Raw genomic sequence first — 209,720 nt, 5'->3', positions numbered from 1 at the left:
ACAAGTTGTTGTACGCATTACAGAATGTCTTGTATGTGTGACATAACTGCAACTTTTCTTCTTCACAGGAGTCTAACTGCGTAAAATTTTACTTTGATGTTTCATATTAAACTCGAGTTTTGTATTAGTTCTCCACGTAACAATTTCCTTCATTTTTGACCTGCTTCATTTTCAAATTCATTTCAAAGTATGGCCTACTTTTGCGTAGTTTTGTGTGGATTTCTGAAATAAAGTGTTACAATTTCTCTGTAGTAGCACATAGCGCAGTGAGATATGAAAGAGTTTTAAGAGATTTCTTTTCTCTTTGAGGCCAGAGCACAAGTTTTCGTCTCTCTCTCTCTCGTTCTCTCTCTGCTTTTCGTCTTTAAACGTGGTGGTGTTTAGTTTGATAACCTTTCATTGCTTTGTTTTTCAAAGATACGATCGTCCAGAGTACATTTTCTGTCCGACCCTCCTGTGAAGAGCTTCTAACACTTTCACTCTGCTTTCTCCCTTTCTTCTTGGGCTGCTTTACAGCGTGGGATTTAAGGATAATCCTATTTTAGGGTGCGAATGTAACATACATTTTCTTGTGGTGGACTCTGCTTCTGCTGGTAATCTTATTTTATATCAGAATAGAATTGAGTGTCCGAAATCCACTCTTTTGCTTTGTCTTTCAACAACAAGTTTCTCAAATTGAAGAGGATATGACGCAAGACGCGAAGCCTTTACCGGCGGATGTGAGGAAATACTAAATGAAAACCTGGGAAAAGTTCACCTGATAGATCTCGTTAATGATGGGGTTGTGTTACCTAAGGAGAGATTCGCAAAGGCTGCCAATCCACTTGATCGAATTACGGGTTTATCTCTATTTACGTGCCAGAAAAAACATTGATAGCTCTTATTTTGAGAGGGGCATTTTTGTGTTTGTAATATCGGGAAGTATGCGAGGTTTGCATACTTATGCAAGCGGCTTCACTTGAGGATTCCGTATTCTGAATATTTGATGAAAGCTGGCAAAAGTGATTTTGAAATCAAATCTTAGACCCTAGAGAGATAAGCTTCATAAACTACAAAAACTTGACGGAAGGGTCTGCAAAAACTTCAAGATGCATATCGCATACGCTGCAACGAGTACGAAGCAATATCATTGTGATCGAATTACGGTTGGTTATATTAGATAATTGCAAGTTAGTTATTACAAACAACTTTATAGACACCAATCTAAATTCTGGTCAATTTGTATTATAATATGCCATATGCCAGAAATGCATGTCTGTACCTGTTTTACATGAAAGTTCAGTCTTTTAAAAAAATTGTTGAACTTCAAGCAATGTACTTCACCAAGATTATCAAGTCAGATCCACTTTCGTTTCAATTTCACATATAAGCCCAATGTCAATTCTTACCACTACTACATAAAGTGGGTTATGTATTTACGGCTTTTTGTATCTTATGCGAGCAGAGGAGAGAATGGACACTGGGTTTCCGAGAATGTCGTTGATGTGACCACGAGGGAGGTCATAAAATGGGGAGTGAGAAAGCCAGGCTGAGATGAAGAGGGAGGGATAAGTGGTAAATCTGGATTTGATGGTGTCTTCAAAGCTCTCCAGACGGTTATATGGCCCATTCAGTGTCTCAGAATAAGTTTAAATATTTTAGGAAGCCGTCTTTTTCCCGACAACAGAGTAACCAACAACACCACACATTTCCTCGCCCTTTCACCACCATCACAAATACTCACCACTATTGGTGGACAAGCCTTATCTCACCTTCTCAGCTTTCTCTGACGTCTTGATGGCTTAGAAAAGTTTTGCAGTTGTACACATGTATGTATGCACTACTTTTTGTCGGCTCCTTATATCCATAGCTCTCCTTGTGTCACTTTAATAATTGAATTGATAAATTAATCAAATATATTTTTAAGAACATGCTGAGTATGAAAAATGCAAAACTTTTATGGTTTCGATGTTTGTCTCATTATGAAAGAATTATGAAACACGAGGAAATTATTCAATAACTAATGTTTGTAGTTCCTGTTGCAACACAGGATAATATATAATTTTTAATCTGTTTGCTTTATAATGATTGTAAAATACCACTTTAACAAATTAAAACCGGATGTTTTGAGATACTACTTAATATAAAGAAGAAGAGTGGTTGTGTTCTCCCAAATGGGTCCAGGAAATTGGAACAATCATCCTGTCCCTTCCTCCTGGGCTGATGTCCTGATTTGTACTTGTAGACTTTCGAAATCCAAAGATGCGATCAGCCATTTGAAACATAGTCATAGCTTCTGGAGTGTTGTCGCCCTCGGAGGCAAACATGATCAGCGCAAGAAAGGGAATCTTTTGAAGTTGACATTCTTCATAGAGCAATTTTGTAATTCCACTTCCAGGAAGGTGCAAGACACCTTCGTTGTCATTCTTTTCCGTGTTGTCCATGACTGCAGGGGCTGGAAACTGACGCTTTTCTAATTGTTTCCATTCCAAGCTGGAGATACAAATTACCATAATTTAATTTTCAAGTTGAAGTCTATGTGTAAAGCTAATACCGGAAATTAATTACTCACTCTTGTAGCATTTGAGTAAGTAATTCCGGAGTACCGTCAGTTGCTAAATATCTGAATGGAATTCCTACAAGTTGTGGATCAATCCTGTCCTCCGCGAAAATACTTGTGAAACAAACCACTTGAGAGAATTTTTGCTTTCCGATCCACTCCACGAGACTGTTGACAAATTCTGTGCGTCCTTTCTACAAGAAAAAGTAAAAATAGATGAACATTACGTTTATTAAATAGTTACGGCAATATAATATTTGACCATCAAAAAGAACTAAGCAGAAAAATGTCTAGTCGGTTATACCATTGTCACTGGAGAATGGAAATGTATTATCACATACTGGAGCTCCTTCACGAGAAAAACTACAAATTAAAGCATATGTCATTATTAAAAATCAAACTTTAATAAGCAAACTTTATATATAAGTACCCATACCTTCACATGAGGTCATTAATCCATTCTGAGTATGAATATCCAACCCAACCACTGGTTCCAGCGAGGGGTGGAACATCCGTCCAATCTTAACAGGGGGAGATTTCTCTGGAAGGTTTGATAACAAAAGATCCATCGCCAGCTGACCAACATTCCCCACCGATACTGCAGGCTATGTCATAAATCTCTATTAAATTAAGTATACTCCAACATCATTATAATCACCAGAATAATAAATTACTTACCAAAAAGAGTTTGAAACCTTTAAAATTTGACTCAATCTTCGGTTCTTCTCCCAAATGCAAGTTTTCAAACTCGAGGGTCAACCCTGCGTCGTCATTCGTCGCTTCCATCGTACCAAATTTCAGCTCAGTAGCAAATTACTTCACTTTACTTCAATTTACTTCCCTTTACTTCAAAGTAGGAATGAATACAAACATTAAAATTAAATTAAACCTGTTGACACACGCTGACTGTGTCAAAAATGAAAATAATGATTTGCAAGATTCCAGCCGTTCTGCTCAAACTCGGAGGGACTGCTCGCCCACCATGAGACGAGTCGGCTTGTGTTTTTGGCACTGCTTTAACTCTCTCTTTAGTTATCTCTATTATCTCATTTTTGAAAAAATTTACCCTCGTGATAACAATTTCTGATGATAGGCATGATAAAGGAAGGATTTTTAAATACAAATTTTGAGAAATTATGCAAAAAACCATAATTAAACAGAATTTGGTTGCATGTTTGTGGTTTAAACGGGGATTAAAATAAGCAGGCTAAATAATCCGGGTTTTCACTGGGTTCACTTTCACCCTGGTGGTGCTTCGATAGTTGACAACGTGCTGTCCTGTGGACGGGAAATCAATCCGTTGCTAAGTTGTTGTTTGCACAACCTCGACACTCCAAAATGCCAGTCGCTTAATGGATGGCGAAGTGCATGTTACATATGTCACTCATTGGGAAACGATTCCTGGACTTATTGCTACCTCAAAGTTTTTAAATTGTGTTCGTACATCTATTGTTTCTGAAAGAATACGAAAATGTTTGCATATCTGAGCAAGAAGGTATTTTGGCACTCTTATAAAACCGTTTTTGATACTCATAGCATCATTTTTTCCTATTTTCAAACATTTAGTTGGAGATGCCTCAAGGGGCAAATGTACGTTGCGTCGCTTGGAGTGCGGAGGACAACTTTTTGGCGTGTGGTTGCGAGAATGGGATGCTAAAGGTTTTGAAGATCGAGGGGGCACAACCTGCCGCACAAGAGAAAAGCGAAAATTCATCAACGTTGGCGAATGGCAGTAATGTAACGATAAATCCAAATCGAGGTTTGCTTGCGGCCCCATCAAATATTGCAATGAATCAAACACTGGAAGGGCACAGCTCGAATATCCAAGTCATTGCGTGGAATAATGTGCATCAAAAGTTGACGACGAGTGACGCAAAGGGTCTCATTATCGTATGGATGCTGTACAAGGGAACTTGGTACGAAGAAATGGTCAACAATCGAAACCGTTCTACTGTACGGGGTCTTGGCTGGTCTCATGATGGGGGCAAAATCTGCATAGTTTATGAAGACGGTTAGTGTTATGTAGATAGATCGAGTGAAAATACTTATTTAGGAACCAGATTGTATGCATATTCGAATGTGGTTTAATTTCAGGAGGTGTGATTGTTGGCTCTGCTGATGGGAATCGGTTATGGGGAAAGGATATTAAAAACATAACCCTTTCAGGAGTTACGTGGTCTCCTGATGCTAAAATGATACTTTTTGTTGTTCAATCTGGAGAGATCCATGTGTATGATACTGATGGGAATTATATGGTAGTAATTAAATGAAATACATTTTTGAAGTATAATTGCAAAGTAATTAATCCTCTCAATTTTAAGTCTAAAATGAATCTTGAGCGTTGGCCAAGATACGATACTGGAGACGGTTCTGAACCAATTGTAGCTGTCAAATGGAAAAATTCCAAATCTGACGCAGATTCTCCATGTTTGGCAGTGATATGGAGGTCTAGTAGATTGACGTTACTCCACAATGTGACAGATGACAGTAATTTTAACAATGCAACTCAGCTAATTGATAAGTATAATGGAGATATTCAGTTACTTGAAGGTTAAATGTATCCAATTATTAGATCCAATTATTGTGGATACACAACTGGTTTGTTCATGTGGGGATTGGAGTCCCAATGGAATGTATATTGCAGTGGGTGGTTCTCCATCTAATGCTACTCAGGGCAAAACGAATGAACCTGAACAAGTCAATATCTACGACCCAAATGGAAAGGTGACCTGTTTTTATATATTTAGTTGCTCATTATGTTGATAAATATATTAAATTGGAAATTTAAGCTTGATTTCAAATATTGTCCCTGAAGATGATACTAGTGAGTATCGAAAGCTAGGAATAAATATATCTGAATTAAAACAACCATGTCGTCCGATAACTCTAATTCTAATTTAAAAATAGTTTTATTGTCACTTTTTTGAAGTTTCTACAAATGGTTAGAACTCCAGGATCCCCTTTGACTTCTTTATCTTGGGACTATTTGTCTCTCCGCTTGGCTATCGGTGCTGGTCCTCATGTCTACTTTGCTAATTTGAGACCATTGTACAAGTTTGCATTTTTTGGATCTAACGTTTTCGCATATTGTTTTGTGCGAGCGGATGATACGCAGCATATTGCATTCTGGGACACGGTCAAGGTAGTTGTACTTTCACTTATAAACTTTTGGAAATTATTGAAGATGTGCTGATAATTATAATACTAAAATAGATTACTACGCAAGAAATACCAGGAAAAGTGATTGACGTAAAAGGGGATGAAGACCATTTCGCAGTTTTGTCAATTAATCCGTCAAGTGTCTACAACATTTCAATCTTGAATGCCGTTGGAGCACCCGTGGACAGTATGCGCTCGTGATTATTAAATTTACAAGTCCTGATTTGATTAATTTACTATTTTCATGCACCAGGCTTAAGTGTGACGACAATGGAGCCATTTACCATCGCTTTGACTGAATCAATTCTTGTTTGTCTTGCACAAAATGCGGTTCTCTTGTGGCGTTACCAGTCTGCCACATCGCAAAATGCGATTCCTACCGATATTGCATCCAGACGTCGAGAACGAGCATTTCACATTGACGAAACTCCGAACTTTCTTCCAGATGCCAATGACCAATCCGAGTATAATCGTGAGGTAACTTAAAAATGTATTTTGCTATGCAGCAGAGAAGACATATTCCCGTGTCACATATGTAAATGAATACATAAGTAATTGTGTTTTCGTGAAGTATGGGAGTGTAAAGTTATATTTGTCATATACTTTTGTGTAGCCTGCATTTCAGGATTTGATCAAACAGGTTAATCATAATTTATTTCATGTGGTTAGTTAATTCACAAGGTCAATATTTCACTGGGAATTTTGAGAACGCTTACATAGAAAACGACGGATTCTGCAGTATGTTGTGACGCAAAACCTCACTTGCTCGTAATTGGGCGAGACTCTGGAAGAATTCAGCTTTACTCTTTGCCTCACGGAGTAATGTTGAACGTGCTGGATATTGCAATGGAGGTCTGAATTAGCACTTCGATACTTAAAATAACTTGCTGCTAATGTACACATTCGAAATGTTTTTTAGCTTGGTATTCGGTCACAACGCATAATTCTCAACTCTGACGGCCTACAAATGGCCATGCTGGATATCGGTGGTCATCTCAGTGTCTGTTCATTGAGCACGAGTTCCATGAAAAGTTCAACTATAAGAAAGTATGACAGAAAGGATATTTGGAATTTAGTGTGGGCAAGAGACAATCCTAATTTAATGTGCATCATGGAAAAAACGAGAATGTGAGAGATTTACATATTTATTTATGAACTTGTACTTATGAATCATGAGCTTAACACAAGGACAACTGTCACTGTATGTAGCTTTCTCATTTAATTTTAGGTACGTGATGAAAAATGGCGAAGTTGAAGAGCCGTTGGTTAGCTCTGGATACCTTGCATATTTTAAGGTACTGCTTTCACCCAGAGTGTGTCTTGACAAAATATTCTTCTTACGCCATATCATATAATATCTATCCATTTCATTAATAGGATCTGGAAGTTACTATGATTCTTATGGACGAGATAATGCAAAACCCAGAAAATCCACAACCCGAGTTTGTCACAAAAATTGAGACCCGTGCTCTCAGAGACATTCGATCACTGATTGACAAAGAAACATCACTCGACGATGTGTGTCAATACGTTGAGGATAACAGTCATCCAAGTCTGTGGCGAATTTTGGCTCAAGCTGCTTTGAATAAATTGGATCTAACTGTTGCAGAAGCGTCTTTTGTGCGATGCAGAGACTACGCAGGGGTACACACAAATTTGTTATTAATTTTAAGTTAAGTTAAGTTTTAGAAATTAGATATTTTAATGTCAAAATGTGACATGATTCCTTGTGAAGGTTCAACTTACCAAGAGGATTTCAAATATTCCAAATGAAAGCGTCCGGAAAGCGGAAGTGTGCACGTTCTTTGAAGATTTTGATGAAGCTGAAAAATTGTACCTTGAAGCAGACAGAAAGTATGTCCATTATTGTCCCCAAATAAATGCACTTGAATAAATACCTAATTGATTCTCACAAATGTTAGGGATTTGGCTGTTGAGATGTGGAAATTAATCGGGGACTGGAAACGGGTCGAAGCGTTGACCAAGCAACGCCCTTCTGACAAAACTTATCGAGAAATGTGCCTAGCTCTTGGGGACACGTTGTCAGAACAGCAAGAATGGACCAAAGCCTTGACACACTATGAAAAAGGGGAGGATTCTGTCAAACTTATCAACTGCTACCTGATGATGGAAGACTATGCCAACTTGGATAAACTTGCATCTACGTTGTCCGAAACAAGTCCTCTTCTCCCCCAGATTGCTGCTGCTTTCGAAGCTGTAGGACTTACGACGGAAGCTGTGAGTTATTTAAATCAGAGGAATCTAATACATTTCATATAAATGAGCGTCCTCACTGAATGTGTGTTGCTAATCTTAAGGTCAAAACTTTCTTGGCATGCGGAATGGCGGAGAAAGCTGTCGAAACCGCGGTGGTGTTGTCCCAATGGAATTTGGCAATGGAGCTGGCACAAAAGCATTCACTGCACAATGTTGCCCCTGTTTTGCTACGATACACTGGGTATGAGACCATCAATTATGATCACACCAATTTTCTAAGCTAACAATTACATATGTTTCCAGTCATCTTCTCGAAAACGGAGAAATAATGCAGGCAGTGGAATTGCTGAGAAAATCTGACAAACCTTTTGCTGCTGGAAAGTTACTTGCAATGGTGAAGAAAACAAATATTAGAAGCTTATGCACAATTTACTTTCCTTGTTCAATTTACAATTTTTCTTTGTAGTTGGCCTTGCGAGAATTGAACAGTGACGAAAACCCAAACCTTGTAGCTGTCAAGAAGATTTTTGTCATGTCTGCAATGATGTTTACATACAAAACCAAAAAGTTTTTCCGAGAAGGGAGACCACGATCTGAGAAAAGTGCTGTGAGTGACATGGGAGAGGAAAATGCAGATCTGTCCTTCGAAAAACATATTCCGGACGAATTTCGACCCACTGCTGAAGAGTTTCGTTGGATGCGAGAAACACCATGGAGGGGAGCTGAAGCTGTTCATTTTCTTGTTTTGGTCCAAAGATTCATTCATCAAGCTCAGTTTGGAAATGCGACGAAAGCTGCTTTGCATTTAAGGTGTGACATCTTAAACAATGTATTTATTTAAATGTGCAACAATAATCCAGCGTCATTAAACTTCTTTTCGTGGTTCGCGTAATCAGAAATTTTGCAGACATTCTCGGAGAAGAGCGGGTCAGCACGCTTCTTGCCCTCGCCGCCGCAAACAACAAATGCTACAATATCTGCTCCAGAGCTTTTATAAATTTGGAATTGTTGGACGAAGATTACAGCGACATTGCGTCGGAACTCTTTTGTGACCGAGTACCAAAGGATTCCAGAGGACAAAAGGTGGAGTGCTCAACGTAAGTGACACAAAACTACATATTTACGTGCGTATCCCCACAATCCAAACCACATCCAGCAGCAGTGAGCAAATAAATCATGGACTTTATCATGCAGATTATGTACATGTTGTTACTTTTGTAGGTGTGGGACCATCATTCCAGAATACAGTAGTCAATGTTTAAGTTGCGACACTCGTTTCCCTGTTTGTACAGCAACCGGCCGTGCAATCACCGATTCTAGTTGTATCTGGATCTGTGAAGTTTGTCGTCATTCGGCAGACTCGAAAGAAATTTTGCATCGACGCTTTTGTCCCTTGTGCCATTCTGAAATCCGCTCCACTAATGAAGCTTCCAGCACCAATGCGTATTAAATACGTACATAAATCTCTGGTGTTAAACTTCTTTGTTAAAAAATTCTATTGCATATTTATAAGTTTTTATCACACCCCATGGCAAATAGTTAACAAAGGTTATTAAACTTTACTATGACAGGTCTGTTGATTTGCATACATAAATCACCAAACTGTTAAGTACTTTGGCTGGGTTGAGAAGTTTTAGCGATGGTGTATAATGGTGCAACGGGTTATGAACCGATCTCATTTTTATACATGTCTGGAGCGGCATTTATAAAACCACCCCCACCCCCACCCCCATCAAATTCACCCCCACCCCCACCCCCATCCACCCCCACCCCCACCCTCATTCACCCCCACCCCCATCCACCCCCACAATTTTTATGGGGCAACGTGAGATACCTTGGGGCAAAGTAAGATTCTATTTAATATTGGGGTATCGTTCGTAATTAGCGAGCGAAGCGAGTAGGTTAGGTTAGATCAACTAGGTACGCGGTAAGCCTGGAAGGCTGAGCTAGCAAACCTAGCTAGCTGGGCTAGATAGAACCTAGGTAGCTAGGGTAGCTAGAACCTAGTTAGCTAGGCTAGATAAAACCTAGGTAGCTTGGGTAGCTAACCTAGCTAGCTAGGCTAGATAGAACCTAGGTAGCTTGGGTAGCTAACCTAGCTAGCTAGGCTAGATAGAACCTAGGTAGCACTTCTAGCTAGCTAACCTAGGTAGCCTTGCTAGCTAGCAGAGCTACCTAGGTTAGCTAGCTAGAAGTTTTACCTAGGTTCTATCTAGCCTAGCTACCTGGGTTCTATCTAGCCTAGCTACCTAGGTTCTATCTAGCCTAGCTACCTAGGTTCTAGCTACCCTAGCTACCTAGGTTCTATCTAGCCTAGCTAGCTAGGTTTGCTAGCTCAGCCTTCTAGGCTTTCCGCGTACCTAGTTGATCTAACCTAACCTGCTCGCTTCGCTCGCTAATTACGAACGATACCCCAATATTAAATAGAATCTCACTTTGCCCCAAGGTATCTCACGTTGCCCCATAAAAATTGTGGGGGTGGACGAGGGTGGAGGTGGGGGTGGATGGGGGTGGTGGTGGATTTGATGGGGGTGGGGGTGGGGGTGGTTTTATAAATGCCGTGTCTGGAGTCAGTCTGCAAAATAATAAAAAATCTTATCGATAGTCTGATATACATTTTATGTGAGTAGCTCTGTTTACTTGTGCTGAGGTACTTTTTTGTGGGGTTATCCAACTAAATAAACCATATTTTTTTGTTGATTGTGGTCGATACTTTTTTTAAGAAATGTATGAAAGCACACAAATCTGGTTTACTTATTTGCATGCATATGTATGGTTGCCTCCTTTGTATATGCGATACGAAATATATGTGAATACATGCATAATATCTATATATTCATTACACATGTGTATGTGCAATTGGAATCCGCTCTATATTCATGAAATTTTAGCCATTAATTAAGGTATCCAACTGAACGAGTAACATTAACAATTTGATTAATAAGAGATAATGCAGTAAAAATGAGTAGCATGTGCCAAATGAGGTTGTAAATAATTAAGTGAACAACTGCATTTACATGATAACCAAAACTTTATTAAGTTATAAACGTATGAACAATAAGAATATCAGCACATGTAATAGTCGTCGTGATACAATTGGCTATCCGAGTTAACCTGAATTGATTGATTCATTATAAATAGAACAAAATATAAATTATACGTTTTACATAAGCACCTTTCATCACGGAATAACAGGTTGACTACAAAATTAAAGGGATTTCGAGAAATAGCAAACAAAAAATTACTGTAAATGCCATTGAACTAAAATCATTTTTCATAATATAATTTTATACACAGGAGCGTGTGTGCATAGATAAAAACGACGTTTAAAAATTAAATGTATAAGATGCAATATATAATCGGGCATTTATAGCAGACAGACTACTAATACAGCACAGGTATGCACATGCAAATATGTATGTATATTAAAAAAGAATTAACTCGTCGATACAAAATTCGTAGTAGTAGTACTGAAGTAGAAGTAAAGGAATTTACATTTTGGCAAGAGTTAGAAAATTCAGTCGAACAGATCGAGTTCCTCCTTCCTTTTCTTTCGTACAAATTTTGTATATAAAAGTGAATAAGTCAGTCATAATTTCATTTCTTACCAAGTCTTTGCCAATAAACTCGTGCACGTGTAGATATATATGATAACCTTTTAATTGTCAACCTCATATCACGTCAAATCAGAACGTGTCAAACTTTTAATTGTTTTTTTTTGATAGATTATAATTATAGTCACTTATAAAGCATGCGTGGCCCAGGAGTACTGGGAATCATGATAAACGATAAACTTGCTAGATAAAAAAATTAAATAATTTGTATATAACAACTTAACCAAATACGAATGAAATTTTTTTTTCAATAATGAATATTATTGAACCCATTATTTGCGAAAATTAAAACTCGAGACGAACGACACTATATAGTTTGAACTTCTATAATCTGACTAAGAGCGCACATCAAAAATTGTCATACGTGTCATAAAGTCCCCAATTTTTGTAAACCTCAAGTCTTTAAAAGTTAGTGGTGCGATTAACCATTCTGTTTCCTGTTTTGGAAGATCCCAATAAATTTCCAAAGAAGAGTCCTATCCCACCGCCTGCTAAGCCGCTGTTATCATTCGAATTTCCGAATTTGAATCCTACCGCTGAGGTATACAAGTTATAAAAGTGCGAACGGACAGACTGGAGCTTGTCTCGCCGACAAGGGGATATTGAACCCTCTTGATCTTTTGTAGGAGTGGCGTTTGTCGGTGTACCATCAATTAATCCACATCCACTAGATGTAAGCAACTGCGAAGCAAAAATGCTATCCTGCATTTCCATGGTGTTTGATTTGTCTGTACCATTTTCAAACTCTTTCCACTCGGCCTCCATATTAATTTCTGCTGCGGCAAGTCGAAGAGGGTCGTTTATTTCCAGGTTTTCTACGCATGTGCTCGAAATTGGCTCTGTTACAGCTATGACGGACTCTGTTAGACTCTCCACAGAGTCAATAATGCCAACAGGGGTCAGCTGACCTACGAGGGTACAGCTGCTTTCTGAAGTTTCAATGCAATCAGGGACTCCATTTCTGTAAATCATATAAGGGAAATCTTCATGTAAATTAATGAACGGTAACATTTGAGTCAATTATTACATTGGTATTCTTAGAGGATGAGAATGTGTATGAGAAATAGAACAACTTGATCCCGGATCACTGGATGAAATTGCTTCTCGCATACTCCCTGGACCAGTAATTAGCTGCCAACTATAAAACAAAAATAATAACCATTAATAAGTTATTCATCGCATTCAGTGATTAATTGTGAAGTTGATTCACCAAGGAGTTAAAAGTCATAATTAAGAATATTAGATTTGGAGAAATTGAGATCTTTTGTAAAAATCTGTGATACAATTTAGATTTCATGCCGAACAAAGAAATGTAGTAAGTATATCGGTTTTTTCCCGAATGATTACTCCTCTTGGAAATTAAGAGAATAACGTTAAGCCTATTTACAAATCTATTACAAAGCAACTAACCAATAATGCCTACAAACTACACTCCACTTCAAACTACTTAAAGAATATGTAAAATACTTGAGCGAATCAATAATACAATTAAAAAATAATAAAGTGGTTCACTAACCTCCCAATGCTGGCTGATGACGTAGATTCCGGTCTGTGACGACTGGGCACGGCCACTGGGCTTGTTCTCCCTACGTTCGCCAACGCACTTGAGTGAAAACAACCGCTTTCTGTATTAGACGATAAGCTTAAACTTGAGCCAGTTGGTATGCTTAGTGGACTTTGTCTAGAGGAAGAACAGGAAGATAGGTTAGTTCTTCCAACGCCACTCGATATCGATGAGGGCGACACGGACACACTAACGCCGTTAGTACTTGTACATGTTCTATTTACACCGGCACCAGAGGAAGAGTAAGTAACACCAAGTCCTACATGAACGATTGGACTTTCAACGGTGATGGCAGGTTCAAATGTCTTTACATGTATTCCACTACTACTATTATTTTCACTCTCTTTGCCATTTGAATTGATTCCATTATTAGCACTAAAGGTATATTGAGCAACATTATTTTGATTGGAATTAGAGGAGCTGTGGCGTTGGCACGCTACAAGATGTTGGATTCCTTTAAAGTCTTCCCAAGAAGAAGACGAATCTTGAGGGATTTGAAAATACGCTGGGGGATTGTCTTGACTCTTATTACTTTTAGAGCTTTCAGCTGAACTTAAGCTCCAATTGGATCCTTCAGGACTTGTGTGGCAGCCATCCCCTTCAAGTAAAACACCGTCTAATTGGATGTCAGAGTCATTTCTAACTCTAATGTTGTTTTGACTGGGGATAACTTGAGGTAATTTGGTAGGTGGTGGTAGTGGTAGTGGTAGTGGTGACGGTGGTGATGCAATCCTTTAAAAAATATCAAATAAATAACATATCTTTTCTGCCAATGCAAAAAATATTTCACATAATATGTATGTATAAAGTGCGGTAACTTAACATACTTTTCTTCAATGCAAAACTCTCCGTCAACCATGAATTTCAAGAAGTAAAAGCAAAAAAATAATATTTCTTCTCCTTTGCTGAGCCTATCTTCAAGATTATGGCCAAATAGAAGCCAGTCATATGCCAACGTCAGGTACAGAATCTAAAAATGAGAAGTAAAAAATATTTGGTTACAACAAATACATATTATTACAAGGTGGACAATTAAGAGGAAGCCAGATGATATAGTCCTTTCTAATAATAATAGAATAAAACAATGGCTAACCTGTTCAGCAGACAATGATTTGTGAATAGCTCCGTCAGCCCACAAAGACAGTCGTAAAAGTGAGATAAAAAGAGGAGTTCTATCCCAACCACTGATACAATGAACTAGTAGTCCATTATTCCCACTTCGGACGTAGGCCAGGAGCAACTTTAAGTATTTCTGGGTTAAGGTCACCAAGTCCCATTTCTAAAACAAAAATGGTGTAGGTAGTTTATTAGATTACGCCGTTTAAATAGACATTTAAACTTCTTACCCTATATTCTGTCCAATTCGTTTTTAGTGAAGCAGTTATAACATCATTTGGCACGAATATGTTAGCATCGACGTGACCTTGATTCCACTCAAACACCAAGTTTTCTGCAACGTATCCTCTATCTCTGAAATCCTTGAAAAATTCACAGCCTGGATAAGGCAGTGATATCAAGTTGAATTCTGCATAACGATTCTCTTTGTCCACTTTCTCCGAAGACGTAACACTGGAACGTGGAAATTAAATAAAAGTATATGTTAATATGTACTAAATATGTACATTGACAAACTTGAAAATTGATTAAATAAAAGAAATTTTCCTCACTTGACTCCGAATTTGACCTTTTTCTTTTCTACCATTAAATCAACTATTGTCTGCACTTGGAAAAACTTCAAAAGGCGGATATCCCCACTTCTCACGCGATCAAAAAGCTGCCAATCACTTTGAGTTTCTGGAACTACATCGTCGTCTTCTGCTCCAGGTTCTGGATCATTTAATTGTTTGTAATCTGCACTTCCAGAGAAAAAGTAGTCGAAAGATGACCTCCCGTAAATCTCTGGACCAGAAAAATTAAACATCAAAAATCCAGAAAAAAACAAGGTCATTGAACTCCACCTCTCCTGGTTACTTCCCTACCCCACGCTGAAAATTTCTGCCTCCTCTCCCTTCTCATTCTATACTCATTTCAAAACAAACCCTCTCAATATCACTTTTGCTTTTACTTATCACTAAAATGGCACACCCACCCAAGGCTTACACGCACAGGGATACCTTCCTTGCAGATATGAAGAATAATATTCTTCGAGCCATCTTTGATCAAACCAAGGACACGAGTACGTCCCACAAATCTACCAATAATTCAGTTATCCAGGAGTTCAAGTCAACGTAAGTTGTGAGGAGACGGAGTTTTTGATTTTAACTTCTATTCAATTAATTATTATTATTAGATGGACTATTACGATAAAATGGAAGGGCCAACATTTACGCCAATCTCGGTCCAAAATGCCATTATCAAACATGAACTTTCTCCAGATGTCAAGAATTTTTTGAGCGAGGAGTGGAAAAAACTAAACGAGAAGGGTCAACATCAATGCCCTTTTGTGAAGGATGAAATAAGATGCAAAACAACTTTCTCAGGAACGACCGGTGTATGGAATATGAGAAAACATTATCAACAACAACACACTACTGCTGCTCCATTTCAATGCAAAGTCTGTCCATGTCATTTCGATGATAGAATAAAATCTGAAGATCATGTAGTGATTAAGCATATGTGTAAGTCTTAAATATATAAATCGTCAACTAAAAATAAAATTATGTTGCATGTTTTTAATTTTCAGTTTTACATCCGTATGTGTGTGAAGAATGTGAGGTATCATGTTGTTCTCAACTGAGGAGGGGAGCTTGCGAGGTTGATAATAACAGATCTTGGTGCCCTTTGGATATGTGGTATGAGTGTACTAAAACCCTGAAGTGGTTTGACTCCTTGGCCACATTTGCACCCGCCACACCCACTCAAAAATGCCCAAAAAACGCTTTCACGCCAGTTTTCACTCACTCAAATCCACGTCAAAAATAAAATTGTACTCGGACTTTGAAATTTCTTTCACCATTATACTCCCAGATAGTGTCTTTCTTCAATCCAATATCAAACTCAATTTTTTCGAAATTTTAAGTATTTTTAAAATTTAAAATTCTGAATGAGCATTGTTGTAGTAATCAACAAAACAAATTATGTTTGCGAAATAATCATCAATAAAATTGAGTTTGATATTGGATTGAGGAAAGCAACTATCTGGGAGTATAATGGTGAAAGAAATTTCAAAATCCGAGTAAAATTGGATTTTTGGCGTGGATTTGAGTGAGTGAAAACTGGAGTAAAAGCGTTTTTTGGGCATTTTTGAGTGGGTGTGGCGGGCGCAAATGTGGCCATGGAGTCAAACCACTTCAGGGTTATAATACACTCATAGGACCCTACCACATATCCAAAGGGCACCAAGATCTGTTATTATCAACCTCGCAAGCTCCCCTCCTGAGCTTAAATAATCATCTAAAAACGGTCCACCTTGTTCCACCAAAAGGCTCAATTCTTTACACCGAGAACAAAAGTAACAAGAAACTGGAATGGGGAGTATTTTCAGGCGAAAAAATTCAAGGTCAGCTCAATAAGCTAAAAATGTATAACTGTTTTATACATTACAGATTTATATTTATATGCAGGTGGTGCTCTGAAGACGCAGATATATATGTTAATTTGGTTCCATAAAGTAACTAGAAAACTGATGGGAATCTCTTTCGAATACACATCTTTGAACGACGTCAAACTTGCGGCAGCTAAGTTGCGGACCACTAACACCCGTGCTGTTAAAGAACATGCTGAAGGAAAAACAGACTCCCATTGTTGTAGTTATGTGGAGGAGATGAAAAATGGATGGGATTTTAAACCTGAGGATGCAATTCCAATGAATATGTATGGAGACGACGAAGCAGCCAGAAAAACCCTCAAATTTGGAACCAAACTCGTGACTAATGCCATTGGTCATGATAAAACAAGACATTCCTTAGTCCTTACAGCAGACTGTAAAGAACAATTTCTGGGAGCAATTAGGGAAATGTTGCCTAAAATGCCAGAATCTAATCAGACTTTTTTTAACAGTCGAGAGTGGGAGTTTGAGAAGAAATATGGGTTTGAATCTGAAGATAAAGCCATGCCCCCTCCAGAGAAAGTTAAGAGAGTCGTTTAGTATCATTATTAAATTGTTAGATTTTTGTATCACATAGTTGTCGTTATACGTTTTAAACTTTTTTAAATCTACAAATCAAAATTGTACTTACCAGCACCACCAGAAAGAGTTGCGGATCTGTTGCGTCACATAATAAAGATTAGTAAAATGAAATAATAACCTTTGACACTATACACACACATATGTATGCATATGATACATATGTAAATCCTACAATGTCATTCCAGCAAAAGTAACACTGCAAAAGTCACATTAATTTATATCAAACATCTGTGCAGAACAGACATACAGACGTATTGCTCTGTAAAAAAATAAGATAAGCCAAGTTGCGGGATTACTTATCCTACAAGGAAATTGCTATTATCAACAGTGTGTCTGTGTCAGCGACAGAGTTATTTTTTATATACTAAAGAGACTACTCGATAAATCCCGGAAATTAATCACATTGAACTAATTCCAGCAAATAAAGTTAATTTACTGCATGAAACTGTTACAAAGTTAGTTATGAGGATATATGATTATAAAGCTGTACAAATCCGTCTAACCTGCAAATATGTGCCTTGTTGTACAACATGACGGAGACGGGAAACCTTGCTCGACACCTCGCAAACCTGGCTTTGTTGCACAAATCTTTTAACTTTGATGCTTCTAAACTCACACCATCAGTAGGGACCGTCGTGGTTGTTGTCTTATTTCCCGTAACAATCAATGAGGTCGAATGGGAATTTTCATTGCCATTATTTGTAACACTACTCGTCAATGTTGGGCTGGATACGTGATAACCTGGGAGTGAAGTACCAATGAAGGACTCTGATTCTAATAAGAGGTCAATCCCTCCCGTGGTGCACCTCGGCGGACTTGTCTGCCTTCCGAAGTCTTCATCATCGTCAATCTTTACATTATTTTCAGACATCCCGTTTCCGGAAGTATCAATGACAGTCCCATTATTTCCATTACAATGAACACTTGTAGAAGAGGAATCCTCACTTCCATCCGAATCTTGTCCTTTCTCACTTGTTAAAATTATCAAATTGCTTGGATAATTTGTGCTTAGCTCGCCCAGCGTGTTTGGAATTACCTGAAAAATATGTTGACATATAGAATTTGTTGAATTCATTCCGATTTAACAGCAGTCCTAATAATACTGCGCCAAAAAACTAAAGCCTAGACGTTAGTTCATCCCACTTTCTTTCTGAGAGGTCATTCTCATCATGACTCGACTGATCTGAGCGTGGTTAGCTTAGTTTTATCGTGGTTCTCGTGTTTTCAAAATGTTTATTTAAAGTTGTAGAGTGTACACACAAACACACAACTCGACTACTCACATCAACAAATACATGCAGTGCACGACGACTTTCAACATATTCATTACTGTTCACTGTTCATATTACAATTTTAGACAATTTAGAACAAAATACTGCGTATTAAACTTGGCATCGGCCCATAGTTTTGTACTAACTACAAAATGTCAGTCACATGCGAATTTTTACAACTGCCAAATCGATCCGAACAAGTAAAGACAGAAAAGAAGAAAAGCATAGTACAAACCAACCTTTTGATCCTTCTTTTTATAATAGAAAATAAAATGCATCCAAAAATTTGTTGACCTAACAATTACTTGTCACGTTCTAATTTTATACATTTGATGCAGACAGACAGCACTCGTGATTTTGTCAACGACGCTATATTGATCTGATCGAATCAAGTCATCAGCCCGTATAAAACAAAGATTTATCCCCCCAAACTACGAAAGTGCGATTCAGCTAAAATAAACAAAGACGTCAAAATTACTTGGAACGAATAATCAAGATCATTGATCAAGATTGGAAAATGCATCATACCGACTTATGATCTACTGGCCACATTTTACCCTCGAATGTGAATTGCACAGAATTGCACTTGTAAAATATATTGGAATGCATAAAAGAGCTCATATTTTTTGTAACACAAGGAAAGTAAATAAATATTTCACACATGTTATGCGTCTACGTCAACTATGTGAGAAAATCTGAGAATTTTTCAAATGAAGTGTTTTTAAAAAATGAAAATGACAAACAACTTTGTATTTATCATGTCATGTGATAATAAAAATATGACTTACCAAATAATTATAATCCAGTCCAAAAAGTCCCACACACCTTTGCATGACCTGTTGAACCTGGAATTAATGATTCATAATAAGATTGGCTCATGTCTTAATCCCTTTCATTCCACTTAATAGCAAATGATCTAATCTGCTGCTTCATAATAGGAGGATTTTATAATAATTATTTATTTTTGGATATTACAAGTAAATGAAATTTGCATACCTTAGGATTTAGCGAGTCCTTCGCCTTGTAAGTGCTTTTCGAAAAGTACTCCAACAATTCGCGAATCTCTTCCAGTTTAACTTCCATGTCCTCCTCCATCCTATTCTTGTGTTATCTACTTCTTGAAGGGCGACCACGTAGATAGATCAACAGAGGTTACACGAGTTATTTAACCACTTGTTATCTGTGATGGATGATGATGGATCATCGGTCAGTATAATTTACTTACTAGCAATGTTTTTCACTAAATTTGTAATACAGCCGGTATAATTTTTTTAAACAAAAAACTCCTCACTATAATCTATATCATCCACTTTTTGGAAACTTTTAAATTTTTCTATAAAAAAGCAATTATGAATTTTTATTATTCAGCTCGTTAAACTGTCATTATTCACACAAATCGTACGTTAACAGCATGACACGTGGGTGGGCGAATCCAGTGTTTTTTTTACTTGATAATTATTCAGTTCTTCAGTCACAATTTTCTAATACCCCACTTTGTCATACTTGGATAATCTTTAAGCACCTCCTCACATATATTTGATGATCCGGAAAGAAATAATTTCCAACTTTGAAGAGAAATCAGATCACATTCACAATAGCCAAGTTTCTCAACTCTATCGACGCAATTTTAATAATATCACCTTCAAGAAAATCTCTTCGGTTCGGTTATTTCTTCATTCTTTTTTACTTCCACAAACTGCCTCTAAAACCTAACCAACCCACTAGTTATTGTCCACCCACCACGAGTACAATTAATCAAATTAAACATTACGACACTGCGCAGTAACTCGCACAACATGCTTGGAAAGGTCGTGGGCTTCCAGACTTGAGCCGCTTCTTGTTCCTGCGCCTCGTCGCCGTGTTGCGAGGGGGTGTCGCCACTCCCTTCGTCGCAGCCGTGGTCAGCAGATGGTGGCGAGATGGGGAATATTAAATAGAGGCGGAGAAGAAGAAGGCGAGCAGTAGTAGTGGTAGTTGATGGTCGAACTGAATTCCGGTTCATCAACAACAGCATGGTCTTCTCCCAGTCGCACATCAAATCCAAATGCTACTCACTATATAACAGCAGCAGCAGAAGAAGAACTCTCCTCGCCGACTTGTGCACTGGTAAATAAGGTATGTGCTTGTCAAGTAGGTGGGGGTGTCCAAAAAATCGACCCTACCATCGACCCCGATGACTTTTCCGCCCTACGCCCACCAACCAAGGCGGGTGTGATCGTCCTTTCCTAAGGTCGGTGGATAACCCTTATGCTAGACGAGTGAATGAATGATAAGCAAAAACCATTTCCATCCAACCACTTTGTATTTTGTGGAGAAAGAGCTCGACAACCTTCGGAAATCTCGTGTGTCTGTTTCGCACTCAAATAGTTAGCTGAAGCATTTATTAAGTAGAGGCAACAATATAAATATTTAATTCCCCTCGGGCTTCCTCTTCTTGTCTGGTGGCTGCTTAAATATACAATTTTATGAATTAAAAGCTATCCATCCATCCAATCCAATCCACCACCAATTTTATGGTAAGAGAGAATGAATGAACCAGCATAATAGCAGCAGCTGCTTATGCCTTGCACTCTACTTTGTAAGGAGGTGACTTAGGTAATAAAAGTTGGAGACTGAATGCAATGCGCTCATTCATTCGGGAGGACATTTATAATTGATTGATAAGTTATTAAGAGATCAATTATCATTGTTATTGGACTTGTTTGTCATAAGTTCATACGAAGTTTTGAGAGGTGAGATGAGACAAAAAATGTTGTTTTGAGGAGTGAGGTGAGATTAGTATTAGTAGGAAATGTTTGGAAATCAGCGCCTCGCTGGGTCACGAGGAGATGGCGAGTACATTTTGTAAAGTCGGTGCCACCACCGCCGATGCTGATGCCGAACAGGAGTGGAGACGATTTTATATGTTACACACATTCTGTACTCTGTAAACCGTGTGTGTCGTGCACATTTGTGTGCTCTCCGAAGCATCATCATCGAGGAAACTATAATAATTTGTGTATTTATCTCATAGTTAACTAATAAACTGCTCGCTGCATAAAAGAGCTATCTTTTGACGACGTCGTCGGAAGTTTAGTTCAGCTTGCACAAATTTTGTCCAACCAACTGGTTCCACTACTGCGGCTGCTGGACAAACGCTGAATCAACCGCACCGGATGTCTTCTTCTTCTAGGAATTAAGGTTGGTCTGGAGTCTGGGTTCGACTTTGAGGAGAGGGGGATTAATTAGGCAGTAAAGATAAGATAGGAAAAGGTAGATTTTGTGTTACATGGATAAGGAGGAATTTGAATAAGGTGCAATTTGATGGTGGTGGTTGTAAGGTGAGGTGACAAAGTGCAGAGTGTAATAAATAATAATAACGGTTGAAGAGTTAGATTAATCTCATTCGGAGGAAATGTAGTTTTTCAATTTGAAAATCATGAATGAAATTATACATGTGTACTGATGAATTCTTTTTTGAAATCATTGCTGTATTACTTTTAATGTGCACAGTTAGTGGGTAGTTAGAGTCACCGCCCCTCTTTCATATTGATTGAAAGGTCGTTTTAAAATTCTGTGAATAAAGGTCTGGTTTAATAAATTTAAAAACGTAAGAATGGCCTGTAAAGAGAATAGATATTCCTGGAAATGAGTCATGTAGTTTGCATTGTTTAATTTTGGGTTGTTATGAATAAACTTTGAACTTGTTTGTTTATTAAACAATCATGTTCTTAGAAAGTGGAGGCTAGAACAATGCTGTCCTTGTGGTTTCTCTATATATAATTAAGTATGGCCGTTAAATAAAAAAGGAGACTACTAACTATAAACTACTGGTTAATTCTTATTGTAGAATAAAGACATTCCTTTGCTTTATTTTTTCAGATATCAGCAACAACGCCAAGCAGGAGCCTGGTGACCTGGTGCAACGAAGTGAAGATATAAATTAGCCTAGTTCCATTCCACTTCCAACTAATTACCTTTATTCTTCGTCTTGCTGATATCAATTAAACCGCAAGAAAGAAATTGACCGTTAGACTGACTAAAGAAATATGAGGGAATACAAGATTGTCGTTTTAGGAAGTGGGGGTGTCGGCAAGTCTGCCCTTACTGTCCAATTTGTTCAAGGAATATTCGTGGAAAAATACGATCCTACCATCGAAGACAGTTACAGAAAGCAAGTTGAGGTGGATGGTCAACAATGCATGCTAGAAATTCTCGACACTGCCGGAACTGTAAGACAGCATGTCGATAAAAAATAATCTAATGTCCAATCTAATGTCCAATATAGATTAACTAATTTTCCTGTTTTTTTTATTAGGAACAATTCACCGCCATGAGGGACCTGTATATGAAGAATGGCCAGGGTTTTGTCTTAGTTTATTCAATTACTGCCCAGTCCACATTTAATGACCTTCAAGATCTAAGGGAGCAAATTCTTAGAGTCAAGGTAAATACATACTTCATACACTACTACTGCTGCTAGCAACGGTTATTTTGAAATCAGAAGTACTTGTATTTAAAAATTCGCTAATTATTTCAGGATACAGACAACGTCCCAATGGTATTAGTAGGTAATAAATGCGACTTGGAAGATGAACGCGTCGTTGGCAAAGATCAAGGGTCAACTCTAGCTCATCAGTTTGGGTGCACGTTCCTGGAGACGTAGGTTTATTCAAGTTATAAAGTGGTGAATTATATTGATTTAAAATATTAAAATATTGTAAATCCATTGCATTTCAGTTCCGCTAAGGCCAAAATCAATGTTAATGATGTAAGTTGGATTCTAAATTGATTCTGACTCTCTTGATAGACACTTGCTAATTTAATTAATTTTTTGTGTACCTATTTTTATAGATATTTTACGACTTAGTGCAACAAATTAACAAGATTTCTCCTGCGACGAAACAGAAAAAGCCGAAGTCGGGAAGCAAATGTACCCTGCTGTAAGAAACCTATTACTGATTTTCCATATTTGCACTTTTTCAACCCTGTTTGTATCCATTAGACAAATAATATAAATTGTTTATGAGATATAATTACTATATGATGCTTATTATATTATTATTATTAAATATTATTATTATCATATATTACTAAATGTTATGTTCAGTATATAGTTGCTCACAATAAAGGACCTTGCGAGTATTTAATTTTAGAATAGAATTTGTAAGAGAAAGAGCCAGGCTATACCCTACGTAAGTAAACTACTAGAACGTAAATAAACGCTATTCCAGTACAATCAATATCTCAAAAAACCTTGTAGTTCCTTCGGATAAATTATTACTTGTAAACACATTCATTAAATTTTAGCATTTTTTCTAAATTCTCATCGGTAACGGAGTTGTTGTAGTGGTTGTCAAAGTGGAATTTGGTTTTGCACAGGTACAAACACAATCGCATTTAGCACCTCCTCGTTCTTGATACGTTCTTCTGGAGGAGGTTCCAGATGCCTGCTTTAACGGTGACGAAGGAAGAGGAGTGGTGGTGGTGGTAACCTCCGTATTGTTCAGTTCCTACAAAAATTTGAAGTGTTGCAAATTTGAAAAAAAAGTCATAGCATGACTAACTTTGCAAGTACTCACTATCGCTCTTTCAGTCGTCGTAGGCCCTCGTCGTCTCAATTCGTTATCATCATCGGTCTCGACATCGGTCATGTTTGTAGTGGCCGCTGTGAGGGGTGTGGTCAGACATGGATTGTTAATCCTTCGCTTCTTCGATGTTGTAATGTTGCTCATGATTCCCAGAACAACTTTGTCAATTAGAGCATAGTCCCCCACTTCCGGTGTGCTTATTTCTGCCGTAAACTGGAATACAAATTTCATTTTACTGTCGCAAAAGCCAATAACCGACTGCACATAGTCGTCAAAACATTTTTTACCGTGTTACGAAGTCCCATATTAAAAATTGCATCGCACCATGATTTCCCATCCGACCAGAAACGCCCAACCACTTGATCTCCACTGGACTTAAAGATGACCTCGACATTCGGGTGAGCCAAAAGGGTGACCCAGGCTTGAGCAATGAGCAAGTGACTCATGGAGTAGGACATGTTCCACTTGTTGCTTCCATCAGACTCGTGTTTGATAAGCCAAATCCCCTCCCTCTCGAATTCCCCTGAAACTGTGACACCGCTCTCACCCGAAGAAGTAGTGGGGGTAGCTTGTAACAGAACCTGAGGGGCGAGGTGCCGAATTTCCGAGCTGGAATTCGCGTAAGTATAATTTCCATGAAACTTCCAACGACGGAGTTCCTTGTGCGTGTTTAAAGTGGTTTCGAACGAGCATCCTGATTTAATCAAATGTAGAAAAACAGCAAAAACGAACAAAGGAAATTTGGGATTGAGATGCATTTTGAACTTGACAAGTACCCAGCTTTTGATACTTCCTTCGAAAGAATGTGCTTATCCAACGGATGGAGACTGCTATTTATTTAAACTAGTTGAAGGGAAAAGACAAGTTTATGAATAAATTCTTATTAATATTCCTCCAACTAACTGTGCAATTCCAAAGTTTGAGTTCAACCACATCACGAATAAATATTCTGTAAGAGAAAATTTTATCCAGTACTAAAAAAAGTCTGTATAAAGATTTTCATTGCCACTGGTGGAAAATGCTTGCTCAGCAATGCCCTCATTTTATGATGGCTTTTTTAACCATGGAAAGGCTCGATGTTTCGTTGTTCGTTAAATGAAAGAGCGATAATCGACAAGACTTCTTACGTTTTATGGTGATGATGAGCAACATTCATTTTAGATCTGCATAAAAGCGAGTTATTGACGAAGCCGACTTTTCATGATGTCAGCAGGTCATCACCTCGCTTAAGAATTTATAAATATAAATAAATGGTTCCAAACAGCCTTTGATGGAATTTGCTTATGTAATACAACAATATTGGCCATGAAAATGATTCTTGTAAATTTGATGCATACATGAATAAAATACACAAATTCACTTTTATTAATCACATGCATTTATAGAACGATTGTTTCAATAACCAATTCAAATTTGAATATTATAAGTTTTCTATGCATATTAATTTTGTTGATTTACAAGTTATTAACACAAAAATTTTCAGTTTTATACAAATTCTTTCAAGGCTGATTAACAAGTACATTAGAAACAAATAATTTAAAGTGAACATAATTACGTCAGTTAATCTTGTGCTGAAGTACCTCCAGAATCGACGCCACTCCTTAAATTGCCATCATCATCTTGGTCATCATTATCACTCACATATGGTTCTTCAGCAGCTGACCCCCTAGAACTATCCCCCTCCGAAGAAATCGATCCCCTCAAGCTGGATTGGAACTGCAGATTTCGTTTTAGCTTCTCTTGATCACCAGTGGAAGTTTTTCTGTAATTTCTTAACTTGGACATGGAATTTAACTTCATTTCTAAAATAAGTTTGTGCATGTTGGATTTTTTCTGCATGTCAACTATGCTTTTGGTAAAGGATCCCTTCAGCACGTCACGTTCTCGTTGAACCAATTCGACCTTTTGAAACAATGCCTCATTACTGATTTCGAGACCATGGGCATACTTATCATTGTATTTCAATCTCTTTGTGCACAGGTCCAATTGACGCTTAATTTCTTGCGCAGATTTTCTATCGTCCCGAAGCCTTTGTTCCGCTTCCTCCTTTCCCTTGAGAACAGTTTCTTCCAATTTACGAACCTCTTTTCGACCTTTGGTCACCTCGAGCGTGAGTTCTTGTTCCTTCTCCCGCAGACGGGCGAGTTCCTCTTGCAATGCGGAAATCACAGCGAAATTATTGGCAGTTATTTCATTAAAGTAATCTTTCATATCTTTCAATTGAGTTTGATGGAGGTTCATTAGCTGAGAAATATGTTCCGATTTTTCTTGCTGCGTTCTCTGAATTTCGGCCGCTTCCTGTATTTCTTGAGCCTTTTCTCGCTCATACATCATTCTCACAAAGGTTGAATCTATGCGACGGAGCTCTGCACAAAAATCGGATCTCAGTTTGGACGCGTGCTCAGCATTTTCCAACTGCAGTTGTCGCATCATGGTATAAATTGAGGTTTGACCCTTGGAGATTTCCTGATTTTTTCTTTCAATCGTTTGACGCATCGAGTTTTGTATGGAGGACGTGGATTCTTGAAAAGATTTCATTTGTTGCAAGTTATGAAGTCGGACTTCTGCTACGCGACGGGATTGTTCCGTCATGAGAAATCGGAGCTTCTGCTTGTACACATGCATTTCTCCTTCACGACTCCTCTCGTTCTGTCATATTTTTACAATAGGCATAAATTTTAGAAATTTTTCTCAAAATTTTCTCGAAAAAAGTAGAAAATTAGTTTAATACATCGTCCATTCGAACATCTGCGAGTCGTGTTTCCGTCTTTGCTGCGGCTAGTTGTTCCAACGTGATGTTCCAGAGAGCATACAATTTTTCTCGTTCCAACATGAAGAAATTTCTCTCCTCTCGTTCCCTGTTCAACTCCATCTGAGAAAAGTAGCATTTAGCATGTTTTAGTAGGTTCAACTTAAAGTTCTGTTGTATGATAACATTCTCGGTTATTGTTTTTAAAAGTGGGGTGGACGACTACCTGCATCCGTTTGACGTGGCCCATGAGCTGCTCCCTTGTCATTTCGTTGGTGGCCACTCCATCGATAATCTTTGCCCCCTTCTTTCCTGCCTTCTTCTTTGGCATTTTGTCTTATGTAGAGTTGACTTATGTTTGTTGGAAAATGAAAAGTGACTTGTTCTACTTGTTGCTAATATGTACTTTCACTGGTTCTGATGATCAAATTGAGTAAGGGAAAGAAATAATTAGATTTGAAGTATACGTGGGGTTGCCGAAAGTTTGAAAATCTGTGGAGTTTTGGTGGAACAAGAAAAATTCACAAGATTGACTGACACACTTTCATATTGCATTATATTTGGAAAAGTTTGATCGTTAATTGAACCGAGCGGACAACCTCATGGCCTCGTTTGTTGATTGCTGGCAGTAACCGTGGTGACCCATCGCTGCATGTTGAAAAACCTAAATGTACGCAGTTACATGGAAAATTAATCTCTCTGCTATTAGTGGCACACATTTACATTTTGTATCCCTTCAGTTGGAAATTTCATTTTCATAATAATAAGTATTACATTTTATAGAGGTACATTTCGCAAGCATAGAAACTTCACTGACTATAATCATTTTTTTTACTGCGTTGTAATCATAATATAATAGTTTATTGAGCCACATTATAATGTCATAAATTAAAAAAATTGCAATGGCCAAACCCCGCAAAAGCAGGAAATACTTGGACCATGTTCCGTATTTCATACCCTAAAATAAAATTCCATGCATTCGTCATTAATCATGCATTTGCAGAACTGATACCCAAATAAAAAAGAAACAATGACATGTGTAATTGGTAGCTACAACAAATAATTGTAGCACGCTAATGTGGGTAATTGGTATATATTTCGGAGAATTTTAGTATAGCATGGTTAAATATATAAAGCTAAAAAATACTCCATTATCTGCCTCTCAAAACATGTCTACAAACGAGACAAAAAATTTTCTGAAGATTTTTGTAACAATAATAACTGGGTTTAGACCAAGGGACGTAATTTCCAACAACTTATGATGAAGCCGACAAGACCTAATATTGCACTGTACCCCGTTGCATCGCACGCTCTGTATTGTTCCTCGAGTGCCATGTAGGAGAAAGTCGTATAATAATAATAGTAATAATACAACATTGTACTTTTGTGAGTCAGTGGTGAAACGGTGATGAAGGACGAATATGATGAGGTTTGGCTGTTCTTTTTTCTGCTGTCATTTTATATCTGCAAGCTAGCCAGCGTTGTCCATGGAATGAACAAAATCTGGGATTCATGGCCTTCTGCTTCTTCTTCTCTTTTCCAGTTTGATGGCAACGGCACGTCACCCACTTCATTGTTACTCGAGTGGAAATTGTTGAAACATTTGAGAGAAATCTCTCCCCGATAAGGTTTCCCCATGTGTAATACGTCTCTCCTTCCTCTTTTCGCTGCAAATTTTACATCGTTTTTGACTCTCAAAATGCTCTCAATCTCTTTTTTAACAATATAATATTTTTTATATATTTGCACAATCCATTTTCTTGCAAACCATGAAGACCATAATTCACACAGATTGTTCTGTTTTTTGGTAAATATTCAATAACTTTACTACGGCTAACTTTGTTACATACCTCGAATCAATCTACGTGCAAGCACCCCTTCACTTTCTATGGATGGGATTCGTATAGACAGCAATTGGCAACATTTACATCCCATCCCGAATAGCATTAAAGAGAACAAAACGGGCTCATTGTCTCCGTCTCATAATGCAGGCAGGGAAAGCAGAGAGAAAGAAGAGCAAATATGAACTCGTGAATTCAGTCCACGTTCCTTTGCCAAGTCGGAACTTCACGGATTCCTCCCCCAACTAACAATTGGATCAAAGCTTTTACCACCACGTCCATTTGTGTCGTCCTGGCCTCGCATACTTACATAAGACACATTCCTGCCCGGCCACCTCTAGGTATTTGTGCTACTTGTGAGAAGATTATGCTATCATCATCACAGACTTCGGAATAATGATGACGATGAACAAAAGCTCTACGACCCACGTCAATTACTTGTACGAAGCCCACTGTAAACTCTAAAAATGCATCATCCCGTTCGTATTCCAGGGAATTTAATTTTTTCCCGCACACTGTGTGGGAGTTCCTTCAGTGAAAGCGAGTTTGATGGGATTCTGGGCGAGCGAGAGTGAAAAGAGAGTTGCAAACGATCCACAAAGTAGGATTGCAAACTCTCTCCCAGCTAACCAACAAGCAACTCTTTCTCTCTTCTTCTCTGCTGGATGAATATTGTGTTCACTCGCTCGTTCCTTGGAATCCACTTCAATGGATGGGGCTACCACCGACCCACCACCGACGACCTGCTAGTGCCTGCTACTGAGGGAGGAGGATGCTGGAGAGACAACGTAGGGAAATATTCTCACAGCCACTTCCCTCGTTACCCACTCTCCACTTTGTGTCAGCTCACTTTCTCCAGTTTTGCACAGAGAGAGAGAAAGCGAGAGAGGGATGAGCGACTTGAAAAACACTCTGGAAATTTCACTTTCTCTTTGGCAATGTTGACTATCCCATTTGATGGGTTGACCATGTACGCCAATCGGCAAGTACATAATTACGAGGACCACACAGAAACCTTCATCCCGGTTTGGAAATGATGTCAATATTTACCTTCACGTTTCATGAAGTGGATGTATGTATGTGCACGCATGTTTCCAACATGGCTGATGAATCCCCCTCGCCAACTCGCTATGGAGCAGCAGTGGCGGCGGCAGGAGGAGAAGGAGGACTACAGGACCCTTGAACATTTTCTTTTCACTTTTCTCCCCACTTTTGGCAAAACTGAGAGGCTTTGGACTGGGTTTGGGTGCACGACTAGCCCAGTTAGTTGGTGCTCGTCGGTGGAGTCAGCCGCGTCGTGGGCCTTTCGCCTGCACGGGTCGAGACAAAAAATACATCTTTCTCTCTCTCTCTATCTCTCTCTCTCATCTCTCTCTCTGCCTTTTCTTCTTATCAATCTGCCTCATCCAACATCGCCAAAAGTCTCTCTTACCATCATCTCTCTCTTCCAACCCCAAACCAACAACTCGAACATCTCCTGGCAGCAAATCATTGCCAAAATATGCAAAATTAACAACTTGCCATTCATCAACTCATTAAAGTAAAAATATAAGCAGACCATCATCGGATTGAATTTCGTCTCACCAGTAATTGCACAAACGTCGGAGAGAAAGTAAGATCTTTTTTAATTCTGTATCTCTCGCTGCCTCTCTCTCTCTGTGTCTCAATCTGTCCGTAACTTCTTCCGTAATTTCACTTGATGTGCATCTCTTCCACCAACAAAAGTACATACACTCACTCTCTCAGTGGACACTGGCCTTCTTCCCACCACAACAAAACAAATTGCACAACGACACAATTATTCTAGCCACCAAAACTCACCCAACATCACAAACTACAACCTACTACAACATAATCTTTACTCTGTAAACCTGTGGCTTGTGTGCATACAAATTTCTCCAGACTTTGAGCTGCTCTAGCTCTCAAGTTGTGGTGGAACATTTCTTCAATAACTTCTTCCTCTGCAAATCTGGCTTTAGGTCTTGATTGGTAATTCTGAGTAACACTGTAAATTTCTGTTCAATGTGAATGACTCTAAATTAACAATTATTGTACATTATACAATAACAATATTTGCATCCCTCATCATCATCGTAACTTTCTTCTCTTCCAAACACTTCCACTCGTTGTTTAACTGTCATTTGCACGTATACTTGATTGTGGTAGTTGCTAATGCTACACACTTGATGTGAACACTATATGTTTGACACCAATAATAAGTACCCGAAGAGACCTTTGTGTTGTATTCATTGACAATCGATTTGCCAGTTTACCAAACAAATATTTTAACTTTGAACACTTTGAATTTTGATTTTGATCGACCCGTGCAGGCTACACTCGTACCATCGCTTTTTGGGTGCGACTACGGAATAAGACCTACATGTAGGAAATTTGTGGCTTCTTAATAACACCTCCAACGAAGCAGTCGACCCACACACCCAACCAACCAACCAACCAACTAGGTTACTGCCATCCTGATTTTGTCACCATCTTCTTTCCTAATAAGTTTAGCAGCAAATTATAACAGCATCAAGTTGTGGGTTGGAATCTCAACATTCCCGTCTCCTCAAAGAAGGCACATAGCAGAAGAAGGGTTGAGGAAGTGCATACGCCGAAGAAAAAATCAATCAATCAGTATGTTCTCCGTCGTATGACATCATCAACGACAAAGACAAAAAAAGAGAGGAAGATAACGTCGCAGACTGGACTAATGGATTCCAAGACGAAACAACAATAAGGCCTCGAATCGAGTGAAAAGGGAAATACCAAATCAACATCTGGACCTGAAATAAAAGTTGTCGCTTCTTCTGGATTTGTTGTCCTCGGTATGTATTCATTGTCTTGATTGTTTATGTCCTTGTCTTGATTTCACTATACGCACTTATTTACATATGGCGATGACATATTCATATACATGTATATGGCATATTGTATATCGACAGATGTACTGACGGGATTTGGGTTTCTGTCAGATCACCTGATTTAATAATTTAATATGTAAAGGTATTGGTGTCGCTGGTAACAAATCCACCACCTTCCAATATCGCTAGTTTGGTTATCTCTGCTTTCCAATTATTTCTATATTCGTACCTCCATTTTTCCATGCAAATAGAAACGCAAGATCTCTAAAACTTCAGCAAAATCACACATTCTCAGAATCCAGAAAAACATCCATCCAAATTTCCCTGGTTTCGTGCTTTCACTCAAATGAAGAGTAAAAGACAGAACAAGGACAAAAAATTGGGTCGTCCCCCATTTGCATTGATTATAGCAAGTTATGTAGAATAGCATGAAAATGTGCTCTACTTTCTCCCAAAGTAGTGACTGGGGCTAAATGATATTTTTTCGAAAAAAGTCAATCAAACAGAAAATCGTGACATAAAAGCCTTTTGTATTTCAACGAAACTCAACAGTGTGCATGTTCATATTCATCCACAGCCCCGAAATAAATGATGGACTCGTCTCATGAGAGCAATTCATATTAAAACTTAGACTTTGCACACCTCCAATTTATTTCAATTTTGGTTGGGAACCATCTCATCTCATCAGTTTCGTATTTCTTGCCCACATGCATCTTCAAGTGTTGAGCGATATACAGGAAGTAGAGAGAGTATCGAGGAATTGAATTGAGTGCTTGGAACCGGTAATTCAATATCCGGGAGAGATAAATTGCTCTCTTGTTACTCACCCTTCGAAAATCACATTCACCTCGAACTCTTTGAATGCGAATCTGAATATCCGACCAATCCATTGCACGCCATAAACTCCCTTTGGCCCAATTTCCATCTCTCTCTCATATTTCACTCGCTACGTTTTTACATACATGCACCTCACCGATTCCCGATTACGAGAGGAAGGACTGGGTGCGAGTTTCCAATTTTTCCCAGTTTCAACTTCATTCTCGCAAATTTTTACAAACCGTTTGGGAATATTTTTGTTCTTACGTAAATTTTTGAGGTGTCACATTTCTCGCCGTGCTTTGTTTTCCTCTTCGCATTTTCACATATTTTCACAACACCTCCATTTCGAACTTTAAATTGGAAAACGCTATTACATAAAATGTTCAGTTAGGTGAAATTCAGAGGACGTAAAGAGGTACAGACATTCCTCTTTATAGGATTAAACGGGCATATGTTGCTTTTCACTTCAAGGCTACAGTGCATAGGGAAGCTAAATAGTTGGCAATATTACATATTCCGCTGGAGTGGAAGAAATCTTATTTGATGATGAACAATACGAGGACGTCGTTGAAAAGAGTGGAATCAGAGCAGAATTTCATCGCTTTTCTGCCCAGAAACAGTAGAAATGGAAATGTGAACTGCACAGGACGAATTTGCAAGTACAAATATAAAACATGATTCCAGTGATTTTGCTCAATCTGCTTCTTCTTCTCTCCTGTTAGTGATCATGTTTCTGAATACATGGAATCGAATATTGAGCAAACAATAAACAATGTGCAAGTCACGGCTGCCTCCGGTCGGTCGGTTGGTCGAGGTTTTGATCAATTAGTTTCTCTGGTCTGATCGTGGTGGTGTAAGAGCAGGATCCGGTGGCATTGAGAGAAAATCTCTCAAATAACCTGTGTGCCACATTATTACAATTACAAAGCAGCTGCGCCATATTTCTCCTACTTTTTGCGATAAAATGATTTGTTATCACAAAAATATTGTATAAATTGGACAAGCATTCCCAATTTTCTTGTTCGTTATGCTCTGCTGAAATTTGTAGTATGGGAGGCTGTAAAAATAGGAAATTGGAAAAAATCTCACCTCTATTTTTACTTTTAGGACGGCTACGTGAATTTTTTTTATTACTTGTGAAATCTTAACCACCACTTTTTTAAAATCCTCAAAAAGCTATGAATAGAAAGTATCAAATTGAACAAGGGCATCGCGCAGCAGCAATTTTACGTACTTATTACTCCTTAATGTTGAATAATAGAATCGTCCTTACTCGTTTATATGTAAACCAATTACCTGTGCGGTATGCAATTAGTTGGTCTGTCTGATGCAATAAAGGTGAGGCAAGTGGATAATGCGATTTCAGTGAAGGTTTTACCGCAGTCATTTATTTATGAGGAGCTAAATATGCCGTCACACAGATAATTTCCTTCTCTTATTTTGCCTCTAAATTTCAAAGAAGGTTTAATATTTCTGGACCACTCAGCCCTCGTTTTGCGGCAGTGTCAGTGAAAGTGAGGATGAAACAGGAGATGAGTTTCTGAGAATGTCGAACTCCGCTCTCTCTTTCTCTCTCTGCCTCAGTCTGAAAGGTATTTCGGATTACAAATCCGTAAAAGAGAGTGTTTTTGTAAACATGGGGCCGAGTAGTGGAAGGCCATTAATGTCCAAACGAGATTAGTCTCCCGGGAGCGTTTCCAAAGTCATTCTCTTGCTTTCACCACCGTCAGAAGAAGACGGAGAGAGAATGGAAAAGCACGTTGCACACTTGCCCCACATTCCCCACCACCATGATCAAATTTATTGTGATGAGGCAGCACACTTTTACTGTCGACTTTCTCCTCATAGCAGCAAATTTCACTCTCACCATCTCGCCGTGCATGCGGAGGCGAGCGAGGCAAGACTTGGGTCGGTTAAGTACGACTTGTATGACAAAGTACGGAAATTGTGCGGGGCAAGAGACAATGCAAGCATCAAATTAAGACAATCACATTTCCCGTAATTTTATAACCTTTCAACCCGCTGTGGCCCTATTCTGTGTGTCTTAATTCAATTTCGGGCAACAACTAATGCTCCCCTTACTTCCCATTTGGCTATTTGCAGTAAATAAAGTCCTTACGGGTTTCGATGCTACGTGAAACCGCAAATCATTTATTAAGCTTTTATTCACAAGGACAAAATGCTTTCGTCGTGGAAAATGGGATTGGTTCGTGGGATGTGGTCGTGGGTGGAGAGCGATAAAAATATGATACATATAATGCATCTCTCATGGTTCATGATCATTCTGCTGCTCGAAAAGTGCGGAGGAATGTAATTGTTCCACTTTTGTTTGTTGGCTACATGCTGTAACTATTTATACGTCCTTTGCTGCAGGACTCTTGATCTCATGTTGACGTGACACTGCTACAACAACCGAGGTTGAAGTGGTACTGACAAAAAGTGCCCAAGCCGGAAATGCGGCTCATTAGTCCTTTTTTTGCGAGAGTATAGCCAACTCAAACTCAAATGTGAAGAGGGCCAGACCGTTCAATCTTCAGGAACAATGCAGCACTACAAGTTTTCGAGTGTATTTGAGCGAAAAGTGTTTTGTCATGAAACACTTGAGCTTCAATTATACGTTTCAGCTTTCCTCCTGATGCAATAAAAACATACATTGAGGAACAGAAAGGGTAGATTTCACCACTTTTCGTATGCATGGGCACGATAAGTTTTTGCACTCGATATGTGAAAAGTTGACCAAGATGGCAACATAAAGGAGATGACGGCTTACACCAGGGTCAAGTTATACGAAATAATTTCTTGTAGAGTAAATAAACAGATAGAAAGCTCAAAGCGGAAAGAATTCCAATTTCCAGACGATATTATTTGAGCTAGAGGTATCAAACATGAATTTGACATGTATTTTTTACGAATTAGTTCTGCTCGATGCAAAATACAAATACGCTTAAAATATGCAGAGCAAACTTTTTCAAGTCATACTTTGCATGCGGGTTCCCTACTTGGTTAGGAAACGTTAATGTGATTTGATACGATGAAAGTTCAGAGCTCTGCTCATGAGATTTGAATTTACGGATCCAAATCCCCCGAGATTTCTCTTCCTTTCTCCCAAAGCTCGATGATGGTGGTGGTTGAGAGATTGGATGGAATCGCTACTTGCGTGTTCATAAGTATATCCTTACAATCATATCGAGAGAGAGAGAAAGAGGAAAAAATATTGAAATAGTTGGCTTCGCATATTTGTTCTATTTGGCATTATTTATCTCAGTTTTAGAGCTTCCACCACTTTTACTTATTCTCTTACATGCCCAGAAAGAGAGGAACTTGATCTCTGTGACAGTTGATGTATGTAATCCTTGTTAAGCCTAAACTTGAAGACTGTTTCTCAAAGAGACAGCGCATCACAACATGAAATATTTTATCCATTATAAAAACAAATACTTTTAAAAATGTATAATGGATTTCTCTACGAAGGTGACTCATAAATAATGTCTTTCCACATTGACTACGCTTAGAAAAATGTCGCTATTTTTCGAAGATGGATTTCACATACTTACACTTACGCCGCAAAATGGTACGTACTCGCACATATCGCATGGAAATAACGGAAGGTGGTTGAACAACACATTCCAGCCCCGCAGTAAATTTGCTAATGAGTTGGGAAGAGAATTTTGAAAACGTATGGTGGGAGAGTGAACAAGAAGAGTATCGAATCAAAAGTTGGTTGGCTACGTATATCGATCCAATTCCTTCTGCATCATCATCATTTTCACTTTCACCACCTCTTCCAGCGACCTAGAATCCCATCCTCGAGATATTCGATGTGTCCCCAGTGCCTTTGTCAATGTCATCTCTCCCAGCAGTTCACTAATCTTCACAGGAGTCGTCCACTTGAAAAATCGTTCCGCCAGATCTCCAATAACTATCCGTAACACCAAAGTCTTCTGCGGAGAAAGTTGGGCAAAACAAAAGTTACTTTCGCTATTCCACGCATCATCTTCTCCGTCTTGTTCGATGTGCAATGAATCTCTGGCTCACAAATTATGCACACTTTTCAAAAGTACGGGCTGAATTATGAAACTAGTAGCGCACCTCACTCAACCAGTGGAAACTTAATTATAATATCTTCCCACAAATTTAGCTTCCAATTATTTAGAAACTTGGTAGAGCTGAAGTTACAGAAGCCCATCAAGGATATTGTGGAATAGTTGCTGAAATATGTACCAGGAGCGAAAATAACAGACACATTTTGAGCTTGGTTTGGCCAAATTGGCAACTGATGTTTCTCTCGATGGTGGTCGTTAAAGCAAATGAGAACAAATGTGGATTTAAGGTACACACATAAATGAGACTGGAAGCAATTTCCTGTTTATACAGCACTAAATTCGCATTATCGACAGTTCTATGTACATATTGCGCTTGGGGAAGAAACAAGAGGTTCATGCAAGGTTTATGCAAGGAGAAAGTACGCATCAGACAGGTATTTTGTTTTACGTATCGTTTTTATTGTGGACACAGAAACTGCAGGAAGCGATTAAAAGATATAATTCGCTTTGAACGAGACGATAAAATTTGCAGACTTCGAAAACCCGAGAGTCATTTATTTCTAGTGGACAGAACTTGTAGTAAGTTGACAATTGAAAGTCAACTCTTACAACATGTCTCTGAATTTTATCGCAAGTCTACACGTGCACAATATAAAATGGATTTAGAGATTTTCTTAAGAATTGGGTGCCATAAAATTTCTATAAGCCTGGCAGAATTCGTATAGAAGTTTGTTTCTTCCCATGCTTGGACTTGTCAACATCTTATTATTACAAAATATCAGTCTTTGATTGCTCCACGGACGTGGTTTTACACGTTCCTGTCGACATTTAGCTTTGTTTGCGGTTGGACTTTGTGCACATCAGTTTTTATTTTATGACCGTGTTGTGCCATGCCGCGAATTGTAATGTGCTGCACAAAGTGTCACTTTCTCCCAGTAGTTTCCTTATCATAAAATAGTAATGATCAATTTTGCTTCGTTTCGGCACAGCCTGTCCAATAGCATCCATTCCCTTTACACTTCAGCACAAATGACGAGTTGTGGCGTAAATCCCGTGGAATATTGAACGGACGTCCCCTCTTGTTTTATGAGGACACAGAATACAAAACATAAAAATGTGATAGTCGTTTTGTTGGGCAGTTCGATTTTCAAATGAATGTTTTACATTCACATGAAATTGCATTATGACTTTCTCCCTGCCATTTTGTGATACCCATCATGTACTCGTGTTTACTTTGGTTTTTGAAAAGTATTGGGCAACAAAGATAAATCGGACTAAATCTCAAAGGAGTATATAACCATATTTAAGGTTAGGATCTTGTACTTCATTCTAGTGTAACAGTACAAAATTCATACAAGGCATACTTAGGACAAAACTCAGTCACTTAATGTCCTGCAGTACTACATTTCATAAAATTCTGAATTTATAAACCGTATACATCAACCAAATAACAACCTCAGGCCGATCAAAATTACATATTTGTCATTGCAACGGTATGATCGGTTCTATTTCACCTAAGGTTACAATATGGAAGTTCCAAAGAGCTATTGGTTTCTCAAGTTGAGCGGAACTGATTATACCCAGAAGGACTTGGGTTATAGTGCTTCACACGTAATCACATCTGGACCATGGTCTCCTACGTGGAAGTGGTTCCACTAAAATGAAATTGAAATCCTATCTGTAAAAAATACTGCTGACTGTACTTATGAAGTAGGGTTGAGCTAGGAATGTGTAAAGATGGGAATTGTGAGTGATTCTGCACCGCCAGAATTTATTCCTTCCAATTCATACGGCACACATACATTTTACTTTACTGCATCCAACTCTTGCACATCATGTCACCGTTGTTATTTACTCATGATTGGTTTCGAAAAATGGGAAGCGTAGGTTGTTTTATTGTTGCATCATCGTAGCCCATAACAATCTTTCTTCATGCTCTTCCTCCTCGAGGAAGCTTATGTGCTGAACTTAAAATTAAGACGAAATCGGAATCGAGAGGTTTACTACCTGAAAACACATAACTTTGTACTAAAAGACAGTAAAGTTTGTCGGGGAAGGAATATTTTATGGAGAAACGAGCTTTACGGCGATTTTGCAGTCGTGGTGAGGTTGGTGGTGGTGGTAAAAGGGAAAGCTCGCATCACCATCCCATCGATCGGCTCACTTATTGCACCTCAGAATCATCCATCCACTTCGTCCCAGGAGTCTTGTCACATCCCACCTGCAATCCATTCCTTGCTCCCTCCGATTACACCCTCAGCGAACTTTCTTAATTTAGAATCTTCAAGAGAAAGGAAGAAGGAAACACTGCAAGGAGCGGTTGTGCTTCATATGGAGAAAAATTTCTCAAAAACACGCCATTCTTTCCTTCTACTTAATTCATCAAGGTAGAATATGTAGCTCTGTAAATAATGCTACATGTTCTTCAGTCTTTGAAGTGAAAGGCGAAATTATATGGTGAAAGAGTACTAAACATGTCTCATTATTAATCAAAGATTGGGAGCTCAATGTTGCAATTTATATTTTGCTATATTTATTTATTCCACGAATTATGACGATATCACGTTGAATGAATTCGTGATCACAGAGCATTCAGCCTTCAACTCGCCCCATTAATGCTCTTATGTTCGCAATCATCACTTTGATATTTTCCCGATGAAAGAAACTTGATCAACGTGAAGGTATTCAGGTAACATTCAAAGCACAAATATGGACAATGTAGATAAATATAATAAAATGAAATTATATTTCTTTGACGATACTTTACGGTTATTTATTCCAAATTTATCGAACGTACTTATATCATGCACGCGTGGACATGTATCAATTTTCTTTCACAATGTATGATCATTTTCGGAAAATCTATTTCCCGTATGTAGAAAACAAGCATTGCTGACATATAAATATACATAACCGTCTATTCAATTTTCCTTGGGTAACACGGTCGTCCCATTTGCGTATTATTTAACAAATATATCCAAATATCGAAACACCCGTATCGAAACCTGCACCGCTCTTGAAACTGGCCGAGTATGCAATCGTGCGGAATTGGTGAAAGCGTGGTGGTTGTGGTTGCGATTGGGAGGAGGAGAGATGACTCAATTTAGATTCTGAGTTGGTTAGTGGGGAATTTCGGCGAATCTATATATTGTCCACACACTGGTGGAAAAGAAAGTTTGCGAGTTTGTGAAGTGTTACCGTAACGTTGGCGGAGGGCGAGAGAGAAAATCTGAGAATTTGGATCATAGCCAAAAGATGCAATTTCTCAACGTCGCTTCTCTCGGCCAACCATTCTCTCGAGGTTAGTAGGCCTTTCCCTCTTCGTCTCCTGGTTTTCGTTCATTCCTTCGGGTGAAATGGGGGTTGGTTGGTTGGTTGGCTGGCTGGTTGATAGTTACATATACTTCTAGAGGCTGTGCTGACACGCAGTTTAACTTAACATGGGCGCCCACATTCTACTTTCTCCCATAAAAAAGATAGAAAACTAACTCCCAAATGCTATGCGCTACTTTACGTATGTAGCTGGCTTGCTGTCTGCTCATGCTTTCCTTCTTGAAGGGATGGGCATTCATAGAATTTCTTGGCTTGGAAGTTGTAATAAACGTCCTCGGGTAAAATCAGATCGTCTGGTATGTATTGAAATCAAATGCCCTCATGCTACAGCGACAAGCGTGTTGCCAGATGAATACTAAATATTCCAAAGATTCTGTTTTATTTCGGATCCGACAGAATTAATACTGTTTTAAAAAATCTCAAAGTTCCTCACGTAGTTTAAAGTAAATAAAAGAGAGAGAAGAACTTCTCGAAGAGCTGCTAATTATGTATAAAATGAATCAAAAACACGTTTTAGTTTCTTCTTCTTTCCAAATTACCAGACGACGCCAGCCTGCATTCGTTATTTGCGTCCTTCACCTTTTGATTTAGTCGGAGGATAATGAGAGCAGCACAAAAGAAGAAGCCATGACTGCAAAATTTGAAGAGAGAGAAAGCAGTCGCCGGTTATGCGAGGATACGAAAAATAAGGAGTAAAATGATGTCGGAAGGAAATGAGGAAGTTCCGTAGTTCAGAGACATTCTGTAAAAAAGGGGCAAAACGGTCTTAACACAACACAACATGGCATCATAACAAGCTCGTGCAGGGCTGCACTCTGTTCTTCAAACTGGTTACGACGATGCGGACGTATGGATAATTTTAGATATGATCGGGACGAGGAGGAGGTATTAGTGTATAGTCACTCGTGATACTCTGTATTTATGGATGAAAGCAAAATGCTCAACTTTCCCCGAAAGAGTTGTTCTTTTACAGTAAAACTTTCCATTTATGATTTTTCCGCTGCTGCTGCGAGGTTCTATAGTTCTATTATTCTATTCACAACAAAATCATGAGAGATTTCATCCTCTTTGTGATTTCTGTCTAGTGGTGGTGGTGGTGGTGGATTTTTCAATATACATTTTCTCAGAGCTTACTCATATTCATGAAGAATAATGTTGTTTTGTCAATATTTATGTAGAATGGAGACGATAACTTTATATTGGAAAGCGGAAATTAGTTTTTCTATGAAATACTATATTAGAGCCTATTTAGTTTAGCATTGAGTATAGTTGACCCAATATGCCTAGAATATTTTGATGCTGGATTATTATGTTATCTGTTTTAACGAGACCACATTCAGGCACATAAATCGTCTCTGTTTGTGGCTTTGTGCCTGTTGCATTGCACTACGGTTAATACGAGATCAGTTAAAACACACCAAATAAATGAATGGTTTATTTGATATCAAATATTGAAATGGGGAATCTGCATCACACTAAAAGAATACCACCATCATCTTCACTGATCAAATATATCAATGAAATGCTCAAGTACAATGTAGAATGCACTTCACATTTTCATAAATCTATATTCAAGACATTATGAGAGATTATCGCTATCAGAAAAAAATAGTCGTCTCAGATAAACTAATTTCCTGATCAGTAGAGTACAATCAATTTGGAACAACTCAGATATCATGTCAAATGGTGAGTATTTGACCATCTTAATTTCATTATTTTCGTGATAAGAATGCGCACAGGAGGCAACTTCACTTATTTACGTTTCTGACCTCAAACGCCTACAGAACATGTCCTCTAATAAGCTTATGTATTTTATCGTCATGTATTGGTCATTCGGTGGGTTGTGATCATTTATTTTCAGCACTTTTACCAAATTTTGTTGTGTGTGATCAATATTTTCTCCACATTTTGTATCGTGTACGTGCAAACTTTCGCATTGTTTTTTGGGATCAGCGTTCAGCGACAAAAGTGTTACGTGACTTTCACGCTATTCTCTTTCGCTCATTACTGTCCGTTCATCCACTAAAACACAGAGTTCGAGACGCGTGACTGAGACTCGCATAAAAGAAATTTACAGACAACAGACTCCTAGTTTAGGGTGCGTTTGATGGTGTCCAGACCATAAATTTGTATAGGTTCTCAGGAAAACGATGTGTGTATGCAGAACTTCTTTACTATAGATTTACGAAATGGGTGGCACGTCTTGTGCGCAGGTTAAAGTTTGATAATGAGATTTTCTGAGAAGCAAACTAACAATGTTTACACAGAAAGATGTTGTTCCAGAGAAATTTAAATTGTTAGAAAAAGTTGAAAATTACTGAGCAAGTGACTCAGCTCTCATTTACACAGCACAATTGAACAATGTACGAAGCCAAAACTCTAAGAGTTTTTATTTTCCTTGCAGAAGTAACTACACAAAAATGCCAAGCAGAGAAAGAATGTCCTCCACCTGCCCAGAATCATCAGGTTTCGCATCCGTGAGTCCCAACACCAACGGCGTCGTGCGAGTGAGGAAGAGACGATCACGTACCTCGTACTTCGTCATCTTTTCTGTCTTTCTTGTCATCAGTGCCCTCAAGTCGACGTACGGTGAAGATAAGTCGAAGCACCATGAGCACACGACACCCTCCAAAACCCATCACGTCGACGGGGGGGAAGGGGGTCACCATCACGAGGGGAAGGAAAACGAGCACCACCACTCCACCATGAATTATAAGTTGCACCACACTTCCACCACGCCGTCGTCCGATGACTTGCCCATCCTCGACGAGAACTCGAGTGAGAAAGATACCATGATAAGCGTTATTCGTTATCGTCATGTATAGCCTTGATTAAAAAATGTCTACTTCTTAGCATCAATTTGGGGAAGTAAGTGCATCAAACCGGCCATTGAGCAATTTCCACCGACGATAATGGGACCTGGATTGAGGAACAAGGGAGGATTTATCATTCACGTGGCCGTGGCTGCCTACACCTTCTTGGCATTGGCGATAATTTGCGATGAGTTTTTCGTCCCGTCTTTGGAGAAGATGTGCGAAGGTGAGATAGCACGGAAATGTCCACTTGCAGGCGTGGAAAATGGCTTTAGGTTCGTTTCATGCATTTAAACTGTCGTGTTATGTTGTGCTTGCAGTTCTAAAAATGCAACCGGATGTCGCAGGTAATATAATATTATCAATTAATATTTTTTGTGACCTTTATTTTTTATAACCAGGATATTCTTTTTTAAAAAATCCCACAGGAGCGACGTTCATGGCCGCAGGGTCATCTGCACCAGAGTTGGCAACGGCGTTAATTGGTGTATTTATTGCAAAGGTATTTTTACTTTAATATTTTCTTATCTGGTCACAATATAATATGTGCCTTCGTCAATAAGGAAGAACCATACGATAAAGTATTCTAGAGTATAATACCAATCTCTGAGGAAAAGTAGATTGAGATCTACACAAATAGACGTGACCCATTCATGCTCACACTTGACGCACATCCCAACCATCAAAAAGCCCCCAGAAAAGAAATATATGTAGTTCTCTCCAAAATCTAATCGCATACAGTTGTTTCCGAGAAATGGCTGTTTATACGATTTCCTAGAACTGAGACAGATAAAGAGATTAATAAAATTGTAGCTGACACCCACTCCACCGCAGCATACATACATCCATACTCGCAAATCTAATATATGTCCACAGTGCGTCATGAAAGAATTGATTTTTTTTTGTAGAAGCCTTAGTAATGTACAAGTATATACTTACATGCATTGAAGTCTGCAAACAGTTTCTCGAAATATGCTTATTGTTATCAATTCTTCGAATTTTGCCTCCACGCTCAAATTAGTTGTTGCGAAACTTTTCGTACCGTGAAGTTACTGAAGAAACACCCTTTGCCCACCGTTACTTTTTCAACTTTTGGAATATACAGAAGTAGAAAAAGTTCCACGAGAACAAGCTTGTCAGACAGACAGTTCGTAGTTGTCAAACTTTAGTAAAAACTTGATTTCTCCTTGAATACTTGTTGTCTATTCAGTCGATCGGCAAGTTCCTGGGCTGAAATATCATTTTGAATAAAATAGGAAGCAGGATCTTTTTTAGAGAGGGTTCTATCACAGCATATTTGTTGCTAGGTGGGCCCAAATTATCTGTTTTTGATAGCAAATGTCGGCAAGGATCACAGAAATTTCTATTGCTACATGTGTAACGAATAATGTAGAATTTCACCCCTCGCAGACTTTATTCTCGTTTTTCCGTTAATTATATTCGTGTAGAGCTTTATTATCTTCCTGAATTTGACGGAGGAAATAAGTATCATCAAAATTTGGAAAGTCTCGAGTACGTATTAGTAAACACTGAAGAATGCAATGTGAGGGGAGGCATTAATTAGCATCAAAAAGAGCTTTGTTCTAAAAATAATAATGAAATCACCCTCCTCCTTTGACGTGCAGTGTTTCCAGGTGCAAGTGCAGGGGATGGAATTGGGTGAAAGCTGGCTTTTCCAGTCTGATACCTGATTGAGATTACGACAGTATCCGTGTAAATAAGGCTAAAAGATCGGTTGTCTAACAAATTCCAGGACGACATCGGCGTGAGCGGAGTCATTGGCTCGGCCGTATTCAACATAATGTTTGTCATTGCAATTTGCGGTTTGATGACCCAAACGGTGCTCTATCTCAACTGGTGGCCCTTGGTGCGTGACTGCTTCTTCTACATGCTCTCCATCCTTGCTCTCCTGATTTGTATATATGACGAAAAAATCGAATGGTAAGTTAGTTTATTTCCGTAGTTTCTTGGTGAAAAATAATGTTACACTCGTAAAAGAATGCTTTCACTCGTCTCAATCTCAACAGATTGAGACGAGTGAAAGCATTCTCTCAATGGTCTGCCCTTCCGCACGTATTGTTGTTGCGTTAGTAGACAAGAGATATCCTTACACGTGAGATGAAACGTCTCAATAATAATATCCGCGAGACATTCATTACGTGGAATTATTTCTGTTCTGGAGATTTAGCTTTGACAAATGTTTGACAAAATAAAGCCAACTATTATATTGTAATCCATTCGACTGTCATTCGCAGGTATGAATCCATATTCCTTCTATTGTTGTACGGGCTCTACATTTGGGCAATGTATATGAACACCGTGTTGGAAGCTTGGGCTAACACCCTGCCAATCCCATTTCCCGTTCACGACCCTTCCGTCCTTCCCTCGGAGAAATCAGGACTTGTCACCTTCAAATCAGCGCCAGGAGACCCGAATCAGTCCACCGCCAACACAATGGGATATGGTGAAACTCAGCAAGCGTCCATCGACTATTCGGCCGGTGGTAAGTCATTCACTTGTATTTATTTCGTATGTTTCATTTCAAAAGATGAGCAGACATCTGCCAAACGCAAAAGACTATTGTGACGCTGATACGTACTTATGTGGGAGAAAGCAGGCTTGTGGATTTCTGAGATTCATATACATACGTATGTATGTATGCACATACAGAGAGATTTGAGCATAGATACACTAAAATCTCACAATCAGTAAAACAAAGAATTAGAGATATACAGAATATTTGTGAGGAATGTTTGATGGAAGTCTATGACGCAGATAAGCAATTTGGACGTACATAAATTGAGCTTATCGAATCGTGTTCGCTTCAGAGCTGTGGATTTGGAACGGTCGAAAAATCAGATACTTTCCTTTGACAAATAAAATTGCTTTGTGCATGATGAAAGTGACCCATTTGGTTCCAAAAAACGTAGTATAACGGAAGAAGGAGCATTGAATTATTTTTAGGACAAAACATGATTTTAAGGCATTGCATTTCTGTTCAGGTGGGATGGATGGGGCGGGTGGAGAATCAGGATATGACCCCCCAAATAAAGTTCCTGTGGTCCCCGTGTCCATCATGACCCAATTCAATCCCCCGGAAGGAGGTGCATTTAAACAAGGTCTGTGGAGGGTGTCACTCCCCCTCATCTACCTTTTCTACTACACCGTGCCGGACTGCCGATTGGAACAGTGGCGTTCTTGGTATGTCATCACTTTCACCATGGCAATGGTTTGGATCGCCATATTTTCCTACTTCATGGTTTGGATGATCACTGTTGTGGGTAAGTTTGCGGATTAGTTGCTTTTCATAAGTCCTCGTCAATTGTCATATTAACCTCATTTCTACATATTCTCTAGGTTTCACACTTGGAGTGCCAGACACTGTCATGGGTCTCACTTTCGTCGCAGCCGGAGTCAGTGTGCCAGATGCGCTTTCATCTCTCGCTGTGATGAAAGAAGGCTGGTTTCATACACAATTCATATAACATACAAGTGTTGTCCGTATAATTCGTGTATCTAACATATTCTTATTCATCTTGGTGTTCAGGTTATGGTGACATGGCCGTTTCCAACGCTGTTGGCTCGAATGTGTTTGACATCCTAATCTGCCTCGGTCTACCCTGGTTCCTTGCCACGGTCGTCATCAACCCTGGAGACTCTGTCCAAGTTATTAGCAAAGGTATGCACCAATTATGCACAAATCTCGTAATGGACTACTGCATACGAATACTAAATTATCATTGAAACTTTCTCCCAGGACTCACATACTCAACTCTATCACTGCTTTCCACCGTGGCATTCCTACTCATTGCGACCCACTACAACAAGTGGCAGTTGAACAAAACCTATGGCGTGGTTCTCATGCTGTGGTACCTTCTGTTCATGATTCTGGCCAGTCTGTACGAACTCAATGTCTTTGGCGAATTTAATCCGCCAGAATGCGCAAGCACATACTGAAAACTGCGCAGATTTTCAAGCACTAAATAACAGCTTCTAAAAAACCGAAAGTCTTCATACTGCCTACTAAAATTTGATGTACTGACCATATGTATAATGATGAAACTAAATACGACGAGGAACAAGTACGCACTTTCCCTCTATCCCTTACTTACTACACGTAAAAAAAGAGAGACAGAGACAAACACACCCCAAAAAATCTTCGAGAGAGACGAAGAGAGAAAGGAAACCAGAGAGATTCCAATACACACGAAATCCGAGGGGGAGATGTACTTATTGTTCAACGATACCCAGAAACTGACGTCCACTACTGACTACCAACAATTCTAAGGACTCATGGTACACTCTTTTTTAATCTGGCATCGGCTGCATTAATTCTCACAGTTCTTGCCAAAGTAATCCTCAAACTTTACTGATTAAACTTTGTTTGCATTCCTACGAAGATATCGTATCAGTTCTTACCACCATCATCACCATCACGTTACTTCACGTTAGTGTGCATAGTATAATGCACCTCATATGTCAACTGGTCGACTTGGATTACTTACTGTATTTCTGATACTTGTTATATATGATATGTATTGATATAACTTATAGGTTTTAATAGTTTGTAAACTTACAATACAAATTAATTATCCATTATGAAATATTTAACTAAATATGTAGGTAATTGAAATTGATCAAATCACTCCAACAAGCTACAATAATTGATCACAGTTGAGTGGTTGGCACTGGACTGAACTGTGACCAAACGACTTGTGGGTTAAAGAAATGAGCCAATGTCGCCTTTCGAAGAATAAAATTGCGAAATTATTATTCCGAGCAATAAAAGAATGCACAGGGTTCTTGTCGGCGCCCTGTGCCGTTCTTTGGCGAACAGTGTGGGTGGCATTGGCTCGATTCTCGTTAAAATTCAAACTCATGAAATTATGGCATGACATTCATCCTGGGAAAAGTCGGCAATTTCTAGGTTGAAAGTCATTTGTTTGATGAACGTATATCCTCCAGTAAATAAATTTTCAAAAGTTACCCATTTTTTAATTTATCAACGTTCAAAATTGGAAATTGTTCAAGGCTAAATTTAATGAGGAGATTTACTAGAAACATGTTATTCAATTAAGAGGCAGAATTTTCATCTATTTAGTTATGGACTCACGTCTCATATTTGAGTCTCAAAATCATGTCGAAGGAACTAAAAAATATATAATTCGGCTAAAAATATATTACAAATCGGTATAAAACTTAAGTACTGCAATTACGTAATTCTACTTAAAGTTACAACCTTAAGAAGAAAACTTGTAGTGATTACTTCGACAATAACTTCAACAACAAAATGCCAATCTTTCAAAATGCTTGTACAACTAATTTGGAAGAAGTAAATGTGTAGGTACTTGTTCATTAAATGTTACAATTCTGTTTGCTATAAGGTAATAAGAAATCATGCATGAAACTAATAATTTAGCTGCTATACGACTATTATTGTCAGAGCAAACTTTACTCAGAACGTAAAGATGAGAAAAAAGGTACAGTGTGATTTCGTTGTATATAAAAAACATCATCTAAGAAAGTTGTCAATTAACTTGTATTCTTACCGATATATGTATATTGTTACAAATAGATTTGCTAATTAATTATCACATTCATCTCTTCATAAATTATTAGTTTGACAATCGGTAATTCAAAAAATGTAACAAAATTACTATTTTCATACCTTATTTTTAAATCGTTGTTATCCGGCACCGTAATTGAGGCTGAAAATTAACAAACTACTTTACTAATTTTTATGAATTTACTTTAATCTGCGACAACTTTGGATCTATTGTAAGCCGCAATGTCGTATTTATAACATTTGAGTTGCATTTTTAGTTACATGGGTTAATTTATTTATATAAAAACTAGATTAACACCTACATTTAGAGATAGCTGTTGAACTAGGATATAGAGATATATGTAGAAGTAGTGGTGAATAGCTGTGTTATATACAGCATCCCATTACAATTCTGGTTGCATAAGTCCAATTAACAATGCATGATTAAATATGACTTGCTTGCCTTTAATTATTAACCTGGCTGGATACATTTTAGCCCCAAAGTTCGCATGATTCCAGGCTTGCGTAACAAAAACATGATGAAACTTTGTTAAGATTCTGGCTTTCCTTTTACATTTAACTTATGACATCAACAAACCTGGTCAATACTTAAAAAAGACCACAATCACATAATTCCACACGAAAAAAAACTGTTCCAATTTGTTCCAACCAGGAATAACGATTCAACAATATTAACTATTGCACTGAATTGGACGCAACAAAAACATCTTTGAAAAAGCAGCCGTTATCAAAAATTTATTAATTTTTCGAATATCCACATGTACAGAAATCCAAGATACTATACAAGAAAAAATATGTAATCTAGTCAAATTAATAATACTATTACAATTATAGTGTAATTGATGTGCTTAAAATTACGTCAAGTAAAGTCTGGCAATTTATAGCAATTCGTGTCTGTTGTAGATAAGGAACTCGTTAGGTAAGAGAAGAAAGCATGAGAAAATGCGACTCATGGACTAATGACAATAATCAAGAGTAATTAGACCTTTGAGTGTCTGACTTTAATTGTAGATTTTAGACAATTAGCTATCTACTCATAGTCGTAGTTGCTATAAAACAGTCGTTAACTTTTGAGTCAGTTTTTTGGTTCACTTATTACAAGAAGCATTTAAACGTAGCCTGTATACAAATAAGTAAAATACATACTGCATAATTAAGTATATGTAAATAGGGTTATAATTGTAAAAATAGATCGTTTACTAAATAGTGTAATGGTTTATATATTAATTGATGTCGGTATTGTTCTGATCACATTCACAGCTCCAGCAGTTCGTTTTACTCGACATTACAAGAACTCACATTTTGGAGGTGTGGATAATAAGATATCGTTTTTCTATACAATAAGAATAGCTAATCTATCAAATTATTCATTATGTATGATCTCTTCTACATATACTCGAAAAGATGCTGGTAATATGGTTCTAAAATTAGGTTCTACTTAAACAATGTTATCATCATTCACACTTATTTTGTGAATTTCGTGTTGTATGCGTTATTATTACTACAACCAGAAAATCACAGATATTGAAGATACAAATATTCTTAACACTTGATAGTCTAATGGCTTGCTTAATATAATACGTACATATTAGGTAGCTAAACTAACTCCCAAAATGCTTCAGCTTTTGGCTTGGCTAAAAAAACTTTCTCTGAAACATGCAGATGTTGACTCAAAAAGGGTTAAAATGTGACAAATATATAAAACAAAGATAATAATTGATTTTGATGATCTGAACAAAAAGTTATCAATTCAAATTTACTCAAAAAGTCAATAAGGAACACGACGACAATATATTCAAGCTAAATTCACCTCAAATACATACAATAATGTGCGAAACAGAAAAATGAATAGACTTTTGACAGTGCTGACAATTAAAATTTCTCTCTTCTTCCTTAAATTTCCAATGACAATACAATACAGCCCTCATTGTTTTAGCATTGATTCGTTGACAATAATGTTTCGATTCAAAAAGAAAATTTGTACTATTCTTCAAAAATAAGAAAGCTCCAAGATTATATATCAGATGAAAAATTTAATCAAAACCATATAATGCATTCAACACTGTAATATTTCGTTCACACACAAAAACACTGCACTCGTCACCAATCCTGAAAATCAACGGATATGCAAATTTCAGCACAAATATAAAAATTAAAAATCTGCACATATTCCGCACTGCACATCCCTTCCACTTTACAGCATGCACTGCACTGCACTTGTAGTAATTGATCTATCTAAAAAACAGTCTTGATCGTAGTAAATCCAAACAAAAAAAGTATTAAAGGTATCCAAAACAACTAAAAATTGATTCCATGAAAAATTGGGAATGATTCAATTCGTCTCCCGTAAACAATTTTACCTCATCTGACTCGCATGCATGTTAAATAACTAGTAAAAAACACTTAATAAGTAGTAAAAACTTTAGACTATTGCAATCTTCTTGTCACAAATCATCTCAACTTATCTACAAAAAACAATAATCGTATCACGTTAAACTCTTAGATTTTAGTCTCTTAGAAAAAGAATGTGAGTAAAAGTAAACAAGAATTGTCTCATCTTAACCTTATTCATAATCACTACTCTCACCTCTCTCTTGTCAATTGCAATTACAACTGAATGTGGTGTCAGGATGTTGATGGATGAAGTAATAAAAATTAGTTGTACTTACCATTAGAAAACAAAATTTGCAAAATTATTTTCATATACAAATTTCATCAAATGTTTTCACCAAAATTTGTCTCAAATTTGTCTCAAATTTGGCCGAGAGTGAGGAATTCTGGGGCGAGTGAGAATAAATGAGACGTGGGCCAGGAAATTCGGAGTCATCACATTGCGAGTTGTGAAACTGTAAAGTGTTCCAGATGTTGACTCATTAAAGGAAATATTTAAGATTTATTTAAGGAACGAAGTAATGAATCATTACTGATGACACTACATTAAATACGTTTTCTAGTGGTTTCTGACAGGTAAGGAAAATATAATTATTATTGAAAATTTCAATTTGAAATAAGAAAGACTATTGTTTATTTTAGTTTATGTGATGATGTCATAATGACATTGTCATAAGTCAGTAATTACTTTATTGATTTTTGATTTTTCTAATTTCTAGTTCATGCGATAATGCAACGACACTAGAAAACGAACAATTCTTGGTTTTTTTGAAGTTACCAGGAAATAAATAAATGACACGGCAGAAGACACTGAAAGTTAACGGAATTGACTTTAACAAATCACCTTTCGTCATCCTTATCGGCTGCTGTTACACCAATGGAATTATTACAGTTGCCATTAAATGAAAGGCAAAAGTCGTGCAGATTGGCAGAATTATTATATGTCTTCGTTGTTATCTTCGCTTCCTCGTCCCCTGCTTTCACCAATTTAGCCTCTAACAATGGTGTCCAAGCAGCAGAAAAAGTGACGAATTTCGGTAAAAATTCATTATCCCATGAGTCAAAGAGATTTTCAGGGAGAAATCTGAACAAAATTATTTATTCCACGGCAGGAGAACTGTCAAAATTACGTAATATTCGGACAATAATAAATCAAACCTCTGAAAGTGTGTCAAGTTTAGACATTAAGAGACATAGACATAATATACGTCTATTGCATATACGTGAACCCAAATTAAATACCCCATACTGTTGACAGAGGGGATATTAGAAAAGTGATGTATAGAAATTAAGTAACTGAATAGTGCTATCTCGTCGTAGAAAATTATTGTATTAGAAAGTTTTGTAAGGAGGAAAAATAAGGAAGAATAGAAGCAGATATTATAAATTGTGGTGTTGTATCGAATAACTTGTACGAAAATGAAGCTGTGTGGTAAATATCTGGATAAGGATGGAAATGGGTAAAGCCATACTGGAAAATTTGAATATTGAGCATGTAGTAATTTGCATATTTTGTTTCATGCAGAGATGTGGCGATGATTGCTGAGGAGGATGAAGACATGTGGCACGCTTACAATCTCATCACTCAGGGATGTCTCGTGAAAGCTTCCACAATTCGCAAAGTCCAAACGGAATCTGTAACTGGCTCTTCCTCAAGTAATCGAATTCGGACGACACTCACCATCAAGGTGGAAAATATTGACTTCGACACGCAGGCCTGCGTTTTGAGACTGAAGGGGAGAAATGTTCAAGAAAATCAGTTTGTCAAGGTAATCAAGATACAAGTTATGTGCTAAATTGATTGCAGAATAAACATTTTTAACGCTTATGTCATTGTTCATAGATGGGTGCCTACCACACTTTGGATCTGGAAGTTAACAGGAAATTTACCATACGAAAGCATTTCGATTCTGTAGACTTGGATAGGATTGACTCTTGTTGTGATCCTACTGAGGTGCGTGGATTGAGGAAAGGAACAGCATTAAAAACACAATTTGGCTTAATATTTGGGAATTTTTACATTTCAGAGAGCAGATGTAGCTGCAATAATTATGCAAGAAGGACTTGCTCATGTATGCCTTGTTTTATCTAGCATGACCATAGTACGAGCAAAAATTGAACAGTCAATTCCTCGCAAGCGGCACGGGAATGTCACCAACCATGAAAAGGTACAATGTAAATATAAATATTATGAATTTCATTAAAGGGAAAATCACTTATTCCATTTTAGGGGTTGGAAAAATTTTTTGGAAGCATATTGGAAGCCGTGGATCGCCATATCAATTTTGAGGTGGTGAAATGTGTTCTGATCGCAAGTCCAGGATTTGTTAAGGACCAATTCTTTGACTTTATGATACGACAAGCTACCAAAATGGAAAACAAACTTTTACTGGACAACAGAGGAAAGTTTCTACTTGTCCATGCCTCCAGTGGGTTCAAGCATTCTTTAAGTGGTATGTTTATAATCCAATTTTACGTTAGCCAAAAATCTTATTTTATTTCAATTTCGTTGAATATTTGGTTATTTTCAGAAATATTGGCAGACCCAACGGTGACTGCAAAACTTGCTGATACCAAAGCAGCTGGAGAAGTGCGAGCACTGGAGGCTTTCTTCCAAATGCTTCAAACCGAACCAGAGAAAGCATTTTATGGATTGAAACAGGTGGAGAAAGCTTCTGAAGCTCAAGGAATTGAAACTCTTCTGATTGCTGACAGCTTGTTTAGGTCTGTGCTAAATTAGTTAGTTAAGCTGACTATACACAATGTAATATCCATCATAGAGCCTGTTATAAATGTGTACTTGCAATCCTACAGAGGCTGTGATGTTCCTACACGAAAACGCTATGTGAACATTGTTGAGTCAGTGAAAGAAAATGGTGGCGAAGTTCGGATGTTTTCCAGCCTTCACGTTTCCGGTGAACGTAAGTTCATTTAAACTGTCCTGGTTTCACATATGTTCTATGTTAGACTAAACCATTATTATGATTTGAATGCAGAATTGAAACAAATTACTGGAATTGCTGCAATCCTCCGATTTCCCATGCCAGAACTCGAAGACGAGGAGGTTAGCAGTGACGAAGAACCAGAAACCGTGAAACGTACACTTAATTTTGACAATATGGATGATGACGAAAGTTATAGTGAATATGACGGTGACAGTACTGGAGATAAAAGCGGCGACGTTTCCAACACTGAATTAGAATAGTACATATATCTTACTTTCACTTGACATCCTTTGGAGATAAACCCACTTCGCCTTATACATATATATTAAAAGCATGTAGTACTAAAATCCACTCGGTCGTACATAGATAAGTAGATACAATATCTCCGAAATGATATCTCGCATATATAGTTAAGTTCATTATATGAACGATGATTCCCGGTGTGCGTGCATTCGCAATTATAAAGGAATGTAAAAAAAAACTAAAAAATTGTCTTGTGATAAATACACTGAAACTGCTAATAATGTAAAATTCGTCAGTATAATATGCGCACATTTTAATTATAGGAAAATGATGCATGATGAAAAATAAGTATGTCGAAATATTTAGAAAATTGCTTCCTTAGATTCATATTTCCACAAAGTGGACTAAATGAAACTTAATGGCATAATAATATGTACGCATAAGTTTTACATATTAATTACACAATATGATGGTACTTTATTATGTAAGTGTGGATCGACTATATTAATTCAATTGTTCCTTCACATTCATAAAAAATATAAATTACAATATCCGAGGAACTAACCGCTAGTATATTATTTACTAATTATTGTTGAACTATTACAGTAAACATAGTCAGGTCCGTTAGCAGCCATGGGTTGCAGTTGTTGGTAGAAGAATTAAGGTAGATGACCAGCACTTGATACATACCGATAGTCGAAATCTAATCTAATGAAAATTGTATTGCTAATTATATTTCTAGTGAAATATTTTACACTGACAACTTTCAAAAGTTTGTTGTTCGATGTTGTTGTTTATGCAGAGACTGGAAGTTTATTAAAGTTGACCAAATTGCCAACCTGACAGAGAATGCATAATTAACTTTGTAATAATTAATTATCGGAAAATAATAAAACATGTTGTATAATTTTAAAATATTTTACAGTTCTAAAGTCAAGTACTCTTGTCGGTTACACAATCTCAATAAATCACACTCATACAATGGATCACAAAAAGATTAGGTACAACTATACATAAAGTGAACGAGTTATGTACTGTGCGGGTGGAGCTTAAACCTACGGCCTCCTGAAGTACCTTGTGCTGAGACTAGGGTTTCTCGTGAGTTTAGCTCCATTCGCACAGCACATAACTAACTCACTTCAAGTATACTAGTTGGTAGCGTTGATCACAATGACATCAGATACCGTTAGTTGGACAGTGTTTTCCAAGGTACGATCAGACAATTGCAGAAATAATAAGCATATTAACAAACTATAGAACTTAACCTCCATCCATGATTTATCACAAAGGTTCTTTTAAACTTTTAAGTGTCATAATCTTAAAAAAAAAACTTTGTAGTATTGCATCTTCAGCACTCAACTATTTTCTACCTAAATAAATAAAACTACGATTATATGCTATAACAAAGACTCGTAGCCTCTTAAATCATATTTTTAAAACTAAACTCATTCAAGCTCCGCAGTATTCCTCTTGGCATTTAAAATTATTATTCATTTGTTATTTTTGTCAATCAAAAACAAGGTTTTTGTGTTGAGGATGAACTTTGATTTCTTTTTGTCGTCGTTGAAGGTTTACCGAAGGAAGTTTATGGTTTGGTATTTAATTTTATTTTTAAAATTGAGGAAGATTTCGGTTTTGCAATAATTTGATCATTTTGATGTAAAAATTTTCAGAATTATGTAGGACAAAATTTTCTTATATGTACATATGATGAAATGGTTATTGTGTAGTTTTAGATTCCTGTAATATGAAATGATTTCCAAACTATGCATGCACTGCATTGCGTTATGAAAATATTGAAATTTTAAGTACATGCTAAACTCTTATGTAATTAGTCGGTACAATTTGTTTGGTAAAATAACTCAGAGGTTGGTTCCAATTTCCTTTTTGTCATAATAATTTTGAGAAACAGTTTTGAAAATTGATTCGCCAGAGAAATTATTCCCTTCGCTTGTTTGATTACGATTATTGATTACGATTGGCATAAATGTTTCACCAGCGAAACGACAATAATTCGTCGATAACAGTCCAGTTATTTAATAGTGATTTAACAAATATGTGTGTATTTACGCTACGTATTTATATGTATGTATAAAGGAGGAAGAATTGCTATAAATATACAAGTAATGAATGTCTTTTAAAATATGAGATGAAATGCAATGGCTGATGATTAGCAATTTAGTGGGATGACGTTATATGTATTATGGAGTTGATAATAATTGACGATGCGGAGAGGTCAATTTTTGTAACAAGAAGAATCTATTCCTGAACGGAAACTTTGGAAAGTAATTTGTGCTTAATACTCGTCGTCAGTTTCAAATTGCTTGCTCTGTTTGTGTAAACAATTATTGGTTCCTGTTTTTCTCATATTTTGTACAACGTTATAATTCTGATTCTTTCCATACGCAACAAACGAATTGAGGATTGGCTGTCTTTTAAATTATTTAGAACCTGTCAGTACAAAATTGTAGTTGCCCCATGGAGCTATTAACCATCCATCCATCCATACTTTTACATACGTCGAACTTTAAAAGGTCAAATTGGGTCATATTTACATAAATATGTTGGATTTATTCACATACACACGTACGTTCTTACTTGCATAGTTTTTAAGGAACGGCTTAAGATTTGACCAGTATACTTATTATCCTAGCCAGAAAAAAAGACCCGTAAGTGTTTATGAAATTGGTAGTTAAAAAAATTTGGGAATATTAGAAATCAAAAGCTCAATATTTTTTAGAGTCGATTTTGAATACTGCGTAAATACTACTTGGCATATTCTTATAAGCGTCTCGATAGTTTCCGATTGGATTTGAGAGAATCTTATCAATATGTATTATCCACAAATAGTGGTCAAAAGATAATAACAGGTCAGGAGCAGTGGCGTAACGTATTGACTCAAAGTTGGCCTCTCCAAATGTAAAACTGTCAATTACAAAGATTTTGTATGGATAGGTACCTATTTAATAGTCTGTGTATGTATATACTAATGTATGTACATAACAAAATGTCATGTTAGCCGCATAACCTGTATAATTTAGAAATGCCAGTCATCAATTCAGACATTTTCCTATGATATTCAAGCTTTCGTTTAGATTAGAAAGGACGAATTACGACTAAAGTTGTTGTTACTTCCCACGGAAAAAAGGCCGCAACAACCTAGTCCAATGTTTTACTAGTAATCGTAATCTGAAATCAATTACTTGTAAATTATCTTATGCATTGCATTGGTTTGCATTACGTGCAGTGTTCAAGTCAATCATCGTCTTGTGATGAGTACGGTAGTGTAATTATGTTGATGACATGCTACCTTTTTTAGAGTTCATATTTATCTCACAATCTTAGACGACGAAGGATCGATTGTCTGCTGTATAATACGACTACCTATTGATTACTATTTAAAGATAAATTGGATATGAAACTAGATTCCCTCTAAACTGAAGTCATACATGGGTGTAATTATTTCTAACAGATCTTGTACCATTTGCACATAGTGTGTAGTAAAGTCTATGATGTCCGTCATTAAAACGGTGACCTCTACTATATATTTTACCCTCAAATAGTGATTTCTAAGTTTTCTAAGTTTTCTAAGTACATCTACATATATATTCTTTCTACTATTAATAGTGTGTTTAGTTATTGTAGTTCTTATTATGCGCTGTATTTTTTTAAGTTTCCTATCGCACGAAGAATTCAATTCAATTGCTACGTCATGAAATTTGTGATGCTCTCTTTTTCCTCCTACTAACAAAGAATCAGACGATTCTCTGTGTTTGAAATGTCATCCAAACTTTCTTCCGAGTCTGGAAAATCATTATTCACAATTTTAAAATAATTGGTCAAAATTAAATAAATGATGCGTTTAGCATTTCATTTAAATTATTGGTTACCTGATCCAGCAAGACTTTGGCAGAAGTGTTTATTGTTTTGCCATCCCTCTTTGAGAGACAAGTTGAACATGGAGTATCGTGGGTCACCCGTGACCTCTCGAACAATGTGTAAAAACTTGGGCAGTCGTATTTCCAGCTCGGCGCTGGAAAGGGTCGTGTAAGTCTCAAGGAAGATGAGTCCCGTGCATCTGCAGGTACGGAAATTTAAGGAGAACGTTAAAGGGGGAAAGACCATGAAGTTGATGTCCTTCAATCTGACATCCAGCTTACCTCGGATGACACGGGTCCTTGTAGCAGTCCAACTGAAAATACTGGTCATTCAGCAGAAATGCACGCCTATCTTTGTAGACGGTGAAGTGATTATGCTCCTTTTGGGAGAGCATGTTGTTGTAGTCTCTCTGGGTCAGGGGCGTCCGTACTTCCACAACCTAGACGGTTGGGTTAATTTTGAATTTTAGTAATTTACAACTTTACGAGTGAACAAGTACATTCAATAAATGGATATGGACTTACTTGTCCTTGGAGTTCTGGATGTCTCACTGTGTAAGCGTAGCTCCAGTGACCCTGGAATAGATTAATTAATTACGTACTTTACCGACTAAGTGGCTTATTAAACTGAAGAAGGGCGCATTCCACACTTTAAAATATGCATGTGTTGCATGTGGAGAAATTAAGGTAGGCTATTTGACTAGGAGAAAGTCTGTGTTGTTTGGCTGTGTTCAATTTTAATTTTGAATATGCTTCAGAAAAGGTTGTCCAGCTACGGAGCATATCGTAACTCCTATTTCTTACCTTCTGACCTCGTTTCCTTAACCGAACTTGCATTTTGGGAGTGCTCGTTTGCAGATAGTCATGCACCACGGTAAAGTCTTGTGAACCTTTGGGGAACACTTCGTCCCCCGGCAAAGGTCCCTTCACCAGGAACTTCATCTTTTTTGAATTATTCTGAAGCCGATCTTTAGCATCAATCCCCAGCTTTTGACATACGGCCTGTTGTAAAAGTAATTAAACATTCTTTAATTGCGGTCATGATTACCACTAAAAGCAAATAGGAAAAAAATAAGCAAAGTAGGAAACATATGTAGACACTTAACTCATCCAAATTCTGGTGACAAGTGTGTAAATTGATGATTTTATTGCGATCAATAAGCCAAATTCGAGTAAATAAGCATTGAATCAATCAGTGAAATGCAAGTTTTGCGGTGAGAAATAAATCGTATGCCAATGCAGCTAAATACATGCACATGTATGTACTCACTAAATTGCTAGATAACATGAAATGCGAATGAAAGTAATGAAACTAGCAAGCTTTGAAAATGGACAGCACTAATATAAAAATGGACAAGAATGGTAAAGGAAAATGAAGACGAAACCAGTAACCAATAATTTCTGGTGGAGTACATACTTCTTTATGTACATACACATATATATTCGACTTGGTCAGTCACAATGGTTCACATTTTTTTTTAAATTACAATACCTATGTATTTTATCATGATGACGCCAGATACTTCTGTAAACTACATATCTATTACGTCAGTTTTTGTTGTATAAAGGGAGTCGAGGATTCTACAATTTTGCCGACGTAATAATTGAACTTTGTAAACATACAATTTAGAAATATTCAAATCACGCAAAATATTCTTCAAATTCCTCAGAATCGGAGGAATCAAAGTAACCAGAGGATGACATTGAGTCTTTTGAGCTACACGAGGGCACCGGGATACCCATCATGGCTAACATCAGCTTATTACGATTACTGGTGACCTCTTCATTGACCTCGTTTCCAAGTCTTTTCAAAATTACTTGAATCATCCGGCACAGCTTCGTTTCAAAGTCGGTGGAGTTATCTGCAACGAATTAAACGGACACGTTTGTCTCATCAATTCTAAATAATGAATTCACTCGTAATGTTGATGCCGAGGATATGGATTTTCTAACACATCCAGGCTGTACAATGGAAGCAATAAGCAATTACTAAATGCAAACATACCGATGACATCAAAGTAGGGGTGACCAACCCAAGCCTGAGCGCACTTTGTGTCCACGTCCTTTGCAAGACTCAGCCCTTCAGTTCGGCAAGTATGATCCTGCAATACGAAATGCAGAAATTTTCCATCAATTCAATTTTTTGTAGATATTCGATATTCCGAGGCCCATAAAAATAAGTGACCTGGTGAGAAATCTTGATAAATATTACATAACTATCAACTTACATCCGTGGAGTAAAAGGGCTCAGCCCCATTAGCAGCGGACACCATGTGGATGATGTGGTTATATCGCGCGTCTCGAAGGTCCACCTCGTTCCACCCATTTCTGGCCAGGATGCCTTCCCAAACATCACGTGGGATGTCTGAAAATAAGGCCGGACAAAAAAGATTAAGTAAATAATTCCGCTGACTTATTTCCAACCATCTTTTGTACAAAACAAGTAGTTTATGTAAACTCACAAGCTGAGGCATCCATCGCTCCTCGGTCGCAGATGATGAGAACGTCTCGGTTGACGGTCTCGGCCAGGCGGAAGAAGGACCTCTCGATCTGCATCATGGTCCGTACCAACTCCTCTTGGAACTGGAGTGCTGGAGAATTTGAAAACATCGTTCGCTAACGATACACACAAGATATCTCCATCAAGAGTACATTGGTGACATAGAGCGGCTAACACGCCCACACACAAAATGCATTCAGTCAGAAAGAGAGAAAATATAATGGCCACTCATCCGAATATAATAAAACAGGAGCAACGCTGTTTGGTTATGCAAGCCATACGGAACAAGCGCTAGTACAAGGCAGCAATTATGTATACAGCGAATGTTTGATGATTTGGAATTATAATTTAATTTCCATTTTCACTCTCTCTCCAATAATAACTTGACGTGGGTATTGATTTAGAGACAATTTATGCAACAACTATATGCACGCTGGCCTTACTCAATACAAGGTGCATTATACAACCCTTGGTTTGCTCAACGTAATATGTTTCGATCCTATCTCTTGTGTCGCTTTTATTTCGCTATGGAATATATGGGTTCATTTTAGTAGTCGTAGATTCCATACTAGTCGTAGACGAAACGTCAACAGCTCCGTAATAAGCATTAAAGAGAAATAATTTTCCCAGTTCTATTATTTTGGATGCATATTATTTAAGACCTTATAACAAAAAATTTTTTTAAATGACTTTCACTCGCAAACTGGATCAACACAGTTTTTTTAACAAGCACTTAAGCTCCTATCTTATTATTTGGGAATTAATTTTTTTTTGCAAAATGATAAAAATCACAACCCGAGAAATAATTCTTGCACAATTGAACCATTACTGTTCCATAAGAGTAAAATTTTTTTATATGCTTTCTCCCACTTGAAACGTATTATAAAGGCGATTGCAGTTCTAAAAAGCCTGTGCAAATTCCCTAAAAGGGTGCACGGAGCGAAATCGTAATCCCCTGACAACGTTCAACGTTTGAGGACGGCTTCTCCACTGCTTTTATAATTCCAAGGATTTGCTCATCATCAAAAAGAAAGTGGTGAATTTTGAGAATGCCTTCGCATTGTAGACGACAATTCACGGCACAATATCCAACAGTGGATCGATACTAGGAAAAAAAGAAGTTGGACATATTTCACCTCCGGCAGCAGCGTGCATTTTTTTAAGAAGAGATAGAGATCGAAGAAAGTCATGAAAGTGTACAGTTCAAAATACAACGACAGGATCAGAGTCTCTTTTTCAGGTCTACTTTTTGTTAAGTGCCCTTTTACTTCTAATAGTACGTAAGAACTCTGTTACATATTTCCCCCCTTCACCCTCTGAAGTACTATGATGACACATCCTGCACATATTTCGCCAGCATTTGTGATGTTTGTTAATTTGTGAAACTCAGCAACCTTCATGCAAATTAGCTTTCACATACTCCTCACAAAGAGAGTGAGTAAACACCTTTCGTCAACGTTTGCAAAGAATGAATCACTCTTCAACTTTCCCATTTTCAGAGCCGATGCAAGAATAATAATGGTTTAACTATGTATATATATGTATGATGGGCACACGTTGTTGGAATAAATGGATTTTCTGCTCAAGGTAATGCCTACCTCGTGCCGTCGGGTAGAAAGTAAGTATGGCTTAATTCTTTACCAGCTTTATTATAATTGGTAGAACAAGTAGGTACTTATTACGAGTCGTAGTAAGTAGTATTATACTGTGGTTTGCTTTAATACCACTTTCACATTAAATTATCATTGAGCTTTTAAACAAACTAATCATATATTATTTTGCAAATTTGTCACGTTTAGTCTTTCCTATACGTAAATATGTGGTTACTGCAACATATTGCTATATGTACATAGGTATGTGTACACTTAGCAGAAAACCGGAATTTCCAGGCAATGCGAGTTATATTATTATTATTTGCTAGGATTTACATTCTCCGAACTTGTGCAGGTGTAACCCACCTGTTCAAAGCCTGTCTCTACTCAACGAGAAAGTGGGTTGATGTATGGGAAATACGGGAAAAGGAAGACCAGTCTTTTCCAGTTATGCATTTCGTCTCATAAATCTCTCCCAGAGAATGGCAGATCGAGAAGTAGTGTGTTTCAATTAATCGAAGGCGAAGGAATGAAATACACATGCAAATACCCATCTCCTTTTGAACTTGAAATTTAACTGGTTCATTCCACCCGGTTTTGCACTCGTTTTATTATAAAAATAGCTCATGTGGAGAGGGAAAGTGTGGAGAAACGGTGGAAGAAGACGGTGTGAGAACTTATTCGAGTCTTGCCTGGTTGGTTTAGTGAGTTGAAGGGAGATGTGAATTAATCCGGATTGATTCGAATTCGAAGGAAGAAGAAATGGATGGGTGGATGGTTATGGATTGCTCTCCCTGTTCCACACGGTCGGATTGTCTGAAGGTCAATTCTCTGCTGCTGCTCATGCTGCTGCTCCTGCCTCACATCCGTTCATTCGAAAAATCTCACTCTTTCAATTCAATCATGACGGAAAACTGTGGTGTTGCATGTTCACTCGCATCATTGGATTAGATGTGACTCGCACCGTATTTCAGCTCTCTTCTTCGCTAAATATGTGGTATATCGTCCCACTACTTTCATTCGTCCTAAATTTAGCTCTGTGAAGTAGACGCAGACAGAGCAGGCAGGAAACACGCTTTCTCCGTCCACCACTCTGTGTAACAAGATGAGACGGAGGAGATGGTGGTTCCAACAACGGTAGATTCGGCCTGATTTTAATTGATGTGGATGGAACTATTTTGCCAATGGTTGATGGAGGGTGGGGTGGAATGATTGTAATAAATTATGATAATAATTGATAATGAGTTGGATGCTGCTGCTGTCGTTTCACATTCATTACGCTAAGTTCGCCGAGTGTGTGGGTGGATGTCAACGGAACCGCAGCCAGTTTCCAGAATATCCATTTATTCATTTGCATGTTAATTACACAAGGACATAGGCGCTTGTGTATTTGCAAAATGAGTCATGGCAAAAACGATTGGTGTCTAGACATTCCTGGAGAGAAGAAAGCGGGGAAGATAGAGTAGGACTGACTAACAAATGAGACTGAAAGGTAGTGAAAGGTAGTGGAAAGTTCTACCCCGAAAACCAATATGGTGATTACAACCCTTTTATTGTGATAAGTATGCGAAAATAGTGACACTTGCGGTTGTGGTTCCTCCTACAGCACAATTTGGAGAACAAGTCATTACTTCCGGCAAATCAAGTGATCTCTGCTTCTGACACATGAGGTTCTAATATTGGGCGTGTAATAATTTCATTGTCAATGACCGCAATGGCATGATGTTCAAATGTAGGAAATCCCAACTTGAGTTGCACTTGTGTGTCTGAATAAATACCAAGATTTCGCGACACTACTCCAACTGCCTCTTCTTTTCCGCCTATTAATAGAACTACATAAAATGGGAAAGTGATCCAAAGTCCAATCTCGGGGCATCCCCATTCGACAAATATATGTGCACATATACATCTTGGGAGATTCTTACTTGATTCTCTAGCCAATCTACATGTATCAAGGTAGACGTCGTGGCACCACCAGATTCACAATGGAAGTTAACTACCGGCCCAATTCACAATCACACAATACTTTGCTACCTAAAACAGATTGTAATTTTCTCTCTGTCCCACCAGAAGTTGCGACAAACAAAAATCAATCATCCCATAAATTCCAGCTACGTTTTGATAAAGGTCATATGTCATCCTTTAATCTAAGCCTGTTCCTCTCCTTACTCCTTACATAATGCATCCCTTAATATGTACACATAAGTGTTACCGTCTGTGTATTTATTTTATTAGAAAATCCTCGCCACAATTTCTTGCCAACTTGCATAATACTTCAGACAGTAACGGGACGACGCAACAAAAGTTGATCGTAAATCATGCGACCGAACCCGCCCATTTCTGTGTCGAATAGGAGGAGAGATGGTACGAAAAACTGTACCAACCAGACTCCTTATTCATCTCCTGCAGGCAGATAACCATTTGTTCCAGTTCCAAATCCCATGATGTAGTAATTAGATGCACCATTTCAGACTTTTACTCGAGAAGTCCAACGTAACATTTAAACGCCAGTCAGAACATATTCATATGGCGGCGACTCATCCGCCAATCACTTGTCACTTGTTGTGTCTGCATGCAAAATACCACGCTTACATATCCTAAAAACAGATGCGCGCCAAGCGTATAAACACACAATAACGGATCAAACATAAAATTTGACTTTGTGCCCTTGCCAATTTTAAACGAATTAAATTCTATCATCTCTATAATTACATCTTTGATCGTCGCAAAGGATTACTTACGTAAGACGTACTTAATGCAATGTAATCATTTTATTCACACTACACGAGCTGGATTTTGTTCACTAAGGAGGGGAGCTTGCGAGGTTGATAATAACAGATCTTGATGCCCTTTGGATATGTAGTAGGGACCAATGAGTGTACTAAAACCCTGAAGTGGTTTGACTCCATGGCCACATTTGCGCCCGCCACACCCACTCAAAAATGCCCAAAAAACGCTTTTACTCCAGTTTTCACTCACTCAAATCCACGCCAAAAATCCAATTTTACTTGGATTTTGAAATTTCTTTCACCCTTATACTCCCAGATAGTTGCTTTCTTCAATACAATATCAGACTCAATTTTACTGATGATTATTTCGCAAAAATAATTTGTTTTGTTGATTACTACAACAATGCTCATTCAGAATTTTAAATTTTAAAAATACTCATAATTTCGAAAATATTGAGTTTGATATTGTATTGAAGAAAGCAACTATCTGGGAGTATAAGGGTGAAAGAAATTTCAAAATCCGAGTAAAATTGGATTTTTGGCGTGGATTTGAGTGAGTGAAAACTGGAGTAAAAGCGTTTTTTGGGCATTTTTGAGTGGGTGTGGCGGGCGCAAATGTGGCCATGGAGTCAAACCACTTCAGGGTTTTAGTACACTCATTGGTCCCTACTACATATCCAAAGGGCATCAAGATCTGTTATTATCAACCTCGCAAGCTCCCCTCCTAAGATCAATCACTGCATACATTTGTGGGTAGTGAGAATTTCTCATTTACATAACTTTTCCTTCCGTCAAACTACTGCCACAAAAATGTTCATGGCTACCGCTATCCCTTCAAGGTTTTAGTCCCTAGTTGTATTCCTAGTATGAAATTTATATTCCATGACTCCATGAAATTGTAATGTCAATATTTCTGTCAACACGCTTATTGGCATTACATCTTAATTTCATGCCAAGGCGAAAAGTTGAATAAGTGACGCATCACATGTTCTCCCTAATTGCTTGGCGAAAATGAAAAAAATCTAAATTAAAAAAAAAATTGCAATCCAAACTTCCTTTCCTTCAAGAAACTGCGTATTTACTTCTCATCAATCAATCCTGGCAAGAAAATTGCTATTCTTCATCAGTCTCATAGTCATGCCCCCATGGCATCATTGTATAGGACGCATTAGAAAATTATAATAGCGCATTCAGTGCCAAGGTGAAGAAGGAAAGTGTGTGAGCAACGAGCCAGCACTACTTTTAGTCAAACCTGACTCGGTCATCATTACGTATGTAGACTTTTAAAGTTGCTGAACAAACAAACCAACGAGTCCTCTAATGCATGTACATATATTTGAGTAGTAGTAAGTAATAGACGCTAAAGGTTGAAGCAGTTAGCGGAAATCGGGCAAGCAAGAATTAATGCGACGCCATCCAGGCAGCAATAATAAATAAATAAAAATTGACTAAGCTACCAAAACTTTTTTTGTGTTACCCTCATTCCCTCTACAAAGATCTACAAAAAGATTTGCACATTCCCAATTTGCCACAACAATATTTGCTCTCGAAAACTTTTTTCCCATAGTTGCGAGGAATTTGAAAAGAACTGGCTGTTATAAAGCAGATACTACCGGGAAGAATGAGCTTTGGGTTATGAAACGATGAGCTATTGATTTTCAATACATGATTCACAACAAGTCAGACATTGGCCAGAAGAGAGCTTCATATGCAGTGCGACATTATGGAGTAAACCGTTCCGCTGAATTATAAATTTCACTCTGTTTTGATAGTGACATTGTCCTCAATTTTGTGCATGTATATCCTTGCAAAAATTGGGATACATGTAGATACGTAAGTACTTCCAGTGAAATGACAATGTTTACAAACACCGTTCACAGGGCAATTTCAAATTTGTCGCAATTTCCAAATTGCATGGTGATAAGTGTGTGTTTGCATACGACGTAAGATGTACAATAATTCAATAATGGTCTGCGAGAAGTTTGATGTATTTAAATTGTTGATGTCAATTTTTGTTGTTAAGTGAATTGGAAATTGGAGTATGATTAAGGAAAGTTTTTATATCGCTTGTGTATTTCGATCATTAAAAAGATAGTCGCTCTCTTCTGCTCTCTGTTTTCTAACTCAAAACTATTATAGAAAGGAAATATGTATTGTTTGACAAATTTGGGTGTGCAAATGATTGGTAAATGTCTCGATTGTCTAACATTGTATTAATATTTGGAAAGCAAATACCAACAAACACCAAATGGACATCGGGATAATATAAAATTTTAAAATACCTTGATCCGGTGTAAGTTCGGAGAATTTTATCCCTCCACTGCAAAATTATTTAAAACAAATATTTAGAATCTGGCTGGTGGCCAACCCAAAAATAAGTATATTCCAGTTCATATGTTTGATACGAATTGTCTTGGAATTCCCTGCTTTTAAAAAATATTGACCTTTCATCCTTTATTTTGCGCAAAAAATATTCTATTTTGGTGAGAATAATGATAAGGTTTAAATTTTCACATTGGAATTCAATGACTTGTGAAAAGGCTTACGCCAAAAAAAAAAATTTTACAAATAAATTGTACGGTAAAAAATGAACGAACCATTCTATTTTTGTGTTCCAAGTTTGTTTTAAATAAATTAAGATACGATGGAATTTGACTGTTTTGTAGTGCATGTGCACGTACCTCAGCAATACGGTTGCAGCCTCTGGCACCCTGAAAACTTTCCAACCCATGTTCTCGAAGAAAGTGCATAGTCGAGCTTGCCCAGTCGTTTTTCCTCCACATGGACCTGAAATCACAAAATAGCTTCATCAATACACGTGAATCTTTAAAATAATGCATATTCCATGAACGGGAGGTGTCACAAATGGTGATTTAAATCCCAAATGAACCTCTTAATTAGGTCCCCACCTGAATTATTCCATAATTATGTGGCACGTACGCACGTATTTTACTTGTAACTAATTAAACAACCAATTGCGTCACGATTTATTTATGGTATCATTAAAACAGGTTTTCAGACAGTGAAAAAATCGCGTTTCAAGGTATCCAGACGTAAATGAAATGTGATATTCCATTCAAATGAAACATCAATAGACTAATGAATAGGATATTTATTGGTATATCGAATTACGACATGAAATGGTCTGTTAATAGCTCAGTTGCCGAGGGTAAATAAAATTTGCACGTGTCTCCAGCATGAACCAATGAATTGAATGAATATTTAGATTTTACATTCCTACTCCTATTTCAAACATTACAATTTGCACAGTTTCTGCGTACGTAATCATAAAATTGCCGTGGGACAGAGGTTAGAGGTTGCATGACGACTTTGAGAATCATGTTCGCATTCCTGGTACAAGAAATCAAAGTCATTCAAATATTGTCTCACGCTAAAAGTTTATGAGTCGATGTGATTTTAATGTTCATTTCTCCATTGTCTAAGATTTGTGAAAAATGAACTCTCAAAGACTTCGGCAATGACATCCTGTTTCAGTCGAGAAATGAGTAAGAGTACAAATACGTGATGAATATGTGTACAAGGAGGGCTAAAACTTGACATCTAAGTTAATTACAAAAACCTGACTAACGATCAACTCGTCGACTGACGGAACATTATGTCAGATCGGAACCCTTAATAGAGTCTTCATCTTCGGCTATGACCATGGATGGGTTCTTTGATGATATAAAGACGCATAACGCCATTATGGATGGATTGCGTAATGAGTATAAAGTATACCTATAACCGGAGCAGGTGAAAAGACTAATTAGCCGTCAGTTTGTTGACTGCTCCCTCCGCGGAAATTATGCAACGACCAAGAGAAAGACGAAAACTCGTCTGGCTCGTCAAAAGTAAAATGATTTAATTAAGCCGTTCCAAAGTTGGGGCATTATGTACGTTGTGAATGTGATGTGACTATCTGGAGAATATCTATGCAAATTACATGCATCACTAGAGAGGTAGATAACTCTGATTGTATTTCCGAGCGAAATAGATAGATTTCTTCCCACAAGTCAAACTAAAGATAAGTAAGAGCTTCATGCATGCGAAATGTAATCAACCAAGATTGACTTAATGCATGTCTTCTAAAAATAAAGATATAAAAAATCCTATCAACCAAGCCAATAATTCAATGTCAAAGTCCAGGTGAAAAGGTATTAGGAAAGTTTAATCCTGCGAAATGGCTTCCCAACTTTCTCCTCGTGAAAGCTATTTATCTTGCCTTCAAAGCCCAGCTTACTTTTAAATTGGCACAATTTTATATCATTTGATTATTACTTGCATGACTGCGCAAAATTCACGATTTATAGACGTTGTAAGTATGGACGAGCTTTGTCACTTGTAGAGTTTCGCAACTCAGCCATTCATGCAAGACAAGTCTTCTTTCGGGGATCATTTGATGGTAGAGTAGAAAATAAATTCGAAACATGTAGGTGAGCTTTTTCGCATTAATTTGAAATAAATAATACATTGCCCAACATAAAGCAGCGTGAAATTTTATATGGGAACTTTTCCTCTTTCTTCCTTTGTTAGGAAACTCTCCGTTTCTCCGACATTTTGCAGGCATAGCCTAACCTCGGATAAAAATAACCTAGTTTTCCTAAAGCCATGTAGCCACGAGGTTTATTTTATATCCTCACAAAAGAATTTCCTCAGAGACACCGCACCTCGTCACGCCACGGAAGATGACTATAATTCTAGCCAAGAAGGCAACACCATGATTGTGTGTAAAATCACAAGGAGTGATCACATGGGTAAGCTTGGGTAAGGTAAGGTTATTCAACGTGGCGTTGAAAATGAAATAAAAGTTGTGTAACGTCAACGTGACTGACTTGACTCATCACATCCACGCCAAACAACTCTACAGCACTTTTTTATTTTTATTTTTTAGTCGTCTCAACTTTAAAGTTTTGACTGCAGAATATTTTACCTCGTAAATTTACCTACTTTCCTTCTGAACGTGTAGCACGGATGACATAAAGAAATGTGAGTACGTTTCAAGTTAGGGAAATGTACGTGGCACGTACTTTGCTGCATTCACATAGTTTACGACTTGAATGAAGCACTCACGCTAACGTATCATGGATGACTACTTATGAAATGGGTACGAAAAATCTCTAATTTTAGATTATTCTGCTCTTACTTCTCGTCCCATTCGGTATATTTAAGACCTTCATGTAAAACCCTTTTCCTTACAGCTCCTACTTGTATACACAATGCCAGCTCGGATGAGAATGAAAATATGAGACATTGCAAATATAGAAAGCGAGTATGCAAAGTGCAGCACGAAACTGTGTACAAGGATTTCTATTTCACGAACTAATGAGCGGTTGTGACGGATAAGTAATGAAACTAAATAACCAGGTAGGAGATACAATTCTTTGCTTGAAAATTCTGCTTGTTACATCTCAAAATTTATATTTGTGTACGCTTTTAATTTTAATTGTACATATTTCAGTAAGTATTTAAATTGAAGAAATGGGATGCAAATTACATTAAAATGTGATGTAATATCGTTCACAATTATTCTCTCTCCCGTTCAACTACTACATTATTGCTTCTTTAACTCGATTGACGTGTATTAAGTCAGATGACGCAAAACACGAGGAGGAAACCTCTCAAGATCAATGATGGATGCCCTACTGGATAACTTTCGTTGGGGCGGGTTGGGAGGTTCATTTGACAAACAAAACTCCTAAATGAAATCAATAATAATGAATATTTATTTGCCACACTGAAAAAATGTCCAATGCCCGAATTTTGATTATCTCGTTGCAAATAATGTCTGCTCAATCTAGATAATCATATTTCTAACAGCTTGACGAAATTGATTATTTAAAGAGTGAGCACAGCCCCAAATCAGCTACACGCTATTGAATTAGCCATGCTACTCATTACGTAAATCATACCTATCAAAAATGCACATGAAATTTGACGACGCCGTATGAGCCCAACTGCATGTGTGTGTTAACACCGAATACATATGTAATCGGACTCATTATATGGACTAGTAGAACAGGATGTCAGGCTTACAATGAAATCTGACACTTTGGTCAGATTCGATTAATTAGCAAGAAGTGACGTCAGAATTAATTCGTGAGCAGAATCTGAATTTGATGTGTTCAAATTACAATGACAATAACCAACTAGTAGTTTAGCATGCAATTAATAGGAGCGTGTTATGCAATACTGGTCCAATCCTGTTCAAATTCAAAGTCAAAAGGGCAAACATTTTACTTGCTTCTTGTTAGTTAGTAGTGATTAGACCAGGAAATCATGCATGCACATATTAGACTGGAGCTTATTACTTATTATAGGCAAAATAAAATAACGCCGCAAGAATACGTAGTTAAATTAAATTATTTAATGGATGCTACGCAAGACTTTCTTTGTACCATTTTCACGAAAAAGACGCGAGTGTGTCGTATGAACGGAATTGGACTACTAAATTCTTGTCTGAAGCAGGTCAATAAAAAATTCCAGTCTGGAATAACCCAAAACCCAAACACTCACTTTAATTAGCAAAGGAAATTTTGGCTTTTCTGTAATCTGCGGAGTTGTAAATCAGGCCGGTTTTATGGGTGAGGTTGGTATTCTTGGAAATGGTAGGTCTAGGCATGCTTGAAACGCACGGTACAATTATACCACGAATAATAATAGTTCTTTCACCTCATATTAAGGACACAACGACGGAGTGCATGATGACTCAGTGGCTGAATTTCTTTGTTCTCAATATTTATATGTGCTTCTGACTTGTGCAGACTTTTAGATTAATTTGAATCTGGGGCAGATCGAATCAAAGTCTAAAAAAGTGAAGACGACAGAAATGAGCGCATGATATTTTGTGCTGGAAAATGGCCAAACGTGAATATATTTACAATATATGTTGGCTGTGAGATTACACAAAAAAATGGAAAACTTTTTGAATGAAATGTCGTTGACTCGCTACAATTGTATGTATTTTGGCACATTTTGGCACATGGAGAATTATTTGACGTTATCGTCATCAACATCCGTCCCGTTTGACGACACAATATGTTTAGAGAAGAAGTCATTTGCTTAATTTGAATGGATTGGATAGCCAGAAGTTAATTTCCAAGTACTCACTTCTAGGTTCATAGAGAAGAATCCAACGAAATTGCTATTTAGGAAAGGGTTGCTGGAAGAATTCCATTCAACTTAAGGTCATGTTTAGTGGGAATCGTAAACTGGGATTTTTAAAGCGAATTTAATTTTCTTTAGAAATGTTGTAGTAAAACTTTACTTAAACGGAAGAAATACTGGAAAGGACGACGAATGAGAAGTACAAAAAATACTTGATCCAAACTAAATTACAGCATTTATTTTCACGTATCTCGAAAGTCAGTAAACCAACCCAACCTGAACAAACAAAGGATTAAAAGTATTTTACAAAAGATTGGAAAGTCGTCAGATTCAATAGAAACGATGTAAAAGTGCTGATGAAATAAGGTCAATATTAATCCTGTCTCAATTGATCGACTCTTAGAAAGTAGAATTTCTAGATAAACACTGAACATCGAAGTGTGTTGACCTCATCGTTTGTTATCTCAAGGGCACAACTAACTACCACTGGAATAAACTACATAAGGGCAAATATGATAAGGACTTGAAGAGATAACAAGTTTGTAAAAATGATTCACTCGCTGATGCATGACTACTGTGTCAATATAGACAGCTTAGAGATGCGCAGCCTGTGTGCCTCGTGTTCCGCAATAACCCAGTAAAACACATCATCAAAGAACACAACAAAGAAAATGAACGACAAAAACGTTACAATAATTTGGCGTTAGAACTGTACACTGTACGTGATGATAAAGGATTTTTGAAGCGATTTCTAGAACCCAGTAATCCAAAATCACCATGTGCCATGCTATATTTTTGTACATGAGTAAGCCCCACACTTTTGAATTTCTTGACTTGAAATTGATTTGGAAATGAAAAAGCTAGGTCAAAGTCAGATCTATGTACTTCATGGTCACACATGCAGTCGATTTATCCTATCTTTCCTGTGTTTTTTTCTGTAAACTGTTGCCAATAATAAACTGAGTCACACGCTCCTATTCATTATGCATTCGTTGTATGTATGAGGAGCCACAAAAATATGCAACTGCGGAAGGAAGCAGTACGTGCAATAGCGACAAAGCAAGCAGGCAGAAATGGTAATTTGCTAGATTAGCCGAAAAGCATTATCGTCATACTTGTCATCAATTTGGCGAAATTGTTCCTTCCTGCTTATTGCTTATCCTGATGCGCGAATCAATAAGCACTCAACACGATATTCTTTGATCTTTGAGACGAATATAAACCTCTCCCTTTCCTTCTAAATCTCTCCAAATCCTGCTAGACACTCCCGTGTCACTTGTCATATTTCCCTCGAAAGGAAACTCTTCTCGTGATGCTTGATGCATAAGTAAAAATGAACTACGAGAAAGGGAAACATGTTTCTCAATAAAGCTTGTTCGACTATTGTGAAATGGATTGCCGGCATGTGCAGCTATTTCGGAACGGAGAAATAAATCAATTTCATGTTAATTTCCCATACAATACCAGAAACCCAATTCTTCCAGAGAGAAAGTTGTCCTTTCCTGACAAGTTTAAGGAGGAAATGGGAAATTTCTCAAATTGCCTCATCTGTCTCCCATTCCTCTTTCCTCTGCAAATGCCAAAGGTAGTACTGAAGCAATCTCAACAATGCTTCTTCCCAGCATTAACAGTGCTACTAAATAACTGGCTGAGAGAGAAATTCAAGTAATTAAATTTTGTGAATTTAATTGAGGGACGTCTTTGTTGACGCTTTCTCTCCACTTTCCCTCCACTCCTGCCTGAGTCACACTGCAGAGGATGACTAAGGAGCACGGCTTGATTTGAACTCACTTTTTGAGTTGAATTACTTACATTTCGTTTTGATTAAGGGAAAGTGCTCGCATGTAAACGAGCATTAGTAGTTCGTGGTTCCGAGTAAAGGCTGACACTGCATAATCAATTTCTAACAAGCCTCGTGTATCGTTCCTGTCTCATTGTTCCTGTCATCCATTAGTGTTAACTAATGCAATTTTCTTTTAAGTACGGCCATGCTAATTTTTAGGATGTCGTATATTTGGTAGTTAACTGATATTATAGACCAATCAAATTTATGTAATCGTCGAAATATGCACATATAGTCAGATATGTAGAAATTCTGATGAATGGAAGGGGAATGCGAAAATATGTCAAACCCTATTTTTTTAGAGATCGATGATGATGCAGCATTAAAAGACAAAAAAACCTTGTATGTACAAATGTAACGCTTACCCCCGGTGAGTACGACCCGATAAATCTTCTTGGGTCGGCTAACTTCAGACTCATCAAAGTTGTTGTCCGTGAGTCCATTTGTATACAATGCAAAATCGCTGAGTTTTGCAATGATGGCCGGATCATCACAAGGGAATGATGACGACGTCTTGTCCCAGTTCGTCAAATTCCCATTATTATGTTCCTTGAGACAGCCGGATTCTTCCTCAGAGATGCCATTCTTGTAGTGATTTTCAATTTCCGGTCCCTTGTTGTTGGAATGTCCGTTTTTGAGCCCTTGACTCGAATTCTTAAAGCCCTCTTCCCCCATCCCAATCTGCTCGCCCTTCAAGTTTTCAGTGGAGGTCGACACGTTTTCCTTCTGCTCTCCAAGAAGTACGGGTCCGTTTCTGTGTGGCATTTTTCTGCTGTGACTAAAAGACAAATTGGAGAAGAGGTTCTTTAAATGAAATTCTCAAATTACTACAAATTAAAAAATACATATATTAAGAATTCGAGATACCACACGTACATGTAGATATGTAGTAAAATGTGAGTAAACTAGTGTGCTGGGGGTTGAATTAAAATTATGTCTGATTTCGTACAAGGTGTTGCAATTGATAATGACCGGAATTAACCAAAGGTGAGTAAGCGTAGAAAATGGTATTAAGTAAAAAAAAAACTGTTAAAAAATCCCTTAAAGCCTACTGGACTTTCCCTAACGTCAAATATAGATATTCGGTTTACTAAGGAGTTGACAAAATTGGATCAATCTACACATTGGGGTGGTTTGATAGAAACGATTGAAAGTGTGTGTGTGTGAGTAGACGCTGAAATTGTGGGTGGGACGATGCAGGGAGAGATTTAATCCTCAAGTGAGTGTTAACTGGACAGAAGCCGAGTGACAACTAAAACTTGTGCATGCACGCCACAAAGACCGAATTTTCTGCTCCTCAAAAACTCAAACCGGGTTGCACATTAGGGCGAATTTGCGTTAGTTATTTAACAGTGGGTAAGGTACGAAAGCGAGGAGCAGACATGTCTTGATAGGCTGGGAAAATCTAACCTGTCGTCTTTTCGCTGGTAATAAGTTTAGTACAGTGAACTTTGCACGCTATGAAAATAAGACGGTATGCACTAGATACTACACTCCACGGTTTAAAATCGTGGTGAGACTTTAATTATATAAATCGGGGACAATATGCACCATTTGTAGTGCGTCTAGGATATATATGTATACATATGTATGTACATACTTATGGAGTATCTGGCATAAATATATTTCTATTTCATTGTGATGTTAAGTTCATGCAGTTGTTCAACTTTTGTCTTCTAGCATGGCAATGATAAGGAGGAGACTTGTGTGAGTACTATGAAATTCTGAATTTTACGTCCATGATTCATTATTAAATGGCCTGAACACAATTTCGTAGCAGTGCAGCCTCAATATGAGGAATTCTCATTGTGCCTCGCAGAGATTCCTTATACATGTTCTGTCCTGGTTCTATTTATTAAACTTTGACAAAACAATTAAGAATCTGTTAATGAAAGTACAAACTGAAGGTTACCAATGAACTACGTAATGTACTAAATCTCGTGGATAAGACCAATAACCGACCACTCGTATGTATTGTATATCAATGTTAACATTCTCAAAACCTGATACAGATATTTGGCATTGGAGTTACGATGTTTAAAGTTAATGGTATTTTCGTAGCATGCTAGGAATTGGTTAGTGTGAATATATGAATGGGAATAAAAATCAAATGTGCAGAATTTGAGCAAAACACAATAACTTACATTTTTCTGTTGCATAGTTGGTTTCCCCGTCTTGATTGATTTCGCACCAATCCGACGGGAGATAGGCAGTAAAGAAGAGGTCGTGGAATAATTATTATTTGAGGCGGTTTTAGATTGCATAGAATTTTGTGTAAATGGTTGGATGAAGTTACATCAAAGGGACTTAATAAAACTAATTTTTTGTGACAATGCGTCACTTAATTGGCATGTGGTTAATCGATCCCGTCCTTCCTAGACAACCTCCCATGTTAAATTCAATTTCAAAATATGACCACAATTAAGTAGTCACACAGCTTTACAAATCTCTTAATATTTTTTATAAGCTAAATAACAGACTGACAGACATGTAGGAGATTAAGTATGTAGGTCGATTTGATGCCTAATGAATACGGTTTCTCCGTGAATAAAGAATCACGGGTGAAAGAAAATTTATGCACAGGATAAATTTTTTTACTAGTTTGCAAAGAAAGAAAGTGTAATAATTTTATCAAAATTTCGCACACGGTGAAAACCACGTCAGAGTAGAGCATGAGGTGGTGATGGTGGTGGTGGCACGGGACGTGCGTGACTTATCCTCGTCATCCGGGCATTATGCATTCCAGAGTTCGGGACTGGGTTCATTCGCCACGGACGTTCGAGAACAAGACCTAACAACTAATTTGTATTAATGTTAAATGCCGACAATCTCATATTAAGTAAACACTCATTGGCAATTAGTTTGGCCCGTGTCATAGTATAGCGTACATAAGTTGAATGACCCGATTTTCGCACAGCCCTTGTTCCACAGTCCTCGTATGCTTTCACCATCCCGGCGGCAACGGCACGAACCTGAAGCACCCGGTTTCGTTGTTAGACAACCACCCGACTTTCTCCATCAACTCATATTCGTTGGAAATTTGCATCTGTATCCACATCACGTGATGCCACGGCTTGCATGCCATGTAACCAACAGGTTCAGTTCGACTGTCAATCGTACATATGCAATCTCTTTTGGTGTATGAATCGATTGGAAATTGCAACATGTACTTATTTCGTCCTTCCTTGGAGATTGGGTCAGACCTTGACTGCTTGTTCTTATGAAACAGTCTTAAGAAAGAATAATAGGCTTGATTGTATAGAGAGAGAGACATAAATGATTGAATTATTGGTGGAATGGATTTGGTTATAATAATGCAATTCGAGTCACATATCAGCGTCGTCGACTAACACAATTAAAAAGAAACTACAAAATTTAAATTTCGGTCCGTGGCTTATTCATCCCATACCAAAAGAGAATTTGGAAAAGATTGGAAAACTTGTTTACTTTCACTTTGCTCTTCTGGGAATTGAGATGACATTGATTGTCCTACTTTACAGAGATGCAGAGTGGAGTTGTGATGTCGCACGGATCCCGATGGGAATATATGCATAGCAGAGTAGATTATATTTCATGACGATGAATAACACAATATGCCAATCAATGCATGCATTCACTCACGATCACGACATTGAGATGCGTTGAGATCACCCGAATTTGATGACACTTTTACATAGTCTCTATGCCGTTCTATGTACAGTGTGCATAAGCAACTGGAATTTGGAAGTTAATCCAAGTCGTAGAAGAAGCAAGGAGATATTGGTTGGTTAGCGTCTAGCGACAAGATGATCATGTTATCTGATTAGCTCCCTCTTCGAATGGCTATTCTTCGTGTGGGTAAAACGAATCTGCAATTTGGAAATAGAAATACTAAATTGCCAATCTCGTATACGAAAATAGTCATTTGCTATGCAATTGAAAAAATGGATTAACACCAATTAACAATTTCTTTACTAGAGTGTGTATTAAAAATATACATATATTTGATCTCGTTGAAGGTTTTTGGCATATTGGACTAGAACAATGATGTGGTGTAGTGTAACTAGATGTAATTTTGCAGAGGAACAATACGATTAGTAGGCAATGGGTCCCGACAGATAGGACACTCTTGTTTACTTCGTGTCCAATCAATGATGCATTCCCAGCAGAATAGGTGACCACAAGGAGTCACACTAGAATAGGTCCGCTTTTCAAGGCATAAAGTGCAACGTTTAGATATGTCGATTTCAGTCTCGGATTCAGATGATGGCTTCTGTAAGTACACACGACAAATAGAAATACATTGCAATGATTCTAGGACAAAAAGTGAATCAACATTTAAAGCATTGAACTTACAACTTGTCTAACGTTGTTTAATGATGACTCTGCTTCTAGTTTAGTTTTTTTACTTTTAAAAAACGAGATGGAATCATTTATACAAGTTAGGAAGGAGTTAACTAGACTAATAACCATTAGGTATTTGAGGGTGCGCCTACTACTATCATCTTGGTTGGCAAATGATTTTCTTACAAGGAGCTGAAAGTATTACAGACGTAAATTCAGTTAACTTCTAGCTGACCAATAAAATAAACCTGAAATTTATGGGTGGCATTTAGTTTGACTTACATAATGGATGCCCAACACTCTTTTTGAAAAATGGTAGAATGTTCCTTGAAAGTAGAAAAGTGCAAGATGTAGTTGTATAAAGAACGGCAAATAGTGCTTAAAAACTTGAAGAAGTTCATTTCCGGTTTCCAAGAAAGAGGACCAATCTTTATTTTTAGGCTGGATATCGATTTGCATGTGACCAGCTACACTATTACTAGACGTCGAGGATTTTGATAGATATTTCTCCAACAAGTTTGAGACGAATTTTACAGTTGAGTACCCAAATGTTTCAAAGAAAATCATACTCCCGACTCTCTGAAACAACAGAACAACGTCACTACTACACATTATGTTCAACATACGTCAACATGCAAATATATAACTAGTCCAAAGAGACAATAAATTCTTACAATTTTCCCAGGTATTTGACTCCCGAGCTCGTCCACTTGAAGAATTCCACAATATTCCTCTCCAAGAGTTTGTAAACCACATAAATTTGTAAGGGAATGATAGGCTAACGTTGACAATCTTAAACACACATTGTTCCATGATTGACTAACCCTTTGACCTTTACAACAAAATACAAAGTAATCAAATTAATTTTCAAAACTAAATTCACAAATATCGGTGAATGAACAACTCACCAAAAATGGAATGAATAACTTCTTGCAAGTCAGAATTTAAATGTTTAATAAACTCTGAATCTTTCTGTGACGACCTTATAATTTCAGCTTGACCAGCAGTTAATAATTTTCTAATTGTGGGGTCCATAATTTATTTTAGCTCATTAAAAGAAACCTGGAAGTAACAAATCCAACAACAACAAGTAGAAAACGTTCTAATACGACTTGAAATGTTGAACCTCGTTTAAAATATTTTACTACTTTTTGTGTTGTTTATCTGGTAATTAAATAGTGCATGGATTTAATGTTTATTGTGATTGTTGATTTGCATTAGGCTGAGGTGAGAGAAAGCAGGTGGTGTGTGCAGACACTGTTGGCTGGAGTGGTCGAAGTTAGCGCTGAGGACGAGTCACGTGACGAGACAGGCTGTGGTTGCTCCCCAAGCACAAATCCTCCACACACAGTTCTCCAGCCCAGGCAGGAGAGAGAAAGAGAGAGAGAGACATGGGAAAATTGTAATAAAACTGTAAAAAACTATCAAGTGATAACTCCTCAAAGGCTTAAAAAGAGGAGTTCTGGTGTTGACTCTCAGTTAACATTGTCTGTCCCACGGTCACCACACTCCTCCCTGTCCTCCAGCCCCAATGAGACATGTCGTCAACTCCCGTCCCCGTGATGGGAACAATAACAACGCCGTCGTCGTCGTCGTCGTCAGTTACATCCTCAGCTGCACCTGGCGCCAACGGGCCGCTGCAGAATGGGGCGGACGGCGACGGTCAAATGGCGACGACGACGCCACAGTTCCACACACCCTTCCCCTCGATGCAGCATTTACGTGAAGAAATGTTTCTGCCAGGGGATCCCATATTTCAAAACTCAGAGGTGGACGAGCTTCGCACCAGAATGGAGTCAGAGTCGTCGACTGACCCTGTGACATCACTACTCAGACCAAATCGTGGTGTTCACACCATGGAACAGAAGAGTGGTAGTTATAATAAAATTCCCTTCGTCAGGGGGAACAAAGTGATAAAAAAGCGGATACTCGGGAGAAGAAAGAAAGAATTGAATAGTCTACTTTGTGACCTGGCGAAAGAGTTGTTGACTCAGTATACTTACACCGCTCTGTTATCCGATGACCATGCGAGGATAGGCAGTGGTGGTAGTGATGGTGTGTCCTCGGTGTTTCCTCCAACTTCCGAACATAGCAATTCAGTGAGAACTTGTGTCGAAGCGATGAATTCACTTTCTTTCCGTCCGTTTAGAACATTTCTGAAAGAGCATGACCACACTACTCCCCTCTTGGTAAGGCCACCGTCGCCACCGTTTGTTTGTTCAGCTGGAGTTATTTTATTGCGGGGTTTCCTACTAGAGTGTCTAATGGTTATGATTTTATTCTTAAAAATTGTCATTAATCACACTCGACATCTCTACATTAGGTATCAGCTCATAATCATAATGCATGATATAAACCTGCAGTACAGACTCTTACTTAATTTCGAAAGTCAGAGATGGTTACCATTTTTGAGACCCTGACCGGTATTCTGCAAAAGTGATCTCATATTATGCATCGATTTTCCCATATTTAGCATGCAAAATTTCAGTAAATACTGAAAGTAGAAAATATTTTCCACTTTTCTACTCGAAACACTGTCGAATTATCCTGTAAAATTTTTGTCAATCCTAATGTAAACCTCACCCGGCGATTCCTGACTAGTTAACCCGAAAATCAAGCAAGCAGTCTGCATTACGATACGACACAAAAAAGTCCAGTTTCACATACTTGTGACCGGCCGAGAAATTAGGTACCAGAGTATTAATTACCCCTAGATACTAGTGGGTTTTCGAACACTATGGTTTTAGGTTGGTCAATGGCAATTTTTTGGACTGATATACAACTTAAAGCAAATTTAATCAAGTAAAAAAATTAAGCTGAAGATGAGGAAAATTGTATCGCTTATGCAAAGGAACGCCGTTTGATCTTATTCAATAAAACGTTAGCTCGTCAGTAACCTGCTAATTTGTGTATCGAGTTACGTCTGCAGTATGGGTTTTGATCAGAAATAAGACTTATTTAGCATAGAATCAAAAGAAAAAATCACATCGTTTAGAATCAAAAATTCAGTAGGAATAATTTCTATTTTTCATTGGCATATTCGAAATTTTGTAGACTACGTTTTAAGACCAGGACGATCGTTGTGTAATGAACGGTTACTGAGCTAACGTTTTTGATAGAACCAAACTGCATCCCTTTAAATTAATCGTTTTTCTCATCTTCAGCATAATTTAAAAAAATGATTAAACTTCCTTCAAGTCGTATTTTAGCCTAAAAAATTGCCATTGACAATCGGTTTCGAAAACCCACTACTGTGTGTAGGAGATAATTAATAGTCTGGTATCTTAAAGGTCAAAGTTTTGCACTTTTTACTAGGTGCGACAAAAAATCATTTCCAAAAAATTTGATGAGGTAGAAAAATTAATATTACATAAATGAAAACTCCATTGGAAATGTACAAACAAAGCAATTTAAAAATGTTACGATAATTTTTCCAAATTATATTTTATGCCGCATATAAGAAAAAAAGAAAAAGGTTGATCTGTAATTTCTCGGCCGGGCGTAAATATGAGCAGCTGGATTTTTTTTTGTATCGCAATCTAGATTGCTTGCCGGAATTTTTGAGCTATCTCACTTTCCCTTCCTGGTGAAGGATGAGAAGTTTACATTGAGGATGAGAATTTGACCAAAATTTTACTGAAAAAGTGCACAGTGCGAGAGAGCGGGATATGGCTGAGCAATGAGAAACCACGGCCAGTTCACGAAATGGATGTTGGATGGGATGTGGTGGTGGTGAGTCTTGGAGGCGGTGTTTGGTATTTCCTTCTCCATCATCTCCTCGCACGACTCTCACTCTCATCAGTCTGTCGTCTCATCTTCGTCCAGGCGACAGAAGCAGGGCCAGCGAAAATGCCACCACCACCTTCGCTTCATTTCTACTTCCACTTTCTATCCCCACGTGAAACTCACGTTTTCCATTTCTAAAAAGTCATTCAAGTAACTTATCGTAGTCATGAAGTCAAGGACTCTAGTTTGACATTAAATCTATTCTGATCTGATCTCAATACAAACAAGCGACAAGAGAATGAAGACAAGAATAAATAGCATTTATGTACTTGCATAGTCTGACATTAAACTGTAGATAATAAACACTAATACATTTAATTTTATACTGATATATTATAATAAGTTTCCTGCCTAACGATGAAATTGGTTAGTATTACGCTTACAATTGGAGTATAGTATCTTTAATTTTTTTGGATGGGGGTGAATTTATTTATTTAATTATTTCATTTGAATTCTTTGTATTTTTCAGAACGAGGACACTTTAAGGAAATTGTTGTTTTTCGATGATGATCTGTCACGCATAACTCATGTACCTGAACCATGTCTGGTTGCAGATGGAATAACTATTACATCATGTAAGTAGTCGATATGAAATTTGAAATATTTTTAAGTACTGATATTTAATAACGATCATTAATAATTTCTTATTTTCTAGCGTCAGCTGTTCGCCTTGTACCGTCCAGGATGCCTATGAATCCATTGAGTGACAGGCGATTCCTACCGGTCGATAGTTTAAAATTGGAGATGAATCAGGAATTCAATCAGAAAGCAGCCTCATTCGACCAAACTTTGAAGATGTTATCTGATATTGAACAGAAGAAAAAGAAAATCTCAGCTAAACCGTAAGTGACTTTTTGATTATTTTAAATGCCATTTAGTGTATTGCTTAATACATTTGAGTTGTGTTTCCCAGACCTAAAAAGTATTCCGAGAAGATGAAAGCTGAAGCATCCATCATTCAGAGGATTCAGGAGCTACAAAAAGAAGGGATGTGGTATGATAAGAGACTACCAAAGTTGAAAGAACCAGAACGTGTGAAGTTGCACCGAGATTACCTCATTGAGGAGGCCCTCTGGATGCAAATCGATTTTCAACAGGAAAGAAAGTGGAAACAAATCGCAGCGAAAAAAGTACAGTTCCAATTATATACACAGTAAGATGGTCCAATTTCGGAATCAAACATCTAATTATTCTGCATTACTTCCTTAGATTTCTAAAGCTATTAGACGTCATTTCAAACAAAAGCAGCTGGCTGCTGAAAGAGCATTGAAAGAAGACGAGATTCGCAAACGAAGAATGTGTTCCTTCATTGCTCGAGAAATCCAGAAATTTTGGGGCAATGTCAAGAAAGTTATTGAACTTCAGGAGCAAAGCAAAATTGAGGATCTGAAGAAGAAAGCCCTTGATCAGCAATTAAGCTTTATTGTTGATCAGACTGAAAAGTACTCAGGCTTGTTGGCTGAAAAATTTCAGTCTGTTCTCAAACGAGAACGAGACGTCGACTTGAGTAATAATGCCGACGTAGAATCTCTTCCAAATTCATCCCCCAATTCGGATGGTAACCAAAAACTTCTCTTTTCAATTGTTTTATGTTGCTGAATTTTTCTATTTAATTCTAATATACTAACGTGCTTGTAACCTTAGATGAATTTCAGCCAAGGAGTGGGTCTGAGGACGACGAGGAAACAATTGCCAAGGCAGAGTCCGAAGCCAAGTCTTCAGAAATTAATAAAGAGGTTAAATTGTTAGAAATGGAGTCCTTGATGGAGATGGACGATTTCTTGGATGTACTTCCCAAGGGATATCTCGAATCTAGAATGCGAGGTAAGACCTTATATTATTAATATGATCGACAACAATAACAAGTAATCAATATTTCTAATTATTACAAATGCTCACTCTCTTGCATCTTTTATCTAGAAATTGAGACTGACACCAAAAAACCTGGACCTTCTACTTCGTCACGATCGGCAAATGCTGTGGTAGATCAATCTGCTACTGAAGATGATGAATTCACTCTACCAAGTGATTCAGAGTCGGATGAAGAGGACACTATTGATAGAGAGGAGGCTATCGAAGAACGTGAGGGAGGAGATCACCAGAAAGAAATTGACGAATTGAATGCAGATGCTGAACTGAGCTTAGAAGAAATCAAAGCGAAATATCAATATAAAAACGGTAAGAAATAAATCAAAGGAACTTTATAATTACATATTAAATGCTTGAATTATTAACTGAATCTTGCTTAATTTACAGTTGACCCAGACGAATCTGCATCAATGGGGTCAATAGTGTCCGACACTTCAACAGGAATCGAATCTGAATCCGAAACTCCCGAAGATGAGGAGGAGGAAGAAGAAGATGCTGATGATTCAACTACTGAAGACATGACAGTTTCTGAGGAGGAGACTCCTTCCGACACTCCTGACACTGCTGATATGGTCCAAGAGGATGAAAACGACAGTGGTCTAGCATCACTGTTGCAAACGTTTGCCCCAGAACGAGCTGCAGACGTTGATGATGAAGACGCCCTGAATAGCGTAGCAGCACTTGCTGAATCATTTCAACCGAAAGGTTATACTTTGTCTTCCACAACCGTCGTCACCAAGATCCCATTCTTGATCAAACATACTTTGCGGGAGTATCAACATATCGGCTTGGACTGGTTGGTGACTATGTGCGATAAGAAGCTCAATGGAATTCTTGCGGATGAGATGGGATTAGGAAAAACTATACAAACCATTGCTCTTCTTGCTCACCTTGCTTGTGAAAAGGGGAACTGGGGGCCTCATCTAATTGTCGTTCCTACCTCAGTTATGCTCAATTGGGAGATGGAGTTTAAGAAGTGGTGTCCAGGTTTTAAAATACTCACATACTACGGCTCTCAGAAGGAAAGAAAGTTGAAACGAACTGGGTGGACGAAACAAAATAGTTTTCATGTTTGTATTACCTCTTACAAGCTCGTCATTCAAGATCATCAAAGTTTTCGCAGAAAAAGGTGGAAGTATCTGATTTTAGACGAAGCTCAAAATATAAAAAATTTCAAATCTCAACGGTGGCAGTTACTCTTGAACTTTAATGCACAAAGGTACAGTTTTTTGTTAAGCAATTAAGAAATAGCTAGTAAATTTGTTGTATGTAAACAAGTATATTTATTCAATACATATTACTTACTGTAGGCGGCTGCTGTTAACTGGGACACCTTTGCAAAATAATTTAATGGAGCTGTGGTCTCTAATGCATTTTCTAATGCCAAATGTCTTCCAATCTCATCGAGAGTTTCGTGACTGGTTTTCAAACCCAGTTTCTGGAATGGTGGAGGGGAGTGCAGAGTATAACGACAATATAATTCGTCGGTTGCACAAGGTGGGTTTAAAAAAATTATACTCGGTTTAAATGTTTTTATCATTTAAACTTAATTGTTACCTTGTCGAATTTATAGGTTTTGCGCCCCTTTATTCTTCGGAGATTGAAAAGTGAAGTTGAGAAACAATTACCCAAAAAGTATGAGCATTTAGTGATGTGTCGATTATCAAAACGTCAACGATACCTTTATGAAGAATTCATGTCGCGAACTAGGTAAGATATATTTGCTGATGTGTTAGCAATTAATTTTCCATACTTGCTTATTGCAGCATATTATTATTTGATTTTATTGATTTATTTTTATTACAGAACTAAAGATACTTTAAATTCTGGCAACCTTCTCAGTGTGATAAACATATTGATGCAACTTCGAAAAGTGTGTAATCATCCTAATCTTTTTGAGCCCCGACCTGTGATTTCACCGATGCAAAGTGATGGTGTTGTTTATTATATTCCTTCAATGGTTTGGAATATATTGGACGAGCTTCTCGAATCTGTAAGAGATTTATCATAGACCTAATGAACTCACTTTAGTTGTTGGTATGTAGTATATTGTGCATACTATTTGTTCTGTTTTTACTGTAGAAACCGAGCTACCCTGTCTTTCATATGACTGAAGCGGATTTGTACTTTTCAAAAGAGGAAGCTTGGAGGATTCAAAACCTTGCTCCACATGCAGATTCACAAGTAACTTTATCTACGAATAGCAGATCTCGCGATAGGGCAACTGGTTTGGATAATGGTTACGCAAATGTTTGCACACTTAAGAACATGTCCAAGATACAAATCTTTAACAATTTCGATATTGGACCACCACGAAAACGGCCAAAATTGTCCTTCATTGACGCTTTGGATACCCCATTTCCTCCTCCAATGCCTCGACTTAATTCTCCCATCCCATTCTTCCTGTCTGTCATTGACCCAGCTACGAATGGGCTCCTGGATGACTCAGAGTTTGTAGATTATGTTGGACAGAGATCTCACAAGACCAAGATAGGCACGGTGCTCAACGCTCCATTGGTAAATAACTTGTAAATTTTATTCGTGACCTTATGCATTTACATTTTTAAGTAGAACTGTTTTTAATTATGTATTTTATTATTTAAATTTGTTCTTTTCAGTTCAACGGCGAACTGGAGTTTGTAAAGCCTAAGATCGACAACGGTGGTAAAATCATAACAACTGAATTAAACCACATTACTGATGCCGTTGAACTACCAACTCCAGACTCGTCGATTATTGCTGACCCTGAGAAAAACAGCGAGGAGGATGATGAAATGGACGAGTCATCAATGGACGAAGAGGTGTCAGAAGACAGTGACGGTGAGATTGTGATACCCAAGAAGAAAATGAAACTCGCTCTAACAATAAAAAAGAATGGAACTGATGGAATATTAGCTATGGGTATCAACCCCACAGAATTTCAATTGGTGAGTTGTTTTTTTAATCATTTTTATGCACATATTATTTCCCTATACGATCTCAATTAAGGTCTTTGCAAGCTAATTACAAAAGGCTCATCATATGGGGAGGATATTAAATTTATATTCATACTGACTTGCTAGCAGTTTCAATTTGCTAACGAGATCAAACGGATTGAACAATTACTTGTGTAAATTTATTTCATATGTTTTTATTCGTTTATATTTTGTATTTGTATTTGTATTTTTGTTTGAAATTGTAGCCTGAAATCCAAGAACGAAGTATCATCAACAGAAGAGTAGTTGTTTCTAAACTAGAAAGGATCAACCGCTTCCGATGTGAAATCAATCCAGTTTATGGACAGTCCACACTTGAACATCTTGAGATATTCCCATCTCGTCTTCAAGATCGTCGACAGAGATGTGCTTTTAAATTGCAAGAATCCCCAAAACATAGAGGATTTGAATTGGGATACGGCGAAGTGGAACGCGTGGTTCGAGCCAAACTTCGAAATGAACTTCCTCCTATACCTAATCATCCATATTTACTCGGGGAGAATACGAAAACGTTATGCGACATGATTCCCACTTTAGAAGAACGCCTCGAAATAATGAAACCAATTCTTAGTCGATATGTGATATACATACCATCTGTAACGGCTCCATTAACCCAAAGTAAAGTATTCAGACCAGCACCTTCACGCTACTTTAAAGAGCTATTCATGGAGAGGGAAATGAAAGATGTACTACAAAAACCTTGTGAGCTGATACATCCAATTGTATCATGTATGTCGACCCAATTTCCCGATCCCAGACTTATTCAATACGACTGTGGGAAACTTCAGACTTTGGATCGGTAAGATATATATAATTCCACCTATTGTGAACGAATTTTGATGGATCAAGTAACGACTTTATTGTATTGCATTGCACAGGTTATTACGACAGCTCAAACTTGGCAGCCACAGAGTACTTATTTTTACCCAGATGGCTAGGATGCTGGATGTGCTCGAAGCCTTCCTCAATTATCATGGACACATCTACCTTCGACTGGATGGAGCCACACGTATCGACCAGAGACAGCTTTTAATGGAGCGATTCAACACCGACAAGCGTATCTTCTGTTTCATCCTTTCCACTCGCTCAGGAGGTGTTGGAGTTAATTTAACTGGAGCAGACACGGTCATTTTTTACGACAGTGATTGGAATCCAACAATGGATGCCCAGGCCCAAGATCGTTGTCACAGAATCGGGCAAACTCGAGACGTGCACATTTACAGGTACTCAATTTCGCATTATTTAAACATACTAAGTAAAAATTTGGAATTAAATGTTTGAATTTTCATAAATTTTCAGACTTGTAAGCGAGAAAACAGTAGAGGAAAATATCTTGAAAAAGTCTAATCAAAAGAGAATGTTGGGAGAAATTGCTATTGAAGGAGCCAGTTTTAACACTGCTTTCTTTACAAAGGTAAATTAATTGGTGTACATTAAATAGTTAAAAAAAATTGGTATTTGTATTGCAATTGACTATTATTATTTACAGAATACTATCCACGACTTATTTACGGTTGACCATCAAGAGAATGATCCTCGAAAAAGACTGGCTGAGTTGGCATCTGGCAGTTTGAGTTATCAAGATACATTGAAATTGGAGGAAGGAGACGATATTCGTCCTACTGGACCTACTCATATGATTACATCTGACGATTCGTCTGAAGATAAAAATGCGATACAAATTTTGGAAAATGCTCTATTAACAGCCGAGGACGACATCGATGTTCAAGCTTCACAAACTGTCCGAGCAGAAGCGGCGGCAGAACTTGCAGAATTCGATGAAACAATTTCTCTTGATGAACTCGATTCTAATCCTGTAAGATTTACGCAATTTTTTAAATATTCATTTAAAATTAAATATGTTTCATCCTTTCGTGGTTTAGCTCCAAAAGTACTTTATTTGATAATATTACATATAAATTTACAGCAAGCAACTGTGACGGAGGCACCTAAATCCGAGATTGAAGAGATTTTTGAACAGGTACAGGTTCATTTAAATAACAAATAATAGAAAAGACGGGCTAATAAATACATTTTAATAACCATTAATTTTATAATCTACAGCTCAACCCGGTGGAGATGTATGCTATCCGATGGATGGAGAACTGTATGGAAGATTGGGCGAGCGAGACTTACGCCAATGCTGAAAAAGACATTGAGAAACAGAAGCAAGAGTGGGAAGATGCTCAACAGCGTCATTTGCAAGAACTTGAAATGGCTGAGCAGGAAAATGACGAGGACGACTCTGAAGAGGAGGAGGAAGATATGGTTACTTACCTATCTATAGACGCTAAGAATAAGGTTGAAAAGAAAAAAACTATTCCAAGACAAAGTCTTGCAAAGTCCAAGCCTCCTGTTAAACGCGTCGTTCCTATAAGTAAAATGAATGGAGAGGCAACGGTTATAACAGTTAGCACACCCAAAAGGCGAGGGAGGCCCCCAAAGAATCGCAGCCTAATTTCTAATTCCAATTCTGTTAGTGATAATAATAGTAACGGCCCTGTTTCTACGCGTCTTCCTTCTCCCGTACCTGTTATCTCTATTTCTTCTTCTTCTTCTGTACGCGTCGCAACTCCTGAAGTTGGTAGAAAGCAGCGTTTTATTCCCAGCCCCAACAAAGTAGTCACAAGACGTTCTGGAAAGTTAGCTCCCCCAGTTGTTGTTGTTCCGGATAGTAGATGCAGAGCCGTGGCAAAGCTAGCAATTAAAAAGTCTTGTGTTGCTTTACAAAAACGTGACACAAAAACTGCTGCTGCTACTAACAACTCGCGCCCGGGCCCTAAACCTCGACAAGTCAAATCAACTTAATATTAATCCCAATTTTTTAGTGCATAACTATTTTAGTTCATATACCATACATTTCTTGTCTTCAGTGTTTGTCTTGGGTCATTATTATTTAGCTGCTATAAGTATTTTTGTTTCCTTTTTTCGACTCATCTTTGATTTTAACATGTTTATGACGACTTAAGTGACAACTTAAAGAGACCGCTAGGCTATTTAATTTCAAGTGTACTTTAATTTAAGTTAAGGATTTATATATACTTTGTTTGATTATGCTGTGAAGCCATAAATATTAGCTAATCCTGGACCAACCCACAACCCAAATCCCACAACTACTTATTTATGCATAAGCGATATTATACTACTTATTTTATAATTACTGTGCTCAGATAACTCACACTTTAAGTTGGTTGTAAGTTATCTCGTGATTTGAAGACTACTAAATCAACGATTTGTTATCGAAAATCCATCTGATGAAAACTCGAAATCGGCATAATGATCTCTTCGGCAGAGTAACAATTGCGCAAACACTTCTTTAACGCGAACGATTAGATACCGAAGTGTTGGCAATAATTTTTTTATGAGCTCAGAATATACAAAAAATATTACAAATTTTAAACAAATCAATTTTCTACATCATTTTATTTTACTTATCAATTTTCTAAAGCTATTTCTACTTTTTTTTCTGGTGGGGAGTTTATTTAGAATCACAATTTTTGAAGAGTTTTTAAAATTTGCAAGTTCTACTGTAATTTGATCTATACAATTTAGCAGTTTTCAAATCAGTTATAGATAACTTACCATCAAATTTAAAGCTGTGAGGATTTTTTAAGTATTGTTAAAGCTATCCTGAGCACTGTGTCCTGTACTTAATAAATTATTGCCAAACCTCTTCGTAATGGACTTTGTAACTTAGCAAAAAAGCAGCAGTCCTGTTTTGAATCGTTTCGTTAATAGTGCTTTTTCGATTGTTGCAGGTGTGGATAGCTCAAAATTCCAAGAATGAGATCATTATGCCGGTAAGATGTTTTGCAATCATTTACATGTACATTCATTTGCATTAGTTCATTTCAACGAACTTACGATTATTATGTCATTCCAATTACAAAATACTCATGATGAGGAGATAGGCAAATGACAATTCCAAATTTTTAACTCGTGCCAAAATTACTTGCTGCACCACACAGATTTGGTGTCCACCAACTCCTCCGGAGGATGTAGGCGACGTATATATTGAGAAGGTCGCTAGCTATTTGTACAAGCAAGAGGTTATCCCCGAATTTCAGCTGCCACCTATTCACGTGCCTCCTAAACATCCGAAAAAGCAGAGCCCAGCTAGTATCCTTTCCAGCAAGGCAAGCTATGAGCGCTCCGGCGAGTTTCCAATGGATATTGGCGAGATGGAAGAGTCCTTCAGCAAAAAGTCCCCGTCCAAAGTGGCACGTCGGGATGAACCAATTTTTGCCCCTCGATCCCTCTTTGATCGACCATCCCCTGCCCTTGCTAAGCTCAGAAGAGATTATCGGCTTCAAAAGTATAGTTGCAGACCAACTGCTCCTGCCGCTGTTAAAAATGTTCTGGGTCCTGGCTCTGTCACTTTTCCCATTATTCCTTCTCCAAGCGCTAAACCTCCTCCAGCTCCTCCAGCAGACATGGCAGAATGGATGGTGGCAGAAGATTATGCACTATTGCAGGTTTGTTTTTTAGTTTGCGGTTGGCATAATGTTGTACGTAGTACCAGGAGCAGCAGCAGTATAGCCTTGTTGGCGTCAGAATATTATGCTAATGATTTTACATATGTCGCCATTTCAGACTATTCAAAGTCTTTTGGAACTCCCATTGTCACTGCTTGTGGTAAACCTGGCTCAGACCCCAAATTGGGAGTTGGCAGCAGAAATCGTAAACATGACCTCCAGGACGTATCGAACTGCGAAGCATTGCAAGTGGAGGTGGGTATATAGTGACTTGTTATTTAATCGCTTATTTATTTGGTTGATCTAGCTCGAGTACTATGTTACTCGTGCAGTAGTCATCATTTACATGTATGAATTGAGAGTTTTATACTTTACTGTCATAAATTTTAGATATGAAAATATTGTTGGTCCACGAGAAGAAGGGAAGCTGCTTTATGATTCACCCTGTTTATCCCCAACGTCTCCCACCAAAAAGAGCAAGAAAGCAAAAACTTTCATTAAAATTACTCCTCCCTCACCTTCAAAGGCTGCCCGATATTTGAAAACAAGTCAATTGGTTGCACAAGATAATAACTCCCAGCTCACTAATTTTTTCCTTCAAAAATTTGAGACCATCAAAAGCACGTCTATTAAAAAAGCCCCCGTGGCAAAGGTAGTGAGTGGGACTCCCATGATTAAAACTAGCAACAATAAACAGGCAGCGATATTTTCCGAACATGGTATTAACTATGACTCCCCCATGTTGGCTACATCAATTGCTCAGTCTCGGATAGAAAGACTGACTCTAGAAAGAAAGAAGATATTGCAGCAGCAACAAGTCCAAACAGGGTCACAAGCACAGGGGACGACTGCTCATTCTGTGAGCTCGCAGTCACCAACTATTAGCATGGCTTTAGCTGGCAGCAGCCAACCCGCTAGTCCGATAGGATCGCCGACTCCTGTTACACCAATGACCGAGTCTTCTAAACTAACCAGAGCTACTTTCCCCCCTTCTGTATCCACTGCTTCCGGTCTCGTACCACTGGTTCTTGGGACAAGTACAGGGGAAGTTATTGCGAGAACCAATGTGACTGGGTCAACACTAGCAGCAGGACAAAAACGTCAACTAACAACTCTTACGCCGCAACAACAACAACAGTATTTACTCCAGCAAAAATTACAGCAACAGCAACAACAGCAGCAACAGCAATCTCAAATCCAGCAAGCGTTGTCCAGTCCGGTCCAGACACATCAAGTCATAGTTTCTCAGCCCACGGCAAGTCTTCAAGTGGCACAAGGTGTGATGGCTTCACAACAGGTTCAGGGTCAAATTTTAAGAACTACTCAGGCCCTTCAACAAACCCAAACCGTAGTACTTCCACCTGGATTGGCGCAAGCGCTGGGTGCTGCTGTAGGAGCAACGGTTACCGTATCATCAAGTGGAACTATGTCTATTGCGACTACAGGGATTTCGACGGCGACTGCATCAGCGCTGTCGAAAAATATCGCGACAATTAATCAGCAACACCTCCAACGGATGACTTCTGTTGGACTGCAGGTAAAGATTAAAACTCGTAACTAACAATAAATACTTATGCATAAGTATTTGTATTATGTATTGTATATTAATACCTGTAAATGGTATAATAACTAGGACATATTACATTGGTGCTATTACATTAATCCTCCAAGCAAGATTATAAATTTAATTCTAGTAAAATTTGTTTGATTATTTCATTAGGACATTATATCGCCTGGTGTCACCCACCAAGGGACTCTTATGTCATTAACACCTGTGCAATCGCCTCAACTAACCACAAAGTTGATTCAAGGGACTCAAGGACTAGCTACATTTGCCCAAGCTCCTCCTAGGGCAACCAGCGGAACAATATTGAATGCATCTCCTGCACAAGGTAGTTCTTTATATCAAGTTGATTTTTCTACGTTTTTATTAGTATTGGTTTGCATTGGCATCCTGCTTTTCTTCTATCCTTATAATTGTAACACTGGGTTTATTTTCAGCTCCAACAGCGTCTCAACAACAAGCGCAGCAAATGAAGGAACAAGCCCATTTGCAGCAGCTCAAGAGGATCCAAGTCGTCACCTCAGGGTCACAGTCACCTGGAACAGGCACTCAAACAGCGTCAGGTTTGGCGTTACAAGGTGTAACGCTGGTACAAACCAGTCCTGTCTTTACTCAAGCAACGGCGGCGTCAGGATTAACAGCATCGACGCTGACTGCGGCACAAAAAGTGAGTTTTTAATTTTTTCAATTGGTTTTAATTCTAGGATTAGTATCCTATGCTCCTAATATTGTTACTACATAATAACTTACCACTACTTTAAGGCCCCTATGATGACATTGGCCAGCGCTCCAATGGGAACAGTAGCTACGGTTGTGAATCAAGGCAGCCCTCGACAAGTTCAAGTGAGTTACAAATGCAATTTTGTTGTTACATGTAGCGATTGTGTAGAATAGTATCGGAATTCTAAATAATTTCATTTAAATAGTCACTTATTTGCTAAATACTGCTGCTCCTACTGCTTCACTTGCATTCCGGTGGCTGCATCTACTTATATATGTGTATAGTGCATATAAGCGATTGCGTTTTTTCGGTGTTACCTACTTTTCTTTTGTCTATTGAACTTGTTTGAAAACGTTGTCAGTTTTTTCGCATGTTACTGAACCCTGGTGAATGGAATTCTTTTTCGAACTCATTTATCTTACTTTTTTTATTCTAAATATGAAAACTACACTTGAATTTACTGTTGTAATGTAGGAAGCATTAGAAATGTGATTTCATAATGACTATTATTACCCATTTATTTTCGATCTCTTTTGCTGTTTACTTGTGCTCACCTCATATTTACAAAATGAATTTTAAAATGTTGAGAAGAATAACTGGTTAAAGTAGGCGTATAATAAATATGTGAGCAGTTACTGAAGCAGCAAACCATTGGAGGAAAAACTGTAACTCGCACGGTGTCGGACGCGGAGATGGCAGTGCTCCTCAAGCAGCATGGACTTGGTCAACCGGCCCGATTTGCCGTCTCATCTGGAGGTCAACCCATGACGCAATCTCCACAGAAAACGCAAGTAGCATTTCCTATGGCTACGACGCACACCTTATTGACATCGATGGGTCTCCAGGTATGTGACTGGTTAACAAACGCTATACTCTTCCAATCTTTTCCTCGACATGAATTCATAAGTTTTAGGGGTATACGTACCGCAGTATATAACGTTCTGATTTATCATCACCTTACCTCAAACACCTTAAATTGTAGATTTAATAATATATGTAGACCAAAAATGGATCATTGTTACACCATTTCACCATCTGTATTTCATAATATTTGAATTACTTGCCGTTACTTCAGTCTCTATTGACAATTTACTCTGTCCTCGTTTTTCTGCTGCCGTTATTTAAAGTTTGGGTGCTACCTCTTCCGAGCTCCTACATTTTACATGCGTCATGTTTTTGAGATAGTTTGTCGGTTTGGTCGGGGTCAGCCAGCGTGTGGGGCCTGCTTTGCCAATTGGTTATGATGATGAAGACAATGATTAATATATATTGTTTCCGCTCAAACATTTGACCGTAACTGTAAAATTGCAAGTAATTTTCAGTCAAACGTTTAAGGGGATCATTTTATATAACTTATTTTTGTATTGCGTGTTAAGAATCGTTGAAAGTTTTCATCATAACTAAATAATATATGTTTGCGTATGTACAGCGTGTGGTACAGCATTGGATTTGAAAAACTGCATTACTTACCGTCTTTTGATCAATCTACACATATATTAGTTAAATAGTGCTAAAATACTTATCCTATCCTGCAAGACAAGTTTAAGTAGCATGAAGAATCATTTTTTCCTCGCAGAATGTGGTGAAACTACAGCCGTCGAATGCAACAGGCCAGCAAATGGCAACCTTTGTAAAAACAACCGGAGCTGGAGGACAGCAACACGGTGGGGCCTTAGCTTTCCCATTGCAGTTATCACAGGTTAAAACAGTCAACAAGTTGGGAGGGAATGCCCAAAAGCAACAGCAAACTGTGGCGCAGCAGATTCAACATCTCAGCCCCTTTCAACAGCAAATCCTCCTCCAGCGCCAGAAGCAGCAACAGCAACAGCAGCAGCAACAAATGCTGCAAGCCAATACTGCGAGCAAAATAGCTCAGTTAGGACAGGTAATACATAATTACAACCATAATATCATAAATTTGTCTTATTTGGCTAATCAATTGTTAGTAAAATTCTAAATAATAATTAATAAGAATTATACTCTGCAGCAGGCACCAACCCAGCTAATTGCAGTGCAAGCGAGTCCAAAGCAACTACAGTCTGGGGTTTCTGTACCACAATTTCAGCAAGTTTTTAAACAGGTTTGTGAATATTTTGGCGTTACATTGTGTAATTAATAATATTTTACACTTATCTACAATAATAATTCCATAATATTATGTAGTACATATAATATGCTCCTGTAATATATATTTATACATGTCTATGTACTACTGGCTAGGTGTCATCTCCTGGACAAGTGATTTCGTCTGGTGGTCAGTTAATTCACGCCAACGTGCTGACTAAGCCTATGACATTGCAAAATGTTACCACCTCCACTGGAACAACGCAAATAATTTCTGCCTCCACGACCCCGTCGTCCATAATATCCGTACCATCAGCTAACTATGCCACTCCGCAACAAGGGGTTACTCATGCCAGGTTGATCTCTGTGAACCAATCGTCGCCAATTGGAGTTAAGCAACCTGTACGTATTAATTTATGCTTGCTTTGGGCTAGAATTACTTGAATCACTAGTTTTTAATCGTATAATTTAGGGACTTCTTGGTAACCTTGCACGGCCAGCGATGCCTACAACAACGCATATGTCCCCCACCATTCAACTTTTAGGTTCATCTAAGAGTGACTCACAGGTATTGAGTTCGTTTATATTAATTCTTTGTATGTAATTACTTAGCAACCTATTATAATGCTGACTTGTCTAATATACTTGTTTTAGTTGTATATTGTATCGTTCCATTGTGCTAAAACCCATATCCTTCGCCTCTATTGTTTAGATACGTATACAAGGAGGGACCTTGACGACACTGTCGACGTCTCCCATGTCTGTGCCGCCAAGTATCACTCCAGTGGTGTCGGATGCAGCTTCCAGTTCATCACCACAGGCAGTAGGGACCCCTATTAAAATCAGCCAGCCCAATGCTAGCGTAGTACCTACTCCGCCGCCGACTCCGACAACAACGACAACAACATAGCGACTGGTTTTAACATGCCACTTGAAAATTTTGACTAGTTTTTACTTTAACCCTTTTCAACCACTTCCCCACTCTCATAATTAATGATCATCCATATTTTCCTCACATACTGCTGGCGGCTTGTGGTACAATTAAGTTAAAACCATCTTGGAATCTCGTGTTGATAGCGCTGTAGCATCATCTTCAACATTGTAAGTTGCATTTATTCTCATTATCGCTTATTATTAGTAGTACAAATGCATTCCAAATTAATCCAGTAGCAAATTACAGCAAGTGATTGATTATGATTTATTTCGGTTACTGTGGCGCTGTTCATAAACTTCGTAACGCTGGCCAGTACATGCAGGATAGGGAAAAAACCCTATCTTACCACTATTAGCCAGCGTTACGAAGTTTACGAACAGCGCCCGTTACATTTTGCTAAATTACTGCGTTTTAGAGCTAGAATTATTATTATATTGAAAAAATATTCTGGCAGAGCTTAAGTTAAATCTCAAAAGTTCAAATTCCTGTAATTGGTCATGGAAGCGTTTGGCTGTTAGTTTACTGGTTTGCTCCAACTTTTCATCATTTTTTGACTCGGTTATAATTTGCATTTCTTTTTGTTTCTCATCTTCGTAATGCTGCTTAACGGAGTGAAACCAACCAAGGGAGTCAAAATCGTCGTCCTGCCCCAACACTTGTAATAAATAGGCGACTCCTAGAAAGTAACAAATAACGCTATAGTTGATGTGGAGGATGGGGTTTGAGTCAATAATTTTCATAATTTACCCATTGGAAACCCATCGTCAGTAAAGATGGTTGCAGTTTTAGCCTTCTTAGCCAGCATCTCTTTACACTGCCGCATATGATCCACATAGGAAAGTGTTAATGCAGGAATTAAGACATAGAAATTCTTCAAATGAGCATTCCTGAAAAATAAATATGCTTACATTGTGTTCGTATGTTTATGTATATATAAATATATATTGTAATTCAATTCTTTGTATCAACAGACACTCAACTTTTCTGGACCATTACATTAACAACTACGATGGAAAGCATCAATAATTTTACCTGTCGTGCATACAGCCGGCTCGGAAAGCTTTCACCAATAGCCCAAAATAATCTTCACCCCCGAAGAATTTCGATAAAGTGGAATCCACACCTTTAATAGCCAATTCAAGATGCTGGGTCACCTTCAGTTCTGTCTCTTCATCTGTAGCACTGTATATTTCTGATGTAACTCCTTTCTCCCCCGATGAGATACTGAATGCAGATATGTCGTCGAGATCAGGAATGAAACGACACCCTCCTGCCAAATAATGCAGTCCACCAGATCGGACTAGTCGTACAAACCTGTAAAATTAACAAACAACAATTATCATCATAATCTTGCCGACGACAGAACTAAGAAGCAAATTACATATATTATATAATTTGGTGGCCGTTGATGAAACGCTTATTAGGAATTAAGGATTTGGTATTTAATGACGTAGATATAATAGAATTTTGTATATTTGTAGTATACGATTAACAAGCCTAAGATTAATTTTATTGGACAACTACGGTTAACATGTTAAGTAGAGAATGGTGACGGTTATAATTGTGTATGTACGTATATGAATGACACACACCAACATTAAGTTGTAGTAAAGTTAATGTTAACACTGTATGGAAAAATTTTGGTACAAATCCTTGTGAAAAGGACACTTTTGTAATGAAATGCTTCATTTAACGTATTTTTAAAATCAAACAGGTATTCACTTTACATGCCACACTAAGAATCGTAATCATGCATAATTGATGATTTTAGTTTAAAATAAAGTCAACCCAGTCAACCCTTACTAAATTTATATCTACCCAGTTTATATGAAGTTATACTATTAATTTTTTACCCATAAAATTAACTATGCGCGTAAAAACATTTCATAAATTCATTTACCCAAGAGCATTTCCAATATGTGAAATTAGAACTCTAAACTTGTCCAGCCAAGTTAATCCTTCCTGTACTCCCAATTTTTTTATTCCCTTTTTAAATTTCTCAGCAACTTTAAAAGGAAAATTTGGAGGCTGTGACGAAGAGTGAGTTTTAGTTGAACTAAACGACGACAACGATGGGTCTTGCCTTGCTTGTTTAAATAGACGAATATCTTTAGATAAGCGTGACCGGATTTGTTCTTCAAAAAGGCACTGAGAGAAGAGATGCATTTTAGGTCGCAAAAACTGATAAGCTGCATTAACAGTTGTATTTGTCATTCCCGTTCCATGGGTTCTCATCGAATTTGCTAAGTGACGAATATTCACTGTGTCCAAGTGTTTGTTTTTAGAACCGATTTGAATAAAAACCTGATTGTTCAAATTGTACGTAAATTCTTGGACAAATGTGGGAAGATTTCGCACAATTTCAAGAATATCACGACCCTACAAGAACAGTAAGTATAAATCAGCCAAAATCATCGCATATTATCAATTGCTAAAATTTTGCTTAGTCCATTACACGCCTACCTGTTCTAAACTGTGTCCTGGTAAATGGTCGTCACCCACATCCAAAAGATATTTCTCAGAAGCCAGTGCCCTCATTGTAGCATAAGACTGCCAGTCATGAAGAGCAACAGACGCCAAGTTATAAAATGTTTTGCTCAAGTAGTATTCCGTCTAAATAACAAAAAATGAAAATAAGCAAAACTTATTAAACTGTATAAAATTTTCAATAAAATAAACTTGATCAATTTATTTAAATTACTGACATCTACCTACCATCAGTCTAAAGTTTACAGAGTGTTCCGATTCAAATGAGAGGGTTGGACACATGAGCAAATAATAATGTTCCTGAACCCCCACCCGGAATGGAGAAGTTATTGTCTCTTGAGCCTGAACTTGCAAATGCGTGTGTGCCATTAATCTCAAATCAGTTTCCACCTCTTGGCACAATTTTTCCTGTAAATTTTTCTTGATATAACCATTCACTTCGGCGACAAATGATTTTTTCGCTTGCTCTCGATGTGGACTATTTTCAAGAAATCTGTAACAGTCTTGGATGACCATGAATATCAATGGTAATTTCTGCGCATCCACCTCGTTCTTGTAAATGGCGGAGAAATACGTGGATAAAATAATCCGATGCCAGAATAACTCGGACCCATTGCATAGCTCATTAATACGTTGACCTAGATTGACCAGGACAGAAATCCTTTCAATGGCTGCGGGTAAGATTAAAGCTGCATCGTCGCCCTTCCAGAACTTAGCATTGCTTAGAGTCCAATCCAGTGTTACCTTTGCAACTAGGAGTCGTTTTGTTGAGGGTGGCCCCTTCATGGAATTTTCCAATATCTTCATCACGGACAAAGAGTCGGCTCGAAGTTCATCCATCTTTTTAAATTCTGGAGAACACATCAATTTCTGGACTCCTTTCAGATTGTTGAGGGCTGTGTTTAAGACATGCTGAAGTATATAAATTGCAGAATTTTCAATTTGCACCGAGAACCGAAAGAATGTGGCCTGAATTTCTTTAAGGAGTTCTAAAACTTGACACAGGAGACAAACGATCTGTTTTGACACTGGTTTTCCAAAATGAGCGTGAAGACTCATGGTGAGTCGAAAGTTTTGACTTAGAGTTTGAGCAAGCTTGAGTCCATACAAAAGAAGGTTACATCGTTTGGAGAGATCGTCGAGTTTCAGTTGGTTCAGATTTTTAGAATAAAACACTTCTTGTAGACGAATGGACCACGTTCCAACTTGAACGGTAGAGTCGATAACTTCACGTTGAAAGTTAGAATTTTTTTTGTGGATATAATTTTGTCGATTTGTCGCACAAAGCTGGAGCGTTTTGACATCATATAAACGAGCACTTGAAACACCACTGACAGGAAATTTGTTGAGAAATAATTCAGGAATCCAGAGAACAGAACTTCCGATGGGTACAGCGACAACTTTCTTGACTGGTTCCAGCAGATACCTATGGTAAAACTTTCTCCAGTCAAAAGAAGCTGAAAATACCATTGCCGAAAAGACAAATAGGGCCGAGACAGCTATTGGTTTTAACTCGTCGTTTTCATCCAAAAAATCCTTCTCAATTGATGGACCCACTTGGGCCAGGTAACTTTGAAACTTTTCCTGTATGTAAGCCCCTTTTGCAAATCCTTTGCCCCCAAATCGAACCAATTCGTGCAGCATGTTCTTAAAAGTGTGTCCCGATACCACCTCCTTCTCGAGAAAAAACATGTCACGATCTAAGGCAAGCAGTTTGTCAGATTCCGTACCTGAGACGAAGGACTCGGAATCCGCTTGAACTGAGGTTACCATTTGACGATACTTTGACCAATGTTCTTTCAGCACAAACTGAGCACGGATAACTTCATCTAAAATGATAAGCACACCAAGGAAATCCCCAAAGGATCGGAACACTGTGTGTAACTGCAAACTGGAAATGACTACGACATGAGGTTTGGAATCCTTAAAAAGTGCACCCATCTGCGCCATCCAATGAATGCAAAGGTCCTTCCCAACCTTAAGTAGCTGGTGTAGCTGATGAAGTAGTGGAATGAATTTTGCTATCGCGATATGACCATCTCCTTCCGACAAGGATGCAGTATCATGACCAGAAAGTGAACCATCTTCCTCGAACCCATCCCCGTAGAGGAGAAGGGGCACAATAAATTTGGCATGTATCTGCTCCCTTAGCAAATTTAGCTGGTGGGTGAGGTTCGTTAAGACTAGAAGCACCTTTTGCACGTCTGGATTTCCTTCCGGGGGTAAAGGGATGGAGATAATCTCTTCAAATCCAGTCAGTCCATCCGGAATGGGAGTCCAACTTAGCCGAATCGGACATGTGGACTGGTCCCAGATATGATGGATTTTTGCATAGGATTTAACATATCCGGTCGACGAGGGGTCGTCTTTCCGTCCTCCTCCCACATCTCTCTCCGTCACGTCAAGTAAACGTCGGCTGTGATCCTCTAAAAATGAGCCAAATTTTCGGAGGTGTTTCTCTGCCAGAGTTTTGTTCGCAATTGTCTCCATCTCTTCCATTTTGCAACTATAGTTAAAATTTCAATTAAGATATAAGGTTAACAAAGTTGTAGAACTAATTTGGTTGTGTAAAGTTGAAAGTGTATTTTAATTTAAACTTATTGTATTTACGTTTATTTATATAACTGTGTAAGATTCACCTCGTACGTCCATGATTCATCAACTGTCACACTATCCACTATCTGTCCATCCATAATCCATATAGCCAAATAAATAGAATAGTAATTGTATATGTATTATTATTCCACAATTAGCCGATTTGTGCCATGAATATGAATTGAAAACCAGCTGCACGACGAGGGACAGTGAGATTCAGCCGGGATTGCGATTTTTCATTACGTTGTGATGAATTCAACAGAGTTGCACTTGAATATTTGTTTGTTGCGTTAATATTAATTGCACACTTTTGTGGAACTGTATTGGTGCTGCCATACATAAATAAAGGTCACAGGTTACCTAACTAGCACAATAACCATTGTAAATCGAAATGTCTTTGCATCGAAAGAGAAAGTTGGAAGATGCGACGGACGACTATAGTGCAGGGATTGAGGCAGAAATGTCAAAGTTTGAAACCTCTTCGAATAAGCGACATACAATCGACTCGGACGAAGAAGATGCCGACGAGGAAGAATACAACCGGAAAAAATATCAGGTCATGGATGAGGAAGACATTGAAGGTAATGACAGATTTTTGCACAATTCTCAGTTATTATACTTTTCAATTTATAGTTGAAATTAATTTGTTCAATGTAATATTTCCTAGGACAAGAATCGTCCACTATAGAATTTGATGGTGAAACCAAAATCACCCCATTTAATATGAAGGACGAGCTGGAAGAGGGGTACTTTGACGCTCAAGGAACTTATATTTGGAACAAAGGAGACGGTTCAGAGGTTAAGGACAGTTGGCTGGATTCCATTGACTGGGTTAAAGTAAGTACAAATAATTTAGATATACTTAGAATACTTATTTTTTTATATCAAATATATTTAAAACAAATTTCTGGTGGCATTTTATAGGTTAAGCGTCCCGAGAAGCCTGATGGTGAATCTACCAACGATAGCGATGATATTTCAAAGCAAGATGAAAAAGTGGATGTTTTGGCCCTATACAAGCAGTTGATACAATTTCTTGAAAAAGGGGAATCTGTCCTGAAAGCAGTTAAACGGCTAGGTTAGTACATAAATGCACTACATACACGTAATAAATTTACATGCAATGTAGTACAACCATACTACACATACTAATCCTAAGTGATACATAGTGAAAGTTAATTTTTATTTATTCTAGGTGGAAATAAACAATTGTCTGCTTCTGAAAGGTTAAAGCAAAAGAAAATGCAAAAATTAGCAGCTGAAACTTCGACTCCACCCACAGCAGCCGCTTCTAGTGAAACCCCTGAAACTGTTGTACAGATGACAGATGTGGAGAAAGTCACCGAGATTGCTAATGCTATACTTTCTGCCACGGGAAATATGGACATTTACCAGGAAACGTTTGAAAGCATACAATTTAAAGTACTATTCAAGCTGAACTTTCTAAAACTGAAATTTCATCGGGACGATTTTTAACAGAAATTATTATTGCTTAATTTAGGTCAACCGTGAAGAAACGAAACCAAAACGTCAGCCTGCCGTACTGAAAGAAGATGATGGGTCGGACATGTTTGGCGATGACTTTGAAATACCTCCTGAAGGAACTAAGAATAAATCCGAATCATCATCTGCGTCGACAAATGTGGCTGCTGGTGACGAGAAGGAGCGTAACATTGACGATGCGAGTGACGAAGTTATGTGGGAGTTTAAGTGGGAAGACAAAGAAGACGCACCGATTTATGGACCACACTCATCCTCGGAAATGAGTGCTTGGGTTACAGGTGATTTTTTCAAGGACGGCGTTTTTGTTCGGAAACATAAGCAAACTGGTGGATTCTATTCTTCAAAGCGAATCGACTTTGATTTATACTGCTAGAAATCGATTTGGGTGGTTGTTTGATATGCGATAAGTGAAAATAATCAGTATAGCTAGCATATTTCTGCAGTACATTTATTTAGAGTTTATTATTTACGTACGAAAATCACCATTTGTTTAATATCCATTCAGTACTTAATCTTATTTTTAATATGTTCAATAATGCCTGGGATAATTTAATTAAGAATTTATAGCTCTTTGTTTCACAGAAACCTTTTACTCTTTGTAAAATGAACCAATAAAACAAATTAGATTGAATTATACTGGTTAGAATTGAATTGGCCAAACAGAAACGATTCGTAATGTAGGATTAAACTTAAATCAAGCTAGTAATTGTATCTTCACACCAATAAGCTGTGCATGTCTACTCTACACAATAACTACATATATATATATTTACGGGCACACAGAGAGAAAGCATTATAAATATCTCACAACGTATAGCATAATTTTTGTAATTATGTATTATATTATATTCGTAATACTGTGTGTGGCGATGGAAAGGATCGTCTTCATATATCTGTTTCATTTTTCGTACATTTATCATTCCGTAGCGGAAAATATTATAATAAATTTAGATAACAATAATATGAGAAACCCTTCTTATAAATTTGACTGGCATGATTAAGTAAATAAAAACAAAGTATATATAAATTCTAAATTCGTTTGTATTTGTTTGTGTATGAATTTCAATTTTGGCATAAGTCCCATTGTATGTAAGTAAATAAGATGGTTTGAGTAGGATCTTTGTTGGACCTTATTAATTGTAGTACACATTAAAATTTTTTACGCATCATTATAAGTTGCACAACTACTTGTTGCTGAAAATGTTTCAATAATTTGGCGTTTTCATTTGCACTAATTGTTTTCGAATGAAAAAATTTTTCATGGAATTTGTAAAATTGTTGATTGATGAAACGTTAATACATAATCTGATCCATTTTTACACTACGATTCGCGTTTACAATCTTAATACTACTAAAATTTAGTAAATGCTAACTCTAAATGATTCGGAAGTAGCGTGGATTTCGCCTTGCATTAATTTGCATCAAATAATTCGGCATTTTTAGTTCTAACCCTTATCCTAAGTATCTCTTAACTCTCTTATACGTCCGGTGCGTTATTTTGTGCATTTTAAAATATTTGCTTGAAAACTAGTATTTCTTATTTGACTACTCACTTAATCTAACTAATTCTACTAAAAGGTACAAATTACCTCATGGTTCAATCATTGTTACATTTCTGGAGCACCGTCAGAATGTTACGAATTTGTTACGAATACTTTTAGAACCGACGTTCGAAGAAAGCTATTTTTTATGTACACAATATACAACTTTGACTATATGCTTATACTTGCAAGTACGATTTATAATATATTTATGTACGTGTACCCTTTCGAATCAGTGTATAGGCAACATTCACAAATGCATGTCATGCATACATTAACAGTACCACTACATAGATAGATAAGTAGCTCTACATAGTGCTATTTATGTATCAACTCTACTAAAATTATCCAATTTAATACCACTTTCTCTTGCACACCTTTGTAAAAATACGATTTGTTGTATCGTTTGTTTCTCTGCATAATATCCAATTTCTTACTGTACTGATTGTAAGTATAAATTTCCAAGTTGCACCAGTGCCTATTTTCTTGACTTATACATATCATGAGCTACATACATAGAAATGAGATTTCTAGACAGTAAATGATGGAGTGACCTTTTACGTAAAACCCAAAGTAATCGTTCGTGTGCAAAAATTGTGCAAGAATTTTGGGCAATAAAGTTCCATTTTCACAAATTTCTGTAATTTTCGAGTTATATATTCATTCATTTCAAGTTGACGTGTGGCCCACCTTCTCTGGAACTACGTACGTAATTGTTAACCGTGCATGTACAGAAAGGTGATTTGGTGCAATAATGCATTTACCCATTTAATCTCAATCAATCAGATTGTTTTTAGCTTATTATAAGATAAAGGAGGTTCTCGTCCTTATCGGCCTTGCGTCATGCTGTCGAGTATTATTCTGCAGGATCCCATTTTTGTCTCCTCCGCCCCCTCCCTCGAGACTCCTTATTGGCTGATAATTTCTCCTTTCTGACTACTACTTTCGTTATTATTATTACTATTCGTATAGCTAAGGTAGCTATCCAAATCGTGATGATTGTTTTTGACGACGGCGGTGTTTTTAAAGAGGAGAAGACCAGAAGGTCCCAACGTTGTGGTGGTGCCTTCTTTTCGCATTCTGCGTTGTATGGCGTTGTAAACGATGCGTTCCTGAATGGATAGAAATTTCTCCATTTTTGAAGTAAATGGATTAAACTGAACATTTTTCTTGCGACGTCTATAAATCCCTTCTTTGTTGTTGATGACACAGTTCATTACAGATTCTGTCACGGGTTCCTACAGTAAAAAAAAGAAGATTATATGTATTTTCCTCTCAATGGTGCGCATATATATCTTATATTTCTCTCTTTATAAAATAAAAGGCGTTTCTCTATCAAACCACAGAACTTTACAGTGTATGTAGTGCACATACACACACAAAACAAATGGAGGAGGAAAGGGAGAAAGTCTCAATAAATATATATTTTGGAATTGTTTCAATATTTCATTCCTAGCCCCTTTTGCAATAAGAATTTGATTGAGAAAAATGCGACTGAATGAAAAGTGGAGGAACGAGAGAGTAATGAAAAAGTGGGGAAAGAAAGTTAAAGAAATCGTACCCCGAGGAAATCAAGAATTGTGGTCAGTTCTTGTGTCGTATTTTGCACCCTGAAAGCAAAAAATTCATCATCATCATCATCGTCATCATCATGTTAAGAAATACTTTTCGTATACAATAGTTAGTTGGTTACTAAAGTAGAATAAAAGTTAATTACAGTTGGTGATACATCGAGATGAGCAAAGGTCCTTGAAATCCTTCAATCCAGTCGAGATTCGTCTCTGTCCAGGACTTTCCCTTCTGTGCCACAAAGGAGGACCAATCTGCGGCCGAAAATAACAGAAAATGTTATTAATTACGCCATTCAACAACAATACTACAACATGAGACAACTTTTCTTTTGTTCCTCATCATCAACTATCAAGTCAGTCGGATCGAGTGGTTTTTATTGTACCCCTCCCTACGTCTATCCATGCTCGTACATCGTATAGATGTTGGAAAAGTATCAAGTGCACGTGATGAAGAGGACAAAAATCATGTCCTTCTCATCTTTTGTATCATCATTTGTGGAATAGCAGGAAAAACTTCTTAACGGCAATACTTATTTGAAATTGATATAGGGGAAAACTTTCTCCGAAAACGATATCCTATTACGACCAAATAATTCTAAAAGTTCAATGCATTCCACTTTCTTCTTGTTACCGGCCCGTAAAGTAATTGATATTCTGGGTGGGAATCAACTACAGTGACACTTTTGTATAAATCTGTGTTCAGCCTGCATGAAAGTTTTAGGAGGCAGAGACAGCAGGGTAAGCTTTCACTTTGGTGCGGTATGACAAATCCTGTATTTGCATTCAAGATTTTGGCAAAAAAGCATGGTGGATTGTGGAAAGGTCGCTTATTTTCACATATGGCTTCTGAGATGGTCGTTGAATGTTCTGGTGTGGAATCCCATTACGACAGGACCGGGTCGCCAGTTATTATTCCCCTGGCACGAGAAAAGGTTCTCTCGTTTTCTAGACGAAAGGGGAACATCAACGGTAGAAAAAAAGTGCACTGCTGCTGATATTAATACGCTTGACTTTTATATACTCGAGTTTTGGTGTGTTCAACTGTCTCATGTAAATTCATATCATCACAATTAATAACACACAAATCCACTCGAATCCAATAAAATGCTACACATTCCACCAAATCCGTTCGCCACGGCCATCAATCAAATGGACATTTCATGTCGGGAAACTGTTAAAAGCTATTTTGCGGATGAGGGGGTTTAAGCTGTGTAAGATTTCCTCAAGCCAAAATTCGGCTGAGAGGAGGAGAGAGAATGTCATCGAGACACTTACATCGTCCTGCATTTCTCGTATACTTGTCTCTTCCTGAAATTGACAAAATAAAGATTTAGAGGGTGAGGTTCATCGACCCCTTTTCACGGATAATGAAAATGAAGATGGAGAATGGAACCAGTCTTCACTTTCACCACCTGTTTGTCGTCGTCGACATAATTTCGCCATTGTCGCCAGCCGCGAATATTATTTACATATATATTGAGACACGATAGGATGTCGCCCAATCTGACCAGATCCGAAGTAGAAAAAGAATCATGTGTGTTACAACATGACAATTGAATATGAATCCAATCCAAACGAGATTGTCGCCCGAGAACCAGTTCCAGGTTTTATTAAATTGTCGATCAGATTTCGAATTAAGATTGAAATAGCGTAAGGACTTAAACATTTCTTACAAGGGAACCTTAAGTACTGTCACCTCTCGATTTCCTTCGGAATAGCCTTATTCGACAGATAATTTAGTGAAACAAAAACTTTGTCATAGAACATGCGGTGCAAAACCGCATTTTCGCGAAATATTTGGCGAGAGCTGCACCAAAACCTGCCATTTGCCCAAAGCTTTTAACATAGCCACCAGCCTTTCGAATGATGAAATGAACTTTATAGAATCTCAATAAATTATATTTGTACCCGTCCGCGTAATTTCAGCCAGATCACGAATATGCAAAAAATGATGCAAAGATTCGCAAATTTTTTGCAAATTGCGAAAATATAAAAATATCCGCAAATTTGAATTTCTTCGTTTTTTTAATTCAACAAATTGATCAGTTTAACTGATATAAAATATACTTTTGTCATTGCAAAAAATTTGCACACATTTTCAAAAAATTGAACTTCGCAATTTTTCATGAAAATAAATTAAATAATCTATTTTTACGTGGTTTTCGTAATTATTTGTGGTATTTATTTTTACAAGTTGCAAAAACTTGGTGCAATTTTATAGTTCAATATGTAGAATTTTTTGCAATGTTAGCATGTTTTAATTGTTCAACAAATTAGCTTTTTTTATTCGCTCATACCAGCATATATGATAATTCCTAAGTTTCTATAAAAAGCAGAATTTAAAAATTGTAAACTTCAATCTTTTGCAAATTTTTGTAATTTTTTGGCAATCAGAAAAGTATACTTTATATCAGTTAAACTGATAAATTTGTTGAATTTAAAAAAAACGAAGAAATTCAAATTTGCGGATATTTGCATTTTTGCAATGTGCAAAAAATTTGCGAATCTTTGCATCATTTTTTGCATATTCGTGATCGGGCTGAAATTACGCGGACAGGTACAAATATAATTTATTGAGATTCTATAAAGTTCATTTCATCATTCGAAAGGCTGGTGGCTATGTTAAAAGCATTGGGCAAATGGCAGGTTTTGGTGCAGCTCTCGCCAAATATTTCACGAAAACGCGATTTTGCACCGCATGTTCTATGACAAAGTTTTTGTTTCACTAAATTATCTGTCGAATAAGGCTATTCCGAAGGAAATCGAGAGGTGACAGTACTTAAGGTTCCCTTGTTAGTATTAATATTTTAATTTTCTGCTCTGTTAACTTGCAGGAAAACTGAAGGAAGAGTTTTACCGTCTTGTGAGACAAATGATTGATGGTGACATTTATTTGACACCCAAGTTTTGACATGTCCCCCTTATCCCCTGAGAACAACTTACTCTCGACATGATCAAAGTAGAAGGCGATGATAGTTTTCCATTTGCAGAAAACTGTTGCAAATTCATATTTTAAAATATACTCAGAGAGAAATTGTCTAATCATTTCATGCCACAAATCTGTGCTTTTAATAGTAATGAAGCTTAATAAATTTGTCTGATTAATGGCTATTAATTGAGTGACATAAATTTTGCATGCGTGTGTATGCTTTCAGACTATTTTTCATACCAAATAATAAAATCTACTGAAGTGACGCCCTCATGCTTCAGGCACGAAGGTCCTTTAATTCGTTGGTTATACTGCCATCAAGGAATGGCAACGCAAAAAAGATTTTCATCATTTTCTTCAATAATTAATGCTCATTTACTTAAATTTCCAAATCCAATGTACATAAGATAGACGGATATGTTTCCCTTTTCTTTTAGTGTCAGTATCCCTATTTACTTCTCGTTTTGTTAAGAACTCATTTCAATTGGTTGAAGAATTTTAAGATTCCGTCGTGTTTTTCTTGAACATTCATATTTAAATAAAGCATTTAAATACAACATTTACATCTACATAAGAATAAATGCGTTAATTCTGCTTTTACCGGCATGACCAATGTGTCCAGCAGCTCTTCGATTGAATTCGGCCAGGATTGCCTCTGCTGGTTTTCGAACGAGGAGGATGGCTTTTTGAAACTGTGCTCGTGCCATGGGACCAGATTCGTGGGTTTTTACGACTAGCACGCGTCCGTTCGTTATACTCTCGCCTGGAAATCCGTTCCGTAGTAGGGCAAAATCCTTGTAAACACTTCCAGTGAAAATTCCTGAAAATGGGTACAAATAAACAAAGGACGGCAGTGAGAATGAGATGAGAAGATGATAACGACAGAGTTGTTACGCCGGCAGCATTTGGAGCCGTTCTAAATAATAATGGCACGCTCAAACTGATTGGGGTCGATGCTAATCTCTGCGAAATTATGAAATCTCAACAATGCGAACTTTCACTTGCTGTCTAATGCTTTGTTTGTCTTTCATTCATTTCTTATCTCTCAAATGGTTATAAAACTGAAATGTGAAATAACAGGGTTTTATGGGGACATACATGTGTCACCCAAGTTTAACTTGTACCTTGCTGCTCTATTTTACTTGATTGATACTTTATGGGAATTTACAGGTTTCACCGATTTCCTCGACACACGTATGAATATTTTAGACTACATAAACTACAAGTCATCACTCGTATCTGATTTAGTTTGTGATTGCAAAACAGTTTTCGGAAATATGAAGCTCATAGCTCATACAGTGACTTTTCCCTGAGTCAATAAGCGCCTTGTGTTTAATACAAAATTTATTGGCATGTCACGATCGTTCTAGGAATCCATCCGGATCTATGTGAAGACCCAAAATCCCACATGGATTGGCTGCATGGATACTACGCGAATTGAGAGGCTACACTCGTTCTATTTGCAGGCAGGGTCAGGTTCTGATTTCCATTTAAATTTTGGGACTCAATCTTATTCAGTCAACTGAGTCGTCAATCTCCTGACAACTCAATTCCCACTTGACACGCGGCCACCCTTGCAACCAACCCACCCACTCATTCGTCGTCCTCCGTCTTGGAGGGACGACTACTCCTGCTGAATGTAATGGCACTTCCAGACTGATTCCTGAATTCACTTCATCTAAATTCGCATCAAAAAATTCGTGTCTCCAAGGCGGAATGAATTGAAATATGCGGCACTCTAGGGTGTGTAATTTGGATGAGGCTGATTTAAATAGGGTGGATAGTGCTACTGCTATCTCTATAAAGTACGTTATCAAGTTAGCTACTTACATAAGTACTTATCTGCCCTATTTTCCTATCGCATGCCACTTTATTTAGTCAGATTGGAGGGTGAAATGTTTTCATTTTGGAAGTTTGCACATTTCCTGCAACTAAATAAGTACTCACCGGTAGACAATTGGAGGAGATAGCGAACCCAAGTGTTCCCACTGCCGGGAAAGCTGGCCAGACCGGTCACGGTGGGTCCAACCTCTTGCCGGAAGTGAACAGGGACGCATTTGAAAATGGCCTGACTTCGGATGATGTCACTCGCGACGCTCGCAAATGCGGGGTCCCGTCGAGGTTGGGATGCGTGAACACTGTATCGTGTGTTTGAGCCACTACCAGTCTTCTGGATTGTCAACAGTCCCAAATCTCTCGACCCGTTGGGCCCTCCAAATGGTAAACCAAAGAGGTTAGGATTTGTGTCCAGGGCTGAGGAACCGTTCTGGAAAAAAACATGAGAAAATTTCGATTATTACACATGTAGAATTTTGATTATTATGAGTGTAACCCAATTTATAAATAATATTAGAAATGTGTTTTTGAAGCTCACATTTTAGGAATCTCATGAATAATTATTTCCCGTGTAAAAGAATATGCCCTAAAATGCATGTAATCCTATTTTCCCCTTGATTGAAATGAATGAGTTTTATTTCATGGAAAAAAAGATTGAGCACTTTTACTTCAACTAAGTTTGAGCACATCACCGACAAAAAATAGTGATCGTGATGTAACTTTGGGGAAAATATGACGTGCTTTTATACTTTCTTTCACTTCATACGAAGCTTAGTTTCAACTGCTGCAGTTTCTGCTTTCTCCGTTCAGGAATTATTTATTAGTTGCAGATACTAGCAGTCAGGATGTATAATGTTTTAAGTTGGAAATATGTATCCGGTGGAGAAAAACGAGGAGACGCTTACGACAAAAAATTTTATGTTCAGACTTTGGAAAATATTTAAATTTGGAACAATTTGTTCCGAACAAATTGTTATTCACGACGGGAATCGATAAGGATTCAGACGTCTATGTCATTTGATTTTTTTGGTGAATATAGCTTATTCATCATGTGCATCATTAAGCTGTCTCAAATAAGTGGGTATATACTAGGTTTCAGTCTTATCAGTTCCCTAGTACATACCACCGACTGTGGTGCATCCTATATACATAAACTGTGTAAGTACTTTTGTCGTGGAAATGTGATTGTTGAAACCAACTTAATTATTGAAGAGTATATTTTTTATTTATTCCATTAATTTTTTGCACCAACATCCTGAAACCTTGCTCTACGTGCATCATTCATGGTAAATGAAAGTGTTTAAAAACATTGAGCATAATAACTTTGGGAGGGGAACGAAGTTATCTTGAAATATACGGCAGTTAATCCTTCCGCCTGGGGGGAACGTTTGTGTAGTTATGTCAGAGCCGGTTGGGTAAGAAATTGGTCTGGATTTTGTCAGTTTGTGTCCTCCGCAGAATGTTGATAAGAGCGAGGAGGATTAGGTCATCGTCATAAATCTCCGGAGTCTCATATATCCGGGTTTTGACGGAAATCCGTTTCCTTGGGCCAAAACCCCTAGGATTTACTCCCTGGTCAACACCTTCCTTTCTGCAAGCTGGCCGTTTCATCTTGAAATTGCCAACCCTGAACCATCCCATCTATCCAGATACACCATCCGACTACCAAACTTTCTCCACTTACTATTTAATGTAACACACAATACCATCAAAGTTAAGGATCCTCAAAGAAAAAAATATAATCCTTTAGAGTTGGACGATATGACGATTGCCGACTCCAGATTGTTTTCGGTCAGCAAAACCAGCAAATCCTCCTCACAAAAATCTCCAACTCAACTTTAACAATATTTTTGAACTACGTATATCAAACGCTTTCTCCTTATAAATTCATCAAAGGTTGCTTTCATGATTGGCTTATATCGTGCATATTTAAGTCCCCATTTTACTCCTCCTATCCTAAGTGGGCTTCATCTAGGCAAAAAAAAATGTGCACTTTGCCAGCACACTTCTTCAACAAATAATGCTTTGTTCAAATAATCATCGTCTCCATGTTTCCAATCCGATCCACTCAATCTCAATGAGCTAGTCTATTACGCAATAGAGTAAATAATAGCTACTCCATTTGTTTATCGTGAGCGAGAAAATCCTTAAAGTGGGGAGAGGAGAGAAAATGAGTGAAAATGTGGCTGTGGTGGTGATTATAGCTTTCTTCGACTGCAATTGGAGTTGAAATCTTGAAATAGTTTCTTTGTTTTGAAGTGGCACGCCAAACTTTTCCTACTTTGTTTGATGCCTTGGCATAAAAGACTACCAGCCATCAGCAATTTGCGTCAGACATGGCTAAAAAAAATGTCGGTGCTTAGCCTATGGAGGATTGGAACGTTTGGTGCATGAGGTGCATGGTGTGAGAATTTTGAAAGGAACCGAGTGAAGGAAAGAAACTAAACCATACGACGACGACAACGACGTCGAGGAAGGTTCACTCACTCAGCTCAGGATTCTGTAATCAGGTTATTTACAGAATTTACTCCTCAGCTCTTTCGACCTACTCGGTCACCAATCAGCAAGCTTTCAAAGTTTGGGTGAAATGAAAGACTTGCTTTCTCCTCTCTACGTATAACTGACTCGTGGTTTTTACTTGTGTGTGAGTGTGTATGTATGTGAGGCGATGCCAATTTACAAGAATCCAGAGTTCAGATTAAAAGTTGTGGAGGAGACGAGATGTGTTTGTCTTGAACGATTTCTGCTTCAAGGGGGACTCATTTACGTCCAATCTGAGAGATTTGTTGGCATTTGGAGAGAAAGTTCAATTTGAAAACAACGTGGGTCTATTTACTCCTACTTATCCCATAACTTACACGTATTTACTTACTTACACAAGACCTGATTAAAAATAATCGTTCTTTTAAATTGAGAGATATTGCTGAAAGATTGTACTTGCACTTTAGCTACATGAATATGTAAAGAAAGAAACCAGCGTATGCGAAAAGTGGGTGAATGATAAATAGCTAGAAAATGAAGGTATTTTAATGCAAATAAGACTATAAACATTTAGTAAAGTTAATTACACTTACATCATCGAATGTCGAAATTATACTTAGCATATTGGTTTGGCAATAACAATGACACAGAATAGAAATAAGGCTGCATTTTTACTCTCCATATAAAAATGCACCTCAAATTTATGTAATGACTGAAATTTTGGCACCATTTTTTTGACCCAGTTATTTAGATTTATCTTTACACAAGATTATAATTTTCTTATTTCCTCCTGGCCTGGAAAAAATAGACATCAATCAGATCGTACAACTGTTAACTTTCCTCACTAGCTTGTCCAACAACCATTACATTTCCTTGCCCCATTTTTTCACCTCTTCTGCTTGTCCTTCGAACCAACAACTTTCATGCAGCCGGAACAGTTGCGAAAGTAGTTTTAGACTCGTGTGTGTGCGAAAACAAGTTAAAGTTGTTGGCGAGTTGGACGGAGAACGATGAGTGTTCGATGCAATGCCATGTAAAAGGAAGGAGGAGGCGGAAAAAGTTGCCCTCTTGCTTTGTCCTTTCCTGCCCCATCACTCCCAAAGGACTCAATTTAGTTCAAAGTTCCAATCCAAATCCTACAATAAGAACGTGGCTAAATAGCGACGACGACGAGGAAGCCGACGACGACGAAGGAACGCTTTGGTGAAAAAGAGAAAGAGAGAGAGAAAGAAAGCTGCAGCCAAAGTGATCCAAATCGGAGTGATTCGAGGAAAATCCAAACATAAAGTACGTGTACGAGGGTTGTAGAAGAACTTTGGTGAAGAATGCTACCACCAAAGCTGTTCCAGGAAGGCGAAAAGGCAGCTGCTGACATGGATTAAAGTGGTGGATTGCTGATTTTGAAACAAAATGTGGAGAAGGTTCGCGAAGAAGAAGAAGAAGAAGGCACTTTTGTGTGAAAATTGAGTTGCTCCCGACACATTTTTTTTTCACCCGAACCACAATAGCGCATCTAAATGGATTGAGTTAAAAGTCTCATTCAAAATTCCAAGTGTTTCCCAACAACATATTTCAAAAATAGTGTTTTCCAAACGGAGCGAATATTTCCACCACGGAGCTCTTCTCGTCCGCTACAGCCTGACATTTGAAGTTTGGGAAAGGGATCCATATTTGTGGAGAAAGCAGACTCTGGCTGCTCTACCAGCACCACTTTCACTGGGAGCATAGCTACTGGTTCTTCTTGGCAGTAATGTCACGACGTTGGTACGTGGTAGGATGGATGATGGGAGGAAGGAAGGAAGTGTTAAAAAGTGAGGCAACTAACTCTTGACTTGAACTTTTTCTTCTATCGGGCTTATATTTAAATGGGGGCTTGCTTGGTGCATGCTTTGCTTCTTTTGGGTGAGGTCCATTCCTGAGGATTGTGCTCTCGCTTGGTTTATGACGATCTAGAAAATAATGGAACTTTTCGCTCTTAACTAAATGAGGTCATCGAGTGACAACAACCGTGGTGTTGCATTTCTTCGCGACAATAATAATCTAGCCTTTAGAGTTGAAGAAGATTGGATAGAAGAAGAAATATCGTCACGAGCATATTTTTTTTACTGGACACAAATAAAATCGGAGATTATTTTCGTCGAAAAAGCCTGACTTTACACTTCATGAAGTCAATTCAAATTGTAGAATGCCTTTCTTCTGCGGGGGAGAGTTTACACAGGACGCTTGTGTTGAGTTCCCAACGCGTGCTTTCAAAGAGCAGGAGGAGTGATTCTTATATGTATTTGTGCCTCAGTTCGCACATATCGTGGTGCGTCGTAGTGGATGTAAGTACATCTGAGAGAGCCAGGCCGGGGCATCAGCGTGGCCGTAGTCTCTCCAGACTTACGATTAGAGAAAGTTGGAGCTCATCTGAGGATCGGGATCAACCCTATTTTTATCATGGCTTAGCCATGAATGTCTTTGTTAAATCAACTCATGGTTCTTTGTGGTTCTCTTAAAGTCAGAAACGACAAACCAAGAAATGGCTGGAAAAGCCGAGTCCACCATAAACATGAAATAAAATCACGTCCAATGAAGAAAGTTCAAACGTCCAAAAAGGCAATGAAATGAAACGCCAAACTGCACAACGTTTCACTTCGTCAATCTTATTGTCGTTTTTTGTGTCTTACCCATTATGACAATTATATGCTACGATTGTCTCTCTCTCCCTGTCGTCGCAAAAGTCTGTTTCGTGCAAAGAAACGTGTTTGAAGTAGAAATTACATGGATTTATTTTGTTGTATTTATTTTAATCTTTGGCTTTGTTTCAACCGTCCAATGTTTCAGGTTGTGAAATGCATTTGTTTTCAGAAACGTCACGATCGACCTTGTTTTAGAGAAGAAAAAAAATGATAAAATGCTAAAACAACAAAATGGGGTCGGTCTACAGTTTTTGCTCTCCGGCTGCGGCTGTTTAATTTATGAGAAGATGAGCACATAATGAAATAACCAAGTTGTTTGTTCCTTGTGTAGGTTGTTGTCACAATCAGAAGGAATTGACCTACTACCTTTCTTGTTTGAAGTTTGGAAACTTTCACAACTTCATCCCAAGTCTGAAAGTTAAACTGCGCAGCATTACACAATTAGTGAACAACGTTCTCTCTCCTCTCACTCTGCAGCCATCTCAATAGAAAACAAAACGACAGGCAAAACGAGGATGTGAGCTAGGTAAGCGAGGAACATTAATTAAAGCCGTCGTTTCCCCATTTGTTTACATACTACACAACTGTAAAAGACATTTGGAGAGAAAACAAGTTTTTCATATGTCACGAAACAAACGAAATGATGAAGTATTTCCAACTTGCTTTTCAAACAGAAACTAAATGTGTTGATTATAATTTACGTCACAGAGAGGAAAGTTTGTTGGAATAAAATAACACAAAGAGTTTTCGGGCGTATCTGTTGCAACTTTCGCTTTTTTATCGTTTACAAGAGATTACTTTATGGGAATGCCTTGTCTGTCTTAGATTTCATTAACGACAATTCTCATTTAATGACGCTAGAGAATGTGACCTCCTAGTTGCTTTTATTCTGCCAAGATGTGACTATTTCGCCCTTTGCTTAAGTCCGTTTTCCGTTATGCAGTTATTTCTCTAATTCGCTTATTTCTTTTGAAAGACGAACCTATTGACGGATGACTTTCGCAATCCAAAAAGTTCAAAGTACATCACAAGCTAGGTAATTACAGTAATTGTTGGAGAGATCTATTCAAAAAGTTGCCTAAATTAACTTAATTTATTTTCCGTAAAGAAAAAATGAGCTCCATTTTCTCGTCCAGGAAGTAATTAAGTAAAAATAGAAATTGATGATCATTACAAAAAGAGAGTTGAAAAGAGCAAGAAAATGAGATGAGAGAGCCAAGAGAATTGAGAGCAAATTATGAGAAGCTTGTTTAACTTAATCCAAACTGATTGACTTTCCACTAATTTGATTATGAGTTCAATCAAAGTTTATGGTCTATTGCCTGTTCCCTACTTATCAGTGTCTCAGTTATGTATATTTTTATACTTGAGCTAAATAATAGTGAGGAAATCTCGGTATCGAGTTGCCATATTTAAATATGAATAACTCGGTTAAGATTTTGTATTCAAAATTTGACGTGCATAAATATTCCAACGAAGGATAATATCTTTTAGGAGGAGTCATAAACATTCATATTTTATGAAAACCATTCTACTGTTCCTGATTTTTGGATTGTTCCATAGATAAAATTGTGATCGTGCCGTAATAGGAGCCATTGAATGCAAGAGAATGATAAATATTTTGGGAATGGAGTTTTAGGAACTCCAATGGAGAGGGGAATCAACTGCAAACTTCAAAAGATTGCTAATTCGTGTATGTATATAACAAGTCTGTATATTTCACAGTCCAATGCGCTGGGATACAATGGCTTAAATCCTCCCTTTGTCCGCTGCCTCCACAGCTCCCCCACTTTCCAGACATTCATAAACCTTGGAGCTTTTCTGAAATTGATGTGGAATAAAATGCACAAACTATCCTGTTTTACGCGTCAACTCTTTCTACCAAAATTCAGAATATATTTCTTCTTTTCCCAACTAAGCCCATTGCCATCCACTAAAACCCGAGTTACAATCATTGAATCTGCATTCAAATAGAATATTTGTCCGCAACATGAAAATCTTGGGGTGAAATGAGAGCAGCCCCATGCTTTACAGGGACATTGAGAAGCGGGAAGTGTACGTAATCTCGGGAAAACTATGGATTCCATGATTCTGAACCTGCCTTTAACACGCCAAGCAAATACCATCACGTTGAACCGTTGACTTTCTACGACCGAACCTGAGGAATTTTCTATGCTGATTTTATCTCATGGGTTTATTATTCTATGATCACGGTACATATGTACATACCTACATTCGTGCATATATAAAAATATGTTGTCAGAAATGTTAACTTAAAAACAGAAAATTTCTCCCCCATAATTTGAAAAGACGCATCGAATGTACATACGTTTCCTACGCAAACTTCAATCAGAAGCTTTTATTCCAATGTTTCTCGGTCAATTACTTCACAAAGCGAAACCACCACCATCACCATCTTCAAAGGTAAAAAATGTAAAAACGTATGTGCACCAGAGTTCATATCTTTCTTGGAGAAGAGACACAATCTCGCCACATTCTAAAGGTTTGGCTGCTTGGTCACAGTTTTGCGAAAAGACGGCGAGGAGGAAGGTCGCAAGCTGAGTGTTTATGAGTGTGTGTGAGGTGGCCTGACAGTAGATAAATCATTCCTTCTTTCCCTGTCACTCGGCTTCCTTGATTATGCACTCCCTTGTTTCTCCTTTCTCCAAATTCAACATGTGCCCACACACTTTCCTCCTTCCTCGAGAGAAGAAGATGCTTCATGTTGCAGCTTTAAGTTCACTTTCTCCACGAGGAAAGAACAACACTTTCCAATGTCAGTTTTTACTTCATGGTTCCTCATCCTCCTCCTCCTCTCGATTCAATAATAATCTGTGTGCATACTGTTCCAAGTTAATTAGTACATAGATCATGGCATTTATTCTTAGAATTTCCTCGCTGGAGCAATATTTTTCCAGCCAAAGGTTACAAGACCAAAGGAGGAGGCGGGTTCTTGTCTCGAGGTTATGATGAGAATGAGCTTTGGAGAAAGAAATGGTCAGTGATTCATGCCATGCTAAATGAGATCATTAGTGAAGGAAGGGAAGGAGAAAGTGAGCGACAGGGCAGGGCTCGCTCTTCTCATCGTGATCATCATCTTTGCAACCGCTTAGGTTTTGATATATCCTTCCTTATAAACGTCCACCCATACATACATACATGCCCACGTCGTAAGTACAACATAGTCCCCACCACCACCACTCAACTACACTCATCATTCACTCTTGGATAGGCTGAAGTGGAGCGGAGATGATGTTGAAGAAGAAGAAATGGTGGAGGTAAAGTCTGGAAATATTCTCTTTGCAAACCGTGAAAAGACTTTCTCTTTCTCTCCATTATTTCCCACACCAACAAAACAATAAGATATGTTCCATCAAAATACTTCACTTCTCTCTGCCTGCACCAACATCCATCTATTTCTTTGGAACTGGTCTCATCTGCTATGAGTAAGTGTAAGGGCGGTGTAGTTGTTTAAAAATGGTGGCGGTGGTGGAGTAAGTAATCCCGTGCGGAGATAGGAGGGTCGAGTGCATCCCATAATACGGATCTTGCTAGAATTTCACATGTCAGAAACAACATTTCGTATCCTTTCGCGGATAAGAGAGCTGGCTGGCATTAGACGAATTTATATTCCTTTGATAAAACTTGTTTATTTAAAAAATTCTAATGCGATCCATATTTTTCAATTTTCTCCCCATCCGCCTCCAGGAGAGAGGAGTCAGCAACGCGACACTGGATTAATGTTGACAGCACTGGAGTGAAAGTGTATGCTGCCTGCTACCCCTGGAATAAAACACTTGAAGAGAGAACGACCGTGTGCATTTACATACACGACACAAATCTATGGATCTGCTTTCACTTTCAGAGAACTGAACCACTTACCGAGCTACTCGGCAGTCTTATACATTCCGTTCCATCATGGGACACCAATCCCATCAATGTCACCAAAGACATAAAAGAGGGGAGGAGACACGTTCACTCACTTTGCAAAATTTACTTCCCAATTTCAATTTGATCGCTCGCATTCATTTTTGAGAATGCAATCAACTGTCTTTTCCATCAGAATGTAATGCGGTTAGCAAAATTGGAAAAAGATGAAGCAAGAAAGTACTGATTCAACCCCTTAAGCACGACTACAGCAATTTTACCACGAGATGTTGTTCAGCCCATGTGGAGTAAGAGTTTTTATTGCTTTTGTCTTTTGTTGCAACTTATTGGCGTGGCTTGCACAAATAATATTTATTATTCCGTATCGGATGGATGCTTCGTACATATGGATGCAGCCCTACGTGCCACTAAATACATACGTAGAAGATAAGAACAAGGGATGAAACTGCCTGGCTTCAAAGTACCACCAGCTCCGTCAGTGATAAGAGTATCATTGCGGAGTAATTTGATCCTGACGTTTAATTGACTCGGAATGAAACAACTCCCAGTTGGATTTATTCTCAATTTACAAATTGCTGTGCAGCCATTGCTCTCGAGATCTCAGATAGTGCACAATTGATACGTCCGTGTCTTCACGTACACAAACTTAACGCCTTAACTTTGTGCTAATTTCTCCATGATGCAAAATGTCTCTGAGGATCTGGATAATTTTATGCTTCGATAGCTTTTGCGAGATTGCATTGTCGGATTTTGGTTTGCAAAAATATTGAGCCCTTTACGTAATCACAAAATATTTAGAAAATGTAGAAATCTAGAAAATAAACATTTTCGTGGAAAATGTGAACAGTCTCGCATTAGATTAAATACAGCTTGCAGTATTTGTTTAAAAGATGTGAAAAGTCGAATTAACTCTTTTCTGGAAATATAAACACCGCATTTTCACTGCACTCTCTATAATCACACTATAATCTCTGAGTCTTTCTCACATGCAATCTAATGATTCCCAAGAAACTCGGAATAAAATCCGAGAAAGTAACTTCCTAAGACGCGCATTATTCCAGTTATACGAACTACAGCGAGGGCAGAGTGTATTTAATATCCTTAGACTCGAAAGAAGCGACTTTTCTCCTCTTTTACATATGTGCACTTTTAACCCCGGACTCAGATCTGCTCTTCCAAAGAAGTAGGATTCATCATCAGAATATTAGTAAAAAGTAAATATGCGGATTTCTCAAGATCTGATCAATCTCCAAATCCGTCCCGTAATAATTTACACAACCTCAATTAAGCCCATCCAATAAGGATTTGTCAAACAAGGGAGAATAAAATGATACAAGAGCGGAGCCCAAATTGAGATATAAGCGATGTATCTAATTAAAGTTTTAATTCATATGATATCCCCTGTCGGATCCTAAATTAAATTAAATGGGGGCAAAACTTTGTCTTTCACATGCAGGATTTGTAAATGAATCTCCATGTTGAGAGGAGCAGCGGAAATAATAAGTTGCCTTTTGTTAGAGTGGAAACTAACTAGAAGTACAAGCAAGGAAAACTCATTGTGGACGGAGGAGAGATGATGACGATGGTGGATATAGCCTGTCCGGTTTCAAACTTATTTCATAACGGGGCCAAAAGAACATGGAAAGGGAAGTGATGAGAATGGAAACCACCTACATTTCCCAAACCAAATTGAATCTACCTGCTTTCTCTGCTTCGCTTGTCGTTCTACGCAAGTTGTATGGTAACATTTTGTGGCTGGTTTTCTGTCCTGCTGGCAAAACCTTCACCAACCAAAGTACCAAACTCGTGAACGAGCGAGTGCAGGTGAGGAACCTCATTCTACATAAAACATGATGGAATGAAAGCAGAATTTTGAAGAGAAATGTCCTGTCTCACTCTCTCCTGTGAATATTTTAATTGTGCGTTCCGGTAAATCATGGAAATAAAATGTGATTTTTTTAACCCCGTAACAATTTCACATTGAAGTTTATAGTGCTTCAAAAGCGAGATAAAAGTTTGTAAAAGTTTGCGAGATAAAGTTTACGCTTGAAGAGCGCACTCACTCACTCGGCATTGCTGAACGTTTTGAGTGTTTATCCGGTTTTGTTGTTTCTCATAATGAGGCTTTTCTTCAGTTGTAGCCAACCACCGCCAATAAGATCAAGGGTGATTTATGTTGATACACCCGCGGGAGAAAGTGTGAAAATTGTCCGAAATGGTATTGCATTATAGAGGAGCATTGTATATAAGAATGCATCTCATGGGTCATTCTCATGGGTCATGCAGTATACATACATAAGTTGGACATGAATGAGGCAAACTTGGCTATATTTCCTGCTCTGCTGTTGGTTGCGGCACTTTGTGGTGGCTTCATTTACAGACGCGAAGTGGTCTTTTACCTGAAAATTTTACATACTCGATCTCTGCTTTCTCCGCAGTTCTCTACACGAGCAAACTCACCACGTTGGTATGAATCACGACGTCACCCATCCGTTATATTTTGATACAAAGAGGACAGAAATTCGTCCGTAAAAGTGATTTACTAACCTCAAGTTTTCTAATATGTAAAGTGCAATAGGAGAAATTATGAATTGGGCAGAATACCGAAACTGTTATTACTTACAGAGAAGGACACTGTGTACTAGAAATATCCTGCCTGCTACCAACGTCTAGAGACCACATTCCTGCCAAGCCGAGACAAAACATCGCAATATTTCGTCTCTGCGATGATTCCAACAAGATATTTGTGTATTATAGTCATGGCCAGCGTGTAGGAACCCAACTCCCCAAAGTTATTACATTGAGAGTCAAACCTCAACGTCGTCCACTCATCTGCGTAGGTTGGTAATGAAAAGAAGCAAGTTTTGGAAGTCGACGAGACATAAAAAGAAGAAAAGTTTCTCCATTCTGGAGAGATGGAGAAAGTGGGAGGGCGGACATGATCGGAGTGCGAGAGAGCCCCGTCTCACAAGTTATGCTTTCTTCGCAGAATTATTGAGAAGTCTCGAATGGATTGTCATTAGTTGAGCTCTTCAACTTGTCCTGTACACTCGAACAGGATCAAAGTTCAGGTCACTTTCTCCTCCTCCTCAGAGAAGAGGAAAGTATGGTCATCAAGAACAATGTGGATAAGAACAAGCTGGATGGATGCATTCTGTCTCGCGATACAACTCCCACAAATAAAATGACATTACTGAAACAAAAGTTGATTAGAGTTGTTGGTCGTGTCTGTTGACTGATTCATCAGGAGGAGCATTGGAGGCCACCTTAATATATGTAGACGACTCCCCTTGAGAATATTGTAATGCGGCAATGTAATCATAAATGATTCTCCTTCCCTTTCTGCTTCGTCTCCTTCTGCGCACGGAACTTTATTAGGAGTCACAATAATAATAATATGAGACCATATTTATGTGTGTGATTTGGGGAAAAAATGTATCCTGTTCTTGGCTAAGTAGGAAAATGGGAAGCAAACTTTTCGCGTCGGAAACCTTGTTAATTCCTACAATGTGACAAATCTAATATATTTTTCATTTCCATCCAGCCGACATTTGCTCCTGGTTGAAATCTGAGTTGAATAAGTCTCTCTCTTCCTCCTAATTTTCCCAAAGCCCAATTTCCTACCTCAATATGTCGAGAGAAAGAAGAGGGGAGAAGAGAAAGTGGGAGAAAGTAGAAGGCATAATAAGACCTCGCTCGTTCTGCTCCTCCAACCACTCATATACATAATACTCACTTCACGTTGGAACAGCCAGCACAATAAATAGTATGCTGGCTGGCTGGTTGGCTGACTGGTTGGAAGTTTTTGAGCCATTTTTACCAAACCAAAACTACAGCGTCTGCCGTCTTCTTCTTCCTTGGGAGCCAAATTTTTCCAATCTCGCTCCCCATTCCACTCTTCATTCATCACTTCTTTCTCCTCGTTCCCTGTTTCCACCTGCACCTTATTTGCAATTCAAAACTTTTAGATTATGCCAACCAAACTGGGTGTAATGACGAATGAATATGAATGGCTTTTGGGTCACTTGGGCACGTACACAGCCATAATTTTCATAATTTTTCTATTCCAGACGCACCACGCAAAGTATGCACATCTCAAAAAACCGAGAGAGCACATAGGAAAATTACGGACCGTGTGTTTTATTTGAATTTTAATCCAGATCAATGTGAGATATATGGTCTTTGATCATTAAAACGCAATTTATCCACACTCGCTCCTCTCTTTCTCTCCCTTTCTCTCTCTGCCAACGCGATGGTGACGTGCTTAATCCTCGAAATCGAAAACTCATCAAAATATTACATGTGCCTGCTGCTGCTCCAGCCTCGATCTCCAACATCTGTTATCATTCCACGTCCCATGCGATGATGATATTTATGCAGCAGTGGGGAGGAAGGAATCAGCTATTATTATTGGGAACATTTGTGGTCCTGCCATTTGGTCAGTTTCTCTCTCTCCAGACAGTGTAATATATAAAATTAGATTGGTGTTGGCGTATGTACGAACGACGTGCATTATTCGAGTTGAGTATAAATAAATGGAAATATTTCTGGATCAACTGGCGAGGAATTCGAGCGAGGAGAAAACGAGAAACAGGGCTCATTTGTCATTCTTTTGTTTCCTTTCTCCATTCATTCACACTTTTCACTCACTATCTCCCTCTCCTGCTTTCTCCCCATTTTCCACTCCTATTCTCCTCCCAGGCCTCTCCTGCTGTTCTCTCTCTCTCTTTAGCATCACAATTTCCAAATCTACTCCATCCAGCAGGCACGGCCTCATTGGATCAGGCAGCCTCACTCATGACCAAATCTCCATTTTTGAACCAACCCAAACAGGATAAGAATGGCATTCGTTAAGACAATTTTACTTTCTCTTCTTGTATTCACGATGTATAAATCCATGTAGGAAAATAGTCGGAGCCTCATGTTTGAAAAGTGGCAAATCAGACATTTCTCAGGCAGGGTTTCTACTTGTCTGACAGTGTAATTTTCATTATTTTTTCCCTCGAGATAATCACAATTCTTCTCCGTGGTGCTGCTCCATTAAGACGCATTAAGCCTTCTCTTAATGCAATAATGAGCAGGATATATATTTATGCATAACGATATAGGATTTATTCCGATCTAAAAGGTGAGGGTTCAACAGCTTTTTTTCTGGTGGGTAGGAAATGGGAGGAAAACAAGGATATAGCGAAGGCAAATTCGGAACAACACTTTAGGTAAAAGCGATAATTTGGTTGTTCATGTTGGGAAGGAGAGGAAAAATTCGGACCTCACGCACTCACCAATGACCAATAACTGTGACACGGCAGGGAAGCGATTCGTTGAAATAATTCAATAAATCCAACCTGCCACATGAATACATACCAGCAGCACGGAATTGATCAAACAATCATCCATCCATCCTCAACTCAAAGGTTCCATTACAATCGTAACACGGATTCTACAAGTTTGATCGTTCCAGAATATTTTACGACCTTTAAAAGAGAATTCGGCCTTAATGTACACACATTTTTCTACTACGCAATATAACCCAGTCCAATAGAATTACGGTGGTATTTTACATGCATGTACACGTCTAATGCCCTCCTCTCCTCAGTTCAAAGCTATTAATAGAAACGACTCGTGTTTTTTATATAAATTGTCCTTCTGTTTGAACCAATTCTTCCGGTATTTAGGCAATTACATCAAAATGTAAACAGTGGTTCATTATTAAAGGGTATTCCCGCAAATAACTCTTTCCAACCAAATATGTATGCAGTGCCCTTATTTGAAGATGCTCAATACGATCTGACAAATATATCATTCTACAGATTCCACCAAGACAGAGCTCGAATCATTGCACAATTTCTTTACTCTTGCCCACAGAGGTCTTGCCAATGAACAATGCAATAATACACACACAAAGAGAGACAAGGACACACACACACGAGGATGAAGCCTCTTGAGCTGGAAGAATTTTGGGGAATGAAAGTAGCTTAACGATACCGAGAGAGAGAGGGAGAAAGAGGGAGAGAGAAGGCCTCTCTCATTTCTACTCCCTCTCATTACGAGATAAATGTTCGCGCGCAGATTTCGTCAGTTTATGAAACACTTTCACCCACCTCGCGTCCTCCTTGCGGGCTTGTTTCCGAGATTATGAAGCATCTCAATTATTATTTCGGCCCGTTCTTCTGGTCGGAATGCATGGACGTTCTCTGGAGGAAGAAGAAGGAGAGTGATGGTGATAGAGAAAGATAGAGCGAGAGAGAGGAGGGAGAAAGTGGTTGGTGGTGGTTGGAGGTGAGTTGAGTGGATGGAGATTCCATCCAGAGACTGAATTGGATAATTTCCGGTGCGGCGTGGTCCCTTCTTCTCCACATCACACCACGTCACACACACATCTTCTCGTCCCATCCTGGAACTAGTCACCATTTTCTGCAGGTCCAACAACCACCCAACAACCTTTCCTCCTCGATGATGATGATGATGGTATCTCTCCGTCGAGTGGTTGGCAAACGCAAACATACAAAACAACCATCAAGTCCTTGTCTCCCACCCACCATCGCTCTAAACTTTGGCGAATGTGCTTGAGATGACAGTGGTGGAATGGAAATTAAGGCTAAATTTTGGATTGTGGAATTCCAATTAAAATTTAGGCAAGGGAGATAAAGGAACATGGCGATGAGGTCGTTGAGATCAGATGAGTTTTCGTGATGAAGAGTAATACTTGAACGAGAGTTATGAAATAAAGGAAAAAAATACCTTTTAGAAATGCTTAGTAATGGAAAATGGAGTGGTGGTGGTGGTGGGAGAAGTCCAATCAGATTTTGGTCATAAACCGAATCTCAGCCAGAACGGGATTATAAAACTATGTGTGTAAAACTTGATATTTATAGAGTGACAACATACTCAGAAGATTGAAAATTGCATTGAATTCTCCGTCGCTTTTCTCTCTCTCTCTCGTCCGCGCATTTATCCGAGGCAAAAGTTCGTGATGATGAATCTTTATCGTAGAATCAAAGGCGTGGTTCTATGATATCCTCGATTTCCAGAGTTCGACTGCTCAACCATTTAGATAAAATTGGTAGTCTGGCTTCTCGAGGAGTAAGATGTGTGCGAGCTGAGCAAGGGGAATGTGAAACCCAAACCTATTTCGCATTTCGTTTTTGGTATCAATTTCTTTCGGGATATTTATTATGTGCACTTTCTTTCTTTGTGAAATTGTAAATAAATCGCTACAGGCCTATTCTTACCGCTGCGATTATTATGACAGAGCAGGGAATCACATAATGGTCAAAGTTTTTGCGGCACAGGACGTATTACGCACATATACGGCGTATTAACGGCCACTTATTGTTAGTAAGTGCACTTTGAACTTCCATTCCATCACGGGGCCCTTTTTTGCACCGTGGTCCAGTAGCAGAAGGAGGAGGAGGAGGATGATGACTACTTGGAGAGTAATTGTCTGGTTTAGTGTTTGTCTCGTGTATTTTTTGTGAAGACTCTCCAGTTAATTAATGGTTCTTCATTAATCTATCCCCGGTATAGGCAGCTCGATTGCGCACACAAGTTAAGTGGTGTTGGTCCTGACATACTTGACTTTTTGCCCATGTTTACTTTACCTTCCATTCATCAACCAACCAATTTAATTTCTTTATCCGCAAACACTTTCTTCCTCCCCAAACGTGTGGTTTTCCACAATTGGTAAATATTTAGTAAAAAAAAACGGGTAATTGAATACTAGGAAAAAATGAGAGACAAGTTTTTTATATCCACTTTTATTTTTGTTTTATTATTTTTCCACAATTATTAGCCAGACAACAATGCGATCTTAATAAGTCCTTTATAAATCTCATACTTGTCAGATTTATCTACTTGAATGCAAAATATTTCTATTGTGCTAAATTTCCCAATATTTATCACAATGGGCTTCAAGTCGCCTGCAAGTGAGTGGTTTCAACGACGAGGACAAATTAAGAGAAGCCATGAGAACCCTCTAAACATTCAAAGTTTGGAATATCTCGAATAATGACTTTCATCTTCACTCACCATTTACGGGCTGAGAAGAAAATTAATACTTTTCCTAGAATAGAAAGTCATTCGTCTCGATGACTACGAATAATGAGTTCCATTTCATATGCATACAGACCATTGTCAAGTATTTAGTTGTTGTTTCATGGCTTCAATTTTTGAACAAAGTTCAATTTGTGCATAGATAAATTTTCTCCATCCTTGAATGACTAAATAAGCGTGGTCGCATATTTGGTGGTGTGTGTGCACTTGTTTGTTTTTGCATCCAATTGCTTATTTATTACGCTGTTTCCAATTATGTTAAAAGCACCCAAGTAATTGATAATTAGAAGTAATAGTATGAGGTAAATGTGGATGGACTAGTTTCACTTTCCGAGTTAGTTTCATAATTAGTTAGACACCATACTGTTGTCGTCCTGGCTGAAGATGATGGTTACTGGTTTATGGAATGAAACCATGTAGACCTCAGCACAGGACCAGTTGCAAAACCAATCTACCAACCAAGCAGACACTCTTCGTTTATTAATTCAACTTATTTCCAGCTCCATAACTCCGTGTTCTTCTTGCATGTTATACGTTCGTTCCATGCATTTAAAACTTTTTGTAGGACAAGAAATTTTTCCCATTTTCCACTCCACTTGGGACAAGGGTGAAGAGGAAGGATCTGAGTGAAAGTCCCATTCACTTTTACTTTTACTAATCCAATCTAACACAGCCGTTGACAATTCCCAATGACTTTCGGTCTACTTTGTATACATTCTTTTAATAAAAAAAGTGTGCTGTGGTGGATCCTTAATGAAGCCTACTTCCGACCATTGTGGAAATTCTTTCTTATGATGAGATCAGTAAGATTTTTTTACACCCAAGCCGTGGTCGGATATTACCCTGTTCGGAAGACGGAGAACAACACAAATGTTCGTTATGAGGAGAAAGGAACATTACGGGGCTTCAAATGAGGTAAATCGAAGCAGAAAGTGAACAAAGTGGATCGGAAGATTGGATGATTGGTTGTTGTGCACTTGGCTTAAAGTGAATTGTGCGATGTAGCAGGAGCAGCCGTGTTACGAAGGACGATCGGATCTTGTGTAGTGTGGATCCCACCATGGCATGAATATTTGAACGCAAACAGAACCCAAGGTGTTCCTCCTGGATCCCAGCTCGTCGTCGTCCTGTCTTTTTTCACCCAGCCCCACCAGCCATCCCATACCTTATCACGACGCTACACCCTTTTCACATCTGAGCGAGCCCAAATTTGCTCCTAGGTCTCAAAGGTGGAAATAATTTCTTCCCAATTTCTTCACAATGGTTCGAAAATGGAGAACCAGACAGACACGAGCTTAGTCACGAGAGCCAAGATTTAAGAGAACCGTAGAAAGTAAGTGAGGAGCATAAACATAAAACAGCAGAGTTTCATTAATAAATCAGCCTTTTTCAACGCTTAATTGAAACTAAGCACACGTTCCATTATTAATTCCCACCTTTGCCCTCTTCTTTCCTTTAAAGTGCAATAAGATGGAGGAGCCGAGAGGGAAGGGAGAGAGGTGAGGTTGGCAGATTATATTAGTTGACTTGACAAAAAAGAGAGAGATAAAGGACGGGAAAGCAAGGAAAAGTGCAACGTCGTGTAGGACACTGTCTTGCGGGAGGGAAAAAGAGAAAGCGAGAGAGGAACGTCCTGGACGTCGTCGTCTCCCAAGGAAAGAAGAGTCAGCCACTTGGATCGTTATGAATAAATCATTGTCATCTGGGGACAACAATGACAGATGGATTTGGTGAGTTGGAGTAAACTGGGATGAAGCAAATCAAATAAATTAAAAAAATGACCAACGTCTCTTCATCTTGACTTTTATTTGCGACCAGCCACCGCCTCACCGTCAGAAGATCCGTACTCATGCTTTACTACGCAGCACGCGTTACGCTACCCTTCAGTATTCTCTGCTATTGCAGAAATTAACGACGTGGGCGACCAGTGAGTGTGAGGAATATTTGCAAACGTATGAATGCCACCATTCGGACTAGAAGGCAGACTCCCTTAATTAAACCTCATGCGCCCTTCCATTGGCCTACGAAGACACTCTAAATACGCTGCTGTTACCTTTACTATCTGGTCTTCTACCCTTATGATTTCTCCCACACGATGGAGGCAGAAATATTACTGCCTCTAACACACATGTACTAGAACTGAACCCATAAACTGGTGTGTTTCACGTTGCAGCTCCGATAATTTATTTTAAACCTCATGAATCCTAATAGTTGTGGATGAATCTCTTGGGCTGGTTGTTGCTTATTGTGAATTGCTCCCCTATTTTCGCTCATCATCTCGCTCATTTCGAGCAGCAACTCGCTCTTTTCTCATGCTGGCACTAACTGGCTGGCTCTCGAGCGAAGGAAGGCCCATTCATTTAGCGTACTTTTATTCCACATATTCGAAAAGTGAGGCACGTTGGCAAATTGGGGAAAGCAGATACGTACGTACGTTCCTCTGTAGGTAGAGGTGGATGTGTACACGGATGGAGAGGGAAAGAGAGTGTGCACTAAATAAAGCAAGTGCTTAAGTAAGTGACTTAACTGGAGCCCCATGGGATCAACACTGCAAGAATGTAACAAGAAGGCCAAGCATCACGAGAAGAACCCCTCCTTCTCGTACGCTTCCTTCCGCTCTCTTCATACGTCCTCCTCGTACGTACGGTCGGTCGGCTACAGTTATATAAACACGAGGAAAGTGAGGCAGCAACTAAAAGCAAGTAGTTGGCTGGGGAAGCATAAAGTCAAAAAAATTGTACAAAGTTTTGACACCATTGAGATGAATGAGTTGCATTGTAAAACTATGGGAGAAGAGACTGTTGTTAAAAATGGCAAAATCTCTGTCCTCTCATCTCCCCTCTTCTCGTTCCAGCAGCCGCAGCAGAAAAGTTTTCTCCTCATAAACTTTTGTTCCTGATACGTAGATACTTTTTTGTAAAAGCTTGTACACTCGGCTGCTGCTGCTGCTCAACTTGCGGTTGATTAATGCTTATACCGTGGTCGGTTTAGTGGTATGTATGGTTCATTTTATTATGGCAGAAACTCTCCAAGATGGAGGTAAACTCACACTTGAGATGCTGCGTATGAGTAATGGCTTCCGTGACTCTATGCCCGATATCAATTGCAAGGTATGCAGTATTATGTGCGATGTAGGAGTTTTGTGAGAGTGTGAAGAGCAGCGGAGGCATGAAGAATTGTTTATAACTGATGCGAAAATTTTTAGACAGACATCTCTGCTGCATGATCATGCCTTACTGCAGTAGACTTGATCATGCACCATCATCATTTCATTTCAAGCATGTAGTAATGTGTACCTTGAGAGTGAGTTGGTGAGGGGAGAGGTAGGCTGAAGGTCCCCTGCTGCCACCCATGCCTACCCCTCCTCCATTGCCGGCCCTCCCAAGTCCCCCCTGGTGGTTTGAGACGGCGAGGAAGGAGACGAAGCTGAGGAGGGCAAAGTAGAGGGAGAAAACGAAAACGCCAAACACGACCGTCTTCCGCCACACGTGACGATGTTGGTGATGGTGGGTGTGACTAGTCCCTCCGCAGCAGCAGCAACAGCAGCAGTACAGCCTCCGCGGAGAGAATAGTTTGGTCATGGCCACACCCGGGATGCGGCGGAGGAACGGGAGTCACCGACAGCGAGGAGGTCGCCGGTCACTCACTCGCCCTGGAGCTGGTGACCTGGATCGTTTGGGATCACAAGTCTGTGTCACGAGCCGTAATGGGAGCGAGTTGAGGTTGAAGGGGAGAAGTGAGCCCCCTTTGGAGGAGGACGAAGTGACAACCGTGGAGGCAGATGTGGGGGAGAAATGGTAGTAGTACGATGAATTCTCTGGGTTCCCCGTATATTTCATTCCGAAGTGCAACTCTGTCTTTCTTCTGCTTCAAGCCAAGTTGTTGGTTCGTTCTGAGATAAGAGTCCACCCACCCACTTCACTCCGAACTTTGGTTTGCTTGGTGTCTCAAGTGTCGATCTTTCCCTAGACTATTTCTCTTTGTGACTCCTTGCCACCGCGCTATGGGGTGCACACAGTGCCACGAATATTAGTAGCAGTTTCGGTGGTTGGTTGCCGAGAGGACTGGTGTTTCTCGGGTTACTCCAGTCTCTTGGCGAGTGAGAGAGAGCGAGATATGGGCAACAGAGTAATGCGATGGTGGTAATGTGAGGCAAGATGAGGTCTACTTTCTCTCAATTTTTTTGCATTTTTGACAATCTCGGCCATACCCAGGAAACCAAATCTTTATGCTAATTTTTGCACTATCTTTTCGTCTTTTGTGTGCTATTATAGTTATTTGTACGGGCAGTAAAGGAGAAAGTCGTAAGAAAGCGAAAGGGAGAGAGTGAGAGGAGGCTTATGGCTGCCACCTCTTCGTAAGTAGTGGGCCCTCGTATCTGATTACATGGGGCGACCAGATAGAGGAGGAGGAGGAGGAGAGTGGAGTATTAACAGTGTTGTGGTCCCACTGGGTTACTTTAGCTTTATTTGTCGAACCATGCTGGTCCTGTCCAGAGTCTGAATTGAAGTCGTTTATCTTCCGCAGGATTGCCCCATCCTACAACTTTCACTTCACCTCACGCTCTCTCAAACTCTCTCAATCAGGAATGAGTCAGTGAACAGGAGCAGAAGCCGAGGCAGCAGCAGCAGGTGTAATCAATGGTCACTGTTGGGTCACGTTATTCCTCCGCCAAAATCCACAACTACACTCCTGCACCCACCGCCGTGATTAATCTCTTCGCCGCCGCCGCCACCGCCGCGCACAGACAGACAGACACGCCGGGCGAGGAAGGAACGAGGGATCAAAATTAGGAATTCCTATCGGGATTCTTCCAACGCCAGGAAGATTAGTGTAATTTGTTGTGATGGGCGACGTGATGAGTATGAATTGGATTAGAGGAGAGAGAGAAAATGCGGTGAGAGGGATAATAATATTTTATAATGAGACGTATGTGAACCGATCAAGAATGTGGACCACCACCACGAATGCTGAGAAAAAGTGTGTGTACGGGAGGAACAGTTATTTTTCTAAGGAGAGGACGATAAGCTCTGGGTGATGCGGTTGGTGAAAAGTATATGGATCGGAGAAATATTGCTCCAAATCCATGAACAAAGGCAACTAAGAGGATGAACGAGTTTGTGCAGGCTGCTGGTCTGGTGCTCGGGTCTCGACTGGAGGTTGGAGGATGTGGCACGAGAGAGAAAGTGGTAGTGAGAGCAGCAGCAGCAGCCGCCGAAGGGACGAAAGCAACCAGGACCACAACGGAGAACCTGCGTGGAGGCAGACCCACACTACTTGCAAGCAGCAGAGACCCAACTTTCACTCCACACCAGGATTTTATGCCATGGTGGTTGAGTTTTGCTACAATGTGGTAAAAGTGGTGTGTCGAAGGGGAGCCGAAACGGAGACCCGTCCAACGTAACTGCCTGAATCTAGAATCTCGATTGTAGCGAGCAACTAAAGGAAGAAGAAGAAGAAAAAAGCCCAATCCAATCCACCAAGTCCCAACCAACTTGTGAGTTGTGTCAATGGCAGTAATGCTACAAGATTGGGTCCACTCTTTCTCTCTCTGCTGCTCTCCTCCAGGGGCGTCCACCCATCCGATTATGCTGTCGAATACAAGAAGGACGTTTCTTTGAGTGATGAGCAGCCGCATAAAATCTTCCAATTTATGGCTTCATGTGGGGAAAAGTTTTCTTAAACGGACACTTACTCCCAGTCTGCGATGATGCGTGCAGGCAAGCCAAATGGGGCGATGGGATTGTGTGATTCTGCAACTCTGGCTTTTTTGAATGATCCACTCTAACTCGGTTCATTATAAATCCAGAGACGACTAACAAACGAAGGAACGAAAACTATATCTGCCAAGAGTGTAAAGAGTATAAATTGTGACAGACAATGTTTAGTTTGTGCTTCAGTTGTTGGTCCCCTTCCTTCCTCCGCCGGTCCATTCCCATTTCAACTCTCAATCCGATCCTGCAGCAGCAAAGTCTTGAGTCGGTTGCATGCATGTGGCCATATACACAGTCAGGCAGGCAGCCAACCAGCCAACCAACCAACCAACCAAAAGTCCAAAGTTGAGCTTGAGACCAAAATCCGATCAAAGTGAAAGTCAAATTACAGAAAAAGTGAAAGTGACACAGACAGGCTCTCGGAATTTGGCATGCATTTCCAAAAAATCTGAATAAAGCTGGTAGGACATCCTACTTTCCCACCCACAACAATACTGATCAACATCTCAAAGATAATATCAAAGTTGTTGTCTACATACGGCGTTCTGATACATACATATGTACCCACATGCACATTGTGCTCTGCAGACCAGACGGATCTTGTTCTTCTGTCGTGCTTCTCCCTACGCCAAGACGCGCATCACTTCGGAAGAGGAGGAGGAGGAGGACAAAAAATGGAAATTTCTGAATGAAGATAAGATCTCGACATAACCATTTTATGAGGGCTCTTGTACCAGACTTTTCGTGACATATCTGCCGCTCTGTGGCTTCTCTCTCTCTCTGTGTCGCACGTATTTATGTGTGCCTGCCTAGAATTGCATGACGAGAATGCTGGGGTCATGTATTGTAGTACCACTCATAATAACAAGAAATTGAAAATCCCCCCTTTTGTAGGTTCCCATCAATATTTTCACAATAGGCGTGTATGACATGTCATGCAAAAATTTTCCGAGTACGACATTTTTCCACTGTGTCCTCGCTGGATCCCATCTATCTCGTGGGTAGGTAATAAAAGGCATCATCGTGTGGCAGAAAATCAAAATCAAATTTCTGAGGAAAATATGGATTGGAGCTGATCAATGAAACGAGGCAGCAGTGATGCGTAAGTGCTTCTAATTGTTACAGCCACATTTTCCAGAGAAATGGAGCAGCAACAACATTTTGACTTGTAGTGGAGAGAACGTGTTTCTCCCCCGGTTTTGGACGAGAGTGAGGCCAGACTAACCAACAGAGGATCAACATTTGCATAGTCATTCACTTCGAACCACTTGTGCACACTTTTGAACATTTTGAACACTTTCAACCACTTTCAACTCAGCCAACAACGGATTCGCCGAAATTCACGCCAGCCAGGCATCCACCTAAGCTTCTCCGCTTTCCCTGTTGGTGTTTCTGCTAATGAGCTGTATCCTTTGGTCCGTCCGTCCCCTTTGTAACGTGTCCACCACCTCGGATAGAAATTTACAATCAAATCCACGTCACACCGTAAATATATATCAATCGCCTTCCATACTCTTTGTCCTCCATGCAAACGCCGCTGTCTGGTGAAACTCGGGATTGGGATTGATTATTTAAGCTCAATACTGCATAGATTTCCCTCGAAACGAGTAAAATAGGAACATGGAACGCTTTATTTTTAATGAACACAAAGAAAGTCTCCATTACACATGTTGACTTTTATCTCATGAGCTCACTCGTATGCACTCACGAGTCTCCCTACAAACTCCCCTCGTCTAGAAAAAAATTGTTTTTTATAAAAAAAATGATAATAATAATTCCGTTTCGCCTCAACTGCAAGGCATCTTCTTCGCTACGCTACGTTTGCTGCTCAAAAAACTCAAATTAGCTTTGTTTGTATGGATAACAAGCAACTCACTGGCTCAACTACATAGGTTTATCGATGGGAAGGAGAAGAAGGAGTCGGAGAGCGTTGAAAAACTGACGATCAATTGATCCGCTTCCAATCCTAATGGTGGTTGAGCATATATCTATCTCTGCTTGGTCCAACTAACCGGGACGTCGAGGTTGTTGCAGAATTGGAGAAAATTCCAAATTGAAAATCGGAGTTGTTGGAAACGAGGTCGTCCTTGTTGGTGGTGGGAGAAATCAGCGAGGGCTGAGTAGCAGCAGCAGCCGGAGAAGCACTATAGGGCCCACTGTTTGTGGAATGGAAGCAGCAGACTAAAATTATAAGCCGATTTACTCTACTCAATTTACTTCAAGGTAACAGAGGTAATGGAACAAAGTCAACGTGTGAAAAGTCCATCTTACTTTCACGATTCGCAATTGCTCCTCTGTGCTTTCATCAGCAGAAGGGGAAGCACACCAAGCTAAATTTCCTTTGACTTTTATACATTAGTTTTGTAAATCTCATCTCCCCAAATGCCATTACACCGTGGACGCCAGTCGTGTTTTATAATTTCTATTTTAGTTCGATTTCCCAAAATTGTGACGGTATGCTGGTGGTGAAAACCAGAATCCCCTCAATTCCATTATTTCACCAATTCTGCGAAATGCTCAGCGGTCCTGGTGGTGAAAGTAGTTTCCTTTTGTGCGATTTTATTCTCTCGGTTAATTCAGAGTGGGAGACGGACGTGCATACCTTAGCAACCAGCCATCAGTCATGAGACTGCTGCTGCTAAACTACATGTTGTGGTTCTGAGAGCGAGATGGTACAAATTTATCGAAGGGTAACCTTTACATCGAATCTGATTGAAGTTCCACTCCAATGCAGTTCAATTAGCGTTCACTAATTTACCTTTGGCCTCACCTTTCCTGGTTTCCTGGGCTTAAACACAAGGGCCATCCAGACCCAGTCAGTCATGCCGTTGTCTCCTGCCTGATCAGTATTATTTACTTGCACCAACATCATCCCACTCATCTCCCAGCAGTCGGTGACGATGGTGAAAGCGAGAACAAATGGGTTGGTGGTGGTGGTGACGATGGAGAAGAATAGGATGATGGCGACGCTTGTCTTTCGTCTTCTTCTGCCTCTCCCTCCATGCTCACACCGTGCATAATAATCTGACTGCAGTAAGCCTTTCAGAGCTTAAAGAGAGCAATATCTCGCTAGTCGTAGTAGTGGCTTGGCTTAGGAGTTGGACACTCTTCTCCCTTATCCAGCAGAGTTGGAAAAATGGCCGGCCTACCCTTCAATACAGACACGCAAATAATTTGATTCTAGATAAATGAGATGATATAAAAAGTTACTACAAAAGACATAAATTTCATAGCGTGAAATAAGGAAATGTACAAGCGTTATTATTGACTTGGATGATGCTAAGAAGAGGAAAATCCTATGCTACAAAAAAAGGGATTCGTACATATACATGCACAGCACAAAGCCCTGTGTCAAGTTGAGAAATATTATTTCTTTACAGAACTTGGTAGAAAATATTTATTAAAAAGCACATTTTCAGAAAGAAAATGCGTTACTATTTGTGTCTGACGGTCATATGTACTACAAATGTCAAATTAGCCTGTGCAGTCGTCTCTGTCGTCATTGGGTTGACCATGGACTGACGAAAATGTGACTTGACGTCAATTTTCAGACACATCACTCACAAAACGATTGAGAATAATGATTGTGAATGGTTGGCACAACTGGTGTATTTGCAATAGTTGAATAGAAATCAACCACAAAAATACTTAACCAATCCCTACCCATGGATTCAATATTGATTAAAATTAAAATTTAACGAGTCCACACATGTAAAGTTCAGCGATCCTTGTACACCAATGATGTCATACAATTACTCTTCGTCGCACTTGTCTTAGAGTGCAATGTGGGTTGCGTTCGTCACCAACATGATCAATTTTTAGATTTTATCTCAATCGGGTAATAATCGTCCATCATGGATGGCTACTTGTACATACTCGTAGAGGGCAAAAAGTGTAATCCGTGCAGTGTAAAGTACGGCTTAATGATTGCCTCCTCCTCCTCTCTCTTGTCAAGGTGATCGTATGTATGTTCCTTCGTGAGCAATTTATTTAGCATCAAAAAGTTTCCTTTTCACGAGCAGTACTTGTTTCCTTGCGATGAAACTACACCTTTTCATCTCTTTTTTTAGGATGTAGCCTGGTGTACAAAATTTCATCGCGAGCCTATTCATCCAGTTGAGCTTTGAACCAATCAAAATATATCGAACGCACTCGGGCAGCTCACAAATGTATACATTTCTTTTGAATTTTCCACAAAATGCAAAGTATTTGCAAAGTTCAGTTGCCAAACTTGATCGAAAAACGTGTTCTGAATACCAAATTCTCTTTTCTTTGCAAAACTGATGATTGGTATTTTATTACTCGCAAAGCTTCTTCGTGTGCAACTTTGTTAAGTAGGCGAATAAATTCTTCAACTGGAACAATTAAATTAATCAATTCAATTGTTTAAGTACGTGGATGAGTGTCCTTGCATCTTGAATCGGACGAGTCATTTAGCAAAGTTAATTAATCACAGGTTGTTCCATCCAATATGCAAATAGTGTACATTTTGTTTGCATACCATCAAAATGCATACGTATCTACATGCAAAATAATTTGTTTGCATCCGGGTAAGTTTGTCCTCCTTTCTCGTAAAACACAGGCGACAAAGAAGATGCTTCTCAGCATTTGGCAAAATGAATATTTCTGTGTCCTCCTCGACTAACCATCACTCAATTTGTTAATTTACTCTCATCCTAATCTAAAGAGCGTAAAAGTAGTCATTTATGCCTGGAATTTATTCCCATTCCTTCCACACGTACGTGTCTACATACATAAGCTCACGTACTTTCTCGTTTGATACAACTCAAACTGGGCCCGAGTAGTTAATTGTACAAACACATTAAACAGTGGGCAAGAACGCGTTTACTTTTGCAGGTGAACTCATCAAGATGCTGCTGCTACTGCTGGGCATGGTTCAATAAGTTGCCGATGCTAGTTGACACGACTGTCCAGCATGTAATTCAAGCAGAATTGCCTCCATCCAACTAACCAAGAACGACACTTTGCCATGTTCTTCTTCTTCATTGGATGTTGCAAGCCTGCTTTAGTTGAAATAACGTGAGAACAGGTGCACTGTCTCTTTTGTTGTTCCTTAAGCTTTATTTTACGATTCTTTCGTCTCCATCCGTGCAAAAGTCGCATTAGTTTAGTTGGATCGGCTTCTGCGGTTGCAATGGATGCTGAGAAATAGACAATACATTTGTTATGACTGCCTCTTTCTTACGCCATAAAAATTTAATTGATTCCTTTACCCGATATCGTATTACATGGAAAATTATGTTTTGATAATGCCGATGACTCAATTCATTAAAATTATTTAGCAGTCGCATTCTTTTATTGGTCCATAACTAAGAGCCGATACACGTTGTTTACATTCGAATTCCTCTCAAATTGCATTCCTCTCTTTGAGGTGTGAGAACAGAGAATTCGCCTGTCAAAACATTCCACGGAGGAATTAGTGTCCGATTCGTGGAAAAGACTGGAAACTAGAACGAGGAAAGTAGGCGGTTGCATTAATTGCGAGTCTGGTAGTCGGACTCTCAAAGTGGTTTTGGTTTGTTTGAAGTAGAAATAAAATTGGCACTTGGTGATACATCTTTACCCACATGGTGATGACGTGACTATAAATTTACCTGCTATCCAAAGTCGTTCCAGGGTTATTTGTAGGAATTGTTGTATGTGGTCTTGATGAATTCTTTTTTTCGACGAGAGCTCGAACACTGGAATACGGGCAAAAGTCCCACCGACCTCTCATTAACAGAACGGCCACGTGAAATATTTGCCCGGATTTTGTATCCTCTATATTTCCAGCTTGTACCAGATGCCCGGGTTTCATCCCAACGCTCCTCTGAGGATCTGGAAGAAAGCTGGGTTACATCTCGTAAACCGAGTCAGTTTTCTCCCGAATGATGTCGTCTCTCTGCCTTCCAACTCCCACCGTGTTTCTGGTGGAAATAACGTCCTGCAACGAATAGTAAAGTAGCTGATATTTTGCAGGACAATATTTTTTAAAAACTGTCAAACTATGAATGTGTATAAATATGTGGCAGGACAATTTATTAACTATGTCCTCAACAATTTTCGTATTAAAATATCGATAAAAAAAACACGTATGCAGCAGCATTAACTTCTCCACGCAAGGATCAACAGGATGCAGTCGTGGAGCAAATTATTACACTGTACATATTCCAACGTCAATGATTCACGAGAAGTAGAAACCTTTAGCAACACATGTTTGCTAATATTATCATGTAGCGTTAGTTATTTAACTCCTCTTCTTCATAACGAGAAAACATGATTAACTTGGACGAAACCCAGGCACAATTTGCAACAAGAACGAATATGAAATACTAATCGTTCACATTCCCCACATACATACGCCAACAAGCATCTCTTTAACATCCGGCTGAACGATTGTACGTTACGTACTACGTAAAAGTACTGCATGATGCTACACAGCACACAATGTACTTACATGCTCCACTTCTTCCTATGCACGTTGTCTATTTCATTTCATTCATAAAACTTCATTGAGTCATTCACATCGGAACATGCAGGCTAATACCTGAAAAGCATCATTATAGCAAACCACCAGGAGCATTGTTGTTACACAGTTGTCTGTACTTCTGTCTGTCTGTCATGACGTGGGAGGCAATCCGCATTATGATGCATGCATACCGCAAACATTGTTCAATATCTGGCGAGGATGATAATTTTTTAAATATTATTATCAAATATTAGCCATACTTTGGCACAAATGAGACCATAAAATCAGACAATTCTCAGACATCTTATCTTCCGATATGTTTTCACTGATTTGGAAATATTATTTTTTATAAAAAACAGACCTTAACAGGAAGTAGGTTCAGTAAGAATGCGGATACAACGGTATGAATCAGATGAGATAAAACCACTTTTAAAAAAATAAGCTAATCCAAAGGAAGGAAATTTTAAATTCTTAAGTTAATTAAGAAAATCCTAATCCTATTATGACAAATCCAACAAAGTGCTTGTCCTAATTCCGGAAAAATTCATCACAGAAACGAAAGTTGGCCTCGCAAATATTTTTTTTGTGGTGAACTACAAATGTGTGTAAAGTTCACCGACAAAATTATTGGACTTGTGTCCAATTTCTGCCTCCAGTCGTACCTAATTCACATGACTTCATAAGTGCATATTTGTGTAGGTAATATAATTTATTAAGTAAATCTCCCGGCAGAAAAAGAAGTCTTAATGGTTTTATTAATTGCGTAATCTTTCCATCTTTTGCATGAGGTAGACACGAGGCATTTTTTAAAACTGCAATTTTAAGCAAAATATAGATAACCGCCTGCTTAATTATCGCCTTTCGCATGAGCGGCCGGATGATCTTTTTGACGGATAAGAATGGCTGGAAGAAGATTGAAAATAAAACAATTTCAATTTTGCTAATTAATCAAACAACTGCCTCTCCTCCTTTCATCTCAATCTTTTGGTCAATTAATTAGTCGAGGGGATGGAGATACATTAAAAAATCATAAAAACTTAAACCGTGACTCCACTCTCAACTTTGATCGTCGACCGAGATAAGAAATGTACGTATTTTATATGCACACCATTGAAAATGGTTTTAACTGAATTGATAAAAACTGGCTTGGCTCTCCCACAGGTGCTAAGCTAACCTTTACATGTGGATAAAAAAATCGGGGAATTTTACCAAGAAAAAAAATCATTTAAACAAAAGTGCAGTTGAAACTAGAGTCGAATATATCGTGCAGTACTTCCCATACATTCGTTTGTTTCATGTTATAAGACATTAACTTGAGAGTGCAAACGGTAACCAAATGGGTTGACCAAAAGCAATAAAAGTGTTAATTTAAAAAATAGATTCCAAACACTTTTAAGAGAATTGTTCTCTAAAAGAATGGAAATTGAAATTTACAGACTCGAAAAAAACGTAGGACGAGACGAAGATTATAATTTTTTGCATGATGATTTCGTAGTATGTATGACAAAACCTTTGGGGGCGACGACAGGATGCCGGGCGTGAGTTATAGGGACGTTGAGAGCGAGAGAGGGTAGGCTTATCATGTTATGCGATAGTAATTGTCTGCTCCCCCGGTCAATCTCGTTTATTCATCTCGATTGTTCCTTCCACCAACTGTGTTACAGTTACCTCCTGCGATAGAGGAATTCATCATTCCTTCACCACTGACAGTAGGCTCATTTAACCATTTAGCCATCCATCTTTCTGAAATTATGAGCAAATTTTGACTAATTAATTCCCAAAGTTAAAATGTACCTAGGTACATACATAAATGTGCATACGGCAATCGAGCCAAGTTGGTTGTGGCCGGATTCTTAAACCGATAAAACAACAAGGCTCTCAGACAGGTGCAGGGCGATACTGCATTATTTTCAATTCTGTCTGACTCAACAGCAACCGTGGTATACAAATATAATAGAAATTCGTACAATTGTGGTATCCGTAAGCTATGGGTTCATACATAACTCTTTTTTTTCACTCAGCCAGCACCGGCCGGAACAAATCTATCTTTGCTCTCATCGTCTCGCCAAATCCGCACGACAATGTCATTTCTCTAATCATTGTTAGAAGGAGCAAACAATCCGTAAATTTCTAGGAAAAGTGTAAATCTAAATCCATCTTATTGCTCGTTATACATGTCTGAATGAGTCTCATCAAAATTCAATGGTTCTTAATGAGTGGAGAATTTGCAACCACGCTAAATAAATACAAATAAACACTTTTTCCCAGGGCACCCGTGACGCTATATTCACACCATGGCAGAAAAAAGAGGTATTTTTGATAAATAATTAATGATTTTCGTCCTCCGTCCTCGTTCTCGCCTAGTTTTTCTTTAACAAGTAATGCGTCCAACAAACTGCCATCATTCGCCACCGCATTCACTTATGTAGACTTACTTGTTGGTTTCTCTACTTTTTCAAAGTTTCTTGGCCAGCCAACCAAATAGACGGAACAATTAAGCAAATGCACACCTCTGAAGGGCCACATTCTGCAGTAATCCACCATCACCAGCAACATCTGCCTGCCGCAATTCCTTTCAACTTGTTCCCCAACTCTAATTAGTACTTACACTTGATTTTCTTCACAAGAATTTCAATGGAATGCAATTTCACTTCACACGCAACGAACGATCTAACGAACGAACGAACGAACGAACGAACAGAGTTGACAGAAAACTTGGGAAATATTGAATTAAAAGAATTAGTGAAATACAGTTTCACAGAAGGGATTTGATTCGCTCGCATGAAATTCAATGAACACCTAAACTAAACTAATGCTTCACTCGGTCATTATTATTCAGAGGGAGGCAATGCAACGTGGATCGCTTAGGAGGGGAGCTTGCGAGGTTGATAATAACAGATCTTGATGCCCTTTGGATATGTGGTAGGGTCTCATGAGTGTACTAAAACCCTGAAGTGGTTTGACTCCATGGCCCCATTTGCGCCCGCCACACCCACTCAAAAATGTCCAAAAAACGCTTTCACTCCAGTTTTCACTCATTCAAATCCACGCCAAAAATCCAATTTTACTCGGATTTTGAAATTTCTTTCACCATTACACTCCCAGATAGTTGCTTTCTGCAATCCAATATCAAACTCAATTTTTTCGAAATTTTTAGTATTTAAAAAAATTGCAATTCGGAATGAGGATTGTTGTAGTAATCAACAACGCAAATTATGCCTGCGAAATAGTCATTAGCAAAATTGAGTTTGATATTGGATTGAAGAAAGCAACTATCTGGGAGTGTAATGGTGAAAGAAATTTCAAAATCCGAGTAAAATTGGATTTTTGGCGTGGATTTGAATGAGTGAAAACTGGAGTGAAAGCGTTTTTTGGACATTTTTGAGTGGGTGTGGCGGGCGCAGATGGGGCCATGGAGTCAAACCACTTCAGGGTTATAGTACACTCATGGGTCCCTACCACATATCCAAAGGGCATCAAGATCTGTTATTATCAACCTCGCAAGCTCCCCTCCTTAGTGCTGGCACACAAACAGTATTAAGCTGCATGAAAGTAATACGTGTAAGTAAATTATAACCTCCTCCTCCTCCTCCTCCTCCTCGCTAGGTGTTAATTGGAGCACTTGTTTGGGTTGATTTCCGCTAACGTTTCGTGAAGAACCGCGCCTTGTTTGCACTTTAAACCAAGCATTAACTTATCTTCATGTCACTTGTAGCACAGAGCGTTCTTCGAACTAGTGCGATAACTCGTCCGTGGGTAAAATATACGTGGTGCATGCGGGTGATGCGAGTGAGAAGTCAGTGACCAATGACCGAGCGCTGTTATGTGTAATGGTCATGTAATAATATTAATAATATTAAGCGGCGGCGGTGGTGCTGGTGGAAGGGTGGATGGACACAATATCTCACGAAACCATTTATTTTACTATTATAGATTCCACCAGTCGACTGACGTCAAATTAGGGCCAATTCAATCAATGCAATGTGAGAACATTTTACAACGCTCAAAGCCCCAACAACCGCAACCCGTACATAATAAGTTCGTAATCCCTCTTCCACTACTTGGACTCCTAATGCAAGTACGTACGTATGTACGCAAGGTATGTGCATTTTGATGTGATAAACCCTTTTCTTTCTTCCGCCGTGCAAGAAAAACGCCAAGATTTAAAAACCGGCTTGCAAAAATATGAGAGGTTTTGGATTAAATAACCGCAAATGAGGGAAACAGTAAAGAAGAAACCGATCATAATTTCTAAATGAGCACCGAACAGCCAAACTTTTAAGAATAATATGATGAACGAACACGCCGACTTTTCTGAGGAGCGAGAGAGACAAAGTCGACACATAAAAGATGGTCTCTTCAATTCATGCAAAATGCTAACAATCAGATAAATCACAAACTGTGGCATTTTATTCAAGGATGACTCCTAAACATGATAAGAGTCCCGGTGGTGCATATGTATTTTCATATTATGCACACCTTTTGGGACCGTGCTGCACAACATGTACTCGTACAACGCAACTTCTCGTAACAGAGTCTGCACTTCCACCAATAAGTAAACTGTCTGAAATATTTTTATTTCACGCATTGCCCTGAATCGAATACGGGGACATAGAATAAAGCTGACTTTACTTGAAATACACGGGCGCAGACGTGTTTAATCCAATTTAACGGCCACAACCACCTGTCACATATCTGCTGCTTGGCTGAAAATCGTTCCCGAGATAATTAATCTTTATAAACTTTATTCACGCAGATTTTCTACGAATTATTATTTGCTTAAGGTACATATTCTCTAGGTGACAAAGTTGGATATTTAGTCAGATGTACCTACTTAGTCAGCAATCTCGTTAGTAGAAGAGTTACTAATTGTGTCCAAGAATGCAAAATTGTGTACACTGTTGAGACTTAATTTGTCCTCATGCCGTCGTCGTCGTTGCTGGTTTTTAATAACCCTGCAACCATCCCACCAAAGCTATAACCCGTTTATGCCTGATCTCCTTATTTGCAACATGCAGCATCAATAATATTCTGGACAATTGAGACAAAATGAACTAGATAAAGGGAGGAAAAAACGGCTCCTTCTTTTACACACAATGCACTCAATTATTATTCTATCGTTCAAGGCAAATCAGTATTAATACGAGGTATGAGCATATGCAGATCCTTAATAATAATTCTGAGACGACGCAGCAGAAAAAAACGTGGCAGCAACCATGTACACATATACGTCGTGGAGCTCCTTCCTTCGCAGATTTCATGACACAACAACGAATTACAATTTGGACGAGAAGGTGGGCCCGTTGATCGAAAGAAAAACACTTTGGCCAATTAATTATTGTGCCTCATACGGTTAAACATCTTGCACCCAGAAGGTTAGCCTGGAATGCGTACACCATGCATAACTGTAGTTTGTTCATGTGTGGAAAATCAGTAATAAATATATCGATGAATCCCAAGATGTAGAAAAATTGTCAAAATATTTGGAAAGCAATTAGAGTTGAATTGTACAAATACATAAACCAACCTCATCATCACCATCCTCATCGTGCTCCTCTGTGAGCGAGTCCATAAAGATTATTTCTGTGCTGCATATGGTAAAGACACGTCAATCTCAACTGGGCTACGCTTATGTCATCCTTTAAACATACCTACACAACACATGCACACGAAACACACAGCGTCAAGTCAAAACAAAAAGCTAGAGGCGAGTTTTATGGACAACTTCCAAGCCGAAAGCAAATCATAATGACTATAAAGTTTGCTGATGACTAATAAGAAAGAATAGACGATGATCTGGGGTGGGGTGATGATGCCATCCACACGTTTCTGGGGTTTTATTCTTGATGAAAGTTATCCTAATCGGATGGTAATCACTTATTTTGTGTGTGCAATATTTGACTTGTATAAATACGCTCATGAATTTATGACATGTAGCGTTTCCGCCCCGCAGACAATTTTTGTTTTGCCATTTAATTACGGAAAGAATGATCATGAAAAGAATTATTTTGCAATTCTTTAAGGAAATCACCAGGAGGTTCAGTGACAGATTGTAGGATTTGATGTAGTGAATATCATGAATTTTATATTTGCTTATGAATTTATGTTTAGATTTTTTTTGTTCCAGAAGTGAACTGGTTTGAATTAAAGTTTTATAACGTTTTTGTGTGTGACACAGTTCATGAATACTTATGGAATTTGAACTACCTCACAAAAAATATACACTTTACTCACCACACAATTGTGAGGTTGACGAATCGGATCACACGACATACGAATGACAAAACCTCCCATTCTGGGTAAAGTGGGTTGATTAAAATTTTCAATGTACAGTATAAACTTCCAGCAACCGCATATGTACATATCCCACATCTCGTTCGACTAACACGTGAACATGACTCATATAAATCTTGAATCCTTATCGGCTATGAACTAATCAAATAATTTTCAGTTAATGCAGATAAACTAATAGCACTGTCAGTCGTCTCGTTGTCCAAAATGTGGAAATGTTAGGGCACGCACGTTCTTTTGCTTTAAATCGAACTCTGTAGTCTGACAAGTTGCACATATTCTAAATTTCGTAAGTGTCTGGGTCCATTAAAATTTCTTTGGTTGTATGAAATCATTAAATCCTCGCATATGTATGCATACGTACATTTTATGAAATGTTATGGATAACGGTAAGATAATAATTTTCACCATCTGAGAGATTGCACGGAATTATACGTAGCACTTAATTTAGCCACGTCGCATAGTCTCAATTCCAATTCATGCGGTTATATAAGAGACAAATTCATCCCAACGTTCAAAATGTACATATGCAACGAAAATTGCTTGACTTTGGACATTTTCGACGATATGAACTTGATAATGGGCATGGGATGAGCTAGTTCTCTCCGTAACTTAATGACTCAATTACTGTCTTATTTGCTTGAACAAGTATCAAAATGTGTCACTGGAAGAGACGGTTCACATTTCCTCACTCATCACTGTGTGTAAGAAACAGACTTTATTTCCATGAAACGCGACGTGTGATTTCCACTCTAGTTATTTTACCAAGCCTTAATCAGCAAGTATGTACATACGTATGCAACGTATATAATTTGTTTAATTGATATGATTGCCCATCAAAGGCTTCACAAAAGATAAGGAAGATTTCCTCGGAGGTTAAAACTCAAGAGGTTATGTTCGTGTCAACCTATTTCTGCTGTGATATATATTTGAGGCCGTGGTGGTGGGTAACTAACTAACTGCTAATAAATCACGTGAAAACATTGGACGCAACATCTCAGCTTCTTATTATTACATATTTATGTACGTGCGATAATGCGGCCAATTTTCCCAATATCGCGTAATGTGTCCAATCATTACAGCGAGAAGAGAGAGAAAAAAATGGGATTCTGTAACATATGGATTTTTGTAACAATTGTATCAATCTTCTTACCTGTTGTGGTGATGGTAGAGCTGAATGACGCCACGAATGATTGTCCAGATCCAATTCTGACTATATATGGAATTTTTATGATAACACCGATTGTTCTGGTAACTCATGGGTCTTGCCATTCCCATCTCGTTTGCACATTTCCCCTGTGTGCAAATTGAGTGTACATATGTACTCTTTTCTGCCAAAGTTGCAATCTCCAACTGTCTTTGCTATTCACGAATATTATTCTTTTATCAAAGTCTTAAACCTCACGGGAAAATAATCCCCCTCGTTTGATTAACATTCGGCTTGCTTATTGTTCTCATGAAACCGAGTTATTTTCATGAAAGAAAAGTAGCACTGAGGAGATGAAGACTCGGGCCGAGATTCGCCAACTCACAGCACCAACAACCCCTTCACTATGACAGTGGCGAGACTACTGACGAAGTTGTGAATGAAACGAGGAGAGAAGATGAGCACTGGCGAAGTGCATCGGGGCTTATCTCTCCTTCTTCACAAGCAGTAGTGGTTAAACCAACTAACTAAATAAAATTGTATTTTACCTCCACATCCATCCATCCAACCTCCCATCCACTTCATTCGTACGTACTCTTGTTCATTAGACTTGTTGCTTGCTTACTTTGCTTACGTTCGTTACGTTCACTTGCTGCTCCTGCCGTCTGTAATGATGAGCTGATGGGGATTTGTTGGTGGGGATGATGATGATGATGATGATGGTGGTGGTGGGGACATTAGCATAGTTTACTTCACCCAGAAGAGCTGCACACAGGTTCGCTTTATTGAGTTGGTTGGCTGGTTGTTTTAGCAATGTTGGGTTGGTTCGTTAGTTAACTGGCTGGTTGGTAAGTAAGTCAGTTAAGTTGGTTGCTTTATGAAATAAATGAATGAGTGGTGGTGGATGGACGGGCTTGCAGAATGAGAGAGGAATGAATGAAAGTACCAGATAGATCCATGAATGAAGGATTGAATGATATGCTCTGACGGGTTGTCCACCAACGTGAACCAATTGTTGAGGCAGAGGAGTGAGAAGGCCAAACGGAAGACAAAGCGATGCATGTATCGCCACCACTAACAAAGGACCGTGTCGCAGAAAACCAAAGGAGGAGGAGGAGGAAGGCAGCCAACAGCCTGGCACAACAACCAGAAATAACAGTTCATCACACAGACGATGAACAAACACTTGTTGCATTGTTGCTTCTTCTCAATGAGAATCGCAACAGCAGCAGCAGCCCAAGAATGTAATAACAGAATGCAGAACAGAGAGTATCATTGAATGAACGCCGTCCAGATTGTGAGAGATAGTAAATTTATGAAGCAGATTTATGTATGAATACCACACGACTACGCGAAAGATATCTGCTACGAATACCCACCTGCATGCCTACGTCCGTCGTACCTACGAGCCTTATGCAGTGAGTGAGACCACGACGAGTTTTATAAGGGCGAGGTGATGCTGTGGGATTTGCCGGTTGGCGAAAAATGGCAAATAAAAAAAAACCCAACATACATACATATTTTCTCAACATTCCTCGCAAAACTCATCCTGCTGCAATAAAAGAGGGTTTAATGCATAAGGATGAATGAAATCATGAATACTTGGTAACACAATTTCCAACAACCATTTGCATGTTACTTATTTGCATCCGTGGATTTGTATTTAAACGACTCTAATACATATTAAATGGGGATATTGGTGAATTATTTTAAAGGAATTAGCACGATTATTGCCTAATTGCAAAAAATAGTAAATCACGGTAGTAGATAATACGAGTGATGCATGTAAATAGTATTTCGTTACCACACATCGTCTGTGGAATGTTATTTACATCCGTCTCGTCGCCAGCAAAAGTCTAATCCTTACATACATATTTAGACACCAATTGTCTTATGTGGTCGTTGTATTATTCCACTTATCTCTCCACTGTCTCTGATTATGCTCGCTGATGGCTTTGGCTTACTTTTATTGACCAGGAGGAGATTATTCAATTGATGAGACAACCAATAAAGTTTTCCTGTGGTGCTCCATATATTTATTCATTTATTATGTATGTACGTACGTAGGCTTCTGCTGCTGCCTTTTTGGTGTAGCTATGTACCTTCTCCCTGGTGGACCAGAAGTTTTGTGGATTTATTATTTTCCTCCAGGTTTAAGGGTAGAAATCAATTACATTTTTCAGGAGTATTCTCAACCATAAAAGAGATTTCAAATTAGAAAAATGATAATACGCCGGTCCTCCGACTGCGTTAATAGTTCGTTAATAGTGCCAGACGGAGTAAGTAATTCAAAATCTCTGTCTAAATAATGCAGCGGTGGGGATGGAAGGAAGTCTCGGAGACAATATATGCAGTCGTTTAATATTTTATTTCATGAGGCTGGTGGTACTACTACAGATATCCACTTGCATGGACGTAGTACTGACTAAATGTTATATTTAACACATAATTTCTACTTAGCATCTTTTGCTATCAGCATTCCTGAGCTGAGGTAACGGCATGCAAGCGCATCTCTCCTGCCTGACTCAGTCAGTCGGTGTGGTTGATGGATGCAATTCTTGTTCGCATAATGAGAGAAGAGCAAAAGCAATCAGACAATTATTTCAGGCATCCTTTGTACTCGTCGAACGTCGTCCTGTTTTTCCTCCTTCTCTTTTCTTCGTATTCTTCTTCTTTGGGCTTATTAAATAAACTAAAAAAGTCGCAACTATTTGCCAGCACTAGTAACGACCCAACAAACAGCACTGGGCTATTTGTGGTTTCTCTGTACTAAAAAATTGCTACATGCCTTTTTTCTAGTACATACTTATGTACGTAGATATGCCAACCCATTACTTGCAACATCTTTTTACAGCATTTAAATTCTACTCGTACAGATTGGTATGTATGTACAACACTACTCCAGTTTTGCAAAATTGCAAGGTGAAGGGCCAGATGTGGTTTTGCATTCATTTTTACACAGCCCTCAGCCTTCCATGACAAGTGTAAAAAGAAAATCTCCCAGAAACAGACAGACAGAGAGTTTGTTCAATCAGAAAACAACAAATTATAGTTGCAGCAGGTGCAACAGCATCTAGTTTAAATTGCCATTAGCAAGTTGGTAAATGCAGTGTAAAAATATTTCATGATATTCGCGAATCCTGCATTCATGCATGCATGCAGACTGAAGGAAGCGTCCTCATAATACTGCGAGTGCACATACGTGCATATGTGGTTAGCTGAATTGAAGCTTATCTGGTCTGAGGAGAAGAATGCACTTACTGCTGCAACCACCTCACTCATCATCCTCAGCAGCCATTCCTTTTGGCTTCAGTCATTGTGCCTCTAAAATGTATGATATTTTATTATGTGCGGTGAGTGAGAGCAGGTATTGCCAGGCTGAGGAGTAAGAAGAAGGGCGAACGAAAATCGCGAGTGCAAGAATCGAAGGCGAATGTGGGTTACATCCGTAATGCAGGATCCGGCACGTCTCTATCCACTTTTTGCATGCTCTTCTCACTCTTTGTCTACAAATTTCCATCCTTCACAAATTTCGTAAAGGCGAATACCTCCACCGCCGCCGCCGCCGCCGCTCATTACTACCAGACAGCAGATAGATATGCACTGCTGCTACTTGTGGATATACCTCGAAAACTGTAACGTTCCTCCCCTCACTCCATGTACCATTAGTTCGAGGCGAATGGTTCGGAAAAGTAAATTATCCTTGCGAATTCCTAACGTACTTGGGTCTGGGAACCCAAGCTGAGAAGTTGTGCAGACTGCAACGGTAGCAGTATTATGTGCATGAATAGTTGTATTTGTATATCAATAGCAATTAAACAATGACATTAATCAGTATACATGCCTAATCTGAATGTGATGATAAAGATGTCAATACAACAATTGACACGTCTTTTTGCTCATTGCATTTCTCCAAATGACCAAAAGATAAATTGCTTCGTCACCTATTCTAATTAACACGAATTAAATGTAAAGTTTGTATTAATGCAGACACATTGCGGGCACAGACGGATCGCTTAATACGTAAGAAGAGTTATTAAATGCAAGCTTTTACTTCTCTCGTGGTGGTGAAGGAGAAGGGTCACTTAACTTTGCACAGTGTCACTGTCATAAATACGATATATTTATATGTACGGCAAAGCAATAAGGAATAACTTTATGGAAGAAGCAGGCATACTCAAATATTTTGACTTTAAAGAAAGGCACACAATAATAATTCACATTCCTTGGGAAAAGGATTGGCACGACTTTTGCTAAATAAGTAAAGTTTGCTGTGGGGATGCAAAAATGCATCTTTTTTTTCTCTCTCTCTCTCTCTCTAAAGGAATGTGAGCTCACTTTCCATTCTTTGCTTGAGTTACTAACAATGTAAGACACGGATCAAATACCACCAGCCCGTAACACTCTGCACATATTTTTACACATTTTGTATCTTGTCTCTCTCCGTCTGTGTGTGCATATAAATAATTCGACAATGACATGCCTACCAGCACAGAAAGGGAAACTACTCCAAAGTTAGGAATGACGGGGTATTATTATTATTATTGATGTCACTACGACACATTTTCAGTCATTACACTTTTCCCTTGCAGTCTGTGTGACACGTAAGCCAATGGTTTTCAAATGGTCTCACAAAACTTGAACGGAAATTTATAAATATCTGGTCAACATTGCTTTCAAATCAAACCTTGTACCTTGGACGATACGGATGTATAAATATGAATTTGGATGATAAGTGATCTAGAAATTATTGGTATTTGTTTTCCCATTATAAAATCCTGTAATTCATCCAAGGCATATTTATTCTCAGTCAGTCTCAAAGAGAGAGATACAAGTAAATTGACTGCAGACCAGACAGCTCAGCAGACTTGATGGGATGCATAATAAATACACACACAAAACAAATAGAAACATGGGCTGAAACATTGATAATAAGTTGATCTGGGCCTTGGCCAGCAATTGTCGATAAAAATGATGATAAAAGCAAAAGTCAAAGAGTGAAGAGTAGAAGTGAGTGAAATAAATAAACAGAGATTGAACAGGTAAGCGGCCACAAGTCACAACCAAGAAGAAGAAAAAGAAGCAGCAAGACACACAAAGAAGGAATTAACGAAACCATCTCAATCTCCACTCAAAAGGTGAACCCGGACGTGAATTAACATCAAATTTCAAATCAAAACCATCAACCTACCAAAAATTTATTTTCTGGTTATGTATGGGCTGCATCCACATCTTGTGAAATATTGGGCAAAACACCCACTAGAAAATGTTGCATTTATGGAAAAGTTGTCTCATCCCCTCTAAACTCTCCTTCTCGCTCTTGGCATGCGAGCTTTACCAACTTTTTGTCTTTGTCAAGTGCATTGTGATTAAATTCGCATTCCTTGCGCACTTTCGCAGTCGCTTCTTAACTCGAACCACACACATGATTCCTCAGTTGTCTTGGCTGCTTTTGCCCAAAATCAAGTTGAACATGACCCCAGGCCGTACACACAAACTCACAAACTCACACAGACATCATGGCACTGTAAGAAGAGCTTCATACTTACCAAGCATTTTTAATTTCTGCAATTGAATTCAAAACCTTGAACTAGAAACTGGCGACCTTCTCTTGTAACTTGTCCCTACTTGTTGTTTTATGCAGGACAACAACGACTGCATTTTTTACCAAACTTATACAATGCGCTCACACATTTTCTCTGCTTGACATTTGCTGTTGCATTAGTGTTATACATACATATGTAGATAGTTAAACAATCATAAGGACTTGATTGTACGCATGTATCCGTGTTTGTGTTGAACAACATAACAGATTGCAATCAATTTTCAGTTTAATATTTCAGTGTTTGGATTATTTATACGAAACAGTATGAAGTTGATGACACTTGTGTGAATGTAAATGTGCTTATTTATTAGTGGGATGGACAAGGGTTGAGAAGCAATAGTATTAACTCCTCGATCGATCCATCTTCGATTTTGTATGGAGAGACAGATCATCGTTGGATGGATGGATGAGGTTGATTGGGGTTTGGAGTGTTTAATCATCAATTGTGATCGTGTGTTGGAGTGAGTCAGATTTAAATCAACAGCAGTAAATGGACGAGAGAGAGAGAGGAAAATGTCTAAATACACGTTGCACGAAACTTCGCCCTGCACCCTGTGACTAGTCCTTTAGGAGGCATTTCATTACTATGCACGCTTATCATCATCAGCAATATGCAGGCAGAAGTATGCCTGGTGGCTTAACTCAAGTATGTAGTATACATATGCATATGTACAGTTGAAGGAAGGTATCTGGGTAAATTTGCTTTGTATGCTAATTCAGTGCTAATAGTCATTCTCAGGCAAACAACTAAGTGGAGTGAAGTGGAGTGGGATTCCCTGGTTTTTAGAGGTTCAGCAGAGATACATCATGTACATGTACGATTCTCAGACGAGGATGATGGGTCAATCATGGCAATTCTTAAAATTATGGAAATTACAAAAAAATACGTTGCAGAAAGTACATTTTTAGAGTCAATAATCCAAATAATTGAATTACTCAAGTGTATTGGAGGACTAATTGAAATCGAGAGTGCAGAGAATATGTACACAGTTTTGGTCATTAGCATTGTCTGGTAGAGATATGAAAACCTAGAGCAATCCTAGAACAAAGGTTTGCAGTAAAAACCGCACATCTATCAAATTTTGTCATTTCAACCGAAATAAGGAAAATCCATTCAAGCCCAAATAGTAGTTATTAAGCATTTATGCGATATGTATGCATGTAAATATTAATGTGAACGTACATAATATGCATGTATGCGTATGTTATGTATGTATGCACGTATCTAGTTATGACGAGATCGCGTCATCCCTCTGCCACCAAAAGATGGGAATATAATGGACTGTGATGATGACATAATACAACTCTCTCAGACATTAGGATGCAGTTAACAACATAGATATTAACATGTGCAAATAAAACTGTCGCTAGAAAAAATGATTATTATTTAAACAATTAGGACCAGCTCTGCTATGTCTCTGTATCACGGCACGACCTAGACCCAAATTTCATATTACAATATGATTTGCTAATTAGGACTCTGGGAAATTCCATGAATTCGGGAGGGGATGCTAAAATTACTGGAAAAGTCAATGCCCAACCTTGTAATACAAGTAATGTGGATCGCAGTGTGTGCATTTGTTATTAAAAGCTCAAGCATTATTGTTGTTGTTGTACGGAAAATACTTTCAGCCAAATTTCACGTCCATGTAGATAGACGACTATCATACAAATATGTAATAATATTGTCAGAATTAATTCCCAAACGCTATATTCTCACTACTGATGAGATGAAAGGATTATTGTAGAGGATGATTGTAGCTCATGCAATTAATTAATTTCTGAGAGTAGCGTTCAGTTGTTTGCGTGTGTGATATGATGACGATTATCTTTCTACAACTATTTATTGTTAACACCGCAATTCATACACATGACACTCCACTCGCACAGCTACATATACGTGTACATACGTGCAACAAATATTTTATCCAAAAATGACAGACGTTTTGTTACGTTGACGTAATCACAGTTAACCATAAATGTGCAATTGGAACCGAATCTATTCAATATCAAATTGACGCCAGTCACCACTTAATTGGGCATTCTTGTCTGGATGTCATTTACCACATCACTCAGCTAAAGTACAAATACAGCTCGTAAAATAAATCGTGAGATAAAAAAATCTAGAATGTCTAAACAAAACTTTAGAAATTCAATATTTAATAATGTGGGAATTAAAAATTGTTGACAGTATAAAACGTATGCACCTGTAGTGCACATATCTGTGTACATAAGGTACTTATGTATGTACTCAAGTATAGGAAAACATAATGTAATGGAGAAAATAATTTTATGTTTTAAATGCATTAACTTTTTATGACGGCGGCTTTCGATGATTTAATAAATTGAAGCTTATCGAGTTGCATTTAATGAGATTTTAGTGCCAAGATTTTGCCAATGCATAATTTCAAAGGGTTTCACAAGCACAAATTTGTTTTCATTATAGAAGCAGTGTTATGTTGCATGTATACATTATCGGTATCATTGAGACCGATATTTCCATAAATAATTTAAAGCTCAAATGTTTACATTTCTAAAATAATATAGAGTTTTTTTAATTTGGAATTTAATTCTCAGCCAGCGTCAGCAATAAAGTTTAATGTAATGAGAGAAAGTAAATCAGTCAGCGGGGCTCTAAACTTGACCCATGCAACAACTTTGCAGTCGTATTACACAGGTATTTGTGTGTCAGATGAGTTTTCTATCTTTACTTGAAAAAGTACAGTAATTTCTGTCCATCTTCAAAAACTTTCGAGTGAGGAGCGCTGTTGTATGTATAAGGACGACACCTAAATACATATTATTTGCAAATATGTGGTGATCATTGACACGAAGGTATGTTTCATACATCACTCAACCGTTTTCAGAATTGATGATTGAATGAGCGCTTCCATTTGTTGTAGCCGAGAATCAAAACAAGACTTGAGCAAAGCCGTAAATTTCGCAAATTTCAATTTTGTGAACCACAACGTATCATATCATGCCGCACGGATGCGGAACTAAACCTTGGATTCTTGATTGACTATATCCAAAAATCTGGGTTAAGGCTGTAGCAAGCAACATTTGCACATATAGAATAATGCTAATAGAAGAAGAAGAAGAAGGCGACGATTTAGCTTGTTTTTGGTCAGCCAACAGAACGGCCCAGTAAGACGACTTGTTATTGATGATGATAAGTAGTTTGTATACGGCCGGCTATTCTTAAACTTCCGTCTCAAACTCGTTTTCAATTTGATGATGAAAGAGTTTTATAACTTTAGAAATTGGCAATGACATTCATCCACCGGTAGTCAAGGCCGACAGGTTTTCCGTCCCAACCATCTCCACTCTCGATTCGAACTTAATTCATAAAATCGAAAAAATTATGCGAGGACTAAAAAGTAAGCACAAAAGTAAACACCAGCTCCACTTTCTGAACGAATCTCCAATCATGGCGTTGGTTATGTGCGTGGTGCCCACGTGAAATGAAACTGAAATGAATCCTTCTTTCAATCTACATACTTACGTACGTACTACATTTTGGGCAAAAGGAGTGATAATGTCTTCCTTACCCACAACCAGGATCAGAACAATAATGAAACAGGGCAAATAGGCAACACAATTTTATTTTACAACGTCTTATTCAAGGGAAACATTTGTTTTTAAGGAACCATTTTAAAGAATATTTAATGCTAAATGTTCAAACTCAGATTGTTTAATAGTTGAACTTATAATAGAAACTCCAATAATAAGCATATCGATTTTTGTACATAAGTACCAAATTAAACTTAAATTTTTGATCAAGTAAGAACTAAATCTGAAAAATTACCTCCAAATTTGGCTACAAATTAAAATAATAAAATAACAGAATATTAAAATAAATTATGAAAATGGATAATGCATCGGAGATTTTCATCCTCTTCACTGAATCAATCCCATCCTAAATTCAATCCAAACTTGTCACGATGTTTGTGCACAAAATGCCTCAGAGATGAATGCAAGCTTACAAATATATGACATCACCAAGACGTAACCGAAATTGGCTGCTACTTCCGTTACGCCTTGGCTTCACATTTGTCCCAATACAAAATTAAACGAGGAAATCTTGGGTAACATGTCTTCTGCAATCTACTGTTCTTTTTCTGTTCTCTAAATTTCTAATGGTTATTATATTTAGTATAATTGATCAATTACTTTATAGCAGCACAATGAAAGCAGTATCAACTATTATCCCGAATATTATACAGATTATTAACATTGTCAACCCTTAAAAGTATGTATGCATTTATGTGTATATATCATGTCACTCACTTAATTAGTAATTAGTACACTAATAACTCGTCCTACGTACATACTCCCCCTTGTTATACTTACTTTTAGATACTTATTTTCTTACTTTTATAATTTCACTTATCAGATAGCAAACATATCTTAAAGAGATTCAGATATTAATACATAGATGATGGAAACACTTGTCACTGTATGTCAAGATTATTTTGTAGCACCTGAATATCAGACAAATTATTTATTATTTACTTTATATTTTTATTCGATGTTCTTGTGTGTGTCGTTGTTGCAAGTTTATGTATTGAATTTTGCATTGTAAACTAGACAGTGATTTCCGTTACAACATTTTTCTCACAAGTTTACCAAGAAGTCTGGCATGCAATTCCGAAATATTTTTCAATAATGAAACTCTCATCTTATGTATGCATGTTTATTATCTAGTCGCCAGCACCACCGAATGAATCCAATGTTTAAAAACGTCATAGTTGATAGTCGTTTTGGTCAGAATGTCAGAATACCCACAAACAAAAGTTGTGCTTTAAACGGGTTGTCCGATTATGTTCGTTTTGACATGGGTAGCTTCCGTCTGAATTCCATTAAGATTCGAATCCTGTTGCATGTGATCACGCCACGGGGTGAGTCCTGTGCTGCCACTCGGAAAAGTATTCTTCAGAAATAATATGGGATAAATATTTATTATTCAATGAGATTATTAATGTGCAATCTTCAAATAACATCACTTTTAATGAGTAGTAATCATCAATTATAAAGGCGTGTCAAAAATAAAACTAGACAGTTATCACCATTACCTGACCGGGTCGCTTGACTTGATTCTGGGTGAGAAACTTGAGGCGCTGTGATGAAAGTGAAAAAAAATAATTCTTCTACCAGAAACAACCATGCAAAAAATGGTGGTTATATATACCTCCATAAATGTTCCTTTAGTAACGGCCAATTTATAAAGAGCCATCCCAGGAATCCAAGCAATACTGGAACACGTAATTCCCCACCCGAGAACATTTGCCCATTGTGGATATACATATTCATGGATTTGAAGCGGCTCGTTTACGATCACCAATCCAAACACGATGATAAACTGTAAACAATCATGAAAATCAGGGATTAATCACAACCTCGGCCATCAAATTAGGCAATTTATTAAAATTTTCTTTTATGAAGCAAGACAAGAAAAAAATGATGTTTATCAGTACCAGAATGAATATCGGAGCTACATATTTCCAGCAAACTCGCCAATAAATTCCCGGGTATGTTCCAATCATTTCTTGAATGTCCGAGCAGAATCGATCAGTTCCTGTACAACAATGAGAGAGAAATTTTGATGTTGCTTGTAAAATATTACTGACGCTTTCACTCGATTACGAGAAAAAGAAACCACGGAGCTGGGTCTGGACAGCAAACTGTTAGTGCAATAACGTTGCCAATGTTAGTGTAACAATAATAATAATAAGAGAAATAGTGCATTTGGAACATCTACACTCATGATAGTAATCAGTCTAGACATGAAATACGTGCGCGAGTAATGGTAACATCGTAAAAGGGCACTCCTCCCAGTGCTTGTGCATACGCAGTGGAAGTTAGCAAGGTGATATTTTATGGGACATTTCGCAAATATTGTTGTAAACATGACCCGATCTCATTTATTGGGGACGAGGAGGAATAGTAATGATTGGATTAATTAAAGAGCAAACAAACCATAAATCCAGGAGACGGCGATGGCTTCAAAGAAGACGGCGAATAGGATTGAGAATCCAGCCGCATATCGTTCCAACAGACTGAAGAAATAGAAGCCCCCCTGAGAACAGGACGCCAGACCGACGATGAAGTAGAGGGTGAACAAACAGAGGACAAAGATTTCCCGATGCGCCCCAATAATAGGAAACTCGTCACTCAAAGCTGTGATTATGGCTTCGGAGCCTCCAAACTAGCGGAATTAATTAAACACGCATTTAATGCTAAAGCATCAACAACTACGTCTCTTAACCATGTACTATTAGAAACTCGTAGGCATTCTACGTATGTATGCATCTGAGGATCATCTCCATCGTAAATTTAGGAATACTTAAGAATATGTGTGCTTTCTTTCTCTAATCGCGAGAGACGTCAACATTTAATTTGGTCACATACGGAGCTGTCCAATCCCAGAGTGAGGAGCATCATAAAGAAGCAAAGAGCCCAAAAAGTGGAACCGGGCATTGTGGCGATGGCTTCGGGGTAGACGACAAATACAAGGCCTGGGCCTTCCTTGGCTACCTCCTGCAATTACACACAAAATCGTACAAAGTTCAATAAGACCAATGTCAAATAACGGCAGTCCTTTTGTCGTGGTTGGATTTTGGTGCAAAACGAAGAAAACAACCCGCCAATCCTTGGTCCTCATCAAGTTTGCACAATCAATGCTTCAAGTATAAAATGACCAAGCTCAGTCCCAGACATTTCTAATTACCTTAGTGGCTAATGCTTGGGATGGGTTTATCCAATCCACTTGAATGCTACGTACATCATACTTACTGTATTGAGGAGAAAGTCACCACCATTTATTTGGTCTCCCCAAGTTAAAAAAAGCTGCAAGTGGTAGCGTCAAGTAAGGAAAAGCCAGCCTCCACACACTTCAGAATCAACAATACGAAGAAAGTTGACTCAAAGTGGAAATGCAACTGATCACACTGAGGAGGAGAGAGTCCCCACTTGTCCAGCTCAGATTTTGATGCCCTTTGAACATGTTGTAGTTCTTGGCGAGTGAAGAAGGTTCAAATCCCTTGGGCCAATTTACGCCCGCCACACCCTCTCAAGCCATTAAAGCCATTAAAACTGTCACATTCCGACCTTCGTCAAAAATTCAATATTGACCAGATTGAGATAATTTTTGTCATACAAAAGTTTCTCCAATTTTTGAATTTTTAATATCTTCGACAAAATCGAAATTGAGTTTGAAATTGGATATGACGAAGCAACTATTTATGATTATAAAAGTGCAAGGATTATCGAAATCCGATCAAAAATTGATTTTCGGTGAAGGTTTTAATGCGCCAAAACAGAATTTTTTCATGATTTTGCCCCCTTGAGTGGGTGTGGCGGGCACAAATGGGGCCAAGGCATCAAACCATCCTTCACTTTTCCTAAACTCACCAAGGACTACAATATTTCCAAAGTGCATCAAGATCTGAGCTGGACAAGTAGAGAGGGATTTCAGTGGATGAGTAACCCAGCATAACCACTTAGGATTAGTACATATTCTAATAAGTTCTTTCTTACAAAGACAGATATCAATCACATTGTTCATGACCAGGATTATTTCATACATAAATTATCTCCGAAATTTTATGGTCAAGCGTAATTAATGGCTAGTAACTACATCATAATGATAACTTTAATTTGTTCTTACGTCAATCGGCTTCTGGCTTTGGTGTGACATGTAGCCCAGAACAGAAAACACGACGAACCCGGCAATGAAACTGGTGATAGAGTTGATGCAACTGGTAAGTATCGCGTCTCTATTTGTCACGAGGAAAATGGAGCCATTTTTATTAATTTGTGTTAACATGTTGGCTTACGTCAAAATCAATTAACATTAACATACTTGTAAACATTGTTGTGGAACTTGTTGTATGATGCGAAGGCGAGGAGGACACCGAAACCAGGGCCAAGAGAAAAGAAAACTTGGGTTGCAGCATCCACCCATACCTGTGCAAAAAATATTACTTTTGTATAAACCAAAGTGTGCAAAAATTTTAGCGGAGACAATACTGCAAATATTTTAGCGGAGATATTTAGCAAAACAATATGTATCAGTTTTCCTCTACCCATCGTCATCTCACAATAGGCGACAGTATCACCTATTCTGCTACGTATGTAAGCGATGCGACGGCAAGAGTTTGAAAGTTGAGTTGTTCCATTGATTGTGAGACTGAATGGAAGGTGTCAGATGTCAAAGACTTCAAAGAGCAAAGGAAAAAAACGAGTTTATAACATTGAAATATTGGACAGCCAAATATCCGACGTCTCCAATCATTCCACGTCCGAAATTGAGTGTAATGAAGTGTTGAGGCAGACCCTTATTTCTACCACTTTGCAACTCACATGTTTTTTTTTGCGCACGCTTTCCATGCTGAATGGTATCGGTGTAGGACAAGTCACGAAAAAACGCTTTTTACTGGGTCCAAAGTTATTGGACCAGGACTAAATGTTGTCAAGATTTCCAAGTATATTTCATGTACCAACACACTTTTTGTTTTCATGAGCGCATCTACTGTAATTTTATGTTTTATTTTCAATTTCCGGCCACCGCGCGAGGCGACTCCTTACTCATGACCAGCTTCACCCTTCCTGAGAGAACTCGGAGGTTGATAGACTAGGAGGTGTTGTAAGTTTCAGCAATCCTTCATTTTATGTATACGAGAAAGCCCTAACTTTTACGAAAAGTAGTATTTAAAGTGGGGCTGTGAGTTGGGTGGCTGACTTGGACGTGGACCAGAGGTCATCTGTCATTCCAAGCCAAAGTCATGAAGAACATGAGATTTCCATTAGACTTGTGGCTTTCATCTCAGATGGACTTTTTTTCACCGAGACGCACCCAGACCTCACGTACGTAAAATCCTTTATGATGAAATAGAGCATTTACATAGGTGGCTGAAAATTGCTCCTGCTTGCAAATACTCGTGCAGGTATATATACACTACTCCCTACCCAGGTGCATATACCGATGTGTCACCATGCTCGATGTGTGTATGAAATTAGCCTGTTTTTAAACTTTTATCAGTTAAAAAATGGATGAAACTATGAACGTATCCATCTTTCACCAACATGCAAAGAAGGAAATGGAAGGAATACAGTACTGTAAGTTGGTATTGAGGTTTTGAGGGCTTTGTTTGAAGAAAGTTGAGATTGGAAGTGGCCACTCCAGTTCTTGCTCACTTTCTTGCTTGTGGTGGTGCATAAATCGCATTGAATTCAGCTCATGTCACGTTTACTTTCGTTTTCTTCGGATTAAATAGAGAAGGACGCAACAGGCAACTTCAAAAAGCCAACTCTCAGGGTGAATTCCTTCCCTTTTCTTCTCGGCTACATACGTATAGACGTATCTTTATCACCCTAACGAGACATGAGGATTCGAATAGGGAGACACAACGTGTTTCAAAATTTACATTCATTTTGCCAAGTGTGCTGGCTCAGAAAAAGAAAGTCTGTCTTGCCAATTTGGCGGTGGAAAGTACTACTCAATTTACTCGTACAAGCTCTACACCCATATGTATCTCACGCCAATCTGTAGAACGAACAAGTTTATAGAGTTTATTCCGCCTCTTACCTCTGCCTTAAGAATTGATTTGAAATCGGGTCGCAAGTAATATTTTATCCCCTCGAAAGAGCCTGGTAAAGTGATCCCTCTAATCAGAAGAATAAACAGAACGGCGTAGGGAAACAGGGCTGTGAACCAGACAACCTGCAATAGAAAAAAACATGTTAAAGCCCTATAAAAGCAACATCCATGCTCATTTTAACTCATCCAAGCTCGATACAGGGCATTGTTTGAGTAAATGAAACCCAATAATACGTCACCTTGCCCGACGTGGAAATGCCTTTCCACAAGCTGAAGTAGCATATGACATACACAGCGAGAAGACAAAGGGCCATGTCCGGCTTTATCCTTCCCAGGTCGTGGAGCCCTTCGCTGCTCTGCAGTTCGAGAATGTACCGTCTGAAAACTCAAAGACCACGTATCACAAGATGCTCAAATGGATAATTTGATACGTAATAATTTCGTGAGAGCCATACTGGAAATACTCAGACGCGGCTCCGGTCTTATTCTCCTGAGACATTACTTGGGAAGAATTGTCGTCATAAGTGAATCCCGAACTGAACAAAGTGCTATGATTCTGTTGCAAAGGTCCCGACATCATATTATGTTCCTGCGGTTTCAATCCGGGCATTTCGATCTAGAGGACAAAAAATACTTCGAGTTCTCGTCATCTTCTTTCAGTGTGACGCCATTAATCACACAACTAATCAAGATCCATCCATCATAAAAATATGTAGTCAAGGATGTGGATATGCTTGGTGGAGGTGTTTGTGGGTGACGATTGCGTACATGCAATTCTTTACATTTTTGCCAATGTGGCCAACGCGGCCCCAACGAGATCAAACTTTACTTACAACTGACTTGGATTACAGTCCGCAACCCAGTCAAATTATTGGGCTTGATATCGACGTCTTATACATTATTGGGGGCGAGAGTAATTTGTCTGCTGATGGTTACAATAAAAAAAGAAGAAGAAAATTATAACTCACTGGTTGGCATGTTTCTGTGTTCCACGGGTTGCCACAGTTGGTCCAGGGCAGTTGGCCAGTTGTAAACGAGGCGAAGAAAAATCGCAGCGCCCATGCAATTATCACGTTGTAGTAAAAATCCACATAAAACGCTATGAGGGCCACCGTGTACCCAATCCCTGAAAAAAAGAGGGGAAAAGTAAGCTGTATTAAAATCTTAGCATACGTAGAACCCATTTTGTCCCGTTCCCAATGACGTCGCATGTATTGACTGTTCGAGTATTAAGAAATCCCAGGAGGACGAATACATAATTACATTAAAGCTCAAGCTAATACCATGTGCATGAAAGGGCACATTTTATACCATAATCCACCTCACAATTTGCGACGAGAACAGATTTCCCCCTTTGATTTTGATCCAAGAGGATGACATCTTTTGAGTTTCATGTAAAATAGGTGAAAAGTGAGGAGAATGTTCTACTAATTAGGTTGTCGGATAACGAGTTTCATCCCTCCTCATGCTTATCCCCAATCAGTTTCATGATCCCGTGCACTGGTGCAACCAATATCTGTGCAGAATACGAATACCTTCTTAATACATATTTTTCTCGTACAAAATCCCTTCTTATCCTTAGATCGACCGGCCTTGCATGCTGTTCACATAGTCGAATCTAGGTTATCATGTCTGCGATTCATATTTACAAGGATACCGTTTTTAGTCAATGCATACTTTTTGACAAAATATTATAAAGTATTGTTTTATTTTAAAATCATTAAAAAAGTAGCAACTTTTTAGTGATAAGACACAAAAAGTCATTTCTATAGATTAGATTCCAACGGGTTTAGGAATTTTTAGGCTGAAATTGAGAGAAAAGAACCAATAACTTGAGCTTTATATGCATATATCCATATTTCACACAATCGACAACCCTTCATTCAAGCGATATGCCACTTCCACCCACATCAACTCCAACGCGTAGGCTCTGATAATGCTGGTTCCTTTTAAATGTAGTCATGATCGGAAAGGTCTGCCGGGTAATTTCATGAGTTCAATTTCATTTGGAAAATGACTTCACTGTTTCACATGAAAGGGACAATTTCCAGAGAAATTAAGTTATCCCGACCCTGTCGACTTTCCCTCCACCAACGCCACCACCACCACCACCTCCAGCCTGTCCTTCCTTCACTTTGGGAGGAGAAAGTCATCATAATCATACTCATAGCCAACAACAAGGCAAACTCGCAGGGCACGCCAAGCTCAAATGCACTAAACTCTAAAACTGAATTTAACGGTCTTTAACATCAAAATTGAAAATCAAATCAATAGCAGGCGCCGCAGTGGTAACTTATTAACAGGATTGCAATATACGAACCTGCGGGATTGGTAACTTTGCCACATTTTCAGAGTTCAAAGAAGTTGCAGTCTTCTGAAGTGGGATGCTTATGTACTGATCTCCGTCCATACTATTTACGGTGGGTGAAAACTTTATCAAGTTGTTGTGATAAATGAGTCATGCAGCATATTGTTTTAGTAGAATGCGTAAATATGTAAATTTGTACGTAGTTTACGATTAGTTAGCTGTTTGTTGATATACAGGGCATTAACTCTTTCACACATTTGCATGGAAAAGAATGAATACTTTTTTTATTATTTATGTCGAGATTGCTCTCTTTTTGATACTCTTCAGACAAGGTGTCCCTTTTTGGTTTGTTAAATATATTTGAGGCACGAAAGCATAAAGCGAAAGAAAGAGATGTATTATTATTGAGTGCCAGTAAAACGCTTGACTATTCTTTAACAGCCCTTTGGAAGAGTGGTGTGGGTCGGTGGTGGTGGTCATAAAGAGAGAATCGAAGAGAAATTGACATTACCATTTGTAGCATTGATTTCTCTTGATAGATGGTCAGATTGATTCCGCATCTACTCCACTCTTCACCAGTCGCAATTCAATTCGATGCCTCGGTGGTTTTAAAGGCTTAGAATGATGATTGAAATATAAACGGGGCGGCTGGGGCTGTAGCATGCACCACGTTCCAGCGACAAGAAAATATTTGTGTCACGTCCTCAGAAACTTAAACTCAAATATGTATCTGCTCGGTGCATCTTGTATATTTTCCTGTGGAGCCTCACCCTTTTTTGGTGCTCTGAATTGCGTAACAGGTCCCTTGATGGAGTGCGAATGCAATTTGATGCAGCAACAGCAGCCACAACATGGCGGTGGCCAGTCTGGTGCTTCGGAATGCATGGACGTGTTTCGAACGTGGTGGTGGTGCCTGGTGAAAGGAGAAGTTCGGGAGATAATAGACGAGGAGTAATGAGGGAGGGTAAGTGGGTTCACGGTACATTAGTGCTCCATTCTGCTGATGGTCCTGTGATGTGCATGTAATGAAGGAGAGCTCGTTTCCTGCTTCCTGTCCCGCTTGCCACACACCACCACCACTCACTTTCACTCACTCACTATTATACCATCCACTCACTTTCACCACCACCACCATCCACCCCGTCACAATGTGCTACATGCAGTGACTTGGGAGCCAAGGGAAGGAGGCCTGTTCTGCTAAACGTCGTCCCCTCGCACCCTATGACCACTAGTCTACAGGTTATTCACCAATGTGGTCCAAATCACCAGGAGAAATCTCCCCTTTGCGAATTTGTGGCTTTCTTCTTACGTGACTTGGGCCCACCAGAAGTATAAATACATGGCTCAGGTGCCTCCATTTATAAAAAGGCTGGAGGGATTACGTACCATATTTCATTAGTGCTTTATGGTTTCTAGATTATAAAATAAGATCGAAAAACCGTTAGAATCTAAGGACCCAAGGGAACACACATGCATATGTACCCTACTTTTTATAGGACAATAACTTGCTCACTTCTTGCCCCATTCTATCAATATTTGACGTATTATGCATCCAAGGTGCAGTGAGACGTGTGTAACACAACACAAAAATTCAATATGCTTTATTCGATTTGATAAAATATTCCAAGAGGTGAAAGTGCGTGCGTCTGTTATGAGATGAAATTGTATTGTCTGTCTACGATAACCAGATATCCTTCAATATTTGACATTGGTTCTTCTCACTTTTTTAGACGTATTCTGTTTTTGACACCAAATGCTATTTTTACTCCGACGTCTACAATTTGCACTCACATCAGTCAAATGCTTTGGCCCGCAGGTTGCGATATTTCGAAATAGATAACCAAGCAAACAAGAGAATAAGGCTAATCCAAATGCGACACTACAATACAGCTTAAAATTACTGTTTATTTGATTATTTGTTAAAATAAGGACACTCAATTCCCATGGTCGAAATCAAGCATGGTCATCCAAAAACCCACATACGTATCCATTTCAAACAATTTAGAGTGCACCATCACGACCCGCATTTACATCACCATTTTAGCTCTTCAACTCATTTTAGAAATCGAAAATGTTCTACGCCTCGAGCTCCTATTTTATGGAGATTCAAATTGAGGATTTCACATGAGGGTGGTGTAACTTGTCAATCTCATACTGAACGTAATTCGATCGGAATTTAGATTATTCAAAATTGATCTGTAAATTGCCAATTGTCAAACACGCCACATATACCCAACATATTCGACAAATATACCTCAATTTACGTCGTTATGAAGGAATTACTTGGCATTGAGATATAAGAATATGGAAAAAGGTGTAAGCGAACCTTCAGCAGAATCAGGACTAAAGTACTAATATTTTCCCCCGATCTTTGTCACAATTTCAAATAATTTTAATTTACTCAGCTAAAACAACTTTTCCCACAATAATCTTGGAACAATAAGCTCCCAATAAATAGAAATCGTCTATCGATCGTACGTATTACCAACCACTGACTGTTAACATATATATCAATGTCAAGTTCACAACATGCCGACCGAATTACACTACCACCAAGCTCAATCAAAATATAGAGATACTTTTATGTGCATGATGATATCCGTCAACTCTGAACATGCTGCTGTGGCTTCTTTCTTTTACTGATAAGTGAGCTTGATTTCCCACAGGACCAGGGGTGAGCTTTTAGCTGCTGTAAGATGAGTAGGTACATATCTTATCTAGAGAAAGCATTGCACCAACCTTTGAAAAGAGGGACGAGCCGACCCCAACAAGTGATGGCCCCTTTGCGATTGTATTGTCCAAGAGCGAGCTCCATGTAGAACAGAGGAATCCCACCAATTAGCAACATGGTCACGTAGGGTATAAGGAACGCGCCTGAAAAATGATAAATTACAACATATTCTCCTACAAACCGGAAATATTTCAGTGAATTATTGCACAGTTACCCACCAACCATGATTGAATATATGAATACCATTAGCATCGTGATATTGTACGTGCATTAATTTCCTGCTAATTTATTTTCGTTCGACATAACCGTGACTGATTTGCATTCATGCAATTCAATTCACAATTGATTGAGTCGCCGAAGAAATTTTGGATGGAACATTGTCAAAGAACAATCCCATCATCATCATTATTATTATTATTACTCCTTCAACATATAATATGCCCAAGGTAAAGTAAGTCTCCAGACAGCGATTTCCCTCCTCGAACGGCGAAGAATTGAGAGATTCAGATCAAAGTAGTAGTGGGGAAAGTATTTTGGGTTGGGTGCATCCATAAACTTTTCAAGGTGTGCCACACTTCTCCCATTTAAATGCTAGAGAATAATTTGCATAATGTCGACTCGTAGAAGTACGGACAAGAAAATGGGACAAGTGTGGAAATATGTGCAGATGAGCTGTGGGCTGTCCTACCAGGGAGGAATTAGAGTGACGTGATTGTTGAAGAGGATGAAAGTATTGGAATTGTGCATTTGAAGCAATTTGGAGGAGAGTGGTGGTAAAGGGAGGAAGAAATTGGCTGAATTGGAGTAGAAATAATAAATGGGAGCACAAGTGAGGAGGCAGCAAGGTATTGGAGAGGTATTTGCTCAGGCTCGAGTCTCTGGACTGGATTTCCGGACGGGAGAAGAGAGGAAATAAAATTCCAGGTCGTCTTCTTCGCCTCCTCCTCCCTTCGTCGACGTCGACGACATGCAGGAGAGTTGCAACAACATGCTACATACAAAATAAAATAGCCATGTAGCCAACAACCACTTCAACTTTCACCTTCTCATCCTCCTCCTCTCCATCCCTTCAAGGATTGGAGGCTGGTAGGACAGCACCCACCACCACTCGTAGTCTGGCAGTGTCATGCCCTTTAGCGCAGATTACGGACAGACAGGTCGTTCATCCTTCACAATCCGAGAGATTCTTCTCCTACTTTGAGAATATTTATGCAATACAAGTAGATATCTACATATGTCTGTATATCTGTTCTTCAGAAATGATAAAATTTCAAGAAAATGAGGCCAAAATTTTTCCCCAATTTAATTTGCTACAAAACAATACACTTTTCTATCTCGAAATGAGAGAAGCAATTTAAATATTGCTTGAATCACGTTCGCAGAGAGTGACGCTAGGGCGAGGGATAGAGGAGAATATAAGTCAAAGTCAAGCATCCCCTGCTTTCACTGGATGCGTACGTATGTTGTACTTTTCCTCTCACATGGAATGGAATGATGCTCATTCTTAACTTAATTTCAAGGGAGGAAGTTGTGAGTGATGAATGACTCATTTCCTGACTACAGTATCTTTCCTGAACGTGAAATTTGTAAGAGGTACGTCGTTCAACAACTACGACTATCTTCGTCGAGAACTATGTATGGGATGTTTTCAATATTAGATAATGGAATATGCTCGACTACCTTCTTTCCCGACTTTGTGTTCTCTTTTTCTCCAAATAAATATTTGGTCCATGAAGAACCGACAACAAAGAACTACCTAAACGTATGCAAAGTTGAGAGAGAAAGCTATTTTATTGGAAACTCTCTTTCAACCGATGCATCGGTTGAAAGAGAGTTTATCCCATGGGATAAATTCATATTGTTACACATTGCTTATTAGCCTGTCCTTCTGTGCAAGTAAAAAACGCATGTCTATAACAACTTACCTCCGCCGTTCTTGTAACAAAGGTATGGAAATCGCCACACGTTGGCGAGATCGACAGCAAAGCCAATAACGGAGAGGAGAAAGTCGACCTTCTTCTCCCAAGTTTCCCTCTCCTCCTCGACGACGGCCAGAGGGAGGATGACGCTGCCCCCTACGGAATGACTCGTCTGGCTGTTTTGACCCTTGGTGGACAACTGGGTTCCAGTGTCATTATCTGGAGATCGGCTGCTCTCCATGTCCCCGATGGCGCGGTCAGAGGATGGTGAATCCTCGTCATGGTCGAGACCTCCTTGTCCAGCCAAACCTGGAATAACGGCGCCTTCACTCGCGCTTTTCCCCCGAGGTCCTCCGCCCCCTTGTCCTCCGAAACCTTTTTTTGATCCAAACTCCATCTCTTGCACTCTTTGATGATGACGACGACGAATTGAACGATGAGGGGTTTGTTTGTTTGTCCTCAAATCTTGGGAAGGGTTGGAACCTTCATATTCATCTCGTCTTCTTCCAACCGTCGATCAGAAGAGCTGGCGGAACCGATTGTCAATTTTCCTTTATTATTTGCAATCTATTGTGGTAAACCTTTGAAATGGTTCACATATAGTTGATGGTTGGTTGACGATGACTTTGAGGGTAAAGTGAGACGAGTTTGAGTGAATTGAGGAGAGTCAATCCCTTGATCTTTTTATTCCTACATGATATATATTTCCGACAGTGAAATTCTGTCTGGCTTTCTCCTCTGGTGGTTATTCCCGTTTTGGTGCAGGATTCAGGTGTGCAGAAATTTCATAATGTGACAGTTTCTCATGTATTTTATCAGCCTCAATTCGCCATTGTCCTCCAAGTGGAGAAAGGTAGATGGACCAGAAACTATTCAATAAGGGTAAGAAGAATTGTGTGAATAAAGCTTTTGACACTTCCATCCTGCATTTCACTACGCAAAAGTGACAACTTTAGTGGTGGCAGCAGTATTAATTAAATTTCAATCAGATTCATAATAACAAAGTGCCAAAAAGTTTTTGATAATTTGGTCGACGTCTCCTGTTTTTATTGTTTCGTATCAGTTGTCAAAATCTTTTTCAATCAAATCAAGACATGATTACTGATGCGTGAGTATCAGCGATTTGCATCTACTTGATGAGATCGCTTCTTTTCCCCCGAGAGACTCGTTTGCGGAAATGTGAGAGCAACAGCTCCGACGACCGACCAACCAACCAACCTGTAAATGGCAACCCCATAAATATGTGCTATGCCGAACAGTTTGTGTTAAAAGAACAGCGACGATTGGAAAATACTGGTAAGAATTTCTTACTATGAGAGCATTCACATCGTCCTCCTACGTACGTATATAAACCTTTTTCGCCTGCACTTAAGGCCAGGGTTTTAGTTGAGGCTCTATTTTTAAATTTGTAATTCATAAAGAAAGCAAAACGCCTACTAAGACGATATTAGATTAACGCAGCTCAAAGTGCTGGCTCATATCAGCTTCATTCAGACCCCGTCTCATTGAATGTTGCTTACTTCTTTCTGGAGAGCAACGTTACATACGAACGAGCCTTTCCTCCCTGCATTGTGAGCAGAACAATTGAAAATTTGAAAAGTGACAATGGGGTGGAACTTGTTGAAAGGTTTTGTTCTCAAATTGTCTAAAAGTCAAAGTCAAAGTGTTGGCTGAACAGATTCAGCACATTTTCTCGCTCTGCTTGCCTTCGGTGAAGTGAGTAGGGTGCCAATTTAGGAATTGGGCAAACTGCGTCTTAGAAATCATACGAGTCGCGAGGCACGAGTGATGATTTCGTGATAGATATTTACGCAGAGTGTTCCCAGAAAACATCTTGTTCTGCATTATAGATAGATAACAGCATCTTGTGCTCAAATAAAGCAAAGATATCCTTCAAATAGAGGTGGTTCTAGAGAGCGTCTACATGAGATTTCAGCCTTCCTACGCAGAAACCCTGGCTCTATATTTCCCCCTTTTTTTACGAGACAAAAATTGTCCACTTATTACATTATAATGAAAAATGCATCGCCCTGCAATTGCTGGAGGGGAAATATTACTCTACACGCCCCTTAATAATGTATGCGAGGCTGGGTGTCAAGAAAATCTAATTTGGAAAGAATACTCTGTCGCACGTTTTGTATTATTCTAAACGAACGGAGGGGTGAATAACGCATTATGGAATTTATGTATGTCGTATTGTCCATCTTAAAGTAAAATCAGGTGCACGGCACTCAAAACAATACGTGCCTTTCAGCTTAGTCTAGTTTTTGGAATGCAAGCAGTGGAGATAACTCTGATTGCGTAACCTGGGGTATTTTGATAAACCTTGTTTTTGTCGCTATTATACAACACCTGAATGTATTTTGAACTTGTATTATTTCTGAAGTGCTTCCTTAAGTACCCTTTAAATCCAGTTGTGTCATAGCTTTACGTAAGCATAACGACCTTCGCACAGGTCTATATACTTAAGTAGTTGATGAACAACCCGTCGGGACTAAAAAACTTGAAAAAGTTGGATGATTTAATCCAATTTCCTGTTCAATAAGCTTCCATTATGCTTCCCCATTTGTTTACTTACTAGCTCCTTGAAAACACATTGTATGCGTAGAAGATTTTTTTTTCTAGATGAGAGATTAACTTCTTTCCGGTCCAATAAGCAACTTATTAACTACATAGTGATACGTGTTAATTTTACTGTCAACCAGAATCGCTTTTCTTAACTCCCCGTTAATAAGCTCATGTTGACAAAATTAATCTCTTCCCTTGATAAGTAATTAAACACACAAGTTTTACCAAGAAACTGGAAATTTAAGATTAAACAAGTTTCCACTTCAATTGAAAGTTTGCCCATTTTGACCACGTCCACAAATATTTTCTCTGTGCCCTTGTCGGTTCACAGCGTCCCACTCAAAAAACCTGTTGCTTACACACGCTGCTATTTAGTGCGGAAGTGGAGTTTGCATGACATGAGGATTCTACATATATCGGATTCTTCCAACAAACACGAATTCCACAAATTGCTCCCTTGCGACTCATTCTACAGCTCCAACTACGCGCCCCTCAAAGTAGTCGGTTAGTTTAAGGAAACGGAAGCAACAAACAATTATAGCTTATTATTTCCGTATCAGGTTATGTTCCCCTAGTTTTCATGCTTTTTTCCAGAACGCTTACTCCGAAAATGATTACAGAAGTGTGTCCATGCCATAGTGTGGATGAGGATGAAAGTTGTCAGAAATTTACAAATACGAGGAAACTATCGCACATGCCAATTATTCGAGCAGTGACTGCACATGATAAGATTGGTGTCAGGAAGTTATTACCTGAGTACTCCAACTAGTTTGCAACCAGACAACTTTTACGCCAATATCTCACCAAAGAAAGTCGGGTTTTCTTGCACCAACTTTTATTTCAAATCACTTTTGGAAAAAGTTGGAAAATGTATCATGTGTGAGTCTATGGATGAAGGATGGTATGCTACTTACGAGACTCAGGTTTTGAGAAATTTGACCAAGTGGTGAAAGGTGGTGGACGAGGCGAGTTGAGACGACGACGAGGAGGATGAAAGAACTGAGAGAAGAGACAGAAATGGGTTGGAGAATCCCAACACACTAACTTTCGCAGAGGCCGACGCCACACTTTTCTCCATTTTCTTCTCCCCTTCTTACAATCAAAAGCCCAATAATGTTTCGCCTTCTCTCCCTGCAGGCAAGGAATGGTGAGCGGTCATGCTGCTCAATCTATGCCACCAACAAATCAACTGCTGCACAACTTGGTCAGGTGGAGTTGCCATTGCTGCTCGTGCCTGCTTTCTCCGACCAGTGGAGAGAGAGAGAAAGTCAATTTGGGGACTAATCCACATATCGAATTAGCACGACTTCCTACGCATTAATTAACGTGATAGGTGGCATGTTATGGCTTGATTTGTAACACAACAGAGTCAAAATACACATGTACATACCGTGGCAGAGACCAGTTTGTGTCCGTTGTACAATTGCTATCGTAAATGCTCATCTAATATTTAATTTACATGGGGGAAAATGCAGATAAAATAAATTACAGGGTGTATTTATCCATGCGGATCAAGTACATATCTAGCAACGAGTAACACGCAGTGGGGGGTGCAAGAGGTTGCTCTCGTTAGGTAATGGACTTAAATTACCACGTACATATATCCATTCATAAGGTTACGTAACGAGTGTAGGCAGGCAAGGCGGGGGCGTCATCGTTTGATGAACATTTCATACGTAGGCTGTACTTAAAGTGGTTCTGAGTATTTTCTTCTCGGTCATTTTCAAATGTCACCTCAATTAATGTGCTAATCAATTTAAGGAGAAATGAAAGGAGAGAATATACGTAACGTGTACATGAATGAGTAACATGTAAAATAAATCTTGGTCTTTCAGAAATGTTAATTTTTTGGGAGAAAGTCAAATTGCAAGCGACCCAAGAGTTGGACCACTTATATTATAATTTTATTTTTAAAATTCATGATTAGTTTAGTGCAGAAGGAATAATAAATTTAGCATTTGTAATAATTAACTTGCTTCACCAAAAATAGTATAGGAAAATTTAAACTGTATATAGTCTGCGTGACAATAAGTATATTCGATTATTGATTGTGACACAGGTTGCAAATATTACAAAATATTGACAAAAACGTTAAGTGGGAGGACACAAAAATGCAGAAGCGATGAAGATGAATCGTTTATTTCTGTCTGTACTACTTTGTAAGAAGGATTTGGCTAAGGGATTGACTGGATTCTATTCTTGTCATTGCTGTCTGCCTCACTTTCTCGTGAACTTCTGCGGTACGGTGAGTTATACCGAAAATATCCTCGTGGTAGCGGCTGTCATCCTAAAAGCAATAAAATCAGATTTGTTCATAAATCAGCATATTTGTTATTTTCGGTTCAGCAAGGAATTTTAAAGTTATAATATTTCTACTAACTCGTAATGAGAGCATGTAGCTTTCAACTTCGTTGTCATTTAATTGACCTCTGTCTTGCACCACACTCTTCAACGTTTGATAAACTTCCTCCGCCATTGTGCAGTCACCGCAAACGTAGACGTGTCCCCCCTCTTCCATTATCTGCTTGGCTATGTTCTCCTTTTCCCGACGTATCAAATCTTGTACGTATGTCTGCAAAACAAGAGTAACAAAATAGTTTACATACATATTTGTATCAGTAATTACAAGAAATTTATATGTTGCACCTTTTTAACATTCGGCTCCCTGGATAATGCCAGAAAAATGTCCGAGAGTACATTGTCCTCCTTCAGATCCTCGAGTTCCGATCGGTACAATATCATTTCTTTGGTGCGACAGCCAAAAAACAGTGTTACTTTTCCAAAACGATAGTTGGAATGTCTTTGCATCATGAGTTTCCTCTCTTGCCAAAATCCTCTGAAGGGGGCAATTCCAGTGCCCGGTCCAACCATTATCATCGGCTTAGCCATGTCCGTGGGCATGTGAAACCCTGCAGCACTACGTACAAAAAAATCACGATTGGTTTTTAATCAGTAAAATATTCCTTCAAAGACTCAGCGCAATAATTTCCAGGGATTTGAATACCTTCTAACAAAGCAAGGGACGAGAGATCCAACGGGGATATCATACAGATAATTAGAACAAACGCCATAGTGCACAGGGCCTTCGCCCCCTCGGGTTTTGTATGTAACAACAGCCACTGTCAAATGGAGTTCGTCAAGATATGCCAAAGGAGAGGAAGATACGCTATAAAATCTGGGTTGAAGAATCGGCAACATTGTCGCCAAAACGGTAGCATCCGGTTTCACATTTGGAAACTGTTCCAGCACTGTGACAAAGTTTGGCCAATGAAATTGCTTCCAGTGCTCATACACATCCGGATCCTATAATTATTAGTAACAGTAATTAGTAACTTGAATTGTTTTGCAAGATTACACAAATTTTACAATGTAACCTTTGCCAGCGATGTGAGACGTTCGATTTCCTCCTCATCTTCCGTACATTTCATAAGGTACACTAGAAGGTTAGATCTTGGAGGTGTAGTTATGTCCAAATAACGAGTAAACATTTGGCGTAAACTGCATTTTGGCAAACGATCGTGTGGCACCCACTGCTTTTGTACTCCTATAATCAATTATTAACCATATTTCTGTAATGCATATTTCAATTGTTTTATAGAATATCATGTAATTGTACGCACCCATCGGAGTATATTTTTCCTGCATTAGTTGAAGCTGCACTGGCTCATCGCTGCTTGATGGCTTATTTACTAATCTATCCAAAATTGCATCAACAAGTTCACGACGATTTTCTGCCATGATTCCAACATGGTCTCCAGAGTGGTAAGTGAGTGGCACAGGTTCGGCCAATCGCTTTCTGATCACCACTTTTATTGTGGACCGAGCATGGCTGCAATTCGATTGTTTAATTTCATCTTAAGACTCAATACTCTTAATAAGAAATATGTGTATGAAGGTATGTGTATGTGTACCTTCCCGTTGTCTCGTGCAAATTTTGCTTCTCTATAACTTGATATGACACAACCTTTCGATTGTGAACTTTGGCGAGTGCTGTATCAAGAAAATAATATCATATCATGTACAAACATCGAAATACATAAATGTTGTTATAAACAAGCTTTTCATACCCTCAGCTTCTTCTTCTGGGTTTGAAATCGGAAGAAACCGGACAAACTCTGGAGATAGTGTGTCAGCCTTCAACGCTGCGGAAATGTCTGTCATGTTTTTGTCAAAATCCAGACAGAATGAGTCACACGCAATCTATATATTGAACAACGGGATTGTATACAAAATGTCAATATGACATGAGTATGTGGAGTAAATTTTTATCTGCAGTACTTGAAAAATTTCTGCTGCCCAATTTCTGAATGCTTGATCTTGACCAGCAAGTTCGTCTCCGGTTGAAAGCTTCATCAATCGTTCGCCTCCAAGTTCACCCAGAAGATTGTCCACGTAGCGTCCAAACGCACAAAAATTTGGGTATGCACTGGATCCCAATGCAAAGACCGCAAATCTATGAGTGAAAAATTTTAACTTAATCTGGTCACAAAATTGATAATCTCGCACATCTAAATAATTTCTACTTACGTAATATTTCTAAGCGGTCCAAAATTGTCGTCGGACATAACATCCGAAATTTGGCTTCCTCTAAGAGAATCATTTCTGTCGAATTTTCTTTCCGCCGAAGCTAACGAATCGGTTTGACTGTTCATTTTGATGAAGGACTTCGATGTGGCCATGCTGCATACATAATTTAGAAATTAAATGCATATGAAGATAGTCATTCTTGTCCACAAGTTATTGAGGGTTTTACTCACTTGATGCCATCCTCTCCCTGAATAAACCCTTGATTCATTTTGATGGAATACAATGCGTGTGCAAATGTCTGTCAGAGAAGGATGAATGTAAATGATTAGTAATACAATTAAGCCAATGAAAAGCGATAATAACGAGCACCTCTCCATTTTCGGGTGGATCACCATTTCCAAAGGTCGACGTGACCACCAGAATCAGTGTCTCGTGCTCGATATTGATTATGTCGTACTCGTTCATGCTGTACACCTAAATTTGAAAAATAACCAGTTTAAAATCTCATTTTTTTCTTTGAAATAAATATAATCAGTTATTTCAGCTAAATAATTAGTTATTTATACAGATATTTTATTACTTGAGCATTGAACGCGTGTCCAAAAATCTCTCCCAGCCGTCTCGCATACATTTCCGACTTCCCAGTTTCCGTCGCGTAAAGGATCGTAGCCTTAATTCGTTTGGACAAAGCTTTGCCAAATAATTTTGATGTGAACTTGACGGCTCGAGCAATCTCTTTAAAGTGGAACTTCCGCCTTGCAGTTTTTCGAGTTTTTGCCCCAGCTCCGACTCCGATGCCATTTCCTTGACCAGAAGTACTGCTCTTTTTCCAAACATGAGTCTTCCAAGCTGGTTCTTGATATTCATAACTTGGTTTTAAAAGATAAAATGCCATTTCTTGGTGGAAAACTGGCGTAGCAGAGCCAGACATTGGAGGTACAATCCAGACCCAGTCCGCTGGACAGCCTCCGCGTGTCCGCATTTCATTTTCGTAATGCTTCATAAAGGATTCCGACGCGCTGTGGTGATCCACGATGGTCACGAGAGCTTTCTATAAATTTAATTTGAACTCTGATTAATTGAAAGGTAAACAAATTAAGGGATTAAAAGTAATAGTATTACCTGAAAACTATGGAGGACAGCCAAGTTAAGCTCAACCATTGCTCTGTCTTTCCACAATGTCGTTGGATTCTTCGTGTCTAGACCCATTTTAATGGCGACGTCCTAAAAACAACAATCCAATTGAGAAGTGTCCCATACATTATCAAGTTATAAAATTAGCATCTTATTTTAAGTGAATTTTACGTATTATGTAATGTGAGACGGTTTGTTGTACTCGTTTACTGAGGGAAATTTATTTTGGTTTGTTACAACGTTGCGTAACACTGCTTAACATGAGATCAATTTGTTTTCTTTCACTTGTGTCACGAGTACAAAATATCGTTTGAAAACTCATAGATTTTATCTCAGTTCAAGTCCCAAAGGCGTTGGTCCTGATGGACTGTCAATCAAATGCTCTCAAGCTTTTGTTTGGATTACTTTCTGCAGGAGTTGCAACTTGTACCACTCTCGGCACAAAGGAAATCTACCTCGTGACACTCTTTTTTTAGACACAATATGGTTCGTCGTAAAGCTAACTTTAAAAGCGTCTGCCATTCGCAATTGGAACAAGAGATGAGAAATTGAAAAATGTGTTGCAATTTCAAAGCACCTCAAGAACATTGTAGCGATACGTGTCACCCAAATCTCGGCAGCCAATTTCTGTCCCCATGTACCATCCATTGAAAGGACAGGCTGTGAATTCCAGTCCCCCACAGTCAAACATCATTCCGGAAACGGCGGGTAGAGCGTACCATCGCAAATCTAGCTCGGAGAACCAGTCAAAGCTATAAAAAAGAAAGTAATTGTCAGTTTGTGCTATATCAATTTTACAAATTTAGGGATGTAAATCTCGATTACTTTGGATGAACTAGTTCCACCTCCAAAACTAGCTCCTTGGGAATTTCAAAGTATTCAGGATCATGTCCATCAGCAGCAAGGACAAGAGGAAGAATGTCCCATCGGGTTCGCTTTCCTTTCCATCCAAGTTTTTCACAGAGCTGTGAATACAATATAAAGTGACGATTTGGTAATAACCTTATTTTTAAAAATTGCTGAAACCTCCGTGAACTCTATTGATATCGGATCCCCAGTAACACTCCCGTCGGGGTTACGATAGCCAGCGTAGCTAAGAATTTGGGGGTTCCACACGCGAAAGTCGTGCTTCCCATCAGTTCTTTGAGGAAATATCGTGATGGCAGAACTGCAATCAAACATTTAGACGACAACATTAAATAACCATTCTACAAGCTGGTAACATCTTGATAATACCGAATATTCCCCTTGTTGGTAGCATATTTGATGTGCTTGCACAACGCTTCAAACATTCCAGAAGTAGTCGTCACACTTCGAGCATCAAAGACCTAAATACAAAATCAGGTTAATTCATGTGCAGGGGTTTTTGCGGCTTACTCAACAAAAGATGCATGTATGGATGCAGTGCAGCTTTATGTACTTAAACATCTTATCTGTGGCGTATTTCGGAGTTAATTCCATGTTAAAATACTACACGCCCATAATTTATCATTCATTTAAACCTGTGACGGAAAAAGTCTGGGGTTTATTCTACGTATATGCGACATTCTGCATTTTCGACGATGAGTCAAGTGCCGATCCTTCACAAGGTTCACTTTCGTCATGCCTGGTAAGCAAGGTTAACGATTATCACTAGCTCGTCCTTTGTGTATGTACCGCTACCCGGTCGACATGGACCACTGCCTGCTGCGCTGACTTTCTCTCCTCTGCTGCAGACATTATTCCTGTTCTTCACTGCCAACCAGAGCAAGATATAGAATGATAAAGTAAAAGTCAAGGAATGTCGAGCAACATATATATTTATGTTTCGGTGTATGTAGTACAAAAAAGGAAAATCGTGCTATTTCCGCTCCAAAGAATTCACACTCTTGGAAATTTATCGTCTGTTTTGCTCCTCTGCTCATCCATTTTATGCAATTCGAGGGAATATATTTGTAAATGTATAATTTCAAAAGGTATGCAGTGCAAGTAGATTTTCTGTAGCAAAAATTTACAAGCTTATGCAACGTCTGCGTGGATATTAACGTTTGGCGAAGAAATAGGGTATAAACATACCAGTAGTGGCATCTGATTACCTGCAGTTTCGCCCACTGAATTCGGCCAATGCATCTCACCTGTGATTAGATAGTAATTAGTTGTTATTATAAAATATGCGAATTTTATTTGGCATTGTATCGGAAATATTTTTTGAAATCCTAACTCCAGACATTTTCTTTAATAATTTTAAGATGTATAATAAATCTCACGGAATTTCGCCACGCCAACTTTGCCCCGTACACCAACTCCGTCTCGGTGAGGGTGTAGGTACCCGTTTCCTCAATTTCTCGAATCACTTGATCCCATCTTTGACGGTGGGAGGTGGAGCTGAATCTGTGGTGAGATCAGTCATATTTCCATAAATACTCGTTTTTAATCATTCATTGGCAGACAGATGCATGTAAATGAGTTGGGAGGCGTTTTAACTTATTGATTAAGATTAATGATTCTCGCTCTTATTGTTAATTTGAAACCTTCTTTTCCATCCATGAGTAGGTACCATTTTTGGTATGAATGAAGGATAAAGCACACCCAAACTCATTCATGAGTCGTTAGAGTCAACAGTTCAAATGCGACTCGTAAGTCGTCAACAATTTAAATGCGTTTGAAAAATTAATCATTTTATTGTACCGAAATTTCCATTCATTCCTGTTCGCCATTTGTACATATGTGTGCTCGGTGGAAACATTGGATAAATAATTCACATCTCTTTTGTCCTACGTATAGCACTTGCAATTAGCAACGCACAGCTATCGAGCCAGGCTGCCTGCTTGATCTGATTGTATTTCGTGTAGCTGGAGATCACATTACTTGCGAGTTACTTTGTTTGCATCGGGGTGCCTACATAATTGACTGCAGTGGAATCGCACCCCAACAATCCGTCTGTAGCGGTTGAGACGGGACACAAACCAAAGAAAGTCTAATTTAAAAGCTGACGTAGCGTAAAATTGAAGTTTTTTGAGGTTCGAAGGTGGCGAATAAAGATATATGTATGTAAATACGTACGTACGTATGTATACCGTATATAAATCACACGGTAACAAAGCTACACTGACTCTCAACCTGAAAAGTTGTCAATGCACATTACTGTAGGTGGGCAGGCAGACTTGCAAAGCGTAACCACCACTGCGGTATCGAACCCAAATTGCAGATATTGCTCACTGCCGAAGTGCAGTAATTAAGTCGTATTGTAGTAGAATAAAGAAAATAATAAATGACTATCCACACGATGTGGGTCATGGCGTCATGGCTGATGGTACAATCGATTGCATTACATTACATTAAAATCATTAATTGCAGTTCCAAAAATTCTAATTTATTTGGAAGTTACGGCATTCAGGGAGGGTGTTTCTTGACGGGAAAAAACATAGATTCGTTAGTATAACACTGAATGAACGATATATAAGACTTTCACTACGCTGTTTTTCGTACTAATATAAATAAATACGGTCTAACTTAACTTGACTAATCTAACCGTAGTTATATGCAGCGTTAGTACGTAAGTCCAATGAACTTGAAATAAGCTAAATTGAAACTCGGATGAATAGGGATATAAAATATGTGATTTTGTTTAAAGGACGAGCTTTCCTCCGATATTATTCTGACAGCGTACATATATAACATCATGCGGCTACGAGCATAAATATTTTCACTTTTGAGTCAACTTTCAAACGGTGACTGAAGTGAAAAGAAATGAGGACGTGACATTTTTTGGTTGCAGATTTCTATACGACGAGCAGGAGAAGGACGCAGAGGAGGAGAAGATAGCACAAATAATCATGTGACAAACCTTTTGATGGAAGTGTAATACTGGTCAAAAAAATCTTTGGCGAGTTTCTTGACTTCGTCGATAGGCCGACATAACCCCGATCGTGATGTGTTCAAGGCCACCTGAAAGCATTAACGGGATTAATGGATACTTTTCAATTAAGAAAGTTATTAGTGATGTTCATTGAGACATTAAATGACATAAAATGAAATGATATTACCATGCTCCCGAGGCAGATCTGATCTGTGCACCGGCTTGTCTGCAAAAATAAAAATACATAAATAAGTACATTGACAGTGTGTAGCTACATTTTCAATAACTAGGTATATAAATATTTTTTCGCGTTGAACCAGTGTAAATTTTTAATATGAAATTGTCAAAAAGAACGTTCTTTTAGGAGGTGAATTGGCATTTGCAAATTATTTATTATTTAAACCATTTATAATATTATTTTACGGACGAAGTGTACATAATACTTTACATTTCGATATAACAATTTCTAACAATTTCTGTTGAAAATAGCATTGTCCATTATTCTGCTCTACGTTATAAACGTCCAATTCTATGGTAGATGTTTCGCATTCATACAAAAATTTGCTATTTTAAATCTAACCTTTAAATACTACTGACTAAATAGGTACATAAATATGTACTAGTGGGCAATGGAATAAATCACGTTATACAAGCCATGTTCAGTTGACGTGAATTTCATGATTTTGCTCTTTGGAGTATCCCCATTCAGTTTTCTCAACCCCAAAATATGACATAAATTCTCATTTGAAATTTAAAATTCTTGTCCACGACAAAACATGACGCATGATATTTTTTCTGCGTCTCATGCCCTCTCCTCTCCACACGTACGTATAGTATGCAAAGGCACTAAACTACATTATTTATAAAATGTATACAAGAAAAAAGCATCAAAATTCAAGGTATAAGAAAAGCAACCAACAACCATCATGAAAAGTTTTATATCATATTCTAAAATTCAAATCGAGTACTGGTTTTTTTCCCTCAAACTCATACTTTTCTGCGAATCGAAGAAAAGTTGTTTTATTTCTGAAAAAAAGTGTGAAACTTTTGAAGAGGAGTCGAATAGATATTGTACTTGGACTTTTACTTTGTAACATCATGATTATGAGCTTGGCACTTCATTTTCACGGTAGCATGTCTCCATCCATATATACTTTAGCACATATTCGTGTGCATTACCATGATAAGATCAATGCAATGAGCTTATTGAATGAAAAATGAGGTGGGAACGTGGGCTTTTGTTTGCAAAACAGGTGGGTCTCAAGCGAAGGGATCAAAGTGAAAGTATAATCGAAACTTGTTCGCCTTCTCCTCTTTTTTCTGTTCTTGTTCTTCTTCGTGGTGTGACTTTCCTTATTTTTCCTTTCTCCTGATTTGTATTTACTTTCCTCCTTCAACATCATCTACTCCGCAGCATGTGTACATATATCTGAGGCTGGATGAGGTTATATATGTTATGTGGTTTTCAGGTTTTCAGGTTTTCAGAAGAAGAGTGGGTCCTGAGTGCTCAACAACGTGCTTGAGATGGGGAGGATGAAAGGTGGGACGAAACATTGATGCTCACGGACCTTATATTCTATTCATTTTATTCTGCCTATCAAAGGGAAATCGGAAGGCGTGGTGCATTAGAGACAGGACCCCCTGAAGTACACGAGTCAAGACGTGAAACATGGGAAAAATTGGTCAATTTCATCTTCTAAGAAACTAAACGTATGTTTTACCCGGCGAGATAGCAACCCTTTCATGATTGCATAAAACTATGTGATGTAATGTGTGCATATCTCATGTAATTTAAACAAGGTCCAGAATTCCGTAGGTAACCAGTACCTCACTCAAAGGGTGACTCATGCCTGTCTCGCGATAATTATGCTACCGCCTTGCATTCCACAAGTTGTTAAGTAAAACACAATGAGCAATAGAAATTCCAGTGTTTACCTCAATTGACCTTTACAATTGAGAGAATTGTTTCAACAGGGTGAGTAAATGTCCAGCTGAGACGTTCGTTTAAACCTTTTCACTAGAAGAACTGATTGATGAGCTGCTGTTGGCTACCACTGTTGAATAAAACAAATGTGTTGTTTGGTTCGGATCTTAATCTTGAGATAGAGGCGGATATGGACAATTCAACGGGCAAGATGACCATCCTTCGCCTCGAATTAAACAGAGCGGGACAAAAAACGGTGGTGACAATGATAAAATTGGTTTCAGCAGTACATGGAATCCAACCTTGATTGAAAACAACGTACCGAGGAGGGAGTTCGACTCGGATTTTGCTGAACACAGTTAAAATCGTCTAAATGTACAAGTTGAAGAATTCGAGAATCTCGTCACGTTGATTGATGGAGCAGTTCCGAATTCCTCACTTGCTCGTCTTACTTTACGTTCTTTGTCTACCTGACTTACGAGTTGATTCTGATCTAACCTTAGCCATGCATGCATGTTGGATAACAATATTGTCGATTTCACTAATTGCACATGCAATTAGATTATTTGGGGGCAAGGTTTTGCACACTATCCGAGTTCGTAGAGGAAGGTTGAGGCCACGCTGAATCTAATTGTGGAACTGTTTTATCTTGTAGTGCAAGAACACGGGATGCATGAACTTCCCTCGTGACGTGATACTGGTGAAAGTTAATGGAACCCTTGTAAGTAGACTGGTGACTGATAGAGGAAACAGACCTTGGTCTATTTTCAATGCTTAATACAATCTGTGGAGGAGTGTACTAAGTAAGCTGTTTCACAATGAGTAGGATTTTTCTGTTGCCTTTCCTTCGAAAAGATCTTCCTCCAAAACTTGTTCAACTGTGTTCGCACTTTCTTCCTCACCGCACTAAATCAAACAACTTTCCAGCCTTTCAGGTCTCGCGAGGAAAAGCATATCCTCGTAATGAGCATGTCAATTCTAATCGCTGCCCGACAAAGCATGCACTCACCCAGAGTGTGTAAGATGCTAAATTAATAGATTTTTTTTCAAACTCCTTGACGAAATTTGGATGAAATGCAAGAAAGTGGCGTTGATGACATAACTGCGCAGCATATTATTTCGGAACAATCTTAGCTTTTCACAAGAGCGTATAACGTCTTGTGTGTTACGAGTGCCAACAAGTATGCAGGGTGAAAGTTACAATAAATCTGCATATGTACATAGATGTGGAACTTTGCATATATAAATAGATGTGGAGTGTAACTTTGCATAAGTACATATAACGAAGGAAAGAAAGAATGCACACACTTACGTAACTCGTAATATATTATTTACCATCATCATTAACGTATTGATCCACTGACGCAAAATAAATTTAATCCCGTGACTCATTGTGAAGTGAGAGTGTCAATTTTCAACTGTATTGTAGACTCAAGAAATAAGAAAGAAGGAGAAAGTGAGAAGCGAAGTGGTGCCAAATGTGGATTCAATGACGAGGAATTGTTGTGACAAGATAAATTTCAGGAAAGAGTTGATCATTTCCAATCCGAGATTACAGCGCTGTAATGCGATTAAATGTCATTCATTGCTGTTTGCTTCAGAAGAAAGCCCAGAAATAAGGAGAATATCTGCGATCAAAGTGTATCACACTTGGACAATGGAACACATGTCGACTAATTCTGCATATGAATATCACATACGAACACAAAATAATTGTAATGAGGTCTAGATCATAGTGACAAACTAATCGTCAAGTGAAGGTCAAGATTTTGACGTCATTTGAATTTTATGCATCTTAAGAAATCTATTTTAAGTTTTAAGAAGAATGCATGATTTCTATTTTAAGCATAAGTTTAATATTTTTCTAAAAATGCAATATTAATATCCAGCAAGAGGACAACTATTATTCAGACAGACATAAATACGGGATATCAATTTTCAAGTCTGTCTCACCCCACAGACAACCGGAATACTTATGAAAACTGAGAATTATCTAACCACCACAGAAACGTCTGTACTCTGTGTTGTGGTCGAGTCGAGTTGAATGTGGAGTTTAGCGTACGAGTATGCATTTGTGATTTATGAAACCCTTCTCCCTTTCTTGTACGATGGTCTAAAACATTTTATTGCCTGTATTTATCATCATGTTGTCCGCATCGCAAAACTCGGTCAGGAAAATGAGAAATGTTTATTCGGACACATGCCAACTTGAGCGGTCAAGTACCAAAAATATAAATGCACCCGTATTATTTTAATTATTCTCAAAATACTCCCGGTTTCAGCTGATCATTCGTTGCCAATTATTGCGTGATGCTGCATATTTATACCCCTCAAAGATGTTTATTTACATTTAATATGCATACTAATGGCATCATAAGATACGTACATAAATGGCGAGAAGGGCGCAGTGGAAACGTCACCAGTCGGATTCAAGATCACTTGATAGTTCCGCCGTCGGATGCTCAGTTTGGGATTCTGCAGCTGGAAATCTAGCGATGATTGATGATTCCTGGTCGCGTCTCCCCATTCATTCATACCTGACGTATGTTTATCCTCTTAAGAAATAAACGTCTCAAATTTGACAAAAACTTCTAAAAAATTGGTCACTCTGCCAAATCATTTAATATCCACCAATATGAACCTACTGTCAGTGAGGCCATTGCCTTTACACCTTTTCCTGGCTATTTCTTACACAGGGTAGAAACCCGCTTGTCGACTCTCTTAAATAAATACGTAGTGGCTTTGTAAAATTAGAAAAACGAATTTATTGCGTCCGTTTCATGCCGATCGGGCCACCTTGAGGTACATAAATATTGAGAGAAGACACTCATTAACCTGACCGACTTTACAATCTGATAACAACACAACATGTGTTTCATTTTGCTATAAAGTAATTATCGGGATTCCTGATATCGATTGATTATTGACAATGTCACAACACAACATTCTGCCTGACATTGAGAGCCGCATTTCATCCGTCTGTCTGCATTGCGTAACCTGTACATACACCGCCACTTATTGGATGCATATGTACGTATTGCAAATTACTCTGTCAACTCTAGCCGAACCGACACCGAAATAAAACAGAAATAAAACTTCCTGTTGAATAAAAAACCAATCTTTCCTACTTCAATTTATTTGTTTCTTGTGATTCTTATTAGTTTCAGCTTATTGGAGCCATGTCAGTGTTATAATTGAGTTGAATTATTTCTAGGATGAGTAATAAGTACGATGCCAAACTAAAGCACGTCTGCCTCCGAAAAACCGATTCTCCTCTAAACTCTAAATTTTACACACTTTTAAGATTCTGGGCTTAATGAGGAGCAGATTGTTATGATGAGAAGGAGGGCACGCTAAGCATTTTTTATAGTAATTGACCTTGGAAGTTATAAAAGATGAAAGGAAAGCAGGGCAAATTAGGTTACTCGGATGCTTTCTTGGAAAATAAGACGAAGTCGTATCACTAAAGATGGATAAGTGCATAAACAACCATTGAGCCTGGTTCTTGGTGATCTGACTTGTGAAAAGTTGAACAGTTGACAAATTGGAAATTGAGTTTTAGACGAGAAAACTGATAACTTGGGAGCAACAATAATTGTGAACCAACAAACAAGGATATGCGGAAATGCGAAGAAGGAAATGCGATACGTTGAATAGTATTATTGCATGCAGATATCTATCATGTTGTACAACACTACGCTAATAAATGTGACCTTTCGAGATTTCATGTCCCTGTTGTGATATACAGTTTAGGGAAAACCATGGCTCCCTCCGCTTTTACTATGGACTCAAAATATTAACTACTGCGATTTCAGACTTTCTTAGAAAATGATCCTGCATAATCCTACGCAGTGGTGAGAGGCGAGCCAGCTTTCTTCCAAGATGCTCAGAGTTCATAATAATAAATAAGAGCATCTTGGCAATCATATAGACTTGTTCGCATTTAAAATTTGACAACGTCTAAATATGTATCAAATTCAAATCTTTGTATTTTTATTTGAAGTTCTTGACAAATACCATATTAATTTGTGGGCATCGATGCTATGAAACTTGATTCCTAAATTTATGGAATCTGCCAATCACTCATTATCAGACAGTGTATTCAATTCTAGGTTTAAAGAGTATTTTTTATGAAATTTATGTACTTAAGTTAGAAATTCGTACATACGCGTGAAAATAGAATTTGCAATATTTTTCTTAAAACGATTTCTTGCATGAAAAACTTAATAGTCTCGTGAGCAGGTTAAGTAACTTTCTATACAAGCTCTTAAAACCTAAGATATCGGATATATGCAGACTTTTCCGGGTGATTGCTCAGAGTACAAAAGAACATTATTAGCCGCATCCAAAACACGCCTCACCGAAATTCATTCATGGCGTTTTACAATTCCTGCTGCCAAACCGTAATCCATTCCAATCCCACCCACACCATGTGACAGGTCACAATAGCAGCTTATTCATATACACACTTTATACTTTCTTCTCCTCTTTTCAGAGTTATGTAGACATAACTCCAAATTGTTCTTGAGGAGGCATCATCAAACTGACGCTTTTTCCTCACCCTACACACGCACACCAATACCCACATACCATCAACATGCATATTAATGACTGTGTGTATATGAAGAGTTTGTAAATGTTTTACTGACAGCGAGGCAAACTGGCATCTGCATCGTCTAACAATGCAATTTTTTTTAATCATGTGAGAATTTAAGGGGAATGAGTTTTTCATTCATGCATTCCTCCTCCACCACTAAAATCCAGCTTTTCTATAATAATTCCCGTTTTTTCCTCAGTCTCCGGGTGAGTAGTGCTAATAATGTTGAGCTAATTTGCGCCTTTTGAGCAGTGCTCCTACAGATTTATTTACGACGACGATGAAAGAGTGTTGTTCAGGGAATTTCAATACTAGACGCATTTTTGATGTTGCTTTCCCACTTGGTATGCACGGCAGGGTCTGATTTCTTCAAATAATGAGATTACCAACCATCCAACCAAACCATCAACTTGGGCCACCAGGCTCTCTTCACTTTCACTCCACGCCCTGACGCAAACCAAGCAGCGTCGACATGAATGAACGCTTTAAAATTGAATGCATTTCAAATTTCACTCCATAGAATTTGACTTTTCCACAATGTTTGGATTGAAGAGAGGTATGCCATCCGCCGCCATAATCTTACTGTGATGGTAAGTAGCTCAAGAGTCATCCCTCCTCCCACCCACTCGAAAATATTGCCTGGCCCACTTTTGGCTTTGAATTTTTAATTGCAACATTGTGAAAACCTTACGTGTCCATTGAAAATGCTAAATATATCCCAAACTTGCCTGCTATTCGAGTTTGTTAGAGACAACTCTGACTCTTTTCTATGGATCATTTCATGGAAATTTCTATTTTCATGAGCTCTTCGTAAATCGCATCTTGCCCCACAACGTTGAGCCTCTCTCTGTCTAATGACTATTTTAAAGGGTGTCGCATTTCCCTGCAAGTTCAGCCTCTGCTCAACTTTCATCATAAGTAGTACGACGAAAGGAACAAGGATTGTGAGGAGTGTAAGGACTCCAAGAACACTGACACCATAATCCAAGAATGGAGTTGAACAACTTAACAACTACTCCAATTCTACTACCAAGTCCAGTAGGTTGGTTTATACAAGCAGATAAATATTTCATTTGAAGAGCTCCAGTGAAAATGGGGTTTAATGGGCTAAGTCTTAAGGAAAACAACAAGACTCAAGCCCACCCTCCCTTTCACCACCAGGCAGGCAGGGTGACACCTCTCTCAACAAGCTCATCACACACCTTCTTGTCGAGCTGGTCTTGTTCTTTGGTACGTCGTCCAGTTGAAACAGAATTAAAATAAGTAGTCCTCGCTGGTGAAATGAATATAATGGCCTTTTCGCCTAATCATGTACAATGCTGAGTCGTTTTCTACGCTGAAATGCACATGCCCTTGAGCGAAGAGCTAAATTATTTCACTTTTATAAACGCTGTAAACAATTTGAAAAGGCAAATAATCTTAGCAAGAAATCATATTAGGTATTTATTCCCACCTGATAAACAGGACACTCTTTCAGCCCCCCTTTGTACGATGCCGCGTGTCCGTCAACCACGGTATTTTTGTTATTGTTATTGTTGTTGTTATTATTATTGTTGTTGGTATTGTTACTCGCGACAAGCGTGCTAAACAAAAGTCTGTCCTCGTTAATTTCTCCAGTGTGGAAATTTTGCAGTTTAATGTATTTTCTCTCGAGACGTCCATTGTGGTTTGGTAGGCTCATTTTTTAAATGATCCAAATTGATTTAATATTTAGTTCTTTTAAATGGGAAATTTACAAAAACTGACTTTTAAAAAACTGCAAATATATGTCATGCAGTTAATCACTGTGCGCGTTATGTGTACCACGAACGTCATGCACTCGAACACATTTCACCACCAAGAGACAGATATCGACTGATACAAGTTGACCAAATGGCATAGGTAACAATTGCTGATAATGAATAATAATGTTGTTGGTCGGTTTGGACAAGTTGGCGGACGTGATTTATCTCATACATCGTATCTCCGTCATGCAAAAGTTACCTCATCATCATCATTATTTCATTCAACAACTGTTACGTATTTATATATGTACGTAGTAATAATTCACTTGTGCCTTTTTTACTCATCTTCTTCAATGCAACCTTAAATTGGCGAAAGGCCTTCAAATAATTGTTAACATTGAGGATGTTTCTTTGATTTCTAAAACCGCGTTGCTGGGGCGGAAGCATTATTTTTTTTAACTGGAATGCAAATTATTCGTGATTTTTAAACTCTTGTCAGCCCATCTACCCAGCAACTACCCGGGATGACTCATGACAGCAATTTTCACCGACTCCCCGTGATACTGCATGCTAGTGACTTATAATAATGAGATCATGGAACACGCCAAAGTGCCTTTTCAAGTTATCATTATCACCGCACACACACATTCTGACGACAAGGATCAGCCCCACCACCTGATGCCAGATAAAGGCTATTTAGTGACAACTACACAAGTTAGAATTCAACATATTTGTATCATGATAGTAATTACGCTTATGTGCACTACGTATTTTCTTGTGGTGGGCAATATTCAATCGGATATTTATGTATGAAGACGCGAAATAGAACAAGTTAAACATTGCTTCAATTTGGATATGAGTTGTGACATGGCACTCGTCGTATCACTCTTCTTCGTGTTTATGCAGTGTAAATAGTTACCAATTCCCTTCAATTCTCTCTCTCTCTCATGAACAAGAGACTTTATTGTTTTGCAATTAGCAAACTAAATACACAGACAGGCAGGCAGACAGGCACATTATTCGGCCTTCAAAACCGGTCAGTACTATTTCAATGCGGGGGAAATGCATGCAATTGAAAGTTGGTTGACACGTTTGAGTTTAAGGCAACCAACAAATATCGTCGTAAAGTTGACACTACAACATACACGATGAACAACGACGACGACGGTGTCATAGTTTAATTGACGTAAGTAAATGGCAAAATAGAGGATATGCACCAACGAATGTGTTAAACTTGACATTTAAGTGGTGACACTTCTTTTTCAGACATGACACCCGTCAACCTGACACGAGTGGTTCAATCAATAACATGGAAAATGATACGAAACGAGGAGACAAAATCCTCCTCGTCGGCCGTCATTTTCTGTACTATTTACTACTCGTGAGTCGCAACTTGTTGTAATGGAGGAGCAGTGTGTATATTTATGTGTGGGATGATTACACTTGAAGTGATAAATAGATGAGAGTACGCACACGAGGCGCAGCGGAAGAAGAAGAAGGGGGCGGAGGAGCACTTAAAACGTCCCAAATAAATTTACAAAGTTTATTTCCAACCAAATTCATGTTCTGAAATCAAAGTAAATCTGTCGAGTTGTATCTTTTTTTCTGTAATGGGTTCCATCGCAAATTACCTCCTAATTTATTACTCATCTTATTGCTAAAATTAACATAATATTGTTCTAATGAGTTAAAATAGGTACAAATATTTTAAGTAAGCAGATAGAGTACATTTTAGGAGATAATAATACATATGAATTACTAAGGGTAAGTACATCATTTAGCATTGATTAAGATTGCCCTTGACCACGAAACGTTGTTAGTACCTTCTTTTGTACTCAATAACTTCAATATACTTATCCAATCCATCCATCGCTTCTGACCTTTCTCAGAATTCCAACCAGGATTTATTTTCTTTCGAGATGTAAAAAAAACTCTGGAAATTATTACGCAGTTCCTCCTCGGCTTCAAAGGAATAGCATGAAACCCATTCATCCATATCACAGCCATGGCTTGCAAATATCGTCCAACCTCAATACATACCTCACTATGGAATAGGACGGAGAAAGACATTATGACGACGACGAATCATACGTAGTACATATGTCCATATAGCGGTGTGATTAGTCTGCCCACATTTTTTCACCCCTTGTGGTAACAAATAATGCGCTATTTGGCCATGCAATATTGCGAGAGTAATGATACTTACTAATGATGATGAGCAGTACGAGTAGTAAATACATAAATCGAAAACGCTCTCATCTAATGATATTTATCAGTGCTTATCAATACACCTCTGCCTACGTATGCACACACACACCTTAGTCTTTATGCTTATCATAATGGCGGAGGGATAATTCCCTGGAGACCAGTATCCCAAAAAGGTAACAATTCCCCAAAACACGGTCGCAGCAGCAGCAGCAGCAGAAGAAAGCAATATCCATTAATGCCCCGATCCAGCTGAGAAAGGATTGTGTGTGGAGATGAGAGACCGACCCGGCCGACATTCCATTCCATCCAACTCCACCAGCATACACCTGATCAGGTCAAAGGGAGAAAGTGGCGGTGTTGGGTGAAAGGCAGGGAGCGATGCTTTTAGGCAAAAGAGAAGCCAACTTTGAATGAATTCTCTCCAACCTATCTAATTCTTAAGAAGTATGAGCCTTCATCCGTGCCGGCGTGGTTCTAGTGCACCGAGTAAAGTACTTATTAGCTCTTTTCATCCCATCACCACAAACATAACCACCATCTCATCCAGGCTTTTCTTCCACTAAATATGCACCTTTCTCCACGTGGTAAAATTTTGGACGTTTACTGTTTCCGGGTTAAATGAGTATAAAGTTGGTCGGTCGTTGGTTATATATGGTCTCCCATCGAACCTTCAGACCTAAAATACCGTCGAATTGAGTAATTACGAATTAATCTATTTTGCGTGGGAAGGAAAATATATTTGTGTGCTTGTTTCATCTCAACTCTAATGGCATGTGAGAAAAGGAGGTATAAATAATCATGAAACATGAACAAGAAGCTAATCGTCGTTGCACGTTGATGAATTGAGATTGATGAAACATTGGGAGGAACAGAAGGTGCCAAAACTTGTTGCAATGTTGGAATTATAAGTGTGAATATCTGGAAATGTTTCTCTTTATTAAGAACAAGGAATAGAACAAGGACAGGAACATATCACTTGCCTATGTTACTTTGGGATGCTTTTGCAACCTATGTACATTCACGTACATGTGTACTTTTCATGATTTGAAAAACATATTTCTCTATGCACCCAACACACTAATGTGGAAGGAATAATAACGCATTCTTCGCAAGTATCACGGTTCATGATCACACACAAATCAAAATTTACAGAAGAACAAACTGCATTGTAACCAGGAGGTCGTGTCGTGCATGTATTATGCTGCATTCATTTATGTTGTTGCGAGAAAATGTAATTAATTAGGCATCCTTTTCCATGAACTAATTAGGTGCGAATCTAGACCTGGAGTTGTACCAAATTCTAAACTAGCATGCATTCACCTTGCCCCAAATACTCAAGCGTATTCGAATTTCTGTCTAATTTATCAACCAAGTTTTCTCCAGTCCAGTATAAATTTATGAAACAAAAGATTCACCGAACAATGCGAGGACGATGACGAATAATAAGGATAGAAAATGAACTCAGGTCCAGCGATATATGTACATTCAACATGTGACTTGGGAATTGCGAGTCGCATCCAATGCAGATAAATAAATAAGCAAACAATCCCAGAGCCTCGCTGATACTTTACAATTTGAATCCAAAAAAATATAATTTCCATTTCACATTTTAATAGGTAAAATCCCGAGTCACTCTTCTTCTAATGGATCTCAGTCGCACCCTTTGGTATCCTTTGTAAAAAAAGCGAGTTTGAAACACAAATAATGCAAATTGAAACTTGCGACGCGAGGTGCTTCTCAAAATGTACAGACAACCTTTTAGTTCTGTGATATATAATTCAACTTTTTGCATAAGGAACAACTCAACATCAACTCAAACTAAATTATGCTTATGACTCAAAGTCAGATCGTGGAGTCATAACCAACCGTGAAGAACTTTGCACGGAGTAAGATAACGACTGTGATGGTGAAACTTGAAATAATGCTTCTCACAATCTTTCACTTTGCGATGGGTCTGCTTCTTCTTCACAAGGTTTTGAATAATTCTAAATAATTCTAAATTTATAAACATTCCTCTTCCATTCAAAGACAAACATTTGCGTCCACAAAATAGTTAACGTTGCTTCTGAACACTCCAAAATTTGGAGTGTAATTTAGTATGTAGTCAAATCGTTGGAAATATTGAGACCGGGTGAAGAATGAAAGACAATGAAAAGTTAACTAACTAAGAGTGACTAACAAGCTTAATTAATTAGAATAAAACTTGAATTTTCTTCACTGCTACGACGTGTTTGACAAGCACGTGGGGAAGGAAGTAGGGAGAAAGAACCTCTTCGCTCCGGAGGTGGGTAGCATGGGTGAATAGACTAACCGGAACTAACCCAATTGTCCAACAATCATAGTTGGCATTTGTTCAACTAAGAAAAGTTTGATAATAATATTGAGGAAAACCCAAGCAAGCGGGTTGATGCTATCCACAATTTTTTGTACGGGGGTGGGTGGAAACTTGACAAGCTACAGAATCCAGTATGCTATGACTCAACTATTTTCGACCACTTTTTGAAGCACAGTACTCAAATTAAGTATTAAATTCAACCAACACAACTTGTCCTCAAGGGCGGCACACACATAAATTAATTGTCAGCATGCATGTACATACAAGCTGATTCTTTTCTCACGCGTTCTTGACTTTGTCAAAAAAACATGTGTCTCAAAGAGCAGATATTTATTAATTTTGTTCAAGTTCGTCATCATTACATCACAAATGAAAACACGGCGTAATATAATTACGCAATATTTGATCCTAGCGTATAAAAGTGTACTTGTAAACTTTTTTGAAAGATAAAAGACAACAAAATTCGCTCTGATAAACCATAACTCTTCTGTCGAGTGGCTGTGGGAAAGTTGTGGTAAGTGTCTTAAAAACAGGATTGTGGTCCAACTCTCCAACTTGTTTCTACTCATTCTGGAATTTTCTCCTATTTGTTCAAAGTATCCAAGAAGGTGTTGTAAAAATGAAATCGCTCCTCTCAAATATTGGAATGGGACCCAGTTTTCCCTTCACTATGTGCAACTACGTTTTACGATCTATTTATAAAAATTATCTTATTTGCCTTCAAATGCAATGTTGAAATTTAACACCAAGTGAAAATTGGATGATCCATGTTTGCGAATTATCAAAATCACAGCAAAATTAAGCCTGCGAGTCGAATCCGTTAAAAATCAGTCGAATCCGTTAAAAATCAGTCGAGTCAACATGCCGATAAAGTTGACAAATTGAGGAGGCTGAGCTGCAGAGAAAGCAGGTCTCTCTCGACTCCGTCTTCTCCATTGGAAAGCAATCTGTTTATTTTGCTATCTGAATCTGATCTCGAGTCGAAAACCTTGGCAGTGACGAAGGAAATCATAGCCTGACGAATAAAGTAATCCAACTTCATCACCAAAACCATGACACTTTTGCATATGGCTATTTCCCATAAAATTGAGCAGTCAGTGGCCCATTGGGATTGGCCGTGTTGCATTTAAATCGCGTGTCAAACGGGACCTAGTCCTATTAAAGGTCTGAATGCTACAATTCTTCATTGTGTCGATCAATTGTGCTTCCTACAAAAGGATAGCAGGTTGCACTACTGGTTCCATAACCTTTGCTTCATATCGCGTCGAAACATGCGTGAAAAGTGGATAATTATGTTACAAAAAATTCGTCATTACGTCGTAAGCTGTATAAATATAGACACAATTTCGGTTTCATGCAGGTTCCCCTGGGTGAATTAAGGTGTAAATGTGAGCTGGCCAATTTATACAAGAGACCAATATTACGTTTTACAGCGTAACTGGGAAAGCATTAAGTTTATTGAAAGATAGAAATCAAGCTCTAATAAGAGTGTCGTCTTACTCAAAGTCATTATTTACATTAAGAAAACTCATGCACCTGTTTGCACAGGAAATCATACTCGAACAAGTCATTAGAGCAATAATAATAATTCCGATTAAAGATTTTGGGACTCTACATACGTGCACTACGCTTTGCTAAACTCGCCATGTGTACTGCTCATCATCAGTTGCAAACAGACTAATCCTCTCCAATTGGGGGCCCAATTACTTAATTAAACGGGAGTCTGCCTTGGGGATCTCATCGTCAAGTCGAGTAACCTTCTTTTTCGCCACTAAACCAATGATTCCATGTCGTCTTGATCTACGGCAGGAGCGAGGTGGATTTTATGATTAAAATGTCAACCGTCGAATCTTAAATTCACTTACTTAGCTCCGCAATCAAAATTATAATCTTCACTCTAGGAAATCAAATAGAAGTAAAATACGACGATCAAAATTTCTTCGAAATTTGTCTGGCTTATTGACTGAGTTGCTCAGCCGGGCCAACGAGACAAGGCAAACAATGAGGCACATGTACATATACCTCACCCGTCTACCCAGTATCTCTGTCGAAACCAGTTATTGAGTATGGGCACTGCTAATCAAAGCCCGTTCAGTTCATCAGTCGATGAGTTCAAGTCAATCATGTTGACTTACGAGTAGTGAATCCTCTTGGGGCGAAATCCAATGACCAGGCCTGACATGATTCCACTGGTGCGTTATGTTCGTCAAATGTCTGTTATTCTGGTTGTAGCACGTAGAATTCTGTGTATCATACTAAATTGTAAGCATACTGACTGAGGCCAAATTGACGTAAAAGAGGTACTCGAAATTTGGGGAGCTATAGCTCTTTTATTCCATTGTCTGTCCATCATGTATGCCAAAACAAGCGTTTTTTGATGTAATGAGGTATTCACAAAATTCCGAGTCTGATTATGAGATGGAATTTCTCTCGGTGTGTCATACCACTTGTTTCCTGATAGATATGATATCTGTCTGTCTTGTTAACTAATTCAGCCTTTCCTGTATCACGTCAGAAACTGTGTGATCTGTTGCCAGATCAAATGTAGCACCCTGAGGAAATGACAAAGCGCAAACTAAGATCAAGCACTGAAACACAAACTGTTACGTTTTAGGCTTCGAAGGACTTCCCATCCCTTCCAGTCCTATCTAGTTCAAAGGATTAGTTTGGCGTACAGGAGGGCGCAGTAAAAAAAATCCGATGGCGAATAATGTGATTATTCGGTCAAGGGAAAAATTGTGCACAATTAAATAGATTCATCTAAAAAAATGAATTTGAAAAATCAGAAACTGCACGTAGGAAAGTCCTGTTTTTATATATTTTCGAACAATTTAAATTGCTATGCTCTAAATCGATTGTTGTTGAAAAAGCGAGAATGAAATTGCTCAATTCAGTGACTGCTGTCCAGTCCATAGAGATGTAAGAAGATTAGTTGGACATTTGCTCAGGGAGAGGAGACAACATTTTTCTTATTCTCCACTCCTCGGATCAAACTGGAGATGCTTTTCCAGGGCGAGAATTGCAGCAAACCAAAAACCTTTTCTGCACAGATGTGACACTAACTTTACATTACACTACCTGCAGCTAACTGCACGGTCAGAGAGGAGAAGTCCATCAATCATGTACGTATGTTATCATTAAATTGTAAATAAGTATGTAGGTTGGTGCAGCTTTCAAGATTGTTACCTGATTTAAAATACCTTTCATAACTTTTAAATTAATTAGTAAGCTTGAAAGCCAGTGATTTGATTATGGCGGTTTTGAAATTTGAAGTAATGTGTGGATAAAGAATAAACGTTGTCTATTTTTTTTAGTTGAATCGGATAACCGTCGTTAGTGCTTAGAGGTCAAGTTATCCTGCTTGATTTATCACATTGAGATACAAGAAGAGACAAATGTAATTTCAACTCTACGGCTTCTTATTTAGCCGCATTTTTCTCAACTGTTAAGACTTGTATGAAATGAGCGATCAAAAGCAATGGTTGACAAAGAGGTGGACCTTCCCTTGAAAAACTGTGACAAACTCATGAGTGAGGAACAAGCTTTTTTCCTTCAGGAGGAAAAATATAGTAACAAAAGTTTGGAGTCGTCTCTTATTTATTTTCTTTCTTGTCCAGCCATTCATTCCCGTCACATCATCACATCACAACCAACCAACAACTAGCCACAAAGTAACGGGAGGAATTTGAGTGATGTCATTTTTACCAGTTTTTCATCTCAACAACTTGTATCGATTCAACGACAACCAACTTTCCTTGCATCCGATTCGCGGAAGAATTATGAGAATGGGACTCAAAATGTAATAATAAGTGTGTTACCCTCATTTTTCAAATTTATCTTTGAAAATCTTTCATGTATTGAACAAAATTCGAGGGATTTGTAAGCGCATAAATTCTTTAAAAAAAACTGGTTGAGACTTCAAAATAGTTGAATTTTCGGCTGAATTAAATCTCTGGGGATAGGAGGAGACGACTGAGCTGAAGCTTTTCAGATTTATCCGATGCACATTTCTCTCCTCCTCGTGGTGGGACATTCTTTGAGTCGAAATACGAGTCGGGAGCAGGTCAACATGCATGTTCTTCCATTCTATGTTGGACGACAGGCTCGAGTTCAAGTTATTGCAGGGATGGACAATGATACAATAACAGCATGGAACATGGGCAAGCAACCTGGAGAAAGCAGTGCCCATTCGCCACTGTCGCTTGATGCATGGCTTTCATAGAGAAAAGTGGTCACAAGTGGGTTTCTTCTGCCACTTGCTTACTCCATTGGCCGACTAGTTTCATGCGTCCCGTAAAATGTCCCATTATTGTCGCAACTTAGAAATATTTTACAACTCCAGAGAGCTGAGAGCGTGGATGTGAGAACGATTAAAATTCACGCTTAAATAAATATAAAATATAGTTATGAAAAAGTAGAAAAATTTGACAAGAGTAAAAATACGCAATTCTAAAAATCTATTTCCAGTAAAATGTACATCAACACTTTCAAGTAAAAAGTAAAGTATGTTGCACATTCGCGTAAAACGAGACCTTAAGAACCTTGCTGAAAATGAGAGAATGTGGAGAAAGTGTCGTTTGGCTTACCCCAAGGTGTGAGCTATTCTTAAAGTGCAGAGTGTCATAACACTCGACCGCGTGGCCAGAGTGGTTCTTCATCTTGATCGGCTTTTTGAGACATCCTCCCGGCCCGTTGAGGTTGGTGGCAGAGGGCCGACGGTCACTGACTACTTGAATCTGTACTTGTGGGAGGGGAGGCTTCTTGCTTTCTCCCCCAGGAATTCCTTCCACTGCGACTTGTGGGGGCAGAATGCTACTTCCCCCTCCGTCCCCGCTGTTGCTGACGTTATTCTGTTGCGGAGGTCGTACAAGAGATGAGTCCACTACGATTACGTGATTTTCTTCGGAGCAATGATTTCCCACCCCGGGGGGAAGTTTTCCCTTGGTTGCTGAAGAGGTACTTGAGGAGAAGGAAGAGGACGACGGTGGATGACCTTGACCTTGTTTGCTCGTCCCCACCATGGACATGGAGGAAGCCGCCCCACTCAGAGCGTTGAGGAGAGAGCTGATGGGGCTGTAATTACTCTGAGAAGGTTTCCCACCAGACGCAGAAGGGGTGGCAGAAGAGGCGTTGTTGTTGGAAGTGGTCAATGGCTGTGGGGTGGTCAAGGAGAGGGAATTCAGAGAGGAAATTGCACCACCCACTCCACTACCGCCAGCCATATTGTTGCTGTTGCTGCTGCCACCACCAGCTGCAGAACTTGAGCTGCTCGTACCTGGCTGGCCCTCTCCTTGTTGTTTGTCTTTCATTTGACTTGAGGTGAAACAAGTTGTAAGTTTCACTTTGAATATTAATGACCCAAAAGGTTTCCCATTGCAAAGCGTGGTCACATTTGTTTTTGGATTTTAGTTTCCCGTTTGTCACAAAAGTATAGTCTGTTCCGTTCTTCGGGTAATAATACGTGATGAACTGTATATAAGTTACTTAAAATACTTTCAGAGTGAAAGTAGAGAAGGTCAAGTTCACCACTATCAAAACAGATGAGATTCTGTCAATTTAGTCGTTCACTGCAAAACCGGAACAAGAAATGTGCATGGTGAAAATCTCACACACAGTGAGGGCACATTAAGACTTTCTCAGTTCACCATCTCGGACACACAGGTTCAATATAAGATTTCAATACAAGAATGTCTCAATCGGTGCACATTAGAGAACCAATGCAGCTAAATGACAATCATTTTTACTTTATATTACTTTATTTTAATTGGAAATGACGAAAAATTTGTAGCTAGAAAGTGAAAGCTCAAGCACCAAGTTGAATTAGAGACTAGGTAATTTTACGGTTTTTCGCTATGCAGAAATTTTCCATGAAGCAATAATTTTGGGTGAGACGACACTGTTAAATCGGACTTATTCGAATGTTTGTCGCAACACTGGATTGCGGTGCCATTCGTAGCGCGGAGAGAGGTGCTTCCCGTCGTTGGAGAGAGTGAGGGAAGAGTGAGAGAGCTCACAGAGTTATCCGAACTACTTTATACTCGTCAACCTGGTCGTGGAGTGGTGGTGGTGGTGCTTCTGCTGCTGTTCCGGATTTTGGAATTCCTGGCGTAGTGGTAGCTTCAGGCCTTGCACCGTACTTTCACCGTCAGTAGTGGGACCCTTCATAAAATGTGTCTTCCTTTCGTCATCGTCTAACTGTGAACATCATAATTTGATCCCTCTTGTCACCTGCGTAGCTCCTGACAAAAAAATCATACGCTCAACTGAACCACAACGGCCAGCATTGTGCCATCCCTCGTACAATTAGTAATTGTACGAGTAAGTAATTCTACTATCCTGTAGTAAAAAAAATGGGAAGACTTTCCTTTAGGGAGTGGTAATTATGTACTGCAACGCCATCGTGGTACCCGTTTTTCGTGATTCCGTTGAAGTGGAGAAAGTGCAAGGCTGGACAATCCCTTAATTGTACCTGAACCATTGTGACGTAGATGAGCATGAGAGTTGTATTTGTATTGCCCTTGACGGGAGTAGTGGGACTCAGATTGTCGGATTGTACGGTTTAACTGAATCCGATTGTTGCTATTATTACTGGAGTATATATACAAGTCTTTTAGCAATATTATGTATTTCCGAGAAGATGTTGGTGCAATGGATCGTCTTCTTGTGCAAGAGTACAGAAACTGAGGAACACGAGTGGAAAAACATTTCCGATGTATACAAGGAAGACAACAACATGATACGGATCTCAACTTTTACTCTATTTTTTAAGATAATTGGCAGAGACATCTTTTTCTGAATAAAAGAGCACCAAATATCAACAGAATTGGGGTTTTCTTTAAATCTGAGAAATCTTTCAATCCTTGAAACAATTCGAAATGTCGAAAAAGATTGTTACAACTCTCGCCTCTGTTTCTGGAAGCTTTTAGACTCGTAAATAAGCGAGTATGTGGAGAAAGCGAGAGCTGGTTCACAAGTTCCTTGCTAGATATTCTTACCTGCTAACGTAAGCTAAACTGTATGCGTAAACAGCTACCACGACTCCTCTGCTATGCGTAGTATAAGTTAACAGTCAACTAAACCTCTCTCCCTCCCAAATTACAATTACAATTACTCACCTCACCTTGGAATTCCCTACCTGGTATCCGAATGCATGGTGAGTTGACCAAAAAAGAGCAAAAAGGATGCAATTATCCATGATTATTCTCAACATTCCTGCATCGTGTAGACAAGGTGGCCATTCAACCTTAAAATGTTGTTCTCATTGATTCCCGAATACGTGCACGAACAAGGTCTCGAAGAAAGAGCGGAAATGACTATACAACAATATACACATTTTCTGATCTCATGTACTATCGCCAAATTTGCTCGTCAAATTCGCCAAATTCTATGTCGCAGTTTAAAGAAGGTAGAAAACACATCATGGAATATGTGCGTATGTATATATTCAAAGTTATATTCCCTGAATAATACTAACTCTTGCTCACGAGTACATATTTCTTACTTGGAGGAGCATCAAGAAGTCGAGGGGGTGAACTGAGCCACCTAAAAGAGCACTTGACTTTCTCTCCTCATAGCACTTTTTGGTGCTGAGCCAGCCAACATCACCCACCTGGTCAAGTGAAGGGTGAAGGTCTCTGGTCGTCGCATCTCTAAAAAAATCTTTGCGGTTTGGAAAAGTTTACGTTTTATTGAATAAAAAAGTAAAAAAAAAAGTTGTCCTCGTCAAGTAGTTTACAGACGAACCGTTCTCTCCCACGCTTAAACCAAGCTCGTCATCATTTTATCATTACGACTTTTTACAGCTTCTAAATCTCATTTAGTCGTCTTTCATTGAATTCCCTTGTTCTCTTCTTCTCCTGCTTCCATCAGATTTTGGTAGGGAATTTTGAATTGAAAAGTAAATCAGTTCGGTTCACGGCGTCTCGCATGTCTTCTTCAACAAGTCTTTCGAGCTCTTTAAAAATAACAATAAATTGAGACAAAGGCTTAACTCTGTGAGCCAGAAGGAATACAAGGGCAACCAGAACGTCGCCTGATAACAGGAGCACGATTACATTAAAACTTGGATTTGCATTTTTACTGCAGTTTATCCCCTCATTTGAGAACATATCGATTTACTAATCGCACAAGTGGTAGAGGATGAACAGATGAAGGTACATATCACAATTTAGGAAGCTCACAGAAGAAGAAGAGGAGGAAATAATAGGGAGATTCAGTGTCCCATAAAAAACACAAGAGATTTGTACTGCACTCACTTCCCCAGCCAGCACAGGTAACCAACAATCTCTTGTTGTGCAAGTGGGCTACCAGGTAATGGGTGGAGATGCATGCCGTGTGTCGTGATGATTAATTCCCAAATTAATCCCGCCTCTTATTTCGTCATTCCATTCAATTCAATTCCAACGGTTGGCTGAATTTAAAAACATTCGTAAATACGTGCAGTGGTCACGGTGTGAATTTGCGACTAAAATTATTCTCACATAATTCCCGTACTCTACTTTATGCCAGGAGAAGACGTGCATCCAAGACGGGCAGGCAAACTCAGAGTCGTCTTTGGGGAGTTGCTTTCATCACATTACTTTCTCTCCCTTAAATGCTGTCTCTCCGTAAGGCCCACACCATCACCACTACTTTGGCTGTCCTCTGCTGGCTAACAAATGGGGAGGACTACACTGCCAGCAACGCCTCTGGTTCAGGAGAGAATTTAAATCTTTCAGTTTCCTACAGTTGAACCGATTTCATAATCGGGTGTCTTTTGGAAAGCACTTGTTATTGGAATTTTTTGCTAAAACGCAGAATTTACCTAGCAAAATATTGTTATTGATTTTATAATTCATTCAGCGTGGGGCGCCACATTGCTACATTTATGGATACCTAATGTACATGATCTATGATGTAAACAGACCGTCTTCATTACCTCCTTGCATTCCGCAAATGAATGTATCATCGTATGTACTTGGGCCACATACATGATGCTCATATTAATACTTCATAATAACAACTTGTTCCCTATGTACATTCACTCACTTTGACTTAACAGCTAGAGACCTCACCAATTAAACCAATTTGAGTATGTAAGGCATGCTCGTGTAATGTGCTACTTGATAGTCAATAAACGAATGCTAAAACAGGCACCGAATAATGAATGAGTTTGCGGACACGTTCGGGCTGAGGGCATAATTGAGTAGTAACTAGAACCAAGTTATTTCGAGTCTGGGATGGAATCATCAGCACAAGTACCTTGAAATTATTGATGAGCATTAGTTTTGAGTTGTCAAACCTCTCACACTGCGGAGGACATGGGATGGATGTGACCCTTCCGGAAATGGAGGCCTCAAAATTCTCGTGAAATTTGGGTGAACATTCATAAAAACCCGAGGCAGCGAGATTCCTGTTTGGAATCATGTCTTGTGAGTGGGACAAATTGACTTTTATCAATTTGTTCAGCAGCTTTCTCTAGTGAATCAATTGGCTTTCTCCGAGTTGTCCATTTATTATTTCGTCGGATAAGTTTTTGGTTTTGAATAAGTGCAATTTAAGTAAATGGATGGATAAGTTTGAATTGAATTGATATCTGTCGTCGACGAGATGGACTTAAATGGTGTCAATACGACATTCATCCATCCAAGACTGGAATGAATGCCTTGCTCATTATCGCTCTCTTAATCACTTTCTTTTACAAACGCTAAAAAATTACTCGAGACAGAAAAACCATTTAATTTTATTTGTTTTGGTTAATAGCAAAGATACAAATAGCAGACGCGATTCTTCAAAAAACTTTTCTTCAGATACTGCCTTTTCCAAGACAAGCTTTGCAGTAAAACTGAGGAAAAAATTCTATTTTTAAGCAATGAATGTATTAATTTAGTATAAGTTAAAATTTGATAATTTATTCCGTAGTCTGGATTTCATGTGGGCTGGCCATACGAGCCCCTCAAATTAACATTAATTTGGATGAGAACATATGTACTATATGTTTTAAATATACTTCCACGCCGAATGGAAGTAAACGGAGAAAAATAGAAAAATCAGTTACATATTCGACCAATCAGTCAAACAAGGTTGGAAAGCCACGCCACGAAACATTACATCCCAGCAGACTTACGTGGAGGCGGTGGCGTAGTAAATGGAATAAGAGATAGAAACCACCCACCCAGATAAATACCTAGCTCTCTCTGGAAGAAAGGCAATAACTCTCCCACGCACGTTAAGGTGCTGACAAACTGGCCAATGTGCAAACCCAATTGGCAAATTGATCTGTCAAAGTAACAAAGTAGCCAAGATAAGCGAGCGACACAAGTTAGGATGGATCGCATGCATCATCATGGTGGCCGACTTTGCAGATACACGTGCACTTTGAAATTTCATGAAACTTACACCTTGTACTGCCATTTAAAAAATCTGATTTTAAAATGCGTTCCCGATTTATGACAAGAAGGGGACCGGTCAGGTGAAAGTGCTCAGTTGAATAACAATAAAATAGTCGCACAACCCATAAATCCGTTCGTTTAACTCAGCCAAATCGTGACACCCGGTATGAGAGGCCACCTCCTCACATTTAAGTGGATCTCCTCACTCTGTTATCAAACCACTCGGCCACCCATCATCAAGCCAAGGCCAGCAGAAACAAAATGATCAATCAACAAGTAACAACAAGGGAAAGTTGGGGATGACACGTTGATGGCAGCAACAAACTTTTATTGGCCTTCGCCCCAATGATTCCTCGAAAGATAACTGCTGCCACTGGACTTATTATTATTATTGTGCTGCGCTTCACCAATTCCGTCGTTCCATCATCAAAGGTCCGTCCAAATCAGGGCGATACGTAAAAGAGGAGACAGCATCCGTTCCTTTGAAGATATGTCCATTTCATAAGTGGAGCAATTTGTTATACTTGGATAAATATGTATGAATAAATATTTTCCATCCACAGTTTAAAAACGGTGGCTCCATACAATTCATGGAGCTCATAAAATTTTGAAGCTTCTTTTGATCTCTCTTCTGGTCTGTAGTACAATAACAACTGTATAATTTCAATATGACCATATTTCGCCGTGACCTATTGCTGCCAGGATAATTATCGATCATGTGATGAGGTACTAAAAAGGGGGGATCACTTTGTCAATTCCGGTTGTTGTAAAAATGGCTACTTTTCACACGACATGGTCATAAATGATCAGTAAAATCGTCCATGATGATCACGGAATTTCCTCGCACAAATAAATCCTCTCTTTCTCCTATCATTTAAGCAACAAATGATTCCATCCCTTCAAATTTTATCGGTATCAGACACGTTCCATTTCCCCATTATCTACCAACGTTTGCTTTCCAAGCTATCTTCTTACATTCATCCGCGTTGAAAGGCAATTCCTTCAGAAACATTGTAGCTTTGCAATAAATATTACCAATCAAACAGTGGACGAATGCAACAAAAAGTAAGCCAATAAATGTGTTCTTTAACGAAAAATTGCATTGCATAACATGTACGGAGTTATACTCCAATAACCGCATTTTTATGTAGCGGCCTGGTTGTGCTAATTTCATCCCATGCATGCAACGCTTGATTTACATCACAGTAAATAAATGAACTGTACATTTGTAGGTATTTAGTTTGCTGTAGCGGATTCATGTACAATTTTTTTACCAAAGATGTAGAGTATATGTATGCCTGCATGCATGTAGTGGAGGTGATGGTGTCCGGTTTCTTGGATGCATTTTATTTAATGCCAACTTTGGATTAGAGCAAAGTAACCACTGTGCAAGTAATCACTACTGCTTTTGAATTTAAATTCTTAATGCCACTTAATTTGCTTCGCACTGTAATTTGCACTTGAGTAAATCAAGAGAAGGGGAGGGAGGAATGAAAGAAAAATATTGAATCAAGGATGAACAGAAGACTATGTAACGGGATCGGGCATTATTGTGCTCTTCCCTTTGTGGATGAACATCATCATAAAGAATAAAGTATAAAGAAGAAGAAGGAGAAGAGGGACGACACAAAAATTCATAGCTTGGCCATCGTGGAACGGATCGGATAAGCAACCTTGTGCTACCCTCGTCGTCGTCTTTTTCTGCTGCTGCTCCTGCTGCTGAGGTCGTTCATCAATCTTGTCTTCACATCCATCCATCCCAGCTCATCTCGGTTCCGGCAGCCTTTTCTGGGTGGATGACATTTCTTTGGCGACGATGTGAAGTCAGGAGAGGAAAAAGAAAGGAGAAGACTCTTCACCTCGGACACTAAATCAGAATAAACAAAATATTTTATGTCGTTTGTAAACCAACAATTCTTTTGCAGCCAAGTCGAGACACATTTCTCGACTTGAGACATGGCGATAGCACGAATTTGATGGCAAAAAAAGAAAACAGTTTCATAATCTCAGTGACTATGGGGAATCCATTTTTCGGGGAATTTGATATCAAAATTTGTAAGGAACGGTTACAAACATAATATTGATTACTCAACGGTTAATCATTCATTGGTTATCGTGGAATTATATTTTTTTACCTACGACAAGGCTCCTCATGATTACTCATTATTTCAAATAAATAGGAGATTTGATGGTGGATGAACCATTCATGTCTTGAATCCTAGATACCTGACCATTTGCAAGAACTAGAAAAAAACGACTGGCAGGAATCACACTTCTGCAGTCGAATCTGAATAGTAATGAAGATGAGCTTGAAATCGACGCTATTAAATCAAAGTTCAAATTCATTAAATCAAATCAGTTTCACCTATCTCACCCAGCCCAATGAACGGATTCTTATTTTTATTTTTGCCCGAGAGTCTTCAAGAAGTGGTCCGAGTAGTAAATAAATAGTAGTTTAGAGGGAATAACCTACTTTTCCATAAAAATAACGACTACAGGGATCCGTTGCATTTTGTGCATAAAAGCTATCAAAAAAGATTCCAAAGAGTGATGATGATGATTTTCGTGCAATTCTACCTGTCTGGATTTTATCGTGTCGTTAATCTTAGTAATTGACACAGTATATTTTTAGTACGACAGTGACAATACGGCAGTGAATTATATATATTTGTAAAATACACTGAAACGTAATTTAATAAATACTAATTCGAACTAAGTTGCTGTTCTTAATTTTCGTTACTGTTGCTTTAGTTTACTACAATTTAGATTAATATACATTGCCAATGATATGGTCGCACATATTGACAAAATATTAATTTATTAAGCTCAATATTACTATAATTAACTCGTGTAAAAATCACATGACAAAAATTCTTACTAATTAAAAGATTCCATTAAAAAATCCCGTTAAGATTCAACACCACCAATGTCAATCAATACTAAACTGCAACTTCACGGCTGCATAATACAGAGACAAAAAATTAATGGTTGCACTTCTTTTCAACGCACTTGGCACTGATTTGAATACTTTGAAGAACAAATGACCTGGACTAACGAATAAGATAAATTTCTTAACTTTAAATTAGCAAATTACTCCAACAATGCAGCTAATGATTGACGCTTTACCAAAAGACGCGTGTACCAAAAATGACAAAACATGGATGCCTTAACTTAAACACATTACACTTTGTAAATAAATTTGTATTATTCTTTTGTCTCATTTTAGTTGAAACATAACCACGTGCAGGTGCATGCATACGTGTTTAAGTAATGTGCATCGACCACATCAATGAAATTCTTTGCTTTATTGGTCTCCTAATGAGTTTTGTCGCTTTCAATCTCGCTTCGCATTTAGAAACACGTAACGTTACATTGAATTCGTAGGTAGCTGTTTATGTACGTACAAAGTATTGCAGGTATGGGTGTAACTAACTACGAATGAGTAAGAATATGACAGCATAGGCCAAATAGCTTTAATCGAACGCTTAATTTGATTACATAAACTGTGTGTTTACAGACGAAGAAAATATGGTACTGATAAAATCAAAAATATCATTTTATCCAATTTTTCACATCATCACAGACGATGGTCAAATTCAATAAGTGATTTCATCTATGATACGTAATTGTGTAATGCATGCTCTTTGTTCCATAATTTAATTGTCTTCAATAAAATGGTTCCTGAATTACGAATTCTTACGAGAAAAATAATTCCTGATTGGAATTGTTTCCTATCCAAAAAAGTTATACAAGATTACGTTTTGGAGAAATAAAATATTTGGTCAATCTGTGGAAAGATTTATGTAATTCGTACAAGTGTTAGTTAATCATCGTCAACCAAATGCAAATCCGCGTGCGAACTTGTCTACGTATTAAAGTGCAGAAATAATGTCGTAATAATGCGTTGGCTGTATTGACGAAGATGTCACCTTTACGTGACAAGGCGATCATAGAATACAAACTTTGGAAGCTTAACGTTAAATGGTTTGAAATTCTGTCTGTTATGAAATTGGTGTCACAATAAAGTTTTATTGGTTGAATAATTAGGGTTTTATTCAGGTTCTTGTTATACTATTACAAAATTCGATAAAATAGAGCTCGGTATGAGAACAATATGTACGAATACCCTTCGGACATGAAATCCATTATAATTTTACGATGAGCATGCTCTTTTTTTATATAAAATTGAGCAAACCTTCAAGCACAATTCATAACCAAATTCAAACCAACGTTATTAAAATTTCTCGAAAGTGTTGTTAACGGTGGAAGGATTAAATTATGGAAATTCCAAGATTACCCCAATCTGTTACATGATTGATGGATTCGTATCGGTAGATCAAGGAAGTATTTTTGCTTAATCAATTTACAAGGAAGCCCTAATGTGCAATTGAGATGAGCACGTAAAATGTGAAATAAGGTATTTTAATAGCATAAACAAATTTCGGTCTGAAACGTTACGGAAATACGAAATCAGGTCCAAGTTGATTCTCAACCCTAATCTGCAAAACAGTGGAATCATATATGTACTTCATAGTGAAATGTACAATTTTATTATAAGTATGAGGGATATCCAGGAACTGGGAATTGGTGAAATACGCTTGGAGTTTGATGTAGGAAGTTCTTGAGACGATATTATTATTCTAGGATTGACTTTAGTGTTATCTTGTGATGGTCGTTTGTTTAATGTCACCAGGGACGTTGTCAATCGAATGGAGACTTTAGAATCATCTTCTCTCATGCATACACCGACCCTGATTTATTCTCCTCGCTCCACATCCGTCCATCCGAAATTCCCAGTTCGAAAGTGTTGTTCTACAACAGAAATATGTCCATACGTAAAAATACGATCTGGATACGAGTGCGTTGAACAAGCGATAAGCATGCAGCTTTCAATCCGATGATTACTTGATATTCTGTGAGTTTTAGAATTTTGTATAATTTTTTATTGAAATGATAACCATTGCATAATACATGAGTAATGATATTTGGGGATAATCGAAATCTCATTATTTCTACTCGGCTCTATAAATCTCATCTTTAACTCGTATTTGTGCCAAAGTCACAGTCTTGGATGGATTTATCAAAACATGTAGATGTGAATTATTCAAGTTATCCGAACATG

The 209,720-nt window shown here is 38.5% G+C and overlaps 16 protein-coding genes and 5 long non-coding RNA genes across 37 annotated transcripts; 9 read left to right on the top strand and 12 right to left on the bottom strand.

Annotated features, from left to right (window-relative positions):
- Positions 1–2,003: 2,003 nt before the first annotated feature.
- On the bottom strand, positions 2,004–3,468 carry LOC110851253 (proteasome assembly chaperone 2). The gene is made up of 5 exons (XM_022098957.2): positions 3,218–3,468; positions 2,976–3,144; positions 2,844–2,902; positions 2,552–2,733; positions 2,004–2,472 (listed from the first exon to the last, which is right to left on the bottom strand). Exons 1-5 carry the CDS (start codon positions 3,323–3,325, stop codon positions 2,118–2,120), a joined length of 873 nt encoding a protein of 290 aa, XP_021954649.1. The 5' UTR covers positions 3,326–3,468; the 3' UTR covers positions 2,004–2,117.
- A 138-nt stretch (positions 3,469–3,606) lies between these two features.
- LOC110850928 (WD repeat-containing protein 35) lies at positions 3,607–11,207 on the top strand. Of its 2 annotated transcripts, XR_004835199.1 has the most exons (21): positions 3,607–4,034; positions 4,106–4,550; positions 4,634–4,794; positions 4,861–5,026; positions 5,112–5,263; positions 5,469–5,681; positions 5,753–5,885; positions 5,952–6,175; positions 6,312–6,338; positions 6,419–6,550; positions 6,618–6,826; positions 6,927–6,993; positions 7,076–7,342; positions 7,434–7,552; positions 7,621–7,936; positions 8,017–8,156; positions 8,219–8,309; positions 8,382–8,725; positions 8,812–9,012; positions 9,137–9,576; positions 10,521–11,207. XR_004835199.1 is itself a non-coding variant. In XM_035853276.1 (20 exons), the coding sequence occupies exons 1-20, from the start codon at positions 4,011–4,013 to the stop codon at positions 9,363–9,365; spliced, it is 3,660 nt and encodes a 1,219-aa protein (XP_035709169.1). In that variant the 5' UTR covers positions 3,607–4,010; the 3' UTR covers positions 9,366–9,633. The 2 variants fall into 2 exon arrangements, 1 of the variants encoding a protein (XP_035709169.1); XM_035853276.1 differs by lacking the exon at positions 10,521–11,207 and having other exon boundaries at positions 9,137–9,633.
- On the bottom strand, positions 10,928–20,721 carry LOC110850796. Its single transcript, XM_022098361.2, has 11 exons — positions 19,490–20,721; positions 19,282–19,338; positions 17,726–18,258; positions 17,272–17,297; positions 14,761–14,992; positions 14,440–14,662; positions 14,187–14,372; positions 13,921–14,063; positions 13,046–13,825; positions 12,557–12,667; positions 10,928–12,490 (listed from the first exon to the last, which is right to left on the bottom strand). Exons 1-11 carry the CDS (start codon positions 19,586–19,588, stop codon positions 11,932–11,934), a joined length of 2,949 nt encoding a protein of 982 aa, XP_021954053.1. The 5' UTR covers positions 19,589–20,721; the 3' UTR covers positions 10,928–11,931.
- On the top strand, positions 14,248–14,759 carry LOC118436098. The gene is made up of 2 exons (XR_004835200.1): positions 14,248–14,388; positions 14,467–14,759. It is a non-coding gene; the product is annotated as an uncharacterized LOC118436098 (long non-coding RNA).
- LOC118436099 lies at positions 15,590–16,812 on the top strand. 2 transcript variants are annotated; one of them, XR_004835202.1, is made up of 4 exons: positions 15,590–15,711; positions 15,777–15,808; positions 16,518–16,592; positions 16,657–16,812. It is a non-coding gene; the product is annotated as an uncharacterized LOC118436099 (long non-coding RNA). The 2 variants fall into 2 exon arrangements; XR_004835201.1 differs by lacking the exon at positions 15,590–15,711 and having other exon boundaries at positions 15,756–15,808.
- LOC118436100 lies at positions 18,265–19,192 on the top strand. Its single transcript, XR_004835203.1, has 2 exons — positions 18,265–18,720; positions 18,832–19,192. It is a non-coding gene; the product is annotated as an uncharacterized LOC118436100 (long non-coding RNA).
- Positions 20,722–21,382: 661 nt separating the features above from the next.
- Positions 21,383–23,715, top strand: LOC110851148 (ras-related protein Rap1). Of its 2 annotated transcripts, none has more exons than XM_022098803.2 (6): positions 21,383–21,673; positions 22,355–22,704; positions 22,791–22,919; positions 23,013–23,134; positions 23,213–23,243; positions 23,327–23,715. In XM_022098803.2, the coding sequence occupies exons 2-6, from the start codon at positions 22,522–22,524 to the stop codon at positions 23,417–23,419; spliced, it is 558 nt and encodes a 185-aa protein (XP_021954495.1). In that variant the 5' UTR covers positions 21,383–21,673; positions 22,355–22,521; the 3' UTR covers positions 23,420–23,715. The 2 variants fall into 2 exon arrangements, with proteins under 2 accessions (XP_021954495.1, XP_021954496.1); XM_022098804.2 differs by lacking the exon at positions 21,383–21,673 and adding an exon at positions 21,680–21,813.
- LOC110851147 lies at positions 23,274–25,042 on the bottom strand. Its single transcript, XM_022098801.2, has 3 exons — positions 24,351–25,042; positions 24,055–24,276; positions 23,274–23,985 (listed from the first exon to the last, which is right to left on the bottom strand). Exons 1-3 carry the CDS (start codon positions 24,819–24,821, stop codon positions 23,791–23,793), a joined length of 888 nt encoding a protein of 295 aa, XP_021954493.1. The 5' UTR covers positions 24,822–25,042; the 3' UTR covers positions 23,274–23,790.
- A 454-nt stretch (positions 25,043–25,496) lies between these two features.
- Positions 25,497–27,546, bottom strand: LOC110850926 (dynein regulatory complex subunit 4). The gene is made up of 3 exons (XM_022098532.2): positions 27,039–27,546; positions 26,795–26,935; positions 25,497–26,712 (listed from the first exon to the last, which is right to left on the bottom strand). The coding sequence occupies exons 1-3, from the start codon at positions 27,141–27,143 to the stop codon at positions 25,624–25,626; spliced, it is 1,335 nt and encodes a 444-aa protein (XP_021954224.1). The 5' UTR covers positions 27,144–27,546; the 3' UTR covers positions 25,497–25,623.
- Positions 27,547–29,836: 2,290 nt separating this feature from the next.
- LOC110850925 (probable sodium/potassium/calcium exchanger CG1090) lies at positions 29,837–50,762 on the top strand. Of its 4 annotated transcripts, XM_035853193.1 has the most exons (12): positions 29,837–30,265; positions 30,984–31,478; positions 42,114–42,487; positions 42,563–42,748; positions 42,843–42,869; positions 42,951–43,024; positions 44,276–44,463; positions 44,778–45,025; positions 45,525–45,803; positions 45,880–45,981; positions 46,070–46,201; positions 46,280–50,762. In XM_035853193.1, exons 3-12 carry the CDS (start codon positions 42,130–42,132, stop codon positions 46,477–46,479), a joined length of 1,794 nt encoding a protein of 597 aa, XP_035709086.1. In that variant the 5' UTR covers positions 29,837–30,265; positions 30,984–31,478; positions 42,114–42,129; the 3' UTR covers positions 46,480–50,762. The 4 variants fall into 4 exon arrangements, with proteins under 4 accessions (XP_035709086.1, XP_021954223.1, XP_035709087.1 ...); XM_022098531.2 differs by having other exon boundaries at positions 29,837–31,478; XM_035853194.1 differs by lacking the exons at positions 29,837–30,265; positions 30,984–31,478 and adding an exon at positions 41,485–41,807.
- Positions 50,763–50,895: 133 nt separating this feature from the next.
- On the top strand, positions 50,896–54,582 carry LOC110850597 (protein pelota). The gene is made up of 9 exons (XM_022098030.2): positions 50,896–51,055; positions 51,199–51,939; positions 52,005–52,248; positions 52,323–52,433; positions 52,507–52,647; positions 52,710–52,932; positions 53,011–53,203; positions 53,294–53,400; positions 53,476–54,582. Exons 2-9 carry the CDS (start codon positions 51,899–51,901, stop codon positions 53,682–53,684), a joined length of 1,269 nt encoding a protein of 422 aa, XP_021953722.1. The 5' UTR covers positions 50,896–51,055; positions 51,199–51,898; the 3' UTR covers positions 53,685–54,582.
- Positions 54,121–75,936, bottom strand: LOC110850825 (TRPL translocation defect protein 14). 2 transcript variants are annotated; one of them, XM_022098401.2, is made up of 13 exons: positions 75,458–75,936; positions 73,679–74,091; positions 67,048–67,153; positions 66,649–66,686; positions 60,008–60,136; positions 59,774–59,910; positions 59,551–59,647; positions 59,364–59,407; positions 58,350–58,547; positions 58,071–58,121; positions 57,828–57,985; positions 57,558–57,745; positions 54,121–57,470 (listed from the first exon to the last, which is right to left on the bottom strand). In XM_022098401.2, the coding sequence occupies exons 2-13, from the start codon at positions 74,076–74,078 to the stop codon at positions 57,412–57,414; spliced, it is 1,605 nt and encodes a 534-aa protein (XP_021954093.1). In that variant the 5' UTR covers positions 74,079–74,091; positions 75,458–75,936; the 3' UTR covers positions 54,121–57,411. The 2 variants fall into 2 exon arrangements, with proteins under 2 accessions (XP_021954093.1, XP_021954092.1); XM_022098400.2 differs by lacking the exon at positions 75,458–75,936 and adding an exon at positions 74,190–74,600.
- Positions 75,937–77,258: 1,322 nt separating this feature from the next.
- On the bottom strand, positions 77,259–78,977 carry LOC110851197 (peroxisome biogenesis factor 10). Its single transcript, XM_022098872.2, has 6 exons — positions 78,785–78,977; positions 78,545–78,698; positions 78,311–78,468; positions 77,919–78,215; positions 77,649–77,828; positions 77,259–77,565 (listed from the first exon to the last, which is right to left on the bottom strand). Exons 2-6 carry the CDS (start codon positions 78,669–78,671, stop codon positions 77,356–77,358), a joined length of 972 nt encoding a protein of 323 aa, XP_021954564.1. The 5' UTR covers positions 78,672–78,698; positions 78,785–78,977; the 3' UTR covers positions 77,259–77,355.
- Positions 78,978–78,984: 7 nt separating this feature from the next.
- Positions 78,985–97,835, top strand: LOC110851196 (helicase domino). Of its 3 annotated transcripts, none has more exons than XM_035853007.1 (33): positions 78,985–79,825; positions 81,892–81,997; positions 82,078–82,264; positions 82,336–82,552; positions 82,632–82,980; positions 83,067–83,246; positions 83,343–83,600; positions 83,679–84,510; positions 84,602–84,788; positions 84,865–85,001; positions 85,098–85,284; positions 85,374–85,808; positions 85,910–86,218; positions 86,473–87,065; positions 87,145–87,489; positions 87,566–87,680; positions 87,756–88,082; positions 88,194–88,247; positions 88,331–88,567; positions 90,025–90,066; positions 90,235–90,741; positions 90,860–90,996; positions 91,132–92,278; positions 92,462–92,633; positions 92,743–92,972; positions 93,068–93,148; positions 93,659–93,871; positions 94,603–94,911; positions 95,017–95,106; positions 95,247–95,492; positions 95,563–95,658; positions 95,803–96,191; positions 96,996–97,835. In XM_035853007.1, exons 1-32 carry the CDS (start codon positions 79,175–79,177, stop codon positions 95,998–96,000), a joined length of 9,174 nt encoding a protein of 3,057 aa, XP_035708900.1. In that variant the 5' UTR covers positions 78,985–79,174; the 3' UTR covers positions 96,001–96,191; positions 96,996–97,835. The 3 variants fall into 3 exon arrangements, with proteins under 3 accessions (XP_035708900.1, XP_021954559.1, XP_021954561.1); XM_022098867.2 differs by having other exon boundaries at positions 95,014–95,106; XM_022098869.2 differs by lacking the exon at positions 93,659–93,871 and having other exon boundaries at positions 95,014–95,106.
- On the bottom strand, positions 96,154–101,304 carry LOC110850924 (WASH complex subunit 4). 5 transcript variants are annotated; one of them, XM_035853011.1, is made up of 8 exons: positions 101,151–101,304; positions 98,740–101,017; positions 98,488–98,637; positions 97,925–98,403; positions 97,057–97,338; positions 96,772–96,911; positions 96,430–96,700; positions 96,154–96,267 (listed from the first exon to the last, which is right to left on the bottom strand). In XM_035853011.1, the coding sequence occupies exons 1-8, from the start codon at positions 101,168–101,170 to the stop codon at positions 96,249–96,251; spliced, it is 3,639 nt and encodes a 1,212-aa protein (XP_035708904.1). In that variant the 5' UTR covers positions 101,171–101,304; the 3' UTR covers positions 96,154–96,248. The 5 variants fall into 5 exon arrangements, with proteins under 5 accessions (XP_035708904.1, XP_035708903.1, XP_035708905.1 ...); XM_035853010.1 differs by having other exon boundaries at positions 96,154–96,260; XM_035853012.1 differs by having other exon boundaries at positions 96,173–96,308; positions 96,415–96,700.
- Positions 101,305–101,352: 48 nt separating this feature from the next.
- LOC110851392 (CD2 antigen cytoplasmic tail-binding protein 2 homolog) lies at positions 101,353–103,639 on the top strand. The gene is made up of 5 exons (XM_022099152.2): positions 101,353–101,687; positions 101,774–101,943; positions 102,031–102,184; positions 102,302–102,528; positions 102,608–103,639. Exons 1-5 carry the CDS (start codon positions 101,498–101,500, stop codon positions 102,980–102,982), a joined length of 1,116 nt encoding a protein of 371 aa, XP_021954844.1. The 5' UTR covers positions 101,353–101,497; the 3' UTR covers positions 102,983–103,639.
- Positions 103,378–132,756, bottom strand: LOC110850920 (WSCD family member AGAP003962). Its single transcript, XM_035853013.1, has 7 exons — positions 130,885–132,756; positions 110,598–110,916; positions 109,252–109,470; positions 106,997–107,029; positions 105,868–105,973; positions 105,712–105,760; positions 103,378–105,388 (listed from the first exon to the last, which is right to left on the bottom strand). Exons 1-7 carry the CDS (start codon positions 131,167–131,169, stop codon positions 105,059–105,061), a joined length of 1,341 nt encoding a protein of 446 aa, XP_035708906.1. The 5' UTR covers positions 131,170–132,756; the 3' UTR covers positions 103,378–105,058.
- Positions 132,757–138,613: 5,857 nt separating this feature from the next.
- Positions 138,614–147,639, bottom strand: LOC118436073. Its single transcript, XR_004835177.1, has 3 exons — positions 147,216–147,639; positions 138,918–139,246; positions 138,614–138,770 (listed from the first exon to the last, which is right to left on the bottom strand). It is a non-coding gene; the product is annotated as an uncharacterized LOC118436073 (long non-coding RNA).
- Positions 147,640–156,403: 8,764 nt separating this feature from the next.
- On the bottom strand, positions 156,404–172,966 carry LOC110850919 (sodium-dependent dopamine transporter). 3 transcript variants are annotated; one of them, XM_035853156.1, is made up of 16 exons: positions 172,856–172,966; positions 172,694–172,789; positions 169,380–170,242; positions 167,463–167,597; positions 163,384–163,541; positions 162,871–163,031; positions 162,655–162,793; positions 162,404–162,538; positions 160,679–160,782; positions 160,484–160,592; positions 159,226–159,354; positions 158,794–159,022; positions 158,292–158,392; positions 158,006–158,176; positions 157,890–157,934; positions 156,404–157,747 (listed from the first exon to the last, which is right to left on the bottom strand). In XM_035853156.1, exons 3-16 carry the CDS (start codon positions 169,768–169,770, stop codon positions 157,619–157,621), a joined length of 2,136 nt encoding a protein of 711 aa, XP_035709049.1. In that variant the 5' UTR covers positions 169,771–170,242; positions 172,694–172,789; positions 172,856–172,966; the 3' UTR covers positions 156,404–157,618. The 3 variants fall into 3 exon arrangements, with proteins under 3 accessions (XP_035709049.1, XP_035709046.1, XP_035709048.1); XM_035853153.1 differs by having other exon boundaries at positions 172,694–172,966; XM_035853155.1 differs by lacking the exon at positions 172,694–172,789.
- An 819-nt stretch (positions 172,967–173,785) lies between these two features.
- On the bottom strand, positions 173,786–200,212 carry LOC110850636 (nitric oxide synthase-like protein). Of its 2 annotated transcripts, none has more exons than XM_022098107.2 (23): positions 198,815–200,212; positions 181,628–181,666; positions 181,429–181,529; positions 179,849–179,972; positions 179,678–179,716; positions 178,839–178,930; positions 178,629–178,770; positions 178,428–178,567; positions 178,180–178,354; positions 177,591–177,692; positions 177,049–177,519; positions 176,838–176,942; positions 176,699–176,766; positions 176,469–176,621; positions 176,220–176,394; positions 176,009–176,141; positions 175,853–175,931; positions 175,562–175,770; positions 175,316–175,485; positions 174,946–175,244; positions 174,588–174,858; positions 174,322–174,513; positions 173,786–174,228 (listed from the first exon to the last, which is right to left on the bottom strand). In XM_022098107.2, exons 1-23 carry the CDS (start codon positions 199,535–199,537, stop codon positions 174,094–174,096), a joined length of 4,137 nt encoding a protein of 1,378 aa, XP_021953799.2. In that variant the 5' UTR covers positions 199,538–200,212; the 3' UTR covers positions 173,786–174,093. The 2 variants fall into 2 exon arrangements, with proteins under 2 accessions (XP_021953799.2, XP_035709020.1); XM_035853127.1 differs by lacking the exon at positions 198,815–200,212 and adding an exon at positions 189,415–189,790.
- LOC118436062 lies at positions 195,721–196,474 on the bottom strand. Its single transcript, XR_004835169.1, has 3 exons — positions 196,364–196,474; positions 196,094–196,125; positions 195,721–196,028 (listed from the first exon to the last, which is right to left on the bottom strand). It is a non-coding gene; the product is annotated as an uncharacterized LOC118436062 (long non-coding RNA).
- Positions 200,213–209,720: the final 9,508 nt, after the last annotated feature.

This window comes from Folsomia candida, unplaced genomic scaffold (genome assembly GCF_002217175.1).
Source record: "Folsomia candida strain VU population unplaced genomic scaffold, ASM221717v1 Fcan01_Sc006, whole genome shotgun sequence".
NCBI lineage: Eukaryota > Metazoa > Arthropoda > Collembola > Entomobryomorpha > Isotomidae > Folsomia > Folsomia candida.
This window is presented reverse-complemented; position numbering and strand designations above follow the sequence as displayed.

Coding starts and splice junctions, on each gene's coding strand:
- LOC110850926 (XM_022098532.2), bottom strand. CDS start 27,143: ATGCCAAAGAAGAAGGCAGGAAAGAAGGGGGCAAAGATTATCGATGGA. Junction 26,936..27,038: donor GCCACGTCAAACGGATGCAG/GTAGTCGTCCAC, acceptor TACTTTTCTCAG/ATGGAGTTGAACAGGGAACG. Junction 26,713..26,794: donor CAGATGTTCGAATGGACGAT/GTATTAAACTAA, acceptor AAAATATGACAG/AACGAGAGGAGTCGTGAAGG.
- LOC110850928 (XM_035853276.1), top strand. CDS start 4,011: ATGTTTGCATATCTGAGCAAGAAG. Junction 5,264..5,468: donor TCTACGACCCAAATGGAAAG/GTGACCTGTTTT, acceptor ACTTTTTTGAAG/TTTCTACAAATGGTTAGAAC. Junction 6,339..6,418: donor TTCAGGATTTGATCAAACAG/GTTAATCATAAT, acceptor ACGCTTACATAG/AAAACGACGGATTCTGCAGT.
- LOC110850924 (XM_035853008.1), bottom strand. CDS start 101,170: ATGAATCATGGACGTACGAG. Junction 96,912..97,056: donor GCCGGCTGTATGCACGACAG/GTAAAATTATTG, acceptor TTTATTTTTCAG/GAATGCTCATTTGAAGAATT. Junction 96,701..96,771: donor TGACGATGGGTTTCCAATGG/GTAAATTATGAA, acceptor GTTACTTTCTAG/GAGTCGCCTATTTATTACAA.
- LOC110850920 (XM_035853013.1), bottom strand. CDS start 131,169: ATGACCAAACTATTCTCTCCGCGGAGGCTGTACTGCTGCTGTTGCTGC. Junction 110,917..130,884: donor CTCACCAACTCACTCTCAAG/GTACACATTACT, acceptor GTTTTTTTCCAG/AACGGTTCCTCAGCCCTGGA. Junction 107,030..109,251: donor TGGACACATTGGTCATGCCG/GTAAAAGCAGAA, acceptor TGTCAATTTCAG/GAAGAGACAAGTATACGAGA.
- LOC110851196 (XM_022098867.2), top strand. CDS start 79,175: ATGTCGTCAACTCCCGTCCCCGTGATGGGAACAATAACAACGCCGTCG. Junction 88,248..88,330: donor TTGAAGAGATTTTTGAACAG/GTACAGGTTCAT, acceptor TATAATCTACAG/CTCAACCCGGTGGAGATGTA. Junction 95,107..95,246: donor TTCAGCAAGTTTTTAAACAG/GTTTGTGAATAT, acceptor ACTACTGGCTAG/GTGTCATCTCCTGGACAAGT.
- LOC110850825 (XM_022098401.2), bottom strand. CDS start 74,078: ATGCCACACAGAAACGGACCCGTACTTCTTGGAGAGCAGAAGGAAAAC. Junction 66,687..67,047: donor GCTGCAACCGTATTGCTGAG/GTACGTGCACAT, acceptor ATAATTTTGCAG/TGGAGGGATAAAATTCTCCG. Junction 57,986..58,070: donor ATCCAGAACTCCAAGGACAA/GTAAGTCCATAT, acceptor CCAACCGTCTAG/GTTGTGGAAGTACGGACGCC.
- LOC110851147 (XM_022098801.2), bottom strand. CDS start 24,821: ATGCATCTCAATCCCAAATTTCCTTTGTTCGTTTTTGCTGTTTTTCTA. Junction 24,277..24,350: donor ATATGGGACTTCGTAACACG/GTAAAAAATGTT, acceptor TTTGTATTCCAG/TTTACGGCAGAAATAAGCAC. Junction 23,986..24,054: donor CGACGACTGAAAGAGCGATA/GTGAGTACTTGC, acceptor AAATTTTTGTAG/GAACTGAACAATACGGAGGT.
- LOC110850925 (XM_035853193.1), top strand. CDS start 42,130: ATGCCAAGCAGAGAAAGAATGTCCTCCACCTGCCCAGAATCATCAGGT. Junction 43,025..44,275: donor TTGGTGTATTTATTGCAAAG/GTATTTTTACTT, acceptor AACAAATTCCAG/GACGACATCGGCGTGAGCGG. Junction 44,464..44,777: donor TATGACGAAAAAATCGAATG/GTAAGTTAGTTT, acceptor TGTCATTCGCAG/GTATGAATCCATATTCCTTC.
- LOC110850597 (XM_022098030.2), top strand. CDS start 51,899: ATGAAGCTGTGTGGTAAATATCTGGATAAGGATGGAAATGG. Junction 51,940..52,004: donor CTGGATAAGGATGGAAATGG/GTAAAGCCATAC, acceptor TGTTTCATGCAG/AGATGTGGCGATGATTGCTG. Junction 52,933..53,010: donor GTTCAAGCATTCTTTAAGTG/GTATGTTTATAA, acceptor GGTTATTTTCAG/AAATATTGGCAGACCCAACG.
- LOC110851197 (XM_022098872.2), bottom strand. CDS start 78,671: ATGGACCCCACAATTAGAAAATTATTAACTGCTGGTCAAGCTGAAATT. Junction 78,469..78,544: donor AGTTATTCATTCCATTTTTG/GTGAGTTGTTCA, acceptor TTTGTTGTAAAG/GTCAAAGGGTTAGTCAATCA. Junction 78,216..78,310: donor GTCAAATACCTGGGAAAATT/GTAAGAATTTAT, acceptor CTGTTGTTTCAG/AGAGTCGGGAGTATGATTTT.
- LOC110850636 (XM_022098107.2), bottom strand. CDS start 199,537: ATGAAAGACAAACAACAAGGAGAGGGCCAGCCAGGTACGAGCAGCTCA. Junction 176,943..177,048: donor GACACGCGTTCAATGCTCAA/GTAATAAAATAT, acceptor TTTCAAATTTAG/GTGTACAGCATGAACGAGTA. Junction 175,486..175,561: donor GGAAAAATATACTCCGATGG/GTGCGTACAATT, acceptor AATTGATTATAG/GAGTACAAAAGCAGTGGGTG.
- LOC110850919 (XM_035853153.1), bottom strand. CDS start 169,770: ATGGAGTTTGGATCAAAAAAAGGTTTCGGAGGACAAGGGGGCGGAGGA. Junction 163,542..167,462: donor GCTCGTCCCTCTTTTCAAAG/GTTGGTGCAATG, acceptor TCTTTTTTTCAG/GGATTGGGTACACGGTGGCC. Junction 159,355..160,483: donor AAAGCCAGAAGCCGATTGAC/GTAAGAACAAAT, acceptor GTGTAATTGCAG/GAGGTAGCCAAGGAAGGCCC.
- LOC110851148 (XM_022098803.2), top strand. CDS start 22,522: ATGAGGGAATACAAGATTGTCGTTTTAGGAAGTGGGGGTGTCGGCAAG. Junction 22,705..22,790: donor TTCTCGACACTGCCGGAACT/GTAAGACAGCAT, acceptor TTTTTTTATTAG/GAACAATTCACCGCCATGAG. Junction 23,135..23,212: donor GGGTGCACGTTCCTGGAGAC/GTAGGTTTATTC, acceptor ATTGCATTTCAG/TTCCGCTAAGGCCAAAATCA.
- LOC110851392 (XM_022099152.2), top strand. CDS start 101,498: ATGTCTTTGCATCGAAAGAGAAAGTTGGAAGATGCGACGGACGACTAT. Junction 101,944..102,030: donor ATTCCATTGACTGGGTTAAA/GTAAGTACAAAT, acceptor GGCATTTTATAG/GTTAAGCGTCCCGAGAAGCC. Junction 102,529..102,607: donor TTGAAAGCATACAATTTAAA/GTACTATTCAAG, acceptor TGCTTAATTTAG/GTCAACCGTGAAGAAACGAA.
- LOC110850796 (XM_022098361.2), bottom strand. CDS start 19,588: ATGGAGGAGGACATGGAAGTTAAACTGGAAGAGATTCGCGAATTGTTG. Junction 14,663..14,760: donor AAGGTCAAATTCGGAGTCAA/GTGAGGAAAATT, acceptor TCCACGTTCCAG/TGTTACGTCTTCGGAGAAAG. Junction 14,064..14,186: donor AATCATTGTCTGCTGAACAG/GTTAGCCATTGT, acceptor TCTCATTTTTAG/ATTCTGTACCTGACGTTGGC.
- LOC110851253 (XM_022098957.2), bottom strand. CDS start 3,325: ATGGAAGCGACGAATGACGACGCAGGGTTGACCCTCGAGTTTGAAAAC. Junction 2,734..2,843: donor TCCATTCTCCAGTGACAATG/GTATAACCGACT, acceptor TTTTTCTTGTAG/AAAGGACGCACAGAATTTGT. Junction 2,473..2,551: donor CTTACTCAAATGCTACAAGA/GTGAGTAATTAA, acceptor TTGTATCTCCAG/CTTGGAATGGAAACAATTAG.